Consider the following 288,358-nt stretch of genomic DNA (forward strand, 5'->3'; position numbering starts at 1 on the left):
GTGGCTTGTCATCACACACACATGGGTATGTCCAGGTGTTTATTAGGAATTTCTGTAGCTCCTTACCAACGTTTTGTAAAAATCAGGTATATTCAGAAAGAATGCTATGCCCAAAAGACAATGTGGTGTTTTGGTTAGAGAGATGGCCTACTAGTCAGGAATACCTAGTCCTGCCTCCTGTGTGACCCTGGGCAAATACTTAACCTCTTAGTGTCCTTAGGCAATTCTCTAAGACAAGAGTTCTTCATTTTTTCTGCATCATGACCCTCTTTGGCAGTCTGATAAAGCCTAGGGACCCCTTCTAGAAATAATGTTTCTAAATATATAAAGTAAAATACATTGGATTACCAAGAGAACCAATTATACTGAAAAGCAGTTACCAATTTTTTTAAAAAGAAAACAAGTCCACAAACCTCAGGTGAAGGAGCCCCTGTTAAAAGACTATAAATTGGGGCAGCTAGGTGGCGCAGTGTATAGAGCTCTGGCCTTGGAGTCAGGAGGACCTGAGTTCAAATCCAGTCTCATACACATAATGCTTACTAGCTGTGTGACTCTGGGCAAGTAACTTAACCCCAATTGCCTCACCAAAAAAAAAAAAAATTTAGAAAGACTATAAATTACAAAGAAGGCACTAATCCACATTGACAGAGAAAAGACTTCAGTGGGAGTTCCCAATATCAATGAAATCTCAGATATTGTTCCATCCTTTCCCCATCCTAAAGGGGGAAAAAAAAAAGCCAAAGTCTCCCTTACATTGTGTGGGAAGTCTTTTTTCATCTACTGGCAGGTTTTCCTAATGCCCTAATAGTTTTTTTTTTAAATCAACTTATTAAACAACTAAGAGGCTTGGCTGTCAGGAAATAACACATTCTGATTTTTGTCCAACTAATGCTATACTATATTTAATCTGTTGCTTTGGGATAGGACTCTTGTATGTAGGATGCATCCAGGGAAGCTGGATAAGGTCCATCATCATTCAAAAGTGTAAAGAAAAAAATTGGCTGTAACTTACTTGCTGAATTTCAAACTTTAACCAGGACAGACAAAAGAAATCGGGGAGGAGAGGAAGGAGGGGAAAAGCCATTAAGAATGATTGGAAAGAGATTAGTCTACATTTTGCAATATAAACATGTTTAAATAGACATCTGTATATGTCAAGGGATTACTCACCACCAGGTTCCCAGAGAACATACACCCTCCTGTTTTTCTAATGATGGATTTTCTGCATTATTAAATTGTAACCCAAGTCCCTGCTATTTACTGTGAACTTTTCACAGGATCCAGGTGTGCTTCTAAATGAATAATTATTTGTTAGAAAGTTGCATCTGATGTTGACCATAAGAATGAAGAAATGATTTTTTTTTCATCTATGAATTTGGCCTCTCCTCCTAAACCATTTTAACTTGATGATTGATAAGGTATCTCTGGGGAGCTTATCAGCTGGGTCTCTGCTTCATCCTGATGTCAAGTAGAGGTAGAAAGTGGTTTAACTATTAAATTGCTGGTCCTAAGAAAGGAGCCAAGACCTAATGTGATCAAATATAGAAAAATTATGTAGTTCAGAAAGGTGTCAGCAACTGAATCTTAAAAATATCATGAATAGACTTCCAAGTGTTTTCTTTGCCTACAAGAACTCTCCCATACCAGCAGCATGGTACAGTGCAAATAATAGTTAATAATAGCTAGCATTTTATAATGCTTTAAGGCTTGTTTTATATATATATTAACTCTTATGACATTCACAACAGCCCTTTGAAGAGGTGTGATTATTATCCCCATTTTACACATGAAGATTATCGAGACTAAGAGGGGTTAAGTGACTTGCCTAGGGTTACACAGCTAAGTCAGTATTTAAGGCAAGATTTGAACTCAGGTCTTCCTGATCTCAGTTCTAACATTCTATCCACTGTGTTCATCACATAGCTGCCTGGATTGGGAATGAGAAGACATAGATTTTCATCTTGTTTTATTACAAATTAGGGGCCTCATCGATAAAATGACATTGGACTTTAGACTGGATGATCTCTAAGCTCCCTTATACAGATGATCAAAGACCTGGAGGGAAAGGGATAGGGGATTCAATAGCTGAAGGATAAATACAGGATGAAATGTGATGGGACATTGGCTTTTTTTTTTAAAGGCAGTTAGGGTTAAGTGACTTGCCCAGGGCCACACAGCTAGTAAGCATCAAGTGTTTGGTCTGAGGGCACATTTGAACTAAGGTCCTCCTGACTTCAGAGCCGGTGATCTATCCACTTCACTACCTAGCTCCCCTGACATTGGCTTCTTTACAGCAAATGTACTCATTCCCATTCAACCCCTTCCTTTTGTTGAAACCATCTGCACAGGAAAGAAAGACCAATCTCTGAGAAGGCTCTGTAGGCATCCCACAAACCAAAACATTGACTTCAAAAGCCAGAGTGGCTCTAGAAAGAAACAATGCAAACCCTCATCCCCAGGGAAAGGTGTTATGGGGTTTTCTAGAACATAGAAAGGCAGAGGAAATGAAAGGTGGGAGAGGAGATGGTGACCTTCAGGGGAAAAGTATACTTTAGACCTGCTGCCAGTCTTCCGTTATGAAACTGTAGTGCCTTTGGACAAGAATAAATTCATAAAGCAAATGGTATGGCAACGAGGTTAAGGGTATGGCCCAAGTGGGGCAGCTGGCAAGTAGCAAATCAGCTGGAGAACCTTCTTTTTATGCCGGCGTTCTCCCAGATTCATGGCACCTTACAATGAGGGGGAGCAAAGTTGCATTGGGCTGATGGGTCTCACCTAACTTAACTGTTATGCTCCTGGAAGTAGTGAGTAGAACAGCCTTTGAGAATTATGGTTTACTGATTGATCACTCTGGGATTGGAGGAGCAGGGTAGTGCTAAAGCCCCCCCCCAAAAAACACCCTCAAATATGTCTCTTCTCTATGAAGCTATAGAGAAACTATGCGTGTAGCCATGTGGTAGTCATTCTAGCACATATTGATTTTATACCATTTGTTCATTATAAATATAGTCATAATATGACTGTTTATTTATACAACTTACTCCATCATATCCTGCTTTACCCAACTAAGGCTCAGAAAGTTTTCCTTGAAAAAATGGCAGTTTGAGGTCTATTCTGATTAAATAAATCTTAAACTAACAAGAGTAACACCTACAGTCTAAAACAGGGAAGAATTAGGGGTTAGATTCTATCTTGAGAACCAGAGCTAGGTACTTCACCAGAGCTCCCTCTGGTTTAGGGGCAGAACACACCACTATGACAGTGTGAGACTGCCCAGTACCCTTTCCTTATGTTGAACAAGATCAGACTCGTGGCTTATTTAACCACCCCTGGTGGTTAAATTAGATTTTTTTTAAATGGGGCTTACCCCTTCCATTCTAATTAATCTCTTTTAAAGGATACAGGTTGGAGGACTGTTTTCCAGTATCCAAAGTTTTATCTGTTTCTTAGAGTGAGGCTAGGACAGAGAGAGAGAGAGACAGACAGAGACAGAGACAGAGACAGAGAGAGAGAGAGACAGAGAGAAACAGAGAGACAGAGAGACAGAGACAGAGAGGTGAATATACTTCACTTTACATGTCCAGTCCCTGCCACTACAGAAGAAGCAATTCAGAGGCTATTCCTACAGGCAATAGGTAAAGTAATAGTTTCTTTATATGCTAGAATAGTAAGCATTTTATATTTAACTCATTTGTGAATTGATAGTTAAGAGAGATTAGTTCATTCCAGTAACATGCAGTAAAATAAATCAGTCTTTTTTAAAAAAAAAAAGTGTGATTTATTGAGCAGATAAATCAGACTTTAATTTATAGTAAAAAAAAATTCAGCATTTAATTATAAGAACAATTTTGATATGAATCACAGGTCTTAGATGTAGAACCTCCAAAGATGATCTCCAGTTTCTATGGCTTGAGCCATATGAGATATTATTATCAGTTTTATAGGTGAAGCAACTAAGGTTGTTTCCCCAAAATCACACAGCTAAGTGGTAGGAAGGAGTAAGGACTAGGACCCGGGTGTCCTACAATCCTACTACAATATTCTTTTCACTGTGTAATGCAACCTATACTACTAATAGTCATCAAATCAGAACTGTTATGTAAAATTTATTAATATTAATATGTAGTATTTTATTTGTCAAAAAACTGCTATAGCTATCCATCAGCACTGGCTTTAGCCTTGGGGGAAGGGGGGAGAAAAGCATAAAAGGGATCTCTGAGATGGAATACTGGAGGGTAGTGGGATCAGGAACATCTCAGTACATTCTTGCTGCTAGAGACCTACATATTTATCAACACCCTTGGAGTATCCATGAGGCTCAACACATACTTGGAGGATGAGCAATGACATTGTTTTGATTTGGGTCATAGATCAAATGCAGTGCTACAATCTGGTGAGTAAAATTAGAAATCAATGAAGCCAGCTCTTTTCATTCTTCCCTCCCTGTCATCATCATCATCACTTATTCAATGACAATTAAGTATCTACTCTATGCCTAGAACTGAGAGATAAGAGAGACAAAGAAAGCCATAATGTCTGCCTTAATAAAGCATATAATCGAATATAGATCAGATATTATAATACCAGGAAATATATGCTAAGAGCCCTAAGAAAGATATAAGCAAAATACTTTGACATTCAGGAAATAGAGATCACTTCTGTCTTATAAGTGGGTAGATTAACATTCATTAATGTTAACATTCATGGTAGAATTAATATTCATCAAGCACTTATTATGCACCAGGTACTCGATACAAATACAGTCAAAAAGAAAGACAATCTTCTCCCCTCAAGGAGCTTCAGTAATAAAAGACATTTTAATAGTGGAAGAACAAAAGAGAACTGAAAAGGAAAAGGGGGGAGTTCCCACTTGGGAGCACAGTGTAAAGTCCATAATGTCACAATCACCGCTAAGAGGGGAATGAAAGTTCACCAGTCTCCTCCCCTCCCAAAAACAGAGGCCCTGGAAGGAATTCATCCATGGGAGAAGGGGGCTGGCATGACAGATGGATGTTCCAGGGTGAAGAAGCCTTAGGCCCTGAGGGAAATTCCAGGGTCAGACTGTAGCCAATGAATAGTGCTGAAGTCCAGAAAGTCAGAAGCACAGCTGGGAGGGCAATAACTAGTCAATAAGGTTAATTAGGCACAAGAGTGAGCAGAGTAGATGTAGTAACACCATGAAGGTCAATAAGTGCCAAACCTTTCCGTTTCCAACTTGAAGCTAAATTTACAAGTCTTAAAACTTGGTTGAAAGAGTTACAAGTTTACATACTTAGTTAAAAGGCCAAGAGAAGATACCATACATGTTGTGATGAAACAATTAATTGAGTACTAGACATGGAGGGAGTAGGCTTGTGTTCTAGCCCCAGCTCTGCCCTTTAACTGCCTGTGTAACCTCAGGCAGGTCATTTAGCATCTCTGGCCTCATTTGCATCAAGTGTCAAAAAAAGGGAATTGGACTAAGTGATTTCTAAGGAAATTATTAGCTCTAATGTTCAATGTTTCTGGTTTCCTTGATGTTAGTAGAAAAGTTATTACTCTGTTTAGTTATTACTAGGAGATAAATATAAATATACACACACACATACATACATACATATACATACATATGTATATATTAAATATATGTGTGTGTATATTAAATATATTAAATATAAATATATTAAGCATATATTAAATATGTATATATGTTAAATATATATTAAATATATGTATATATATTAAATATATAATGGAGTATCTGCATTGGAAGGTGGGTTTTCAGAAGAAAGCTGATTTCTTAGTAATACATCTGAGAACATGGAGAAGTAGAGCTGAAAAAATATGAATATTCACTTGGTCCAGGGTATGTCTATTACTCCAGTTCTAACAATAAGTGGAAATTTCCTCAGTCAAGACCTGGTAGGGAAATGTAGCAGGGTACTAGTTCTGAAACCAGAAAAGACAATATCAACAAATGGAGAAAAGAGTTATGGGCCATGGGATGTTCATGGCTTAATATGACAGAACCATTACAATGTGCATGAAATGAGCCTGGGACAGGCCTAGGTGTCGGACCATGAGGGGGGAAAATGGAGCTTAATTTTATAATGCTCACTACAATACATTATTACATTTAAAGGGAGAACCAGCACAAGTTGAAGCTAGTGAATCCCATTTAGGCTACCAATCTGAGCATAGAAAAGACTAGGGATGAGAATAGAAATTCCCAGAAAGGTTTAGATAGTATTAAATGATTTTTGTCTATACTTCATACTTCATTACTTCAAGGAATTGAATTTTATCCTCATAGGTACTCCCTCTACATATGCCAATTACAACTCCTCTATACCTTGCTTAACAGTCTCTAAGAATTGTTCAATCTTTTTTTTTATAGTTGTTTTGACTCTCTTGGCAAATATACTGGAATGGTTTGCTATTGCCTTCTCCAGCTCCTTTTACAGATGAGGAACTGAGGCAAACAGGGTTAAGTGACTTGCCCAAAGTTACACAGGCAGTTAAGTGTCTGAGGCCAGATTTGAATTCATGAAGAAGAGTCCTCCTGGCTTCTGGTCCAACATTCTATTCACTGTGCCACCCTAGCTGCCACCTTTAAGAGTTACTATAGATAAAGGACCTGAGTTCAAATCTGACCTCAGACACTTGACACTTACTAGCTGTGTGACCCTGGGCAAGTCACTTAACCCCATTGCCTAGCAAAAACAAAACAAGAATTACTATAGATAAAAAAAAAAAAAACTCAGGTAGCTCTCCAAACTTAGCTAGTCTTCCTTGGACAACAAACATAAATTCCATGGCCAGACCCAGACACTGCTCTTTTCTAGCCAAGTAGCACTTACCAGAACTTGTGATCCACTAGCATAGCCTTCAAAAATCCAAGGTGACCTCCATGTCATGACGAAGCATTAGAGAATACTGTAGTGGAGGATATAATTATCTTATGCTTGAGGACACTCAAAAATCGGTGCTTCTGTGCCTTATTTTGTTAATTCCTTAAAGATTCAACTGAAGTATCACCTCCTCTACTTCTCTATTATACTTCTCTGGAAATTTCCTTTATCTTTAACACGCTGTACCTGGTACTTGTTTGTGTACAGGGCCCATGCTTCTTCATAGAGTATAAGCTCCTTGAGGCTAGACATTTTTTCATCTTTGCATCCCTAGAACCTTGCATGGTACCTTGCATATATTTCAATCAACCTGTGAGCTTATCACGTTGAAGGTTTCCTCTCCACTGCTGTAAATTATAACCCATTTTTGTCTTCTCATCCTGTGTGATCATTATCTATGTTCTGCATGAAGAATCCACCCAGTGAAATAAAGGCCTTTCCCTAAGTCTTTTTATGTTTTTATGGGCATCAATGCTATACTAGAGCTGTCCATTTGTTATCCTTTATTCTCACTACATCACTTGCTCAATCCCTTTTCTTATGACACATTTCTTGAATGTAGTCTCTTACATTTAAGTCATTATTGAAAATATGTTGCAGCCCACTTGTACCTAACATGCACCTCTATATTGACTTTAGAGGTCAACTGAAATGAGGTTATGGAATTTCATTATTCTCCACTGTATCACATCACCTGAAGAAATAAAAATATTTTATGCTCAAAAGGATTTGTGTTCCCCTCATAGATCCACATATAATATATGTGTGACTACTCATTCCAGCACTACAGATTAGGGTGTTTTATGAATCATAAAGTGTTATGTAAATGTCTTGTTGTTCAGTCATTGTAGTTGTATCTGACTCTTCGTGACCCCATTTGAGGTTTTTTTGACAAAGATCCCAGAGTGGTTTTCCCATTTCCTTGTCCAGCTCATTTATAGATAAGAAACTGAGGCAAATAGAGTTAAGTGACTTGCCCAGGGTCAAACAGCTAATAAGTGTCTGAGGTTGGATTTGAACTCATAAAGATGAATCTTTCTGATTCTGAGTCAAGTACTCTATGCACTGTGCTACCTAGCTGCCCCTATATAAATGTTGGATGCCATTATTATTATTATTATTATTATTTACTATTCTATAGCTGAGTCCCAAATTCTTTACCAAAAGTTTTCTCCCTTCTCCTTCAACTATACGTAGCTTCAACTGGGTTGTGCATGATAGTACATGAATTGTATCAATCCTAGAACATATCAGGGCCTCCTTAATGAAATTCATAATTATTTAAAAGACATCAGCCTAACAATCCATCACAAAAAAAACTAAATGGATGAAAATTGCTTATTGACAGATTATGAGAGGCCATGTGATAGCCCATTGACTTAGCTTCTCGATGGAAATATCTGAGACAGATGCTACAGCTGGATATTGGATCCAGAATTTAAAAAAGGAGGAAAAAAGTAGCCTAGATTGCATTTGAGAAATTGTGCAGTGCTTTTAATGATCCAGAGTTATTTTCTGGTGTCAAAAATAAACAAACAAAGGAACATGTTTTCAACACCAATATAAACCCTGTAATTATGGATCTCATTTAGGAGGCTCTGCAGTGTTCTGGGGCCTGATGCAGTGAGCTTAATGTCAGACACAAAGAGGAGCAGCTGGAGGACCTCACCAGCTCTAGCAAGTCTCTCCTTAGCTTGAATTCTGCCTGTATCTCTCCCATGACAATGACAAACACCTTCAGTGATGAGAATACATCTCATGTATGTCTGCCTATCCTTGGCAATTCGTGTCTATGTTCTCCCATAAGTATGCCCTAGGAGTTCCACTTAATATGCTGGGGTTGAGTTCTCTTGACATTCCAAGGACACCAATGGAACATGTTAAAGCTGTCAGTCAGTTTGTCCCTTACACTCGCCAAGTGACCAACCCATCTTATTTTTCAATCATTCATTTCTTTGATAAAATCCTTTACACTGGTTTTCCCATATAATTCCTGATCTGTAATATGTTGAGACTCATCACATCTACCAGGTCCCTCTCCAATATGATTCAGATGAAACTTAATTTCAATTCTTCAGAGATTTCAGTGCTCCATGACTAACAGCCATACAACACCACCAAAAGAATATTTGTGTTTTTAAAAAGATGGGCCTTTATTTTAGGAAAAAGCTTGAGATCATTAAATGAAGGTTATCTCAGAGGTTATCCAATCTACTTTCTTTTTTTTTCAATTCTTGACCTAATTCATAGTCTATCCAAGATATATTGATTGATAAGCTCAATAGGTTGCCTATTCAGCTATATATTACAATCTAGACAATAGGCACTCTTCATCCACTTGGTTTTCCTGAATTTGATTGGCCATCCTCTTTTGAATGATTATGGATCTCAATTAGGAAGCTCTAGAATATATATGGCGGGGGGGATCTTTTCCCCTTTACCTCATTTTATCAAGAGCCCATGAGAGTAACTAGCAAGTAAGCATCACTAAGCTGAACATTAAGATTTGTTAGTAAAAAAGTATAAGAACCCATTTTTATCTTGTACACACACACACACACACACATGCATATATTATATATATTAGGTGCAGAACTGATGCTGGTACCCTGTTAGTTCTCAATGACCCAAAAAAAGGTTTACTTAGTTCTTACATAGGAAGGATATGCAACAAGGGTATAGTGGCACTTACCTTCTATAGATGTGACTCCTCTTATCTCCATAGGGAAAAGTCTGTTCAGCAGAGTAGCATAGTGTTCAGACATCTACCAAGTTAGAGAAGCCTCTACCCTACATATATGGGACCATTTATGCCCTTAGGTGTCCAGGAAACCACATCAACACAGGTAGAAGCCATTCAAAAGCTGTATCAAGGGAGGCACTGCTTGAGCCTTTCCCCAACGCAGACCAGCTGAGTCCTAGCTTTGTCACCTTTTCTCCTAACCCATATTAGAGGTGAAGGAAAACTCTGGTAGATTCTGTTTCTACATACATTAAGGGCATCTTTGATGAGGATATTTAAAGAGAAAGGGAAGACTTCTTCAAATGATGTTCTACAGAATAGCACATAACACAACCAACTGAAAGATGCAGACAAGAAAAGATTCCAATACACTCACTGTTTGTCAACTACAAAAACGCATTTGATTTGGTAGAGCAAAATGCTACCTTAAAAGCTCTTCTCCAGCTTATGTAAAAATTATACAAAATTCCTTGAAAGGTATAATGCCAGAGATAACCTTGTTCAACAACCCTCTGATTATTAATATCAAGTTAGGCTTAACAACAAGGTACGTGTTGATCACTGAGGGTATTTACCACTGTCATGGGAGAGACACAGGCAGAATTCAAGTTAAGGAGAGACTTGCTAGAGATGGTGAGGTCCTCCAGCTGCTCCTCTTTGTGGCTGGCATTAAGCTCACTGCATCAAGTCCCAGAACACTGCAGAGCCTCCTAAGTGAGACCCGTAATTATAGGGTTTATATTGGTGTTGAAAATATGTTTCTTTGCTTATTTTTGACACCAGAAAGTAACTCTGGATCATTAAAAGTACTGCACAATTCCCCAAATGAAATCTAGGCTACTCTTTTCCTCCTTTTTAACTCTGGGTCCAATATCCAGCTATAGCATCCGTCTCAGATATTTCCATTGAGAAACTATGCCAATGGACTGACTATTAAATGGCCTCTCATAATCTGTCAATAAGCATTTTTCATCTATTTAGTTTTTCGTTATGGGTTGTTAGGTTGATGTCTTTTAAATAATTATGAATTTCATTAAGGAGGCCCTGATATGTTCTAGGATTGATACAATTCATGTACTATCATGCACAACCCAGTGGAAGCTACGTATAGTTGAAGGAGAAGGGAGAAAGCCTGGTAAAGAATTTGGGACTCAGCTATAGAATAGTAATAAATAATAACAATAGCTAATATTTATATAGCACTTTATGACTTACAAAATAAATGTACTAACTCATTTCATAGGATATCACGGGAACATTGACCTAGAGCTGGAAGAAACTTCAGAGACTACTTAGTCCAATCATTTCATCTTACAGATGAGGTCCAAGAGGTTCGAGTGATTTGCTCAAGGTCGCCAGGAAGTAAATAATAGGAATGGTACTACAGCACAAATTCTCTGACTCTAGCAACTACACTCATTCCTCTGTGCCACAATTACCTCACCATAATCCTGCAGAGTAGGTCCTATTATTATACACATTATACAGACGAAGACCCTGAGGCTGAGCAATGTTAAGTAACTTTCCTAGGGTCACACAGCTTGCAACTATATAAGGCAGGATTTGAAGTCAGGTCTTCCAGACTCCAGGTCTAGCACTCTATCCACCATGCTACCTGTTTGTAGAAGCAGTCCCTCATCTCCCAGGGTCATTTCTCCACAAATGTGTTTCTATATATATTTTTGGAATCTCTCCTCCCCCACAAAAAAATAATGGAATAAAAGTTTTGTTTTCCTTGGTTTTTGCAAAGGGAAGGCATATGTGGTTTTCTTTTTGACATTTCCCCCTTGGGAAATAATGCTACCATAACAGAATTTGAGATGAAGAAAGGGGTGTGCACAAACTTGGGTAGGAGAAGATATCAGGCAAAGTGTCAAGAGTCTGTGAAGCTGTGGGACCAAGACAAGGAAAGGGAGAAACTACTGTTCCCAGAAACTACAAGGGGAAACAAGTGTCTACAATTCTCCCAGTCTATTAAGAAGACCAAGAAATAGCCTCAGAGATGGTGTTTGCCAGCTTGGAGGTTAAGATCCTGACCTGGCAGACTGGTCATGATCATGGGAACACAGAGAGAAATCTAGCAATTATAGTGAATAATAATGATTTATGATAATGATGGCAGCTAATACTGTGCAAAACACTTTGTAAATTATCTCATTTGTTCCTTACACGAGGGTCATATAACCCTTTGAAGCTGTATGTTTCAGTGAAACCAATCAATCCATCCACAGATATCTAATAAGCACCCATTGTGTGCCAGGTAAGGGGGGGAAGGGGCAGAATGGGAGTTGGCGGTAGGGATGGGGTTGATGAAAAAATACAACAAAGAAAGGAAGGAAGCAAGGGAACAAGAAAATAAGAGAACAGGAAGAAGCCAAAAGCAATCACAGACAAGCAGGACAGCTTTGAAAGTTACGTATTCCATTTATTAGATACTTTCAAAGAAAAGCTTTTACAGCAGAAATTCATAATTTAATGGATAACCCTCTGTGTTCAAAAGTGCATATGGAAGTGTTTCTTTCAGTTGGCGCTTAAGTTCAGAACTGGAAAAAAATACATTAAATAAACTATGGGAGATAAACCCTCTGAGGGAGATCATGTTGAGAGAGACCAGAGCAGAAGGCTGAAAAAGCTTTCACTCCACCTGGACCTGAGCATCCTATGGACCCCAATCCACAAAGATTTTTCTGGGAGGCCCAAAAGAAGACACCTTCCATTTTCCTACTGGGACCACAAAAACAAGCATTTTTATTTCAAGAGCAACAGCGGGCCTCAATTTCCCCAGCCAACACACCTGATAGAAAACAGTGGCCTGCTGGGTGCTCGTAAATACTCACATGTGATGTGGCAGACTTGGCTTCCGAAGTGATGCCCATAAATTCCAATAAAAGACTCAGTTCCCTGGGCTGGCAACCTTATAGTGGAAACTATTTTCTCTTTAGTCACAAAAAAACAATGTATAGATGCTAAAATTCTTTTTAGGAAAAAAATAATATAAGGGAAGCTTATCTTTTATTTGGTATTTATCCTCAGCCCACTCCATAAGATGTTTATGAATGTCCACAATCTATCTTCATATAAACCAGCCAAGACAAAAATGGTTCCAAAGAGGCTGGCTTTAAGCTTCATGGACCAGAGAAACCTTGCTCTGCAAGGCAGTAATGAAAATTCATTCTGGCTCAGCCAACAAAGAGCTAAATAAATAGTTCTGTCTGCCCTCTCCCCCTTCCTCATGTAACACTGGCATCTCACTGGAATGCCTATCTCCCAATATCCTTTGTTAGAACATTTTTGTGCCGTGTATTATTGTGCATTTGATTTAAGAATTAAGGGAACAAGTATTATTGGTCTATGTGCCCAATTAAAAGGAAAATTTAAAAACTGTCATCCATTAGCACCTTCTCTTATCCTGTGATTAAGACCCCTTAGAGTTAATTTAATCCAACCCACTTATTTTACCAAAAAGTAAACAGAGGCCCAGAGAATTTAAATAACTCTTACAAGGTCACATGGATAGTAAGAGAGCCAAAATCTAAGTCATTCATAGTCAGTCATTCTATAAGCATTTATTAAACAATTGCTATGGGTTAGGCACTGTGCTAAGCACTGGGAATACAAAGAAAGAACATGGTCCCTTAAGTATAGATAAAGTATTCTTTGCTTTAAAAAAAAAATAAAAGAGGAGGAGGAAGAGGAAGAGAAGAAGGAAAAGGAGGAGGAGGAGGAAAGAAAGAAAGGGAAGGGGAGAGGGAGGGAGAAGGGGAAGGGAAGGAGTGAATGGGGAGGGGGAGAGAGAGACAAGGGGAGGGAGAGGGGGGAAAGGAAGAGGAAGGAGAAGAAAGAGAGGGGAGGGAGAGGGGAAGAATTTAATAACCCCAAACCTGAAATTTAAGATCAAGTTAGGGACACACTGGCAGAGGATTTATCTCCATCTTCATTAAGAAAGCTAGGTAGCCCAGCATATGGTATTGGACTTGGAATAAGGAAGACCTGAGTTCAAAACCTAATTCAGACATTTACTAGTTGTGTGACCATGAGCAAGTCACATAACCCCTGTCAGCCTTGGTTTCTTCAGCTACACAACTGAGATAAATAATAGCAGCTGCCTCACAGGGTTATTGCAGAACTCAAAAGAGACAATATATGAAAAGTGCTTTGCAAACCTTAAAGCACCCTCTACTGTTATCAATCTTGGTAAGTCAGGTTCTTATCTGCTGGCAATGTGGAAGCTCTCCTAAAGAATCCCAGCTTTTGCAGGTTTTGGATTCCTACAGTTGTTTACTTGTGTGTTAGTTATTTCTGGATCAGCCATGTATGTTCAACAAGACTACCAATTTGTTATAGAAAAGATTAAAATGATGAAATTAACTGACAGAATGAAAATGAGGAGATATTGCCACACAATGAACACCACTTAAACCTAATTTTTAAAAGCTGTTGGTGCTGAAAAATGGGGAAAGGCTAAAAGAACAGATATCAATATAGGACTATCACTATATCCTAAGGGTGTTTAAATCTATGTAAATGAATCACTAGGAGAACAGCAAACTCTATCTCTTTGCAAGTCAGAGAAATGACAGCCACAGGCAGCAAAAGGTTTAGAATCTCTACTCATTTGAAAACTCTTATGGAGAACTTTGGGAAGTTATGAGCAGTTTCACTTCATAAAACAACAATGGAGGAGGAAAACAAGTTAAAAGAAAGCTAAACAAGAGACCCAAATAAGCAAAATCTTCCTGGAGACATATAGGGATGAAACAGAAAGGTGAACAACAGTCAAAAAATGCAAAAGTTCTGTCAAGATTTCTGTAACAAATTATTTTCTCCATTAATAAGAGGGGAAACACCACATTTGCTCTATAACCTTAGGGGCTCCAATGTTCTGCATGAGGAAATGGAAAATGCAATTAAAAAAAAAGAAGGAAAGAGAATATCTGGGACAAACCAAATATACACAGAGGAAGTCTGTGCTGGAGGCAATTATGGAGACATAAAAGAAATGATTCTCAAGCTGTTTGAAAGAGGAGAAGATGACAAATGCTTGGGGATACAAAATACAGACCTTATTGTTTTTTTTAAAGTAACCAAGAAAACATCAGTAACTACTAACCTATTTGCCTACCTTTTCAAATCCATAAAATCTTTGTGAGAATAATCTGCACATGCATTGAGAGCATGCTTGATGAAAAAGGAAACATTTAGGCAAACTTTCACAAATAATATTCTACATCAGATCACAACTTACATTCACCCAATTCAGTAAAAAATTTAAAGAATGTTTAAAAATCCCCACCCCCAGGTAATTGTTTGTGTGCTGTAAAAGGGCATTTGATTGGTTAAACTAAAATTCTGCTTTAAAGACTCTCTTCAACATATCATCCATATACATCAAAATCATAGGGGCAGCTAGGTGGCACAGTACATAAAGCACCAGCCTTGGATTCAGGACGACCTGAGTTCAAATCCGGCCTCAGACACATAACACTTATTAGCTGTGTGACCCTGGGCAAGTCACTTAACTCCATTGCCTAGCAAAAAAGAAAAAAAATAACACTGGCTTTTATGGGGCAGCTAGGTGTCACAGTGGATAGAGCACTGGCCCCGGATTCAGGACGACCTGAGTTCAAATCTGACCTCAGACACATAACATTTACTAGCTGTGTGACCCTGGGCAAGTCACTTAACCCCATTGCCCTAGCCAAAAACAAAAACAAAAAAAAAAAGACCTTTTTCAAAATCACATAAGGTTTCTTGAAAGACCTAATAACAAAGATATTTGATGAACATGAAATAAGGAGATGTATGCTTTTGCAAAGTTCTTTCATGGAGGATATTTAAAGTTCAAATGAAAGAGATGAAAAAGACAGACAGAGAGATTTTATATATATATGAGATTTTATATATTATATATATATATATATATATATATACATATATACATACACACACAAAAAAACCCACATATATATGTATACACACACACACACAAGCTAGGTGGCACTGTGGAGAGAGTGCCAGGCCTGGAGGCAGGAAGACACATCTTCCTGAGTTCAAATCCAGCCTCAGATACTTACTAGCTATGTAACTCTGGGCAAGTCACTTAACCCTGTTTGCCTCAGTTTCCTCATCTGTAAAATGAACTGGAGAAGGAAATGGCCAGTATCTTTGCCAAGAAAATCCCAAATGGGGTCATGAAGAGTCAGACATGACTAAAAAATGACTGACAAAACACATATATGTGTATACATATATGTATATACACATTTGTACATGCATGCGTGTGGTATACACACACATATGACAGCTAAGTGGTCAGAGAATTGGACCTGGCGTCATCAGACACTTACTAGCTGTTGGACCATGGGTAAGTCCTTCCATTTGCTTCAATTTCCTCACCCATAAAATGGAGATAATAGTAACACCTACCTCCTAGCATTATGATGAGAATCAAATGAGGTAATGATTATAAAACACTCAGTACAGTGCCTGGCACAGAGTAAGTACTGTATAAATGTTAACTATTACCATCATCATCATTATGATGATCACCATATTGATGAGGATGGGGCCCAAGCCAAGATCTTCTGCCCTTTGCCCCAAAGGGAATCTGACTCACAGGCCCCAGACCCTCATCTTCCTTGAAAGCCTTACTTACCTTTAGATCTTATTCAGATGCACCTTCGACCCTTGCCCTAAATAGAATCTGGCTCCCTCTTGTCTATAGGCCCCAGAAAGGCCTTCCTTTGTCTCCTTTTGAAAGTCCTAGCCCCACCTTGATTTTGTGCAGACGCCTTTCAAACTTCTGCCTTCTTGTTCCTCCATTATCTATTCCCATTGTCTATTCAATCTCACTGACCTCCCCAATTAGAATTGTTACCTACACCCTTTACCCAACCCCCTTCTCTGGCCACCCAAAGTTACTTTAGTATTTAAGATCCACCTTGGCCCTCATTCAGAAGCTGAGAATCTCACGCTCAAAAGGCTGAGAACCTCTCATGCCCACTCGTTCTTACGGGCGTCACCCGGCCTATATGTTTTATCACTAATAAACTTTTCCTCTGGCTGAAGAAGATTTGAGTTGAATTCTTTCAGGCAGGGCCCGGTACCGCGATCTTGGGGTCCCAGCACCCCAAAACCCCTAGACCTCTTCAATATGACAAAGTTCTCTAGATGCTTCTTTCTGCTAGTGATACTATGCCGATTATTGTGGAGCTGCCTAATGAGATACACAAACACTCAAAAGAGTTTGACCTAACTATCCACACTGGAAAAATCAAGTGGATATAAAATGCCAATTGTTCAAACTACCATACGCAGTTGGTTTTGTATCCATCAATACGGGTATCTTAGACATAAGCATCTTAGACATGGGTATCTTAGACCATCTCCAGATGGTCAATAAGCTGGGCCTAGAACTAAACAGGCAGATGTTGTCCCAACCTGATTCAGACATATCTAATGCTTCAGGTTTGGAATTGGACAAAATAAGACCCATAAAACATCTAACAATGAACTTTTAAAGTGAGGTTTACTTAGCCATGGTATAGAATGGATTCTCAGCAAGGATACAGCATTGATTCAGTTGGTCAGAAGCCAGAGGAAGAAGTTTCTGACTTTTCACGTGCTAGCTTTTGAACTTAGAGCACTAAGAAGTTACATCAATACCCTGAGCTTAATCCCTTGAGCCAATTAAATCTGAAGAATGCTTTCAGCCCAGGAGGAAAAATTATCCAAGCTCACTTAGCAGATATTGTTCCTGCCACAGAAGAGGACAGAGGACTTTGGGAGATTATCTAGTGCTTTTAATAACCCAAAGATTCTCTCTAAATAAAGACTCTAGCATCAATATTCTTTCTGTAATGCTATATGGCTTCAAGTCATAGAATATGACTGTCTCCAAAGAAATAAAATGATGAGCCACCTAAAGGGAAATTGGAGAGGTTTGTGGTGAATATGAACAGACTGCAACATGTTGTTCAGGTGTTTTTCAGTCATGTCTGACTCTTTGTGACCCCATTTGGAGTTTTCTTGGCAAAGACACTGGAGTGGTTTTCATTTTCTTCTCCAGCTCATTTTACAGATGAGGAAAGTAAGGCAAACAGGGTTAAATGACTTGCCCAGGATCATATAGCTAGTAAGTGCCTGAGGTTGGATTTCATCTCAGGAAAAGGAGTCTTCTTGCCTTCAGGCCCACCACTGTCTCCACTGTACTACCTAGTTGCCCTGCAACATGTTACCAATGAAGAACTGCATTAGAGAAGCAGTGAAAGAGATTATCATCAGAAATGTATGATTTGAGGGGCAGCTAGGTGGTACAGTAGATAGAGCACCTGCCGTGGAGTCAGGAGGACCTGAGTTCAAATCCGGTCTCAGACCAGACACTTGACACTTACTAGCTGTGTGACCCTAGGCAAGTCACTTAACCCCAATTGCTCTGCAAAAAAAAAGAAGAAAGAAAAGAAATGTATGATCTGAAAAGAAGATAAGTCTGCCAAGTAGGGAGAACAAGAGATGTGTCACAGTTTGGATTGTCAAGGACGGTACCCACATCAATAAGATTGCAAGTTCCATCAAAATTATGATGGGTGATTTGGACAGCGTAGAGGAAAGGGGGCTATTGTAATAATCCACATGGACGGTAACAAAGGCCAATACTATGAGATATCACGGAGGTTGAATCCATGATAGGACTTGGTAACTGCTGTTCCAAGAAATGATTAAGAGGGAAGAGTTAAAAATATCACTGAGATGAACATGATGGGCCACAAGCAAAAACAGGAAACTCATAAGGAAAAACAAGCTGTTTTAGACAGGTTGAATTTGAAACATAGAAGGGAGATGACATATACAACCAAAAATGTGGGTCTTCAATGGCCAGGACTAGGTATACAGTAGGTGCTTAATAAATGTTTGCTGAATTTATTGAATTTCGCTTTCTTGCCCCTGACTTTTCTCTTCATCTTTCACATGGACTACTACAATAGCCTACTAACTGATCTTCCCAAATCACATCTCTCCTCTCTCTAATCCATCCTCCATTTAGCTGTCACAGTGATTTTCCCAAAGCATAATTCTGATTATGTCATTTCCCTACTCAGTGAACTCTAGTGGCTTCCTGTCACCTCTAGGATCAAACATGAAGTTCTCTGTTTGGTCTTCACAAACTGGCCCCAACTGGTTTTTCCAGTCATGTTACACATCCCCCCAGCCAATTCCCCAGTCAGTCATTCGGGCAACAAGCTTTTATTAAAGGCTTGCTATGTGCCTGACATTGTGCTAAGTACTTGGGATACAAGAAAAATAAAAATTAAAAAAAAAAGAGAGATGAAAAGTCCATGCATTCAAGGGGTTTGCATTCCACTGAGTATGACAACATGAAGATAATGATATATACAGTGTGAAAACAGAAAGCAATTTCAGAGAGAATACGCTGAGAGTTGGGGAAGGGGATGGGGAAATCGTCCTGCAGAAGGTGGAATTGGAACTGAGTCTTGAAGGAAACCAGGGAAGTTGGAAGGCAGATGTGAGGAGGAGAACATCCATGTCACCCAGCACCTATCTCAATGCCTTTGCATTTCTGTACTATATTTCAAGACTACGAAGTAGGCCTTTCCTGGTTCCCCCTTACTTGCTAGCACCCTTCCCTGTCCAAGATTATCTCGCTCAGCCTGACAAGGCCTTTGAAGCATGAGCAGGTACTGTTTCCAGTCTGCTTACTTCATGAAGAAAGGCTTTTCAGTTTGCTACTTCTTTGGAAATGATAATGCTTATAAAAAGCATTGACAGTATGAAAGAGCTGATCTCCTTTCCTCCCTGGCTGCAATAGGAAAAATGTGCTATAAGCCTCTAGGTAGAGTGAAAAGGTTTGTGAATGAAAGACTCTGTTTTTGACTCTGCCTTTGTTTTTTCCTGCTCTTGAGGGAAGAATTCATACTAGCCTGCAGTCCTGTGAACTTCAAAAGGCCAGCAGAGCGAGCCACCAGAAAGGGATCCAGAATCCATGTCCAGATTGAGCAGGCTTCACCTAGGCCCACTAAGGAGGGAAGTCCTGAAAGACCAGCATAGAAGTGGATCAAAGGTAGCCAAAAAGAACAAAAGAGACTTGGTGGGGGAAAGAAACTGTTTTAAATCTGAGCTCACTCTCCCCAGGATCGAGATAATTTAGGGAAGATCATGCCTTGTACCATGTTAGTGGAAAACATCTGCACTTCTGTTCTTGCTATAGCTTCTCAGTAAATATTTCTTTGTAAAAGCTGATTGATAATAAATGGCTAAGCACTTATCATAGTGCCTAGCATAATAATAAATGTTTGTTGATTAATAGATTGAATAAAAGAAACAAGGGCACTAATCACTAAAGGTTATCAATAGCATAAGGGAGATAATAACAGTAATAGGGACTTGATATTGGAGAAAACGCATCAAGGGATGCTAATACATTGTTGGTGGAACTGTGAACTTATCTGACCATTTTGGAGAGCAATCTGGAATTCTGCCCCAAGAGTTATAAAATTGGGTATATTCTCTGGACCCAGCAATACCATTATTAGGTCTGTTTCCCAAGGTGATCAGGGAAAAAGGAAAAGAACCTACATGTTCTAAAATATTTATAGCAGCTCTCTTTGCGGTGGCAAGAAATTGGAAATTGAGGGGATGACCATCACTTGGGGATTGGCTGAACAAGTTGCAGTATTTAATTGTGATAGAATACTACTGTGCTATAGGAAATGATGAGCAGGATGATTTCAAAAAATTAGGAAACATTTGCACGAAATGAAATAATGAAAAGTGAAATGAGCAAAACCAAGAGAATGTTAGACACAGAAACAGCAATATTATTTGAAGAATAACTGTGAATGACTTATTCTGAATATTCTAAATACTCATATCAACTACAAAGGACCTATGAAGGAAGATGCTATCTACCTCCTGAGAAAGAACTGATAAATGGAAGTATGTATAGTATGGTTTTACATATATACATACATAATACATATACATGCACATATATGTGTGTATATATACGTGTGTATATGTATATATTTGTATATACATGCATATATGTGTATATTATGTGTTAAATGGTGGCCTTCTCTAGTGCAAGGTGTAGAGGGAGAAAGGGAAACAGTTAGCAACTTTAAATTTAAAAAAAGAAAACCTTAAATTGTTGAAAAAATTAAATGGTTGAGCTATTTTTAAAAAACATTAGAATGAGGTCTTAAGTTGATGGTATTAGGGAAGAAAGCCACAGACCCTCAGGGGTATCCCTAGAACTCTGAAGTCGAGAGCCAGTTTTGCTCTAGGGACCCAACTCAATGAAAATGGGAGCTCTGATAAATACCCTCAGAGCTTATAAAGGCTACATTTGTTTTGGTTTTGTGTGTGTGTATGTGTGTCCGTGTACACAGACATATATACATATATGTGTGTATGTATATGTATATATGTGTGTGTGTATGTATATATGTGTGTGTGTGTATATATCTATATATCTATATAAATATATACACATATACATATATGTGTGTATGTAGTTTCTCCCATTCTAATGTAAATTCCTTGAAGGCAGGGACCATTTTGCTTTTGTCTTTGTACTTCTGTACTTAGTCCAGCGTCTAGAATAGAGTAGGTACTTAATAAATGTTTGTTGACTCCTACTAGAAAAATGTATTTATTCTCTGAATAAGGACTGAAATTTGACAGCGCATACAGACCAATGAGAGGGTAAGGCAACCCTCACGGGAGAATGTCTTAGGGCTCAGTTGGGAAGGTTGTCTCCATTCTCCCCTGGAGTATATTTGTTCAGTTATTTCTATGCGATCTGACTGTTCATGACCTCATTTGGAGTTTTCTTGACAAAGCTACTGCAATGGTTTGCCATTTCCTTCTCTAGCTTATTTTACAGATGAGGAAACTGAGGCAGACAGTGCTAAATGACTTGCCTAGACACAGCTAGCAAGTATCTGAGGCTGGATTTGAACTCAGGTCCTCCTGACTCCAGGCCCAACATTCTATCCACTGTTCACCAAGCTGCCCTCTTGGAGCATATATTTATCACCAATATTTTCTAAAAACCATCAAGTCCAAATAACACTCCATCTTTTTTTCTCTCTCAACTTAGGTATTATCACACCTGATCACTGGATTCAATGGTTTCTTAGGTCTCTTCCCCTTAGAGGGTTGGAAGAGACCTAAGAAACCATTGAATCCAATGATTAGATATGACAATACATAAATGTCAATCACTCTCACCACTAATACTAATAGCTATAATTTATATATCACTTTAAAGTTTGCAAACCACTTTACAAATATTATCTTACTACCTTTGTTCAAAAACATTAAAGCAATATGCAGTAGCCTGGGCCAGACCTAAAATAAATCCTGAATTCCAACATCAGAGCAAGGTCACCTTGTTCAGTTAGACCCATGGAACAGGAATCACTTTGATTTCCCATATGATTTTATCCCTTATTTTGAATACTTATGTGTATTCTTGTTGATTTTTTTAAAAGAAATTTATTGAATTTTTATGGTTAATACATTTGTAATTTTAAAAAGAAAAGTAATTACTCTAATAATTCAGCTAAAAATGGACTGCTTAAATCCACTGCTTCTTAGCCAGACACTTTTAGTACTGAGAAGTATGTTTGTCAGTTTCCCAAGGTCAGTTTATTGGGTATACAAAGTGGTTGGGCAGGGAACTGGGAACAAAATATTGGTGTTTACACACACACACACACACACACACACACACACACACACACACAACAAAATGTAGTTTGAAAGAGGCTTAGAGGAAAGGAAAGTAGTTGAATTTTGAATTCAGGGAGAAAAAAGGAAACCTTAATTACCAATTTTTTTTTTTAGGCAATTGGGGTTAAGTGACTTGCCCAGGTCACACAGCTAGTGTCAAGTGATTGGTCTGAAGCCGGATTTGAACTCAGGTCCTCCTGTCTTCAGGGCCGGTGCTCTATCCACTGTACCACCTAGCTGCCCCCATATCAATTTTTTAAAAGATAAAATTATATTGGGGGAAATACAGCTCGTTATTCATTAAAAAGAAAACTTTATTTTCTTAATTAAACTATTAGTAATTTGTGTATAAAGGAACACACTGCTTTATAAACTCTAAATTAAATATAGCATTGAGTGAAGCTAGCCTGGTGAAACTATGAGCCAGCGGCATCAGATGTACTAATGATTCTAGAAAATAAAATAAAAGATATGGGGAAAATTGAGAGAGAAGACTTTAGAATTAAGAAGATTCATTGAGGTAAAGGTAGTTTTTAAGAGACAGTGTGGAATCTTTGCCATTTCTCCCATAATCTCCACACATTATCTGTGTTTATAAACTGTAATTAACAACATTTGCTAATTAAGGAAACCAGGAAGGAAGAGGTGCCAAAATCTAATGTTGATACATGATCTAGGCCAATAGTTATATACTGAGTCCAGCTCTCTTCCTCTGATGCTTCCCATGTCCCTTCCTTGATATTATCCTCTCCCATCATCTCTGTGGTTTGGGGTCATCCTTTTTCTAGCTCATGTAACCTATTGGGTAGTGTCAGGGATCCAGCAGAACTGCATAGAAACACTATCGGTATACTAAAAAGAAAAGAGTCAATATGATAGAGTAGAAAGAACATTAGACTTGGAGCCCAATGCCCTATTTTCCAAGGCAGCTCTGATATTAATAGTACTAGCTATGTGACAAGGGGCAAATTACTTAACCTCTCTGAACCTCAGTATCTTCATCAGCAAAATGGAGAAAAAGTACCTGTCTCACAGAGTTGTCAGGAAGATGGGTCTTTATAAACCTAAGGTCCAAGAATAACGTATTCTAACTAGCAGAGATTATCCTTACATCTCAGGACATAAGGAGAAACAGGGCCTCGTGGGGGAATGGAAGCACAGAAGAATAGAATTCTAAAGCCTCAAGGGACATTAGAAATCATCTAGTTCAACTGCCCTCATGTTCTAAAGGAAAAACCAAGAGGCAAAGAGACTTGTACAAAGTCTTTTCTTTTCCCCACAGTGCTTAGAATGCTGGACCTGGAATCAAGAAGACCTGAGTTCAAATTAACCTCAGATACTTACTAGATGTGTTACTCTGGGCAAGTCACTTAACTTCTGCCTGCCTATCTTCAGCATAAAATAGGGATAATGATAGCATCTGCCTCCCAGAGTTGTTGTGAGGATAAAATGAGATAATATTTTAGAAGCACTTAGTGCATAGAAGGTGCTTAATAAATACTTCTTCCCTTCCCCTACCCCACTCCTAAAAGGCTGTGATTTCATGAGGGATTGATTAGGTTTACAGAGGACAGAACTAGATAAATGTAAGGGGGAGACAGAGTTAGTATCAAAATGAGGAAGAATTTTCTAACAATTACAGGGATCTAACCATGGATTATGAAGTTGTGAGTTCCCTGTCACTGGAAGTATTCAAGCTAGATCACTATCAAGGTTATTGTAGACAGAATTCCAGCATTGGATAGATGATTGGATTAGGTCATGCCTAGTCCCATTTGATTCTAATTCAATTCAATTCAGACTCCAAAATTACAGGATTTTATCACCCAGACCTAGGTAGGTAAATCAGATCCTAGATATACTAGAGTGCTATTAGTTGGTGTTTTCAAGGAGCACCAACGGCATCACAGGATGATCTCTTAACTTAGGAGTGAATTGGACTTAAGTGAGGCAGAGTTAGTAACGGTAGGGTAGAGATTCCTCTGTATCAACGGCTTTGCGGTCGATTCATTTACACTGCACATTCCCAAACAAGAGGCTCACTTCAGAAAAAGCCCTAGAATACCTGTGGATTGTTGTTTGCTGCTTGTCCTTCATTCTCAAAGAGGACTATGATATCAGGATAGGAGCTACCCAAAAGAAGTCTTTTTAGGGCTGCTAAGAGACCCTCTTACCAAAAATATCTCTCCAATATACTATCTGAAATTCTCACCCTAAAGGTGAGAGCTACTCTTTGGGGCTAAGGCATTGTTTCTGGAAGTCCTGTTACTTACAATGAAAATATCTGGAAGTGGTAACCCATTAATTCATTAGCCTCCATTATCACATTAGCATAAATTAGCTTATCAGATGAGATATCTGGCCTGGAGGCAAGAGGAGGAACAGAAGGAAAGATACACAGGATTGGCAAGTTTTGAGAGCCTGAGGAGTAAGAAAACATGGAGGACACTACTTGGAATAAGGAGATTTGGGATGAAGAACTATTAGAGATGGCTTGGGCAGTCAAGGGATAGCAATAAAACATGGGATAACCAGAATAGATATAATAATAATGAGAGGGGAGGAATGAATGGAGAAACCTCCAAAGTCAATGATGCCTAGATCTAGCCCTAAAGAGATGCCTCAAAGATGGTTTCAAAAGAAGAGAAAAAATGATAATACACACACACAGATAGATATAGATACATATACACTTATGTGTGTGTGTGTATCTCAGCTGTAAAACATTCACTGGCTTTTATTATACCTAGCAGCACCACAATGCAGCCAAGTGGATAATTCATGGATACCTTCAATGATACTATCTCCCTAAATAAGAGCTTACTCCAGTAAGGGGGCTTCCTAGTGCTTGAGGCCATACTAGGCCACATGTTCAAAACTCTCCTACACTCCTCCTACATTGGAAGGAGTTGGGAGATACTGGTCTTATCTCCACAACCCTACTTGAGACAGAGAGGTGAAGACCCAGGTGAAGCCATGAAGGTCTATCAAAGGGATAGGAACTCAAGCTATGATTTTAATGGTATAGCAAACTACTTATTGAGGAACTCCCAGGACCAAGGACTGTGTCTCTTTTAAACTTTTGTATCTCCCCAGAGCCTAGCACAGGAAACGCTTAATAAATGTTTGGTGACTATCATTCTACACAGTAGGAATGTTCCTCAAAAGTTGAAGATAAATCAAAATCTTGCAAATCAAAACATTTTTAAGGGTGATTTCAAAACTCTTCAGACTTTAACTGGTTACATATACATATGAAAGACCAGGAATATGACTGAGCAGGTAGAAAAAGACCTTTCCTCATAAGTTGAGCTTTGTCTCTGCCTTTTCTTCAATCACTCATGTTACATGGCAGAAGAGGAGAAACCTTACGGTGGAAAACTGAGGAAGCTCACCCACACTCCAGAGATGTCTGGTAGTCATTGGGTAAATATCCCTGTCGTAACTTAGAGTCTAGTCTTCAGAGATGAAAATCAGAAGGAACAGGGAATGTTCATCATGAACTAAAGTGGGGTTGCCTACAGTGACCTTAATCCAAAATGAAAAGACTAATCCTGAAGGCATCAGCTTTCTCAGAGGACTCTACTCCTTGTTCTAGATATGCCTCAGGAGGAGAATCTCATATTAGAGGTGAAACATCTACGATTTTGAAGAGATCAAACCAAGGAAAGCTTTTTGACATCCCTCACTTTGAACTAGGACAGCATAGATGTACCCACTCTCCTCATAAGGAAAAGCTAAGGATTTCAACTGAGTCAGAAAGTGGAAATAGAATTTCTGCCACCACTTAATTGGTGGATTATTCCTGACAGGGTCCAGCAAAGGCTATATGTCCAGAAAGAGATTGGCGTGGGCAGCTTACTAATATGGCTAAAAGACATCAGCAATCTTGCAAGGTATGAATTTCCTCTCTACTATCTGCCCTATCCACATATATCCCTTACATGTGAGCCTCCACACATGTGCCCTGGCCATACATGTTCACTGTGTATATTGTTTTCACACTTGTTCCCTGTGTGAATCCACTCTTCTCACTGATCATATTCGTATTTGTGGCTAATGGTGTGTGCATTTTATGTACCTGGCCCATCTCCAAACCCTGAAGGTACCATGGGGCTGCAAAGTATGGATCCAGGGCCTGAGTTTCACAGACTTAGGATATAGCTTTAAAAGGCAGCCATAGAGTGCACCAGCCTCAGATCCAAGAAGACCTCGATTTATGTCCCAGATCTGACATTTACTGGCTACGTGGCCCTTAATAAGTCAGTTAACTTATCAATGCATTAGCATATTAAATAAATTAGAAGACTGTCTGTCTGTCTCTAATTCTCTCTATATGTGTGTATACATATATACAACAAATATATAGGACAATAAATTATAGAGAAAGGGCTGACCTGCATTGGTAGAAGGAGTTCCTTTATCTGGATGTTGGCTACACCATTGAAATCACAGACCCAGTCACTATCCTTATCATTTAGCATCATTGTAGACAAAGTGTATATAGACGGGATGAGGTTCTCCCTTTCTGATTCTTTCCAAGTCCCAATTTGTAGCATTTGCAAGTTTCCAAAGTATATATGTTCATTAACAATCAGCAGCTGGCTTGAGTTGGCTCCAGTATAACAAGAATTGGAGAATTATAGAGTACCTGAGACCTGTGTCAGCTTCCTCCCTAAAGATGGCACAGAATTGTGGGGTGCTCCCAGGCCCTACATTTTCAATGTCTGGAGATGCTCACAATTTAAGCAATCTTTTAAGAACTTTTAAAAAGAGATCTTTTTAAAAGGCTAAAAATATTTTTGTATTACAAATATCATTGGGAAGAAGAAGAAGGAGAAGAAGAAGGAGGAGGAGAAGAAGAAGAAGAAGAAGAAGAAGAAGAAGAAGAAGAAGAAGAAGAAGAAGAAGAAGAAGAAGAAGAAGAAGAAGAAGAAGAAGAAGAAGAAGAAGAAGAATTTCCTGTTTTGTAAGATAGGCTTTAGGATCATCAATTTGGAGTGGGAAGGGACCTCAGGAGATAGACCAACCCCTTAATTTTACATATGAGGAAACTCAAGAACAGGGATATCAAACTGGTTACCCAAGGCCACACAGCTAGTAAGTGGCAAAGTTAGGATTTCAAACCAGGTCGTTTGACTCCCAATCTAGTCATCTTTCCACTGCACAAGGCTGCCTCCAGACACTGGGTTTTCTTTAAGTTCATCTGTATGGTTGTGTTGAACTCCACTGGCTACATTGTTATTTACCCACTTGACAAAATAAAGGTTCATGAAAATTATTTCTTGCCCATTCTGATTTTTTTCTGCACCTTAATTTCCTTCCAGATTCTGGACCAATTGGCTGCTACTTGGGGGTCAATGAAGAGTTTGGAGGCACCAGATGTATTAAGTGCACTGAGTACTGTCCTGTGACACATTAGCAATTATGAAATCATAGTTTTTTCCTACCCTAACAACTCAACTGCAGAGCACACCAGGACGTGAGACTCAATCAATCATCAATATTGATGGAGTATACCCTACTGAACAGATGCTTCCATCTGTAGCCACACTGTAGGCTAATATTCCCCTGTTAATGAACATCCGCTGAGAACAGACTGATGAATAGCATTAAATTCTAACCCCATTACCCCAAAGACACACAGGGTAGAAATTATTAATGCTCTAAACAAATATGAACTCTTCTATTGAAAGAATGAGCCTGTTGATTTTTAAATGGGAGCATAAATATGCCACATTCTAAACTTGGGGTTATTCTGTCTCTCTCTCTGTCTCTCTCTGTGTCTCTCTGTCTGTCTGTCTGTCTGTCTGTCTCTCTCTCTCTCTCTCTCTGTTTCTTCTCTCTCTGTCTCTTATTTCTCTCTCTGTCTCTGTTTCTCTGTCTCTCTCTGTTACTCTGGTATAGTGCAAACAGGTTTTCAATGTACTCCTGAGATTTTCTTTATTAGAAAAATGTAGTGATCTGTACTGTTCAGCTAAATGACAATATTATAGGTCATAAAGGAGATTTAGTATTTGATCCATTGAAGCTATTCAAGCTCCAGAAGCCTTTCTAAGCTAGGATCAATTTCAATTATAATTCTGCTACTTACAGAGTTTGGGGGTTGGAGAGGCAGCCACAGCATGGATGAATAAATGGACTAATGGGCCTGGAAGTTAGGGTCTCCAAAGTGACACTTGGACTCAGCATACATTCTGGAACCTTCCCACATCTGGGTCTCAGCTTACTCACTCACAAGAAAGGGCTAAAGCATTAACAATTGTTTTAACATGCAATTGGGGAAAAAATAAAATATACACTAATAAAAAAAGAAAGGGTTAAAGCCACTTTCTTTGTATGGCTTGACTCATTGAAAGGTGTCTGGGCCTTGGTCATAAATTTAGATTTAAAAAGTACCTTAGAGACCCTCTAATTTTAAAAATGAGGAAACTGAGGCCCAGAAAAATTAAACAATTTGCCCAAGGTCATACAGTTCATAAAGGCAGCATTTGAATCAAGGTCTTCTAACTCCAAATCCAGCCCTCTTTCTACTTGGCCACTCTGCTTCAGTACTGACCGAAAAGGGTATCAAATATACGCAATCTTATTTAATTCCAGTTTTCACCAGAGGAAAAATGTCAAAAAAAAAAACCACCAGGTTTCTTTCTGGGAACCTTTTTATCCCACCTAGCTTTAGCTAGATCAATGACCCCATCACTTTGCCTACCTCCTACTGTCCTTGAAGATGGAGACTTGTTCTTTTTTTGTCTTACATTAGATTTCCAGCCCTCTGTGGTATCTGGAGCACCTGATAAATGTTTGTAGAATTGAACTGGTCTTTAAGAGACACAGGTACCTTGAAGTAGAGCCAGAAAGAGTATCCTACGGCCCAAAGAGTAAAGGAACCTACTTCTTCAAAGACACAAAAGTGGGGAGGAGGTGTAAAAGTTAGACCTTAAACCACCCAGCACAGTAAGAACTAGCCAAAGGAACTATTAATACAAAGTTGAAAGGCCTTAGCTAAAGGAAGAGTCCACTAACTCAAGGGGAGTGTTGACAAGAAGCAACGGGAAGGGATTGTTTAGAGCTTTAATCCCAAGTCAAGCTAACCAATGTGAGCCTGTACCTCAAGTGTGTCTACCTTGTATCCACAAATCCCTTCAGCTTTTCATCAATCAATAAACATTTATTAAACACCTATTGTGTTCAGAACACTGTACTACACTATCCTTGACTTACTAGACTAGCGAGGAGAAGGATGAATACAACAACAGGACAAGTGGCTATAATACACAACTTTACAAGACACGTGCATTAGACATTTACAAAAGAAAATATTAGGTATTATTGATGGGTAGGAGGGAAGTGATAGCTTCAATGAGTTGGGTTTTAATGGATGGGTAGGAATTTGAAAGGCAAAGATAAGGAGAGAGAACATCCTAAACATGAATTTGAGAAATAGGGCATGTTTAGAGGCAGAGAATTATGCAATTTGGCTAGAATATGTGAAAGAGAATAACACAAAATAATACTAATATGATACGATGATAATGGCTTGCAGAAGGCATCAAATGCCAGGCAAAGGAGACAAACATTTACCTGAGAGGCAATATAGAGCCACAGAAAAGTGAAAAGACCAGAACTACGCATAAGAAAGAATATCATGGCAGTAGGACAAACGATGAATTTGATAAGGGGAGAAGAAGACCCAGGACAAGGCGATAGCAGAGATGTGAAGACTTATGGTTATTCTTCCAATGGTCTTGGTCTAGGCATGTAATAATAAGGATATAAAAATGGTTGCTAGGGGAATAGAGAGTAAAGGATAGAGAAGGAGTGGAGAAAGAGAGAGAGAGAGATGCTATGACATTGGAATCTACAGGAGGGGGATATGATGTGAGAGAGAAAGAAGAATTGAAGGCAAGAGCAAACGTACGAACATGAGAAAGATGGTTGGTTTTGCAACAACCAGAAACAGTGAAGTTAGAAGGAAGAGCAGGTTTGAAAGGACAAGCAGTCTGGGATATGTCGACCTTAAGGTGACATGGAACTTTGAATTAGAAATTCTCTATAGATGTGGGTCTGGGACTCAGAAAGAAGGACAAGACCAGCTGTAGGCAGGGGTGTCCTCATAAGGGCTGAACAACCACCTCTCCAGGGAGAAAAACTGTTATGTGGGACATATTTTTAAGTTTACTCTATATTATTAAAATTTTCTCCCTTACTTTCTTATGTCTAGATAATCAACAACAAAAAAAAATTGTCATTTGCCAATTTCTGAAGGGTACAGTGGAGCAGCTAGGTAGCTTGGTGGACAGAGCACTAACTCTGGAGTCAGGAAGACCTGAGTTCAAATTTGACCTGCATGACCCTGGGCAAGCCACTTCACCCTGTTTGTCTCAGTTTCCTCATCTGTAAAATGAGCTGGAGAAGGAAAGGACAAACCACTCCAGTATCTGGCCAAGAAAACCCCAAATGAGATCATGAAAAAACAGACAAAACTGAACAACAATTGAACATCTCAGAGGGAAAAGGAACCAACACGCTGGGGATGGGGGAAGAGGACTGGAAAGGGCTGCCTGCTCTAGATGGGGCTTGAGCTGAATCTTGAAGAAAACTGGAAACAAAGAGGCAGAGGTGGGGAAGAAGAATGCTATGGGGATGGCAGACAGCTGGTACAAAGACTAGAATCAGGATATAAGCGTTATGTATGAGGAACAGCAAGTAGATCTGAGCTGTTGGATTGTGAAATGCATAGAAGGGGAAAAAGTTTAAGAGGACTGGAAAAAGTAGGAAAGGCCAGATTATGAAGACCTTTAAATGGCAAATATCCAATTTTATATTTGATACTGGAGGTGATAGGAAACCAATAGATTTTATTAAACAGGGGATGATAATGGTCACACCTGGGCTTCAGGAAAGTCACATTGGCAGTTGAATGGAGGAGGAATTGAAGTGGAGAGAGACTCAAGGCAGGGAGATCAAGATGTAGACCTGAACTAGGATGCTAGAGATGATGATGATGATGATGAAGCTGATGATGATGACGATGATGATGACAAATCACTAGCATTTTAATGTACTACTCACTATTTGCCAGGCACCCTTCTAAGTACTTTACAAATATTGTCTCATTTGATAAAATAAATGTGAAGATAAAGGGGACAAGATTTGGTAATCAGTTGAGTGAGGGTGAGACATTGATAACACTAAGGTTGTAAGCCTAGGTAGCTGGAAGGGTGGTGGTATACTCAACAATACAGTACTTTGGAAATAGGGGAAGGTTGAGGACAAAAGATAATGAGTTCTGTTTTGGACAATGGGTTTGGACATGGGTTGGAAATACCTAGTCTGATATATCCAAAAGACAGCACTGTGACTTAGGAGAGAGAAAATGCTGTTCATAAACCTGGGAATCATCCTTATAGAGATAATAATTGGATTCATGAAAGATGATGAGAAAATCAAGTAATATGGTACAGACTAGAGTATAAAGAAAAGATAAATCAGAATAGAGCATTTAGGTACACACATGGTTAGTGGGCAGGACACGGATGAATAACCAGCTATATGACTAGGATTGAAAAAAACAGCACAATAGAAAAATAGAACGTAGAACCTAGCTGTTGTTTTGGAGCATGGGCTTTTATGAGGCTTCTAATCGGGGTGTGTAATGGCTCTTTGATTGAAAAAGCAAAGCCTCCATTCTCTGTGCACTAAGTTTCTAGACTCCAAAAGGGATAAAGGGAGAGGGAAAAGCTTATTGGATGAATGCGTGCCTCCTTATAGCTTTTTCTCCAGGTATCAGGTAGTAGCATACTTTAGACTTTTTTTTTCCAGTTGTACATGTATTAGACAACAAAGAAAAAGAAACACTGATGGAGTAGCCAGTAGGGGAAAGGTGGGGATTTGGGGGCTTAACCTCTGATAAATCATTCCCAAGCTGAGGGATTTGCACATAGTAGGCATTCAAATGCTCGTTGAATAGAATAGAACTGGAAATGAAGAGAATAGCAGAAATCTATCAGCCGTCTATCAGCCTCACTTTGCAGGTGGATGGACCAGCAGACCTGGATACCTGGTTTAGGTAGGCAAATTCAGTGCAGTTATCCCTTTCACATTTCAACTTTCCCCGTGGCTTGTTTGTAAAAATCATGGGTTGACATAAGAAATTAAATGGGAATTTGGGGGCAGTTTGTGGAAGCTGCAGAGGACATGCAAAGGCCAGCACATGACACAGAGCCTATGACCAGATATTTGATTCAAATTTTACAATATGGTACTGTAAATACCCCATAAGAGAAAAAGAAAAAAAATCAGCCTTTTTCTCTGGGATGAAGGGAGGGCCAAAACACTTAATGTAGATTTTTCTAGATCATGGGAATACTGTGGTCCAACCCCCCATGATGTGGAAGGGTGACATGTAATTTCCTTTTAAGTATGATATCTTCAATTGAGGCATCTGCCATCATATTAGCGGATCACAGATTTAGAGTTGGAAAGTATATTAGGAGGGCCATCTAGCTCACTTTCATTTTACAAATGAGGATACTAAGAGGAATCACGTGACTTGCCCAAGGTACTTAAGAGCAAAAATCAGATTAAATCCAGGTACCCTCACTCCAAACCCAATGTTTTGAGTCAACAAAGTCTAAAAGCCATATTAGCCTAGAATGAGAAATGGATTTCAGTGATCTTAATTTTTTAAAAAAACAGCTGTAAAATAGTGGTTTTGAGCTAGATCATGTGAAAGTACATTATAAGTTGTTAGAAAAAGCAGTATACTGTTTCTACTTAAGATTTTTGTTCATTTCACATCTAGTTTGGTGACGTACGTTGTTATCAAGTTGCCCCCCTGTCCCTCTACTTCACATCCAGGAAGATGTGGAGATGAGCTGTGGTTGCCTGCAGAGGCAGCCCAGGAGAGGTAGCAGGAGGGTAGGGATGGGTATCAGGTGGGTGGGAGGGATTAAAAGCTTGCCAACATTCTCAGTTCACTGGGTGTGACAAATTGCTGGAAGCACCTTGTTGAAGCTCAGATTTTTCCTTTGATCTAATACTTGCTTTTGGCCCTGGAATCTTGTTTCTTTCTTCATCTTGGCTACCCCTGCTTCTCTACTGCTGACCACATCACTATCTTCTCTGTCCTCACTGTTGTTCGGTCATGTCTGACCCTTATGACCCCGTTTGGGGTTTTCTTGACAAAGATACCAGAGTATCTGGCCTGGTGCCCAATCCACTGCGCCCCCTCGCTGCCCATACCTTGCCTTATACTTTGAGTTTGAAATCCTCTCCCCAACTCTTAGACATCCCTTCTTCCCCTGACTTGCTCTGCATCCTGCAAGTCCTTAGCTGGTACCATTGAAGAAGCCTACAGCCCCAGCTCTTATTCCAGGACTCTAAGATGCCAGGGAAGGCAGCTAGATGGAGCAGCGGATCAGGTGCCAGTTCTTGAGTCAGAAAGACATGAGGTTAAATCTGGCCTCAGACACTTACTAGCTGTGTGGCCCTAGGCAAGTCACTTAACCCTGTTTGCCTCAGTTGCCTCATCTGTAAAATGAGCTGAAGAAGGAAATGACAAACCACTCCAGTATCTTGCCAAGAAAACCCCGTGGACAGTGTGGTCCACGGGGTCATGAAGAGTCAGACACAGAACAAGATTCCAGAAGCTTGAGTAGAGTTTTTAACTACCTACTTATAATAAAAGAGGAATTAATTTGCATTCGGAGCACTCCCAATTAACTCTCGGGCTATTTATTCTCTCTTTTTCCCCAGGGAAAATTGCTTTCTGATCCCCTGGACGCTTTTCCTTTCCTCTTCCACAAGGATACATTTCATCCAGTAAAGAATAAAAAACTAGAGGAACGGCTAGGTGTTGCAGTGCATAGAGCACCGGTTCTGGAGTCAGGAAGACCTGAGCCTCAGACACTTGATTACCAGATACTTACTAGCTGTGTGACTCTGGGCAAGTCACTTAACCCCAACTGCCTCGCAGCAAAACAACAACTAGAGAGTACACTAAAGTGTGAGGTACTGAAGGGATGCCTTGAATTCACTGCAGAATGTGATTCTTACCCTAGTGCCTCTCCTGAACAATTATGATTTTGAATAAAGGCTAATTTGCATTAAAAATTTTTTATGCTTCCTAGCTCTGTAATGTTCTGCAAGTTGCTTACCCGCTCTCAGCCTCAGTTCCCTCATCTGTAGAATAAGGATCATAATAATAGCCCTCACCTTACAAGTTTATCATCAGTATCAAACCTAATGAGGTGATATATGTGAAGTGTTTTGCAAATCTTGAAGTGCTGTATAAATGTTAGCTGGTACTACTACTGAACTCTAAGGAAAATTTCTTTATAGGTTTTATAACCAAGACTCTGATAGAGGCAAACTTCTAACCCTAAAATTGGCCAGACCTTCCTTTCTTCTTCACAAAATAAAAGCAAAAAAAAAAAACCTCTTTAAAAATATGTTTGAACAAAGTGGAACAATTTTCAAACCAATGTATACAAAGTTATTTTTTTCACAAAGGCCAAGTATTAAAAAAAAAACTTGCCAGCAAGCATATAATAAATTCTGAATCAAATATGTTGCTGTCTGAACTGCTCCTCATTTGAGCACAGAAGATTATTTTTCTGACATCCTCAGCTTACTCCATTCTCTTTTGAGGAGTCTGGTTTTCATGGGGAATAAGTGCATTTAATATTTGGCAGCTGGGAAAAAATTTCCTTAAAGTGAGTGTAAGTGACTTTTGCTAAGTAGCTAAATGCAAAATATGGGGGAGGGGGAAGTGATGAGGAAATAAAGAGTTACAATGCCCTTGCATTTACTCTACCTACAAACTACTTCAAACCCTCCCCTCCCCACCTTGTTTTATCCTTTAGTTTAGATTAGGTATGTAGGTTAAGACTCCACTGAAATGGCATTTTTACCTTATTATGTTAAATTTCTGGGGGCAGCTGGGTAGCACAGTGGATATAAGACTCATCTTCCTGAATTCAAATCTGGCCTCGGACACTTACTAGCTGTGTAGTCACTTAACCCTGCTTGCCTCTGTTTCCTCATCTGTAAAAAATGAGTTGGAAAAGGAAATGGCAAACCACTCCAGAATCTTTGCCAAGAAAACCACAAATGGGGTCACAAAGACATGACCAATTGACAACAAAAATGTTAAATTTCTATAATGCTAACGTACACGATCAAGGTAACATTCCCAGAAATTCATATGCAATTGTCTCTGCCCCCATCCTCCTCCTCTTTTTGCTAGTAGAAGTTGATTCTGCTTCCAAATTGTGTTCCAGCACCAGCTAGTAAATGATGGTGCTGATTGCTCAACCAAATATGGAAATGACATCATTCCTATTTTTCCAAGAACTAGGTTCACAAAGAAAAGAAACAAGGTGCAGGAATGAAAGATCATTGAGAATCTTGCAGCAAAAAAAGAAGGTAACTTTAACTTTTGTGAGGTAAGTCGGGATGTGTATATTATATATATAGCAAGCTCTGAATTTTATCAGACAGCACCATTCCTTAGCATTGTAAACTCCTGTGGACACTTTATAGTCTCTAGCTTAGATAGCAATAAATGGACTTTTCCCCATGTTGGGAATAAGAAAAGAGAACATAATAGATTGAGGTCAGACCTGCAAAATACAGGGAAATAGACCCCTGAATTGGCAGAATTATTCTGATAGAAGAGCCAGCGTTTCCATTGTAAACACTAATCACAGTGGCTAAGTCATGTGTTAAAATAACCCCAAAAGGTGCCCATTCATGCCAAAACCTAATCTCGTTAGGTATAGTGACCATGACTGAATGTATATTCGTTGGGGTTGTTCTCTGGCATCTCTGAAAATACTTCCAAATTCTGCTAATTGACGGGGCTTTCTCCTGTTTGTGATAGCCTATCACAGTCATTCCTGGTCATTCCTATATGCAAGCTGAGCTAAAGGTCGATGCAGAGCAAACTCTATGGATCATGTGTTCTAAATTACATTCCATTTTCCATAACCCCAAAAGACCCCATGTGCTCAGCAATCTATCTTCATGTTCTTATTGAGAATGCTGTTGATAACCTTTTGCTATTTCTACTCCAATCTTTTACAAGATGTAAGAAACAGAGAATCTTATCTTTGAAGCTCAAGACTCTTAAATTATAATGATAAGCAATACCCTCTCTTGCTTTGGGGTGGGAGGGAGTCGGGGTGTTTGTTTTTGGTCAACTGAGTGGACATTCTCCATTTGATTTTGGCAGGCCTGAAAAGTATGCAGACTTTAAGGGTAACCACTAATAAGCATTCTTTAAGCCGTAGAGTTTAAGGCAATGGTTCATAAGAACAGTCTTGGCCCTTGTTAAAGTTTTCATTTCCTCATCCATATTCTTTTCTTTTTCTTTTTCACTAGAGGAGTGACATTTCTATCTGACAAAGTCAAGGACCTTTTCCATTTTTGTGGGAGGAAGGAAATAAACATTTATCAAGCACTTACTATGTACAGACACTGTGCTAAGTGCTTTATAAAGTTATCTCATTTAATCTCCATTTTTAAGAGGATTTAAACCATCTTCAAACATAACTGTCAAAGTGGAAATGTCAGAAGTTAGCACTAGATAGAAAGTCCCAGGGAAACCAATCCCTTTTCTTTTCAGACTATACAAAATTTAGTATTAATTATTATTATCAGTATCCTTGTAGAGGTGGATAAAGAGCTGGCCTTGGGACCAGAAGACCTAGGCTCAAGTCCAGCCTTTAACACCTATTGGATGTGTGACCCTGGACAAGTCCCTTAAATCTCACAGTAATCAGACAACTCTCTAAGAATATAAGTTACAAAGATGCCCACTGAATTGGTAGAGGAATTTCCTCATCTGGGAATTCCCATGTATCTATAAAGTCATAATTAAGTCTCTAGTTCTGTCATCATCTGGGTCCACACAGCAGAAAATGAATGGCCAATTACCATGCAGATGACCAAACCTGATAATTCAAGGTAAAATATCCATTAGAAAACCTCAAGTATGTGTATTACTTGTTTTGCACTAGTCCAGTGAATCAGGCAATTGCAACTCTGTGCTCTATTTTATTCTATGTAGACCTAAAAAAGTTCTCACACACACACACACACACACACACACACACACACACACACGCCCCTTCTGTCTCCCTCTCAAGTATGTCCTTTTTTTTATTTGTGAATACTTTTTTGTTGCATGCCATCCAAGAGAAAAAAAAAATCACAGAATGGGGAAAAGAAAATACAGGAATCCAAATCATTTATTGTATAGTATGAAGGAGCTGTTCTTATCACTTCCCTGACCTCTATCACTGCTAGGTCACAAAAGCTGCAAATCTTTTTTTTTCTAAAGTTTAAAATAAATACATTTTTAAAATTCCATTTCTGAGGAAGAATAGACCAATATCAGACCACATGATTTAGTGCTAGAAGGCACCTTAGAGATAATCCATACCAACACTGCCAATTTTTTCCAGCTGAGGAAACTGAAGCCCAAATGAAGTTGAGTGATTTGCCTGAGGTGACATAAGCATCACAGGATTTTAGGCTAGAAGGAACATACTGGAGGTGGGAGCAGGGGTGCGAGGAACTGGGCCGTGCAAAGAGTGCTAAATTAGAAATCAGAGGACATGGGTTCAAATACTGGGCCCGCTTACGTCCCGTGTCACCTTCTCAGTTTCGTCAACTGTGAAATGAATGTGGACTCAATGACTTTTAAAGGCCCAGCTCTAAATCTCTTTTATTTTATAGATGAGGAAACCTCATTTAAGCTTTCTGGGCCCCTGTTTCTTAAACCATAAAATGAGTGAGTTGACCTCCATGGCCTCTAAAAGTCTCTTCCAGCTCTAAGATCCCCATAAAAGCCTATGACCTTTCACCTGGATGCCCATTCTCCTGATTGGTGAGTCCCAAGCCTAGCCAATTACTTTATGAGAGGCCCAGGCCATGATGACTTCAATCCCCATTTCACTCACTCTTCAGACTTCTCCAGCTCCTGGCCAGTAGCCCTTGTCTGCTTGAGGGTAGCCCTCCCCACAATCCTTTCCTCTACTCTTTTATGTGTTGTCCTCCACCATTAGAATGGAACTTCCTTGAGGGTAAGGAATGGATTGTCTTGTTGTATTTGTATTCCCAGTGCTTAGCACATTATCCAGCACCTAGTAAATAAATGTTATTTATCTATCTTGTATCACTTTTTCTGGCCACCATGTGTACGCTTGCCCTGTGTGAGTTCTCCATTAAACCGTCTTTTTGGCAAGCCAACATTTCAAAAAACGTGGCCAGCCCATCAGAGTTGCGCTCTCTGAAGTAGAGTTTGAATGCTTGGCAGTTTCACTCGAGAAAGTACCTCAGTGTATATTATCTTATCTTGCCAGGTGATCCTCAGAATCTTCCTAAGACAATTCAAATGGAAGCAATTCAGTTTCCTGGCATGACACTGGTATACTGTCCAGGTTTCACAGACATACAACAATGAGGCCAGCTCAACGGCTCTGTAGACCTTCAGTTTGGTAATCAGGCTGACACCTTTTCTCTCCCATACTTTCCTTTGGAGCTTCTCAAACACTGAGCTAGCTCTGGTAATGTGTACATTCCTGGAAAGTACACTACCACGGTAAGTGAACTTATCCACAACATTCAAAACTTCTCCACTTGCTGTAACCAATGGTTCCACGTAGGGATGGTATGGTGGTGGCTGATAGAACACTGTGTTTTCTTGGTGTTAATTGTTAGACCAAAATTAGCACAAGCAGCAGAGAATCAATCCGTACTTTATTGCATCTCAGCTTCAGAGGCTGCATTGAGTGCACAGTCATCTGCAAACAGAAAATCACGTACCAATATTCCCTCTACTTTGGTCTTGGGCTGTAATCTTTTCAAGTTGCAGAATTTACCATCAGTTGACCTTGATGCCATGTTCCAGCTGAAGAAGGGGTTTTGAATGTCATTAGATTCCTTTCGTGAGGCAAAGCACCTGGTACTGATTCTATTTCGGATGAAATTTACAGGGTAGGAGGTCCACAAGCTGACTGAAATTTTCCAGGTTATATGGCAAGAAGAGATTATCCCCCAGGAGTCCAAGGATGCCTCCATTGTTCATCTCTATAAAGGTAAAGGAAATAGATTGTACTGTGACAATTACGGGGGTCTCTCTCTTAGTCATTGCTGGCAACATTCGTGCCAGAGTCCTTCTTAATAGGCTGATCCTTCACCTGGAAGACAGTCATCTACCTGAAAGCCAGTGTAGATTCAGAAAGGGCAGAGGAATGGTTGATATGGTGTTTGGTGCCTAACAACTCCAGGAGAAATGCTAGGAGCAGAACGGAGGTCTGTATACAACAGTTGTAGATCTAAAGATGTATATCATCTATCTAAAGATATATGCGTGTGTGTATGTGTGCATGTACACATACATATATACATACATATACATGTATTGTATATATACATATGTGTGTGTTGTGTGTATGCATGCATATGCATGTGTGTGTGTATACACATATGTGTGTGTATATACATGTATCCAGATAGGTCTGGACTCAAATCGGGAAGACTTACATTCAAACCTAGCATCAGATACTCACTAGCTGCGTGACCTTAACAAAGTCACTAAACCTCTGCCTCAGTTTCTTCACCTGTAAAATCAGGATAATAATAGTACTTACCTCCCAGGGTTGTTGTAAGAATCAATTGAGATAATCATAGAACATTTAGCACAGTGCCAATCACATAGTGATATATATAGATATAGATATATGTTGTTATTATTATTACTATATCATCTATCTACCTATCCACCTGTGGATCCATCTATTTATAGATACATATCACTTACTGGCAGCTAGGTGGTAAAATGGATAGAGTGTTGGGCGTGGAGTCAAGAAGACTCATCTTCCTGAGTTCAAATCTAGCCTCAGACACTTACTAGCTGTGTGACCCTGGGCAAGTCACTTAACCCTCATCTGTAAAATTTGTTGGAGAAGGAAATGGCAAACCACTCCAGTATCTTTAGGAAGAATATAAAGAGTCAGACATGACTGAAAAAATGACTAAAAACAGTATTGTCTGCCTGTCTATAGATATAGATATAAGCTAACTAAAGGCATATATATATATATATATATATATATATACACCTTCTATCTACCTATCTCTAGATATAGATGTCATCTGTCTATCTACAGATATATATAATCTATCTATACATATAGATATTATTTGACCATCTAAAGATATAATATCTATTTATTGATATCTGTCAAGTTAAAGATACATATCATCTAGTAGATCTACATTGATATCTACCTAAAGATATCTATCTATCTATTTATCTATCTATCTATCTATCTATCTATCTATCTATCTATCTATCTAACTAACTAACTAACTCAAGGGGTGGGGAACCTTCAGCCTGGAGGCCACCCCTGAATCTATCTGAAACCGAGACCCAGAAAAGTAAAGAGACTTTCCCAAGGTCACTTCAGTAGAAAGTCAAACACTAGATGTGACTCTTTGCTTGTAGTCCTACACCATGAAAGGCTCAGTCTTTGAAAACTTGTTTGAATCTGAGGTTATAAGGGAAGGGGGGGGGGTCTCCCTCAGTCTCATCAGTTACAGCCTCCTGCTGACTCAAAAGCCTGAGATGAAGCGTAGTAAGTGAAGAGCTGGAAAAACATGCACACACGTGTCTGGAAGCTAAATGAATCCAGCAGCACCCTGGCCTGTGGGTGTCTCGGTGGTGGGTCCCTTCAGTAAATGAGCTTTTGAGTAATGATGCTTTAAAGTCGATTTGCCTTTTGAGCACTCCGATGCCCAGAGGCCTTGACTGCTGTTACCAATAGAAGAAAGGACACCCCCGCCTAGGAAAAAAAGAAAAAAGAAAAAGAAAAAAGGAGTCTGGCACTTTTAGCTAAGGGGTAGCCTCTTACAGAGGGCACGAAATCCAGTGGCCCTGGATGGGTTAGAGGCAAACGGGAGAAGCAGTGGGGAGTGAACTTGCAAAAAGACTGGGAGGGAGAGGGTTTTGCTTTCTTCTCCATTGCTGGGAGAGACCTCTAGGTGGTGCAGGTGAGTTTGCCGTGAAGGAAAGCCCCTCGCTCGCGCTCGACTTTTCCAAACTCTCCAACAGGACAGTAGGCAGTGAAGGAAGAGTTCCCGGGAAATCTTTTGAAACTACCAAGAGCGCCAGCGCCGGGCTGACCCCAGAAGCGGTGGTGCGCTGTGCCTCTGGTCCCTGGGGGCGCTGAGAGACCCTGCAGGGAGTGACAGTGTGGCGACCGGCTCCGGGAGGTGGGCCTTTGCAGCTCAGGACTGCCAGAACCTGGTACTCCAAGAGAAGCGGGACCTTGGCTGGCGCTCTCCTTCCAGTCCGACCGAGCTGCCTGCTGCGGGACGCTTGCTTGGGACCGGCCGTCAGTGCCAGGTAAGCGTGGGTCTTTGCTTGGGATGCGGTTCGCCCAAGTGCCCCACCGGGGAAAGACAGGGCTGTCTGTCAGGGGCAAAGAAAGAGCCCAAGTGCACATTTTTGAAATGCATCTCATTTTTTCGTTGTGTTTGAACAAGCCGTACCTAGCACCGTGCGTCCCCGCTCGGGGCTTTAAGACTCAAGATCTCGTCTTTGTTTTGGGGGAAACACCAGAAACCCAAATTCCTACCTCGATTGCAGGTTTAAAGGGTAAGCCAAACTTTACATGTGCTTAACTGGCTTCAAGCACTTTGGTTACTGAAAACAAAGGGTGCCTCCCAAGAGCCCCAGCAAAGTGTACCTTCCAGGACTTAGGAAGAAGCTGGCTCCTTCCGAGAGGGGAGTTGTTAGGCAGTTGGTCTGTTTCTTTCACAAAGCCAATCAACAAACATAGAGCTCTCTCCAAGGTGAGATTTTGAAGAAAGCTAACAAGTTGCCATTGTGCTCTAAAGTCTTAGGAGGGTGATAGTAGTAGTAGTAGTAGTAGTAGCAGCAGTAGTAGAAATAGCAGCAGCAACAGGAGGAGGAGGAGCAGGAGGACGGGTGGTGGTGGTGATGTTAGTACTAGTAGCAGCAGTAGCAGTAGTGGTGGTGGTGGTGGTGGTGGTGGTAGCAGCAGTAGCAGTAGTAGGTAGGTAGGTGGCATTTAGCGCTTTAAAGTTGTTTTTGTTTTTGGTTTCTTTTTGGTGAGGTAATTGGGCTTAAGTGACTTGCCCAGGGCCACACAGCTAATAAGTATCAAGTGTCTAAGGCCAGATTTGGACTCAGGTCCTCCTGACTCGAAGGCCAGAGCTTTATCCACAAAATTTTTTTTTTTGCTTTAAAGTTTGCAAAGCACTTTACCTATGTTATCTCATTTGATAAGAAGAGAAGGCACTGGGCCCGTTAGAGAACCTAATTTTGAATCCTGGTTCTGCCCCTTATTACTACCTCATTACAAACCATTACACATCTTTGAGCTTGGTAAGTAAAATGATGAAGCCAGACTAGATGATCTGCAAGGTCTCTTCCAGCTCTAAATCTATGTTCCTGTGAAATCTAACTTTGCACATCAGCTCTGACGTTTACTTACCTGTGTGAACTTGGGACAGTCACTTCCCTGTATCTTGGTTTCCTCTTACGTAAAATGACTGGATTGGACAAGGTACGAAGTTTTCCAAGGTATCTTGCAGCTCTAATTTCAGTGACCGTATGTTTCTATCTAGCTGGTCCCAGAAGTGAAAACCAGTTTTGAGCAAAGACTTGATATTTCATTTCTAGAATCCCAAAACAGAGCAGCTCATATCCCATGATTAAGAGTCAGATTTGAACTCAGAGGGACAGAGGAATTTTCTTACTATCAAATGTCTCTCTTTAGTATCAGATTAAAGGACCCAGGTACTAAAGACCAGGGAAACTTGAGAAAAAAATGCCAATTGGACCAAAAAAAACCCCCCATCAAAATAGATATTTCATATTATAGATACTCACTGGCCTACAATACATTATGTTTATTTAATGCCCAAAGCCAAATTAGAAGCAGATACAGAAATGGAAGGAATGGTGGAGAGAGAGACAGAGATAGAAAAAGACAGAAAGAGACAGAGACAGAGAAAGACTGAGAGAGAGAGACAGAGATACCAAGAGACTGAGAAAAACATGTAATGGAGTAAAGACCTGGTCAGTCATAGAATGATGAAATCATCTGGATTTAAGCTAGACAGAAGAATGTATTGCTGACATGAATAGTGTGGAGGACAGGGGGATACAGCAAAATAAAAATGAAACTAGACCTCTTGTGGTCCTTCTTTGATGAGTAATCTAAGAATCAAACAAATGGTAGCAAATCTAAAATGTGAAAAAGGTAGTGAGTTTTAGGGAGTGGGAAGAAGCCAATTCAAATGATTACGGTCAGGAATATTTAGTTTGGGTTTCTTGCTTGTCATTGTCTAAGAATGCCAAATCATAACAACTTGAGCACTTGAATATACAGTTTACTAGATCCAGCAGAAGGAGAAATTGTCACCAAGTGTGGAAAATCACAGCTTGTCACGATTCTCATGAGTATTTACACTCCTTTCCAGTGATGAGGCAGTGAGAAATTTTGAGAACTTTGGCAACAATCTGTTTTACTTCCTAGAGCACACATCACCTTGCCCTTTACAGACCTCTGCCCTCACCACTGGTTCCTGTAAGCTTGCATTGTAGAGAATACTCTTTGGCAACAGACTATCTGGGGAAACCCACCAGTGACTCACCCTCATATTTCTTTAGGAATACTAGTTATCTCAACATAAAAGTAAAGATGTAGGGGAGGGCAAGGTTTCAATGTATAGACAAAAGTCATTTTCCCAGTAGTCAACATTTGCAAAGCCTGAGAATTGAACTTAGCTTGTCCTTCAGGCCACCACAGTGTTGTGTGCTCAGGCCCATTTCACAAAGGGCACAGCTAAGGCTCACTGATGGCCTGAAGATAACCAAATTGCCCACAGGCCATCAGTGAGCCTTGTAGCAAAAGTGTTTTGCTGTCCTTCTGGTCAATGGGGTTTATTGATGAAGGAAGAGACCATAGACAGGTACCTTTCTGAAAGGGCAAATGGAACCTTGGTCACCTGACTCCCAGTCCCAAGTCCAGGTAAGTCCTGTGGTTAACAAAGAATGGAATTTGTGCTAAGGAAAATGCACAGGCTCATAACTTCAAAGAATCAACCAAATCTGAAATTCAAACAATGCAGACGTAAACATGATTGATTTTTGGAACCCAGCCCCACTGTTAAGTGGCTCATTCACCTCCCATTCTGTTTTCTTGCTGTTCTCTTCCTGACTTCAAGGATCGTACCCTGCACACCACCTCTGCCCTTGGGCCCTTTTCTCTTCCAGTATCACAGAAGACATCTATCCCATTATCTATCTTGGCAGCTATTGCATGATCTATCTGAGAGATTTCATCCCCTCCAATATCATAGTTGATTTATATGTAATGATCATACTTCATTAGGCTAATAGGTATAGGGGAGACCAGACCCAATTCCCTATTTTAAGTAAGAGGTTCAGTGTTTAGATATCTCATCCTCTCCAGCTGGTTACCTTCAGTCCAGTTTACACCTCTCTCTACTGAGTCTTTCTTTAAAAGAATAGAGTGAGGGAAAATAGAACGTGAAATGAGTTGCCTTGGGAGGTGAGGGGTTCACCCTCTTTGGGAGGCTTTAACCATTCCTTTGTGAATTGGTTGGACAAGATGGCTGCTAGATCCCTTCAGAGTAGATTCAGAGGAACCTTCAAGGGAAAGGCACAAGCCTGTGGAAGAATGGTAGGTTTTTAATCCTTGTGAGCCTTCTTGATGAAAGATCCAGTAAAAAAGAAGGTTGAAGCTAACAAAGTAAAATAAGGTTTTGGGATGACTTGTGGGCTATAGTCCAAGCATCCCATCTTTTGTTAACAAAACACAACAACAACAACAACAACAACAATGAGAATTGACTTTTTTTTCTCCCCCCTCATCAATGTTACTCTCTGGAGTCTCAAAACATTGCCAAGGATTGGTTAAGCCCATCCAGGAACACTGTGTGAAAATGCCTCTGACTCAGCTCTCAGGGTGGAAGTAGGATCCCGTGCTCTTTCCGATGGCACAGCTGAGAGGGGGTACTGGACCACCAAGGTCCCCAGAGTAAGCAAACACACAGATTCCAGCTGGCAGCTGTGTACCTCTTGGGCTTTTGCAGTCGCAATTGGAGGCATTTAACATTTCTCAACAGTCACATGCCTGAGGAGGCAAAATCTCCTTTTTGGCTTCCAAGAGGCACAGCTGCCTCAGTATTATCAGAGCCTGAGGCCACCACCATCTATTCCAGCAGCTACTGCCTGCCCGCCTGCTTCCCTTCTTCTGATACCTCCTAGTTTTATGTGGAGATTTGCATATGTAGCTAACCAGGAATGCTTTTGTTCTCCATTTCCTACAAATCAAATTACTCCTCAATAGGTAACAATGATAAAGATCCCTACCGAGGGTGTTGCATTTGTGGAGAGATACCACAGCCATGATAGACATCCTGCATTTCATCAACAATTCACTTTACAAGCTAATAAATCCCTTCTCTGTCTTACAGATTGTTATTTTTCCCAGTGAGTCAGTGATGAAATCAGCTATAAGTGTAACAACAATAATAACAAAGCTACCACTAATACTAAGAGGAATCAAAGCCAGTAGTCTTGAAATCCAAGTGGGGGTTCTAAGATTTCTTGCACATATATTTACATTTTGTACTATGAAAATGACAAGATGCCACCAAATATGCAAAGCTTAAAAATCATGTGTAAAAGCATGGAAGATCATAGGATTATAGATTTAGAGCTGGTAAGGACCTTAGAGTTCATCAGTCCAAACCTCTCATTTTATAGATGTGGAAACTGAGGCCCAGAGAGTTGAAAGTATTAGACTGAGCTCACACAGGCAGTTAAAGGACAGTGCTGGGATTCAAATCCCAGTCTTCTCACTCCAAATCCTTTGCTGTTTATGCTAGAAATGTAATCCTGCTCCTCCCTCCCCCCAACAGCAACAACCAATTTAACTATAAGACAAGATGACAGTACAATGTTAATAAATTTAAAAATTAGCATCATAGCCATAGGACCAGAGATCTCAGAAGTCATCTAATCCAATGCCCTCTTCTTGAGAAACACCGAAAGCTTAAGCACATAAGCATAAACATCAAATGGAAAATGACAGGTGACTATTTAAATAAATATGAGACAATTCATTGCCAAATCTTCTTGTAAAACCTCCAGCAATCTCTTAGGTATTACTGATTTGCATTAAGAACAAGGGAGAAAAGAAAGATATCACAGACTTTCTGTTAAAAGGTTCTGGATTCAAACCCCAGCCCCTTTACTTAACTACTTGTGTGACCCTGGGGTAAACTGCTTAAAATGTCCCTAGGCCTCAGTTTCCTCATCTGTGAAATGAAGGGGTTGGTCCTTTCTCAGAGGTCTCCCAGCAGAGGCTTAACGAGTATTTGTTAGGCATGTGGGGATTCTTGTGATGTTTGCTTTGGACTAGATTACCATTGAGATCCCTTCCAACTCTGAAATTCTAAGAGCCTTCTGTATCAAAAGGGTTTCTAAGGTCCTTACCAACTTTAAATCTATGATGCAATGATCCTATGTTGCTAAGTCCTCCTCCAGGGCCTCGTGGTGGTGCACATATGACCCTGAGTTCTCAAAATGATGACATTGGAGCCCCAGCTCCAGCAGATCCTGGCCTTGAGCATGGGTCCAGACACACCTCTGTCAGCTATAGACCAGCCTAACCAAGTTCAGAGACATTTGTTAAGAGAAAGATGATCATCAGGTGATGAATCCAGTTTGGGGAGGGGCATGGAGTAGTGTTTCTGAAGATTTTATTTGTAAACCTAAATTAAAACTTGTTAATACATTTCAAGTTCATTTTCAAACTGAAAATGGCATCAGCACCTAGTCTAGTACCTGGCATGTGGTAGGTTTAATAAATGCTTGTTTAATTGAATTCTGAGTCAATAGAATAACATGCACAAAAGAAAAACAGTTAAGAGTTTACAAGAATGAATGTCACTGGGGAGGGGAAGGCATTTATATGGTGTCTACTATGTGTCAGACACTGTACTAAACATTTTTTTTAAACAAATATTATTATCTCATTTGATCCTTATGCCAACCTTGGGAGACAGGTGCTATTCTTATTCCCATTTTTGAGGCAAATGGGATTACGTGACTTGCCTAGGGTCACACAGCTAGTTAGTGTCTGAGGCCAGATTTGAACTCAGGTCTTCTTGACTGGGGTCCCAGTGCTTTATTCACTATACCACCATCTGCCTCTTATAACCCTGGGTGGAGGCCTGGCATGCTATTCATTTCCACTTGATTAAGAGCTCAACTGGCGGAAACTAAAGAAGAGAAGAAAAGTCAGCATCAGAAGCAGCATCCTCTTCCCAACTGGGAGGAAGTTGCATTTTGATGAGCAGAGAAGCATTCATCCAAGTGCAGGCAGCGTGTTTCCCTAAATGTTTTAAAAAGCCTCCTTTACTGGGTGTGCCATCATGGAACTGATTTAGAGATCAATTTAGCACCCAATTTGGCATGCCAACCTGTTGTTCTCAATTGCAGTAGGTATTTTATGGAGTTAGCAGAGAATCTCTCTAAACTGGGGCTTGGCTCCTCTGGGCACACACTACTATTAGGCTCTGCAGACAACCCATAAAAAGAGATGGGTGGTCTCTGGGGACCAGGAAAATGAATGGTTGTGTCTTGGTATTGGAAAGGTGCATAAATAGGTCATCAGAGAAGAATTATAAGTTTGGATTCATTGATCCAAAGGTCATGATAGTGCTACTGACATTGGACAAGATGGCTAGCCAAGTTTACGGGGCTGTTAAGGGTTTGGGATGTAATGCAAATATTTCCTGGGATAACCTGTTTTATGTACCTAGATAGGTAAGATTGGTTCTGAGCTTCTGTATCCATGTATAACATTAACTTTGGTTTTTAATTCTTAAAAAAAATAGAAATGCGTGGAGCTTTTATAAAGGCACCTTGGAGGGCTCTTAAAGTGTGTTTTTGTAAGATTTAGTCCTTAATATTGTTTTGGGTTGCACTTGTAACAGCTACTGCTAATACCTCCTGACCATAATGAAAAAAATAAATCACAAAGTACACGTTGGGGATGTAGTTCTTTAGACACTCCATATTCTACAGAACTGAAGCACTTCTTGAAGAAGGATAGCCAATAGATTCTGGCAATAACAGCTTTTCTAAGAGTCGAATTTGTAATGAGAGCAAATCATCTCTGCACTGTTAGATTTGCAAGAATGTGGTTTTCTCCTGAAGGGATTCTTTGCATATTTAATAAAAATCTCAGACAGTAAGTTAAATGCAAAAGAACTCCATCATAACACAGCTCCTTGATCCAAACCAAATCAATCAATGAGCATTTGTTAAGCCTAATATGTGCCAGGCACTGTGATGGCGCTCGAGATACAATAATGAGACAGTCCTTTCCCCTTCAAAAGCTTACCTGCACACGAAGAAAGCAAACTAAAACTATACAGAGCTATAGAAATGTGAGCCATGTGCAAAATTTGAGAAAAGAACGTACCAGGAGTCAATGTAGGGGGAAAGATCAGGAAAGAATTCATACAGGAGAAGATATTTGAGCTGAGTCCTGAAGGAAACAGGAGATTCTAAGAAAGAGGGGTGAGATAGAAGTGCATTCCAGGCACAGGGGATAGCCAAGCAGAAGTATGGAGGAACAAAATAGAGCGTTGTGTCAGAGGAGGTTTGGGATGGATGACAGGGTGTAGGAAAGAGGGACGGACTGAAGGGAATAAGCATTTATATAGCACCAACTATATGCTGTTGAACTTATGAAAATATAGTTACTATATATGTTCCAGGCAAGCATACTAAGGGCTTTGCAAATATTATCTTTTTCCATTCTCACAACAACCCTTCAAGGTAGGTACTGTTATTATCCTCATTGCACAGCTGAGGAAACCAAGGCAAACATATGTTAAGTGACTTTCCCAGGGTCACACAGCAGTAGTGTCTAAGTACTTCATTTGAACTTGGGTCTTCCTGCCTCAAGGCTCAGGACTGTTATATATAATAAGTTTGGGGATTTGGTGGGGCCAGGTCGTGAATGACCTTAAATGCTAAATAGAAAAGCGAACATTTGATCCTAGAAGAGAAAGGGAGCTATGCAGTTTACTGAGTAAGGGAGTGATAGGGCCAGACCTATACTTTAGAAAAGCTATAAAAATGCAAATGAAGCCTGGGTCAACTAACATTTTCAGAAATAGAAATAAAAGTCTGATTTTCATTGTTGAGTCATTTTCAGTTATATCTAATTCTCCATGACCCCATTTGGGGTTTTCTTGGCAAAGATACTGGAGTGGCTTGCCATTTCCTTATCATTTTACAGGTGAGGAAACTGAGGCAAATAGGGTTGTGATTTGCCCAAGTAAGTTTCTGAGTCCAAATTTGAATTCAGGTCCTCCTGACTGCAGGCCAGGCACTCTGTCCACTGTACCATCTAGCTGCCCCTAAAGTTTAATAGAAGAGGGACATAAAGGCATCATAGATAGAGACCCTGCCTTTGAGTCAGGAAGGCCTGGGTTCAAATCCTGCCTCTAACACAGAATGATTATATGTGGCCCTGGGCAAATAAATCACTTATCTAGTAATGTCAAACTCAAATAGAAACTGGAGGTCACATATTGACTTAGAAAACTGATTATTAGCATTATCTATGTCCTATTTTTATTTATTTGTTAATTATTTCTCAATTGTATTTTCATCTGGTTTGGGCCACACTCACAAGTGTTGCAGGCAAGCTTTTTGAGCCCTCTACTGTCTAGGCAACACTCTCATGCTATAAATTGGAGAGAGATGCTCTCCTGCATTGGTAGAAAGTGTTTCCTCACCTGGGAGTTCTCAATATCATTGAAATCATAAATTCAATCCCTAACCCCCATAATGAAACTAACTTGTAACATATTTTTGTTGCTAGCCTTTTCCTGCCCTGATTAAGCTCTATCTTTGGTCATTTGAAAGACAGAAGCTCTCCCCAACACCAATATTATTACATATTTTTCAGTTATTTTGCTCTCCTTTTGTACCTTTCTCCAAGGGATCACTGAGTAAGGACATCTTATATCTTTATTTGCCAGGGAAACTGAGGCAAAGGAAAGATTTACTGTCTTACATAGGGTAACAATTTCCTTTCTATAAAATAAGAAAAAAATAGCAAATGACTGACCTGTAAAGGAAATTTAGGATCTTGGATCAATCATCATCTCTGAAAATAAGGAGCGAGACCAAACTTTCTCCTCCATTAGTGCCAGTGGGCTTTCAGCTAGAGGTTTCCATGTGAAAATCATTATCCAAACAGACCACACACATCTATCCGACTCTATTCATTTGATGTGAGTGTGTATAAAGCAGCAGAGCTGGAGAAGGCTACACTGATGATTATCATAGTTGTTGCTTTTGAAGACAAATATTTATTTTTGCAAAGATTGCAAAACCAAGAACGGTAGAATATGAAATCTTCTGTGTGTTTACATAATAAACAGTGAGGAGGCACTGGCAGATTCTGCTTTCTCTCCTCCCCAAGGACTATTTCCCTCCTGAAGACACCAATTAAATAGAAACAATGGCCTCTGGAGAGGTGGGCATCACTAAGTATGGCAATCCTTCCTGTCAGTGTTTGTTCCCCGTTGATGTTTTCTTGTCAAGGAGGTCAAGAGTGGGACAGTCCTGAATTTGGTGGGAACATTTTGTTTGAAGCCTCCTTTCATTTAGGGGATTGGCACCATCTCAGCCATCCCAAGGTGGTTCCTTCATTAGTCAACAACATCTGTTGATCTGTCGTGACCTCTATGCTGAGGAAATCCAGAAGGGTGAGAAAACATAGCCCCTGCCCTCAAGGAGTTTATAGTCCAGTGGAGGAAGAACAAATCCTCATGAGGCAAACAAGATGATAGAAAGAACACATGAAAATTAACATTGGCTATAAATGAAGTGCTGAGGGGACATGGGTTAATAGAGAGATCAGAGTTGGGTATGTCAAGATCACTTTCAGGAAGGAAGGGATGAGGGAAAAGCACATATATTAATACACAATATGGTAAATTTTCTTACTAAGGGGCTAAGTTCTACAATACATATGAATTTGGTCTATCTGTGCACTGGCTAGCATCCAGATTCATTAGCTTCATCTTCAGCTGTAGCTGTGAGGAGCTGGAGTGGAGGGAGGAATTTTGCATGGATGGGGGGGCAGGGAGGGAAAGAGGTGACTTCTCTAACTCGTCTTTTAATGTCATCTGCAAAGGTGATAATAATTAGAGTAGCAATGGCAAGACTATTTCAGGAGATTGGGAGAATCTGACTATTTCTGAATAACAAATCACTTTCATCCTCAGAAATATGCCTCCACTATTGAGGCCAGTAATGAGATCCCAAATGGGGCATGGCAGAGTTGGGCATGAACAGGAGCTACTGGAAATGCATGGTAAGGTCAGGAGACTAGTTTCTGATTGTTCTCTCTGGATACAGGGATGGACTAGCCTGCCTGTATTTGGTATGCCATGTTCTAGCATTCAGTGAATCCTTCTTTTCAGCTTGAGTCTGAGGGCTTTGTGGAGGCTAGCACCATCTGGAGAGTGAGAGCCTCTGCCCTTGAGAGGGTCATGGCTAAAGTCATCAATTCATAGACTAAGATTGGAAAGGTCTGCAGTGTTCATCTAGTCCAACGTCCCATCTAAATTGTGGCATCTATCTACAACATTCTCAATATATAGAGCTCCCTCTTATATAGAGTAGTTTTAAAAATCCCCTTCTTTGTGATATCCCTGACATATATGTTGTATAAGTATTATTTGCCTTCTTACAAATGAAGAAACTTATATTCAGAAAGGTTACACCACCAGACCTCAGTTTCATAGCTATTAAGTGGCAAAATTGAGAGAGACAGACGGAGACAGAGAAAATGTTTCATGAATTGGCACGTCATTCTGGAAATTCTGGAGAATTGAGGCAGTCTTCCAACTGGGAAGAAAAAATATCCTGGGGCAGTGGTCCTCTTAGAATGACTGTGGTTGAATGTGCAATTGGGAAGGGCCATGAGTTGGTTCCTATGCTGTCTCTCTTTTTGTGCTTCCTGGGTTCGTTCTCTCTCTCTCTCTCTCTCTCTCTCTCTCTCTCTCTCTCTCTCTCTCTCTCTCTCTCTCCCTCTCTCTCTCTCTCTCTCCCTCCCTCCCTCAGCCCTAAGACAGGATGAATGCACTACCCCATTGTGGGATGGTAGCTACAATGAAAGTCAAGTGCAGTCAAGTCAGAGTATCAGACAGGGTGTTGTCCGTGGGATTTCCTGGCATTGGGGCTCCCGGCTCTCAGGAAAACTTCCAGGATAACACTGGCTTTATTGTCCACTTCAGTGGTGAATGGACGATGCTGTTGAATGAGCGGCCATTTGAATTACAATTTTAGAGTTGGGCAGTGTTCAGAATCCTCTCATTTAAAATTCAACTTTAAAGTCCTAAGTGGCTAACATTCCTCGATCAACATTCCATAGAACTACAACCATCAAAAGACGGGAACCTGTTTGCAAAGTATCACAAAGTATGATCCTGGAATAAATATTAAATATATATATATATATATATATATATATATATATATATACACATATATATACATACACACATATATATACATATATATACATATATATACACACATATATATGTATATATATGTATATATATGTGTATATATATGTGTATGTATATATATATATATATATGTATATATATATGTATATATATATATATACATATATATATACATATATATATATATATATACAGGCTATTACCTAAGTCTGTAAGCTGCAGAAAAGGTGCCAACCTGCATTCATAGGTGGAGTTGCCTCACTTGGAAGTATGCCAATGAAATCCCTATATTTGTACATAGTATAGATTTTAAAATATTGATAGGGATAGGGGCTGGATCTTTGATTTCCCTTCTTTTGATATCCAAAATTCTTATATAAGGAAATTCCCTCTAATCATACAGGTTTCCACCTTCCATATAAACTATACTCTTTTAGAGCTGCCTAGAGCACTGAGTTTAGTAGCTTACCCAGTATCTCACAGCCAATAAATTCAAAGGCAGGATTTGAACCCTGGTGTCAATATTAAGAATAATGAAGTATATGACAGTGGATAGAGAACTAGCCTCAAACCAGTATATACTTAAACATGTACATATACATATACACATTATATAGGTACACATATGTCTGGATTCTAGAACTATGATTTCAGCATCATAAGGAACTGTCAGTGAAGAAATTTCCTCTAACCAATGCAAATGCACATCTTAGAGTGTTTGAGGGTGTTGCCTGTGCTGAGGATACTAAGAGATTAAGTGACCTGCCCCCTTGTCAAATAGCCAGTATGCGTCAGCAGTGGGACGTGAACTGCCCCATCCTCCTGACTTCCTGACACAAACCCTACCAACTAGGTTACATTGCTACTCAGACATAGATAGAGGTATCAATGGAGCCACAAATTCCTCCACTGATCTCCTCTAGTGCCGATCATGGTAAGGAGGTGATCCTGGCTTTTTGAAGGCTGTGTGAGTATAGCTCATGCTCCTAGAAGTCCTTGCAAATAGAGAAAGAGTATGGACCTGGCCACAGATCATGTCTCTACTCCTAGGACATACCTAGAAATGGAAGTTTGGGGGGCAGCTAGGTGACTACAAGCTCTGGAGTCAGGAGGACCTGAGTTCAAATTACCTTGGGCAAGCCCCAGTTGCCTCCCCCCAAAAAAAAGATTAAAAAAGAAATGAAAGTTTTGGGGGTAAGTCCTGGAAACCTCATTTCACTGTATTTCATAGCATCATAGATTTGAGCCAAGAGGGGCTTCAGAAGTAATCCAGCCATATCCATCTTCATCTTGAAGATGAAAACATTAAAGCCCAGAGAGTTTTTCACTTGCCAGAATTTTTCAAGAACTTCAGAAAGAATTCAAGTCCTACATTTCCTACTGGAACATTTCCACTCCAGGTGGTTCTGTCTCAAATTCAAACTGTAATTCAATTCAACATGTTTATTAAGAGCGTACAGTATATAAGGTGAAAAATAGTATGGGATAATGGATAAATGGCCAACAATGGAGGATGGAAAACCTGTGTTCAAGTATTGCCTCTGACACATAGTAGCTATATAACCCAGGCAACCATCCTTTAAGGGTGATGGTAATAGTCCTCTAGGACTAGAAGTTTCAGATGACTTGCCCATCTACCACTGTGAAAACTTAATCCCTGCCCTCAAGAAGCTTACATTGTATTTGTAGAATCAATTTGTACATGTACAGTTATATACAGAAGAAAGACATGTGTGTATATGTGTGTGTGTGTGTGTGTGTGTGTGTGTGTGTGTGTATGGTGATGGGATGGGGAGCATTAGCAGCTGGCAAATCAGGATAGGCTTGGTCTAAAAGGAGGTGCTTGAGCTGGATCTTGAAGGACATTAAGGGTTCTAAGAGGCCAAGGTAAGGAAGGAGTGTATTCCAAAAATGGGGATAGCCAGTGCAAAGGCACGGAGATGAGTGACGTGTGAAAAATAAGAAAGCCATTTTGTAGGAAATGTGAAAGGAATAATGTATATGGCTGGAAAGGCAGTACAGTTATCCCTTCCACATCATGATTTCCCCCATCTAAGTTTCACTATATCACAGGTTGGCATAAGAAATTAAATGGGAATTTTGGGGGAGTTTTGTGGAAGCCACAGATGACATTTGAAGGCCGGCGGATGACACAGAAAAAGTATAAAAACTCAGAAATGCAGAAAATATGTGTATAGTATTGTATAATATTAATATATTTTATCTTTTAATAATTCAGACCTTCTCTGGTAGGAAGGGCCAAAAACATTTCACGTGGCTTTTCCAGATCAAGAGGGTGCAGTGTCCCTAACCCTCCCCCAACCCCAGCAATGTGGGAGAGATAACTGTATAGAGCTAAATTATGAAGAGCTTTTAAATGATAATCCTAGTAACTTGTATTTGACCCTAGAGGTAATTGAGGCCCACTAGCTTATTGACTAAAGAAGTGACGTGGTCAAACTTGCAGTCTTTTTCCAGATGTTTGTTGCTGTCATCACTCTCCCTCCTCCCTTCATAAGTTCAGAGTCTGATGCAAAATTTTCTCTGCCCCAATCCCTTACCTTTAAGCACCCTAAACTTCCAATTCTTCAACTTCCTCAACTCCTATAAAGTCAGTCTCCAAATTACCTTTGCAACAAACAGGAAAGATCAGACCTTAGGCTGTTTACCCTCTACCCTTCATAGACACACACAGTTCAAAGGAATTTGCCCCAGGGGCCTGGATTCCTAGTTAAAGCTATGATTTAAAGCATTATATCCCAATGGACAAAATGCCTGGAGCCAAGATGCAGATTCAAATCCCATTTCTGACACTCATTACTTGTGTGACCTTGGGCAAGTCACTAGCTCTGAGGTGTATTGTGCAACCTCAGACTTTAAGTGGATGATCTCTCATACTGCTTCTATGCCTTTGCTGATCTCATTCCCCTCCATTTGGAATGCATTCCCAACTTCTGCCTACCCAAATCCTACCCTTGGCCTTCAAAGCTCATGTCTAATTTCACCTCCAAAAAATCTTTCCTGATAAGCCCTATCTCTCTTCTGAATTCTTTTAGCACTTAAGATTTGTATCATTAATTGCTGAATGGTGATTTATCATGTACTATCTTATGTGCTATGACCTTGACTTACTTATAATTGGTATAGATAAAATAAGAAATATGATCGTAGCTCTGTAACTTTTTTTTAAGGTTTCCTATAGTTGGTGCAATCTTATTCATCATACTTATGGCATAAGTCTACAATGGGCCTATAAAGGTGATATGCCTCTCATACTTTTTTTTTTAACCTATGAATAAAGTTGTAGGGAGTCAAATAAAAGGTTGACCTGAGGATTAGAATATTTGACGCCCATTTCAGATATGTTCCTAATTTGCAACAGTGGAAGGAGTTTCCATACTGGGAGTTCCCTCTTTCCTGCCTCAGTTTTTCTCTGGGCAAGTAAAACTACTTTTCTCATAAGAAAGCCCCAAAGATGGAATACTATTGTGCTGTAAAAAATGATGAACAGGCTGACTTCAGAAAAACCTGGAAGGACTTATATGGTCTGATGCTGAGTGAAGTGAGCAGAACCAAGAGGACTTTGTACACAATGACAGCCACGTTATGCAATGACTAGGATTGTTAAACTGAACCTTTCTCAGCATTATGAGGATCTAAGACATTTCCAGAGGCCTCAGGATGGATAATGCTGTTCACATTCAAAGAAAGAACTATGGAAGTCGAATTGCTATCACTTATTTTTACCTTCTGTTGAGTTTTGTTTCATCTTTCTGATGGTTCCTCGTATTGGTTTTAATTTTTACTTGCAACTTCACTAATGTGAAAATGTGTTCAATGGGTATGTAAATGTAAAGCCTATATCAGATTGTGTGCTGTCTTGGGGAGGGTGAGGGGGAGGAAGGGGGAGAAAAATTTTCAACTCAAAAGCAAATGGAAAAAATAAAAAAAAATTTAAATTAAAAAAAAAAAGCACTGGACTAGATGTTCCACAGGATCCCTTCTAGCTTTGATACTCTGAATCCAGTTTCCATCTCCATGGCTATGACCGTATTATAGAAAGTGAACCATCAGTCCATCCACTAGCAGGACAGGACAAGAAAGATAAGTAGGGGAAAGCATGGGGGGGTGCAAGGAAGAGTGGTGAGTCATGCTGTCATCATTACAACTAAAAATAATCACAGCATATTAAAATAACACACTTCCCCTCCATAAAAATGAAGATTTTATTTTACCTATATGCCTGTAGTTTTCCATTTCTAAACAAGACTCCATTGGCATAAAAACCCATTCCTTGAAAATGTTAGCTATCTTTCTGAGAAATAAGGAAGAAGAATTGGATTGGTTTTGTATGTAATATGGAGACTATTTAGATTTATTCTGTTCTCCGTCATAGGAGAGAGCTAAGACCAGTTGGTGGAAAATTACCAGAAGCAGGTTTCTGCTCAATCAGAAGGAGCTTCTTAACATTTAGAGCTGTTCCAAAAAGCAATGGGTTATTGTGTTAGGTAGTAAGCTCCCCATCACTGGTGGTATACAAATATAGACAGTGTCTGTCTCTCTCCTTCTTGCTTTTATTTTAATAAATACATTTTAAAATCAAAAAAAAGAAAAAAAAGAAAAAAAAAGAAAGCCCCAAAGATTCTTTTGTAGCTTTCTTGGGGGAGAAGAAGGAACAAGGAACAGCAACCATACATCCCAGAAATTCCCAGGTTTGAGAAAATCCAGTGGAAGAGAGCCTATTTTATCATCAGGCTTTGCAAAAGGAATGCCCTTTGTCAGATCGTGAGGCTCGATTTTTGGTTTGGAAAATATGGTTACCATAGAGACACTCTGTTATCCTCGATTCTCTTCCCATGGCTTAAATTGCAGGAATTTTCTGGACTTGATTTAGCAGGGTTGCCCCACCCTGTCTGGGATCCATTTTAAGTTCACGTCCTCTCTTCTCCCAGGGCCACTTGCCTCAGTTTTTCACTGTGTAAAATGGGACTAGAACTGCCTTTCTCATAAGAAAGTGCTAAAGATTATTCAATCCAATCAGCATAGCAACATGCTAATAGAATTCAAAAGTATTTGTGTTCGAGGAGAAAACAGTCATGAACTACCAGATTTTTTTTCTTTCTGGGAAAAAAAAAACCGTTTTCATGGAACCTCCTGGAATATGTAGCTATTTAGTGGCTGTCAGTCAGAGAGAAGCATTGGCCCAGGTAACCTGGCTCTTTGTCGAGAAGTAAGAAGGCCTTAGGACCTATAATGTAATTATATCTCTGCTGAATCCATTCAGGATATCTTCTGAATAGAGGCTGCCAAATGCAGCCATATCACATTTCCACCTTTAACAAATGCAAGCTAAGTGTTCTTGTTTCAATAAAATATTCATCGCCCTTGGCATCGACAGAGGGGTTTTTGCCGGGTTTGAACAAGGTCCAGGGCCAGGGAGTGAAAGTTATTCCCTATTTTAAAGATGGTCAGGTGGCTTGTGTGAAATGAACAGGTGGCCTTGAGCCAGCTCCTTAGAGGCAGGCAGGCAGCTTCCTGATATTGAGGACAAACTGATGTCTTCACAAGCTGCTGGACCGAAAGGCCAGGGCCCAAATGTGCATGGAACACTGCCCGGTAGCTAGAGTGCCTTCATTCATGTGCTCATATTCCCGTCCAGGATTAGAGCTGTCTCTCTCTCTCTGTCTTTCTGTCTCTATCTCTCTGTCTCTGTCTCTCTCTGTCTCTGTCTCTGTCTCTGTCTCTGTCTCTCTGTCTCTCTGTCTTCCCAAAAGGGCAATAGCTAATGAGTTAGGACTTGTTGAAGCACCACTTGAGAAGACCTGGGCTCAAATCCAGTCTCAGGTACTTGCCATCTGTTTCATTCTAAGGAAGTCAGCTAACCCTTCTGAGTCTCAATTTCTTCATCTGTCAGATGGGAATAATCATATTATCGACTTGCTGGTACTGTGAGAATCAGATGGGATCGTGTATGTAAACACATCTTAAAGTGCTTTATAAATATAAGCAATGATTCCAGAGCCCTTTGCTCTGATTATCATAAAATTATAATCAAAGCAGTGAATAGAGCCAATTGTACTGGGTGACCTTTAAGTTTGAGTAGAGCAGGAAAAGTGCATCTGAGATGAAAAATATTCAGACATCCACTAGAGCATTGGTCAACAGGTATTTGTGAGTATCTACAGTTTAATTCAATTCAGCACATATTTATTAAGGATCTACTCTGGACAAGGCATGTTGCCAGGTGCTGGGGATACAATGATAAAAAGAGAAGCAGTCTGTGCCCTCAAGAAGCTTACATTCTACTGGGGGATGTGTAAATAGGTAAGTAAATACAAGGTAACTGGAGAAGGGAAAGAGCATGAAAGACTTGGGGTGGCCAGAGAGCAGGAAAGGCTCTGTAAAGGCTACGTTACCTGCAGAAAACTAGAGTCTCTGGAGTGTATCCAGGCACGGAGAAATAGAGGCAGGAGATAGATGCCAAGACTGGGAAACAGCTCTGCTTCTTTGGCTGGAGCATAGAACACAAGATGGGAGTAATATCAAATATCTGGAAAGACACCTGGGGACTAGATTTTTTTTCCCGTTTTTAACCAAAACTGTGATTTCGTCGGTACAGGGAACTAGAAAGGAAACGACTTTTACCGCAGCAGACCAACACTTTTTGTTGTGAGTGTTCAGTCGTGTCTGACTCCTCATGACCCCATTTGGGGTTTTCTAGGCAAAGATACTGGAGTGGTTTGCCATTTCCTTCTCCAGCTCATTTTACAGATGAGGAAACTGAGGCAAACAGGATTAAGTGACTTGCCCAGGTTCACATAGCTAGTAAGTGTTTGACGTGAAATTTGAACTCGGGTCTCCCTGATTCCAGGCCTAGCATTCTATCCACTGCACCTAATCTATATCTACTCTGAGAGGTGGTTAGGGCATGAGAGGTTAGATGACTCTCCCAGGGACATACAGCTGGTTTGTTTCTGAAGCTAAACAAGAACCTCATGCTTCTTGACATAGGGGCCTATTTCTTTTCTTTTTTCTCTCTTTTTTTTTTTGCATTTTGGTGAGGCAATCAGGATTAAATGACTTGCTCAGGGTCACACAGCTAGTACATGTCAAGTATCTGAGGCCAGATTTGAACTCAGGTCCTCCTGCCTACAAGGCCAGAACTCTATCCACTGTGCCATGTAGCTGCCCCAAGGCCAGTTTCTTTATACATCGCATCATGTTGCCTTTCAGAGTGAGGTGGATTATGGAGGTTTTTAATACTAGGATGAACCATTTGTGTTTTATCTTAGAAAAAATAAGAAGCCACTGAAAATTTTTGTCACTCCACTAAAATTCAACTAGTCATTATTTTAAAAATTGTATGGAAAGACAGACACTTAACTTACATATTGTAGAAACTGCATAGCTTGCTTAATGGTCAGACTTGGGTCTTTGGAATATTATTTTAGCAGTTAAGTGGAGTACAGATTGAAGGAGAGAGAAACTGAAACCTATGAGTCTAGTTAGGAAGTGACTATTATTCAGATGGGGGATGATGAGTCCGAGTTACAGTGATGGCCAAGTACCTGAGACAAAGGGATGAAATTGAAACCCTAAGATTCAGCTTCTGTGTGCCCAGAACTGTCCTAGTTAAAATCATAATTGGTCAGTGCACTAATCAGAGTCCTGAATTCTTTCAAAGTTTTTTTCCTCTTTCCATTATTTTCTGACTATTTAGTCTCTCATCTTTCCACTGCCAAGCACACTGTTTCTAAATGGCCAGAGAGCAGGAAAGGTTCTGTATAGGCTACGTCACCTGCAGAAAACTAGAGTCTCTGGAGTGTATCCAGGCACAGAGAAACAGAGGCAGGAGATAGATGCCATTTGATAATGCATTATCAAAAAAAAAAAAGGTACACATCATTCATCTAAATACTTTTTCAATATTTCAATGGATCAATGAGTTCATCTGTGTGGATCTTTCTTCCAGTGGTACAAACTGCAATTCACTTGTATCTGTCCATCCTTTATGGCTCTTCTCCAGATCTTTCCATCAACCCTAGCCAGATGCTTTTCCCTGCGGCCCATGCATCAATTTTGAGTCCTAAGGCAAGAAATCTCCTCCCTTGACATGACCAGGCCACAGTCTATCTCTGAAGAAGGACCTCCAATCTACCCCTTTTCAACAGATGGCGTTCCCTTCAAAGTAAGTGGGAGTTTGTCACATGAAAGAAATGCCCACTTAGAGGTTGGAAGGCATGGAAGTGAAGGAAGGGTGATCCTGGAAAGAAGAGAGGATGGAGCATAGGGAGCTGTACTCAGATTTCCAATGCTTAGACCATGGGTGGGCTCGTTGCAGAGTCAGGAAGCTAGTTATTAAACTGGGGCAACAAAAGAAGCTTGGACAGAAATAGAGCCAAAGTGACTGTCATTTAGAGAAGACCACTCTACCTCAGAGGGCCTCTCTGTTGAAATCTTTCTTGTCCCATCCTAGGAGACCCACCTCACCCATGCAGGTAGACTAGAAAAATACTCCCTTCCCCAAGCTGGAGAATACAACACTATTAATACAGTAAATGTTTATTTTGTGCTTTTGTTTTAGGTGTTAGGGAAGGTAAGAATGTCTGGCCTCTGGTACCTAAATGTCTTAGAACAGAGTCTAAGGACCGCTAGAGTTATGTTGGCTCTTGCACTGTCTACGTTTTAGCAAGTTTATATGTCTATTATGGTACTTCCAAGAATTTAGCATGGTGTAGTATATACAGCACTGGACTTGGCATCAGAATTCAAATCCTGCCTCAGACACTTACCAGCTGTGGGACTTGTGTGTCACAGATTAATCAATCAAGTATTTATTAAGCATCTACTATGGGCCAGGAAGGATGGATATTAGGGATACACATATCATGAATGAAACAATCCCTGCTCACAAGTTATTTAAGTTCACTGTGCCTCAGTTTCCTCATCCGTAAAATTGGGAGGAGTGGAGTCATTGGCCTCCCAGGTGCCTTCCGGTTCTAAATTAATGATCCTATAATCTAGAGGAAGACATCCATACAATGGGTGAGTCATCTTTGACCTGTTCGATTTTTATAAATTTGGAAATTTATAGAATTTATGGAAAGATCTGGACAAGGGACACACAAGATAGACGGACATAAATGAGTTTCAGTCTGTACCACTGGAGAGGAGATCCACACAGTGAACTCATCGATCCACTAAAATGTTGAAAAAGTATTTAGATGGATAATGTGTACCTTTTTTTTTAGATAGTGATTCCTTCAGAGACAGTGTGCTTGATGTTACTGAAAAGAGTGGCTTTGAAATGGACTGTCTCATATCTCTTGCTAGCTGTGACCATGGGCAAAGTCACTTAATCTCTTTGAGCCATAGGCAGCTCTCTAAGACTTAACTATTGAGGGAGGGAGAGAGGGAGGAAACAAGCATTTATTAAGTGGGAACTATCTGTTGAGGCATAATCCATAGGGATAGGACACCTAGGTGGCACAGTGGATAGAGTGTTGGGCCTGGAGAGAAAAAGATTTGCATTCAAATCCAGCCTCGGACACTTATTAGCTAAGTGACCTAGGCAAGTCACTTAACTTCTATTTGCCTCAGTTTCCTGTACTATAAAATGGGGATAATAATAGCACCTACCTCTCAGGGTTATTGTGAGGATCAAAATGAGATAATAATTGTAAAGTGCTTAGCACAGTGCCTGGCACATAGTAAGTACTATATAAACATTAATTATTATTAGGTATTATTATTATTAAGTGCCTACTGTGTGCCAGGCACTATGTAAAGTGCTTTACAAATAATATCTCTATTGAGCCTTATAACAACCCTAGAAGGTAGGTGCTATTATTACCCCCATTTTACAGTTGAGAAAATTGAGGCAAATAGAGGTTAAATGACTTGCTTTGCATCACACAGCTAATAAGTGTTAGAGGCTGAATTTGAACTGAGGTCTTCCTGACTTCACTATGCCACCTAGCTGCCACTATCTCTATGGAATAAGCCTCTAGAGAGATGGTTCCCACACTGTTGAAATCATAGATCTTTGATGTAATATCATAAATATTTTTATATATAATATAATATAATATTAAGTTACAATAATAACCACCCTTCCAAATTTGACCAGAAGTACCTGGCCCAGTTGAAGTCTGCTCAGCTCTAGAGCTTTGTGTTTTGGGTTGGAGTTGTTCGTTCGTATTGGAGCAAACAGAGTCGGCTTTGTCGGTTAGGAAAGACACACCCAATTGTGGGTTATTGCTCATAGAACCAGCTCCTTTAAATCTTGCGGATGGCCTAATTGTCTGCATAGTATTAGACCGGTAGAGTCTTGCTGGGCTCAATCCTTAATCTGTTGCTGGTCTTGATTTATGGGTGTTTTTTTTCACCCTCCTTATAATTGCAGAGTCCCAATACTCCCTGGTGATGTATAGCTTTATAATTCTATCAAAGAACCCTGGCACTGTCGGCCAGTCCAGCCTCAGAGCTGAGCTGAATCTCCTTTCCTATTGCACCAAACATCTCCAAAGCTGCCACAACTCAGCTTACAAAGTAGACGCTTGAGCCCCTCGTTTTAAATAGAATTTCTCTTCTTTATGCGCCCCTGGTGAACGTGCTTACAGTTTAATAGGGTCTTTTTGGAAGCCATTCAAATTGTATCTGTTCAGGTTTACATAATCTGCTTCCCTGCGCCCCATCTGTGGATTATTTCTCCGCTTGGGTTCATTTAACCAGATCTGCAGCTGTGCTGACAAATTCATTGGTGCTTTCCTGCTTCCAGAACCGATTTCATGATTCTTTTTTTTGTACGGCTTTTCTGGTATACCATTTCCATATTGCGAAGGCCCTGGAGTTAGGCAGCATCTTTTTTGATCCCCGTTTCTCCCGAATGCTTCTCCTCTAACCAACCTCCACTCCCCCTTAGGTCTGACCAAAGCTAGCTATTTGGTTTTAATTGTACAAATTAATATTTTAATCACTATGAAACGTTCCCCTTCTTATGGCTCTCAACCTCCATGTTTATTACCATCACATTTGCATTCCATAAACATTAAGATCTCTTGGAGCTCTGCTCTTTAGAAATTCAATTTGGAGTAGAATCTTTTAAAAAAAAATCTTATAAGGGCTACTAGACTCACGACTACTGCCAAGTCCAATCTTTCTGTGATTTTTAATTAGCTCTTCTATATATAATTGGATTTAATGGGAAATGTAGCCACCTAATAACATTGTGATTACTGAGTACCACAGAAATGCAAGTGGGTGCTGCGGGCCCTTAGCTTCATGTACCTTTGAAGCAGGTCAGTTTGCACCCTGTGCTTGCTGCCTGTGGGCTGCTTCACCTCTCATACTGCTGCTGTGCCCTCAGACGGGCTGCTTCAAGTCTCAAAGGCTGGTTTCTTGGAGACATTTGGAGCTGTTCTTGTATAGAGGCAGCTAGATGGCATAGTACGTAAGACCCTTGACCTGGAGTCAGGAAGACCTGATTTCAGATCTAGCCTCAGACATTTTTTATCTGTGTGACCCTAGGCAAGTCACTTCACCTCTGACTTCCTCATTTTCCTCATCTATAAAATGGGAATAATAATAGCACCTACCCTCAGGGTTGTTGTGAGGATAAAATGAGATAATAATTGTAAAATACTTTAGTAAACCTTAATGTGCCATATAAATGTTATCTCTTCTAATTAATATTTAAAGGTATCGTGTGGTATTCAGGTATTTTAGAAGGCCATGATTTAGTTGGTTTTTTTGTTTTATTTTGTTTTTGGTGAAGCAGTTGGAGTGAAGTGATTTGCCCAGGGTCACACAGCTAGTAAGTGTTAAGAGTCTGGTCTGAGACCGAATTAGAACTCAGGTCCTCCTGACTCCAGGGCCGGTCCTCTATCCACTGCCCCACCTAGCTGCACCCCCCATTTTTAAATTTTTTTGGGGGGGGGCAAGGCGATTAGGGTTAAGTGACTTGCCCAGGGTCACACAGCTAGTCATGACTTGGGACAGTAGATGCACTTGGAGTCAGAGAGCCTGAGGTTCTGGTCAGGCTCTGACCTTTGTTACCTGTGAGACCTTGAGGAAATCATTTCTTCTCCCCAGATGTCTCTACCATGGATGGATGCGTGCACCACATGATCCCGCTGAGTCCTCCTAGCCCCAGATCCTATAATACTATGATAGATGCGAGTCTGATTGGGCAGCCACTGACTCCACCCAAATCCCCCCTAAGCTCATCTCACACTATGATAGGATCATAGGTTTAAAACTGGAAGAGATCTGGCAAGCCATCTCCCTCATTTTATAGATGAGGAAACTGAATCTGAGAGATTCAATCATTTGCCCAGGATCACACAATTAAGAGGTATCTGAGACATCATTTGAACTCAGGTCCTTCGGACTCCGAGCCAGCATACTACCCCCTGTGTGATGTAACAACCTATGTTTTTAGTTAGGACTCCTTAACCATTTTTAGTCATGGACTCCTTTGGTGAAGTTGGTGAAGACTGTGGATCCCATCTCAAAATAATGTTTTGTTTAGTTTTGTTTTAATTAATAATCAAAGGAAATGATAATTTTCCAGTAGAGGTTAGTGAAAATAAAAATGTTTCTTTTTTCATCTAAGTTCACAGACTCCCTAAAAGCTATCCACACTTAGACCTCAGGTTAAGAACCCCTGTTAAAAAGGGAAAATATCTTTGAGCTCTGTGTATTTAAGTGAATCCCACAAATGACTACTGATGTTGTTTGTGGGGCCTTGGCCAGAGAGGATAGACACGGCTGTGCTAAAATTCTCTGTCAGCCTTTCCAACCTCATGAAGACCCAAAGTGCTATGCATATAGTAGATGTTCAATACATAATTGTTAAATGAGTGAATGAATAAATGAAAAACCCTGAGCATTCCAGTAGTAAGGCCTTTAATCTTTCATGAACACAGTAAGAATGGGAAATTCTTTTTGTACCTGTGCCAATAGGCAGGAAAGTCATTCTCAGTTAGGGGTTGGGCACAGGGTAAAGAAGGGTATGCACCCTGGGTGGGGTGAGAAGGAAAGCAGAAAGGAGCTCATCCCTGAAGATAACCCAGTAGTTTCCAATTCAGTCCAATCCAGCAAGCATTTATTAAGTGCCTAGTGTATAATAGGCACTGGAAATACTAAGACAAAATTTTAAATAGCTGTGCCGCCCTGAAGAAGCTTACAGTCTACTAGGGAGATAAAACATATAAACAAGTAAGTATTTAGGGGTGTATTTGAAAAGGGAGAGAGCAGTAATAACTAGAGGAATCAGGAAAGGTTTCTTCAAGGAGGTGGCATATTGACCAAACCTTGATGGAAGCCCAGAATTCTAAGAGACAAAAGAGAGGTGTGTTCATGAATTCCAGGCCCTGGAGCCTAGGCAATGAGACTGGGACCAGAGATCAAATGGAAAGTTCAGAGAACAGCAAGTAGACCAGTTTGGCTATTTCACAAAAGGCAATAATGGTAAATAAGACCAGAAAGTTAGGTTGGAGCCACATTGCAGATGTCCTTAAATGCCAAACTGAGTAGATTGTATTTTCTCCTAGAGGAGATAAAAAGCCACTGAAGGTTAGGTGCAGTGGATAGCACAGTGGACTTAGAATCAGGAAGATTCTTCTTTCTGAATTCAAATCTGGCCTTAGACATTTACTAGCTGTGTGACTCTGGGCAAGTCATGTAACCCTGTTTGCCTCAGTTTCCTCATCTGTAAAATGAACTGGAAAAGGAAATGGCAGACCACTCCAGGATCTTTGCCTAGAAAACCCCAAATGAGGTCACAGTGAGTTGGACACAACTAACCACTACAAATGAAGGTAGAAGTGGAGTAAGATAGTGGAGTGCTTTAGGGAAAATTATCTTGATCATTTTCTGTAGGGTGGCTTAGAAAGGAGACACTGAAAGTCAGGAGTCCAGTTATCTGCACAAGAAGTGATGAGACACTGAACTAGGATGACAGCCATTAAGTTGAGGGAATGAGAGAGATGTGAGATATTGTAGAGGTGGAATTAGTAAGACTTAGTAACTGATTTGATATGTAGAGTGAGGGAGAAGAAGGCTGACTTGGTAAATGATGGGATGGTAGTAGCTTCAAGAGAAACAGGGAAGGTTAGAGGTGGGAACATAATGAGTTCTGGTTTGGACTTGATAAATTTGAACTATCTGTGAGTCATCCAGTTGGGGATGTCCTATAGACAAGTGGTGATGTGCGACTGATGATAAAGAAAGAAAATAACATCCACAGGGCAATTCCATGCTCCCCACCCTGTCTGAGTGTCTCATCCATGGGGGATGGGTAAGTTATGCGAAGAGAGAATGGATGGATGTCTCTTAAGCCAGTGCTGACTACCTCACACTCGCCTCCTCATCTTGTCCTCTCCCTTAGCCCAAGAACCTAGCTCATCCCAGTGTGAAGGTTTGAAGATTCAGGGTTATGCCTATCACTTTACCTGCCTCCCATCCTCAGCCTTTTTGGAGAAGGGCCTAGGGTTTGGAAGCCACAGCATCCTTCAGGAAGAAGAAATGCCTGTCTCTCACTTTCTCCAGACTCCGGTGGAGTGGCAGTGGTAGAAAAACTTCACTCACCAGAGGAACCCAGAGTGTTGGTAGACCTACCCCTACCTTAACTCCCTTACCACCCTCCTATGCCTGGAAAGCCAATCTGGCACCTTCTGCATTCAACTACAGTTAGGACATTGCCTAGCTTTCCCTGCCCAGGTGATAGCTCTCATTGATAAGCATTTGTAAGTTTAATTGGTCCTGAACTTGATGATGGAAAAAAAAAAATGGAGCTGCCTTCACTGTAAGGTTAAGTACTTTAGTTAGTTTCCTAAAACCAGAGGCCAAGGGCATGATGGAAAGAATCCAGTCTTCCTGGGGTTCTGATGATGATAATGTTTCAAATCCTGAGGTAAAGGATATGACATGCTCCTTCTGGACAATGTCCATTTTTTAAAGGTAGCATGGAACTAGGAACGCAATCATTTTGTAAGTAGATATCCAGCCCCACAGCTCTGCGTTGAGCTTTGAATCATAGCAACACCAAGAAACACCAGTGAGCAAATTGTCAGCTGGTTGGCAGGCAGAGGTGAGAAAATAGTGATGGTCCAAGTTCTCTAAGCATCTCCTATGGCTGGAAGCAGGCTATCCCCTAGCCAAGACCAAAACAGAAATAGAACAGCGCTGCTCACTTCCATGGTTCAAACACGAGTTACTGAAAACTCGATAGACAGTCAGGCCATCCACACGATTTAGAAAACTTGGTTCCGTAAGTGGTAACCCCCAACAAGTGTGCCTTTATCAATCAGCAAGGTAAATTTGCCTCACTCCCATACAACGCAAAGATACAGCTGAAGTCCAGAGATCTCTGAAGGATTTCCTAGTAAATTGGTTTGAGAGTGATTCCAGATGCCACATTGCAAGAAGGACATTTTACAATCTGGAATATATCCAAGAGAGGATGACTGGAGTGGTCAGGGGATTAGAGACACTGACAAAAGAGGATTCAGTCAAAGAAGTAAGGATGAGAAGACTTAAAAAAGACAAGACTTATGGGGAATGTGGTCAAGTCTTTACATATTTGATGGGCTGTCATTTAGGACAATTCAGTTTAATCCTGAGTCTGCTTGGATAGAAGGAGTAACAGTGGGTAGAAATTATAGAAAGGTCAAGTCTGTACCAATATTAGTTTAAAAAAAAAAACCCTTCCTAACAATTAGAGCTCTCCAAAAGTGGAACAGGCTGCCTTGGGAGATGGTGAGTTCCCCACCCCTGAAAGTCTTCAAGGATTGTCAGGATATAATAGAAGGGAATCCTATTCAGGTAAAGGTTGGACTAAACAGCTCCTAAGGTCCCTTCCTTTTTTTAGATTAATGTTGTGAATCCCCACCGTTGTCTAGTTGCTACAATATTGTCTATACCCCTATCTATCGTTCCCTTTGTCACATGAAAGAACAGACAGAGGCTTCTGTCAGAGGGGCTGCTTCCTTAACAGCAGATGCTGGCCACCCCACGGGCAAATCACTTCAAGGACATATTCAGCTTAAAATGATTCATTCACTTGGAACAAAGGGGAGTGCTATTACAGACTATGGCTTGTTCATTATGGTATCTGCCTCCCACCATGGTGTCTAGTATAATGTCTTGCACACAGTAGGTGCTAAAAATAATATTTGCTGAATGAATGAACAGTGAAGACACACTCTGTGAAAGAATTGTTCAAGATTTAACCACTGAAGGTTGTGGCTCTGGGCCATGCCCAGCTCTGACAATTCAATTTAGTCGTAAGGCGAGGGGAGGTACCAAGCTAACGAGTGAACTGGAGAAGAGCCAGGGCAGAGAGGGGGCAGGAAGCAGGTAGGGGGCATGGCAGAGAGGGAAAGTCACCAGCATGAATCAGACTTGGCCTGGGGCTTCAGCTCATGTCCTAGTCAGTTCCTGCAGTGAAGCTCATGCTCTCCATGTCAGCTTCCACTCTCCCTGATTCCCTAGGACACTCCTGGCAAAGGAATTTGATGATGGTGATAATAATAGCTCACTTTAAGGTTTGCCAAGCACTTTACATACCTTACCTCATTGGTGCCTCACCAAAGCCCATGAGATATGTACTATTATTATCCCTATTTTACAAGTGAGGAAACTGAGGTTCAGGTCACTAGCCCATTAGTTAAGTGTTTGCAGTGAGATTTAAACCCAGGTCCTCCTAACTCCACGTCCAGTACTCTTATCCATTGCCTCTCAACTACTTTTTTTCCCTTGTTTTACTCAATAAGGCCAATGACTTTATTTCATTAAATCCCGTATCAACCAATCAACCCTAATAGGGGTGGAGGTAGAGAAGCAATATATGGCACCAATAACACAGTTAATTTGGTCTCACTTGCCTCATACAAACACATCATCTTTGTGACCACACCAAGGATAGATTCATTTCCTTTCTTGTCTACTTTAGCCCAACCCTACTCTTAGTTCCATCTTTGATGGAGAGGTGAAGAGTAGAGCTAGGAGGGGGCGTGGGGATCTAAGGTAAAAACAGCAAAAAGCATTGTACCCATATATACCTACTGAAGTTACCTGGCCAGACTTATTTGTCTGTATGACACAAATATCATATATTAAGAGCTGGAAGGAACATCTAGTAACAGATGAGGAAACTAAGACCCAGAAAGGTCAAGTCACAGCTCAAGGACCACCTCCTACCAGAAGTCACTCCTTACTCCCTCCCTCAGTATTAGTGACCCCTTTTGTTCTATCTTCCAGGAGAATGTGAGCCCCTTGAAAGCAGGAACAGTCTTTTCATCTTTGTAACCCCAGAACCTGGTACATGTAGTAGGTGTTTAATAAATGCTCACTGATTGATTGTCTAATCACATAGCTAGTAAGTAGGAGAGTCTGGACTTGAATCCAAGTCCTCTGACTTCAAATCCGGGGTTCTTTCCATGGCAGCATAGTGCCTTGCTGTTGTCTATTTAGACCAAAGTTTCTAAAGAACAAACCTAAATTTCTTTGATTCTTTACCTATGTCCCCTTACCTGAAGTGGTAGAGAAGAATATGGACATAGTGTGGGATGGTACCAAGAGCACAAGAGAACTGGGAATTAAGAAGGTTGAATTCTAGTCACAACTTTACCATAGAGAACTTCTATTCCATGTGACCCTTGCAACAACGCTGTGAATTGTTACACCCATTTTCTAGATGAGAAAACTGAGGCACAGAGAGGGTCAGTGCGCTTCCCAGGGTGACATGGCTAGGAAGTGGCAGAGCTGAAACTTGAATCCAGCATACCTCTTAACCTCATTAAGCCTTGGAATTTTCTTCTGTGTAAAATGAGGGAATTGGATTTGATGGTCTCTAAAGTCTTTTCCAACTCTGACAGACTGCTCTTCATTCATCAAATATTTACTCAGTACTTATTATATGTGTGACACTTTTCTGAGTGTTAGGGGGATATCTAGGACCCGACACAGGCTTTGCCCTAACTGTCTAAGCTTGCTTCCTGCCAAGGTGAGGAGGGAGTGTATACATTCAGTCACTTAATAAACCTTTATTAAGTATCTACCACGAAATATGCTGGTACCTCCCACTCAGCACCTAGCATGGTGCTAAGCATGACATAAATAACTGTACAGTTAATCAAGGTGAAGAGGTTAGGGGTGCTGGGACCCCGAGAAGGCCGAAGCAGAGTTGCCTGGAATGAATTCACACATTCAAGCTGTCTTTCAGTCAAGAGGCAGTTTATTGTAATGCCAATGGTAAGGGACGAAAGTTCCTTTGGGGAACTTGCAACTTAATGGGGGTGAATCTAAAGCTTGTATAGAAAAGGGGCAGGGAAAGGAATAGTTAGGTAATGCCAGGGTTCCCAGTGTCTTGGGAACAGGCATCAGTGATCTATGGATGGGAAAATGTAGAGAGTTTTGCAGAGATAACTTTGTTGATACCAGACACTGAGGGAGAAAAGACAGTTTTTTGTTTAGTAGCCAGAGGCATAGACCTTGGACCAGCCAGGGACAAAGATCTTTGGGCCAGACACCCCTGTGTCTGTTCTGATAAGAGACTAGGTTCTGCAACAAGGGAAAATTTTCTCACAGGACAGGGGCCTACTGAGACATTGGGAGGCTTCCGGAGACATGATCTTAGGGCTTTTGGGGGTCCAGGTCCCACCACTCCCTCAAAGGTAGCAGCCCTTTCTTAATTAAGCAATTCCTCTTAGCAATAGGAAGCTAAACAGAAGCATAATTCAGCTCTTCATTCTTTCCTCCTATTCACAGGTCATAGAAACTGATTACAATAGGAAGTAGGGTGGAGAGGCCTGGAAGTGCTGGGGAGGCCTGTAATTTCAAGTAAATCCTTCAAGACAAGGATAAAACAGTTTTATCTGAAGTCAGAGACAAAAACAAACCAACAATCACAAAGCTATGAGTGGAGTCTGGGGAGACAGGGAAAGAGAAAATTAACAATGCTTTTGGGTCATGTAAGTTTTTTTCTCTGATACTTAAAGCCAAGAGAAGCAATTCCCTACTGGCCGGTCCTCAGAACAGAAGATGCTAGGTTACAAGAGGGGCTGTCAAAGAGCCTAGACTGCTGCTCGTCATAGAAATGAGATGTCAAAGCTAACTTGGCCAAGGATCAAGCATTCAACAGAGGACAACCCAAAGGGAACAGGCCTTTTGCTGCAAAGCAGTGTGATAGAAGAGGTAAACCCTTTCCCCCTGTAGCTAGAAAACACAATGCCCATTATCAGTAGGTAATATAAAAACACAGGACCCTATTCATGAACAATACACCTAGTCCCATTATATTGCTAGAGAGGACAACATAAGAGTGCCAAGAACTTCAGGCTAGCCGGATGCTTATACTTCCCAGTCTTTATCTGTAGGTTGTACAGGCTGATAGGAAGTAGCCACAGGCAGACAGTTGGTAACAGCTCGGCATAGTGCCGAGCACATAGTAGACGATAAATAGGTACTAACTGATCCACAAAACACACAATGAGATTTTATTGGATGAGTCTTCCTCTCCCCATCAGGTACCTCCTTCACTTTTTCATCAAGGTTCTGTACCAAAATTTTCTTGTAGCAACCTTGATGGGGTCTTAGCTTAACAGCCAGAGAGTATACCTATCACCCTTTCTCCCCCTTTCCTGAACAGTGATGTTAATCTTTAATATTTGGCATATCTAAATAGTAAAAAAAAGGAGAAAGACAAATGGAGAGAGAGAGAGGGAGAGGGAGAGAGAGAGAGAGAGAGAGAGAGAGAGAGAGAGAGAGAGAGAGAGAGAGAGAGAGAGAGAGAGAATGGAAGGAAGGAAGGAAGAAAAAGAAAGAGAGAGAGAAAGGAAGGAAGAAAGAAAGAAAGAAAGAAAGAAAGAAAGAAAGAAAGAAAGAAAGAAAGAAAGAAAGAAAGAAAGAATGCACATTTACAGGGCCACGGGGAGAATTAAGCAATTAAAGACCAAAGGATGTAATTAATCAAAGGATCCATTTTTTAGAAACGCTTTTCAAGGAGAGGATGTTGTAGCATAGTCTATATAATGACATATGAAGTTGGCCTGCCTGCTAGTTGTATCTAAAGAAAAGCCTTTTCCCTCCTTTTAATTCAAGTTCCATTGTCTCTTCTGTTCAGTTTCTCAAAATGACTACACTTGTACAAATGGGAGTGGGGAGAGAATTTTTTTTTAAATAGCAGGTGTTACACCTTTTTCCCTGAACACATTTCTTAAAGGATCTCTTAACTCATGTGTAAAAGGAATCTGTAGACTTTGTTCTTCTTGTGTGCATAAGCTATTTTCTATTAATGTGGCTGCTGGAATGATAGGCTATGTTTCTACAAAGCTGTATCTGACAGCTCTTAGACCTTCTAATCTCAAGGATATTCCACCTTTTGTCTTTGTAAAGTCATTGCACTCACTACCATTGTTTCATAAAGAGAAACTATATCTTGGTGGGTTTAGGATTGGTTTGGAGGTGAAAAGCAAGGTTCTGGTTTTTCCTTTTTTTTTTTCCCTAAACACAGCTATCATACCTTCGAACAGAAATATATACCCAGTTTTTATGCCATGGATCCTGCTAAATGAAGCTTTGTAGGGAAGGAGTTGTAGGAGAGGGGAAGGGAGGGAAAAAATGGCCTATGGAATAAGATTAAAGCAATTAAAGGATCAAACTCACATTTAATTCTCCTACAAAGATGCAATTTTTCTTGCAGTGACAACATCCAGATCGTTTTAAGTTTTATAGCCACTTCATTTTGGCAGAAAAATGAGGAAACTGCTTACTTCAGTCAGGATTGCAGTAAACTTATTTGGTCATAAAAATGGTGGAGGGTGGGGGGATACTGATTAAAAGAGAAGTAAGAAGACCCATAAACACTAACTTTAAAGCCTTGTGGAGCAGCATACCTTCATTTTTCCATTCTCTTTTTTCACAAACCCTCAAATCATCTTTTCTACAATAAATGCACTGCAGCTTCAGGGGAGTATGAATTATTAAAATCAAAGAAAATTCCAGCCTCTGGTTTTTCACTCCTTTTTCTGGTTTCCTCCATGAATTATAAACCCACAAACAGAACTTCCAGGTTCTTGATCTGTCAGTAATGTGCTCCAAAAATTCAAGACCACTTGACATATTGAGGAAATGTTTAGCCAAGTGAATTGAACTCACTTTTCTTTCTTCTCCACCTAATTTTTATGATGTATTGAATTTTTTTTCCAGACTGATCTTTGGTCAAGATCAAGTTGTGACATAATCTGTTAAGTCTATACCACATGCCTGGGTTACAATTCCTGTGTCTCCTCTCCACAAACAAACAAACCCCTTTGACTCTATACTCATTGGTCCAGCTGGTCAGAATGGGTGACATAAAACCACTACTCTAACAAAAGCAAGGGCTGCTGATTTGAAGCTCAAATGAGCCCTATGCAAAATGGGAATTGTAGCTAAGACAAGTTTAGGTCACTGTTAACGGTTTATATTCAGTTATGTGTACTAGAATTTCATTATAACTGCTGTCTGGAAATCAAGACAATAGAGTCCTTCGTGAGTATTTAGAAAAGGAAGCGATGACCACTGCAAGCCAGCATGGGTTCATCAAAAATGAATTTTAACAGACTAATTTTATTTTCTTATTGACAAGGCTATCAATCTAGTAGCTAGCTAGAAATAAGTAGTATAGCATTTATAAAGCAGCTTTGAAATTTGCCAAGTGCTTTAGGTGTATATTATCTCATTTTGATCTCAGAACAATCCTGGGTGGTGGCGGTGGTTGTTCAAGCATTTCAGTCATGTCTGACTCTTTGTGACCCTATTTGGGGTTTTCTTGGCAAAGACACTGCAATGGTTTGCCATTTCCTTCTCCACCTCATTTTACAGAGGAGGAAACTGAGGCAAACAAGGTCAAGTGACTTGCCCAAGGTCACACAGCTAGTAAGTGTCTGAGGCCAGATTTGAACTCAGGAAGATGAGTCTTCCTGATTCCAGGACCAGCGCTCTATCCACTGAGCCACCTAGGTAGAGTAGTTCTTTCTACTACACCATACTGCTTGCTCAGCATGCCTGGGATTTCAGCACAGCCTTTGGCAACATCTCACATGCTATTGAGGACAAGATGGAGAGATAGTGGTTAAACCACAGAAAAGATAGGTAAATTTGGAAATTGTTGAAGGACCAAACCCAACTAGCAATGATTAATACATGAGGTCAATTCTGTCAACTTGGAGGGATTTTAGAGTGCAGAGTCTCAGGGTGCTGTTCTGTTTAACATTTTTATCAGCAGCTTGGGTAGAGGCATTGATGGCACACTTTTCAAATTTCCCTTGAAACTAGGAAGAAGAGCTTGCCGGTAGAAGACCGTATTGAGATCAGTCAGTCAATAAGCATTTATTAATCATGTACTGGGAATATAGATATAAGCATAAAGAAAGACTGCCCCTACCCTCAAGGAACTTATATTTTAATGGAGGAAATCAACTCATAAAGACAAACTAGGTGGCAAGGTGGATTAGAGTCAGAATGACTCATCTTCCTGAATTCACATCCAGCCTCAGACACTAGCTAGCTGTGTAAGCCATTGACCTTGTTTGCTCAGTTTCCTCCTCTGTAAAATGAGCTGGAGAAGGAAATGGCAAACTACTCCAGTATCTTTGCCAAGAGAACCCCAAATGGGGTCACGAAGAGTTGGATGTGACTGAAAATGACTGAACAACAACAACTCATAAAAGGAGACTAGAGTGGGGAGAGGAGAAAGTAGAGAAGTCCAGAGTACAGGCTGATAATAAACAAAAAAGCATGACTGAGCATCCTCCTTAAATGGAGATTTTTAGGAGAAGCCATCCAATCAGAGGGAGGGGCCAAATAATTGAAGAGTACAGTTATCCCTTCCACTTCATGGGGAGGCACCCTTGATCTGGAAAAGCAACATAAAAATTTTTGGCCCTCCCTTCATACCAGAGAAGTCTGAATTATTATGCTATTAAAAAATAAAATATGTTGATGTTATATAATACCATACACATATTTTATGCATTTCTGAGTTTCTAAACTTCTTCTGTGTCATCTGCTGGCCTTTGCAAAACCCTCCACAAATTTCTATTTAATTTCGTATGCCAACTCGTGTTATATTGAAACCTCAATGGGGAAAGTTGCAATGTGGAAGGGATAACTGCACTCCCAAGGGTGAATTCCAAAACAGGAATGATCTGCCGAGATGAAGAAGTTTTTGAGAAAGTATCAGAGAAGATCGCAAGAAGATCACAAAAGATCTTGATAGGTTAGCTCATGGGTTAAATCTAAAAAGATGAAATTTAATAGGGGCAAATTAGTTAAAAAAAACTCAACTGTCCTGCAGATTATGTGAAAAAAGGCTCAGGGGTTTTGGTGGACTATAGACTCAATGCTAAGTTGACCCAGCAATCAGAAAAGCTGATGCAACTTTAATATTCATGAATAGAAACATGGCATCCAAAATAAGGGAACCGGTTGTCCTGTTGTAATTCATACTTATCACATGATGTCCAGTCTGGGTGCCACACATGAAAAGAGACGTGGATTTGCTGAACCTTAGCCCAAAGAGAATGACCAGTAAGATAAAGGGACTCAGGAACATACTATATAAGAAACTTTTGAAAGAAGTAGGGGTGTTAAGTCTGAAGAAAAGATGAGGTTTTGGTTTTGGTTTTGGTTTTGGGGGAGGGGAAAACAACACAGTTCTTCCATTCATTCAATGAGTATTTATTAAGCACCTGCTATATGCCAAACACATACTAGTTAATTAGGGCTTCAAAGAGAAGGAAGAAGAAGAAGAAGAAGAAGAAGAAGAAGAAGAAGAAGAAGAAGAAGAAGAAGAAGAAGAAGAAGAAGAAGAAGAAGAAGAAGAAAGGAGAGAAAGAAGGAAGAAGAGAGAGAGAGAGAGAGAGAGAAAGAGAGAGAGAAAGAAAGAAGAAAGAAAGAAAGAAAGAAAGAAAGAAAGAAAGAAAGAAAGAAAGAAAGAAAGAAAGAAAAAAGGAAAGAAGAAACAGACCCTATCCTCGATTTTATATTCTGCTGGAGGAAAACAACAAGAACACAGATAAATAAATACAAAAAACATTCACATCATTTCCCAGAGGGAGGGAATTAGCGACTGGTTTGTTCAGGCTAGGGCTTGAGTAGATGTGCCACTAGAGCTGAGCCTTTAAAAGGGGAGCTAAGGTATTAGATGAAGCAAAGGTGAGGAGGAAATATAGATAGTCCTGGCACAGTGTGGGGTGGGGTGGGGGAGAAACAGCCCATGAAAAGACAGAGACCAGATGGAATGTCATATATGGGGAAGAACAAGAAAGCCAGTTTGCCAGGAACGTAGAATAACTGAAGGCGATTAACGTGCAATAAGCCTGAAAAGATGGGCTGGGGCCAGATGACCAAGATTACCAGATTTAGCTTTAAATGCCAAACAGGGCAGTTTGTATTTGATGCTAGAAGCAATCAACAGCCGTTGTAGCTTCTTGAGAAAGAGAATAACAGGGTCACACCTAAGCTTTCAGAATATCATGGTAGAGATCTTCCAATATTGGTAGTGTTGGCATGTAGCACACGCCAAATAGGCGAATGTTGATTGAGTGATTGCTTAATTGATTTCTGTTAGGTGCAAGAGGGATTAAATTTATTTTACTAAGCCCCAGAAGGCAGAACTAGAAGCAATGGGTAAATGTTAAAGAGAGGCAAAGTACAGCTTAATTTAAAAAAAATTTCTAACAATTAGAACTAACCCAAAATGGAATGGGTTTCCGTTTTGGAATGAAATGGAATGAAGACTGGAGGTGTTCAAACAGAGACTTCAGAACCCTTGTTCTTGAGATGATGTTCTTGAGAGAGTTCATGCTTCAGGTTAGAATGGATAACCTGTGAGGTCCTTTTCAATTCTGTGATTCTATGATTTTATGGATTTCATTATAGATTTGCCATATTACAGTAAGAGGGATCCACAGGGCATGCCTATGTTCTTAGGGGACATGGTTTGAGACAAAGTCCCATTCATCTGTGACTTAATGAGGCATCTTATATTGGGCTTTTACCATACTAATTTATAAGTATTGTGCCGAAGCAAGAATATACAGTGCAGTGTTTTTTTAACTTCTTATAAAGTTGAATTATTGGCATTAGCAAACACTTTTCACCAAAAAGCTAAGTGGTAATTGTTGGGTGTATTCTATTAATACAGAAACTGTCATGGGAGAGGCAGAGTGGTATAGGGGAAAATGCTGGCCCTAGAAGTCAGAGACCTGGGCTAAAATTCTGCCTTTTACTACCTATGCCACCTTGAGCAAGTCACATAACTTTCCTGGGCCTCGGTTTCCTCATCTGTAAATCAGAGGGGGTTGGACTAGATGTCCTCTGAAGTCCCTTCCAACTCTAGATCACAGATCTTATCACTGTGGGTAGCAAGTATGATTCATTTAGTTTGGAGCCCTTGAAATCCATTCTCATTGTCTGATTTTCAAACAAAACCAAACCCACCACACTATATAGGAAATGACTGATTCCAAATGAATGTGATCAAAGAGAGTTACCTTGGTGAGGTAGTATCTTTCTCGTCTGTCAGGAAGTTCAGTTCCATAACTTGTACTGGGTCCAGGGTCATGCTAATGTCAAGGGCTGTTCATCATAGTTATCAACAGTCCCAGTTAAGAGTTGGAAGGCATCACTCATAGCCAAGGGGAAAGCATGACATGAGATCTATATAATTCAGTCTCATCAGTTCTAATGTATTGGAAAGTTATCTGTCTCAAGTTGCTGATACCCTGTTTTTCCAGTGTTTAGGAAATGGTCTTTTAGGGAAGGGAGCCTACACAACAGATGGGAAGGAATAGGGGGGTGGGTAGAATACCCTCAGATAGTAAAGGTTTCCATATTCCAATTTCATCTGTGCTTTGAGGTAGCTACTCACTTTCCCTTACCTACCTGCCCATGCAGATACAGCCCCACCTCCCTAACATCAAAGGTTCAATTAATGTAAAGACTAGGAAAATGAGCAGAAAGCTTTCAACTCTCATTCACCAAAATGGAAAGCAAAGAAGTGCACAGCCAGGCAAAGGTAAGAAAAAACTATTCAAATCCCTCCAAAACCTGCAGAGCTTAGGAAAAGAAAACCCTTCCTGGTTAAAATTCTTTAGAGAAGCCTCCTATTTCTGCAGGTTCTTAGACTGTTTAGGAAATGTCCATCTGGTAACAGTTAGGAATGTGTGGCTCTATCCAGAAGTCGATTTTAAAAGGGATTATAAGTGTGGCATTTTGGTCAGTCAGAAACAATTCCAAAACTTTACAATTTATATGGGACAGCTTAGGAAAATGGAAAGCACATTCACTTAAGGTTGGACTATTTCCAATTTTGTTGAGATGATAGAAAAGCATTGTGATGGCTAATTTCAGTTTAATAGAATACAACTAAATTGAGAGTCATTTGCATACCTTAAATACGCTATTAGATAATATGACTTTGCCTTAAAGTGTTTTTCTGAGATACTGTCTGCATGCAAATTATTTCTAGTTTTCTGTAATTGGGAAATATTGCTTGAGGTAGAATTATATGTAAGGATTGGTGCACTTTTGCACAGAAGAGTTACAGCTTATAATATATGAGCAGCCATGGATTTACATTCAGTGCCTTTTTTTTTCCTATAGCCCTAAAGAGAGGCAAGCACTTTATCACCTGACTGCTCCATCCTATTATACGAGCAATGAGAACACTAACTTTGGTGTTGGCTTGCTCTTTGTGATTTACTGTCTGTAGTAACTTCAGTAACTTGTCTCCTCTTTAAGCAATAATCAATCCTCCATTTTCTGGAAATGGATCCCATCTTATCCACCTTTCATGATAATTACTTGGCTTTATTTTCCATATATTTTCCATTTCCTGATCTGTGAACATATTGTATCCCCAGGTAGAAGGTTAAACTCCTTATGGGCAGAAACCATTACTTTTTTTGGTTTTTGTACCCCATTGCCTAGTACAATGCTTAGCACACAGTAGGCAACTAATATCTGTTTTCTTGAATTGGACTGACTAAAGAAGTGTATGTGGTGATGCAATAGCTGAATTATGATGTCATATTTTGGCTTGATCTTGATTTTGTTCCGTTTTGCTTAAAGATTGACACACACATACACAAAAGACATTATTTTTTGTGTCATCCAAATGTTTTTTGGCTTTTCCCAAGCTCTCTTCACGTTCTGATGAGATTATTCACCATGTCATATTAAATAACTCAAAAGCATGGCAAATACCCATAGGTTTAAATAGATCCCTTATTGTTTTTCTGAGTTGAGCAGATTTGCGCACATAAGTATTTATGTTCAGGTCTACTTGTGTCTATACAAAAGTTAAAAAGAAAGACTGACAGTAGAAATGGACTCTATCATTTGAAGTAGCATGTCATGCTGCCAAATGTAGGTGGGCTACCTTTACCTTGACCAACTTTAGCTATACTTCCACTGGCTGAAGCAACTCACCCACACTGAGCCACTGAGGTTGAATCCGAGATCATAAGAAGTTGACCTTGGGAAATAAATATAGCATCTTCATGAAGCCCTTTTGGCAGCTTTTAAGCGTTGAGGCTTTTAACTTTATGGATTTATTAATTAAGGTTTAGGACAGTCATACTGAAAGGCAAATTGAATTTTCTTCTCACAGCTGCTATGGCCTTCAGTCTTGTGAGCCTTAGAGCACAGTTTACCTTCTGTCAATTTTTTTGTTTATTTGTCAGAGGATCTGAAGCAGGAATACATTGTGAAATATAGTGGCCTGATTTTAAGAAGTCTGTTTTATAAATGATATTTATGACTTATTCCCAACATATTTCCAGCCTATTTTTTTTTAATCCAAAACTGTGACCTCATTGGTATAAAGAACTCTTAGGAAGGAAATTCATCTACCATCTCAAGTCACTATCTTCTCTGTGGCTTATATGAGTAGACCTCTGAGAAGTATAGTATGTCAGGGGAAGGACTAAAGCCCAGATCTTCCAGCCCATGTCACACCGCCACACATGCAGCAGATAAAGTCTTCAAATGCACAAAGATGTCAGGAAGATTCGGTGCTAGTGTCTAGAAGTGACAGCATCTAATCTCAACTGACACACAGAACTGGAAGGAGTTCCAGGGCAGCTATAAAAAGAGCCAGCTTGGCACCAGGAAGGATAAGCTAGCACACCTTTTCCTCAGCATCTCAGCCTTCTGACTTTGGCGAGATTAGTCACCACAGAATAATATCTCCCTGAATGCATGTAGGTTTTTGCTCTTACTCTTAAAGAGATAGCCAGGATAGCCTCCTTTTGCGTTAATTCAACTATACTTTGACTCTTGAATGAAATCAGGAAAACTTTCTGGGTTTGGAGCACATGACCCAGAGCTCTAAAGAAGAATTTTAAAACAAGGCAAAGGCAAGAAAGGGTCATATTGAAGAGTAATCATCTCACAGTTGGAATACAATAGAGGTACTGCTGATATATTTTTTAAAGGGTATAAGGAAGGGTGAGGGACCGTGGGTGTGGAACACTACATAGTGTCAAACTCAGTGGATGTGTTGGCTAGTTTTATGAACTGTTTTTTTCCCTTTTTCATTATTTGTTATAAGGGATGATTCTCTGGGTGGGGGAGTAGAAATTGAGATTGAGATAAACTAAGATGATGTGAAAACTAAAGATGCCAGTGGAAAAAATATTTAAGGACATGGAAAAAGATATATTTTATAGGTGTAGAACTTTTTTGACATGTGGCTTCTGTATTTTAACAAGTAAAATTGTTGTTGGAAAATGCCTTCTCCAACAGTTTCTCCAAACTCTTATATTTTGGGCATGTTTCAGAGTGAACCAAATTGTAGCTTCAGTCTGACACCTGCATTTTCCTTTTGACATCTTTTGCTTCCTGAATGTGGATATGTATGTGTATGTATGTGTACAAATATGTATATGTATATATATGTACATTTACACACACATACACAACATACACTTTTTTTCCGGACAACAGCAATTTGAAAGAACCATGGCACTTTTCAATGCTGCTCTTTAAATCACCTCCTTAATTTATTATAGCGCCGGATTTGTGTGGGACCCATCATTCTGAAGTAGTTTGGCAATGGAAAGATGATCGGACTTGGAGTCAGGGGATCTGGGTTCAAATCCTGCCTCTGTCAAGTGAGGAGGTAGACTAGATGATTTCTAAGATCCTTTCTAACTGTATGTTTATCTTTAGCTTTAGGATCCCAAGAACTTTCCAACTTAATCCTGAGGTTGCAGTAGTGGCTTGATGGCTGATTCCCTGGGACAGATCACTCCTTCCAATGGGTCTGTCCCAGGGCTGTCTGGGGGCTAGCCAACAGCACTCATACTTGAAGCCAGTAGAGAAGAGATGATAGTTATGACACAAATAGCCCCTCTGCCTCTGAATACTGAATGTGTGTTTCACATATACTTCGATACTTTCCATAATATTCACAACCAAGGAAACAATTTTACCTTGGCTTCATGAAAAGTGATAGGAATCAGATGTTTCTCAGAAATATTCATCAAACAGCAGGTCAGGTGATAATCAGGGTTCACCCTGGAGAATTTGGCTGGTCCCGTCTTGTTCCATTGGTTTTCTCACACTCCACCCCAGTACATTGGTCATCTCCCATTCCACATTACAAATTTCATCAGTGATCCCTTTACAAAAGTCTGTGCTGAAGGGGCTTGGTTTTCTGAGAGACAAGACATCAGCCCTCCCAAGGCAAAAAAAAAAAAATCAAAGTAGCAAAAGGGCACTGTTGTTTTTATTGTTCAGTCGTTTCAGTCGTGTCTGACTCTTTGTGACCCAACGCTGGATTTTCTTGACAAAGATACTGGAGTGGTTTGCCATTTCCTTCTCCAGCTCATTTTACAGATGAGGAAACTGAAGCAAACACCTTGATGGGGAAATATGTGTTACCTTCTTCAGGGGAAATACAGGCATTAAGTGTCTCAAAAGAAGAGAGATAGAGGGTAAAAGAGTATTAACTGAGTCAGAAAACTTGTATTCAAATTTTGTCTGTAATACTTACTGCCTATGTGACCATGGGTAAATCACTTAATCTACCTGTGTTTCTCACTTGCAAAATGAGAGAGATGGGAACTAGATGGCCTCTGAGGTCCCTTCCAGGGCTAGATATATGATCCTGTGATTCTTCATCTCTACTCTGGCTATTGGCCCCTGAGAACAGGGGGGTCAAATTGTGAGGAGCCAGAGTGGAACTGGAGGTAATATAATGGACAATCCAGCCACAACAAGAAAACCACAACTCCTTCATCTGTCTATTCAGCAGGGTGGGTTGTGTAGCCCTGAGCGTACGCTGTAACCACTGGGAAGCCCATCTGTGTGGCAGCTGTAAAAGATCATGCCCAGAGTTAGTGGCGCCTGAACTGGCAAAAGCTGGCAAGTCTTTTTCTTGAGTTACATAGTTTCTTTCAAAGAGAATTCCCCTGTGTCATGTCTAATTGTTTAAGAAAGAAAGGGGTTTGGAGTATTTTCCTCCTCCAAATTTGTTCATTTGTTCCATTATTACCTACAAACTTTATGATTATTCCCTTCTTGTCCCTGGGTCTCACAACATTACCAGAAACCAATGACATTTTTTGACCGTACTCCATTCTGTCACTGCTAACTTGGCTATAAGCCATGGAGCAGCTAAGACAGAAAGGTCATACCTCTTCAGCCCCCCTCTTGGCATAACACTTGGGAGAAAACTTGGAGCTACCATTGACTTACCCAGAGTTGGAGGGAGTGTATGTTGGGTCTACTACCCCTCTTAGTTTGATTCGGAATTACACCTATATCCCTTATGCTCTCAGTGTATGTTATTTGGAACTTAGGTTCACAGAAAAACAGAAGTTGAGAGTCAGAAAGGATGTTAGTTGCCAGCTAGTTTTACCTATACCTGGAAAGGAATCCCTATTCCAACATTATATGCTCGAAGACATACAAGGAGGGAGAACCAATATGTCCCCAAACAGCCTGTTCTACTTTTGAATAGCTCTAATTGTCAGGGATTTTTTTTCCCTTTCATCAAAACTAAATTTCTTTCCTTACCATTTCTAGTCATTGTTCCTGCTTTTGCCTTTTGGGGCCAAATTGAACAAATCTCCTGGTTCCCAAGTTCCATTTAGTGAAGGCCAGGAGCTTGTGGAATGGGAATGGAGAGAATAAGTGAAGAGAAGGAAGCAAGAAGTCAATGAGGGTTAGGAAGTATTTGTATGTACCTACAGCTTAGTTAGACTCCTGAAATGCATTTATCCCACCCTGGATCATCATTGTCCCAAAGGGTTTAGGATAATATTCTCAAATAGTAATTTGGCTTTGAGATATTATGATGTTATCTTAATTCTGTACTTGAATACATGGAATCATAAAATTCTCTAGAAGTAGAGAGAACTTAACATCCAGATAGTTCTATTTGTATAGCTTTTCCTTTTGAGAAAACGGTCCAAAAAAACGGAGACTCAGCTTCCCTCAATAATAAATGGATGGAAAATCTGATGTTTTAGAAGAAAACTGCCTTCCTGACAATTTTCAAACAGCCCTTTGAGCCAAGAAGCTGACTATATTCCAAACATTTGGATACAGTCATGTGACCTTACTCCTGGGGGCTGCCTTTTCTTCAGCCTCATCTGTGAAACTGATTTCCCCATCTTGGCAGCTTCACTGGATTCAACAACCGTTAGCTAGGTGTCAAGAGCTATACTTGCAGACCCTAGCCTGCCTCCCATCTGGGTGTGTCCATTCTGCATGTCATGGGGTGTACTACACTTAGTATGGCACCCTGTAGACCACCAATCACCATCATGGAAACCTTGAAAAATCTGTGTTGTTATTTTGGCATCTGCTCAGTTAAAAAAAAAAAATATATATATATATATATACATACATATATATGTATATATATACATACATATATATATGTATATATATGTGTATATATATATGTGTGTGTGTGTGTGTGTGTGTGTGTGTGTGTGTGTGTGTGTGTGTGTGTATATATCAATAAAGATCCCTTGGTGAAAAATGCAGGAGGACCACAGAGGAAAAAAAAAAAAACACCAACTTCTTGGGAGTGGGCCTCCACATCCCTCACATTTAACTCTCTGAGGCTCATCCTCACAGCACAGATTTTGCCTACCACCTTCCCTCTCCCCATCATCAGCCCCAGGATTAATTTTAACGAGATCACAATTTATTGTTCCCACACACATTCCATTAAAAATCACTTCTAGGATTACTAGCTAGCTCCTAGCTCTCAGCCTGAGAAAAACTAAGACAATATCAACAAATACTAGGAAACTATGATTTTCTTTCACATGGTACCACTCTCATGAAAATAGGTCAACAAATGCTCATTTTATTTAATGCTTGTTAAGTTCAGAATTAAATTAAATTAAGGGGAAAAAAAAGAAAGAAGATTGACACTAGGCCATATTTCCAGGTTGAAATTAGGTTCCCTCCCCCCAGACATCACTGAGGTTGGCTAAGTTACTTAACCCACAGGGCCCTGAGGTTATAGCACCTGTGCTCCTCCCCAGATGTGCTAGCCCAGAGCAACCTCTGGATGGCCTTCTCTGGATCCTGAAGTCCTTTGCTGCCCTGCTCTCTCAACTCGATTTAGGCATTTTTCCAGTAATGTTTCCCAGGGTCAGAAACTGATGAGAAGCAGCAGGAAGGTGTTGACACAAAACGTGGTGTTTTTTTTTTTTTCTGGCTTTGGCCCATGTTTACAGCAAGCTGAAGAGAGCACACTGTTCCATTTTTTGTGGGGTTTCGCCAATTCCAATTGCCTCATTGCTGACAGTGGTTTGTGCTTGATTGGAACCTGACAGGATTTGGATTCTATTTATGGGAAGAAGGATCCCAGGGCAAGGAATTGGAAGAAACCTCAGAGATCATCTGGTATGACCTCCTTTCATCTTAGAAATAAGGAAACTGAGGCTGGGAAAGTGAAGGGGCTGCCTCAAGAGCTGGAAAGTAGCAAAGCTGGAATTTGAATCCAGGTTTTCCAATAACTAAATCCCACCCTCTTTCTACCACCCCTCACTGTATCCAAGGGTTCCTGAAGCAAACTCATGTGACATGTCAAGTTACCTGCTTCTTCAAGGACCCCTACCATGGATCTTGAGCTGGAAAGGACCTTAGAGACCGTTTGGGTCAATGTCCTTATTTTTTTTTAACAGATTAGGAAATTCAGGCCCACCAAGGTTAATAGTGATTTGTTCAAATGTTAAATAAGAAATAAATACCAGAGCTGCGATTTGAAAGTAGGTCCTCTAATTCCAAATCTTTCCCTTTCCACTATACCAGGCTGTCTCTAGAGCCCCAAATAAGACTCTTCTCTAACTTTCTGATTGGTTTAAATACCAAAATCCTCCTACTTACACCACCTCAGCCTCTACCCTGTGTTCAGAGCCCTCACTCCCAGACATTCCAGTCTTGTAGGTAACAAATTACTGGCTCTGGGAGATTCCAAGTCAGGTTAACTTGCCTGGTAATTGGACTCCAGAAAAGCAAAAACCTGGGCATTGGGTCTTCATCAGAGAGTGAGTGTGATGAGAGATGTGAACTCCCACCCACCACTTCTGTGTAGATTTCCTAGGGATAAGGGCAGACTTGACATGCAGCCCCCTCCCCACCACCTGTACTTGTTCTCCAGATTTTTCTCTTCTAAGATTTGATTGTAAGGTGCGGGCAACTTCCTTTTAATCTTCTTACGCAAACCCCACTTTCCTCACCCCATGATTCTAAATTCATGGAGTCCACCCCTCAGGGACCACCACCCTCACAACTAAGTTCTTTAGCTTGTCTTTATTTCTTTAATAATCTATTTTTACCTACAGAAGGAAGGACCATTTCACGGTTATTAATGAAAGCGATAGCGATCCCTGGTGTATTTATCTTAGATTATGTGGTCGTTATAAGATGAGGTACCCAAAGCAGTCAGTCTGCGGTTGATTTGAAAACAGACGAGTCTCAACAATGAGCTTAAGGAAAGGTGTCAGGTATAAATCTTGTCTTCAAACAGCCAGGGTGCATTCCAGACTTCAGAGACACTTCTTTGTGTAAAGTCTTTCTTTCTTTTTTTTCCCCTCTCTCTCTCTCTCTTTTTTTAAAATTCTGCCTTTCTTTTCCTTGGGCCTGGAAGAGGATGAAAGTGCAGGGGTGTGTGCATTATTTTAGTCTGATAATGAGGGTGAGGCCCCCAGGCACGGTAATTTGGCAGCCCCAACACTTCCTGTAACAGTTTTAAATTTTTTTTTTTATCCAATCGCTGCTTAAAGACAAACATTTTTTTGTTGTTGTTGAACTGCTGGTGGTTCATTTTATGCAGGAACCGTGCAATTAATCTTGTTTATATTAAAGAGACAGGTTGCCTTTGTCAGCTTTCCTGAGCTATAATTAATAAAGATCAAAAACGTTACAAAGACATAATATTTGGCTTAATGCAGATGAGGCTGTGCAACATCTGCCCCAATTAGAGAATCCAAAAGAAAAACAAATATCCTGTGCCCTTTGGAATAGCTCAGTTATATTAGCAAAAAGCATCTGATCAAGAGGCTTCTCTCAATCTTAACCCCTCCCATTAATTCTGGTGAAAAATTAGGGGCAGACATCAATTAAACTGTTATTTCCCAACTTCTAGTGCTAAAGACCAATTGGGTTTTATACATGATTGGAGGTGGTAAAAGTTTCTCCCTGTTAAGGCAGCCGAAAGTTATTCAGGTGTGTGGGTGTAAATTAGAATGGCAGGAAGCCCAGGGAACTGGGACAGGGGCTAAGGAAGAGATTCTTCACTCGATATTTTGTGTGAAGAAATCCCAGGCAGCACTGCCAGTAGGAAAACTTTATATAACTCCTCTACTTGTCCACTGTTCCCTCCCCCTACCTCCCCCCCAAAAACTCTTTGGTTTGGGCTATTTAAAGTCTCCTGTTCAAAGTACTGTCATTAGAAAATGAAGCCCAAATGAAACCAAAACCCATCGATTGTCTTTTTGAAGTATTATCAGTCTTTCCTGTGGCAGTGTTAACGTAAAAGGTACTACTGCTACCTACAAATGAAAGATCTCCAATTTACATCATGCCATTAGTTGGCAGGTAGGTAGAAGGAACTTCCCATAGTGAGAAGTTTCAATCATCACCCAAAGGATTTATGGAGCACCTACTATGTACTACAGGGTCCACTGACCTCTGATTGACATGATCCCATGAACTGTGACAAAGGTCCATCCGAGAGAAAAGGGAAAGGCTCAGAATATATGATCAAAAATGTCAAAAAGGTATTGCCAAGTTGTAATGGCTCTTTTGATGTAAGGTCATCATTCTATCCCCAATAGAATGAAAAGTCTTTGAGGAAAAGGATTTTCATTTTTTTCCCTTGTATCCTTAATGCCCAGCATAGTGTCTAGCAAATAGCAGACATTTAATAAATGCTCGTTGATTATCACCCAAACCCTTTCATGTTTTCTATACTCAAGACTTCAGGCAGCATATAGCATAGTTCAAAGCAAAGGACTTTCCTAAGCACACCCACAACACAGGGAGCACAAATATTGACACACCAAGAAAACCAATAAGGTAACTACACCACCCAAAGTTGTCTGGCATTGCCACAAGGAAGTCTGACCCAATTTTCTTGCTCTCCCATCTGTTAAAACATCCAGATACCTGTTTCCCATACAAGATGACCTCAGTGTTCATTCATAACTAAGATTTATGGCTGTGTGACTTTAAGCGAGTCACTTGACCTTTCTGGGCCTCAGTTTTCTTATCTATAAAATGGGGAGTATAAAGTAGATATCCTTGAAGGTCCCTTGAGCGCCAAATCTACAAGCCTATGGCATTCTCTTGGTGGAGTTCTGGACTGGCTTTGTAATAGAGAGAGTAATTAGTCACTTACACAGTTTGATCTGAAGAATATCAAAAAGAAATCCCCAGACTCTTAAGATGTCTCTCCTTCCCTGTTGTCCACTATTAGAGATTTATTCCTTTGGATTAACTAATTCATTATCCCTAGAATGTGACTACCTAAAGGAAGTCACACGTGTTGGTTACTTTAGCTTGTCAAATCACTTTTCTTAATGCAACTAGCTCAGAGAGAGAAATATCTAAGGAGTGGTTGGCGAGGGGAGAGAAGAAAGAGTTTTGGCCTATGGCGAACTGTCAAGGCAAGGCAATCCTAAATGATATGCCAAATGAGCAAGACTACGTACTTGGCAATAGACTACTGGGTAGGAGGTGGAATGAAGAAGATAGCAGTGAAACCCTTGTCAATTTAGGCTTACTATTGTGAGGAGCATTCTTTCCAAATATAATTCAGAGTTTTAAGTTGATGATATAGAATTACAGTCGATAGATATGTGTGTTCCAGCAGAATCCATAGGCCTGGATGCTGAAGCTGAAGTAGAAGTAAATCCTTATCACTGGTCACAATATAACAATATAATGATATGAAAAGATGAAGAAAATGCAGCTCCCCCCGCCCCGGGACCCCAATCCACAATACACTTTGAGTCATAATGAATAACTCTTTGGGATAAACACAGTCCTCCTATGGCAGAGCTACAGCACTCTAAACATAGGATCACTTGTTCTAAGTATCATTTTGGTCCACGTATTATCCTGGACCAAAAAAAATGGTCCAGGATAATAACAGCCAGCATTTACATAGCACCCCATAGGCACCATCTTGGCTGTCATCTTCCTACCTCTAAGTTTTTGCTCATGCTTTTCCCTCCACCTAAAATGCTCTCCTTCCCAATCACCATCTCAGTAGAAATTGTAATCATCTTTCAAGGCCCAGCTCAAATGCTACCTCCTCCATGAGCATTCTTCCTCTTTAGTTCTATAGCACTTATCTTCTGTATCCCATTCATGTGGTGCTTAGTATATTATAGCTATGGGTTTACATGTTGTCTCCCTAGCTGGATTATATGCTTCTGGAAGGCAAGGACTTTGTCTTTTATGCTCGTGTATCTTTTATAACATCTGTGACAACAGATTCATAGATTAGTAGAGCCAGACCTAGTGAATGTAGTTATTGTACAACAAATTATGTATTGATAATTATGTATTGAATGATAATGAACAAAGGAAGTATGCCCAATAAGAGAGGAAAATAAGGCAACAGAAGGAAAAGGAAGGGAAAGGAGAGAGGAGTGATGGAAAGAACACTTTTGAAGAATGATAACTGTGGTTGAAATCCTAGTTCTCCTCTTTATTATTGATATGAATTTGGACAAATCTTTTAATTTCTCTGAACCTCAGTTTCCCTCTCTATAAAATGTGGATAAGAATATCTGTACTACCAATTTTATGGGGTGGTTGTGAGGATAAAGTGAGAGAACAGCCAGAAAGTACCTTGTGAACAGTTTTATGCACACATATGCACACACATAATGGAGACAGTGTGTACAGGTGAGCTGTAATTGTTTCTGGATGCACCCTGCCTATCCCTTACCTATTCAGGGCTCTTACTTGCTTTAAGTGGGAATTCCATACCAGGCTCATGGCCCTCCCCATCATGGAGCTATCATTCCATGACAAGTGAGAGCTGGACTTTGATTTATCTCAATATCTCGATGTTTTTCCAATTAGGAGACAAAAAAAATTCCCATTTCCTCAGCACCTGAAGAATTTCAAAAATGAAAAGCTCTTTTCCTTTCCATGAAGAGATAATTATTTTTAGTTATACATAAATTTATGTTTCACACAGACAAATCCATCCTATCTTATTTCAGAAATGTCTAGCAAGAACTGAAATTTCCAACGTCTTTTGTTAAAAAAAATTATGTTTACCAAGTTCCATGAAATTTAATTCAGCAGGAAAATAAAATTTTTTGTTATCATTTGTTTAAAAGTGCAGGTTGATTTCAAAGACTAGTTGAAATTAAATTAAGTTGTGCCTCCATAACCCATCAATTCTCCTATCAGCAAAAAAGAAAGTCCTATAGCATATAACTGAAGTGTATACCTGGCTCCTGTGTAACCTTATGTTTTTGAAAGCAATTTGTAAGAACATAAATGGCCAGCACAGAGATTGTCTGGTCCCCGCAGCTGACAGCAATTTCTTTCTCTTTCTTTGTATGTCTCGTTGAACTTTTCTTGTGTCTACCCTGGATATGTTTCATTACCTATTATATGTTGCATTATCTACATTTTTGTTCTTATATCTCTGCTTCTAGATGATAAACTCCATGAAAGAGGAACAGTCTTATCTGTTCCTATTTTTATCCCTCAATATTCATAGTATAATATCTTGCACACAGTATACATAATTGATGATAAATTGTTGAAATTATATTTATTATAAAAATATTCATCTGTTTTTGCAACATGAACCAGACATAATTCCAGTTTTGTGAAATAACACATTTTAATCCACATCTGAATACAATAGAAACCTGTATACCAAGTATACAGATAACATGACCCATCACAATGAGTCAAATTAGATGATTCTAAAGTATTACTTTTAGGTAACCTTTTGTTGATGATAACAAGAACAAAACTAAATTGGAGCACCAGCAGGGTGTAGAAATCTGACTTGGGTTTGAATCCTGCCTCCAACATTTACTACCTGTATGACCGTGGGCATCATTTAACCTATAGGTCTTACCTCACTAAGTTATTGTGAAGATCAAATGATATCTAGTATCTATGTAAACTCTTTTCTTACTAGCTTTATGCTTTGGGGCAAGCCATTTTACTCTGTAGGCATTTATAATGTTATGGGATTGAATGAATGAGTAAATGAGTGAGTGAAAGAATGAGTAAATGAATGAATGAATATATGAAAAAGCACTTATTAAGTGCTTACGATGTCCAAAGTATAGTTGGGTGAGACTGGATGATCCCTAAAGTCCTTTTCACCTTTCATGGTTTGACTGTTTGACATATTTTCCTTGGTCTAGTGCTATTAGACTACTCTTGTGCCAAATCATCGGCCATCCTTTACTGTTATAGCAAGAGAAAAGTGATACGAATGAAATAATCTACCAACACAGATCTCAATGGAGTCTCACAACAACTTTACGAGGTAGTTATTACAAGTATGATTATTCTGAAGTTTAAAGGTCAAGTCCAAACCTCATAGTTATTAAACTGGACATTCATATAAGAATGAAATTATATTTTTAGTTAGGTATTATGTCAACACCACATGTGTGAAGTCTCTACAAGTCTGCTCAGTTGAACTTTCTACTGTCCTGGGACAGGGTGTACTGCCCAGGAAACAATTCTTAGTGATAGCCAAGTGGGAAAAGGTCATCATAATGGATAGAAAGCATGTTCAGCATACGTTAATCATGATCTGATGCACTTTGGTGTTGATGTCCAGATAGCAGTGGGAGAATCATATTAGCACGATGCAATTTAGATTAGACAGGAATGGATGAATTGAAGGATCAGAGGCCAGAGCCACAAACATCTATTGACAAAGAAAGCACTTCCAGGTGCACTGAAGTAACATTCTTATAGTTACTGGGGGGCGGGAATTCCAGGATAATAGATAATACTGCATGGGTATCAACAAGAGTGTCAGGGTTTCCAAAATCATTTGTGAGTATTCAACAAAAAATGAGAGGAAGTAGGTAATGCCTAAAAGGACTTTGGTTAAGAGCTCTATTTAGGGGAAGAGTGATCATTCCAGGAGAATAATTCACAAGGGAGTATTATTTTGAATTGACTCTTCAAAAAAAAAGTTAGCTTTAAAAAAAAAAGTCCTTAGTTATTCATGATAAAGATTAGATATCCAATCTCAGGAGACTGTCTTCATGTTTAATATATCTAGCATGTATTAATGATGAAATATGTAGTTATTACTTATGCAATCTTGGGCAAGTCATTAAATCTCTTGGGGCCTCAGTTTCTTCATTTTTGTCAGATGACTTGGGATTACCTACTCTAAAATGCTATAATGCTATATTATGTGTTTATAAGGTCATAGGGACTGGACCTGTGATTTTTTTTGGTACTGGGAACTCCAAGGTGAGGAAATTCCCTCCAATAACGCAGGATGACACTAGAGTCTTAAAAAAGTCACCTAACACTCTGAAATGTTAAATGAATTGCCTAGTCTCACACAGCTAATATGTATTAGAGGAAGGATTTGAACCCTGATCTTCCTGGCCCTGAGACCAGCTGTCTCCACCATACTGTCTGTAGTATTTATGGTAATCAGTCAGCAAGTATTTATTAAGTGCCTACTATGTGTCAGGCACTATGCTAAATGCTGAGGATGCAAAGAAAGGCAAGACAACCTCGGCCCTCAAGGAGATCACTATTTAATGGCGTGTATAAATATAGTGTAATATGTGTGTGTGTGTGTGTGTGTATAGTTTTATATGTGTGTGTATTGATATAGTCTTCTGAGAAATGTCTAGGGGAAAATTATCTGTATTGTGTCATAATAACAGAAGAGAGCCCTTTGTAACTGCCCAGTCCTGTGGGGACTGAAATCAATTTGGTATTCATCTGAATAGAAGACCAGAGGTAGAGAAAAAGTAGAAAAGAAAGAGAAAGTGAGAAGAAAAGACAAAGAAAGGGGAAGAGTTAAAAGATAGAGAGGAGAGAGAGAAAGACAGAGAGAGAAACAGAGACAGAGAGAGTGAAAAAGACAGGCAGATGATTTAACTGAGTTAATTTTAAACTTTGACTGCACCTTAAGTCTGGATTTCATTCAGAGAATTTTTCAGTACAGTTATGGGGGATTGCCAGAAGGAGAGGGAGATCTTGTGTCCTTATAACTGTGAATCATTTCACATTCCTCACAATTGGCTATGATTCTTTTATGCCTTAAGGATTAATTCTTCAAATAACAGTGCAGAGAACTGGCATAAGAATACTTAACCTAGTTGAACTCCCCGTACCCCACTTCTGACTTTCAGAAATTTGTCAGGAATTGAGGTATTGTATCATCATCATCATCATCATCATCATCATCATCAGTGTTTATTGAGCATGCACTCATTTCTCCTCCACAATCTTGTCATCTTTGATGACTCCTTCTTTTGCTCTCACATCCATCTGTCAGCAGGTCCATTCATATTTTCCATCTTCTCTTGTCCACTCTGCATCTGGATTTTCAGCTTGCTGTGGGCTTCTTGCTTTCCACTCCTCCCACTAATCCAGGAATTCTTATCCTTTTCTGTGTCATGGACCCCTTTAGCAGCCTGGGAAAACTTATGGAACCTCTCTCAGAATGATGTTTTTAAATTGTTGAAGGAAATGTTAGATTTCAATTAAAGGTTAGTGAAAAATAAATATGTAATTTTCCCCAAGTTCCCCTAGTTTCATCCAAGTCTACAGTTGTCTGTCCACAGATCCCTGAGCAAGGGGCAGTGTCAATGAATCCCAGGTGAAAAACCCCTTCTCTAATCTATTCTCCATGCCTCAGTAAGCATAGTCTCCTCTAATGTGGTTTTTTTGTCTTATCACTCCCTTTCTCAGAGCCAATACCTGTGATTTCATTGATATAGGTATTCCCTCCAATGATGTATACCACAGCCTATTAGAGGAAGCATGGTGTAGTGGATAGGGTATTGGACCTGGGTTCTAGCTATGTGATTATGGGCAAATAACTTCTCTGAGCCTCAGTTTCCTCATCTGTAAAATGTGGAGATTGGAATAGATGGCCTTCAAGATCCTTTCCATTTTTAAATTTACTATCCTATAAGCTATTCATGTGTACCCATACTATGTGACTCTCATCCACGTCCTCCCTAAAGGGTGCAACAAAAAGTCCACCCAGCATGCATGGCTCATTTTCTTGACATAAGAAGAATGCCAATGGAGTACAGAAGTTCTCCATTGATCATTCCTCACTTTTTCGAGGTGACTGTCTAGTCATCTCCTTCAATCATACCTTTATCTGAAGACATCCTTTACACTGAAGCTAAGTGACAAAATAAATAGAGTGCTGAGCCTGGCATCGGGAAGACTTGAGTTCAAATATGGCCTCAGAGCTTTACTAGCAGTGTGACCTTGGGCAAGTCACTTCAACTCTGTATGCCTCAATTTCTTTATATGTAAAATAGCTATTATAATAATCTATCTTTCAGAGTTGTTTTAAGGTTCAAATAAGATATGTGTGAAGCTCTTAGCACAATGTCTGGCACACAGTAGACACTTATTAGATATTTTTTCCCTTCCTCTTCTTCTCAGAGCCTGCCTTCTCCTTCTAGAGCACAATCAATCTTGACCTAATACTGAAGTCATTTCTTCTCAATTACATTTTGCTTCATACTCTCTAATCCCTCTAGGAATTTTGCTTTTTCCCATAGGAGTTGCCAACTGGAAGCATACTTGAGGAAATAACTTTTTTTCTTTCCCTTTTCCCCAATCACACTCTTCTTCCTGCAAATCTGTATTCAAGTCATACTTAGATACATAGATACTTTTCATACAAATCTTAGAAAAAAATAGGTATTTAAAAGCTTTTTCCAATGTATATGCTAAGTGATTTTGAGTGTGTGTGGGTTTGTGATTTCAGTGGTGCACAGAACTTCCAGCATAGGAGTTCAAACTCCCTCTACCTCAGCTTATAATTTTGGAAGTTTATCTGAGGCATTGAAAGGCTAAATTACTTGTCCATGGCCACACGCTAGTTTGTATTAAAGACAGTATCTGATCCGTGACTCCCAGTCCTTTTCTCTAACCACTACACTACACTACCTCTACTTAGAATTCAATTCTACAAACATTTAATGGTGCCGTATGTGTATCTACTTTGTGCTGGGCAATGTGAAGTTTGGCATAGTCCCTTTTCCTGGAAAGGTTTAAATCTAAAGTGGGGAAAGTATGCATCAGAACTGGTCACTTACAAGCCACAAGGCAGTAGAAAAAAGAGGCAAGTATGTAAGGGACAGCCACCAGAGAGAGGACTTGACAGCATGGGATCAGAAGTCTCAGGCTAACAGGAGTTGAGAGCACTGGACAACCTTTCTCCTCATCAGGATGGATCAGTCCTTGACTGCCTGCTTCACTATGCCCAAGTCACTGCTGCTGTTAACCATAAACTGAAGGCAGTATTTGTTTTCCTAATTTGGGCAGATCCTTAGGAGTTTGTTTTAAGTTAAGGCTGCCTTAAAAGTCCTTGCTGAGTCAATGAGCTCCTAGTCCCTGTGATAACCTTGGCTGAAAGATCTTTTGCCAGCCTCACTCTCCCAGTACAATGAAAAGCTTTGGTCTTCTTCCCTTTTGAGTCTTTTAAAGACTATATATTGCCAGCAGCATAAACTTGCAACTTAAATTACACGGTAATTTAGGTAAACCATGTGTCTTTAAAATATGCTTTTTAAACTCGTCAAATACCCAAGTTTGGAGAATATCCCCCTCTTTAGACAAGTGTTTGATGAAAGGAATATCTTTAAAAAGTTAAGAACTTTGAAAATTATGACAGCACTCCTCCCTCATTTCTACCTGTTGTAATCCTTTGAGGTCCAGTGAAGCCTTCCCCCAAGGGAAGTGCTAGGAAGTTTTGCCAAGAGGGAAGCAGAAGACTGGGGGAAAAGGGGAAAGGGGAAAAGTTGTTTCTTCAAGAGTGTAAGTCATATGGGAAAAGGGGGCAAGCAAAATTCCTACAGGAATCAGAACACTTCGTGGTTCTTGTAATTCTTAAGTTCTACTCTTTTAGATGTGTGTATGTGTCAGAGAGAGAGAGAAAGAGAGAGAGAGAGAGAGAGAGAGAGAGAGAGAGAGAGAGAGAGAGAGAGAGAGAGAGAGAGAGAGAGACTTCCCCTCTAAGACTTCAAGCATGAGAGTAGGAACCATTTCTTAGCTATCGTTGTATCTCAGCCAGAGCATACATAGCACAATGGCTTGGTCATAGTAACAGCTAGGTCACTAGATGAGGAAGGTCTGCCTAACCTGGACTTGGAAAGACCTAGATTCAAGATATGTAGATACTTACTAGTTTTTCAACCCTGGTAAAGTCACTTAAGTTCCAAAAGTAGCAGTTTCCTCATCTATAAAATGGGATGAATAATAGTATCTATCTCACAGGGTTGTTATGAGACTAAGATGAGTATGTATATATAGCACTTTGTAGACCTTGAAGTGTTTTACAGACCTCAGTTACTATTATTATTATAGTAGAGGTTTAATAAAATTTTTATACACACTGGCATACATTCAGAAGACATGAAACTTCTAGTGAAGTTAAAGGGTTTCCAGGGAAGGTCAACAAAATGAGCCTAAGGTTAGTAAAGTGTTCCTACTAGAACGGAAGCTCCTTGAGGGCAGGGCCTGTATCACTTTCATACCAGTGTCTCATATACCAGCACAGAACCTGGTCCATTGCAGTTGCTTAATAAATGCCTGGTGGTTGATTTAAATGAGGCAAATGAGGGAGATTGGAAGATATTCCAAGAAGAAATCAATTTAATGCTAGCCAGAAGTCTCATCTAGGTTGCAGCTATTTGCTGCTCACTCAGAGGCACTCAGAAATCCAGAAAACACTGGAATAATGTTTTGTTTCCCTTTTTTTAGAATCCCTAGCTTCCTTCAAACTGAAGTTCAGCTCAAGTTCTACTTCCTCACATGAGACCTTTTCTGATCCTTTACTTAATGTACACATTATTTGTATGTATACAATGTATACATACAATGTATGTATAATTTGTACATACTTGTATGTGTACCTATTTCCTCAACAGAATATAAGCTCCTTAACAGTGGGAAATGGTTTATTTTTTTACTTTGTATCCCAGCACCTAGTATATAATAGGCAAGTAATAAATGCTTTTTAATTGATTGAACTTTTTTTAATGGCTGTATATTTACTCTCAAATCATTCCCAAATTTTCATTCTGATATTTCTCATGGTCAATAATTTTTTGGCAGTTCAAACAAGGGCATCCTGGGTTCATTTTAGAAATTTCTTAAAGTCACAGAGACATTCTCCACTTTTAAGATTTTAATATTTTACCCTAATTAGTGGGCTTTTGTGTGGAGGTGTCTTATTATTTTCACTCTGGCATCTTCAGGCTCCAAACACTTTGGCACTGCTTTATGGGGCTTGGCATGGGAATCAATGGCATTCTGACTGCTGGTGAACGTGAGATTCATAATGAAACACCTCATAAAAGGCGTCTTTAAATTCTACACCGTTTGATTCATAGGCAGTCTCCCTACAGGCCACGGAATAAACAAGAGCCATCTTTTAGAGCTGGAGAACTTTGGAAAAGCCACAAGAAGGAGTTAGTGCTGAAAGTCAGCCGTTTTGTTTAGTCTCACCATGGAGCAACTGTTTGCTTCTTCCCGGATCTCTAGGACAAGTCCAGAATTACCAAGTCACCTGGAAGTACAGACCCATCAGCCAACACTGGTACAAACACAGTAATCAAAGTGTAAAATTTAGTGTCACAGGGGGCTGGGTTCAAACCACTTATTACCTGTGTGACTTAGGGCAAATTTCTTCACCTCTCTGGCCTCAGTTTCTTCATCTATAGAATGAAGAAATCAAGATTAGATGACTTCCCAGAGCCAACTCTAGGCATCAGAGAAGAAGAAAGACAGAGAGAGAAAAACAGAGATTTATTTTATGTGCTAATATGTTGCCAAATGAACTTTGACTGAGGAAGAATTGAATTTTAATCTTGCCTCAGACATTTACTAGCTACGTGACCCTGAGCAAATCACTTGACTTCTTGTCTCATTTCCTTATCTACAAAATAGGGATAAATAATGACAGCACATAACTCAGTGGTCTTATGGGGATAAAACGAGATGATGTATGTAAATCACTTTGCAAAACTTAAGGTGCTACATAACAGCTATTGTGATTAGCTTTCAATCCAAGAAATTGTTGAACATTCTTTCATTTCCTGCCTCCTCTGCTCCAGGAAATTCATTGGTTCAAAAAAGCTTGCTAACAAAAGCAGATACCCAGAGAGCCATTTTCCTTTCTCTTTTTCTCTTTTTTAAAAAATCACCAACTTCCTTTAATAGACTACTCCTGAAACCCAGGTCCATTTTCTACCAACAGAAATCAAATCTAAGAACCTGCAGTGATAAGTTGGCAGTCCTGCTCACTTCAGAGGACTTGGGAATACTTCCCAGTATAGTGCTAACCAGAGAACTAAATGTGCTCTTTGAAGGACAAGCTACATCTTCAATACAGGAGTTGATATTCTTTCCATAACTAAGGGAGGCAGGAACCAAAAGACTGCATAAATCCCAATTTCAAAAAGAAAACACTGCTCCTTCCCAAATGAAAGAACTCTTCCAAACCACATGATTTAACAGAAATCACATGCACAGGCTACTGAATTACATTAATAACCTATATTTATTCAGTGCTCTGACCCTCTAGCTTCCAGGACTTTGACATTTTATCTCCACAAACTGTAGCCGAGAAGGAAGCCAATATCAAGGCATAATGGTTAGAAAGTCAGTGCTGCAGTCAGGAAGACTTGGGTTCAGGTGCTGCCTTGAACACATACCAGTTGGGTGATCCTAGGTAAGTCACAGCCTTAGAGTGATCCAGGCAATAAGAAGAACTGACATTAATGTTGCACTTGAAGGTTTGCAAAATGCTATACATGCATTCTTATTTTACCCTGACCATACCCTTGTGCATCTTAGAAGAGATACAAGTCTACACTGATAGAGGGAGGTTTGGGGGTTTTTTTCCCCCACCGGGGTTACCCTAAGCCATTAAAATCAGAGTTGCTGTGCAATTTTTTTTTAATAGCCTCACTTTACAGATGAGGAAATTAAAATAGGCAGGCTAGTGTTTTGTCCAAAAGCCACACAACTAACTAATGATTAAAATTGTTCTCATGCAGTGTTCTTTCTACCAAACTGTAGAGTAGACATAGGGATTCAAGGGAAAAGTTAGCATTATAGATTTAGAGTTAGGCTAGAGACTTTGCTTTTGTTTGTCAGGGGCCAACAAAAATGTCAAACATTTAGTCTCTTTACTCATCAGTAAACATTTATTAAGCACCTACCATGGAGTATGTATTGAAATAGCTTATTGGCCCTTACAAATAATTAAATGCATCATATAATAAATATTTATAATTTCATCTCAGTTTTGAGAACTATCAGTCACCATGCTAAATGCACTCTGCTCCAGAAGCCCTCCTCAAAAGACCTCAATTCTTCATTCAGAAATTTAGCCTACCTTCTACCCAAACTTTTCCCCAACTAGCAGTGAAATTCAAGGCTCACCTCTGACTAGTTTCTACCTGCCCTCACCCATAGCGATGCCTCTGCTTTCAATCTCCTGAGAAAGTATTTGCATGTAGAAGTTCACTTGTGACATCAGCCCCATGAATGCCTGGAAAGAAAGGCATGGAGTGTGATGTGAATAAAGTGTCATTACAATATAATCTATTTTATATAAATGTATAACCTAATTATATTGCAAGGAATAAATTAAACCACTAATAAGAGGTTTCCATCTCAATCCTGCTAATTCCCAAACGCCCTGGCTTTGTGGGTTGCAAACCCCCTTCTCTGTTTTCAACCCTGATTGGATGACAAGAGGCATCCTGTTGGAGCTGCAGGGGTGAATGGTAGCACCAGTCCAGTCTCATATCTGGTGCCCACGTTCATTCAGCAACAGCCTTAGCTCATCTTGCTTCCTCCCCCCAAGGCCTTTGCATTACTTGAAAAGAAAGCGCTGAAAAACAAATTCTCTTTCAAACCGGTAGAACAAGGCCCTGCATTTGACAGGAAAGATCCAAATTTATGAGTTTGCTTGCTTCGTGCTAGGACTCGAATTTTCTCAAAAGGCCTCTCTCCAAAGGGGGACAGTAAATGGTTATTTATAACCACTGGAACATCCCAGTCACCTGCGTGATCAAACACCAGCTGGGGCTGGGTTATTTCCCCACCAGTCCCAGTTGAGGAGGTGAGGGAGGGATTGGCTTAATCCTGAAATTAGGGAGGGGAGAAATTTAACGCTTGTGAACAAACAAACAAATGGAAAAATCCAACCGACTACAATCTAAAAGGCTTGGGAGTATCCAATTTGAAGGTGGACGAGGTATTCTTCAGTCTTTTGGGTAGGAAACACCCCCAAACTCTCTTGGGGTAGGGATTCTGACTTGTGGGGCAGCCCAAATGGCTGTTCTTGTGCCCTGTGATTTTGATATCTCTTGTAACCAATAGAATTGGCTTGTTGAATGTGTGCGTGTGTGTGAGTGTATGTAACAGAAAGACAGAGACAAAGACAAAGAGGAGAAATAGAGGAAGAGAGGAAGGAAAGAAAAGATTCTTGAATCTCATCCACCTTCCACTGACGATATTTTATTCAGTAATAATTCCTTTTGATAGAGCATTTTACAAATTGCTTTCCTCACACCAACCCTGTACTGGTATTATTATTTTATAGATAAGGAAACTAAAACTACTAAAGCCATCCAAGTTCACATAGCTGGTAAGTGTCAGAAGCAAGCTATGAACGTATGCTTATCCCAAATCCAAGTCCAGGGTTCTCTCTGCAATATCAAACCACCCCAATAACCATCATCCTTTCTATAGTCAGAAAAAGAAGACAGCAGGGAACTGTGAGTCCTGCCAAGAACTGTCAGAAGATCATTAAGCCTACATTAAGTAGGACAGAGTTATGTCCACATGTACCAACTACATGCTCTTCCCTTCCCCCAACTTCTCCCCTTTAGATTTTCTCCTCCTTTTTCTCTGTGTCCCCAAAGCAAGACAATGAAATCATCTGCCTGCAGCAAACACACTCAGTGTCCCCCTAGCCCTACACACACACACACACACACACACACACACACACGAGTTTTCTTCCTGATTTTCTCTAGAATCATCATTCCATTCTATGGATTGATAATCATATGGATATGATTGTGGATGCATCTGGTCCACATCCTTCATCTTGCAGATGAGGAAACTGAAGCCCGGAGAATACCCATGGGAAGGTGCCTCTTTTCCTCACTGGCTTAAACACCAATGCAGTTTTAAGATAGCAAGGTTCCTTTGCCAGAAGTAATGAGAAAAAGGCAAATGCGTGCACTCTGTTATTACTCTTGTTACTTACACTTGCTCCTCAGTGCCTGTTAGAAATTACTTCTCAGCCAGCGAGTATGCACAACTTGCCATTAGGAACCAAGAGTCAAGTATTTCACTGAGGAAAATTTAGATTGCTTGCCACTTTCTAGATCCTTGGTCCAATTTTATTCATGAGCATAATGCTTAGAGTACAGTTGTAAGTAATCATTTGTCTGGTGTAATAGAGTACGGGGTTCAGGGCAGCACTTGAGGACCTAGAGGGCCACATGTGGCCTCAAGGTTGCAAATTCCCCACCCCTGCTCTAGAAAATCAGGCAGTTAGGATGGAGAACAGGGTTTGGAATCAGAAAGACCCAAGTTCAGATCTGACCTCAGACTAGCTGTGTGACCCTAATCCCTAGTCACCTAATCCCTGTCAACCTCAGTTTCCTCTTCTATAAAATTGGAATCATAATAATAGCACCTACCTTCTAGGGTTGTCGTAAAGATCAAATGAGATCTTATTCATAAGCATAAATATTATATAAATGATAGCCATTATTATTACTGTTATCTATTGGGCAACTAGGTGGTTAGAACACCAAAACTGGAGTCAGGAAGACTCCAGTTCAAATTCAAATCTGGCCTCAGACACTTACTAGCTGTGTGACCCTGGGCAAGTCACTTAACCCTCTTTGCCTCAGTTTCCTCATCTGTAAAATGAGCTGAAGGAAATGGCCACAAAGAGTCAGACATGACTGAAAATGACTAAACAACAAAACTATTCTCTTGGTTCAAATTCCACCTCTGAAAGTAACCAACAGTATAAGACTAGACAAGTCACTTCACCTCTAGGACTTAGTGGGTTATAATCTGCACTGGTTGAGGAAATTAATAATAATAATTGCTAGTATTTATATAGCATCCATGATGTGCCAGACATTGTGCTAAGCATTTACAAATATCTCAGTTGAATCTCACGACAATGCTGAGAGGTAGATGCTACTATTATCGCCACTTTACAGATGAAGAAACTGAGGCAGACAGCAGTTAAGTGACTTACCCAGGGTCATCTAGCTAGTATGTATCTGAGGGTGGGTTGAACTCAGGTCTTTCTACCTCCTGGCCTTACGTCCAAGCCACCTAGAGCTTGCACGCAGGGAATTCTCAAAACGAAGGTGAAATTATAAATCTTTCTTGTACGATGCATTTAATCATTTGTAATAGCCAATAAGCTATTTCAATACATACTCCAATAACCTCTTCTATAGGTGCTGTTTTGTGTTTAAGCGTAATAGAGGATAAAACCATTAAATTCACCTGACGAGGCTTTGGCCAGATTCATCATTTCACTTCCTCCTTGATGTTATTCTTTGGCCCCACGTTGTGGATGGTATAGAGAGGTATTGTATATTTAATTCCTATGTCACTGCTAACTAGTGTGTAAAGTTCCATGGCAACCACCTGCTGAGCTAAAAGTGTTATTTATGTAGGTCCCAGTAAGCTGTTCAAAGAGACCAATTCAGGGGGAAGCAGTTTGTCCTGGAGGGGAAAGGAAAAAGGGTATCCTGGTGCTTTCCAAATTACTGTAGGTGAATGGAAGCAGAGCTATAGCCGGTAAGTGTTCTATCACTCTATTGTCAGGGACAGACTTACTTACTAACAAAGAGAATGTCTCTGGGTCACCAAAGCATTAACAGCAAACAAGACTATATGTCAAAGTATTCCTAAATGGAAACTGTCCCTCTGACACTGGGGAGCCTACCTCGGATAACCAGATGGGGCTTTACCTAAGTTTGAGGAATCTTTAAGAACTCCCGGGAGATAGTCAATAAATAATTATTAAGCGCGTACTATATATCAGTCACTGTGCTGAGTGCTGGGAATACAAAGAAAGACAAAAGACAATCCCTACCTTCAACGAGCTCACTGTCTAATGGAGGAGAATAATTGAAATGTTGACACATTTGAAAAGTAGTTTATCATAATGCAAACACTGATTGTCCTCTGGCTTGAAAAAAGCAGAATATAGCAAACAATGAAACCCAAACATATCTATGAAACGTTAAGAATCCTGATTTAATAACTGTCTAAGGCAATGGAGCTTGATCAGGTTTATTCAGGCAGGCCACACCGGATACTAAGTAGCTTTGGAATTTCTTTGATGCCCTTGGTGCAGCTCATAAGACATCCATACCTTTCTATCCTGTGCAACTCTTGTTTGTGTTCTCCCATAAAAATCTGGCTAAAACCAAAGGATACCTTTCCCCTTTGGGGCCAAAAGCTCCAATTTCAATCTTTAAGCTTTGTGATATTCATCACCCTCAGATACCTTCACAAGAGGTCCACCTCAATGTGCTAGAAGCCTTCCTTTAGAATTTAGGGGTCCTTAACCTTGTGTGTGACAGGGATCCCTTTGTCTATCTGCTGAAGCCTATGGACCTCTTCTCAGAATAATGTTTTTAAATGCACAAAATAAACTTACATTACAAAGAATTACAAAGGAAAACAAATGTGTTGAAATAACTATCCATTTAAAAAATAAGTTCACTGACCCCAGGTTAAGAATCCCTGCTTTAGGGGGGGCAGCTAGATGGCGCAGTGGATAGAGCACCAGCCCTGGATTCAGGAACTGAGTTCAAAACTGGCCTCAGATACTTGAAACTTACTAGTTGTGTGACCCTGGTCAAGTCACTTCACCCCATTTCCTTGCCAAAAAAAAAAATCCCTGCTGTAGATCACTTGACATTGTATGCATACCAATGGACTCCATGGACTGTCCATTAGTTTCTCTGCTCTTGTTATATGACCCACTAACTCTCTCTGATGGCATACTTTGGGCCACTATTCCAGCAGAATCTGTCAATAGTAATAGTCAGCCAACTGTCATGATGTACCTCTCCATTTCCTTTTGCACCTTTAATTCTTCAGAGGCTGTAATGTATTCCATGACTTGAAGCCATTTTGGATCACTGGAAAAACATCGGTTTTTAAAAAGATGGGCCTTGTTTCAGGGAGACACTTGTCAATAAAAGCACTATGGGTTTTCCAAAGGCCAATCCAACCCATTTCTCTTTCTTCTGTGCAGGACATGTCATATATCACACAGAACAATGTAATATAAGGATTTTTTTGCCTTATGACACATTTTATGGTATTACAAATCTTATAAATAATTATATATTAGCATTACATAGTAACTCTGAGATGATGAATTTTTCAGAACAGATGCTACATATAGAATGTAGCTCATGTGTATCTATGCTATTTAATCTCCACCCAACTGATTTTTCTTTCGAGGGCTATGGGAGTGTGCCTCCCTTAGAACAGTCAAGCTCTAGGCATTGGCTCTGGGCCAGACTTGGCTTCCTCTCCGCCCACTGAATCTCTTTCCTGTTAAGAACTCCTATTGACTTCAAAGAGAGTCAATGGACTGAAGAAGAGAACTGAGATGGGTGGGAGGATGGAAAAAGATTGGAGAGGGTGAGAGAGAGTGAGAGCTAAGTACCTCTTGTATCTCAGGTAACAAGGTCTTCAATTCTTGCCCGGGTTTGGCATGCAGATGTTCAGTACAAAACTCAGTATGATTGACAGCTATCTTGGGATTCAGACAACACACCTTCACCCTGTGGAATGTCCTTTGGCCTCTGCCACCCATGATGGAAGCCTTCTAAATTACTACAGCATTTTTATAATCCTTCAGATGAGCATCAAATTCTCTAAGAGTTCCTCCAGGCCTAAAAATAAGATGAATTTTTAAAGCCTCCTTGCTTCCATGCTCTCTCAGCTTTGTAGCTAATTTAGAAACTATTGATTCTAGTGCCAATAAACAGTTTATCTCTTAAAATTGTCGACTTAAAGGCATATCTTTGCTGTCAAATTGATGCCTTATATTTGACAAACATGGTTCAGTATCCTAGTGTTATATCTTATAGTGACTGTTTATTATACATGTGTTTTGGTTTTGCTTTAAAGCAAAATTGACTTGATTGAAGTGCATTCACACAACAAACCTTATTTCATAAGCCAGTAGAAATATTTTAATTTATGTGCTAATTTGCTGCCATCCAGTGGACTCTGGATTCAGGATCAATGGCTGTATTTGGATTCTGTAGGCTGGTCACTGAGTGGGCTTTGACCCCATTTTTCTTAACCATCTCAGTAGCCAGAAACCACAACAAAGAAATAATGCAGCATGAGTTTGAGAGTGGGGGCAGGGAATTGACACTGCACTGTCTGATTAGCAAGGATCAGAAAGCAATTCATGATTTCATCCGAATTCAGTTGCAGAGACAATTAAGTTGTGACATTCTCTTCCTTGTTAAATGAAAAGCATAGAGTTGTTACTGGAAAGGAATTGGCTAGAGCTATATTGAGTGTCACGTATCACAGGGCACTGGGGAATGAATTATATCAAGTCATTACAAAAAGACTAGCAAATTAACTCATTCTTTGAGAATAGCAAATGGTATAAATGGATGGATAGATAAATGGATGATGGATGGCTAGATAGGGATAGAGATAAGTGAATGGATACATAGATAAATTAATGTATGTATGTATGTATATATGGATGGATGGATGGATGGATGTACAGGTAGCCCTTGATTTAAAAACAGGATGGGTTCAGAAAATTCATTTGTAAACTGATTGCTTGAAACACAGAACTTGCTTCAGCCAGCCAGTCAATAAACATTTATTAAGCACCTACCTTGTGTTAAGACACCATGCTAAGAGCTGGGAATAGAACAAGACAGCCCCTGCTCTCAAGGCTCACAATCTCATTACAATCATTTCCCCACAGACACAACGTGAGCAGTGATAGCTGGGCTCCACAACAGCCTGGAGAGGCTTGTTTAATGCAGAATGTATTAGAAGTATAGGACTATTAGAAGTATAAAACCTAACCACCACAGGAAATTTTGCTGACAGTTCCAACTTGAGAGGCTAAGCAGGAACATGTCTTCCCCTGCTGGTGGTGCCTCTCTGGCCTGGAGCAGAAACTCTAGTTAGGGTGGAAACAGGGGGTTTTGGAGGGTTATAGGCATTTAACATTGAAAGGGACTTGAGAAATCATCTAGGTCCTAGATTCTAGGACAACATCACACAGGTAGTAAGTAGGAGAGCTGGAGATCAGCCTTCTGACCTGAAATCATCTGATTTTTTTTTCCCATTTTACTGTACGGGAAGTGGACGAGGGGCAGGAATAGGGGTTCTATGTAGACATGATCTCCAAAAGATCAGAGAATCTTCATTCTGGAGACAGTGTCCTAAAGAGTCCTCTGGAGAATCTTTTTTTTCCCTCTTCTTCCAAGGGGTCCAGGGATTGGCCCACCCATTTTGCTCTGCATTGCTACCAGTATAGCTTTACATCAGGGTTTCTCTCCTGCTTTGGCCTCCTGTGGAATAGAACATAATGTCATAACTTATTCCCTATGTCCCTGTTCCTACATTAAGAACATAATCCCCCTTCAGGTTTTCTCCCCAAAAGTCACCCATAAGCACCAGTGCTGGGTCTTTGTTCTCAAAGGACTGAATTTAGCTTCATCTACATTTTGGAAGTTAACCTGAGTCTGGTATTTTGTACAGGAACTGGGCAGGGGTTGGGGTTGGGGGCTGGGGAGAGAGGAGAAGAATGAGGACTATGGTCTGGGGGTGAAACATCTTAGAATGCTCAGGGATATTGGCCAGGGACCGGTAAGAATAAGAGTTACCTTACATTCTTCTCCAACTTGCTCCCACCAAGTCCTATCCTGTAGACCCCGTCGGCATCTAGCTCTGGAGTGAGATTTCAAAGATGGAAATGGGTAAAAGGAAGTTGCAGGTAGCAACCACAGATGGGAACAACTGAGGAAAAGTCTGAAGTGATGCACAGTGAGAAAAGGGGGAATTCCTGTGGTCAACAGAAGGAACCACGCAGCTGTTCTTAAAGAAAGGAAATACAACAGGCAAAAGAGGAAAGGTGATTGCATATATTTTATTTGCATCTCTCTTTCTAACTTCGCCCTAAGAATACTTTGCCTTAATTTGAAGGAGGTGATGAAAGAAGAGTTGTTTGTTTTGACTTCAAGGCTCATAGTACCTAAAAGAAGACTTAAGTTAGGAGAATAACTGTCCTCTCTATGCCCTCTGAAGATGAAAGTTTGCTAACTGTATTCTTTTTGTAAGAAAGCCTTCCAAATAATAGGTGCATCCAATCCCAAGTCCCCCTGGATATTTGGTTTATATTCGAGTCTAAATACTGGTGAAAGCTTCTCTTCACTGTTTATTCTCCATCCCCAATACTGTCATTTCACGGATCCCTGTTCCTGTAATAATGTAATTAGTGTTCTGGGCAATTCAAGCCTTCTCTGACAATGCCAATAATCACGTTGGGCATTTAGAGATGCTTTTAAGCCAAGGCTGTCTGCAGCACTTCAGAAACAATTACAGCTGTCATCATTGGTTTATATGTGAAGAAGCCAGAGCTACTCTGCAGCTCGGCAACCCTCATAATCCATCAGGGAAGTGACAGCAAAGGTAGGGAAGTTCTGGACTCTAGATTTCTCCTGGAACTAGTTACATGCCTCTGAAGTCCTTTTTCAACAGCCCCATGGAACCTCTGATTCAAAATCCTCAACTGACTCTTACCCTTAGACACCAAATAGGATCACACAGCTATGTCTATGAGACCATAGATATTCCAGGGTTCCCCAAACTACAGATTGAGTTCTGCCAAATAAGATATATCTTGAATCTTCACCTAGTAAACTTCCAAACCAGCTGCCACCATCACCACTGCCACCTGTTTTCTGGGATTTCTCGAGGTTATAGGAACAGCCAGAAGCGATGTCCTTTTTCTATTATGCTCAATGACTTAACCCATCACTGTCCCCTGCTAATTCTTCCCAAATGATCTCAATGCTCTGAGGCAACATAAATATCCACTCCTCATAAAAAGTTGGGAATCTCTATCCTATCTTACAAATCATCTAATTGATCAACAAGTATTTATTAAATATCTACTGTGTGCTAACCACTATGCTAAGTGCTGGGGTTACAAGTACAGAGAATGAAACAATTTTTAGTCACAAGGAACTTATATTCTAATGGGGGAGAACAAATACATATAATTACACATATACATACACACACATATCTACAGCATAAATAAAAAGTTAAATACATATAGGAGTTTGGGAGACAGGGCTTAAGGAAAATTACTTGGGCAACAATGTGTAGAATGGGGGCAGCTAAGTGGCGCAATGGATAGAGCACCAGCCCTGAGGTCAGGAGGACCTGAGTTCAAATCCAGCCTCAGACCGAACACTTGACACTTATTAGCTGTGTGACCCTGGGCAAGTCATTTAACCCCAATTGCCTTAAAAAAGAAAAAAAAACAATGTGTAGAATGGAAGGGAGTATTGAGAGCCTTGAGATAAGGAGACAAATTAGAAGTTTATTGTAATAATTTAGGTGAGAGATGATGAGGGCCTGCACCAAGGTACAAAGGAAGAGCTTATCCCAGTCCACTCAGTATCTGTTAGCTTCTGATTTCAGTGCATTATTCTTAATAATCAGGTGCAAATCTCCACTGTTTTTGACGAGCTGAGAGAATCCTCTGAATTCGGCATCCTAGGACAAAGTCCTGCTCACCTTATCCTAGTTCTGGTTCTGGCAAAGATCAAAGTCTAAGGAAATATCTATTTAAAAAACACCTTTCTCTTAGGCTTTAGGGCAAGAACTAAGTTTTACAGCATTCCCAAGTACTTACAGAATAGAAATCATCAAGGGGATTTTTATGTTGCTGTTTCATTTTATTTCATCCCAAATTATGGCAGATAAGATAGTTTTCCTTATGGGAAGGCTGACAGCTAAGGGAATGGTTCAGAAGCCATTTCAGTTTTTTGATCCCTGATTCTAATTTTGCCATTGATAAGCACAGCCCCATCACCTCCTCTTCGTAGCCATTGTTACTGACAAAGAACTCTGAGTAAGAAAGAGTCCTCAGCACTTATCACTCAGAGCCTTTAGCTGGCCCTCCCTGCTGTTGCAGTAACATGTTGGGTTCTGCCTGTGGGTTGGAGTAATTTGGGGGGATTATAGGATCATAGATTTAGAACCAGAATAGTTCTTAGAAGTTATCAAGCCCAACCCTCCCCTTAACTTACAAATGAGGAAACTGAGCCCATGGAAGTCAAGTGGCTTACCCAGAATCACACAGCTGGTAAGTGTCTGAGGTGGGATTTCAATCCAGATGTTCCTGATTCGAGGTCCAGGTTTCTATCCACTGACTATGCCAATTTTGTTTGTTTTTGTTTTATTTTATTTTGTCATGGACCTCTTTGGCAGTCTGATGAAGTCTATGGACTCCTTCTTAGAATATTTTAAAAGCATAAAATTATATATATATATATTTATATATAATTATAAAGAAAACATTATGTTGAAATTGTTATCAAAATATTTTAAATATTAAGTTCATAAGCTCCAGAGTAAGAACCTTTTCTATATACCATGCTGCCTCTCTCTGCCCACGGTATAGTGACTGAGACATTGACTTTTCTCTGGTCTCCCATCAGTGTTTCTCCCATATCCTCAGTAAAAATAAACCTGCCTTTTAATAATGTTGAATAGAGAATGAATTAATCTCTTCACAATCTAGCATTAATTAGCATTCTCCAGCAGAGACTATGGAAGCTGCACAGACATAAATCATGTCAAATAAAATTATTTTCCGTTGTTCTGATAATGAGATCCACAGCATCCTAGAGGGTGAATTAAAGCTCTGTTCCTGAGAATGGGAAGTCAGAGAAAGCCTCCTGGGAAGTCTGGGGAGTGGAGAATCTTACTGACAATATGGGAAGGCCACCAACAGGCTTCTTTTCCTTCACCCCAGCCCCTGAGGGTTCTTATTGCTTGAAGATAGATGGGATAGAGTTAGGAATTAGGGGAGGGGCACAGGAAATGGGGAAACAAGCAATACAACTGCATTTACCTACAACATGAGCAGCTGCGGGTCTGAGGATTGAGTTGCCAACTGCCTCACTTCTTTCTCCAAGGCGGGGAGGGAAAGGGAAGAGGGCTTGAGATGCACAAAGTGGAGTTGCCAGCCAACAGATTTTTTTGCCCCAAAGATCTTAGGGCCGAGGAACCAGCTGTATTCCTTTTCTCACTTCCTTGTGATCCCAGTGCAGTAGATGCTACTGATACAGGTCAGACTGTAGAGCAAAAGTTCTTCACTGGGGGTCCATGGATAGACTTCAGGGCATCCATGAACTTGGATGAGGAAAAAAACCCAACTCTATCCTTATTTCAGTGTAATAGGTTTTCTTTGTAATCCTATGTATTTTATTTTATACATTAAGAATCATGATTCTTAGAAGGAAGGGGTCCATTGGCCTCCCCAGCCTGCCAAATGGGTCCATTACACACCAAAAAAAGATTTGAAATACCTGCTATGGAACTAATTTGGTGTATAGATGGTGCTAGCATCAGTCTTCTGCCCAATCACTGTGAAGGACCAGTTCAGTGGGGTTTCTGGTTCATGTTTAATCTCTAGGAGAATTCTGTCCTCAGGTTGCTCTTTTTCCTTTGCCTTCAATCTACTTCTCCTGTAGTTCACAGCTTTTTGATGTTAGTTACAACTTGCTAAGAAAGAATGATAATTACCAGGGAAATCTGATATCTGAAAAAACAGCCTGATGGACAAGAATGATATTAGCATTTCAGGTGTTGGGGTAGGGAAGGGAAAACTAGATTTTGGGAATTTTAGAACCTCCCTTCCTTTTCTTCCCTTCTGTGCTGAATCTTCTAGTCTAGAACTAGCCTACCACTGATTTGTTGGATGCCATCTGAGCTGCTTTGTAGGGCTACTTCATATTCTCTGTGGTAATAGAAAATAGGATAGGAAGTACCAGGAAAGTATGAATACATAATGCCTACAAGTAATTAGAGAGGTTGTCAGATAGATTGATAGACGGACAGATGGACAGACATTCGGATGGACAGATGGTTGGATGGACAGATGGATGGATGGATGGATGGATGGATGGTTGGATGGATGGATGGACAGATGGACGGACAGACAGGTAAGTAGATCTAAATCCCCAACCTGGGGATTTAAATTAAATTCCCAAGCACCTGTTAAGGAAGCATCTACATTGGGCCAGGTACTGTACTAAGCATTGAGTTTACAAATACAAAAGAGAGACAGTTACTGATTTGAAGGAGCTTGTCCTCTGTGAGGGAGATATGATATGCTGACAGATAAAACAGTGCAGGATCTGTACCAAAATGGATAAGAGGGTAGTGATATGCTGGTAAACATTCAAAAATGGGCTCTCCCAAGATACACTTTTAACTGTTAACATTTTCTCCACTGCTTTCTTAAATCTGGACAATCAACAAAATAATAAATCAAGCCCTGATTTTCAGTGTAGATTTCTGAGGTGCAAATGCTCATAATGAAAATTTAACAGTGGGCTCTTGAGAACACTTAGGAACTGGTTCCAGCATACAACTGGGGAGAGTATCACTAAGAACTAGGGGACTTAGAAAAGGTCTTTTGAAGGAAGTGGCCCTTGAGTGGAATCTTGAAGGGAACAAGAAACCCCAAGAGGCAACGGGAAGGAGAGAGAGCATCTCAGGCAAGAGGGACAGAGGCAGGGAATGGGACATATGGGAGACAAAAGGAAGGGCAGTTTGGCAGTGTACATGGTGGTGGGGGGGGGGAATATGTATAATTGACCTAATAGTGAAGAAAACTCCAGAGCTTGTATTTTGTGAAGATTCTGTTAATTGTGAAGAAAACTCTAGAGCCTAAAGTTGATGGGGAGCCACTGGAGTTTCTTGATCACCAAAGAGATAGGGTCAGACCTGTGTTTTAGGATTATCATTGTAGATGCTACATGGAGGATGAAGGACGCTATGCTGAGGAAAGATACTGGAGTCGGGGAGATCATTTAGGAGGCTATTGCAATAGTCCAAGAAAGAGGTGATGAGGGACCAGACTAGGATTGGGTACAGTATAAATAGAGAGAAAGGGATGAATGTGAGAGATGTTGAGGAGGTAGAATGTACAAGACTTGGATGTAGGATGGGAGGGGTGAGTGAGAGGGAAGAGTTAAAGATCACTCCTAGGTTATAAACTCAGGTGACTGGAAGAATGAGATTCCCTTGATAATTATAGGGAAGTTAAAGAGGAGGGGTGGGTTTAATAGAAAGATGATGAGTTTTATGTCAGATATGTTGGGTCTAAGGCTTTTGTGGAGATGTCCAGGAGATGGTAGTTAAATCCATTGGAGCTCATGAAAGAGGATAAACAGAAAAAGAAGAAACAGAGAGAGAAGGGAAGCCAAGGCAAACATTTAAAGAGCAAGAGTCAGCATAGCGTAAAAGATTGGCCTTGGAGTCCCAAATACCTGAGTTCAAGTCTTGATTCTGATGCTACTAGCTCATTCTTTCTGGGCAAGTCACTTATCCAAGAAAATTCACTAAAACAACATTTTAGCCAACTCTCACAATATATTGCCTCCCACTTTCACAGTCCTTTTATCAAAATTGTTAATAAAGTTTTAAAAAATGGAAAAAGCTGAGCTAAGTGCTTTTTTGGGTGGCTAAGTGATGCAGTGGATAGAGTGCCAGGCTGGGGTTAGGAAGACTCATCTCCTACAGTTCAAATCTGGCCTCAGACACTTACTATCTGTGTGACCCTGGGCAAGTCATTTAACCCTGTTTGTCTCAGTTTCTTCATCTATAAAATGAGCTGGAGAAGGAAATGGCAAACCACTCTAGTACCTTTGTCAAAGAAAACCCCCAAAGGAGTCATGAAGATTCACACAAGACTGAAAGTGACTAAACAACAAAAAGTGCTTTTCACATCATTGCTTAATCTATCATGGTTGAGTAAATGGATGAGTGAATAAATGAATTGATGAATGAATGAATTGTAGCTGGATAATGCCACAAATTGAGTAAACAAGATTAGAGTGAGGTGAGAAAATCCAGTACCACCCACTGGACCTCTGGAACTATTTGCAGAATTACCTTGTAAACTGGAAAGCAAAAAGTTCCTTCTCTATGGCAAAAGATAGGGGAGGATTTTAATGTCTGAGCCCATTATATTGGAAAAGTGATCTGTGACCATTTCATATCAAATTCTCATAATCAAAACAGACAGGATGCCAAAGCAGAAGGCAACTCTTAGGACTGGTTCCTGACCGGCTTGAGCTCCTCTAAGTGGAAAGCCAAAAGATTTTCCCATTCCACCTTCTCCACTGAAGTTCTCAAGGCAACATTTCCTTTTGCTAAGGCAAGTCTGGTTTCAGAAATGGAATCCAAACTAGAGAAATATGCTATATCCCCTTCATCCTCTCCCTTTCATAGGAATGACATCAAAGCGACTACTCTCTTTTTCTCCTTCTGTCTCTGTCTGTTTCTGTCTCTCTGTCTCTCTCTCCCTCTCTTTTTCTCCTTCCCTCTCTCTATCTCTCTGTCTGTCTCTGTTTCTATGTCTCTGTCTCTGTCTGTCTGTCTGTCTGTCTCTCTCTCTCTCTCTCTCTTTCTCTCTCTCTCTCTCTCTCTCTCTCTCTCTCTCACTCTTTCTGTCATAGTGAATAAAGCAATGCACTCAGCAAGTAAAACCTGGGTTTGCATCCTCCCTCCTGACGTTTGCGAGGTGAGTGTACACAGATAAGTCAGTTAACCACTTTTTCAACCTCTACTTCTTCATCTAGGGATACTTCGGGAGGGGAAACAGTGCCTACCCCTACTTCTTGTGAGAATCAAATGACATCACATTTAGAGCATTTTGCAAACTTTAAAGTGACATATACATTTTACCTATCATTATTATTATTATTTAAAAGTAGCAAGGTGGACAGTGGCCTCAAGCCTACCTCAAGTAGCCTCAGAGCCTGTTTCTCAAGCCTCTGGAGAAATGTTTCTGGCTTATACCAAATTGAGGCAGGCACAGCCCTCAACAGTATTTATAGGGAGCCTCTCCAAGGCCCTGCTATAATTAGAAGTCAATTAAATTAGAAGCCATTCATATTATGTTTGGAAGGCCTCCAGCACACTTGGGCTCTCTGAGGGGGAGCCTCTCCACCTCTTGTACCAGCTCAATAGAAACTCAAATGAGCTATCTACTAGGTCATTGAGGGAAAGGAACATTTAGGGAGTGCCTATTCTGAGAGAGGAGGGATTCTGCCCCTTTCCACTGGGTTCTCTTTTTGCTATTGCTCCTGCTTTCCTCTCTCCCACTCTCCCCTTCCCCACCCCTTCACTGCCTTCACCCCACCCCTAACTGTTCCACTCCCCTCCACCTCCAGGAGTCATTTCCTAAAGAACTGAAGGTACTACACCACTCTAGCCTTTCCCCTGAGCTTCCTGCCCTGACCTGCTCCATTGCTGGAAGGCAAACATACAGTGAGTTCACTGCTGGGGTGGCAGGGTGCTTTAATCTTGTCTCAATCTATTTAGTGTTTAGAAATGTAAACTTTGGGGCTCTCTAAGTTAATTTAATAGCGTTCAGACTGTGCTCTAGAAAGGAACAGCAACCAATAATTAGAATCTTTCTGGGAGGTTTTAAGATAAGGACTTTTAACCTGGGGTTCATGGACCACCCTTCCAAGAGGTCTATAGACAGATTTCTGTGAGGAGGTCTGTGAGCTTGGATGGGAAAAAAAAAGAAATACATCTTTAATTTTTACTGATCTTTTTATGTATTTTATTTTATGCATTTAAAAACATTACTGCAAGAAGGGTTTCATGGCATAATAAGGCTAAAAACTCCTGCTCTAGAAGAATCTGGAACTCTTTACAAGATATATCATAGAACCATCATTGTGATTGCTAGGATCAAATGTCACAGCCACATATCACAGCCAGGATGTTTAATTTGTGAAACCCCTGGAGCAATGCCTCAACTGCCCATCTATACTTGTAAATGTGATCTCCTTTATCCCAGGAGCTATTGAGGGGAGGGCAGGGAGGGTGACCTTCCTTAGCAGCTGTAATCTCTGCCTACTCAATCATCATCAGTTCTTATTCCAAGCTAAAGGAAAAATGTCCTTTTAAAGTTCTGCTTATGTTTTAGTGGTGATTGACTTGTGAAAACCAAGAATTGAGAGCCTTGTGTTTCGGATGCTTTATTGAACCATGAGTGACAATGGGCAGCCTCTTTTAGAGAAAAGGATCACAGACATGACACATAGAAGTTTAGAGAGGGAATCCAAGGGGTTAGACTAGGTGAACTCCAAAGTCTCTTCCAAATCTTTAACATTTTATGAAACATAGACGTTAGGCCAGATCTCTTCTGTTGCTGTAACCATAATGGAGGTGAGCAGTGGTAGTGGGTGAAGTTCTCATCCTGGGTATTGTGTCAGAGCCTCACCTTGCTGAGGGGCCCAGAGGCCAGGATGGGGCCTAATGGAGCAGCAAATGTTTAGTGCTTATGAAAAGACCTGAAGTTTTCAAAGCCCATTCCACATATTAAACAATTAGTCACTAACCATAAGTTTTTATAATAGATTCTTCAGTGTTCTCCAAGGTTCTTTTTTTTTTTCCTCTGGGATTTACTGCCATGAGTGGGTGCACTGCTGGGTTAGGGCCACAGAATCAGCCCCAAGGTAGGAGGGAACAGGATTTAGTTTGAATACAGCTTTTCTTTTTTGATGTGCATTGTTTATCCTTCTGTTTAGTTAAGGCGACATAATAGCTTCATGGGCCATACATTATAGTAACCTACATTTTTCTTAAAGGCAGTCTTGTTCACCAGGTTGGCAGGAGGAGAGAGCATTCATTTATTCATTCATTCATTCAACAAATATTTATCAAGACTCTACTCTGTCCAAAGGTACTGTGCTAGGCATATCTCCAGGCGGAACAAAGTTAGTTCCTGAAGAAAAACATTGAGCTTTGTATTTAAAACAGGGGCAAAGTGTCCTGGCAAAGGGGGGCTTCTAACAATTTTGTGTTTGTGCCTCCACTACATTGTGTTAATGAATCATGTCTTTTCAGGTGAATATCTCAGAAAATATGGCCCATGTGAGGGACTATAAATGGACCCATTTCCTTCCCTTTCTGGTGGTAAGTATGTCTCATCTCTAAGATTAGATTTCTTCTTGACTATTTCAATTCACTCCTTCCTCTGCTCACTTTAAATAACTTCATATTTGGTGCAGAGAAGACTGATTGTAAATAAGTCTTATGAGTCTTTAGATTTTAGCCTTTTTCTCCACCCATCCCAAACTACCAAATGTGCAAGAATCAGTTGGTATGAGAGGTGGGTAAATCATCCTTTCACATGTGTATGCATACATAGGGTGTATGGCTACCTAGACGTGGCCTGTTTTGCTGTGAGTGCCTAGGCTACAGGCTAGCATTCACATAAATAGGCCATGTTGGGGTGGAGGCTAGGGCACAGGAAGAAGCCAAGGTGGGAATTTCCCATCAAATAGCTGTATATCAAAGTAACTCACAGGATGGGTAAGGCTAGAGCTGGTCATTGGGCTCCACCATTTATACATACAAAGGGAAGAAGCACCCTTATAACTACAAAGTTAATAAATGTTAGTCTAGCTAATATGCAGGCATGTGCCTAAAACTGTGTGTTTATACCTTGTGTGTATATGTGCATTTGTCCTAACATATTATCTAAGCTTACCAAAAAGGACCAACCAGAAAAAAAAATTCTGCAAGGGAGAGAGTAAGGGAAAAATAAAAAAGTAGTAGGGAAAAATGTTCTTAATTTCACAGAAAGAAAAAAAATCACAATCAAGTTATTACTGAGAATTCCCTTTGTTAAAAGCACTGTTATTTCATCTAATCATGACTTTGGAGCTGGAAGGGACCTTAGTTTCCCCTCCCCCAATCTAGTTTCATCTTCTAAGTTTACAGATGAGGAAACTGAGACCCCAAAAACGTAAGTGATTTGCCCAAAAGTCATACAGGTAATATATAGCCAAGCTAGAACTTGAATCCAGGTCCTTAGACTAAAATCCAGATTTCTTTCCATTGAGTGGATAGCCACCTTTTGTAGATAATTCAATTCAATAAATATTTATTGGATCAAATGATATAATGATCAATCATATATAATGATCAAGTGATATAATATACATGAATGGTTTTGTAAACCTTAATGCCCATCCTCATCATCATTACTATTATTATCGTTATTGTTGCCGTTGTTATTATGTACCTATATGAACTGGTCCAAAGTCATTAGGAAACAAACTGTTCCACAACAAAAAGTGACTAAGACCCCTTAGTGATAACCATGTCAGAAGAAAAATTATGAAAGTGAGCTCATAAACTGAATAAATACTCCACTGAATGGGTCCCTTACAAATACAAAAATACTTATACATTCCACCCCACCCCCTCCTCCCTCCCCTACCATCACAATAGAAGCTATGAAATACTTAAAGACTGCTCCCCTTCTAAAAGGAAATCTTAGCTCTCTAAGCACTTATCATTGGGCAAACATCCAGTGTTTAAAATGAGTCAAGGGAGGCCAATGTGGATTCCTATTCTTGGTGACAGGTGTCTCTGATGTACCCAGCCAGAGCTGAGTATTCAAACTGTGGAGAGAATGAGTATTACAACCAGACCACAGGGCTGTGCCATGACTGCCCCCAGTGTGAGCCTGGAGAAGAACCATATATGGTAAGTCCTAAATTCATCACTTTAACCAGGTTGTTTCCCAAAGCAGACTAGCAGACTAGATCACTTCTGGGTGAACACGAAATACCACGTCCAAGGGTGATGGGAGGAACAATGTGTTAACTTGATGTAAAGATTCCAAAACATGGCTGGATCTCTGCTTCATATTCACATGGCTTGGATATAGTTGACCTTCCTCAATGACTAAACATTGAGATTGGATAGCATAATCTCCTGTGATACACCCTACACTTAGTAGGATGAGGACCATTGACATCTTCTTCCAGCTTGATTAAACATATTTCAAGTAATCTTCACCAAGTATAACAGGAATTCATTAAAAAAGGATATCTAATTGTAGGTTCTACATCTGTTTTCTTTGGGTGGAAAGTCTACAACATGTAACCCTGTTAGAAACTTTAAATTCCTAGAAAACCAAAAGAAACAAAGAAAACCTTTCAAAGGTCCGTGTCATAGAATGATAGATTAAGAGCTAAAGGGACCTCCAAGGTCATCCAATATCATTAAGTCAATCAATGACCTCCAAGGTCATTAAGTCAATAAACATTTATTAAGCACCTACTATGTGCCAGGCACTATATTTTTTGTGTATACACTGTGCATTCTTTTTTTTTTTTGTAAGAAAAAGCAAAAGAAAGTCCCAGACCTCACAATCTAATGGGGAAAATGATAAGCAAACAAATATTTACAAACAAGCTATATAAAGAATAAATGGGAAATAGCTAACAGAAAGAAGGTGCTAGATTTAAGAGAGCAAGATTTCCTATAAAAGATGGGATTTTAGTCAGTATTTTAAAAAGCCACTGAGCAGAGAGGAAGAGGGAGAATGTTCCAGGCATGGGGACAGCCAGAGAAATTAGTCCAAGCCTCCCTCTCATTTTACAGCTGAGGAAACTGATGCCCAGAGAGGTTTAGGTGACTTACCCTTGTTCACACAAGTTGTAAATGACAAGACTTAGAGCAGCATAAGATTTAGGGCAGAGATAGGATTTGAACCCTAGTCCTCTGACTCTACGGCTAGTCCTCTTTCCATCGTACCAGCTTACTTTCCTTCATAGGCAAATGCCAAAAGTCAGGTGCCAGTACCCAACTTTACTAATAATCATTACTTTTTTCCCCTTCCAGTTTCCCTCCCTCTCTCCCCATATATACAACTATCCGTATCAGTGTTTGGTACTTACAGTAGAGCTCAGATTTGCTCCTTGACCATACTTGGGTGGATGCAGGCTGGCTGAGCCAAAAGACTAATTATTTGGCTCTTGAGAAGTCACATTATCTGGCATTATGAGGAATAGAGTGCCAAGCAGTGATGAAGAGAGAGCGCAACTAACAACCCACATCAGTGTCCCATAGCCAAGCCAAATATGGCAGCTGCCAATGGTGAACTTAGAGAAACAACCTGTTAACCCTATTCATAGGGACAAGCCAGGGCCCAGCATACCTCAGGGGCTAAAGTGGGCCTCACTTGTATTGTGGACTGAAAATAGTAAAATTTTGTAAGACATAGATGATGATATTAGCACCACATGGTTCTTGCACTCACAGGGTTGTTGTAAGGATTAAATGGGATGACATTTGAAAACCTTAGAGCTCTATTTAAATGCTAGTTATTGTTATTGTTAATGCTATTCATAATAAATAAATAAATGGAACAACTATAAGCAAAAGCATGGGAATCCCAGAGATTCAGTGATAAAGTTAACCAGATTATGCAGGTTTAATTCAGCTTTTTCTCCCATTGCTCCCCTCCTTCACTTTGCCAAAAACAAACAAACAAATAAACAAACAAAAAAGCTTAGAGAAAGGCTTCAAACTTACTAATGTTTATGGGAAAAGGGATTTAAATTTTAAAATACAACCTGATATTTCCTATACAAAAAAAATTATAAATGGGCTTATATTCATGTCTAAATTTTTTATAGAAATAAACAAGAAAACACCAATTTATTTAGCTAAAAATTATATAGCAGTGACAGGTATTATGACATAGTGGAAAGAGAGTCAGCCTTGAGGTCAGGAAGATGTGGGTTCTAGTCCTGTCTCTAGCACATATTGTCTGTGGAACCACCAAGGGCACATCCCTCTCAGTGCCACAAATAGCTCTCCAAGTGTATAAGGTATGAGGCAATTGCCCACCTTCATTGGTAGAGGGAGTTTACACCTTAGAAGTGCCCTATACTAATGAAATCACAGGTACAAACAAAAAACCCACACCTGTGAAAGACATTTTCCTACGTGTATGTAAATCTCTTAAGTAGAGCAATAAACTAACAAATCACATATATTTTATTTAACTTTTTATTTGAGACTCAAGCAAAAGAACTTGCCCCAGAAATTGGGAGCCAGAGGGACCTCTGGGACTCTTTAGGGGGACTGTGGCTAAGGCCAGAAGCTGGAGAGATTCATGAACTACTAGCTAGGCCAAAGGAAGGAAGGTTGCATGAGATGCAGAACCCGAGGGTTCATGCCCCAGAGCATGGCAGCAAGCAGACTAACGGATAGGGTGTATGCAGCCTGCTGTTGATGCCAGAAGGAGGGGGCAAGCAGTAGGGCCTTCTTGGTGCTATTGTAAGTAGAAGCACTGTACTTTGAGGACTTCCTGGATTTTCTTTTTGTTACAGACCTGCGGCTATGGCACCAAAGATGATGACTATGGCTGTGTCCCCTGCCCCTCGGAGAAGTTCTCCAAAGGAGGCTACCAGATATGCAGGCGTCACAGGGACTGTGAAGGCTTCTTTCGAGCCACTGTCTTGACTCCGGGTGACATGGAGAATGATGCAGAATGTGGGCCGTGTCTCCCTGGGTAAGGACTAAATGTTATTGTCTCTCCTTTCCTTTTCTAGAGAAAAGCTAGAATTCTGTATAAGAGAAACACTCCAAAATGAGATGAGGCACCTGTAGACTTTCCTTGACGAAAATGCAATTTTAAATGTTTTATAATGGGTAATTCAGTCATTTAGAGTATTATATGAGAGGTAGTTCTACTCTTAACAGCCCAATCCTGGATTCAGGAAATATGAATTCTAGTAGGGATGACTGCTACAATCTAGCTATGTAACAGTAGGCAAGTAACAACCATTCTGTGTCTGTGTTTCCTCATCTGTAAAACTCACCTAATGCTACCTGCCCTGAACCCTTCAGAGAAATGTCATGAGAACTAAATGGGGGAGGGGGAGGGAGAGGAAATGCTTTGTAAAATTAAAATCATTATATGAATTCAAGGCATTATTATTCATATTTTATAGAAGGCAGTGGTGAAAACTCTGACTCTGGAGTTTAAAGACCTAGCTTCAAGTCCTACTACTTATGCTTATCACTTAACCTCTCCAGGCCTCAATTTCCTCACGTGCAAAAATGAGGAAATTGAACTAAATCACCCCTAAGGTCCCTTAATAGTTCCAGATCATGTATCCTGAAATGTTCAGAGGGCTACTGAAAATAAAGCAAAGGCTTTAACTCCACGATAATTCACTACATCACAAGGCTTTGGAGGGAAAGGTGTTGAAACATGATCTTGAAAAGTCATCTCTTCAAGAAAAAAAAAATGAAGATGTCAAATCCTGACCTTTTATAGCAGCAGCCTGAAAAGATTGTTTCTACTATGGATGTTGTTGCTAGCACCCTCTAGTGGCCTGATATATAATAATCCTGCTATGTATGTGGTGCTTACACTTAGAAATGAGGAGCACAGTTTGGTACTTCAGTGGTGGCAGAGGAGAGGAAGATTGGAATAGAGAAGAGGGAATGAGTGGAATAAAATTGTACCATAACTTTGGACTATAACCTTTCGCAAGTGACAAGTTCTATAAGAAAAAGAACATAGGACCCCAATTGCCTAAAAAATAAAAATTTAAAAAAAAAGGAAAATAACATAGGCCCTCTCATTAATTCAATTCAGTTCCATTCTATTCAACTCACAAACATTTATGGAGTGCCTACTGCATGTTAAAACATAGAAAATAGCCCTAGTCTGGCTTTGTTTCCGAGATGCAGAAGGTCTCTACTCCATCCGGTTTTTAAAAACTGGAAAAAGCCAGGCATGGTGGCACACACCTGTAATTAAAACTACCAGGCAAGCCAAGGTTGGCAAATCTCTTCAGCTTGGAAGTTCTGAGCTGCAGTAGGCTATGCCAGTAGGGTGTCTGCAGCAAATTTGACATTGATATGGTGAGCCCGTGGGAGCAGGGAACCACCAATTTGACTAAGGAAGAGCCAAACAGCCCAGGTCAGAAACAGAGCAGGCCAAAGTTCTGTACTAATCAATAAAGGGGTCTGGCCCATGAGTAGGCCCTACATTTCCAGCCTGGTCAAGATAAGGGAGAACCAATCTTTAAAAAAATCTATTTAGGAGCGGAGGTGTCTGGAAAAATTAAAACAAGCGTGTAGCATGTGTGATAACAACAAAAGCCACGTTGATATAATAATGTCCTCATAAGAATATGGGAAGAAATTGAAGGAGAGCAGTAGAATGGAATCCTCAGAGCAGATGATTAAACTTTATTCTAATTCGTAAAAAATGTGTGTATATTTTCTCCCAAGATGTTTCTTTGAATATTGTTTCCATTGCCTTTACTGGCATGAGTTAATTACATCTATGCCAACAGAAAAAGGAAGAGGCCCATTACTAAAAATAAAAGCCAGAAATGCAGTGTGGAGCAGTGGATAGAACACTGGACTTGGAGTCAGGGAATGCTTGGGTTCAAATCCTGCCTCAGACACTGGCTAGCTATATAACCCCAGACAAATCCCTTAACCTTTCTGTGCCAGTTTCTTCATCTGTGAAATGAAGGGAAGGGGGGGCAGGTAGGTGGCGCAGTGGATAGAGCACCAGCCCTAAAGTCAGGAGGACCTGAGTTCAAATCCGGCCTCAGACCAAACACTTGACATATACTAGCTGTGTGATCCTGGGCAAGTCATTTAACCCTAATTGCCCAAAAAGAAAAAAGAATAAAATGAAGGGAAGGGGGTAGAACTTGCTGGCCTCTAAGGTCTAAAACTATGATCCTATGAGATCTACAAAGACCAGAGTTGTTAACAAAGAGGTGAAAAGCAAATCAATAATCATGAAGTTGAGAGACAGAAATTAAGTCTTAGTAAGATTACAAATCCAGGTCTGGCATTATCAATGTTGGGACAGATGAAACTATGCAAGAATCAATCCTGTGGTGTTAGGAGCTATTTGCTTAGGGCTCTAAGCCCCACATCTACTTCTATACACACTGTAGTAAGAGCCTGTATGCCACAACTGGGCACATGAAAGAAAATAATAACCTGTGTGGGTTATTATTAACCTATTATTAATCTATTATTAACCATAACCTATATATGTAGAAGACTTCCCTTTATGAGTTTGACAGCCCTCTTCCCCCTCTCCAAGGCTGAAAATTAGAAAGAATAAGAACTAGACAGAGGCACTGTTCCGGTAGTTTTCCCTATAAACCAGGTGTGCACAGCACCCAACAAACACATTTTCGCTCAGACATTATTTATCCAGATGCTGACCATCGTATCAATCCGTTTATCTGGTTGTTTTACCAGCATGAAATTCTGCTCTCCGGAGCAGCCAGACAATGACGATGGTACAATGAGGATATAAGGAGAGCTGTAAACTTCATACTGACATAGGTTAATCTAGCGGTTTCTAGACAAGTTTTATGTGGCTGAAATCATGAAGCACCAAGGGCTCAGAAGAATTAACTTTAAAGGGGCAGCTAGGTGGCACAGTGGATAAAGCACCAGTCCTGGAGTCAGAAGGACCTGAGTTTAAATGTGACGTCAGACACATGACACTTACTAGCTGTGTGACCCTGGGCAACTCACTTAACCCCAATTGCCTCACCAAAAAAGACAAAAAAGACAAAAAAAAAAGAACTAAATAATTAAGAGTAATAGAAAGAAACTCCACAGGCAATAGGTATGGGCAGGCTGCTACCCATTTCTAGAAGCAGTTTGCACCTTGGAAGGAGAAAAAATATATTACTTAGGACAAGGAAAAGGAATTATGTCATAGTAAGAGAGAAATTATTTGGACAAACTGAGTCTTATTTTGGAATGCCCCCACTTAAGAAGAGCAAGAGGAAGGCTTTCAGCATATTGAGTAGATTCTTTATGGAGGATTATGGGAAAATATGGCCAAGAATTACAGAGGATGTAAAGACAAAGGGCTGCTATCTATATCAGTGGGAGAAGTGTCCATACCAGCAGAAGTAGACCCAATAAAATAGTGGCCCTTTAATATGAGCTCCCTCTTCTCCCATTCTCTTCATCTCAAAACCCATTGCTATCATCTCACTCTCTCCTCATTTCCCTCAACCTCTGACAAGTCCTTTTCTTCGTCAAGGTCAACCCCTCCCATCCCCTTTCATCTCCTCCAGAAGATTACATCCTTTTCTCTTGCAGGAAATGGGAGTGGGGGGAGGAGAGAAAGCATAGAATCAGTTTCCAGGTTAGCTCTGAGCCAAGATACTGCTATTTAAAATAAACCCAACCAACCCCATGGCTACTCAAACCTAAAACAATGTCCTTGAGTTCCAGCTTCTTCCTCACAACTAAGTTTTATGTCTTATGTCTTTATGTCTTCCAATACATACCCTAAGCTGTTCTTTTAAATGTAAGGTATATTATAAATAACTACCTCCCTTCCCTTCCTTTCCCTTCTGAAATTAAATCTTTGGTCAATGTCTGATCCAAGAAAGCTCCCTGAGGTGAAGGACCATTTCTCATTTTTATCAGTATTCCTAGTGCCTAGCATGGTGCCTTCCTCATTGTAGGCTCTTAATCAGTGCTGGTTAAACTGAATGCTGATGGGCCGTCCCACTTCCTTATTTTACACTCTGACTTGGGAGAACAAAACTTAATCTTCCATGGCATTTTACTGGGAAGAATTGAAAAAAAAGAATTGGGCAGATTAGTTTAATTAGATTTATGAAAGGCTGTTTATCTTTCCTCAATCCACTGTGGCCATTAGGCTGTGGATCCATATTACCTTTTATTTATCTTTATAACTCCACAAGTATCTTTGGCCTTCCCTTCTTAATTGTGGTTTGGCAAAAGGCTCTTTCCTCATTCATACATGCTTTGCTGTGCATCAGTATGTGGCAGTGGCACTCTCTTGAACAATAGCCAGTACATGGGGCTTTCCTACTTAGAAGGACTGAGGGAATGGAACAGGGGTTGAAAGTACAAAAAAAAAAAAAGGAAAAGAATTTTAAAAAAAAAGGAGAGGTCATATTTCAAAACTACCTCTCAGGCATCTGCTTATGTACTAAAGATGCTCAGCTTGCTAATTTGACAGGCCTTGACCCTCTGCCCTTGAATGAACCTATAGAGGATGATGCAAAGGATGGAAATGCCCCAAGTGGTCATTTCTATAGTTCAACATTCTTAGAAAGATGTAGCAAGACCCAAGGGGTGCCTATTGTAAGTCATATTTCAACCAAGTGTGTCAAGGGAAAGGAAATCTGTGCCTTTTTGGCATGAGGGAAATTGGTCATGTAAATAAGACAGCCAAGGGGCCATATTTAAACTGCCCGTTTTTGGGTTGTATGTCTTAAGAGAGATTAAGAAACTTAGAAAGGAATTTCACTGCCATGTCACCAGATCCATACACCAAGTCCTGGAAGACTTAACCCTTTCATGCCTGGAATCCTGCTCTGGCTCCCCCACTTATCCCACCTTTGATGGTTGCCTCAGTCACTCATTACATGTAGACCTCAGGTTTAACTTCACTCTCCAGCCATCTCTTCACCAGCCACTATGCTGTATGCAGGTGACCCACGTCCCTTCCCATCCTCCAACACAGTACTTTGTGCATAGTAAAGGCTTAATAAATTTTTTTTAATCCCTCCACCCCCAGAAAAAAAAAAAGAAAACTTAGAGAATGTCTAAGAAGATTCCAAATATGACCAGCAAGTTGGAAGTTAGACTATACAGAGAGGTTCAGAGGATTACAGATTTAAATCTGGAAGGGTCCTGAGAAATCATCTAGTCCAACTGCCTAATTTTACAAAGGAGGACACTAACACTCAAAAAGGGGTAAATGACTTGTCCGTGGTCATATGGTGAGTCAGTAGCAGAGCTGAGATTTGAACCTAGATTCTCTGACCCTAAATCCAGAGCTCTTTCTACTATACAATTGCAGAATCTAAGATTATTTAGCATAAATAAAATATAACTAGGCTCATTAATTAATAACTGTCAAACTCTTTGGTGGATTACTATGTAGAACGTCATTTCAAACTGTTTTCCATTTCCATCAAAAACAGGTCAAGAAGAATAGAGGAAATGCTAGTCATGTTAAATATAAATAGTAGAGAATTCTCAACAATAAATACTTAAACACTGACATATGTAAGCAAAAGAAATATAGACTATCCTTCCTGGGAGTTATTTTTAAATAGCATGGATTCTCATAGGCCCAGGATGCTTTTAGGTGTGGCATTTGAGGTCCTTCTTCAGCCCAATGATTCAGTAGTTGATTAATACAGACATATACCCTTCTTAAGAAGTTTAAAATTTAGCTAGTATGGCCATTCTCATACAGAGTAAGACTTATTGCTCCCAGCAGGGAGACCTATTCCAAATACAAAGAGTAAACAATTCACCAAGGTAATTAAGGGCCTTGAATATGTTTTTATATATGGATTGGTTGGAGGAACTGGGTATGGTTGACCTGACAAAGAGATAAGCTGAAGGACCTGGTAGCTGTCTTCATGTATTTGAAGGGCTGACACGAGCAATGGAAATTTAACTTTTTCTTTTGGGCCTCAGAGGGCAGAAGTTGCAAAAAGGCAAAATTAGGCTTGATATCCGGGAAAAACTTCCTAACAGAACTATCCCAAAGTGGAACGAGCCGTTTCTGGAGATAGTGTGTTTCCCCTCAATCTAGTCTTCAAGCAGAATCTGCATAGACCTTTGTTATTGTGAGGCTTCATTTCAGGTATGGGTTGGGCTGGGTAGCCACTGAAGTGCCTTTCAATTCTAAATTCTGTGATTCTGTGTGAAAATCATCATTTTGCCTGTCCTTCTTCCTGCCTCACAGAAAAACAGATGGACACTTTTCCTTTGGGAAGGAGTATTTGAAAAGGGAGAATGGCTCCTAGCCTGTCTCTTTCCAGAAAGGGTTAAATGTAGATACCAAGACTGGTAGCTGTGTGTCATCAGAGAAATGTTTTGCATACTGATTAATTAATGTTTATGAGAAACAAAGGGATCCTAAGATTAAAAAAACCATTGGAGAAAGGCAAAACAATTATTATAATAATGTTATTGGTAATGTTCCAAATGTATTAAGGTCTGGAGTTTAAATTCCTATACAACCACCACTGTGGAGACCAAGTTGTCAGTAATCACTGCTGTCAGCTGGATATCTGTCTCTTTATAAAGCCAATAGGGAAAAGGGGGGAATAAAAGAAAGTGTTCAACAACAACAATGGAAAAATCCAATACCAGGGAAAGATTTTTCATCTCTTGAATTGTAATAAAGGAAAATGCTGGCATTCACTCTCTTTATTTAATATACTTTTCAGATTGTGATAAATAACATTCATGATCTTCTGCTAAATGTTTATGTTTCTGGAAAACTTGTGCACACTGAGACAGGAGCCAAAGCCAGTGGTTAGAGAAGCTCTGTTGTAACAAATTCAGGCTCTAAAAGATGAGAACTGCCTGCTCTGGCACAAGGAAGGAAGGAAGGAAGGAAGGAAGGAAGGAAGGAAGGAAGGAAGGAAGGAAGGAAGGAAGGAATGAAGGAAAGAAGGAAAGAATGAATGAATGAATGAATGAAAAAGCATTTATTAAACATTTATTGTGTACTAAACACCACAGAGGAAACAGGAATAACAGGGGCAGAGATCTCTATTACTTGTACTAGATGAAATGATCCATTAGCCATTTACTCTGATTCTTGGGTCTGTCTTCTAAAGTTGGTGAGTCACAGAGATAGAGCAGAGCAAATGCCACTCTGGGATAAAGAATGCAAGAAATTTCAGCCTCACACTGTGATAAATCATTGAGTTCTATGTCATCTCCTTTCCACATTCCAGTCAAAGTTTTGTAGTTATATAGGTGTTTAAGACTAGAAACTGCCCTCTGAGGAGGAAAAGGCTGAATTTAGATTACAGCTGGGTTGGATTTCATGCTACCTTAAAAAATGGACCTCCAAAGACCTACATGAAGCAATTGAGCAGCTGCCTTTCTAACTCCTGCCACCATTATTGGCAGCCCAGATAAACTGGATTATCTTTCTTCCAAAGGGCTGTTCTTCACAGGTTGGAGCTGAAGCAACACTCAGTCCAAGGGCCCTGAACATAGTAGCCACTTAATAAATGTTTATTATTGATGGTGATAATCAGAGCTGCATTGTTGTTAAATCGTTTCAGTCATGCATGAGTCTTCATGACCCCATTTGGGATTTTCTTGGCAAAGACACTGGAGTGGTTTGCCAAATCCTTCTCCAGCTCATTTGACAGATGAGGAAACTGAGGTAAACAGGGTTAGCCCATCAGATCTACATACACAATGCCAAACAAATCAAACAGCAAAAAGAATTCAAAAAGAGGATATTCATTCATAGGTGGAGGAAGTTCAGTTCAAAGAATATTTATTAAGCACTTACTATGTGCACTGCGGCTTTATGTAGAGGGTAGAGAGCCAGCCTTGGAATCAGGAAGACATATTGTTGGTCCAATTCTGCCACATACTGGCTACATAAACCTGGGCATGTCACAACCTCCCAGAGCCCTGAGGCTACTCTCAAAGACTACTGCATTAAGCCAGAAAGTAGGTGCCACTCTGTTTTGGAGAAAGTAAAAAGAATTCTTATACCAGTGAAACCACATATCTAGTTCCCCCCCCAAAAAAATGGGCAAGTACTGTGCTAGGGGGCTGGGGATTCAAAGACAAATCTGAAAAAGCCAGTCCCTTCGAGGAGATTGCATATGTCCTGATCATAAGGAAAAATTCTGTTTCAGGGAAAGCGAAAAAGCCCCAGTTGAAACTCCTTAGGCAGAAGGTGGTTAGTTCAGCAACATTCCTGATTCACAGTGTGTATGTGTGATTAACTGCTTTTGTCATGGGACTGCTGGGGGAGATGAAAGCTGGAAATAATCAGTCAAAACTGATAGGGTCATCAAATTGGCAATAAGGAGCCTGCTAAATCACAGTGATTTTATCTCTTACCATAATTGGTCACTGCTTAGCTACTCGTGACTCTATGCTCGCTCACCTACGTTATTTGTTTTGTCTTGTCTTGTCCTTTGGTGCAGTTATTACATGCTGGAAAACAGACCAAGGAATATCTATGGAATGGTTTGCTACTCCTGCTTACTGGCACCTCCAAACACCAAAGAATGTAAGTTGTTCTTTCGGTCTCATTTTGCATCTTTAAATAAATAATGATAATAATATTAATTAATGATGGTGATGATAATCATAAGCAAGAATCATTTGCATTCTTTCCAAGAGAGATGACCCTGCTGCATACTCAAGAAACAGCCTTAATTAATAAGTCCTCTTTCTGAAGTTTCGGGAATTGGAGTGTTTGGGTACCTGAAATAAATCAGTCCACCTAGCCATTAATTACTAGGTCAGAATCTTAGAATATTGGAACACACAGAAAATAAAAGATCATATCACCCAATCCCCACATTTTTCAAATGAAGAAATGCGATAGCAGTTTTTGGTTTTGTTTTGTTTTTTACCCACAAAGCTTGAGAAGTCACTTTAGGGAAAAAAACTTCCTAGGAAACAAACCCAGGTACATTAGGACAACAGATTTGTAGCTAAAAGGGATTTTTAGAGGATATCTTTTCAGAGATGAGGAAACTGAAGCCCAGAAATATGATTTACTTAGGCAAGTCACTTAACTTCTGTGTTCTAAGCCACTGGTATCAAATTCAAATAGAAATGGGGCCACTAAACCACACATAAGGATTTCTTCAGGCCATATGTTGACTTAGAAAACTACCATTGAGCAGTAAAGTACTAAATGGTGCAGTAGATAGAGCACCAGCCCTGGTCAAGAGGACCTGAGCTCAAATCCAGCCTCAGACACTTACTAGCTGGGCAAGTCACTTAACTCTGATTGCCTTGAAAAAAAGAAAACTATATGTATTTTATTATATTTTTATTGTCATAAATATTTCTCAATTATATTTTAATCTGAATCCACACTCAGGAGTGTAATGGGCCATGTGCAGCCCACATGCTCTAAAGCATGTACTTTTTAATTGCATTCTATAACTGTAAGTTGCAGAGAAGGTGCCTGGGAGTGCCCTCTAAAATTAAATCTCATGTCCAGTCCGTATCTCAATCCCTATGGAGCTGGCAACAAACTAAATATCTGGGCACCAGGAGACAAGCCAGCTTGGTGCAAAAATGGTTGAACACTTGGGTGATGAATTTTGGCAAGGCAACAGTAATTCACAAAAGCTTCCTAAATTAATTAACAATTTAGTTTCATTTCCTCTTGGGGGAGAAAAGTGAAAGGAACACGGTGTGTTTTTCCTGCAAGATTGCTAGTGCATGAGAAGATAAGACCACTTTTTACCATTCCTTTTCTCACCAGATGCTGTCTTATGATGGGAAGAGAATAGGATAAGGAACAGCTTTAGTAATTAGTAGTTTATTTATTTAGTAATTTAGTTAGTAGTTTATTATTTTGGGTTTTCAAGTAACAAATATTGTTAGTCTGTTCCTCCCACAACCCTCCCAATCGAGTAAATGCAAAAAAAAAAAACAAAACCCCAAAGCCTTCAATACATAGCTGCATTGTCCAGCAAAACAAATTCCTACATTGGCCATGTCTTCAAATGCATGTCTCTTTCTGCATTTTAAGTTAATCACTTCTCTGTGACAAGGTGAGTGGCATATTTTGTCTTCCTTCATTTGGATTCATGGTTTAACATTGCATTGATCAGAATTCTAAAGTCTTGCAAAGTTATTTTTCTGCATAATACTGATGTCATTGTAGAGACTGTTCTAATTCTGCTCACCTTGCTCTGCATGCATTTGCCAAGACCTTCCAATTTTCCTCTAAAATTCTCCTTTTCATAATTTCTTATGGCCCAATGATATACCATTATATTCATATAACAATTTATTTATCAGTTTCCCAGGAGGAGGACACCTTGTAGTTTCTGATCTTTGGGTATCAAGAAAAGAGCAGTTATAAATATATGTGTACATATAAATCCTTTCCCTCTTTCTTTTATTTCTTTGTGACTTTGGCTCAGAAAAGAAAGAAGAAGAGAAAAAAGGGGAATATAGAAAAAATATCTCCTCCTTCCCTCTGCCTTCAATATTGTGAAGCTCTATCCACAGCATTCTTCAGCAGCTCAAAATAACTGTACTCTGAATTTGGGCAGGGAGTGTGTGAAGAGTGGGCTACATCAACCTCTCTCTCCCCCTTGGCAGGTCTTCAAAAGCACTAAAGTAGACAAACATGGTGATGATGGATATGCTTGCTTTTTAAATCTGAGATTGTCTACACCTCAATATGTAAATGACTACACAAATTAGGGGAAACTTTTGGGCTTCCCAGCAGGTTATCATAATGACCCACGATGAAACTGGCTACCACCACCAACCGTGCCTCAAATGGGAAAAGTCAATAGAATTCAGCCCCAAATGACTTAGCAATAAATTTCTAATTTGACACAGTTGTAAAACACTCCCTATTTAAAAACATCTCTTCTTATCTAGAAAGCAAGAAAAATATTTTGGTTTCTTCCTGGGGGGTTCACTGAATTCTTTTCAAGTTTTCCCAAGATCTCCATTTGTGTATCTTCAATGCAGGTCATAAGTATTTGATGTTAGCCCTGAAAAGAACAAGGCTTAGTTTCAGTAAGAAGGTCATGGTGGAAAAGAGGGCTGAATTCACTGATTCCAGGGAATTTAGACTTGTTCATTTGAATGCACATAGATTGTGCCATGGAGTGCCTGTAATTTTGATAGGCATGTCCTCAGTAGAGCAATGAAGCCAGACCTAATATTTGAAGCTTTTAAAACATGTGTAAGTTGAATGTGCAATAACATATTGTCATTAAGGTTACAGTCCTGGAAGAAGGTAGAGCAGCACGATTAATAGAAATCAATCAGTGAGCATTTGTTAAGGACCTACTATGTGCTAGAAATTATGCTAGAAAGAGCTTCATACTGACATGCATACAGAGACCCAGAACTCAGTCCCAGTCCTGCTGCCCACTAATTATGTGATCCTTGAGGAAGTTATTTTACCTCTCTAGTCACCCCTAAAATGATGGGGTTTGGAGTAGATGGAGTTTCAGAGTATAGCATACAGAATGGAACACTAAACTAAATCAGAAAACCTGAGTCCTGTCCCCTCCCCTCCTCCAAAGACATATGAAAACATATTATATGCAACTTACAGATGAAGCTGAAGTTACTGTTCTCTGCCTATCAGTCAGGTCATGAGCTTTCTTGTCTATGTTAGGTCTAAATCTATAGGTTCTTTCTTTCCTAGGACTTTTTCTGAAGGATCAAGGACTTTCATAAGCACAACCATATGAAAATCCTTAAAATATTTTGCTTTAGCCATCTTCACTGAGATTTCAACTCTTTTTTGTAGTTGAGTCCATTCAGGTAAGGCTTAAATGACATGAACAGGACCAAAAGTCTTTGTAATACATTCAAACCCATCAAAGCTACCAAAAGGGCCCTAAGAGTGCCAGGAAATTTGAGGAAAATAACAAAGGGGATAGCTTATGGCTACCAATCTTGGAACACTACAGTCTCCAAAGAATTATAATTGGGCATCCCTCATTGGTGTAGGTGGTAAGTGTGGGGAAGCTGCATAAATCAAATGGAGAAGTCAATTTAGCTTACGTACTTCTTTAAAAATAAGTCCTTTTCACGAGGCTTGAAGCAAAACAGCATAGATTCCAGTCTCTCTCTCTCTCTCTCCCTCCTTCTGATTACCTCAACAATACCTTTCTGTGTCCAGGAAGATGTTATCCAGCTGCCAAAGCCAACCTGATCTAAGCAGCCTTTAGGTAACCCTTAGGTTCATGCCCTTTCCTCAGTAACTGTCTCTGTTTCACAATAAGATGTACATTGTGGAAGAATCAGTATATAGTAATTATCTGGTCCCCTCCCACTCATGATGTATTTTCCTGTTTGCTAATACATGTATACATACACACATATAAAGTCTTAATGCAATGGTAAGCTATTAAAGCTGAATACATATTAAAGGATACATTATATATAGTAGGCCCAACCCCACCACTGTCATCATAGAAACTTTGACCCACTCTATTTCCAACATGACCAGTTCCCTTCTCCCTTAGGCAGCCTGGTGCCCCTAGCACCTGCTCCTGGGGGCTTACCATATTGCTTCTAGATTTAATGGGGACACCTGATTGGCTTTAGCCCAACTGCAGCTCAGAACTCTTGAGTTTGGCCGAGGGGTGGGGAACCTGTGGCCTTGAGGCCACATGTGGCCCTCTAGGTCCTCAAGTGCAGCCCTTTGACTGAATCCAAACTTCACAGAACAAATCCCCTTGATGAAAGGATTTGTTCTATAAAACTTGGACTCAGTCAAAGGGCTGCACCCAAAGACCTATAAGGTCACATGTGGCCTCAAGGCCACAGGTTCTCCACCCCTGGAACTTTAAGCAATCCACTAGCCTTAGCCTCCCCCAGTGACAGCTATTACATGTGTCTGCCACTATGCTTGGCACCGGTTGTGTTTTTTAACTAAAACTTTGAGCAGTCTTAACTACTAAGATAAGAGAAGCACTTTTTAATTCCATGCCACAAGTAAGGAATTCCAAAGAAGAACCAGAGCAAAGGATGTTATCAAAGAAATTTAAGTACAAAGCCTGGTCATATGTGCTAAAAGATGGACATCCTTGTTCTCTATTGAGCATCCTTGTGAGGTCAAGAAAAATCCACATTGGGTGGATTCCCATTGTCAAATTTACAGGGTACATGGACAAGGGTGAGACTATGGGCAGCCACGGATGGGCTTAGATCTGCATCACTGGAAGAAACATCCATGTCTATGAGAACCCAGATCCATCTGAGGATATCTTAGGTGGACATCAGTCCCTTTTCAACATTTAAATGAGATAGAGTCTAACACAGGCTCAGAATCAAATTCTCCTTTAGGTCCTACGTACAAGTTTAAAAAGGGAGGGTAGGACAGAGTATAGCCTAAAGTTATTATTCTGTAAAGCCAAGGTTTCTAAAGGATCTATTTTCTAGCAGGGGTGGGGAACCTGCGGCCTTGAGGCCACATGTGGCCTTCAGGTCCTTGGGTGCAGTCTTTTGCCTGAATCCAACTTTTACAGAACAAATCCTTTTATCAAAGGGATTTGTTCTGTGAAGTTTGGATTCAGTCAAAGAGCTGCACTTGAGGACCTAGAGGGCCACATGTGGCCTCGAGGCTGCAGGTTCCTCACCCCATCTAGCCCATTGTCCCCTAAACACCCTTGCCATGCTTCCCAAGGGCCACCACATTTCATGGGCTCCAGTTAATCAGCGAATGTTCATTGAACACTTGCAGTGTACCAGCTCTGGGTCAGCGTAATGGTATTTTAGGCAGTAGTTTCACCAATGCCTGTAGGTTTTAGAAACTCACACGGGATATTTGAACCCCTTGGGTACCTTATTGTCCTATTGCTTGTGAATATCAATGCTTTAGTACTTGCCTCAGGGACGTTTTAGCCTCTTGTGAGTAAACGAGGTATGACAATGGAAGGTAGACCATTTGGAATAAAGGATCTGAGTTCAAATTTGGGTTTTACCACTTACTACTTATGTGACCTTAGGCAAGTTACTCATTTCCTCTGGACCTCCCTTTCTTTATCTGTCAAATGAGAGGGTTAAAACTAAATGACACTTTAAGATCCTTCTAGAGTTATTTAATCCTGAAATCTAATCAGTTTTCATCCACTCAGCTCCATATACATCTTTTAGGTGCATGCTGGCATATTTATGTGATTAACTAAAGTCTCAAAAATATCATTACAAACTATGATTACATAATGTAGAGGTATCTCTGTCTGAGCACACACCCTTGAGGGTGGATTAGATAGCTCCATTGCAGGAGGACACAATCAGTACTGTGCATAGCTTTCTACCTTCCTCTTTAGCCCGACTGCTATGGAATCAACACCAAGGAAACCAGAACCAGACTAGTCTTTGGATCTGGAAATCACATCATGTCACACCAGCTCTAGCTACCGAAATAACCACTTTGTTTTCTGATATAAAGTGGTCACAGTCATCCTTATTTAACCTTTCTTAGAAAATGATCCTTTGATAGAGCACCAGCCCTGAAGTCAGGAGGACCTGAGTTCAAATCCGGCCTCAGATCAAACACTTGACACTTACTAGCTGTGTGACCCTGGGCAAGTCACTTAACCCCAATTGCCTAAAAAAAAAAAATGATTCTTTGACTCCAGATTTGTGATCTTTTCTCAGTTTTGTTTCTTTAACAAACTAATGTTGCTGTTGTTATTTAGTCATTTTCAGTCGTGTCCTATTCTTCATGACCTCATTTGGGGTTTTCTTGGCAAAGATACTGGAGTGGTTTGCCATTTCCTTCTCCAGCTCATTTTACAGATGAGGAAACTGAGGCAAACAGGGTTAAGTGACTTGTCCAGGGTCACACAGCTAGTAAGTGGCTGAGGCTAGATTTGAACTGAGGAAGATGAGTCTTCCTGACTCTAGGCCCAACTCTCTATCACTGTGCCACCCATCTTGACCAATTAACTAATGAAACATCCAATTCAAAATGCACTAGAAAGGCAGGAAATGAATGAGTCACAGTATGGAATAGCTATGTGGCCCAATAAAATTTGAAGACCGTGATGTTTAATTTTCTTTTCTATGTTGAAAGGACATTGATACATCATATGAGCAAATAAACTGAAAAATACAGAAGGGAATAAGGCTTTATGCAGTACCTACTACATCCCATGCTGTGTTAAACACTTTACAAATATCTCATTTGGTCCTCACAACATCCCTGTGAGGCACATGTTATTATTATCCTGATTTTACAGTTGAGGAAACTGAAGCAAACAGACATTAGGTGACTTGTCCAGGGTCACACATCTAGTAAGGTCGAATTTGAACTCAGGTCTCATGACTCCAGGCCTAGCACTCTTTCCACTCTGCCACCTAGCTTCCTTAATATGGCTGCTGGTACTGCAGAAAACCTCGCAACCCACCAGACTTCTTTTTAATCACTGCTGGGTTGATTCTTTATAAATCAACTGCGAACCTGGAATATGTTTTTAGAGCTAAGTGATAACCTCTAGGCAAAGAAGTTCATAGTGAAGGATTTAATGTTCCTAATCCTTGTGGGGTATTGTCATTCTCTCTTCTGCTATTCTAGCCTACAGTGTGTATAACCCAAGTTCAGACCACCATGCCACTCTTCTCCATCCATCCTGAGACTGACAAGCCAGAATGAGGTCTACATGGATTCCCTGATTTCTGTCTGAATCCTGTTTAAATCTACTTATACTCTAAGAGATGTCAGGATTTCAACCAAAGTTGAGATTGAGGTTTGGACACCAAGCATATTTTAGAATGTTGTAGTGTATTCTTAACCCCAAAGAGAATAAAAACTCTTCTTTTATGGAAGAGGAGGAGGAGGAGGAGGGACAGGTGCTTTTCTCCTTGGGGGAATTTTTCTCCTGCTCCCCCAAAACTTTCAAGTATAATTAACAAAAGATATAGAGAAACTGGCTGTTTTGGATTCACCTTGTACTGCAGGTGTATTCCTTGGCACACTCTTTAAAACCACATCCAAGGCCTGAAGTTGGCACTTTTTGACAAAATCTGCCCAATTATTCTCATTGATAATAGGCTTAGCACACATGTAAAAACTGTAACACCTACTTATAAAAAGGTGAAAGATGCTGGCATTCCAAGGGTAGGGAGGAGCTACAAAGGCACATGGTCCACAGCTTTCAGGAGTAACAACATCCCATTCTAGCAAATGGGGACAAGTGGGGACAGGGTCCTAGCTGGACAGCTCCCATATGCCAAGCAGGACACCGTCAAAAATCCACAGATGCATCACATAAGGCATGGTTTGAGAGCATCCAAAGTCTTTCTTCTCTTCCTTTGTGCTGTCACTGAGTCCTGTAAAAAATGTCTAGTCTTCCATCAAGCAGTTCTTCATCTTGCAAACTGTGCTGTCACTAAAAATGAAAGGACCAGGTGAGAACAGGGCTTGGGCATGCCTGGCAGTCTGAGGTCACAGAGTTGGCAAAAGGAGAAAGAGAAATTACGGTGAACTCCCTAATTCTACAAAGTTAACTCCTCTTCTGTACAGCAAGTTGTCCATGCCTTCTCTAAGACCCAAACATTAGAGGATCCCAATGGGCTAAGAAGATGTTTTCCCAGAAGGCCCCACCCTGAGTTAGACTGCCACGGATAATTAGGTATCTGTGTACTTTTCCAGGTTCAAACAGGAGAGAATAACAATAAATGCCTTTAGACAGACTGCCTTGTTCTCTGGTGTTTCAAAACCTTCATGGTCTCCTCTTTGGGACTCTTGACACAGATATGCTCCTAGAGGAAACACCACCTCAGTCACAGGGCCTGTTTCTCTGAAGCCTTTCTTAGCGAGAGGTTCTGATCCCTCTTTCCTCTCTCTATCCCCTAACTCTGAACCTAGACAATATTCATGTGCTTTGGGAAACAAACAGGCACATTTTATGTCTTTAGGGAACCAGTAGATGTCAATATTGCAGAGAACAGGCTTCAATATTTCAATGGCTCTGTGTTCTCACTGCTGTAGGTACAGATACTCCAATGGTACTGATCATTCCTTCTCACCCTATGAGATTCTTATCCTTGTCTTCCCATAGATCTTCCAGACACCTGTTCTTCCTAGAACTCTAACTCCTCTAGATCTTCGATGATCTCCCACACCTGCTAGAGTCCTTCCTTTAGATATTTTAAGATTTCTTGGCTACCAGAGAAACATTCAGGCTGTCCATCTCTTGCTCTCCCCAAATGACCAGACCACCTCCTTTTCGAGCCACACATTTCTTCAGTGATATCCCTCATGCTGCTTTTGATAAGTAGGCCATCAGGAGATGCCATAGACTCCTTGTGCCAACAGAGAACAGAAAAACAGAATAAAGAGATTCAAACATATGCAATGTGTTGAATAGCCCAGACCTCACAATGAATGGATGGATGGATGAAAAAACATTTCTTAAGCACTTACTTTATGCAAAATGTTGGAGATATGAATAAAAAACAAAACAGTCCCTTCTTTCAAGGACTCTTGTTTTCTCATAGAAGGAGAAAATATATATAGGTTTCAGCTGCAAGTCAGATGGGACAACCCCTGTGGTACTTACAGGGCACCAGCAAATGTAACCTTATTAATTACAAAAGGGGCAAAGGAGAGAAAAGGGGATGGGAGCAGGTCCACAATCTCAACTAATGAAGAAAAGTTTATTTAAAGAATTCTCCACAGCAAGTTTGTAAATCAGCACAATATCAAAAAAACTCACCAGTGGTAACTTCAGATTTTCACCAGCCTAATGTCCTCTCCGAAAAGTATGTTAGTATTAAAATAAATGAAGTACTAAAATTAATTAATTCTCTGCTATTCACCCATCTATACAAAGCATGAATGAGTCATCTCCTTGTGCAATTAGCTATTTGTTAGACCATTATACCTTGCTCCTAATTCAATCAGACCCAATCCTAAGGTCATTCTTCACAAGATTAAGTTCCTGAACACTCTCCAGTGTTGCTAGCTATTTGCTGGAGGAAAGGCAATGTGATACAGTGTATAGAGCACTGGACTTGAAGTCAGGATAACCTGGATTCAAATCCTACCTCATATATTTACTTGCTATAGAACACTGGGCAAGCAAAGTTAAATGATTTCTCTGAGGCCCAGGAAGGTTAAGTGATTTATCTAGTCACAGAACTAGTAAGTGACCTTGACCCATGATTCGTTGGATCATGGCTCTAGCACTGAAAAGGACCTCAAAGGCCACCTAATCCAATCCCTTATTTTATAGATGAGGAAACTGAGGCTCAAAAAGTCTCAGTAATTTGCCTAAGGTCTCACAAAGGAGTAGGCATCAGAGATAAGATTTGAACTCAAGTCCTCAGACCCCAAATTCTCAGTTCTTTCCAAGCCATTGCTTCTACCTGTTCTTTTATTTTTGCTACATACTAAATTGCCTAAAATTCATCCCTCCTTCTCATTTTTTCCACTATCCCTTCAGTCTTTTCCTTAAAACATCATGCTTTTCATTTTTAAACTACATACACAAGTATTTGAGGAAACCACTGTAACATATTTCCGTTTAGAATTGCTTCTTCATTCTCTGTCCCTGACCTCTTCTACTGTGAGGCTAATTCCATTCCTGGATGCTTAGCTATCACAAAAGAGGCCATTTATGTGGAAATAGCTCTCAGCCCTTTTCTCAGCTGCCTATGGAAGGAGGCAAGGATTTAGGTACCATTCAGTTCCTCCTGCTTTGGACCAGGATGCCATTCTTAACACCTTTTTCCCCCGCATCATGCTGGTTGGGGAGCATCTAACCCCATTCCAAGGGCTTATACAAGATTCCTTCATCCAGTAGCAGTTTGCAGGTTGAAGGGATGGAAAACAGAGTCTGAAAGGCTCTGGGATGAGGCAAAGATATATATGGTCAGGAGGTGAGAAGTAGCTTGTTTAATTCAAGGTCAGAAGTTTAGAAATACCATTTGGATAAATCAGTGAAAGGTAAAAGACCATTTTTCCTGTTACACTCCTTCCCATAATCTGACCATTTGCACTCTCCCACCCATCTTTCTGTCTTCCACCCAGAATGCAACATTTCTTTATTAGATAAATGAACCATTGGAGTGTGTCTGATACTGCTATTGAGGCCAAAAGAGCAAAGAAGGAATTATTCAATTAACATAAGCTAGAGTTCAGCTGTAGAAAAGGGAAAGAGGAGAAAAATGTGAATCCAGTTGGGGAGCTGGCGAGCCCCAGCCTGTCATTTGATCCAAAGGGCAGACAAAGCTTCATATAGTCTATGCCTGTTTGGTTCAGGCTAAGAAAAACTATTGTTGACTTGTTGCAGCCTGCAAGAATTGTTTGGCATCATAATTGTTTAATCAACCTTCGCCAGAGGACGCTAAGAAATTGCATAAATTTGATCAACTGTGTAGGCCAAGGTCTCAGCCCCATTCCCAGACCACAGGCCTGGACTTCTTAGTGTTTTTCTTCCCAGACCACCTCAACTTCATCTGGCAAGAAAAAAAAATGACAGGTTGAAGAGAGATAACCTCTATCTACACTGCCCAGGGTCCTGAAGGCCTTTCTTATGATCTCTTAATTATCTTACCAAAACATTAGTGGATAAATTTTTAATTTCTTGTTTGCTTTAAAAAGGAAATTTGGGCATGACTAAAGCTAGTTCTTGGTATTGTTGTTTTTTTCTTTCATAGTATCTGTTAAACTTTGATAGGGTGTGGCCTAATGCTACACAAATGTTGCTTGAAAATTGACACTCATGTTCTCTGTGCAGCATATTCACTGGCTTCGGACTTGGAGTCAGAGGACCTGGGTTCAAATCCTAACTCTGTCACTCATTACCTTGTATAATATTGGACAAGTCATTTGACCTTTCTAGGTCTCAGTTTCCTTATCCACAAATGAGGCAGTTAAATTAGATGACCTCTAATAAGATGTTTCTTCCAGGAGTAGCTAGGTGGTCCAGTAGATAAAGCAGTGGACTTGGAATCAGGAAGATTCATCTTCATGAGTTCAAATCTAGCCTTAAACACTTACTAGCTGTGTGAACCTGGGCAGGTCACTTAATCCTGTTTGCCTCAGTTTTCTCATCTGTAAAATGAGCTGGAGAAGGAAATGGCAAACCACTCCAGTATCTTTGCCAAGAGAGCCCTAAGTGGAGTCACAAAGAGTTGGACATGACTGAACACCAACCTATGATTCTTTGAGCTGTTTTATAATAAACAAATCTCCTAATCACGTGGAGGGGACTTTCAACGGAAGGTGAAATTTTGCTTAGTCATAATCAGTGTTCTGTATTTAGACTCTCTGGAGAATAAAGCATTTGTTGGGAATTGGGGGGGATGTGTCTTGATAGCATGGATTGCAGCTTTTATCTCAGTAAAGCAGGAAGAAGAATATATCATCCCAATTTTACAAATGAACAAACTGAGGTATAGGTGGAAAAGACCCCACCGTTCATCTAGTTCAAGCCACTCATTTTTCAGATAGGGAAGCTGAACTTAAATGATGTGCTCAGTATCCCAGGTTCCTTGAATCCTGGTCTGAAACTTTTTCTATCACACCGTGCTGAAAAGGTGTTTTTTTTCCTCCAAATCACAAAACTTCTTAGTGACATATTTACTTGTCTCCATGTACTCTGTGGTCCAGTGACATTGGCCTACTTTCTTGCACACAGCACTCTGTGTCCCAGCTTTGGGCACCTTCACTGACTGTCCCCCCATGACTTGAATGTTTTCCCTCCTTATCTCTGCCTCCTGGATTTCCAGGCTTCCTTCAAGTTCCAGCTAAAGTCCTTTGTTCTGAAAGAAGCCTTTCTCAATCTTAGTGCCTTCCCTGTGAGACTACTTTCTGTCTTTCTCTCTCTCTCTCTCTCTCTCTCTCTCTCTCTCTCTCTTTATATACATATATAATATATACGTATGTATGTATATATGTATATGTATATATACACACACATATGCACGTGTATATATATCTATACATATATACACATATATGCATATTTATATGCATGTATATACACAAGTATATACATATGTAACACATATATTTTGTGTGTATATCTTGTATATAATTACACGCACATTATATTTTTACATAGTGGTTTGTAAACTGTCCCTCCAGTTAGATTATGAGTTCTTTGAAAGCAGGGACTATATTTTTGGCTTTTCTTTGTATCCCTAGAACTCATCACAGTGCCTGGTACATAGTAGACACTTAACAAATGTTAGTTGACCTGACTCAAATAGACTTGGTATAGTTGAGATGACAATTCAGGTTTCCTGAGTCTTTATTGCTCAAGACAGTAAATCTGTAACCCATTTGTGTGTGAGGGGGTATGTTTGGAGTTGGGAACTCAGCTAGTGATAAACTCACTTTTTTTTCCCAAAGAGACCCCTAGGAAGGCTCAGTCACAAGCAGTAGACAAACACTTTCCTCTTTTTCCACTCCCAAGGTGGCTATCCAACAAAGTTTTCCCTCTCTCCCTTCAGAAGGACAGCAGTAGTAGCCTCAACGTCAAATAAATAGGTGGTACAATGGATAGAGTGAAGGGTTGGGAGTCAGGAATGCCTGAGTCAAATCTTGCCTCCAAGATTTGCTTGACCACTTGCTATGTGGTCAAGTCACTTTGAAGTTGTATTCAATGGCCTCTAACGTTCTCCCCAGCTCTAAATCTATGACCTTATGGAAATAGAGGACAAGGAGAAAAAGAAATGAATGAAATCTATGATCTTCATTTGAGCTTTTAGCTCTAATTTTCCTCTTCACTCAACCTTTAGTCAAATTGTTATTGTGATTCAGTGTCTTTTTATTATAAATAGCTTGACTTTTTAGCATGACCAGGCTGAGTCCTTTGTCTCAGCCAGACATTTTGAAAATGTCTTTCATTGGGCACAATGGGAAATGGCCAAGGGAGTGTGGATAGATCAACCAAATCTACCATTACAGCCAGATGGACCAGTTGCATTATCTTATGCTACATTCTGGCTATGGCATCATTGGGGGGAGGGAGGGAAGGAAGCCTGTTTGATTCCTTATCTTATCTTCTTATTCCCATTTCTGGTGGAAAACCAATAAAAAAACACTGAAAGTCAAGGACAAGAAAGAAAAGGGGGGAAAAGGTTAAAATGAAATCAAGAAACAATAAGGGCTGACAATAGAGCCATTAGTGTTAGGTTGAAAGAATCTTTCCAAAAGAACTTGGTAGAGTTGAGCTAGGGCAAACCTCCATGATGGATCCCTCACTCCAACAAAGCTTCCCAGGGGAAGGATAGCTAGTTGGAACATTAAAGAAAATCCTTCAGCTGATAGTGTGTGGGTAAAAGAGCAAAGATCAGGAATCTATGAAAAACCCATGGTCTCAAGAACAGGCCCTGGAGACTTGTATTAAGACTACATAAATCTTTCAAAAGGTCTTTTTCATTTGATTTTGAAAGGGGTCTGCTTTAATCAATTACTCTGTTTGGGAGTTCTATAAAATTCAAATCTGGGTCTGGATTTAATATATGACAAAGTCGGAAAACATATCCCTTCCCTTGACATTCTCAACAAGTTTGATTCTCTCGCTCTCTTTTAAATCCCCATATTTAGAGGGAAAGTCCTTTGAAACTCATTTTGGTTGCAAAGTTATTAGCTCAAAAGTGCATATATCATCTCCTTGATAGAGCACTGTTCCATGCTATGCAATGTTTCATAACATTAAGGTTCGTTATTTAAAGAGCATGTATATTTTGCTTCTTAGCAGGCTGTATGACATTTTTCATATACTAGCAGACAGTTTAATTTCCTGTCTAACCTGAGTGATGGGCTGGGGCCTGAGAGACTTTATGGTACTTAGCAGAACAGCAGAATATTATAGCATTTGCCATTTTTCAGTTGTGACGTGGACCTGCCCAAATAAGCCAGCTTGCCGCTCCTTTGCCTACTCCTCTTAAAGCATTTTGTACAGTTTGTATTTGTGCTAAAAGCTGCTATTATTCAAAATGTTCTGACATCACCTCCCCAAGCATGCCTGCCTTCATGCCTACTAGACAGGTGAACTGAGCAGACTTTTTTTTTCTGTGGTTTCCTGTGTGTGATTAGTGTCCAAAATAGGGGTTCTTAACCTTCAATCCCTGGACCACTAAGGGCTCCAAGAATAGATTTCAGGGTGGGGTCTGTGAATTTGGATGGGAAAAAAAATTTACCTTTGTTTTCATTAACCTCTAACTGAAATTTAGCATTTCTTTCAATTATTTAGCAACATTTAAAATATATATTTTGGAATATATATATATAAAATGCTTCATAAATTTACATGTCCTTGCACAGGGGCCATGTTAATCTTCTCTGTGTTGTTCCAATTCTGGTACATGTGACGGTGAACTAATCACTATCTTAAAAACATTTTTCTGAGAAGGGGTCCATAGACTTCCCCTGCCAAAATGGTCTATGGCACAAAAAAAGGTGAAGAAACCTGGGTCCAAAGTAACTAGCTGAAAGTTGCTATATCTCCTTCACTAGCCCCCATGAAGATTTCTATGCTGCTTTTAAAATGATGTTTTCAAGATGATTAGGAAAGGGGAAGAGGACTATATTTCTATCTTTTCACTAAGATGTTTAAATATCTGGTATTAAAAGAAATGTCCCCATTCCAGAATCTTGTTTGTTTGGGAAGTGTTTGTTGCAAGAGACATCAATCAATTAATAAACATGTATTAAGTGCCTGCTATGTGCCAGGCACTGTGCTAAGCACTGGAAGATGGCTGACCTGAATAGAACCAAGACTATCTTTCCTAAATTGGGCTAGAGGGAAAAAGGAAGGAAGGAAGGCAGCAAGGAAAGAAGGAAGAAAGAAAGGGAGGGACAGAGGGAGGGAGTAGGGAAAAAAGAGGAGGGAGGGAGGAAAGAAGGGAACAGAGGGAGAGAGGGAGGAAATAAGCATTTATTAAGCACTTTCTGCATGTCAAGCACTGTGCTAAGCACTGTACAAATATTTCATTTTATCCTCATAACAATCCTAGGAGGTATGATGCTCATTTTACAGTTGAGAAAACTGAGGCAAACAAAGGTTAAGTGACTTGCCAATAAGAGGCCAAATTTGAACTCACATCTTCCTGATTCCAAGCTCAGTGTTCTATCCACTGTGCCACCTAACTGCCCCAACATAGATAGATATAGATGTGGAGGTAGAGTTGTTTTCTGTATTTATATAGAGATAGGTATATAATATATTGAGAGAGAAAAAAAAAAGAAAGACATTATACTATGAGCATTGATTGAAGAAAAATAATTGCCTGGAGAGGAAGAGATTCAGGAAGGGACATGCTAGCTGTCTTCAATTATCTGAAGGCCCATCATGTGGAAAAGGGGTCATACTTGATCTGTTTGGCCCCCGAGGGCCCTCATTCCCACCCCAGGAGCAATGGGTGGAAGTTACAAAGAAATCACCTTGGGCTTGATGTCAAATAAAATGTTCCAACAATTAGAACTGTATAAAAGTAAAATGGGTTTCATTGAGAGGTGGTGGGTTTCCTCTCATTGGAACTTTTCAAGCAGAAATCCCTTATTTGTTGGGTATGTTACAGTGGAGATTCCTGTCCTGCACAGGTTGGACCAGGTGGCTGCTCCAGAGCCTTCCAAATCTCAAATTCTGTGATAACGTGATTTATCAGTGAGTGTAGTGGTTTTACCCTTGATTTATAACCTGCTTTTCCATGGCCCAGTCACACTGACTGAATTAATGTCATAATGTAGGAAGATAAAAGGGGAAAGAGGAAGAAAGAAATTTACAGAGACGCAAGTATTTTTATTGATCATAACAACCAAAGAACAAGCCGAAAAAAAACCAAACCATCATTGCTTGTCCGGTCCTTGCCTCTACTTGGTAGATCTGACTTGTTAATTTTTCCAAAGAATAACATTCCCAGTGTTCCATCTTACTACAGTATCAGTTTCCATTCCCCTCCTTACCACAACCCACTTCACCCCCATTACAGGGGTGTTTCATAAATCATTTTTCTGTAGAACTGCAAAATACATTTTAGCTCTAAGCAACTAAAAGAATTAGTCACTTGTCACTACATGGGAACCAGGCCAAAGCCTCCTGTTAGCTCCCTAGTATAACAATTGTTTACAGATTTTACAGTGCTCTATCCCCATTCACAGGAAAAGTCCCTTTTTGGAGTTTGTGAAAGCCCCCCCAAAGGCTGAGATTTGGTTTTAGGGGGAGGTTAATTGTTCGTTTTTGTGTGTTCATTTGTTTGTTTGATTGTTTGCTTAGTTTGAAAAAAAAAGCATCCAGAGTTGTGAAATCTCCTCAGTAGCAAATGATACTTCAAAAGCCTGAGGTTCCCCTGCCCTCACCACTGCATTGCAGTATCTCCTTTCCTAATCACTCAAGGGTGGGATGATTCCCAAGGGAACTTCAGAGGATCTTATGCCAACTTTGTTCCCCTCACAGGTGTGGGAGCCACCTCTGGAGTTTCCGCCAGTCTCCCAGGTACCTCTGGCACCAGCACCAGCTCTCCTTTCCAGCATGCACATAAAGGTAAGGAAAGTGCTCAGGTATTGATATTCTGGATTTAACATCCTCAGAAATCTAGGGTAGGTTGGATGAAAGTTAAGAGGAAGAGAGGAAATAATTATTAGTAATGCTCCTGAAGAGTTTTCCCCACCTCAAATCACTTTTCTAACATGAGTTAATCCGCTAAGCTGGGCTGGGTTGCTGGAAGTTAATAATTATCCCAGCATTGCACAGGATTGATCACTCTGTGTGTGTCCTGTGGCCATTAGCCTGTGTTCTAAAGAAGTGCACTTTTTTTTAGGGTCTTAACAGTTTCCTAAAGATATTGATTAACAGGAAACCCTCCCCCTCCCCATCTTCCTCTTCATCTTTGAAATGTGTGGTTGTAGCACAAAAATGATATGACTACTAGAAGGGTCTTGAGTTAACAAGCAAAGATCTAAGGAATAACAGCTGCTATCTTCATAGGGCTTTCAGGTTTGCAAAGTGCCTGCTTACCTACTTTATCTTATGGTAAATACTTTAAATATTATGCTCCCTATTCTACAGATGAGGAGACTGAGGTCTAGAAACATTGAGTAACTTGCCTGTGATCACACAGCTAGTGCCCAAGGTGAAATATGAACCCAGGTCTTCATGACTACTAGTTCAGCACTGCTTTTCCATGGCCCCCAGTCACATTGACTGAATTAATGTCATAATGTAGGAAGATAAAAGGGAAAAGAGGAAGAAAGAAATTTACAGAGACACAGGTATTTTTACTGATCATAACAACCAAAGAACAAGCCAAAAAAAACCAAACCATCATTGCTTGTCCAGTCCTTTCCTCTACTTGGTAGATCTGACTTGTTAATTTTTCCAAAGAATAACATTCCCAGTGTCCTTCTAATTCAGTATGGAAGGGCAGAAGAAAATTTCTATGTAGCTGACTGTTTCTGCCACTATCTTAACTCTATAGCATGCTTTCATGAGAATTGCTTCACCTTAGCCCTTGAATATTCAATCAAATAAACACAGCTACTACCCCTAATCTTTTGGGTTTGAAATGGTTGAGAAGAGAGCAGATTCTCACATACCCCAAAGCCTAATATTTCTCTCAAGCAAGACCCTGGTGCTGTGTCCTGTTTGGCACTGAAGTTGGCCTCACTGCATTCCATTATTTCAACATTTTAAAAATATAATATCTGAGTAATTTAGTGTCTTTCACTAGACAACCCCCTTCTCAGCCTTTAAAACCTGACCCTCCCATGGACTTTTGCAGAGGATTAAGCCAGGAAACCTTGTGGAGATATATGAATCTCATTTTCATCAGGACTCAGGGGAAGTAATACACAATGCTGAGAATATTAAAAAGATTATATCATCCATACCTGGCAACCAAAACTGTTATACACGCTCTTAAACTCACATACTGAGACCAATTATCCTGCATGCAAGTACTCTCATCGGCAGAACTGCTCCCTATGGTGCATTAATCCAAAGGAAAAAGTATAAAGTTTGGTTGCCAGAGGGGGTACCCAGTTCTGGACATAAAGTTGGAGCTCTTCCATCAACAAGAACCACATGTGTTTTCAGTATGTCCACTTGGGTGAACTTGCCTCTTGGTGTGAGGAGTGAGTAGCATCCTGGCTTATGAGAACTTCTGTCAAGATTTCCCTCAAAGAATTAAAACTGGCTTTAGTAATTAATGTGTATCCCCAACAAAGGAAGGAACCCATCAATACAGTGGTCCATAACTTCCCAAGGTGGGGTAGGGGTGGGGGGGACACCCTAAGAGGTAGAATTGCCACAGAAATAAGGTAAAGCCAAAGGAAGAGTTTATAAGTCAGTCTGTGAGGTGATCTTTGCCCCATCGCTGTCATTGTGCAGGATACTCTATTCAGCCTAAAGAATCACCGCACATCTAAGGAGATGACAGCACATTGTAAGACAAGCCCAAAAGCTTTTCCGTTAAGCAAAGGTGGCTGACCCAATACAGAGACACTGATCTTAGGTTTTCCAGTGATGTCCCTTTCACCCTCTCATCCCAAAGAGCTCCCCAGGAAGTCTGAGAACTCATGGTGATGAAGCTAGTATTTCTATCCTCACTTTGCAGAGATGAGGGAACATTCCCAAGGTCTCAGCGGAACTAGAGCACATCTTGCTAGAAGTCCAGAAACCTGGATTGAATTTTAGTTAGTTCACTGCTTCATGTGTCTATCTTCCTGTCCTCACCGCCCCATCTCAACCCCAGGTCCCCAAAGCAATTGAGCCAAGAAAAGGGTCCAGGGAAATAGGACTGGGCATGAATCATGTGTCTCCTGTTAAAGGCTATAAAAGCTGCATTCAACTGGGGAAAGATAATCTAATAGCAACACATGATGTCATGGTCAAAGCCGGTCTCCGGAGCAAATCAATTTCATAAGTTCTCATGAATAAAAATAAAAATGAACGCAATTTTAGTCCTGGCTTTCCGGGCTCACTAAGTCCAACAATTCAGTTTTCAGCAAGGATTTCTTTCTAGCCACCCAATGATGCTTATTTTCTCCTTCATTTCTCTGACTTCAGCAGATCTCTCAGGACAAGGGCATCTGGCCACTGCCCTGATTATTGCTATGTCCACCATCTTCATCATGGCTATTGCCATTGTCCTCATCATCATGTTTTACATCATGAAGACAAAGCCTTCTGCCCAAGGTAGCATACCCCACCCCCAACTCCTGACATCTCCATGAAAAACTACACCTGTTTACTCAATGCAGCCTCTAAGTATGGCCACTAATGAACTTCTCATTCACGTTCCAGCCTGCTGCACCAGCCATTCCGTGAAGACTGTGGAAGCTCAAGTCAGCAAACAAGAAGAGAAAAAAGAAGTTCAAGGTCTGAACAAACTGTTTTACTCTTTTTTAGCTTTCTCCTGGAGACCAGTAGGGATTTACATTTCCCTTTTATCAGCCACCTCTGAACAGCCTTCCCTCCTAATTGCTTAAGCTCTTGTACCATTTAGAAAAGAGACTAGGGGAAGTGGTATCTAGAGCACCAAAATTTTGTTTAATCCTCGGGGAGTAATTAGAAGAATAACATCATTCAGGGGGATTTACCTGGCACACACAGACTGTCAAAGAGGTAGAGCCCCAGCATCACTTTCAACTCATCCCTCCATAAATCCTCTTATTCACCTGCAGAAAACGTTGTGATTTTTGCTGAGAAGGATGAGTTTGAGAAGCTGACAGCAACACCAGCAAAGACTGCCAAGAGGTAAGGTCAGACTGGGTGGCAAGGGTGCTACAAGTGATGTTAAGTGGCCAGGCTTAACGGCAGCTCCTGGCAGGGAACAAGAGAGACAACAGAGGAAGCCAGCCACTTAGTGAGCTCAGAAATTAACCACACCAATCAGTCTATCTGGTTCAGCTCTCCAGGCTTTTGCTGAGGAACTCGAGAATGCAGAGCATAGCGAGGATGACAAGGATAGTCTGCAGCTTACTTGGGTTGGACACATTTGAGCATGGGCCACGTGAGCTGCTGGTGGAGTTTACGTTGACCAGATTACCATGGATTAATCATCAAAGTCCAGACTTCAGTTCCTTAGATTCTTACCTCCTAAGCCTACTAGACGTTTCGTATCAGAGGCGGTTTAAGGCAATGGAAACCAATTTCTGCTTGCTTGCTTTGGGTAGCCAAATTATCCCAGACCTACATAAAAGCTAAGGTTAACCTAAGGTACAAAGGAAGACATAGGGCCCAGGATTAGGGAGGCCAGAGATCCATTTCCGAGGTCAGTCTACATCTTCTAATCCCATGTATGCAATTTTTATGTGGCAATGAGAAGGCTTTAAAAGAAAGACACATTTGTTGTCTAATGGAGAAAGCCACAATGTTGGCTCAACAGTCTGATAATGAATTAACTGGACATATTTTATCTGACATAATAAAGCAAATTCTCTGCCCTATGGAGAATAAAATCTTAATAATACTATATGATCTGAAGTATTATGACATAATACGAAGTATTATGACATATTATGAAGCAACTACTGCACGCAGAGCACCGTGCATGGTGTCAGGAGAGACATAAAATTTATAAATGGCCCCTGCCCTGAAAGAGCTTACAGTCTAATGGGGGATAAAACACCAACATGGATAGCTATAACGCACAAGATTACAGGCCTTAGAGTTCATTAGAGAGTTAGAAAACAAAATGTTTTCTGAGAGAAAAAGGAAAGGAGATAAGAGGAAAGAGAGGAGAGGAGGGGAGAGGAGAGAAGAGGAGAGAAGGAAAGAAAAATAACTAACTAAATAGTCCCTGCCACTAAGGAGCATAAATGGCATGTGAATGTGCAGGGAAAATCTTTAAAAGAATATGTTCTAGGAAACGTAGAAACTTGAAAATGGGATTGTAAAAGCCACAGCAAAGCCCTGGTTTCATCTTTTGCTGCCTGTTCTGAAGATGTTAGGTAATGGATCTCAGTAAAGGACATGGGAGCAGACTTGCCTGTTCTCTCCTTTCACTGTTGCCTTCTGTCATGGGCAGACAAAGGATGGGCATCTGAGCTGACTGCCCATGAGAGTTTGAGATCAAATTAGAAAGTGGGCACATCATCCATTCCTTTTATTTTGTTTTTATCACTGCGCCTCTAGGGCTGTTCTTGAGCATGGGCTATAACCCGGCTACCCACAAATATAATCCTTTTCATAAGACTTCAGCCAAACCACAAAAGAAGAACAGAATCCTCATGAAAGAATGTTGTTTCCATATATTTTGAATGATTTTAATGAGCTGTGGAGAAGCCTTTTCTGAACATTGACTCTTTTGCTAGCTTAAAGCCCCAGTGCACATGTGCTTAGGAGTTAGAAATGCTACCCAGGTAGTTCCTTTGGAGCCTGGCAGAGAGATTCACGGGTCTAGAAGACAAGCCTTCCTTCACTGGGAGATCTGGTCCCCTCCCTATAGCAAGGATTCCTTGGGCTGGATACACAGAGGTGATGTTTATCCAAAAATGGACATCTCTAAGAAGATTTTCCAACAATAGACTCAATCTTCTTTTCTGTAACTTCTACCCATTTTTTGTTTATTTATTTTAGTTCTTCCCTCTGAGGTTAAATAGAACAAGTCTAACTCCTCTTTTGGTAATAATTCTTCAAATACTTGAAGATAGCTACTATGTCCACCCTGAATTTACTGTTCTCTTAATTAAACCTGCCAAGTTCCTTCAACTGATGTTTCCAGCTCTCTCACTATGTGAGATGCCTTCTTCTGGACAAGGCTCCCATTTGTTAGTGTCCTTCCTAAAAAGTGGCATCCAGAAAACTACTCAGCTGCTAAGATCATTTTTCTAAAACATTAAGTCTGACCATATCCTCCCTTCCCCCACTCTCATCCCCTTTGCTCAGTGAGCTTCAGGGGCTTCCTCATATCTCCAGTATCAAATACAAAGTCCTCCATTTAGCATCTATGGTTCTTTGCAATCTGACCTCTTCCTACCTTCTTATACCTTACTCACTTCCATAAACTCTACCATCCAGCTTTTACTTGCATTTCCTACAATATAATTTCTGGTCCCCTTATCAGCTCCTTTGCACTTTGCAGAGGGAAAGGACTGGAATACTCTGCCCCTTCACTTCTGCCCAGGGGTGTGCTGGAGCCATCTCTTCTCAGCTTGTGAGACCCAGTTGTTAAATTTATCCCTCAGAGATCAGCAAATACTATACATCAGAGCTTGATTTATGGTTTTTTTTTAATTGTCTAGACTTAAGAAAGTGATGGACAATATGTTATTAATGCAGAATGAACTTGAGAGTGTGTTGTACCTACTTTTTTACTGAGCAGCTGGTTGTTAAACATTTACCAGGATACCATTTTCTTTGCCTCTTCACTTCCCTGGCTTCCTTGAAGACTCAGTGCAAAGCCTACCTGCAGGAGAGCTTTCCTGGTCCACCTTACTTCTAACGTGCTAATGCCTTCCACTTTAAGATTACCGTCTATTCTAATATACCTTGTATCTATCTGTTTTCATGTTGCCTCCTCCATTAGGATATATGCTCCTGTAGGACAAGGCTTTTTGCCTTTCTAGTATCCGTAAGACAGTATCTGGCATACTCTGCTTAATAAGTGGTTATTGACTGACAATATAACATTCCAAATGTTGTCTGACTCAGATAGGACACAGTGTGATCCTCACCTCTCTTAATGCAGCCAGAGATTGCATTGACTTTTTGGTCACTGTGCTACCTTGTTTATTCTTATTGACCTTGTAAGCTCATTAAAATAACGACAAAATCTGTCTCTTATCACATTAACTGCTGTGTAGTAGGAATTTTTACATCCTTCCATCATCTTCATATTCAGTTGATTATTTTTAGCCCAAATGTAAGACTTCACCTTTATTCATATTAAGTCATTTTATTAGATCTGACCCATCATTCTTGCCTCTCGAGATTTTTGATACAATGGAAAGATGATCAGACTTCAGTCAGATGTACAAATCTGGACTATGCCATTTACTATCAACATGACCTTAGAAAAGACCCATTAGTGCTTTCTTCCTTCTAAAATTGTCTTCTGATGCAGTGGCTGGAGCACTGAGCCTGGAGTCAGGAAGACCTGAGTTCAAATTCAGCCTCAGATACTGTGTGACTCTGGGCAAGTCACTTAACCTATGTTTGCCTCAGTTTCCTCCTCTGTAAAATGGGGATAATAATAACACCTACCTCTTGAGGTTGTTGTGAGGATAAAATTAGAAATATATTATAAACCATTTAGCACAGTGCCTGGCATGGAGTAAGTGCTATATAAATGTTGAGCTCTTGTTATTATTATACCTATCTGTTTACATGTTATCTCTTATCTTTTAGAAAGTAAGCTCATTGAGGGCAAGGCTTACTTTTTTTTTATCTTTGTACCCCCAACTCCTAGAAGAGTGCCTGGCACATTATAGGCCTTTAATAAATGCTTATTGAATTAAATTAAATTGAATATCAATCCTCACTTACATGATATACAAATTCTAACAAACTCACACCCGTTGGTCTCACTTTAATGGAGCCCTCTTTAATGGACCCTCTCTTGGTCCATTTGCAAACATGCTTTAATTTGCATCCTGATCAAAATCTGCTCGCAACAAGCAATCTAGGAGTTGAATTTTAGATGGTTCCACTTTGAAGGATACCATTCATATTCCCTTCTCTTTCCCCAGTGAGAACGATGCCTCTTCTGAGAATGAACAGCTTCTGAGTCGGAGTGTGGACAGTGATGAAGAAGCTGCAGTTGACAAGCAAGGGTCCCCAGAGCTGTGCCTGCTATCATTAGTCCATTTGACAAGGGATAAATCTTCCACAAACAACAAATCAACTGGGGTAAGTTGCCAACACGCGCACACCATTCTTCTACAAATACAATTTATGGCTACACTAAAATAATGCCCTGCATCTATAATGGAGATTCACCTGATTGATGGGAATTTAGGGGCAAGAAACTTCCTTTCGGCGATGTCTTCTGCTGCCAAAGTGTTCTTCCATGAAGCCATGGATGTTGAGCACACTGAAAACTAATTCCTCTGTATTGTATTGACTCAGTGATAGGGCTATCAATGGACCACTTTGCAGGAAATAAAGTTTTTTAAGTGGGTAGTGGACTAGACTTTTGTTGGAGGCTTTTCATGGCTCCCAAATTCACTACATACAGATTTCTCATACTCGACTCTACTTTGACAGAGCAAAGCTGGGACTGGTCAAAGAGGTTGCTGACAGGGATCCCCAGAAGGCACTGTTTAAACTGCTGTTTCCCCATCAATATGAAATCATGTGTTTTTTCTGTTTCTGTTTTTGCTTAAAGATTCAGAGTAGAAGAAAGAAGATCCTTGACGTGTATGCCAACGTGTGTGGGGTGGCAGAAGGTAAGCACTGGAGGTTTTGTTTTGTCTGTCTCCGTAGGCACTTAATAAATGATTGCTGCACTAAACTAAATTGAATGCCAGTCCTCACTCACATGATATATATATCCCAACTAATTACAGATGTAATTAAAGTAGGTAACTGAGGCAACATGGCCCCAGGGTCAGTAAGATAAGAGTTCAAACCCTACATCTGACAAATTTCTTCACCTCTCGGTGCTTCGGGAAATGCTCTAAGATTTTTAAGTTACAGAGCAGTTGTCTGCCTGGGTAAAAGGAATCTTTGTCCTCAGGAGTTCACTATGTCACAGATCAGGTCAACCCCAACTGTGTGATCATAACCCACTTCTAGGTGTATCCGAGGTCCTTTTTACCTCATATCAGCAACAAGAGAGTTTGGCGCAAGATTTCCAGTATTCTTTGGGAGCAAGCTGAGCAAAATGGCCCATGCCAATGTATCGGATACTCTGGATTAGCAAACTCAACCAACCTCAGGAGGAAGGAGAAGAAAGGGCCTGAATTCAGCCAAGCCAACCTATGGTATAGTACAGGAGTCCTCTCCAACCAACCCTCCCCTCTGTCACCTCCTTAGCGTGGACAAGCAAATACTCGGTCTATCCTGACAAAACCCTTGTTGCACATTCTTGAAACCATGAGACAAAACACTTCTCCTCACAGCTAATGCCCAAGTGGGCCCAGCAGCATATGAGGGCATTCTCTGTTGCCACTAGGTAAAGGGCTATATGGTGCTTGGAGTCAGAGGCTTGGAGTCAGAGGACATGAGTTAGAATCCCAGATCTGCCACTTCCTATCTGTGTGACAAAGGACAAATACTTCACATCTCTGGGTTTTGGTTTCTTCTTCTGCAAAATGAGGGACTTGGGTTAGATGGCATCTAAGGTCCCTTCCAACTCTAAATCCATGATCCCAAGATCAGAGGCAGGTAGGGAGAATCAATTCAATAGCCATTTATAAAGCATTAAGTTATATATGGGCAAGGCACATATATAATACTTTCCTAAATGCAAAGGGGCTTCATTTGGGATGCAGTGCTCTTGTAACTAAATCCAAGTTGGCACCACCATCATCATCATCAAAAATATTTACTAACCACCCTTTTATCTAATACATGTCCAGCAGGAGAGACAGCCTGCTGTAAAGAGCTGGCCTCTAAGCCAGGAAGACCTTGGTTCAAGTCTCACCTCTGGCATATACTTGCTGTGTGACCCTTGGCAATCATTTAACCTCTCTGTGCTCTAAGCAGTTCTCTAAGACTGCAAGTTGCTGAGAAGATATTAATCTTCATTGGTAAAAGGAGTTTCCTTGTCTGGGAGTAACCCATATCAACGAAATCACAGGTCCAGTCTCTATCCCTGTGATCAACATGGTCCCTGATCTCCAGAAACTCATAATGTAAAATGGATGGGTAAAGGAGGCTTGACTCTGCTGTCTACCACTCACTTGGCATCCTAAGTTAATGACCAAATTTGACTTTATTCTCTAATGGGTGGCTACAGTTTGAGAACTCACCATGAGGAGACAGCAAAATGAGGAAAGGTCAAGGTTTTACACGAGTAATAAACCACACTCTCCTCCTTAGAAATCCTCCCAAAATTGCTTACCCTCAAAGTGATCAATTTCTCTGTGACAGCCAATGGTTAAGCATGACTGCCCAAACTGTTCTTCTGAGCCCTGTCCTCAGTGCAAGTGGCCAGCTCTGCCTCCTGTCTCCAGGTTTTTCCATTTCTCTGGGGCAACTAGGTAGTACAGTGGATAAAGCTCTAGACCTGGAATTAGGAGGACCTGAGTTTAAATCCAGTTTCAGATATTTCCTAGATGTGTGGCCCTGGACAAGTCACTTAGCTTTCATTTGCCTCAGTTCCTCATCTATAAAGTGGGGATAATAATAGTGCCTACCTCTCAGTATTGTGCGGATCAAATGAGGCACAGTGGTACATAGTAAGCATAGTAGGTACTATATAAGTGTAAGCTATTATGTGTCACCACCCTTTACTCCACCACAGCCATCTCATCCATCATCTTTATCTCAGCTCACAATGCAGATCTGTACTTAACCTTACCAAATGACCAAAATTTAAAATTTAAAACAAAAACCTCTATCCACTTGTAAGTTAATGAAACCATTCTCAGAGTTCCCAAGTTAAATGACAGTCATCCAAGTGACACAGATTCCCCCCATCCCTATATGACAAATGGACAGACACAAAGACTTAGGAAAAACTTACCTTGGGTTCAACAAGATTGAACAAAGACTAGAAAAATACGGAGACCCGACCCAGCCCTCACTAGACCTCCATTTCCCAGTGAGCTCTTAGTCCCAATTTTTTTTCCTTTCTTTGTACTCCCAACACTTAGCACAGTGCCTGGCACGCAGTAGTCACTTAATAAATACTAGTTGATTGCATGTCTACTAGATTTGGAGTCAGAGATCTTAGGTTTGAATCCTGTCTTTGCCTCTGACTTCCTGTGTGATCATGGGTACCTCACTTAACTTTTGCTCAACTTTAAAATGAGAAGATTGGACTAGATGGCCTCAGAATCTTCTTCTAGTGCTAAATCTATTATTCCCACCCAGTATTAAGTGTAAATGCAACAATTTTCTGAGGTCACTAACGCTCTAGAATTTTTTCTTCAAGGACTGAAAAAAATAAAAAAACTTAAGTCCCCTTAAGGAAAGGAGTAATAATAGCAATGTCTTATTTTAAGTAATTTTTTTTACATTTCTAAAGGAAAAACACTTAAGGATCTTTGGGCTGATGGAAATGATACTTCTTCATTCTAGAACTACAAGGGAGCTGGGTACAACTAGGAGCTGGTTAGAACTCACTCACTCGAAGCACCAGAGATTTTTGTATTCAAGTCCCATCCTCAGACTCCACAACTTCAGAGGGTTTTTTAAGCAAATATGAAAGCCATGTTTCTGGGTCTATTTTACAAAGGAGCCTCTAAGGACAGCTTTGTTTCTTTGTTTATAGCCTCTTCTGAGTATGTATAGCTATTTGTCCTTCTACCTCCTGTAGAGGGAGTGAACATTTAACAAATAAGTAGTAGAAATATATCCCCTTTGCAGAGAGATAAACAGAGTTGTGAGAAGCTCCTTCTTCAGTGCTGTGAATCAGTGCCAGGGGTTAGAATCCACCCTTTCCTCTATTTACCTCCGGCTGGCCCCTCCTCCTCTTCCACACACCCCCAAATACCACTTCACTGACGGCTGCTGACCCACAAGATAATGAGGATTTATCTTCCTTTGGCCCTAACTAAACACAAAGTCTGGTTTCACCTGAATACTTGCAAAGGCAAAACCCAAGTTCAAGGGCTGGATAGGGCACTAAGCCTGTTGTGGCAGAGACTGTATTGTGACCAAATCCCTGGAAATGAGTAGCTCCCAATTAGGCCACTGGAAGGTTGGCTTCTACTGCTGGCTGAGCTGGAAATTGCTCAATGAAACACCTGTGATCCAGACAGCTAGACAACAGCTGCTCTGGGCTGCTTGGTCTACAGAGTTTTTACCTCATGCCAATGCATACCCCAAAGCTTGAGAACAGGCTTCATTACTAGAGAAAATACACTTAAATAGGAAGGGATTGCCCCTTCAGGCTGTCCTTTTCTGACTTCTTTCCCTTCTGCTGTACTGTAGAAATGAGCTTAAAATTCTGTTGTCCAATGTGACCCAAGTATCATCAGATTGAACCTTTGACCTAATGGAATGAATGGTTGTCACTTATCTAGAAATGAGGAAGTACTTGGATTCAAAAGTATCAGGAATGCTGCCAATAGCCTTTCTAGGAACGTTTCAACAGAAATCTATGTGCCAAATTCTTTTTTAAACTTTCCTTATTTTTTTAATCTTTTTTTTGGATACATTTTGTTTTTATATCACCTGTGCCACCTAGCTGCCCTTCCCTGATTCCATACCCAACTCCAAACATGGTGGCAGGACAGGACGAGGCTTCCCTTCTCAGCAGGCACCTGCTAGCTTTGGAGGTTACGTTTCCCATCTCCCAGATCCACATCTGGGAGATTATTAGTCAATATTATTACAGCATCTTTATTAATATTAGTCAATAATTATTGTGTCAAGAGTTGCCTAAATTGAAGAGTCATGGGATACACTTGTTTAAAACAAAGAGTTTTGTGTTCCTGTTGCCTAAAATGTATGATTTCTGACTTGGACTCTCTGCTCTTCCAGGTCTCAGCCCCACGGAATTACCATTTGACTGCCTAGAGAAGACAAGCAGGATGCTCAGCTCCACCTACAACACTGAGAAGGCCATCGTGAAAACATGGCGCCACCTTGCTGAAAGCTTTGGATTGAAGAGGGACGAGATAGGGGGGATGACAGATGGCATGCAGCTCTTTGACCGAATCAGCACAGCAGGCTACAGCATCCCAGAGCTCCTCACAAAACTCGTACAGATCGAGCGGCTGGATGCTGTCGAGTCTCTGTGCGCCGACATTTTGGAGTGGGCTCAGGTCATGCCAACACCTCAACCTCCTGTCACAACCTGATGAGCATCATTAGGAACTGCCCCACTTTTTGTTGAGATGTGACTTCGCTTCCTTCACCTGAGAACAGTGCAAGGGTGATTGAGCTGGGAGACTTGGAACCAGCAGTAGTGGCTACTCACAGGCTTCCTAAAAATTAAGGCTTTTCTCACATGTCACTAGGTCATAGCTTAGGCTGTTCTGAGGAGCAAGGGGGAAGCCAAAGACAAAGCTAGTGATGTATCGGCTGGGGAATACTAAGCCAAACACCGTACCTCAGGAGGATGAATGGATGAACACATTCATTCAACGACCATTATTACTTAGCACCTACTATGTTTTTTATAGCACTGTGCTGGGCACTATGGGAAGATGTAAAGATGTATAAAAGATGGTCTCTGCTCTCAAAGGGCTTACAATCTAGTTGAGGAGATGAAATATACACAATGGCAACACCAAGTGATTCAGTAGTCATGCTGTTGGAGTTGAGAAGAGGAAGAGAGTACTTCTGTCTGACAGGTAATCCAGGAAGGCTTCATAGCAGAGGTGCTCTTTATGGGAAGTTTTGCCAAATGGTCATAATGAACGCACACTTCTCTCTATGCATCTTTTCATTTCCTAGCGTCAGTTCAGATTGGTCTGTTAATATCCCATCTGGCTTTGCAGGGAAACAGTTTAATTACACTTGAGCCTACATATTTCCCGTGCCTCTCTCCCATCAATAATTTAGTGCTCTCTGTGACTTACTTTGTAAAACAGATACACAAAGCCAATCTCAGTAGATGTAAGTGGTCACTAGTTTCATTGCTTCCTCGTATCACAGATCTGTTCAGAGTAGCAAAGAGTATCTTATTGCAGATTAATCACTTTGTATTTTCATAAGTAGCCCAATTTAGAGATGTCAAATTCAGGCATCAAAAGCGACCTAATCTATGCTCCTCAGTGGTCTATATGAAAAATGAGGGCCAGAGAGGTTAAGAATCTACAAAGTGACATAGCTAGTTAAGAGTCCAAGCAAGGTCTTAAATTGAAGGCACCAGATAACTTAGTCCAAGGCTCTTTTCCTTTATTTTATTTATTTATTTTTTTAAAGACTGGGTCTCCTCATCTTGCCCAGGCTGGAAGTACAGGGGTTACCCACAGGCCTGATTCTACTCCTGATCAGCAGGGGAGCTTTGCCCTACTCCATTTACAACCTGCTCCAGTTTGCCCCTCAATAGGGAACTTGGTGGCCCTCTCCTTGTTGGGGCTCATGGTGCACACTCTATTGGCTCAGCCCCACTGTCCCTTGGAACTCCCCAGCCTCAGCATGTGCCTCCATGCCCATCTCTTTCCAGCTGAATTTTACTTTGGGCAGAAAAATGCCCAAGGACCAGTAAGCAGCTGGTATCACTCTTTAAAGGGGGAGATATGATAGCTTACTGATTAAGGGTTCTGTCAGGCACAAAGACCATCTAATGTTTCATGGAGGAACATCCCATTAAGAGAGTTTCATCCTCCAATATTCCTTCTCTGTAGAACCAATCAGGAAAAGGCAACACTGAAATTCATTGGAAGGTAGCCAGTTCAAGAACCGTATCAGGAACCTAGAAACCTACATCATAGCTTTAGCTACCCCTCCCCATATCTAGTTATGGAGTAACTTCACCTCTCTAGGCCTCAGTTTCCCCATCTATAATAGGGTTGTGCTCACTGATTTATAAGATTGCTTCTAGCCCTGGAATTCCATGATTCTATCATCAACAAAGTTGAAGCTCATCAGACCCCAATGAAGATGGAGACTTAGGAAAACAACAGTGTTGAAAAAGCGGCACATGGAAACCACATGGATTTGAAATGCAAAATAGGAACCAAGGCCATAAAGACTTAGTTTTGAAGTTTTCCACGGCAACTGTCTGCCATAACATTTAGAGATAAAGTTAGCAAAGTGACATTGTTCTTGGCAGGGTGGTTTTCCCAAACCTGTAATTGCAAAGAGAGCGGCAGCCAGCCCCAGTTATCACCCCAGTGGGTTAATTTACAGTTCATTGCTGACATGCTGTAATGGCAGGTTTCACTAGAGCTATTCCTAAATTAAAACAAATTCCGTAGCTTACAAAGTAATATTTTTTAAATTACAAGTTGCATGACTGAGCAATTGCTTCGGGGTGGGGGAGGTTGGGCAGGCAGGGAGGAGGGGAATCGGTTGTCTGCTTGAAGCTTACAACTAAATTTCTACTGTTGCAAAAGTAGAACATACTGTGATAGGATCATAATTAGGTCCTGAATATTTAATATCACCATTTACAGTCTCTGTTTGCTGCTGTTTTCAGAACCTATTTTGTATATCCTGTGAGCTACATACTCTGAGGTGAAACTTAATTATCCTTTTTAATTTCTCTTTGAAATCCTACCGTGCACCCTCTTCACCTTCTTCCCCCTGCTTTGTGCTAATGATGATAAAAGCCTCTCCCTTAATTAGATGGCAAATGCCATATGTGATGAGCACCCTTTTCTCCAAGAGCAGTTTGTTGTTTGTTTCTTTTAAAAATTAGTTTCAATTGAGAAGAGAAGGCAAAACTGCTATTTCTGTCTTCGGGCATTTGGCCAAGTCTAGTGAGCATATTCTGCAGGCATAGTTTTGGCCTGAATCTTGCCATCTTCCATCTCGTGGCCATAGGCCATTGACTCATCCAAAGGTAGAAACACTTTAAATGGCATATACCGATGGAGCTTTGATGGATAGCTGGCTTTCAGAATCAGCTGGGCTACCATGATAAGTGCACCATTGGCTACCCTTGTCAATTTCCAGGGAGATAGCCATAATTTTATTATTGCTAAAACACACAGGAGAGGAAGCACAACATGGTGGATAAAGTAAGACCTAGGTTTAAGACCTGCCTCTGACACATACTAGCTGTATAAACATGGGCAAATCCTTCAACCTCCCAGTAATCTCAAGCAACTCTTTAAAACTATACATTATAGACAAGTTGTCAATCTGCATTAGTGCAAGGAATTTCCATGCCGGGAGCAACCAACACTGAGGAAATTGTAGGTTTGGACTAAAAGAGAGAGAGAGGAGAGGGAACCAAACCAGGATATGCCTGTGTCAGTGAAGTCTTAATTGCTAATAATTTTGTCTGACTCTGTATATATAACTTATTATATTGTACAATCTAAATACATAAAGAAGCTAAAAAAGAGCATTAAATACGGTCTCCTTCATTATGGAAAATCCTTATAAGGCATGAAATATTGAGATGCAGTATGGTACAGTGGGAAAAGCTCAGAAGACCTGGGTTTGAATCTCTGCTCTGTTACCTGGGTGACCTGGGGTGGATTCACTTAACTTCTCTGGAATTCAGTTTCCTTATCTGTAAAATGAGTAGACTGGACTGAATGACCTCTCAAATACCTTGAAGCCCCAAATCTAAGATCTTCTGATGTAGAGTTGTGAGCACCAAATGTTATTTGCCTACAATTCACTGGGGGTCATTTGTTCCGAAGAATGGGTTATTGAAATATCATTGCGGCAACCATGTGGTGCATCCTTTGCCAAGTTGCCATGACTTACGGGGGTGCTTTGGCAATGGATTGTGAAACATAACGAGGCAATATAACTTTCAGGGCAGTACTCTGTCACCAGCACACTTTCCAGCTGGATTTATTTTTTCACGTTTATAAAGCACAAAACAAGTAGTGGGCCAGCTTCCCAATGGAAATTCTAGTGAGAATTCATGGGTGAATTTCCAGATGGTTATATAGGAAGAAGCTGAACCCACTTGTGAAATATCCTAGTCAGAGAGTTCTCAATGCCAAAGATCTACAGATGAGCCCTACCCTGCCTTTCTCCTCCGGGACAGGGATAACCTTATCCCAAATCCATGGGGCTGTGAGTGAGGCCACTCTTTCATCCATAACCTCCTACACTTGGGTTGAGTGATTCATGAGTTCTTTCATTTCATAATTTCATTATTCAGTGCTATTTTCTTAGACATTGCTCATGTTCGCTAGTGAAATCACTTACTTTGCCTGTAACAGGGACCTAGGGGAAAAAAGGGAGGGGGAGGCAGCTAAGTGGACCTGGAGTTAGGAGCACCTGAGTTCAAATATGACCTCAGACACTTACTAGCTATGTGACCCTGGGCAAGTCACTTAACCCTGATTGCCTCCCCACCACCCCCCACCAAAAAAAAAAAGCCAGTTTCCTTGAGGATCCAAATGTGAGCTATTGACCTCCTACAGAACAGGCCTATGAGGTGAGAGGATCCCTCCACCTCTCCACCCATCCATTTGGAGCTCTATTACAGCTCCTACTCCTCTGGCAGCAAAAGGCTGCCCCAGGGTTTCTTTCTATGGGTATTTAGATATTGCTTGATGATTGTTTTTGTCTTAGTTTTTTAACAAAGAGGAAGAATTAAAAACTGAACAGAAAGAGAACTGGACCTAGTAGAAAAAAAGATATATACCGGCTCTAGAGTCAGGAGGACCTGAATCTAAATCCACCCTCAGACACTTACTAGCTGTGTGACCCTGGACAAGTCACTTAATCCTGACTGCCTTTCCCCCTCCAATCCCCCCAAAAAAGAAAGAAAGTACAGAGACAGGTTTTTAATTCAATGTAAGGGAAAAAACAGCAAGCAAGCTGACAACTCTTTAGCTGTCTTTAAAGAGATATCTTGGTGTAGTGGATAGAGGACTAGTCCCAAATCCTGGAAGACCTGGGTTCATGTTCTACCTCTGATGACCCTGGGTAAGTCACTAAACCTTGTAAGTGTTCAAGGCAGTTCTGTAAAACTATGTATTACAGAGAAAATGCCAACTTAAATTGGTACAGAGTTTCCCCACGTGGGATTTCTTTATTCCAGTGAAATCACAATTGTAGTCCCTATTCCTATTTAAAAAAAAAAAAGCTACTTTATAATTAAAGCTAACAAAAAAATGGAGTGGGCCTTCTTTTTATTTTTTTAGTGACTTTTTTATAATAGTATTTTACTTTTTTCCAATTCCATGTAAAGACAGTTTTCAATATTCATTTTAAAAAGTTTTTGAGTTCCAAGTTGTCTTCCTCCCTCACCATTCCTTCCCTAAGGCAGTAAGCAATTTGATATAGGTTGTGTATGTGCAATCATGTAAAACATATTTCCATATTAGTCATGTTGTGAAAGAAACAGGCCAAAAGAAAAGAACAACAAAAAAAATAAAGAAAGTGAAAATAGGGTAGCTAGGTGGTGCAGTGGATAGAGCACCATCCCTGGAGTCAGGAGGACCTAAGTTCAAATCTGGCCTCAGACACCTACTAACTGTGTGACCCTGGGCAAGCCATTTAACCCCAGTTGCCTAAAAAAAAAAAAGTGAAAATAGTATGCTTCAATCTGTAGTCAGATGCCATCAGTTCTTTTTCTGGATATGGATAGCATTTTCTGTGATGAGTCTTGTGGAACTGTCTTGGATCACTGTATTGCTGAAAAGAACTAAGTTGTTCATAGTTGATCATTGCACAATGTTGCTGATTGTACAATGTTGTCCTGGTTCTGCTCACTTCATTTCGCATCAGTTCATGTAAATGTTTCCAAGTTTTTCTGAAATCTACCTGCTCATCACTTCCTATAGCACAATAATATTCCATCACAATTATATACCACAACTTGTCCAGCCATTCCTCAACTGATGAGCATCCCCTCAATTTCCAATTCTTTACCATCACAAAAAGAGCTATACATATATATACACACACACACACACATACACACACACACATATATACACACACATCTATACGTATTTGCACATATAGATCCTTTTCCCCTTTTTGTGATCTCTTGGGGATACAGATCTCATAGTGCTATTGCTGGATCAAGGCAGATACACAGTGTGATTGCCCTTTGGGCATAGTTCTAAATTGCTCTCCAGAATACTTGTGTCATTTCACAACTCTACCAACAGTGCATTAGTGTCCTAATTTTCCCAAATCCGCTCCAATTTTTATCATTTTCCTTTTCTGTCATATTAGCCAATCTGATAGGTGTGAGATGGTACCTCAAAGCTGTTTTAATTTGCATTTCTCTCATCAACAGTGATTTAGAGCATTTTTCTATGACTATAGATAGCTTCAGTTTCTTTGTCTGAAAAGTACCTGTTCATATCCTTTGACCATTTATCAATTGGGGAATGGCTTGTATTCTTCTAAATCTGACTCAGTTCTCTATATATTTGAGAAATGAGGCCTTCATCTGACACACTTGCTATAAAGATTGTTTCCCAGATTTCTGTTTTTCTTCTAATCTTGGTTGCATTGGTTTTGTGCAAAAACTTTTTAATTGAATATAACCAAAATTATCCATTTTACATTTTGTAATGCTCTCTAGTCTCTTGTTTGGTCATAATTTTTTCTCTTCTCCATAGACCTGGCACATAAACTATTCCTTGCTCTCCTAATTTGCTTATGGTATCATCCTTTATGTCTAAATTATGTACCCATTTTGACCTTATCTTGGTATACAGTATAAGGTTTTGGTCTACACCTAGTTTCTGACATATTGTTTTCCAGTTTTTCCAGCAGTTTTTGTCAAATAGTGAGTTCTTATTTCAGAAGCTGGGGTCTTATATTTATCACACACTAGGTTACTATGGTCATTTACTACTATGTCTTATGTACCTAATCTATTACACTGATCTCTCTAATTAGGGAAGACAACACCTAAAAGAAAGTTCATTTACAAGTCAAATAGAAGGGTCTAGAAGTGCTAAGACTATAGTAGCAGGGCAGATGGCAAGGACCGGGGGTTCTTTATGTTACATTAGTAGGCCAGATGACAGTGCCAGGGGAACACAGAGTCAATAGTAAGATCTGGTGGAAGGAATAGTCAATAACTCTCATCTTCTCTAAGCCTTGTGAGTAGCCTATTACATCAAGCCTGAATGGGCTCTGGGAGGCTTAGGCCAGGGGAGGGGACAAAGGAAAGAAAAGGGGAGAGCTGATAGGTCTTCCTGATGCCCAATGATCCCAGACAGGGTTCTATAAAACAATGATAAAAATATTTGATGTTGCTGATGACGGATAACCTCTATGATTTCTTTCATCATAAAGATTCTATGATTCTATAATCATCTACCAAGGTCTTTAAATAATTTGTTACACTGAAAAGGTCTTCAGAGAACTCTTTCCAAAGGCATAGCCTGGGAATTGGTTAGCTTCCTCAATTTCTCATAAATCTAATATCTTGTTACCATACCTTTCAACCAACAGAAACAAGTAATAATAAGACAAGGGGGGAAATGGAGAAGTTGAAAATATTTGCTTGAAAATAATTCCATAGGTTTTTTATCTGTGTTTTCTTTCATAGCATGACTTACATGGAAATATGTTTCATATGACTACACATGTGTAACCTATGTCAAATTGTTCACCTTCTCAATGAGGTGGGGAGGGAAAGGAGGGAGGGAGGGAGGAAATTTTTAATTCAAAATTTTAAAGAAGAAATGTTGAAATTGTTTTTGCATGTAATTGGGATAAAATGAAATATTAATTTTTTTTAAAAAAGAAAAAGAAAATAATTCCATACCATGGAGTATAGTGTATAGTGAGCTGGACTTATAGTCAGAGAAGTCCTGGGTCCAAGTCCTTCTTTGATATATACTGGCTACTCGACCCTGGACACATCACTTAACCTTTTAATGCCCTAGGCAACTCTTTCAGACTAAGTTACACCACAGGTGAGCATCTAAGATTTGCACTGGATCAGGGGATTTTCCCATAGGGAGTTCTCTATGCCAGTAAAATCGCAGATCTGGTAGAAAACAAAAATCTTACAAGCATGTTCCAAATCTCTCTTATGTGACAATTTTTCTCTCTGCAGCACCTCAAAAAACCCTGATGGTTCCAGATGAATATTGTCTTTTTTGTTTCTCTTTTTATTTTGTTTTAGAAAAAAATTAAAGATGGGCAGCATTATTTACATTGGATAATCCTGCTACATATTATTTCTGGAGTAGGGGGAAATAATCCTGTTACATACCCAGGTTATTCATTGGGGAGGAAGTATATTCTTCATATAGAAAGTTATATTTATGGAGCTAGGTTATCATTTTCTATGACATTCATCTAATATAGGTGTCCTTAATTTTTGTGTGTCATAGACCCCTTTTGACTATCGAGTTAAACCTATGGACCCCTTCTTTGAACGTTTTTAAACGCATAAAAGAAATTATGTAAGACTACAGAGAAAACCAATCACATTGAAATGCAGTGATCAAAAAACTTTTTAAAAAAAAATTCACAGACCCCAAGTTAAGAACTCCCAATCTAATATGACACAGAACATGGCCTGTTATTTATTTTATGTTCACTACTATAATTTATTTTATGAGCACTACTATAATTTAAACCAAAAGATCACAACTTCTAACAGTCATCATAGGTCATCTGTACAGGATGTTACACCTTGGTAAGCACCAGAGGCTTTTTGTACCGTAGTGCTTGCTTGAATATGTAAAATACCATTCATGAAGTCATAGAATGAATGAAGTCATAATACTATTCACTACAAAGCAGATTTCAGAATAAACTTGGTTTGCCTTTGAGACTCCCCAAGAGATAATTGTGTACCTAGCATAAGGACTTCATAAAATAGTCTCATTTCTCAATGGTGTCATGGTACAGCATCCAAGGGTAACATTTTTTGCAAGATCTTGTACTACAACCAAATCTTGGCATGCTCCCTATACTGCAATGGTAGAAGTGAAGCAAGACCAACAGCTCTGTGGAATTCCTCTTCAATGTCCATGGAACTATATTCTTTATCTTCCCCTTTTTTGGGGGGTGCTTTTGGGTAGTATCCAAGACCCTTTAGGGCTCATCGACATGACTAAATAGGTGGCAATCTACACATACTTGGATTCTTTTGATTAAAGCTCAGATGGATTCCTCAGGCAAGATTGTTATCTTTGGGGAGTATTATTTATTCCTTACTTTAATGAGATAACCTCAAAGGCAGTGGAGATTAATAAATAACTGTAGAATTAGAACTTTGATATTTCAAGGAATCTGTGATCTCATTCATGTGGGTATTCCTCCCAATTGGACATATTACAACCCACCCATACTTTCTCATCCTTTCATCATACAACTCTTGTCCATGCCTTTTCATATTTCTAACCAGGAGAAGGAGCCCACCTAACATTCTATAAGCCTTCTTCTACACTGGGGTCTTAATGTCAAGTCCACACACTCTCAGGGGTCTGTGACTAGATTTCAAGAGGCCTGTGAACTCATATAGAAAAAGAAATACAGCTTTCTTTCTACTCGCTTTTGGTTTTCTTTGTAATCCTATGTATTTTACTTTATACATTTAAAGAATATTACTCTGAGAAGAGGCTCATAGGTTTCCTCAAACTGAGAAAGAGGTACGTGAGGCAAAAAAGATTAAGAATCCCTGGCTTAGACCTCTTGACATTATGCGGTTACCAAGGGAGCACAATGATTATCCCTCTGTCATGTTATCCCTTGTTCTAACTCCTTTTCTAGTCACACATTTGTTTAATGCTATCTTTAATGTCATTTCGGGTGCTCAGTTCTTCATTGCTAACATGCTACAACCTACCTGCACCCACCATGTGTCTTTTCGTGCTGCTCACTATTGCCTCTGAACGATCACCTACATCGTCCATACTTCAGAGAATGAGTCATGCCATTAAGCACATCCATACAGCATTACCAGGAGACCGGTGGCATTAAAAAGATGGGTCTCCGCTTCACAGAAAACCTCACGGTCGTCAAAAGCACTGAACATTTTCCCAGATGTAATCCAACCCACTCCCTTCCTCCCGTTCAGTTCTGGGCTCTGGTTCACTGTCTTATGGGACTCTACAAGCCATCCATTCCATTGCATACCACAGTCCAAAGGGTAGATTTTCTTCAAATGCTGACTTGTTTGGTTTTGGTTTGGCTGGTTGGTCTTCCTGCGTCAAGTTTTGACTTACTTATTGTTGATTGTTCTTCGTTCTTGAAGAGGACTGTGACATTAGGGAGGGGCTGCCATGACTTGCAAGTGAATTGGATTTAAGTGAGGGAGGGCTGTGCAAGGTCACCAGTCTCACTTTCTCCTCTGAAGCCATCTGGGTCTGGTGGCAAGATATAGATCAAGATGACTGGAGATGGCCCTGCTGAGTTGCTAGACATCTCATTTAGAAGGCTGCAAAGTTCAGGTGTTGGATAGAGTCAGCACAAATTAAAACCCGAAGGACTCACCATCTTCAGAGAATCCCTCTTACATATCAACTCAGTGCTGCACATTTTTGTGACACATAGCTGCCCTCATTTGGACTTCTCCATCATGTCCCCAGGAACCTCATCATCCTAAAAGATCACATCAGCCTTGGTACTCACATCTAATCAGTATCTTGGGGATCCCTCTGGTTGGAGAGCAGAGAAGAGAGTTCCTTTAAGAACCTCCATTCAAAGAGGGTACCCAGACCAGCCATCCATTCACTGCCCAAAAGGCTACCTTCCTTGAGGGCTGGGACTTTTTCTTTTTCGTGTATCCCCCATGCTTAGCACAGTGCCTGAAAAATTATAGAGGAATTTCTGACCAGCATCAATGAAGGGATTTTCCATTCCAGGGGTTCCCTAGGTTGAGGGAAATCATAAGATCTCATTTTACAGGCAGGAAAATAAGCTCAAGAAGGCTAAGTGATTTGCATGTGGTCATGGAGGTAGTGACCTAACGAATTTTTAAAAGTAGGTCTCTTATTTTCAAATCCAGCATCCTTTGCATTGTACCATTCTGTCTCCTCTCAGACCATTCACAGCTATGATTTTTCCTCCAATATTTATCATCCTATCCGCCTTCACATATCTTAAGAATTCGTCCCTCAATCCTGTCAAAATTGAGGTGCTTCCAGTGCAGACATCCTTTATGCAAACTTGATTGACCACAACTGCTCCTTCCTCTTTTGTATTCTTTTAAGCCATTTGAGTCCTGCAATGCACTAGAAACTGTGATTCTCGAGTCCAAATATTGCAGCACCATTATCACTTATGAACAAAATAGTTTGTCGTGAAAATTTTGACAGATTTTTTTCCCCATTAATTGTCCCTGTTGTCCTCCCACTTTCTGGGATACGGATTAATTACATTTTATTCTTTATTAGATACAAATTATTATTAAGAAAGTGTCATTCTTAGATGTAACAATATTATTTTTACCACAATGATTATAAAATGGGATTAAGTAATGTTTTATTGATGTTGTTTATAACCAATTCAATAACCACATTTTCTAAATAACCACACTTTCTAGTTGGGACAAAAAACATGAATAATAGGAGGTAATATTACAGTCAATATTTAAGAGGGTCCAAAAATTTCAAAACTTGAACTTTTTAGGAAGAACAGAGTCTAACCCCTTTCCTAATTCCATGAGTAATGTGTAGACTGGATTTTCAAGGCTGTTTAATAAAAGTTAAATTTCCTTACTGCAGAGGTTCTTAACTTTGGGTCAGCAAATTTGTATTTCAGCATACTTGGTTTTCTTTGGAATCCTACATATCTCAGGATATGTATTTAAAAACATTATTCTGAGAAAGGAGCCATAGGCTTCACAAACCACCAAGGGAGTCCATGACACTAGAAGCAATTTTGATAGATTTCCATTTTGGTTTCTGAGCTATGATCTCAAAGTAACCAGTGTGTGTCTGAGTGTCGTGTATACTTAATAAGCAAAGCCCCCTTTCATCAAGGAGGCCTGTGTGTGCACGAGTCATTAAGAAAGGGCAATTGTCCATAAAAATGTCCTATAACCACTTTCTGGAGCTTGTGTATGGGAACATCTGTGGAAAATTCTTATTTAGAGATTGTGAGGTACTTAGTTAAACCCTGGGCAGATGCAATAACAGAATATGGATGTTATTTATTCCCAGAAGCACCATCTCCCATAGCATCCTCCTATAAGTGCAGAAAATCAAAAGCAAGCCCAAATGGCCCCAGACGGACAATGCTAAACACAGCTTTCATTAGTCATTTCTTCCTTCTCCAACTCTGTACGTATTGTGTAGGCTCAGGAGCAACCCAACTCATGAACCCAAACAGACAATCTCATATGTCACAATGACAACAAAAGGGGAAGAGACCCCAACCCCAACTGCAAGCAAGGATGCCACAGCTCTTCTCCTCATCAACATCACCTGGTCTTACTCCACAAACTGCTCTGTCACCATCAGTTACAAGCTAATTTCCTTGGGCCACTAGCCACCACACACCAGTCCCCTTGCTACTCTTTGGTACATCTAAATAGGCCAGGAATGGTGCAATCAGTCACTCTTCACTTCTGTTGTGACGGACACGTTGGAGGCAAGCCTGTTCCATGCTGCCTAAGGCATCACTTGTGATCCCCCTTCTTCCTCCCATAACGGTGTTGTCCTAACCTCCTTAGAAAGGAGACAGCAGAATATACTTTGTTTTAAACACAGACTCAAGACCTTCATGATTCCAATGCTGGGAAGATTCAAGGAGTTATTCTCTTATGATATCATAGTGACCAGGGAGAATGAAGAAAAAGGGAAGGAGATTATGAGGAATGCACTGATTTTTTAAAAAATTACCTACATATGTTTAAAGTTGTTCATAGTATCATCAATTTAGAGTTGAAAGGGATCCTAGAGGTCGTTGAGCCCAACTCCCTCATTTTTCATAGGAAAACTCTTTCAGAGGAAACTGAAGTCCATAAAGTTTAAGTGACTGACCAAGGTCACACAGCTAGAAAATGTCTGAGGCAAGATTCAAACTCACGTCTTCCTATATCCACTATACCATGATGTCTCTCTATTATATACCAAAATAATCCATTATATGGATTACTTATCCATATATTTATCCAAAATAATCCATTATATGGATTATTATATGGATACACCAATGATAATCCATTATCAATGATCATTTAATTATCATCCAATGAGGTATAAAACAGAGAGACACATGCTCATTAATGGTATTTCCCACTGTAAAGGATGTCCAGCACTGAGTTCAAATGAAGAGAGATTAAAAATAGTGAGATCATTCAAATGCCTCTGTTTGTGGATAACATTATGCTGATTACATCAAGTCTTGGGATACTCCAGAGTCTTTTCAGTAAGATTTGTACCAAAAAAAAAAAATAGCGGCCTAATAATCTACACAAGAAAGACCAAATGGATGAAGAAGCCATATTGCCCATAGATTTCGTCTACTAATACATACACGTTGGACAGGCACTATAGATAAATAATAAACCGATCCTAGGACTGAATAAGTTGAAAAGAATGAATTTTGAATTTGGAAAATTGTAAAGTGCTTTCAGTGATCCCAACCTGCAACACAAACAACAAAATTAATCTTTTTATTACCCATATTCTCTTAGTGATGGTACAGGGTTGCACAACCTAGAACACAACAATCTTTAAAGAATCAAAGTTGTGTTGACCCAGGAGGCTAGCGAGAGACACATGGTGAATGGAAGTAGATGGCAGTATATTAGTAACGATGACCTACAAGCAAGAAGCAGTAAAATTAATATCTTCCAGGAAATGTAAGATTGGTAAAGTAAATAGGCTGACCATGTAGTGGGAGTGAGGGATAGCAGGTGAATGAGTACCTATAGACAGTTAAATTATAGAGCAAGGGTACCAGAATGTAAGCTGGAGCCTTAGGGGATGCCATGGACTAACACTGTCAGGGATGAGAAGGCTGGTGTCTGTCCCATTGGATAAAGCACCTCCATCGATGAGGTCCAGGATCCATTGAAGAAGATGCTGCTGCCTACTAAAGAAAACAACCCTCCCTTTCTCACCTGAGATACAAAGTAACAGAAACCACAGATAGAAAGCAGAACATCAAAATGCCTTGTACCATGCCTAGGATTTGTTCCAGTAGCAGCTCCCCTCCAGGCCTTCATATTAAGCAGAGAACACTTTTAAAGTGCTGCAAGAGGATTAATAAGTTCTTCTTGATGTCAGCCAGAGCTTTGAAAAGGTAACCTCTCATACAGGACTAGCTGGGTAGCCTCCAGGAATAATTAAGGAGGAAGCAGTCTCCAGGGGAATTTAGTCAGTACGAAGCTTCTATAAAAAGAAAAAAATCCTTCAACAACTTATGTGGTCCCCCTTTTATCATGTCATATAAAACAGGAAAAGGAAAGATAATATACACAAAAACATTCACACGTCAATAAAAAGAAGCTCATTTTTAAAAGATGGTTGCAATTAACCCTACTCTTTGGGTGTTCTTTCATTCACTGATTCATTTATTCATTCATCAAATATTCATTGTGTGCCTACTATGTGGAAGATGATGAAGGTGTGAAGAGGATAAAAAGAAAGGTAAGATTCTGCCATTATATACATATAAATCATATACATTATTATATACATATTATATACATTTTTTAAAAACCAAGAATGTAAATAGGAAGGGAGAAGATAATAACTTTACATCTTGGTGGTTTTGTCTCTCTCCATGTTAATGTGGTATAGTGGGTTTAAATCCCATCTCCTGTGATTATTGCCTCATTGAGTTTGAACAAGTCACTTAATCTCCCTTTTCCTCATTTGTAAAATGAGGATTGAAACTAGATAGCCTCTGAGATCCCTTCCAAGGTTAGATCTATGGTTCTGTGATATGGTATTATTGAAGTCTTTTCTTGTTGTCCTCTGTCTTCAGAAGTTCAAGGGAAGCCTTAGGGCTCTGGCTGTAGCCAGTGGTTGTTTTACCTCTTTAATGTAGTAGACAATGTAGTAGACAATGATTGAATGGCAAGATTAAATAATAAACCAAAGTGTTATAGGATCTTAAACTCCTGCCACTACTTACAACTCCATTTCTTCCTTTAAATCATAGATGGTCTACCTGGCAGTTTTCTAACTCACTGGGCACTTGGCAGCCATGCCATTATTCCCAAATAATCAATCCAATATTGATTAAGAGCCTACTATGTGCTAGACACTGAGGATCAATCAATTAACAAGCATTTATTAAAAATATATTATGTTTCAGGAATTTGCTGGGGGTGTACAATTGGGGATATAATTGAAATGAATGAAAGATATTTCAGTCTGACTCATACTTACCCAAGACATGCTGTCCAGGATTTTGCAGTTTTCTGAAGAGATTTCCATAACCTAAGAAGTTCTGGACAACCAGAAGCTTGTGATACTTATCTATAGTTTCTCTTGTCTTCCTTACTCCTCACCTTTGACTTTCCCCCAGTTTCCAAATCTGCACCATTTCAGAGATGTGTAGATCTGTAACTGAGCCAAACTAAACTCATTTAATTCTCACTAGGTATCGCCTTATAAATCAAAGCTCCTGGACACTTAATTATTTTTATAGCTCTTCTCTGAACTCTCTCCAGTCACAGTGCATCTTCCTGATAACACTGTGTTCTAAGGGCACACTCAGGAGCGTACCATTAAATATCAGGACTGGCCTGGATTTGAGTTGAGATGCTTCTCAATTGTTTGTAGCCTGAAAGGTACACTGGCTTTTGCTTTAAGCCAGGAACTCATGTGAACTAATAAGTATCTATTAAATACCTATTATGGAGCCAGGTCTGGCACTGGGCTGGGCGTTCGGCATTCAAAGACAAAAATGAAACAGCCCCTAGCACTAGCAGCTAGAGGAATCAGGAAAGGCCTTATGTGGAAGGTAGTATTTGATCAAGGTGGTGAAGGTAATAGAGAAATGTAATACCCAGTGTCCCTTCACTTCCCTTAGGCTGCTTTCATCTTGAACTGTTGAAAGGCAGAGTATAATATGAGTAAGAACCTAAAGGAGCAGACATTCATTTTGGGAGGAGAAATTCGTATAAGGAATCCTTCTTATATTGGTTAAGGAGTCCTCCATATTAATGGACAGATACAATGGGGCTTTGACAAGTCACATAGTTGTCTGGACTTCAGTTTCTTCACTTGTAAAATGGAGGTGATATACTAGATGACCCATCAGGTCCCTTCCAGATCTATTCGCATCTAAGAGAGTACGAAATGGAGAAATTTTCATTTGCCAAATTTTCACTTGCCTAAGAGTTCCTCTACCACTCTATTTCCCAACTAAAGAGGAGAGAAAAATCTTCATCGCCTGGGAGATGCTCCCTTCCTTGGAAGGAGGATGAGATAATAGAGTGGTATGGACAAAGGAGCTACAAAGACCATCTCCTATTGACAGTTGCTAGAGAACAACCAAAAACTTTGGGTCGAAGCTAACAATACAACAAGCCTTTTCTGGCTCAGCTCTCTAACATAGATCAGCTTCATCTTTCGTCTAGTGTGGAGCCATCTCATTCTAGCTGGATCAGAGACACCGACCAATGAGGACCTAATCCATTGATTATTCTCAAATATGCCCTTCCTTGTGAGTCATATAGAATAAGTACAACATTACCTTCCTAGTTTCAAAATATCACACAGAGGCATGGTAAGCTTAGTTCCAACTATGAGTGACTAGGAAGATGGTGCTGTGGGGTGATGAGTTTTCTGAAGGATGAAGGAGCTGAAACTGAGTTTGAATTGCTTGACCCAGCCCAGCAGTGGACTGAACTGTCAGCTAAGGCACCACGTTTCCCAAAGAACTAGCACAGCAAAGGAAAAAAGTGATTCATCCATTAGTGATGCCACACCAAAAAGCAAATTTGTTGGTAACTCCACAAGGGAAGAAAAGGATTTCCAGAACCAAAAGTCATTAGGTACCCCTGGTATCATGTGTTCTCTACTTATGTGCCTAAATACCTTTATATTTTACATATGAGCCCACTCTCCCCAAAGACAATGTGTGCAGAGGGAACAGTATGTCCCCATTTGGGGGATGCTTCTATAACTTATGTTTTTTGCTATGCTATCTCAGTAAATAGGCCTTTGAGGAAGTTACTGGTTAAGTAATACTAGGGGAACACACTGAATGGGGGCTTATGATCAATAGTACTAGAAACCACAACCCCTCTAAATTGTCCCCTAGCATCCTGAAGAGAGAAATATTCATTGCTCTCTGGGAACTTAACCTGTTAGCATGAATGTGGGTAGGCACCCCTAGAGGGGGTGCCTACTTCCACTTACTTTTACAGCACATGGGAAGATTTAGAAATGATTCTATTACTGTGTGTGATGCCTTTCCTGGGATAGTTTTCAGTGGCAGAAAGATTGCCAGAATTTAGTGGAATTCCATTGGGATGAGTTCTGGGGCAGATGACATTGACTACTGTTAAATTATTAGGCTGATAAAATGAAGACTGCGATCACCAGTGTGTATGACTAGTAATACCAAAACGCCAAGGAAGTAAAAAGAACCAATATTATGTAAAACAGAAATCTCAAATAATCCAGACAAATCAGAAAGACATGCTGATTCAAATAGAATGAAGTTCAGTTTGGGAAAATTTTAAAGCAGAATATAAGTACAAACTCCCATAATCTGAGTGAACAAGTAGAAAATTATCCAAACAAGGAGAGAAGGGGAAGAAGACAACACTTGAACCTCACTGTCATATGAACTGTTCAAAGAATACCCACGTGGAGAATCTGATGTAGAACCCCATCCAACTCAACAGACACAGAAGGGAACAGGAAGATGGAGGGAAGGAAGGTAAATTCAGGGAAGGACTATAGTGTATAATAAGTGTTTAGAGGAAGAAAGGGCAAGAACTTATGACTGAGGGCAAGAGAAAGAGGGACAAAGAAGCTGAAAGCATAGACAACTGGTCCTGAGAACACTCTTCTGTAACTGTCCTTTTTGTTTGTAAATGGGGGGAGAGAGAGCAAAGAGAGAGAAAAAAAAAAGAATAAGAAAAGAAAGACGGAAACCTAATCAACAACAGTAAATGTAAATGGGATGAATTCTCCCATAAAATGGCAGAGAATAGCAGAACGGATTAGAAAGCACGAGCCAACAATATGTTGTTTACAAGAAACATGCTTGAAACATAAAGATTCACATAGAATTAAAATAAGGGGATGGAGCAAAATATATTATGCTTCAGCTGAAAAAAAGACAAAGATAGAACCCACAATCTCAGACAAGGCAATAGCAAAAATATGCTTAAGGGATGAACAGGAAAATCTATTATGCTGAAAAGTATCACAGATGAAGGGATGAAGATGAAACTCCATTATACTGAAAAGTATCACAGACAATGAATTAATGTCAATAATTAACATATATGCATTGAGTGGTTCAGCACTCTATCCACTGCATCACCTAGCTACCTTGTTCAAAGATTCCAATGTTGCATAACCTGCTTGCAAAAATAGGAAAAGGAGTCCTATTAAATTCCTTCAGTAATACAAATGCAGTCTTGATAGCTAAACTAGAGAGAAGCAAAACAGAAAAAGGAAACCATAGAACAAAATCCTTAATGAACACTGATTTAAAAAATTTTGAATAAAATTTAGCAAAGTACCTAGTAACATGTCATAAAAATTATATATCATGAGCAGCTTGGACTTACACCACAAATGCCTGGTTGGTTTAAAATTAGGAAAGCTATAAACATAATTGAGTATATTAATAAAATAAAAACAAAAATCATATGACCCTATCAATATATGCAGGAAAGGCTTTTGATAATATAAGCACTCATTCCTGTTTAAATGTGCACATACACACACACAAAAACAAAGGAATAAGTGGACTTTCCCTAACAGAATGAATAATATCTACTTTAAACCAAGAACTAATATAATAAGATCAGGAGTAGAGGAAGGATATCCATTATCACTACTACCATTTGATGCAGGGCTAGAAATGCTAGCTATAGCAATAAACCAAGAAAAATAAATTGAAAGAATAGGTATAAACAAAGAGGAAACACAATTAATTTTTGTTCTAGATGATCAGATGATTTACTTAGCAAAATCTAGAGAGCTGATTAAAAGTTAATTGAAATAATAACTTTAGCAAAGTTGCAGGATATAAAATAAATCTATATAAATCATCAGCAATTCCATAAATTACCAATAAAATCTGGCAGGAAGAGATTGATAAATTTTTTTTAAATAACTATTGAATATATAAAGTACTTGGTAGTCTATCTAACAAGGCATTCCCAGGAACTACAACAGGCCTGCACAGGGGCCCAGCACATTGAAAAATGTAGTCTTTGTTGTGCCCGTCATGTAACTTGGTGGGTGGGTTGCCACTGTGCACTTTCTCCTGTTTGTCACATGACCCATGGCAACCAACCACCATCATTCTGGGTCTAGTTACTTTTACTTGGAAAGTGAGCCACTAAAAACCTATCAGTTTAGCCTATTTTAATTTTGGCCCCTACCTCCTGCCAAGTTGTGCATGTCTGAACTACATAAATACAACTATAAAATACTCTTTACAGAAATAAGTACAGACCTGAATAGATGGAGAAATATTAATTGCTCATGAGTAGACTGAACCAATGATATAATAAAATGGCAATACTACCTAAATTAATTTACTTATTCAGTGCCATACCAATCAAACTACTAAAGGATTACTTTGTAGAGTAAGGAAAAATAACAATGAAATTCAAACAGAAAAACAAAAGGTCAAGAATCTCAAGGGAGATAACAAAAAAAAAAGTGAGAAGGAAGGAGACCTAGAAATAGATATCAAACTATACTATAAAGCAGTAATCATCAAAATAATTTGATACTGGTTAAGAAATAAAGTGATCAATCAGTGGAACAAATTAGGTGCAAAACATACAGAAGGTAAGACAGTAGCCTAGTGTTTAATAAACACAAAGACTCCAGCTACTGGAGTAAGAACTCACTATTGAAGAAAAATATGGGGGAAAGCTAGAAAATAGTTTTGCAGAAACTAGATATAGCCCAACATTCCATACCTTATACCAAGATAAATCCCAAATGGTGCTTGATTTAGACATAATTAAGGGTGACGTTGTAAGCAAATCAGACGAGCAAAGGATAAAATTTCTTTTCAGATTCATGGAAAGGGGAACAGTTTAAAACCAAACAGGAATAGAGATCACAGAAGATAAACTGGACAGTTTTGATTACACAAAACTAAGGTTTTGCATAAAGAAAATCAATACAGCTAAAATTAGAAGAGGAGTAGATAATTGGGGAAAAATCTGCAGCAAATTTCTCTGACAAAGGTCTGCTATCCAAGATATATAAGGAAATATTTTGAATTTATAAAAATAAAGTATATTCCCTATAGATAAATGGTCAAAGATATGAACGGGAAGTTTTCAAAGGAAGAAATCTAAACTATCACTATGAAAAAAAATGCTCCAAATAACTAATAATTGGAGAAATGCAAATTAAAGCAACTGTAAGTCTCTATCTCTTGCCCTATCATATTGGCAAAGTTGATAAAAAGGAAAATGACAAATGTTGGAGGGACTGCAAGAAGACAGATGATAAGATGATTCACTTTAGAGAACCCTGGAGAGCTGACCAAAAAGTAACTGAAACAGCTACTTTATTGATTAGCTATGAATTGATGCAACCATTCTGAAAAGCAAAAAAATTACTAAACTTTACATACCCTTTGAACTAGGGATACCACTACTAGGATTATACCCCAAGGAGAGCCAAAAAAAAGGGGAAGAAAAGGATCTATTTGTACAAAAATCTTTATAGCAGTTCTTTTTGTAATGGCAAGGAACTGGACATTGAGGGGTTGTCCATCAATTGAGGAATGGATGATGTGGCATAAAAATGCAATGGAATACTATAGCAGCATAATTAAAAATGAAAGGGAAGATTTGTATGAATGGGGGCAAAGTGAATTGAGCAAAGCCAGAAAAGCCATTTATATAATAACAATATTAAAAACAAACAACTCTGAGACTTAAGAACTCTGATCAATAAAATGGCCAACTAAGATTCTAGAAGACCCATGATGAAGCATTCTACTCACCTCCTAACAGTAAGGTGATAGACTCAGAGGGCAGATTGAGACATTTTGTTGGAAGTGGTCAATGCAGGGGTTTGTTTTGCTTGACTATACATGACATGCTTTTAAGTTTAATATGAATTACTAACATCTTCTCCATCACTCTCTTAAGTCTAGATCAAAAAAATCAAGCCTGATTTGGAGCATTTGTCCATTTCTGAGGTGTAAATTCTCACACTGAAAATCTGACAGTCAGCTCTCCCTTAGCAGCCCCTGAAATAGTGTCAAGAGCAAGAACAAATGATTAACACTTGTTCATATTAATTAATTAATTAATGTTAATTAACAAATTTTAAACTAGAAAATTCTATGTAGAATAAAGGAAGAGTCAGTTTCCATCCAGTCATTAGCACATTAGGGGTGTTGAGGGAAGACTAGCACCTCTTGTGTGAGGGCTTGCTAAGCCCTGAGTTTTAGGGGAGCTCATCTACCTTTGGTGTCACCCAACTCTAACCTGTGGCTCTAAGAAGCTGTAGCGTATGTATTAGTTTGTCCCATTGGTGGGCCAAACGTCCTAGGGAGGAAAGAAGGAGACTGGGCAATGTACATTTTTCTCGGTATGTTTTCTCTTTTCGTGGTAAGATTGAGCTGAGCACAAGGGGCTTGTGATTATCAAGTCAAGTCAATATGCACTTATTAAGTGTCTACTGTATGTTGGGCACTGGGGATACAAAGAAAAACCAAAAACATTCCCTACTCTCCAGGAGCTCCAAGGGAGGAGGTCATTATGTGCTATAAGAACAATATATATTTACAAGATAAATTGGAGATAAGCACAAAGGGAGAGCACTAGCATTAAGTGAAACTGGGAAAGGCTTCTTGAATAATGTAAGATTTTACCTTGGACTTGAAGGAAGCCAGCAGACAGAGATGAGGAGAGAGAATTCCAGGCATGGGGAATAGTCGGTGAAAATTCTCAGAGCCAAGAGATGGAAGATTCTATGTGAAGGACAGCAAGAAGGCCAGTGTCACTGAATAAAGGCTACATTGGAGAGAATAAGGTGGAAGAGGACTCTAGAGCTGTGAGGGACTGAGAAATGGGGAAAATAGGTGATTGCTGCTGTTCAGTCATTTTCAGTCATGTCCTATTTTTCATGACCCCATTTGGGGTTTTCTTTCACAAAGATACTAGAGTGGTTTGCCATTTCCTTCTCCAGCTCATTTTACAGATGAGGAAACTGAGGCAAATAGAGTTAAGTGACTTGCCCAGGGTCACACAGCTAGTAAGTGTCTGAGACTGGATTTGAACTAAGGAAGATGAGTCTTTCTGATTGCAAGCTTGATGTCCTATCCACTGCACCACCTAGCTGCCCCCAGAAATAAGTTAATAAGGGCTTTAAAAGTCAAATTATTTTATATTTGATCCTGGAGGTAATAGGGAGCCACTAAACTTTATTGAAGGGGGTGGGGTTTGGGATGAGGGCGATGGATCAGACTTGCACTTCAGGCTGATCCATTTGACAGATGAGTCAGATTAAATGGTTGTTGCCTCTGTGTTAATCACCGTCTGACACTCTTCCTGCCATTAGTCCAAGGGCAGTAGAAACCAAGAGCTGGATAGTAGGAAGATTATTCTGGGAGGAGCTGATAACAGACTACAGCATGGGGGAAATTATTAGGAAAAGGTGCAGGGGCCTGATAATTTTCTAATAAACACTGAAAGAAAGGCAAAAAACTGCTTAAAATGAAACATGAAATTAATCCTATCATAGCAATCCATAAACATCATTTGTCAAGCCGTGATTTCCACATGGCACTTTGAAAAGGATTGCTCACATACATCCTATGATCCCTTCAAACTTTATAGGAGCCAGATGGATCTGGCACAGATGGCCATCCAGACAACCAGACAACAGCTCATGCCCTGGAGACCCAGGCTAATAATAATAACAATAATAATAATAATAATAATAATAATAATAATAATAATACATTAACATCCTCTACATGCAAAATCTGCTGTGGTTGGTGACTGAAGAAATAGTCATGGGAATTACCTGGCAGGATAGGGATGACTGAGGGAAAATGATCCGTCTTCTCATTAGTCACTTATATTAGTCACCTTCATCGGCAAGAAAAGATAGAGGTCCAGGAGCCACTAGAGTAAAGGATGGAAGAGAGAAGAAACAGACCTAGTTTGCATTTTTATAAACTTCTCACTGGGCTATATCCTTGATGCTGCTGAAAATAAAATATTTAAACAAATTTTTGTTGGGTCTGGGACAGATCTCAGCATGCCTGAAATCCTACTAAAGCATTTACGGATGAGGTTGAAGAATATATTGAAATGTAGACAGTGCGCTACACAAATTTCCCTACACACACACACACACACACACACACACACGCCAGTAATAACACATGTACAATGACAAATTCATTTTAGAGTTCTAAGGGACCTTGGAAAACATGTATTTTAATCCCTTCATTTTACAAATGGGGAAATAGGCTTAGCAGTGTCAAGTAACCTACTCACAGTCACACAGTGAGACAAGGAATTTGAATCCAGGTACTGACTATTAAGGCCAGAGTTCTCTCCATTAAGCCACTGTAAACCAAAGCCTAGTTAGTTATTCAGCATAAACTCCTTTTCATCTAACTAATGAAGAATCGAAGAAAACATTTGAATTCAGCAAAAGAGTTAGTCACCCACCCCCTGGGCTAATTTGCCCCAGACAGCTAGGCAAATGGTAATATTCAAAACAGGCTAAGACAGTTATTTCAAGAGAAAGATATGGAAAAGTCAACCTGTTTACAAATTGGTAGATGGAACCTGCCCAAATAAGAAAAACCTGACTTGGTGACTTTAAAAGCACTGAAGTTTACTTTTTAAAATTAATGGGTATTTCAAAATTGCATCCATTAAGGCCTTAAAAAGCTTTTGAGTTAAAAAATGTCTTAAAAATACTTTTTTTGAATTAAAAAGTTTTTTAATTGAAATTAATTTTTTTAAAAGCAATTTTCCCTGTGCTCTCAAACTAATGATTCCCACACCCTCCACTTAGAAATGCAAAAATTGCAGAGAGAATAATGGTACTGTCAGTTCTGCTAATGACATGACACACGTGCTTCCAAAAAGGCGCTGGCTATGCAGAATTGCACAATAAAAATGACAGAGCTTATAGGGAAAGTGGGGTTAAGGACATAAGGCTCAAAAACTTTGTCAATGACACACATTAAAAAGATAAGAACCTAATAAAAATATTATAATAACAATAAATGCCTGCACACTTTTGTACATGTTAAATGGTTTAGTAATACATAACTACTACAATAAATAGTGACCTTGTCCTGAGTCTCGGGCTGCTGCTGGGCCTGCTCCCCAGGCTGCACAAGGAACCTGGGCAGGCTGCAAATCCAGACCTCTGGCTGGAGGGTTTAGCTGAAGGAGATGGGAATGGCAAGGAAGAACCAGTCTGTCTCTGCTCTCTGCTCCTATTGCACCAGGAAATAGGCAGGAAATAGGTCACTTTACCTTGACAAAGACCTGAATTTGCTTGTGGAAATGTTGCAACCCGTTATGGTGAAATGGTGCACCTTTCTCCATTCTTACTGTTTCTCAGAGAAGAAATCACACAGAAGCAAAATCCAAATTTGTTACGCTCAAAATGTTCCCTAATGGTGTTGGAATAAATGTTTTTGAAACATGTGACATATCAGAATTAACATATATGTTTAAGTTAGGAATGCTGGGAGGAGTAGAGTATCTTCACAGATTTCATTGAAAGAGTTTGTTAAAACAAATAGAAACAAAGAAAGTAAAAGTAGGCCCGACCCTTGGAGATTTAGCACGATGTGCTCATTGTATGGGTGAATATTAGCTTGATAATTCTCTGTCTCTCTGTCTCTCTCCCATCCCTCCTCTGCCCCCACTCTCTGTCTGTCTCTCTCTGTCTGTCTCTCTGTGTGTCTGTCTCTCTATCTCTGTCTCTCTCTATCTCTCTTTCACCCCAACCCCCACTCCCAACCCCCATTGCCAGTTAGTCCTGTGGTGAGACAGGGTGCTGTTGCTATTCTCACTTTGCAAATGGGGAAACTCCAGAAGCACTAAGCTGACAGAGAGATGGGAAGAGGTGCTGAAATACAGAGTACAGAGCAAAGATTTTCAAAGTGAAGAGAGTTTAGTTTGGCAGGCATCGATTCTGTTCCCGCATCTAGACCAAGCCTTAGGCTTGTCTGAACTGGCTATAGGGTGGCTTTCGAAAGAAGTAAAAAAAAAAATGATCTAGTGGCGGCCTTTCTAGTTGGAAGATAAACGTGGGTCTCCACAGCAGAGGCGTTGCAAAGCAAAAATGAATGAGAAAGTCTCTTGCATCTCACCCTCTGAAGTCTGTACTTGCTAAAGCAACCCATTTCTCTATTTACCTTGCTACTCAGCAAGAGATCACCTGAGATGAATCAGTCAGCTCTGATTTGTTCCTTAGATTTATATTAAAAAATGTCTCCCCCCAAGTTTTCTCCATAAAGATCCTAAAACAAAAACAAAAACAGAAGGCAAAAGAAAAATAGTCTAGAAAGTTCTTAATTGTTCCTGCTTCTTAAGTAATATTCAAGCTCTTTGCTCTACTGTCCTGCCCCCCAACTCACCAAAGGTTTCAGGATAATATTAATGCTATGATTGTTAATAAGAAATAATTGTTTCTTCTTTCCTACAAGTCTTCACCAAAGATATCAGCTAATGTCCACATCAGACAGAAGTGTCTGACTACCTGTGGGACATATATATAAACAAAGAAACAAAAAATGAGGATCAATGATCTAATTGCAATTTTATTATACTTGGGAACATATGGTCTCTTGCCTATGAAAATATACAAACATGGGCAGCTAGGTGGCAGCCCTGGAGTCAGAAGCACCTGAGTTCACATCTGGTCTCAGATACTTACTAGCTGTGTGACCCCGGGCAAGTCACTTAACCCTGATTGCCACCAACATATATGTGTACGTATGTATATGTATACATATGAACAGAATATTTTTTGAGTGGAACAGGTTGACTTCTGCATTCTCCTATCGGAGGTTTCTTGGGATTCAACACTTTCAAGGTTCAATGAGATTTCCTTTGCTCTCTCCCAGGTTTTGACAGCAAGAACTAGATATACAAAGAAAGGCAGAACTTGGCAAAAGGAGAAAGGAGACAGAACAGGGGAAATGGGAAATAATGAAATGCAGATGAAGAAAGAAAAGGAAGTTGAAGAAGAGAAAGGGAAATGGCATGAGTAATGGGAACAAGGAGGTGACAGAAGATAAGTAGAGGGAGAAAGGATAGATTTTATTTATCCACAGGATAGACTTGTAGGTAGTTTTACCTGAATGGTTTGAAGGGGGCATCCAGAAAGAGAAAACAGAAAAAGAAAGATGCACAGCACAAGCCAGTGTTCATGATGTCAACCGTTCTCATCTCCAGTTCTGCCATGCACCATCTGAGTGGCATAGAATAATGATGGCCAGAATTTCTTTTACCAAAAACTTCTTTTACCAAGGAAAAAAAAATATAGGCAAACTAGTGAAAATGTTTATCATTCAGGTATTTTAGAAATGCCTTCTTGATCAGACATGAGTTCAGGAGACTCTAAGTTCTCAGTTAAGGAACAACTAACAGGTGTTGCCTGAGCATATAGTTGTAAATGCCTGACATACAGTTGTAAATGTATTTTGATTGATTAATTAATACCACTGGAGTACATCCAAAAAAAGCAAATGAAAGTATCTAGTTGAAAGCCTAGAGGGAAGGAGAATTGGCGGTTTTTCCTAAAGGCACTGATGCATGACTAAGTTTTACCCAAAGACTTCCATGCTATTTTTTATCAATAGATGATCAGCCTGCAGTCATATTACCATCAGAAGCTGGCCAGGAGACTTCCAGCTAAAATGGCAGTATGATTGGACCTTGAGGAGTCCAGATCCCATAGAGACATCTCAGTGAAGCTCTGAAAATGCATCAGAAGGAACAATAAAGAAATGGTAAAGAAAACCAAAGATAAACAGCTATAATCTCCTCCATCCCATCCCAAGACTGAGCAAAGAGGATGGCCAGAAATCTCCAGAGGCTCTCAGCCAGGACAAGCTAGGGGAGGCAGAAGATATAGCTTTTGAGTAGTCTGGAGTAAGAGAAGGAGATGGGCCAGACCAGCACTCTGCACAGGCTCTGGGCATCCTGAACCTGAACCCCTAAAGGTGACAAGGCTGCGATAAGGCCAGACCAGCACTGGGGTATCACGGCTTCTAGGCACCCTCTGCACATGCCAGAGCCATATTAGGAGACAAGGCCAGATCATTACCTGGGCAGCTCATGGCTGACCCCATATCCAGGTAGTCCAGGGGCAATACAGAGCCCAGGGAGCCCACTTGCAAATACCTGCAAGAGACAGGTACAATTCAGTGCTCAGGTAGCCCATGCCAAGTCATACTAGGAGAAGGACCAGGATAACATCTAGGAAGCAAAGTGATTGGGATCTTACAAGAGGCCTTCTACTAATGCATTCAACATCTGGTTAGGGTCTGTCAGAGCCAGAGCAAGGGATGATGCTAACTCCAGGTTTGGAGAAGGAGAAAGAGACAGGAAAGGGACTAAGGTCAAAACCAAAACCCAGGAGATTGAGCCCAAATCCAGGAATTCCTGCAGAAGGCAAGGTCAACCATCAGCTACCACTCAAGAGAATATGAGGCAGGGGATCCTGACCCAAGCACAAAGCCCCCTTACTGAAACTGAGGCTGGAGATACGAATAAACAGAAGGTCTAACCAAGGAAGATATACTAATAGACTGAAAGAAAGCCAAAACAAAAACTCAGAAAAAAGAAACTAACTCCTTTGAGTCCAACGAGAGTACAAAGAAAGATCTGGAAACAAGGAAACAAGTGCCTGTGCTGTTACTGTTGTGTTTTACAAAACTCAGCTATTTTAATCTTCACAACAATCCTAGGATATAGGGGCTATTGTTATCTCTATTTTACAGATGAAGAACTGAGGCAGAGGTTAAGTGAATTGCCCAGGATCACACAGCTAGTGTCTGAGGCTGGATTTGAATTCCAGATCTAACACTCTATCCACTGCATCTTCCAAATAAATAAGTGTATTTATTTTTCTAGTACTCTCTATCTCTATTTTTACATTTCAAAGCTTCTACCCCTTTCTGATCTTTTTATCAGCAATATTTGAAAGTTCTCTATCCTAACAAAGGTGGGTTTTCCCCCTGTTCTGCAGGGTAAGTTATCCTTGGTGGTAAGCCTTCATTTTTTTTTCCTTTTTGGAATATTGTATTCCAAGTTCTCTCTTACTTTATATAGCTGCCAAGTCCTTTGTGATCCTGACTGGGGGTCCTTGGAACTTGAACTTCTTTCTGGCTGTTTGCAGTATTTTTTTCTTTCAGGTAGAAGCTTTTCATTTTGTCAATGGTATTCTTGGGAGTTTTCTGTTTAGGTTTTATTTCCAGAAGTAAACTGGATTCTTTCAATTTTCACTTTGCTTTCTAGTTCTAAAAGTTATGGATGGTTTTTTGTTTATGATTTCTTAAAATAGGATATGCAGATACTTTTTTTGTCTTGATTTTAATCTGATTACTTTTCTCCTAGTTGACTGTTTTCCAGGCTAATTATTTTTATAACATAAACCTTATCTTTTTTTCTGTTTTTTTTTTAATTCTAAAAAATACATATTTCTTGTTGTCTCTCGGGGTCATTAACTTCTGTTTGTTCCTGTCTAATTTTCAAAGTAAGGTTTACTTAGGTAACTGCCTTCTGTTCTCAGTTATTAATTCTCCTTGCCATTCTTTCTTCCCTAGCCCTAATTTCATTTAACATTAAATTTTATATCTCAGCATACAGCTAGGTGGTACAGTGGATACACCCGCGCACATAAAAAAACTCAGTAAATATTTATTGAGTTGCATCTTCCTTTCCGCTAACCACCAAAGTCACTGCTACGTTCTCAATGATTTCAGGACAGGGCTCTGCACATTCATCTTAAATTAACACACCCTTGAACTCTGTACCCACTTGCCCTTATTTTCTGCAAAGAATTTTTCAGACTTTTATTTGAATGATAATTTTGCCCACTACCACAAATCTCTATCTTAAATGACCCTCTTTCAATTCTGTAGACTTTCTAACTAAGAATTATAGGTTAACCATCCTATTTCTGTGTCTCAGAGAAGCTAAAGTAATTGTCCAGGGTCATCTACTCTGTTTGGAAGAGGTGAAATTCAGAACTAGTTCCTTCCATCTCATTGCTTATACTGCTGCCTCTTTGCCTGGATGAAAGCAGTAATTTGTGGCCCTAGATAAACCGATAAAGGTGAGATGGGAAACGTGTTGTGGGAACCACTAATCTGGGCATCTTTATGGTTCTAAGTAAAGGCATAAAGTTAATTCAATCATTGTCATTTTAAAATAGCATTATTAGTACATTATAACCCAGCTCCCTCCCCTTTAAATTCCACTAGCATGTTTGTGGGATTATCATCACTTAGAACACCATTCCTGTAGCACTAACTACTTTTTCTTAAAATTGTTTACCAAACTATTTTTCCCCTGGACTCATCTGAGCACATTATGATGGCAGCACATGCCTGTGAGCATGACTACTTCACTTGGCATAACTGAGACTCACAGGCATGACCTGGTTGCATGTACACCTATGGAAGAAAAATGGCTTATGCATTAATGTAGTTTTCTATTGCTTTCCTACTTGGCTGTTTGACAGGTAAAGCTGCAGAGCATAAAACAATACACTGGGAAAAGGAGCTCACCTGTCTTTGCTTCAGGCTTTCATGAATACTTCTCTTAGTAATAAATTATTTTTAGCCATCCAATACACAAATTTGATTCAACAGATATGTAATATTAAGATACTGTTCTTTCACAGGTTTCTCATGCTAACTAAAAACACGAACTAATCTAGCTGTACCTTGTATGATTTCTGTTTTACATTCCTAACAAGATGGAGTAGGTGATTTATTTTTGCTACATATATGAAAAACAATGGAGTGTGGGCACTAGATAAAAGTCTATTGTAGAGAGAACAAGTATAATACCTGATAATCGAACCTTTGGGAATCCAGATTACCTAAGGCAGCAAGATATCCTCACTGCCTGTTCCTTCTCCTGGCACTCACCAACCATTGGTTACCTACCAATAAAAGCTATTTCACTTAGCACTAGGCCAATGGCCAAGGTCCATAAGTAGAAGTAAAAGGTAAGAGTTTTGTAGTAGCACAAAGAATTGGACAAGCATTGCCTGTGATTACTCAATGGCAAACAGTCATTTTGAGAGAGTCTGGGAACGTTCCTTTGTAATGACCTACCCACATGACACAACATTTCATAAAGCCTTTTGTGTCAGTCCTGCCATGTTGACAGATAGCTCTGGCTCATGTATAGGGATGGGATGCACTGAAGAAAAATGTCTTGGACTAACTCCCTACCATCTTTCTGCCTCTATGGTAGTAAAAATTAGGCATGGGAGACAGACGGATCATTCCCTGCCCAACTCCCCAGGCCAGCTCTGAGGACTTCTACTCAGATAAATATCCTCAATCTTCTACAGTGTCGTTGCCACCACAGTGTAGGCTGAGAAAAAAAAATCTATGGGACGAATTATATATGACCAATTCGTTGGTCCATTTGAATTTATAAACTAGGGGAAAAAAGTAAGTTCCCAGGGAGAAATGGAAAAACATCTATATTTATATTCATGTGCCACAAAATGACAAGAAAACCCTGAAACTTTTCCAGTTGGTCCAATTACTTTGTGTGGGTTGATAATGCTTCTTCCAAGAAAGACTGGATTCTCCAATTCAAGCAATCTTTCAATCCAGTATTTATTAAGTGCCTACTATATGCAGACATTGCACTTGGCGCCAGGGATACTTTTTGCCTAAAACAAAACAGTTTATGCACTCAAAGAGTTTGTTTATATTCTATCCAGGGAGACATGTACATGTATCAGTGGAGAGTCAGAGGGCCTTCAGTCTCAGGGGGTCTGGTCTCTTCTGTTGCCACCCATGATCTTGCCTTGAGCTACGCCCTGTAGAGTGGGGTGCTCTCTCTCTCTCTCTCTCTCTCTCTCTCTCTCTCTCTCTCTCTCTCTCTCTCTCTCTCTCTCTCTCTCCTATTTTTCTCTCCCCCTCCCTCCCTCTCCTTTTTCCTTTACTCTCTCTTTCAAATGGACAGGTCAATCTACAGGATTAATCTACTATTAAATGTATTCTGCCTCTGCTCAGCTGGCTTATTTCTTATTCTTTAAGTTCTAGCTTCAGGCTCAGCTGATATTCTAATACGAGGTTCTATTATGCTATTTTCATAGATGGATAGATAAATGATAGATAGCTAGAGACAGAACATTTATTAATCATTTACCACTCAACAGACACCGTATTAAATGCTGGCGATACAAATACAACTAAACAAGACAGACCTTGCTCTCAAAGAGTTTACATTCTAATGGAGGAAGACAGAATATCAAAACAAGCTGGAAATTGGGGCCTAGGCAAAAGATAAGACAAAAAGCCTATCTGTTGGAGTTCAAGGATCCTGGGGCAGAGTCTATTTTACCAGTAGGGAGGAGATAAAGGGAATGGTCCAAGCAGAGGCCTTTCACAATATTTTATTATTCCCATTTCCCTATATCTTAAGATATCTATCCTTGCTCTTTATCCTCACTGTGACCTCTGATGCCTCTAGTCCTTTCCTGGGCCATCACTCCTCTACTGACCACACTCTTCTCTCTTCCTGATACCAGCCCCTTGGTGGATCAGTCCCAGGCTACGCTGACCTCAACACTAGAATATTTTGCCCTCTTATCCTATCACCAATCACATCTTGCAAAACTCCAACCTTTGATTATTCCACCATGTATTTCCTTCATTCTTATTCACATGCTACTGAACAGAGCTAGGGAAAAATCATAAAATCATGTTGACTGGGTCCACTATAAATTTAAACTACATAATTTCACTAAGCCTCTCACTGAAGCAATCGACTACTCCTTCCCAAATCTTCTTTGCTGGATCTTCACCAAGGTCATCCCACTAACTGGATGCCTGTCAAGGGCTCTCTGTCCTGGGCTCTTTTCTTTTTTCCCCTCTATATTATCTTGCTTGATCATCTCATTAGCTCTCATGAGTTCAACTATCATCTCTCTTTCTCTCTCTCTCTTTTTAGAGGCAATCGGGGTTAAGTGACTTTCCCAGGGTCACACAGCTAGTACTGAACTCAGGTCCTCCTGACTCCGGGGTTGGTGCTCTATCCACTGTGCCACCCAGCTGCCTCTTCAACTGTCACCTCCATGAAAATGATTCTCAGTTCTATATATCCAGTCCAGCTTTTTCTTCTGAGCTCCAGTCCTTCATCAGTACATCACCAATTGCCTTTCAGACATCTCTAACTGTATATAGGTACTTCAAACTCATCATGTCCAAAACAGAGCTCACTATCTTTCTCCTCAAATCCTCCCCTATTCTGACCTTTCCAACGTCCGTCAAGGGCACTACCATCATCGCAGTCACCCTGACTTATGATTTTAGTGTCTTTTTAAGCTTATCTCTTGCACTCACCCAATCTTTTGGCAAATCATGTGGTTTTTACCTTCACAACATCTTTCATATTTACGATGTTCTCTATTCTCACATAACTATCATTTTAGTAAAGTTCTTCATCACCCCTCACCCAGACTATTGCAATGGCCTTCTCACTGATCTCCCCTCCTCAAGTCTCACTCTACTCTAATCCGTCTTTCACTCAGATGCCAAAGTGATTTCCCTAAAGTGTAGGTTTGATCATATCACACACTCTCTTCTTTACTCAATAAACTCCAGTGACTCCCTATTACTTCCAGGATCAAATATATACTCCTCTAGTCAGCATTTAAAGCCTTTCATAACTTTGCCCCTATTTACAAGTAGTTTATGGTAGATGGAGTGCCACAGGCTTCAAGTGAGGAAGGCCTTCATTCAAATCCAGTCTCAAACATTTACTGGCTGTATAATCCTGGGTAAGTCACAACCTCTGCTTGCCTTAGTTTGTTGTGTTTTTTTTTAACTGTAAAATAAGGACAATAATAGCATCTACCTCGCAAAGTTGCTGTGAGGATCGATATTTGCAAAAAATGTTTAGCATGGTACCTCACATATAGTTAGTGATATAGACATGCTTATTCCCTTCCCTTCCCTCTACATTTCCAGTCTTCTTATACTTTATTCTCCATATACTCTATTTTATTCTTTATTCTCCATATACTCCATATACAGCCTATCTGCTGACCTCAAACATGACAATACCCTATCTCCTTATACAATGAATCTGCACTGACTTGCCCCCTTTGCTCAGAATGTTCTCCCTCCTTACCTCTGACTTCTGGCTTCTTTAAGACTCAACCCAAAGGTCACATCTTCTTGCCCTGACCCCCAACTTCCTTGGACCTTCCATTCACACTGTATAAACCTTATATGCATATAGTTGTGCATGTTGCCTCTCATATTAAAATATGAGCTCCTAGGGAGCAAAGACCGTGTTTTTTCTTTGCATTATCAGTGCTTAACACAGTAAATGGCAGAAATCCAAGACTGGCAGAAGCCTCTCCAGTTCCGCTCTCTCACCCGTGCCTGGGGCTCTCCTGCTCTACCTCCTCAAAAGTATATGGCAATAGACAAAATTGCCTTCTTTTTCATTCTCTGCCTCCTTGACAAGAGGTGACAGTGTAGTGAGTATATCCTCCTCATTCTCCTTCCTTCTCCTCTTCCTCCTCCATCTCCTCCTCCTCCTCCTCTTCTTCCTCCCCTCCTCATTCTCCTTCCTTCTCTTCCTCCTCCATCTCCTCTTCCTCCTCCATCTCCTCCTCCTCCTCCTCCTCCATCTCCTCCTCCTCCTCTTCCTCCTCCCCTCCTCATTCTCCTTCCTTCTCCTCTTCTTCCTCCCCTCCTCATTCTCCTTCCTTCTCCTCTTCCTCCTCCATCTCCTCCTCCTCCTCCTCCTCCTCCATCTCCTCCTCCTCCATCTCTTCCTCCTCCTCCTCCTCTTCCTCCTCCCCTCCTCATTCTCCTTCCTTCTCCTCTTCCTCCTCCATCTCCTCCTTCTTCTGGTTCTTCCAGGCAACAAGCAACAGCACAGACAACTATGGCTTATTTCCATATATTCTGAAGTGTCTTCTCTGCTCCTTACTACAGAAAGCTACAGCTTCACTTTCTTATCACTTGGAGGTCTCCTTTCCGACTGTCTTCCCTTGTTTGATTAAGAAATGGATCTTCATCAAAGACAATTCGAAAAGACTCATGATGGGCAATGCTATCCACATCTAGAAAAAGGACTATGGAATCTGAATGCAGATCGAAGCATATTATTACTTCTCTTCTTTTGTTGTTGTCTCTTCTTTCTCGTGGTTTGCCTCATTGGTTCTAATTCTTCTATACAACGTGACTAATGTGAAAATATGTTTAATATGAATGTATACGTAGAGACTATATCAGATTGCACACAGTCTTGGGAAGAGAGGAGGAGCAAACTTAGAACTCAAAATCTTATGGAAGTGAATGTTGAAAATTAAAAAGAAATAAATAATATATTAAAAAAAAAAAGAAATGGATCTTCACCTTGAGAAATATCATTCTAGCTTAGGATGAGTAGTCAAAATGTCATTTAATGCTAGACCTATGCTGATCCATGATCAAGCAACGTACAATTATCCAATAATCATAAAATAGTACTAGTGTTCAGAATCCTCTAGTCATTAACTTCAACGTTTTCTAGTATGTCAAACAAAAAAGCAACTGAAACATAGCACCTTCAGTCAGGCTCTGCCTTGAGTAAGCACATTATTTCCATGGATGCTTTCTCAGAGGTAAGTCTTCATGACTGCTTTTGTCTTTGCCCTTTTCAATCACCAAAATTGTCTCAGTCTAGGGTCAGTTAGATGGTGGAGTGGATAGAGCACTGGCCCTGAAGTCAGAAGGATCTGAGTTCAAATCCAACCTCAGACCAAACACTTGACTCTTACTAGCTGTGTGACCCTGGGCAAGTCACTTAACCCTAATTGCCTTAAAAAAAACTGTCTCAGTTTGAAGGGGATTACAGTATTTTATACAAAAAATACAAGATAATTGGGAGGAGTGGTGAAGAAGGCACTAACAGGAAATCAAGGATCAGGAAAGACCTCATTTAGAAGGTGGTACTTGGTCTGGGGCTTGCAGGAAATCAGGGATTCTGAGAGGTTGTGCAGAGGAAGTACATTCCAGGCATGGAATTGTTTAGCAAAGTCAGTATTGCATGCTCTGAAGTCTCACAAGTTCTGGAAATCCCAGAATCTTCACCTCTGCTCTGAACCTATTTGGAATCTAAATCAGGTCTTTGAAACATTAGATTAGATCTTATAGATGCTTATCTTAGAAGCAATCAAAGGAACAGTGCCTCCAAAAGCATCTATTAACATCAGTCAACAAAAAATTTTTCCAGTGCCTACTTTGTGCCCAGTACAATTCTTGGCCCAAGGCCTAGTAGAAATCAAGTGATGGGTTTTTAAAGAACTGGTTAATTTAGTTTTTCTTAATCAATCAAAATGATTGTTATGGAATTATGTAATATAGTCTCCAATTGATTTTCTTTCACTATTACCTTTGGATTGTTTACATGGGAACGTGCTTCATTAGTGTGCAAGTGTGTTTGAAAACAAGTATACACTTAAAACAAGATTCTTCTTTAAGTCAATTCCCAGCTAAGTGGCACAGTGGATAGAACACCAGCCTTGGAATCAGGAAGACCCGAGTTCAAATTCGGCCTCAGACACTTATTAGTTGTGTGACCAAGTCACTTAACCCTGATTGCTTCAAAAAAAAAAAACCCAAGTTGACTCCCCAAACATATACTTCTGCTTTATCTTCCTCTCCTTCGTCATCCCTCATGTACAGCTTCTTCGGTATACTGCTTTCCCAAATCTTAAAATACAGACTGCAGATATGGGTGAGGATAAGCCACCTTGAGACTTGCTTAATTTCGGAGGAATTTAACAATCATTACTAGGGTTCTAAGGAACCTCAGAAGTCACCTAGCCCACTCCACCATATTACAAGTGAGGAAATCAAGATCTAGAGAAATGAAGTCATTTGCCCAAGATCCCCTACAAGCTAAGAGGCAGAACTAAGAGCTGGATTCCAGGGTTTCTAAGCCTAAGTCTGCTCTTTCCACTATGCCATGCTAAGATGGTAAGAAACGAGAAAAGGAACAGAGACAACTTCACCAAAAATAGATTTAAAACCTGATCCGAAATATATACATCATTGGCATTGGAAACCACAAAAAGGTTTGCTTAAGGTTTTAAGCACTAGCTGCAGAGTCAGGGGTCCTTAGGTTCAAATCCTACCTGTGACTAAAGGACATGCCTGGACCCCACAGTTTCTCCATTTATAAAATGTAGGGATTGAAGCTGATGGCCTCTAAAACTATCAAGATCTATGATCTTATGAATTAAAATGATAGCCCTAAGGAGAAAGTGATGAGAGCTACAATTATCCCACCATACATGCAAACTTTTAGGCTAATCCTAATAAACAAACATTTGGCAAGTGCCTAATATTTACTGTGAACAGCTAGGTGGCGCAACAGATAAAGTGAAGAGCCTGGAGTCAGGAAGACATCCTCCTGGGTTCAAATTTGACCTCAGACACTTACTAGTTGTGTGACCCTGGGCAAATCACTTAACCCTGTTTGCCTCAGTTTCTTTATCTGTCAAATGAGCTGGAGAAGGAAATGGCAAGCTACTCGAATATCTTTGCCAAGAAAACCCCGAATGGGGTCATGAAGAGTCAGACATGCCTGAAAATAACTGAACAATATTTACAGTTCCCTTTACTTCCCTCCATGTTCTCTACAATCTAGTCACATGGGTCTACTTGCTATAGATTTCAGGTTCTGCATGTTTAAAAGTCACAACTCTAGCTCAGATTTGCTTTGTGGTTTAATAAGGAAGTGCTGGTTTAGGCATTTTTTTCTAACATATAAATGCTAAACCACAAATTAAGAATTGGGAAGGACTGGCAAACTATTGAAGCCAAGCTTCACAGAGTGGTTACCCTCTGATGAGGAAACCACAGTGGTAAGATCTGATCTCACAACTTGGGGTACTTGGGAATTGAGATTACTCAAGGAAATTTTAAAAAATTTAACTTAATTTTTTTTGATGAATGGAAGAAGGCATTAACAGGAGACAACATATTACAAGCAAGGAATTACAAAGGAAAATCAAGGTTAAAATATCATCAAAGAAATCTGTGAGTGAAAAAATAGCTGGGTGGATTATGTAGTGAGGGTGAAGCCTAACTGCTGCATAGGTCATGGGCGCTAGTGGCAGGCTCATGACGTTAAGAGGTCCAAGAAAGGGTCCCCTGAACACTGGGTTATGGACAACCGAATGGGAAGGCATGAATTGGTTAAAATGGACATCACTAGAGGAAATAAGCCAAGAGTTAACACAGTGCCTGGACGCAGGGATAGCGAACTCCTAAATGAGGAAAGTCCTTTTACCAATTCAGGTTAGCACCTTCTTGTCAGCTTTTAGTATTGAACAGGTGCCTAAAGCATTGAGCACTTAAGTGACTTGCCCAAGGTGACACAGCCTGTATACGGCAGAAGTAGGACTTGAACCAAAGTCTTCCTGGGTTTTCTTTCCATTGTGAACACAGACTCTCAAAGGTGCATAACTTAACGTTTTTTTCTTTCATTCATTATTCAAAATAATAATAACAGTTAACATTCAAGTGCCAGGCACTGTGCTAAGCACTGGAATCACTAAGGTTGCGAAGATCACAAAGCTATAGCCATCTTCAATCTTCTTTGCCTAAAAGAGGCAAAGAACAGCTCCAACAGACAAGCAACCACTGGGTCATGCTCCTATAGGCCATGTGGCCCCATTGGGAAGATCTTAAAGGTCTGATGCTTCTCTCCCCACCAAAGGCTTAGTCCTTGCTTTCTTATTTGGTCACAATCAAGCAGAAATGAGCACCATATTGCTTTGCCTGGTACTAGTGCCTTTGGAATTTAGCGTTCAATCAACAATCCCTCTTTACTATCATTTAGTTAGCCAATTAGAACCAATTAAAGGATGTCTGCACATGCTCTAAATCAGAGAGAAGGACACTTTTGTTACATGTGATCATGACTTCCCTGCTCCCAACATCTTCCATGTGGGGAGAACACTTCCTGCCCCCTACCCTGTCCTGCCTGTTACATAGGACCCTATAGGTGACAAAGAGGCAAATTTAGGCTTGATATAAGGAGGAACTTCCTAGTACTTGGCGCTGTCCAAAAGTGGAATGCACTGCTTTGGAAGGCAATGGGTGGGAGGTCTTCAAACAAAAGCTAGATCATCATTTGTCAGAGAAGATGCAGAACTGGGATTAGACTGATGGCTCCTTCCAACTCTGGAATTCTAGGATAATGTGGAGTACTGAAGAATTAATTTATTATAAAGGTCTTTCCAACTCTAAAGTGGCAAGACATTGCTGGTTTGCATTAGCAAAGGCAATAAAATTGCAAGTCAAGTACAAAAAAAAATTCAGAGAATATTTTTCTTGCAATCAGGGTACCTTAAAAATATGGCCTCATCAGCTTGGGATCAAGATGGGTGTGAAAAACTTCAGTTTGCAGAGTTCCTGTGTAGAGATAGGTGTTCTGCAAATCACATAAGTAATGGCAATGTGGTCAAATTTTAAAAGTATTGCTTTTAGAGTCAGAAGACCTGGGTTCAAATCCTGATCCTACTATTTCCTATTTGTGTGACTTTGGACAAGGCAATTGACCTCTCTGGGCCTCCATTTCCTCATTTGTAAAAAGACAGAGTTAGGGTACCTACTACCCTGAAAACCCCTAATTTAAGCCTCTAGACTACACATTGTTTTGGGCCCAGTAATGAGTTCACCACATTTTATTTAAACCCTTAAGACTGTTAAATGTGTAGGCAGCACTGGTGCTAACAAGAGAGAAAATACAAAGTACAGATTGGCCAAAAGGGAAACTAGTAATTACTGCATAGTGGAAATGATCCTGGGGCAGCCAGATGGCTCAGTGGATAGAGCACCAGGCCTTGGAGTCAGGAACACCTGAGTTCAAATCTGACTTCAAACACTTACTAGCTGTGTGACTCTGGGCAAGTCACTTAACCTCTGTTTGCCTTAATCCACTAGAGAAGGAAATGGCAAACCACTCCTCATCTGTCAAGAAAACTTCATGGACAGTATGATCCATGGCAAGGGTGGGCAACCTGCAGCCTCCAGGCCACGTGTGGCCCTCTAGGTCCTCAAGTGGAGTGGCCCTTTGACGGAATCCAAACTTCAAAGAACAAATCCCTTTTACAAAAGGATTTGTTCTATAAAACTTGGACTCAGTCAAAAGACCACACCCAAGGACCTAGGAGGCCACATGTGGCTTTGGGGCTGCAGGTTCCCCATCCCTTGTCCATGAGGTCACAAAGAGTAGGACATGACTGAATAACAACAGATGACCCACATATACAGGAGTCCTCTAATTATCCCAGAAACTGCTGGAAGTAATATGACCTGAGCTGCCCGCCATTATAAAAATATTAGTACTGCTCATACTGCCCATTTGATTATGACCACACAAGTTTACATTCTACCAACATCCTTCATTGAACTCTAAAGATTTTCCAGAATTTGGATTTAGTTTCCTGCATTTTGTCTGCTTAATTCTCTACTGAATGAAACTTAACCCCCTTCAGTTCTGAATTAAACTAACCAAGGTCCTGTCTAATGCTTCTATTCCCTGTAAGTACTACAGGTATATGGGGCATATTGTTAATAATAATAATAATAATAATAATAATAATAATAATAATAATAATAATAAAAAATTATACATAATTTACACAAAAGGAATACAAAGCAATTTCTATAGGGAAACACTAGCAGCTAAGAAGAGGGTAGGAGGGATTTGGAAAGGTGTCATTTTTGAGATAACATTTCACCAAAGTAATTGATAGAGCAGCATGTTATAGTGGAAAGAACAGCGGATTTGGGAATCAGGGAACTTGGGTTCAAAACCTGACTTTGCCATTTACTATTTGCGTGAACTTGGGCAAGTCATTTATTTAACTTCTCTGGGTCTCAGGCTCATTTGTAAAATGAGGGATTTTATTTCCTGAGATCCCTTCCAATCTTTGTGATCAATGCATATTAAACATTTATTTTCAACGATAATTCTGTGTGTCAATTGGTCAACAAGACTTTATTAAGCCTTTACTAAGTGCCAGGCACTATGCCAATTCAATCAGTCAGTCAATTAATTTAGAATTTATGAGGTACCTACTATTATGTGTCAAGAATTATATTAAAGGCAAAAAAAAAGTCCCTCCAATCTCTAGGAGCTCACAGTCTAATATGGGAGACAATGGGAGACAATATGCAATCAACTATATACAAGCAAGATAAATATAGGATAAATTTTTTGAGTAGTCTCAGAAGGAAGGCACTAAGATTAAGGAGGGCTGGGAAAGGCTTCTTGTAGAAGGTGGAAGTTTAGCTGAGGCTTGAAGAGAGCTTGGAGGCAGAGATGAGGAGGGAAAGAATTCCAGCCATGGCAGATGGCCAATGAACATGCTGGTAATCCAGAGGAGTGTCACGTGCAAGGAATGCCAAGGAGTCCAGTGTCACTGGATTACAGAGTATGTGGAAGGGAAGACTGTGCCAGGGATACAAAGATAAAAATCTCGGTCCTTATCTTGGCACTTCATATGTACCTGATAAGTACATGTTGACTTGACTTGTTCTCAAAGAACATATTGTACCTGTCTGATAGACTGACTGCAAGTAATGTTCCAAGATCACAAGATTCCTTAGTTTACAAGATTAATTTTGGTGGAGAACAGCCTTGCCAATATGGACATGATCTTGGCTTCCTCCCCTCTATCCCCAGGACTAAAACACACTTTGAAATAATGAATACCACATTCTTTAAAGGTCCAGGTTAGTTATTAGAAACAAAATGACCTAGACATCAAACCTGCACAACAAATGTATTTTTCATGGGCTTTTTTACAGCTGCAGTTAGAAGATACTAAAAAGTGGTAATATGATGAATTCTTGATAAATCACATAACAAATACCAATAAAATGTTGCATAGACTGTTAGACATGGGAGCCAGTTGCTTAGTTTTTCCTTAACTATTTTTCTTTGTTACAAGATGGAGGTGGGAGAGATAGCATTCAATTGTGAGATGTCTGGTGTAAAAAAAAAAAGACAGACATCAATAAAACATTTTAAAAAATCAGTTAATTGTAGTAGAAAACAGAGCTCTGGTGATCCTAGAGTAGCAAAAAAGAAAGTTTTCTTTCAATTTTATTTAAATAAATCACTTAGTGTCTTAAAATGCAATATGTTTAAGGGTTCACTCATCATTTTTGTTGACTGGTGAAAATGGTTTTCATTTGGACCGTCAACCCTGGAGACTGTCAGGAAATTCACATCATTAATAGCTACAGAGCTGTAGACACAAGTCCCAGTAAAATACAGGGTAGATAATCATTACTAAATATTTATTAAGCTCCTATAATACAACTAAGGACACAATCCAAACTTTTTAGAAGCTTCTCTGTGCTAGCAGCACATTTTTGAGAAAAAAAAAATCTCTTTTAAACACACCTCACAGCCAATCTTTTTTTTTGGAGGCAAAACACCTCTGCAAACAGGTTAATAAAATGATTCACATCTACATTGTAGGTAATTCCCCCTAAAGATTGCATTCCAAAGTTTACAGCCCTGGGCTTTTGCAAATAAACTGGCTTTCCCAGGAGGGCAGCAGTCTTTAAGGTATGAAAATCAATGCTCTGACTCTGGTTATAGCAAGATTTAGGCAAAGGTTCCTGTTGCAAAATCTATTCCTTTTGGCCACTCAAATGCCATCATTCAAGGGGAACGAGAGGGACAAGGTTTCAAGAAAATCTTCAAGAACTTCAGTATCACTGATCCCTGAAGAGGCTTCATTCAATAAAAGCAGGGTGAGGAAGGCCAGAGTTAAGGGGGCCACCCAGAGGAGGTTCAAAGGCATCTGGAAGACTGGGAGATGGAGCTGAGTGGGTTCTTAACTTTGGGGCAAGATCCAAAGACCTGTCCTCTCAGGGGTACTAATAGCCTATAACCCACCACCTTGTAGCAACTGTCCCTGGGATCCCTCACTGTTAGGATTGAGCCTAAAAATGCTAGTAACCCAATCTGTTAGTTCAGGTTCAATCTGGGACAAAATGAGGCATTCATAAGTTATTGAACAGTTAACAATAGGAGAGTTAATTTGTCCTAACACAGTAAGCACATGCAACAAGGAAGCAGGGGCCCTTACTCCCCTGGAGCATATGGAAACCAACTGGTTAGCAAGGCAGCATGTGATGACTGACAGGGTATTCAAGCACCCACCAAGTTGGAGAAGCATCAACTCCAAATGAGTAGTCATATTACCCTTAAGGGTGAAGAAAGCTATAGCAAGGCAGATAAGAACTTATCAGGTCCCTGACTGGGAGAACTAATAATAGCTGAATCTATTACACTCACCTAGGCCCAACCACCATCCCTCTCCCTTGTCTACTATCTATCCTTTCTGCTGCATATTCTTGATAATCCCAGGATACGAGGATGCATCAATGCCCACCATGCTTTGCCCTCCCCTCCTTGACCCTGCTGCGGCCTGAAGAGTTGAAAAGTCCTAAAGAAACCTGAGGGGATGGGCCTCCCTAATGAAGCTGTATTCAGCCATGAGCCAAAGGCCCTGTGACATACAGGTAGAACTAGGAAGCCTTCATGCAAATGAGCAAATGCCCTGTGCCCTTCCTTTATTTGGCCTTACGGTCTCTCTCAGATTCTACTGTGCCTTTCAGCCTTTTCCTAGGCACCTGAATTACTAGTTTTAGCTCTGGAAAGAACGAACACATGCCTTCAAAATGTTTTTGTTCACAGTCACTCACCAGTATTCTGAAATTACTAGTCTCTGAATTCTACTGGAGATTTGTTCTACTCTTCTAGAGAGGGTGCCCTTGGATGCCCTCTTTAAAAAAAAAATACCATCTCATCATCCTGGATCTAGCAAAGAAAATCATTTCCACCTCACTGCCCATATCATTCCCTCCCAAACCACACCCATACTTTCTCATTGAACACACACCCACCCTTATATTTCACAAAGGATGTTGCCAGTGTGAGATCAGGAAGGCAAAGGAGATTGAAAATAAAGATGTTGCCACAGGCTAGGCCTCTTGGGGGCCAGGTGTTACTGACTCAAGAGGTGTTAAGGCTTGGGCTGGGAGCTAAGGAACAAAACCCTACCCTAAGCTCAAGAACACCCTGGGCACAGCCCTGTGATGAAATGTCTGGAACATACTTGGAAATCATTGGCCGCAAAAATGCTCATCGTTTTTGAAATTACAAATTTAAAAAATTTCCATATTTAAAAAGCAGTAGTAGCTAAACATGTTCAAATGCAAATCCATGCTCAATATTTGTTGGGTAACAGGTACCGTACCTCTGGGAGTAAAGAACAGGAAGGGAAGAAGTGCAGTGTTTGTAAGAAATCGTCTTTGACCGTTAAAAGATGTGAGTTCCTGACTCGAGTTTTAACTACTTATGTGATTCTGGGTTAATAACCATTGGAGGCTTGTTTCCTCATCTGTACAAGGAGAAAATTAGACTACGTTACCTCGATTACCTTCTAGCTCAAAGATTTTATTCACTTATGCAAAAATACTTTTAATTCCACAAGAAGAATAAGTGAAAAAAAATACTAATTAAATAAGTTCATTCTTCTAGACAAACAGAGAGAGTGTGCCTACTTCCTTTTTGTTGAAAGATAGGAAGGCTAGTCAGAAAGAATCATGGTTTTTTCATGAAAAAAAAAAAGAAAACCCTCTTGGGTTATTGCTTTTAGGGGCTAAACCAGAGGTGGGGAACCTGTGGCCTCAAGGCCACATGTGGCCCTCTAAGCTGCACCTGAGGACCTAAAGGGCCACATGTGGCCTGGAGATCGCAGGTTTCCCATCCCTGGAAGCCTTAATGTAATTATTAATTTTGGAAAAACCATGAGATATAGCATGAAAAACTTTTTCCTTTCCTGCTACATAAATGTTCTTGGCTTCCTTCAGATCTATTCTTAGCTTTCAAAGTAATTAATAAACTGTATTGTTCAGTCATTTCAATCAGGTCCTACTCTTCATGACCCCATTTGGAGTCTTCTTGGCAAAGATACTGGAATGGTTTGTCATTTCCTTCCCCAGATCATTTTATAGATGAGGAGTTAAGTGACAATATAATATTAGGCAAATAGAGTTAAGTGACTTGCCCAAGGTCACACAGCTAGTGTGAGGCCACATTTGAACTCAGATCTTTCTGACTCCAGGCTTGGTGTACCAGCTACCTGCCCAATTAATAAACAGAACACTTTTTTATTGGAAACAGCACCACCATCATCTTGAGGCAAATGAGATTTGTTACGACTATATATGAAAACTAAATACATTCAAGTCAGCAAGTACATAAATTTGGCCATCTCCATTGGTGGTTTTACTAACTTGAAAAAATCCATCTTCTTCAAAAACTATTTTAACTTTGAATTTCCCTGAGAGGGAGAAATTTCGAGAATTGTAAGCTGGGAATAAAATCACCCACCAGCCTGACAGGGATGTTGTGAACATAAATAACAATAATCTGCTTGGACTTAACACCATATAAACAGTATTATATTCTTCATGCTCTGTTTTACATAGAAAAGTTTTTCAAAGAGTTTAAAAAGAATTCAACCACTCTGATTCTTTGCAAGCCTTAAAGGGCCTTATAAACATATATTATTATTCTCATTTTCTATTAAATATATTACTTGTAAGCACAGTTCAGAGAAAATCATAGAATCATAACAGAGTTGGAAAAGGTCTGAGGAATCAAATTCCCTCCTGTTTTATAGATAAGTATTGTTCTTTGTCCTTCATTCTCGAAGAGGACTAATGACATCATGAGGGTGATGTCTTGACTTCTGAGTGAACTGAATATAAGTGAGGCAGAGTTGCATGAAGTCATTGACCTCACTTTCTCCTCCAGACGCATGGAGGTCTGGTAGCAAGACAAAGGTCAAGATGACTGGTAATGGCCCAGGACGAAGTCATCCAGATAATGGAACTAAAGGTGATTTGCCCAAGGCCATATACATTGATGGAGCAACCAACAAGCATTTATTAAGCACCTACTGTGTGCCAGGTACAGTACTAGGTGCTGGAGTTAGAAAGATAAAAATGACAACAGTCTGGAGCTAGTGCTTAAAATTCAGGTTCTCCGACCCCAAATCCAGGACTTTCTCTATCACAACAGGCTGCTCTTATAAATGAAATCTCCACAAGCAGCCAGATCTTGAGGGAAATGCATTGGATCTAAAGTCAGATTTGCTACTTTGGACCTCCATTACCTCATCTGTAACAAATGAAGGAGTTGGATCAGAGAGCTCCCTTCAGCTCTAAATCTATGGCCCAATGACATCTCAGTAACTGAAGTCGTCCTCCACTGTATCTGGAGTCTCAGTGCCAACTGTGTGATCTGGTGCCTACTCATGTTTCAATTCATCCTTTTTGACCAGGGCATCTGGCAAAGATTCTCCTTCAGGATATGTTTTCCCTCTTTGTGTTATGATCGTTAACCCACATCTCTTTTCTATTTCTTTCTCCTTTTATCATCACCCTTTCAGTCCTCAGCAAATTGTGTGGATGTCCACACAGATATATGTCTTCTTCATAGGTAGGCAATGTCACTGTGGTGACACCTCTCCACTCAAACCTGTTAGTTTTCAACAGGGTATGACTTTCCATTGCTGCATGGCAGGCACAAGTTGTACCCCGATTAGTCATATTGACCTTGCATTAAGATCACTAATCCACCTTGTTTACATTCTCTACCCCTCCCCCCTTTCCCTCTGGTAGAGATATCCTCTGGCAGCCAAGAAAAATAGATGGCCCCAGTTAGGTGGCATGACTAACAAAGCATTCAGAACAATAAATGAACCTACCAATATTATGAGACCAAACTAGACAATGTACATCAAATTATGTTTTGCCAACCTTTAAGCCCTATGCAAATGCCAGCTATTATGATCAATCAATCAAGAATTTATTTACAATTGTCTGTTATGTGCCAAGTACTGTGCTTGGTGCTGGGTATACAGAGCAGTCCTGCCTCTCAAGGGGCCTTACTTTCATAACGATGAAGACAACAGTCACAAGGGCAACCCTTCTTCGGCATAGATGCTCATGTTATTCTGGCTCAGAAATCATCAATGACTTCCTATTGCCTGTTCCAGCGACTCTGTCTGGCATTCAAGGCTTTAAAGTCTGATTATCATCCAAACTTTCCATCCCTTTCTCATATTATACTCTTTCCCATGTATTCTACATTTCAGTTAATGTGGACTACTTTTTATTCCACTCCAACCCACTACCCAGCCCCTCCCAGTACAGCCTGCACTTTGTCCTTGTGACATCATGGCTCACTGTGTTTCCTGTGCCTAGAATCTTCTCTTTTATTAAATTTCTGTCATTGAAAGCCTAACACAAATGGTATGTCCTCCATGAATATTTCTCTTATCCAATCTGTTAGCAATAACTTTCCTTCCCCTGGATATAACATAGCAATTTTTGCAACTTTGGTGTAATATTGTATTTATAATTATCTTTCTTTGTTTTTGTATTTTTTTCTAGAATTTAGAATTTTTCTTTTATACAGTGGTGAAAAGAAGGGAAAGAAAGAGGGAGGAAAGGAAGGGAATGGTACAAAGAGCACTGGAGACGACGGTTGGAAAACCTGGTTTAATCCTAGCCTCTGCCACCTACTACTAACTTGACCTCGGGCAAGGCACTTACTAAACTTCGTTATGCTCATTTATGAAACGGAGATATTAAAACATGCAGTGGATAGAGTACTGGGCCTGGAGTCAGGAAATCCTGAGCTCAGATGTGGCCTCTGATTCTCAGACAATGCTGCGTGATTCTGGGCAAGTCATTTCACCTCTGACTGCCTCAGTTTCCTCACCTGTAAAATAGGGGCAATAGCAGCACCTACCTCACAGGGTTGTTGTGAGAATCAAATGAGGGTTTGGCACAGAGTTAAGAACTATATAAATATCAGCTACTTTATTAATAAGTCGAATCATGCTAGCAAAGCACTCTATCACTACAAAACACTAAGTAAGCCACTAGTCTGCCAGTTTTTATGCTTTGGAAATGTTTTGTTGAGGCCTTTTGGTTTTACATTATAGTCATTTCTGAAAACCCTCCCTCTAGGTTTAACTCTCCTTTGTAACATGTAAAACCGAGCTGACTGAACTAACACGATTTGGGGTACACAAGGGTAAATGAAGAGGTAGCTATTTCTATTTTACTTACTATCATTTAGTAGCACATGCTTGTTAAAGAGATTTAGTGAGAGGGAGGACAGGGAGACAGGTGGGTAAATCAGCAACTACACAAAGAAAGGAAAAGGAGCTCAAACACAAAATCTACATATCCAAATGAGATTTATTAAAGAACATTTTTAAACAACCAATAAAAGCCTTAGGAAGGCTAGAAATGGCAGATGTTTCAAGTCTGAATCTTAACGTGGACTTGCACAAGCAGATCTGTAGGTCAGCTTACGAGAACAAACTTTATTTCCCATCTTTCTCTTTTTAAATAGATGAGATCATATTTGTATCAGTGATATATTACCGTTTTTCCTCAATTTTCACAGATTCTAAGGACAGTCATTGGTGGGGAAAAGTTATCTCTCACCTACACTCCAAGAATTATGCTATGGGATCACTGAGCATTGTAATTGCTTGAGTGAGTAAACAGAGGCAAAAAGGTAGAGAGTCTAATTCTGCAATTTATTGGGCCTGTTCTCAAAGAAACAGGGACCTGCCCTCATGGCCCTAAGCTAGACTCTACGAAAGAGATACCTGTAAATTTAACCAAAGTCCGAGTCTCACTCGTCTACACAGATAACCATGAGCTCATAAGGGACTTCATGGCAAAACAAAGAACAAAGGTGCCCTCAGATTTATTCATGGTCTGTGACCTGATATTCTCCAGAGTCTAAGTATGTTATGAATTGTGATGAACAGATGAAAATTCACTCAGTGCTTCTGTTTAGGACTCCATATATTGAGATGTCTTGCATCTGAGACAGAAGAACAGACAGTTCTACAACACCAATACATTGACCACATCTTACTATAGATAGTAAGTTTCCCTACCTTTTTAATCTTCAATTTCTCCTTACATAGTTATGTCTTCATATGTGTGTATATGTATATACAATACATACATAAAAGTATGTATATCAATAGGGTATATACAGTTCCTTTCCCATTGCCTTTAAACATATAAATATCTATGCACCCTTACAAATCTTCCCTAGACCCAACTGTCCCAAACTATATGTGCATGTACGTATGTATATACAGTATTCTGTCCTACTAGTCTCCCATTTCTCTGTTTTTGCTGAAGCCTTGTTTGGTTTTCCTGCTTTTGGGGGCTCAGCTGAAATATAACAGATTTTGCTTCAGCCCCTTATTTTAACTCCTGTGAGTCTCTGTTTCAAGTGTTTTTTGTGAACAAAATATTGTTGAATTCTGCTTTCTACTCACACTGCTATCCTCTTCTACTTCACAGGTGAATTCTCCTTCATTTCCTAATAAGGCAGCCCTACTCCTTGTGAAGGCCAAATCCTCCACACTTGATCCCTTCTCTTTTTATTCCAGCTCTGTTACATACTTACATTCTCATATATATTTATATATATTCCCTATTGCTTTTAAACATATCATAGCTACCCAACCTTAAAAATCTTCACTAGTCCTGACTGCCCCCTCAAACTATTAACTGATACCTCTTCTTTTCTCAGCCAAACTATTAAAACAAACAAAAAACAACTGCCTACATTTATTACCTCTACTTACCAACTATTTGTTATCTGGTTTCTTACTTCCTTCACTTAACTGACCCTGTTCTCTCCAAAGCTACCAATGATCTAACTGACAAATATGATGGTTTCTTCTCATTTGTCATCCTTCTTGACATCTCTGTTGTGTTTCATACTACTGACCACCCTCTTCTCCTGCATTCTCTCTCCCTTTTGGGTTTTAGTGGCACTACTCTCTCCTGGTTCTCTACCTATCTGATTGTTCTCTACAATAGGAAATGGGGGGAGGACTGACCTACAGGAAGTCTGGTCATAAATGTGAGGAGATAGGAAAATATTACTAAAGCAGACTAAAGGGTTTTCTTAAATGTGCAATCATTATAAAAACTTAAGCCTCATGTCTTGGAAAAATGAAACAGATTAAAAAAATCTTAAGTGACACTAGTTCAGATGCTAGAAAACATTTGGCTTAACATAACATTTAGCAGCTCTTACTGTATTGCTGGGATAACAAATGATTAATAAAACTATAATAATTCCAAAAGGAAACAAGTCTTTCCAACTAACTCATATTTTTCAAAGAGAAAATCCCCAATTAATCCCCAATTCCAACCTTTAAAATTCATATTCTCTTTATAACACCTACATCTGACAACATTCATTTCAAAAGGTATGCAGCCAACTGATGGTGTAACTAAAAATAAATCTGAAATAAAATGCTAGATAATTGCATGAAGACAGGATATTACTAAAAAACACACCATTATTATTTTTTTTTGCTATTTGCTGTTGCAGACTAGTCTAGAATAGAAACTAAAACACAAAGGGTGCATATTATTTATAAAGAGTACAGCCCCTGTGATTGTCAGAGTGCAAATATGGATGACCAGAGCAGGTAAGGGAGAATGATTACTTAAGCATCTACTATGCAAATTGTTTCAAGTTTCAGAGAATCAGTGAACCTTCATTAACATTTGAAGAATGTCCATCACAAACAATAAGACCAGCACTTGAGAATCTGCAATTCCATGTGTTAAACTCACAATAGAGTTTGGCTAGCCTTTACTCTTTAACACTTTATTCCTGCTAAGACTATATCCAATGCTCTGGCACATAGTAGGCACTTAATAAATGCTAGCTGAAACTTTGAAAGACTTAACTCTGATCATTGGAGTGACCGATTCTAGCAGACCTATGATTAAAGCTGCTATCCACCTCTTAACAGATGCAATAGACTCTGGATGCAAAATGAGATATTTTTTGGATATGGTAAATACAGAAATTTGTTTTGCTTGACTATGCATATTTATTACATAGGGTTATGATGTATATTTGTTATAAGGGTTTTTTTTTTCTTAATGGATGGAGGGAGATAAAACAATTTTTGTTAACTGAAAAAAATTCATTTCCGTTTTTTGAAAAATTTGCTGATTAAATTGGATCTGCCATCCTGAAAGAATAAAACTTTATTTGGGAAGATGACATAGGGTTGAAAGGCAGATAACAAGAATGAACAGCAATGTGAAGTGGAAAACTAGAATTGGCTAGAAAAGCTTAATCATTTCTAAAACTGGCATATTAAGACCTGCCTTATATATCTCACAGAAGAGATGTGGGAATAAAAAAAGATACTGTGTTTTATAAAGTATTACGTAAGTGTGAGGTATTAGTATAAGGTATTAAGAATTAATTATTTGAGAAACTATTAATATTCATTAAATCAATACTGAGTAAATTAATTGCTTCTAAAGACCTCCTCTGGTGCCTCTTCTTGTTATGCCAGTAGGGCCCAAGTTCTGGCAAGGTCTACTAAAAATAAAGGCTTTGATTACAATTCCAATAATATGTTGTTTTCCAAATTGGGAGAGAATAGCGTTGGTTTTAGGGTGATAAATTTTTTGAGAAACGGAATGCCATGGTCAAATCTGCATGATCTTAAAGATCATCTACCAAGAAAGTAGCTGCAATCTACATTGGTAGAAAGAATACTCATTCCAATGAACCAGAGCTCCGTGAAACATTGAAGAGAAAGCTTATTAGAGGACTGATAATATTGCAGAATCTCTATGACTAGTCAAAGACATACACCTGGCGAGAAAAAACACAAAAAGGCATTCCTAGATATTGATAAAGTTTTCTCAAAGTGTAATGCTCAGAAATTCTCATAACACATGAGTATAGCTAGGATACATAGTAGATAAGTGGCTTCTGCTTCAAAAAACTCATTTCAGAAAATAGAAAGATAACAAGCTCTAATCCTTTTTGCAAATTAACATCAACTTTATTCAGAATTAACAATCACATAATTTTAAAATAATTTTCCTGAAAGACTTGTAAAAAAAGTCATCTTTACAAGTGCCATGAACTCTGAAAGTTCAGGCTATTATGTTGGTTGTATCACTCTGTTTGAAAAGGAGAATTCTAATAGTTCCACAATATCTATTTATTTAATTAAAAAATATTTGAAATGTTGTCTATTTGCCCTTCATGATAAATAATGCTATGCTACAACATATCTTATAATTTTACTTAGCAAAATATTAGTTACTTTGGTCAATCTTCCAATTTTTACAAATAAGTAACATGCATAGAAAATTTAAAAAAAAATAATAAGCTTGTCTAACTACTTGCCGTAGTGACAAGTGAGTTGCATTTAGTTAAACCCAAATTGAAGAGAGTTGAATTAAGGTTGATACAAAGAAAGACATGCTCTGGATTTGCTGTCCTCTGGATTTCTTGAAGCATCAGGTGAAGTGTAAAGAGTTCAAACAACTTCTTATTACTCCTGTAAGAAATATTTTCGCATTGAATTAATTACATGTATGATGTCTATGATAATATAAGAAATAAGAATTATCATACTAAAAATAGGAGAATGGTAGAATTCCCTGAGGGTTTTAATGGACAGCAATCACAATAAGAATCAATAGTACTATTGAGAAGTACAAAAGACTAACGCAATCTTAGCCTACACATAGAAAAAAAATACCTAGAACTATGAAGGCAGCAAAATTCAGTTGAACTCTGAATTGTGATCATGTATCTACAGCACTAGGTTCTATTCTGGACACCACATTTTTGGAAAGAATTTGACAAATTGTGGAGTTTGGGGGAAGGGGGAAAAGAGAATGTCCGGAAGACAGCAAATGTGGTGAGGGACTTTAATACTATAGCACCAGTGAATGAACTGGGCATATTCATCTAAAGAAGAGAAGATACGAGGGAATATGAGAGTTATCTTGTTCTATCTGACCTCAGAGGACAGGCTCACATCAACCGGTAGAAGCCGCTGAGGCAAGAATGAGAATTGATGTAAGGAAAGAATTTCTAACATTCAGGAAGTGGAATAAGCTGCCTTGGGAGGTAGAGGGTTCCCTTTACTAACAGTCTTTAAGCCAAGGATACACAGACCACTCATTAAGGATGGTGTTAGAAGGAATTCCCATAAAGGTACAGCCTGGGCTCTGATGTCCTTTCTAATTCAGTCTCTATTATTCTGAGTTATGTCTCACAGAACTGACTACCATGTTTTACCTAACTTCTTATATTTAACTTAAATTTAAAGATATCTAGATGCTTTCAAGCATTCACCACCTCTCTCCCACTCATTTCTCCTACTAACTTCCCAGGCAATTTCATCTGCAATAAGAATTAGATTTTATATATTTCTTATTTTCTTGCCATGGTACATTTACTTTATGTGAGAAACAGCAAATGACCTTATGTACCCATCAAGTTAGATATGAAAGGATTTAATTTGCATCTTTGCAACTTCAAAACTTTACTAAAAGATTTGAGTATTATATTATTCCCAGCTGTTTATTCAAACTCTAAGTTGTTTATCTGAGTTTGAAATGGGTATGGGCTCCAAAATATGAAATTTAACAGTCATGCATAAAGTCAAGATTTTATAAATGAGGAAACTGAGGCACAGAGAAGTTGAGTATCATACCCAAAGTAGCTAAGACCAGTTAGTGAGACAAGTGAGATATGAACCCAGCTCCTGACTCCCCATCAAGCCCTCTTTCTACTTCAGCAGGGCATCTCCTCTACACCAGAGGTGCCCACTGGCCTTAAACAATCCAGATTAAATGAAATTAAGAAATATTCAACAAAATAAATAAAAACACAATACACAACACAGATAATGTTAATCTGTGGTTTTCTAAATCAATATGCAGATACTAGCAGGGATCACTTTCTACTTGAGTTTGACACCACTGCTCTTATTTTACCCTCACCATTAATTAAGAAATGGTAAACAACTTAACCTTTTAAAACCTGTTTCTTCAATTGCAAAAAATGGAAATGGCATGATGATAAAACTGCCAAAGTATACTATTTATATTTTATGTACAGCATACTACAAATAGAAATATCATAAAGGTATGCAACATATACAAAAATCAGATTTAATATAAGGTTACATACATTATTTATAACCTGCTCTCACTGAGCTAAAACATGAATGAAACTTTATACTATGGGAAACTAAATTCCTATGAGTTTCAAATTTCTATTTCTTTGTGGCCCAAAACTGAGCTGGCCCAAAGACATGCATCTTCTGGCCCCAACAACTCTCAAAAAGACTTTGCAAAGTCACACATCTCCGGTCTGCTTTGATAGTAAAGGAAGTACCACCACAACAGAGATACTTTGAAACATGAAAATATTTTCTTAAGAACATTTTCAGGACTCAGGACTTATAGCTGGGAAGAACTTTAGAAATGGAATCTAACATCCTCATTGCACAGATAAAGAACAGGACACCCAAAAAGGGAAAGTAATTGGCCCAGGGTAATATAGGCAGTAAGAAAAATTAGAGTTTCAAGTACAGCTCTTCGACTCCAATCAGAGCTATTTCCATTACATTTTACTATCTCTACTTAAGTATTTTCTTGTGAGAAAACTAGTGAGCAGGCCTAAGTCAGCCTAAGTTTATCCAACAAGGATGCTAAGAGGTATAAAGAGAAAAATACTACAAATGAACAAAATCTTTACTTGATTTTAGAGAGTTTCTGTAGTATAATGCTGAGTTTTTCCAATATCTGAAGATCAAGTTTAGGGTGTCGGAGCAGCACAGAACAGGTACGAAAAAATAATACGTTGCTACAGGCTTCTAGGAAAGGCTGCAAGAATCCTATAAAAAAATCAAAATGAATTGTGTTAATAAAGTACAATATAAAAAATAGAAACTGCATGTTTAAAATTCTACAACAACATGGGATCATGGAGCTTAGAGAAAGAAGAACCCAATGAAATCAATCTAGCCCAGCTTTTTTATTTCACAAATGAGGAAACTAAGACCCATAGAGGTTACCTGACCTAATCAAGTCAATTAGGTAGTAAGTAGCAAAGCTGAGATCTGAACTCATATTCGATGACTCTAAATCCAACGTGCTTGCCACTAAATCATACTGACTCTAAAATAATATTACATTTTAAATGAAAGTACTACTTGCTTTTCAATGAGTGAATCAAAATCAAGGTTTTCTGAGAGGGAAAAGGACAAAAACTTCTTCTTCGATTAACCTAAGCCAATAAACTGAATTTCCCTTGTTAATGCTATGAAATTTCCTTAAGAATAAATTAAAAGGATAAAAGAAAACTTAGTAAGGAACTTCAATCACTTCACAATTTTTCCAAGTACTATTTACACAATAACTTATTACTGACTGAAATCTCTTCTCTTTTTAAAAATCCAAAGTTCTTTTATTAATAAACTGAACAACAAAATCTCTAAAATTGTTTCCACTCTTCAATGACAAAAGCCCTCAACACTGCCCACCCAGATTATTTCAACAGCCTCCTAATTGATGCCCCTACTTCAAGTCTCTCAATATTCTACTCCACTGTACATATAGTTGCCAAAGTAATGTTACATAAGCCCAGATCTGACCATGTGAATCCACGATTCAACCCACCTCTATTGGCTTCAGGTTGCCTCTGGGATAAAATACACTTTCCTGTTTAGATTTTAAATCCCTACACAAACTGGCCCAAGTTATCTTTCCAGGTTCACTAGACATTCCTTCCCCCTCCCTAGCCTCCTGTCTCTCTTGCCATGCTTCAGTACTAGCTGTCCCTCAAATCCTTGAAGATGCCCCGAAGGCACCAGCTTCCACAAGAAGCCTTTCCTGATCCCCTTGGCGTCCTCCCACACTAACTACTTTTGTCTTTAACTATTTGGTATGTGTGACTGAGTGTATGTCAAAGTGTTTAGTAACTTTATATTTACACTATGTTTTTATATGCATTTCAACTCCTCCATCTGAATGTAAACCCCTAATGAATCAAGACCATGTCATTCTTTGTACTTGTACCTTCAATGCCAGCAAGAATGCCCAGCATATAGAACGCACTGTTGTTTGGTAAATATGAAATAACGTGAGGAAGGAGGGGACATGAACCAGAGGGGAGAATCATGAAGGGTTCCCAGTAGAAGGCATCAGTAAGTCAATAAACATTTATGAAGGACCTATTATGCCTCCAGACACTGTGTAAGTGTAAGAGATACAAAGGAAGGCCAAAAACAATTCCTGCTCTTAGGAGTTCACAATTCAATGGGAGAGTATATACAAACAAGCTATATACAAGATAAAATAGAAATAATCAACATGCATTTAGAGAGGTTGGGAAAGGCTTCCTGTAGAAGGTGAAATTTTATTTGGGACTTGAAGGAAGCCATGATGCCAAGAAGAAAAAGGAGAGAATTCCACACACAGGGGTAAGGGCAGCAAAAAAGCCTGGAGTTGAGACAGAGTGTCTTCTTTGAGGAATTACAAGGAAGTTAGTGTCACAGTGGGAGTATAAGGTGTAAGAAGACTGGAAGATGCAGGATGAAGGTTATGAAAGGCTTTGAATGCCAAGCAGAGAATTTAAAATTCGATCCTGGAGGTGATAAGAGAGCCAGCAGAGTTAAATGAGTGGGAGTGGGTGTGTGTGTGACATGATCAGACCTGTACTTTAGAAGAATCATTTTTACAAATGGGGAGAGGATGGGCTGGAATAGGGAGACCTGTGATAGGCAAACCAACCAGCTGTCTACTGCAACAGGGCACGCTTGAAGTGAGGAGTGAGAGTACATAAAAAGATCCCTGAAGCACACAAAGAATTTAAGGGGTTAAAGTGAAAAGGGGTTGTATTCTAGGAATGGGGGCCAAGTCAAGGAGCATTTTGGTACAATGTGAGACAGTGAGGGGGAATGACCAACATTTAACACAATGTTTATGGAATATCTGGTTTAATTTATAAATCTTGGCTTTAAGCAGGAGGTTTAAATAAGATGTATACTTATACATACATATAAAGAAACGGACCTTCCGTTTGGTCATGGTCTTTGATCAAAATAAGAGAGGTGGTATCTTGCATATCAGTAAATGAATAGCAGATCACACATCAGAAAATATATCAATTATAGAGTGTATTCATAAAGACTTGGTATATTTAAAAACTTTAATAAATCAAGTTGCAGCATGTATAACCTATATTTGATTGCTTACTGTCTCAGTGAGAGGGAAAGGGAGGGAGGAAAGGAAAGAATTTGGAACTCAAAATTTTAAATAAAAATATTTAAATCAGGTTCAGTTTCTGTAGATACAACATGTAAACAGTATTTAAAAGTAAACTTGTTAAAGCTTGAAACAACTATACAATAATATACTTTTATTTGAAATTCTATAAAAAATGAAAAAGCACTGCTGCAGATCAGGAGGTGAACAGGGTTCTATGGCCAGCAAAGCTTAAACCGATGTGAGAAGAAAATTCACTTGGTGCCACCTTGACTCTTCCATCTCCTTCAACTCCAAAGTCCAGTCACCTTCCGTCTACTCATTCAGCCTCTACCTTGTTAAGGCCTTTATCACACAAGCACCTCTTGATTTGTCTTCCTTCCCCTAGTTTCTTTCCAAATCCATTCTCCGAGTAATTGTGAAGATGATATTCCTAAAACACAGATCTGACCACGTCACAATTGTACTAAAAATCCTTCAATGGCCCCCTATTGTTTCTAGCATAAAATACAAACTCTAGACGTTCAAATCTATTCACAGTCTGGTCCCTATGTCCCCTTTCTTGTCTTGTTTCACATGACTTCCCTTCATGCACTCCAGCTTGCTAGCTATTCCCCATATCCAACCTTCCATGCCATGCCCTTGCACAATGTCCCCATTCCCATGTTATCTCTACCCACAGAATCTCATTTCCTTCAAAGCACAGCTCAAGTGCCACCTATTACACAAAGCTTTTACTGACGCCCCTCATAATCAGCTCATTTCTTTTTTCAAATTTATTTGTATTTATTCCAGTAGAATGTGGGCTCATTGATGGCAAAGACTTTTTTGTCACTGCATTCCCAGCATTTAGTATCCCATGTACCTGACACTTTAAATAGGCGTCTAATAAATATTTGTTGAATTGAACTGAAATGAATATATAGAATGAAGTGACTAGATTATATTATCTCTAAGGTATCTTCTACCTCTAAATCAATATTGCAGAGTTTACAACTATAAAAACCAAAATTATTAAAATTCAAAAATCCCCTCACCCCAGAAATTAATTTTTATTTACTTATCTGCATACATGTTATTTCCTCTTAACAGAATGTAAGCTACTAGAAAGACAGGTATTGTTTTCATTTCTGTCTTTGGCTCAGGGTATAGAGTGCTACGCCTGAAGTCAGGAAAACCTGAGTTCAAATCTGACCCCAGACACTTCCTAGCTATGTGACTCCGGGCACACTTAACCTCTGTTTGCCTCTGTTACCTCATCTGTAAGATAGTATTTGTAAAGTATAGTGAGATAGTATTTGTAAAGTACTTAACACAATGCCTGGGGCATAGCAGCACTATGCTAATGTTAGCTAATATTATTATTATCGTCATCATCATCATCACCACCATCTTCGTTTCCCTAGTACCATACTTGACACTTAAATGTTTGTGAAAGTGAACTGCTGAAAGAGAACAGAACCTTATGAAGCATATGCATATAAACATATGAGTGTATCTGTGTGTGAATGTGAATATGTGTATTTATATGTGTGTGTGTGTGTGTATATACATAGAGAGAGAGAGAGAGAGAGAGAGAGAGAGAGAGAGAGAGAGAGAGAGAGAGAGAGAGAAAATGGGGAGGCACAAGTAGGGAGAGAAAGAGAAAATACATAAGCAAATGGGACTTTGGGTGAATAACATATACGGAACTTGAGAATCTCACAAAATAAATCACCATAGTAAAATTCAAAACATTATCAAGTGAACTTTCTAGTGTTACTAGCAAAATGGAAGAAAACAAGGACATCAGTAATTTTTAATAGCCAGAATATATGTATATTTTTAAAAGTGAAGATTTCAAAGGTCTTTTAAAGGTGAGGGAAGAATATTGAACTGTCTTCAGATCCCTGTGCTAAAACCATTGAAGCAGATATTTTTGTTTTTATGTTGCTTTAGTCATGTCTAACTCTTTGTGACCCCATCTGGGGTTTTCTTGGCAAAGACAGTGAAGTACTTTGCCATTTCCTTCACCAGATCATTTTACAGATGAGGAAACTGAGGTAAAGAGAATCAAGTGATTCTGGGTTTAGTGGCCCAGGGTTATACAACTAGTAAGTGTTTGAAGGCAGATTAACTCAGGAAGATGAGTCTTCCTAATTTCTAAGCCCAATGCTCTATGCACTATCCCACCTAGCAGCCCCTGAAGAGATAAACTACAGTGGGGAAAAAAAAATACAACTAAGAATCTTAAGCTTTGTGGCATTTAGCTATGATGTTTAAACGTTGCATTTTCAAAATAACTTGTCTTAAAATATTCTAAGTGCTATAAAAATGTATGCAAGTTAAAAAAAAACCTTCAAGCCTTAATTTCTTAAATCTTAGAACTTGGTTCTTTACTTTCTAATTTCAACTTTTACCTCTGCTAACATTTGATGCAAATTCTGTTTTTAGAATGAAAAATTATTAGTCTTTAACAATTTCAGAGAAATTTTCTGAAGCATGGAAAAGGCCCTGCCAACAAAAATTAATGGTAAAGACAGAACTGAAAATTTATCATACCAATATTTTACTTATGATAGAACACCATTATGAGTATTTTTGTGCTACTTAAGCTAAGACATAAAATTCTCACTTAGATATGCATAGTACCAAGAAAACTTTTCTAAGCACATTAGTTATAAAACCTACTAAGTTTCCCAAACATCTCAGCAAGAAGTATTGTGGTATAGTGGAAAGAGTGCTTGGCTTTGGAGTCTGAGCACCTAGACCTATACAACAGCTTTGCTAGCCTTAAGTAAGTAACATCACTCTCTGAGAGCCTCAGGATGCTCATCTATAAAATGAAGGCACTGGACTCCTAAAAAAGGTCCCCTCCTGCTCTAATCTTTGAGCCTATGAATAAAAAGTTTTTATTTAATATGGTATCATTACTCAGACTGCAGGATGCAGAAAAGGAGAAAGTATCTATTTAGATGTTTGCCAGTTACTTTTACTTTTAAAGACTGAGTTTTCTTAGTTTACCCAGGCTGGACATGCAGAGGCTATGCCCAGACCCAATCCTACGACTGATCAGCACGAGAACTTTGAACTGCTAGGTTTCCAGACTAGGTTGTTTGCCTCTCCTCCGGCAACCTTGTGGCTCACTAAATTGATGCTAGGTTTAGTGTGGACACTAGACAGGCTTAGCCCACTGCAGTTTAAAATTCCCAAGCTCAATAAATCTGCCAAAGCTTAGAGCTGCCAAGCTTCCATGGTAGTAGCAAGGGCTGCAGTGGTGGTGTGCACCCCACACCCAGCAGAATTATTATTTCCCTTGTAAAATCAAGTTCCTCTGTATTTTGAAAACATTATGCATTAATGCATAGTTGTCTAATTTTCTAACTTCTTTTGTCATAAAAAGTGTGTCAGCAGTCAGGAAACTCTTCCATAATGTAGCTTTTTCCACATATGTGGAATCACCAGTCTGTCAATAACTCACTAGATTTATACTTTATTACAGTTTTTAAAAGCTATGTCTATGCTTGTATGTGGTATAAAGCACTCATGCCTCAATTTGTTATTTTGCAAAAATGCTTCTATCTTTTTGGCATTCTGAGAACAAAATGACAGTGAGGTGGCAAAGGAGCTAGGCCTGGAGTTAGGAAAACCTGAGTTTAAATCCTCCCTTAGACACTTACTTATCTGTGTAAGCCTGGGAAAGTCACTTAATCTGTTTGCCTTAGTTTCTTCAACTGTAAAATTGGGATAATAATAGCACTTTTTCTCAGGGTTGTTGCGGAAATCAGTAAGATATTTTGTAAAGCACTTAGCACAGTGCCTGGCACATAAGAGGCACTCTGTACATGCTATCTAATTATAACAATGATGAAAGTCAAGATGAAAATCAGACCAAAGTCACATCTAAGTATTAAAACATGATGTAGCACAATAAAAAGAATGCTAGACTTGGAATCATGCAAGACCTGGGTTTAGATCTTACCTCTAGAACTAACCAGCTGTGAGAGAACTGGCAAGGCACCTAACAGTTCTGACTCTCAGCTTCTTCTTTTATAACATGGGGATATAATCACACCTACCTCATAAATACATTGTGAGGATGAAAAAAAATATGTACAGCACTTATAAACAGCTATAATGCTACTTCGGAAATCTCTAAGCATTTCCTCTTAGAAACATATTATGGGATTTTGAACAGGATGATTACACAAACTTCATTCAAAGAAGGTGTAACACAAGAAGAACTTGAAAAAACAAAAAATTCCTACTCAGAGTAACGCTTTCAAGATGACTTGTTCACAGCATGTCCATAGTCAAGCAGGGGTTTGAGGGTTTTTTTAATTAAACTTTAAAAGCGCTATGTAATTATTAGCTAAAAGATTTATATGTAAGCAAGCAATCGGTGACCTACTACAAATCCTGAAACAACACACAATTTTAACAATCTGTGATTTCACTGGTGCAGATATTCCCTCCACCAATGCAGCTCATCACTCATCTTATTTAGTGGATGGCTTTTAAGACTTGTGGTGAAAAATCAGTACCCTGAAAGGAGCCTGAGGGTGATGAGCTTCTCCCAATTAGCTAGGCTGGGTCTCATGTAAGATGAGTGTCATCATATGGAATGTGGAGAGATGACTGAGAACAGGAGCATAACTAACATTATCCTGGACAACCTACTGGAGATTGAGCACATTATAATTCATTATCACCCAAACAAATACATGCCTTCTGCAAAAAAACAAAGCAAAGGAAAGATAATCTAGTACAATGCCACTTCACAAGATCGTTGTAATCAAAAAAAACATTGTATGTAAAGCACTTTGTAAATTCAAGTGCTATGTAAACATCATTATTATTAACTGATCTTACAAATTGCAAAGAAAAACAGAAAATACTCATTCTGGAATAGAATTTGAATTCATAATTGACTATTTCAGTATCAACTAAGCAAATGTAAACGAAATCTGCAATGTTTACATTCACTATACACATTCACAAGCCACTAATTTCTAAATAACCAGTTGGTTATGTTAAATATTTTATAAAAGCATTAACAGGTGTTATTGTCCAGGGTCACTCTTTTGAAATTTACTGACAAAGATGTAATCAGTTTTTAATCTCCTTATCAATTAATGGAATTGATCAACTTTAGGTCAGAAATGCTTTCTCACAATTGTTTTTATTAAGTCTGAAAGAATCATCCAAATAATTTTGGCAATATTTCTTGTAAAAAAATAACGCATTACAAAGGTTCTCCTCCACATCATTAAGTGATTTTTCTAAGACTGAAGCAAGAGAAAAACATGGCAAACTGCCTGATATACATTTGCCCAGATCATAGATTTAATTATAGCAACTTAATTAGTATTATGTTTAATCTGCTAGATGAATTCTTCCTAATCTTCAAAAATTAAATCAAATTTTAAATAAACAGAAAACTAGGACTCTAGCTTGACAACACCTGCCACTTTTCAAAGATTTTCTATAACAAATACACAAGTCAGAGACAAGCAAGGTCTCAAGAGTACCTGAAAACTAAACAACCCTGATCTCTTGTTTCTAAAGGCTCACCCAGGAAGCAGTGTATGCTAAGTGCCAAAATGAGATGAATTTCGAACCTGGCAGGAGGAGATTCATAGTTTTTAAGAATATAAAATCCTTTCCATCACATCTGAAATCAATCAATAATTAGTTAATAAACATTTATTAAGTACCTACTATGTGCCAGACACTGCTTAGTGCTGGAGATACAAAGAAAGGCCAAAAGTAGACCTGTTTGCAAGCAGGAGGGCAATTCAACAGGAAGAACAACATGCAAATAACTAGGCATAAACATGCTATATACAGGATAAATTGGAAATAATGTACAGAATTAAGACAGACTGGGAAAGGCATCCTATGGAAAGCGAGATTTTAATCGGGACTTGAAGGATTCTAGGAGGCCAAGATGAAGAGGGAGAAAACCCCACGCATGGGAGACAGCCAGTTAAAATGTCTGAAGTCAAAAGACAAACAATCTCGTACAAGAGCACATGGGAGGTGGAGGAGGGGCGAAGTATAAGAAGATTTAGTGGGGTGCAGTACTGGTTATAAAGGGCTTTAAAAACCAAACACAAGATTTTAAATCTGATCCTGGAGGCCTCAGGGAGCCAGTGGAGTTTAACGAGTAGGAAGAGGTGACATGATCAGACATTCCCTTTAAAAAGATCACTATGACAGCTGAGTATAAGGTATCTAGAGCTGGGACAGAATCGTGGCAGGGAAACCAGCCAGCATTAAGTAATCAGGGGTGACAGAGTGGTGGTAGTGTCAGAGAGCGAAGAGACAAGGATGACACCCAGGTTACAAACCTGGAGGACTGGAGGATAACGATGCACTCAACAGCAGTACAGAAGTTAGGAAGAGGGGACTTGGGCAAAAATCGTTGAGTTTTGTGTTAAGTTTTCAGTTTTCTAAGAGAGTTTAAGAAGGTTAATTTAATCACTTAAATTCACTTGGTGATAAGATTGCCAAGTGAAAGAGTACAGAGGAAGAAGAAGGTCTATGAGACAGAGCCCTATGGGACACTCACAGTTAGCAAGCATGACCCAGATGAAGACCCAACAAAAAAGACTGAGAAGGGGGCAGCTAGGTGACGCAGTGGATGGAGAACCAGCCCTGAAGTCAGAAGGACCTGAGTTCAAATCCGACCTCAGACCAAACACTTGACACTTACTAGCTGTGTGACCCAACTGCCTAAAAAAAAAAAAAGACTGAGAAGAAGCTGTCAGAGTAGTGCTCCAAAAACTAAGGCAAAGAGTGTTTCAAGGGGAAGAAGTTGATAACAATGTCAAAAGCTACAGAGAGGTCAAAAAGGATGAGGATTAAAAAGTGTTTAGATTTGGTAATTAAGAGACCATCAGTAACTTTGGAGAGAGCATTTTCCATTGAATGATGAAGCTGGAAGCCAGAGTGTAGTGTTATGAAGAGAGAAAAAAGGAAGTGGAGGCACCAACTGCAGATGGCCTTCTCAAGTAGTTTTGTCACAAAAGGTAGGAGATATGCAGGACTACAGCTAGTGGAGAGAGATGAATCAAGAGGGCTTTGAGGAGAGGGAAGACATTGGAATGTTTGCAGGCAATAAGGAAGCAGCCAGCAGATGAAGAGAGATTGAAGAGAAGTGAAAATGGGGATGAAAAAAGAGACAGTCTGCTGGGAGAAAATAAGACGGAATGGGATCATCTGTGCGAGATGAGGAATTAGCTTCAGCAAAGAGAAGAGGCACCTCTTCATATGAGATGAAGGGGAATGAGGAGGGGAAGAAGAAAGGGAGCTCTTGAACTGTCTCAATTTTCTCAGTAAAACATAAGAAAAGGTTCTCACCTAAGAAGATGAGGAAAGGAAAGCCATTTCAGTTTCCTGATCTCTAGGATGAGTCAAGCTGAAGCTGAATTAGCTTAGCAAACCTAAGAAAAAGAAAGGACGGTACTATAGATTTCAACATTAATAAACGTTGACTGAATACAATATGAAAGGAACTGTAGGAGAGGAACACAAAGAAGTAAAAGACAGCTTGTCCATCAGTGAGCTGGCCTCCATGATCTTTCATTCCTTGAAACTCTGAATCACTTTGTTTATACTACTAGGTACATATGATGCTTCACTGTGCTTTAGTTACTTGTGCATAGATTTGGAGCTGTAAAGGACACTTTAGTCCAATCCCCTTATTTTACAGGTAAGAAAACCAAAGATCAGAGAGGTTAAAGCTGACTTGCCCAAGATGACATAAATAGTAAACTGGAGATCCAAGATACAAACAACTCCCATGGCTCCAGGTTGAGCCTCTGTCTCCTGCAGCACATTGCTTTCTGAATTTTATATGTGTATATCATTTCTCTATAAACTCCTTGATAGCTATGCCTTGCCTTATTTTTCTTTCTATTTCAAAATTGTAAAATTCATAGAAATTTTATAGAATTCATAGACTTCACAAAATACCAAGATTCACAGAATCTCAGAGGTGGAAAATACTAAGTTATTTATTCTTCCCAAATTATCATTCCCATCTACAAGGCCAGATGAAAACCTCTGGTGACAAGAGCCTCACTACATAAAGCAAGGCAGCCTCTCTATTTTTCATACAACTTTAACTGTCAGAAAGTTTTTCCCTTATCAAAGAACCCCAGAATTTCAGAGTTAAAAGGAATATCAATGGTCACTAGGTACAACTCAGATCTGAAAAAGAATCCCTTTTACAATATTCTCCAACAAGCGGTCATCCAACCTTTCCTTGAGACTTCCAAGGAGGTAGAACCCACGATCTCTTGAAGGAAGCCATTCTTTTGAATAGTTTGTTAGGAAGTTTTTCCCAAATCAAACTTAAATTTGCTTCCTTAAGCAAAACTATTTTGTTAATACTCTATCACATGTTAAAAACAATGTGAAAGTTCTCTGAAGAACAAAAAATGTTTCTCTGCATTTGGCAGGACCTATGCGACAAATGAAAATTTTACCCCATGCATATACATTTCAATTAAATGTAATATTCACATACACAGACATATAGGAACATTTAATTACATTTAATTCACAATTATGCACAACATAGAGGTAATTATAAGTATTTAATATGTTATTATGTGCCTTCTGATGAAATTCTCCGAGGAAACTAAAATCTAATCTAAAAATTTGTAATTAATGGTCTAGTCTTAAGATAAAAGATCTAAAGATCTCTAACCAAAGTAAAGTCAAACTGGATTAACACAGACTTACCATATGTATCAGCATTCTATCTTTGTAAAAACATGACCTCAGAGCACAGAATAATAGAATTTTAGAGCTGGAAAGTTCTTGGAGATCATTTAGTAAAATTATTTTATAGAGAAAGAAACTGAGGCACAGACAGGTTAAACAACCATCACAAGGTCACACAGCTAGTTAGGGTACCCATGTCTCCTAAACTCCTATGAAGTCCAGTACTCTTTCCATCATTTGAGAATTGCATCTAATTTTAAAAACTACAACTGCAACACACTTGAACTAGCCATGGCCATAAATGGTTACTCTTAAGAAAACATTACCCAATGGGGGCAGCTAGGTAGCACAGTGGATAGAACACGGGCCCTGAATTCAGGAGGACCTGAGTTCAAATCCGGCCTCAGACACATAACACTTACTAGCTGTGTGACCCTGGCCAAGTCACTTAACCTCACTGCCTTGCCAAAAAAAGAACATTACCCAAGAATAAAAATTATACATTTACTTTTTTTAAAAAATTCAATTTTATTTTCAAGACCACATACTCTCCTCCTCCCATCTTCCCCCTCTACCTCCTACAAATATGTATAATCCAGCAAAACTAATTTCTACACAGGCTATGTCCAAAAAACAAAACAAAAAAATAAACCACCTCACTCTCTCATTTTGCCTGAATTTTCACTCCACCACCCACTCTAATTTGAGGTCAGTGGCATTTAAATCATGATACATATTTACTTTTAAATGTCTGTGAGGAAACAGCCTTCTACAGAAAAAGATTCATCTCTGGAAACTGGACATCCCAGCCCAGTCCTACCTGAGGTTTTATTTCTTTTCTGTTCTCTGCTTTACTGTATCACTACTACTATCACCAATTCTCTTCCTACTCCCATTGCATATGTCCTCTTCCTTCTCCCTTACTTAGTATGCCTGAGGTCAGATATAATTTTTCAAAAGTCCTTCACTGTGGAAAGGGGGTAAAAAAAACCCCACATATTTACAGAGAACAGAAATATCAGTTACATCCAAGTCTCTTATTCCAAAGGCTGACTTCCTAACCTGGCCATAGGGCCAGTTGCCATGCTGCTCTGGGAGAAAGATCTTGAAAATCATCTTTCTAGGGCTTTACATCTGATCAACTCTAAACACTTCTTCTAGTTCACACCCAGCACTCTCTTTGCTCTCCCTCAATTAAATCATTAATTTCATTTGCATGTCATGGCATCACCTCCCAGATGTCATGGTCCTCTTTGAGAAATGAAGGACAAACAACAATAACAACAGCATTCTCTCTACCCTCCCACCAACATATATAGCCAACTCGTTCTGAAGCCTCTAGTCCAATGTATTTTAGCAAGGCTTTACCCATACAGTATTAGAAGGGTCATTTTTTCATGAAACCAATGTGGCACAATATAATTTGTTATAATTGTTGAGAAGATAGAAGGGAAAAGGGCAGGGATTATCATTTACTTCTCCATTCAGAGGATTTTTTTTTGAGGTTCTACAATGTCCACAGCATTATAATCAGTACTGCCATATTCTCAAATATAATCAAAATAACTCAATGCAACTAGTAACTATTTAAATATTCTTGCCATTTTTAGAAGAATTATATTGATCAAACAAGGATTGCTTTTCAGGGCTTATGGGATGACAACAGACAGCCTAAATTATTTAACTCTTATTTTGCTTCTATTTTCTTTTCCAAAAGGAATGATCTTTAGACTAACAAAAATGTTAGTATGTAATAGAAAGCCAAGACAAGTGAGAAGGCTGTCAAACAGCATCTAGCTGCCCTGACAGTTCAGGTCACCAGACCTAGACAACTACATCCCAGAGTGCTGAAAACTGATGAGCCACTATCATCACTTTCTAAAAGATATGGTAGAAGAAGAATGGTACTCACAGGACAGATGGGCAAATATTACACTTTTCAAAAAATCCTTAGATGGAAGATCCTGTAAAGTACACACCAGAAATCTTGCTTTCTATTACAAGCAAAATTCTAGGACAAATTATTAAAAAAATAATATGCAAGCAGTCAGAAAACGTGTCAATTACTGAAAGTTGGCAGAGCCTTATCAAGAGCTAACTAAAAATGTTCACGGTGAAGCCTTTTGAATGACAATGCCTTATAAAATTAATGAATGTGAAGATTTCAGCCAGGACACACACTGAAACGGAGAGAATTCAAACTCAGATAAAACCCTATGGATAAAGAAATGCCATGCATAGTGTCCCACATAGCTAGCTCTCTTCTCAGGTCCCCAGACACCTGCCACCCCCATCACCTGTGCTCGTATAAGATGATTTGGACAACTACTACCATGGGCAGCTAGGTGGCAAAGCGGATAGAGTGCCAGGCCTAAGTCAGGAAGATCTGAGTTTAAATGCAGCCTCAGACAGTTGTGTGACTCTGGGCAAGTCATTTAATCCTGTTTGCTCAGTTTCCTCATCTGTAAAATGAGCTGGAAAAGGAAATGGCAAACTACTCCAATATCTTTGCCAAGAAATCCCAAAATGGGGTCATTGAAGAGTTGGACACAACTGAAAACAACTAAACAACAAAACTAAAGTATCCCATTAACTTGTAAAGAAAAACAAAAAGAATCACCAGTAGACTACTCCATATACCATGCCCAAGGGTGCACAGAAGGACTACTGGAATCTTTACGTAGTTAAGTCATTGTAGGTCATAAGCATGAAATAAAGTGGCCCCAGGGTAACTGGAGAGGGTAACTCAGCATAGTCTAGAGGAGACAGGCCTACATCTGAGGCAGAAGAGGGAGAGATCAGCCCTGAATAATAATGAAGCTCTAGGGAAGGAAGTCAGTCTAGGAAATACTGCAGTAGCCCCAGAGCCCAGCAGTCAGGGTGAAGGGCCTCAGACAGCACTGAAGGAACAGGTCTGAAGCCACCTGGTAAGAAACACCATGGAGGTAGTCCAGACTTAGCAACTCCTGAGCCCAGCAGCAATGGGAAAGACGCCCCAGGCAAAGTCTAACATAGAGGGCAGCCCAGGATCCCTGTGGCAAAGAAGGACCTAGGTAGAGACCATGGCCTAAGCAGCCCTGGAAACCCTTGAAGGAAGAGCCTAGTCTTGACCACTACACTCAGAACCACACAAGGCCTGCCGCTCAATTCAAGAGGGCAGGAGCGAGGTGTGACCCCAGCACAGGCCATCCCTGCCCAGGCCTTCACTGCCCCGACCTAGACATTGAAGCTGCTGAGATGGACAAACCAAGGAAAACATCAAACATTATGAGGAAATACCTTGGACTGAGAGAAACCCAGGGATAAACCCCAAGGAAAAGAGTGACCTCAAAACAAGCTCAATTAAAATCCGAGGAAAAAAAATGTCCTGGCCACAAGGACTACAAGACTCACTGGAAAAATGGAATAACAGATTTAAAACTCAATATCTACAGAGGAAAGAAAAGTAAGGAAAACTGATGCTTAGAACAGATGCTGGAAAACCTCACTCAAGAGAATGCCCTGAAAATCAAAATTAGACAAACAGAAAATGACTCAATGAGACATGGCATATAAATAAAATCACCCAATTGAAAAAAATATGTAATAAAAATATAATCAAAAACAAGTGACCTAGAAAACTTAAGAATTATCAGATTATCTGAAAATCATAACCTAAAAAATAGTACATATGTGTGTACACACACACACACACACACACACACACGAACAAGGAACTAGAAAGAAAGGATGCAAATACCAAGGAGCCAGTCAGGATCACAAGATTTAGAAACAACCATTATAAAAGAATGGAGAGTTTGAAACACAATGTTGCAGAAGACAAAAGCTACAGGAATATAATCGTTTTTACAATCAAGAATATCTTACTTAGTCAAATTGACTATAATTCTAAAGAGGAAAAAAATGAATCTTTAATGAAATAGAGGCCTTCCAAACATTACTGACCAGGATGTTGGAAAGACTAAAGAACATGACATATGAGAATCATCTGAAGGGATTGGGGATGTTTAAAATGGAGAAAATAAGACTTAGAGGTGACATAACAGTTTCCTTCATATATCTGAAAGGCTTTCATGTGGAAGAGGGATTAGATTTGCTCTGCTTGGACAGAATGTAGTAGTGGAAGCAATAAGTATAAGTTGTAGAACAACAGATTTAGGCTTGAAATTTTTATAAAGTTCTCAACAATTAGAATACCACCAAGTGTTCTTTCTGGGATTCATGAATATTTGGTAACTATACATATTTTATGTATGAAAAACATTACTGGAAATGGTTCCATAAGGGTCATCAGACTGCCAAAGTAGTCCATGACACAAAGGTAGTTAAAAAGCCCTCTCTGGAGATCATCAATTAAAGGCTAGGTGACCACTAGTAGGAGATGCTGCAGCAGGTGGGTCAGCATGCTGAAGATGAGAGGCACTTAGGTGGCACAGTGGATAGTGCGTTGGACATAGTGTCAAGAAACCTAAGTTCAAATCCTGCCCCCAGCACCAATTAGCTATGTGACTCTGGGCAAGTCATTCCATGTCTCTCAGTTCAGTTTCCTCATCTGTTCTGCTCATTCCATTTCCTCATCCTCATTTTCCTCATCTACAAGGGGGTAATAATTGCCCCTACTTCACAGGGACATTGTGAGGATGAAATGAGATAACAAATGCAAAGCCTATTGCAAACCTTAAAGTGCTATATAAATGTTAACTATTATTATCAGGTACAGATTAGACTAGGCAGTCTCTGAAGTCTTTTCCAACTCTTAGATTCTGTGCCTCTTTTAAAAGAAAACTACAGGGCAGCTAGGTGGCGCAGTGGATAGAGCACCGGCCCTGCAGTCAGGAGGACCTGAGTTCAAATCCGGCCTCAGACCAAACTTGACACGTCCTAGCTGTGTGACCTTGGGCAAGTCATTTAACCCTGATTGCCTCACACACAAAAAAAGGAAAATATAAAGTAAAACTGTCTTAACAATATCTTAATATTATCACATAATCACTCTGATCAGATATGTAATTTATACTTGAAAGTTTTCCCATGCTCAAAATTCTCCCAAAATATACTTATCAATGATTAACTGTCCTCTCAAATGCCTATTCTCGGTCTCTGTCAACTTGATAGAGAAGTTTCCAGAGCTATTTCAGTGATAGGCATATACCCCAAAGAGGTCACTGACAAAACAGAAAGGTTCTGTACACACCAAAACATTTAAAGCAACACTTCTCATGGAAGCAAAGAACTGGAAACAAAGTAGATGCCCACTGATTAGGAATGGCTAAGCAAACTGTGGTCCATAAACATAATGAAATATTACTGTGTTGTATGAAATTATGAATAAGATGAATATCAAAAAGCATGGAAGGACCTACATGAACTAAAGCAAAGTCAGGAAAAAAGCAAGGTCAGGAAAACAATATCCACAATTACTACAAGAATGTTAACAAAAAGAACCACCACCACAAAACAATAAAAATTAAATGCTGAAAAGTTATAAAGAAAAAGTTTGGTCCTAAAGAAGATATATGACAGACACCTCCCCCTCCCAACTCCTTTGCAGAAGTTTATGTACACAGGTTGAATGCTATATAAGGTGTCAGATTTTTTTTTTCTGCTGTGTTAATTGGTTTTAGTGAATTTGTTGATTCTTTGTCATAAAGGATGGATCCTTCTCAAGGAAGGGAAAGAATAAATCAAGAAATTTAGGCAATGTTTAAAAATGTTTAGGTATTAATAAAAACCTATTTATTAAAAAAAAGTTATCCAGAGCAAAAAATTCTAATTTTTTATTATTATTCTGGAGTTGATTTCAAGAAGTTTCAAATTCAAAGTCACAAGACTGAGCCATAATAAATACTTATCAGATCTAACTAAGGCTGAAAAAAAAAAGAGAGGAGGATTCTATAAAAGATGACTTCCATCTTTGCATTTTAATTATACACCCCCTACACAGGCATCAATAAAACAAAAATCTAAACATCTGACTGAACTTTGTTTGCCTTGCATTTAAGTCTGAAAGTACATTTCCATAACCACTAATTTTCTACTTTTTAAAATGGCTGATAATGTGTACCTTTGTCTTAGTATACATCTTAAGCTGCATTTAACTGAGTTAAAGATACTTATCTGTTATTAAGAGATTTTCAATTAATACATTAGTCAGTCATTCTTTTCAAGAAATGAGTGCTGAAATGAAGTTTACAAAGGTAGTCAGGATAAAAGACAACTAGAACAGGATTTCCTTTTAAATAGGTGAGCTGGATTATCTATCCTGTATGCTATAAATCTTCTGAACTTTTGAGTTCATCATTTGGCTGAAAAAATCAATTTCATTCCACATTTAAAAGGGAGAAAATAATGCCTACAACAGCATTTATTAAATTGACATCTGAAGGGGAGGGAGAGGGTTCAAATGACAAAAATTTTAAAAATTAGTCTGTCTTTCCCTCAACACTTCTCATATGCAATTAAAAAAAAACTCCTAAAAAACAAATCCTGCATTACATATCTACATACTCCAGCAAAATAAATTCCCACAGTAGCCATGTCTGAAAATATACCTTAAGTTCGATCACCCTTCTGACAGCAGGTGAGTGCTATTTCATCTTCACTTTTTTGGATTCATGTTTTTTCATAATGTTGATCAGAATTCTAAATCCATTAAAAGTTGTTCTTCTCTATAACCTAAAATTTTGATCTTTAATTTTTTTACATAGCTACCAAAGTTTGTGTTCAAAAAAGAGATTAACCTTTCCACCTTCTTTGTTACATAATTCAGTATTGAACGATCACCTATAGGCAGTTCTTGACTTAATAGTGATTTACTAGTTTCTACTAGACTTTACAAGTAAAAAATGTTATACCACAGGATGTGACACATTATTACACAGTAGATTATCTCATGAACTAATATAAAAACTAACAGAAAAATGTACTTGGCCTGTATAGAACCAAACTAGAACCTGAATATAAATAAAATCTAATGGGTCTTTACCCTCTCTAATTTTATGCAAACACTACTGTATCCCTCTATAACATCCTTCACAAATGTTCATCAAGCTTTACCTTGAAGGTCAAGTGATACCTTTTAATAAAGGTGCTTAAATGGACTCACTGACAAAATCATCTAGGGAATATCTTGGCATTTCAGTATACCAAGTAACAATGAGGTTATCTGCAAAATGCATTGAAATGCAATGTTGACACTCAAATGTTAAAGAACATCTTACCTAAAAGCAGAAAAGTTTCTAGGTCCTAATACGAACAGCACATTTAAATAATGACACAAACTTAAATCTCTCTCTAGTCAGACTAACTGTGATATATGAACAAAAGTATTCTCTGAACAAAGCAAATCGTTCAGGTTTACGTACAGCTAAACGAAACTACCAAGCAACAGCTATCAACAGCAGACCTGAAAAGAAACAGAAAACTACACATACAACCCATGAAGTGATTTCTTTACCGCAATACTCAACTGTCCAAGTCAGTGCACAAAACAACATAATCACAGGTTTTTAACGGAAAGAAAAGTTCTCTGTGTACTATGCAGACAAGTTAACACCACTAGATGGCTCCTACTTCACATTCTAGGAAATGCATTCAAACACCTTTTAAATACCAATATTTATCCTATCATTACTGATTCTTGAGAAGAGAAAATAATTATTGAATGGGATGACACTGAAAGATTCCTTCAGTTTTATTCCATATTTAAAAGGTCATGTTATTTGAAAAACAATTAGGTATAAAATGAGTTTTAAGTTTAAAATAACAAAAGACAATTAGAGCTGCCAAAAAGTATAATGAGCTGCTTTAGTGTAAGACAATAAATATCTTTCATTCTCATTCCATTCAATAATACTGTACAGTATTAGATACTGACCCTCTAAGTTGAAAGATGACAGAAGAGTATTTTTTTTATTATGGTGAGAATGGAAAACTTATTCAACATAGTAAAGACAATGTACCAGAAAAATGAATCAGACATTATTGAAAGTTCACACTTGCCCCATACCAAAATTATTACACATCTTAAATAAGGTAAATAGGAAATAACTCTTAATCCTGTTTTACAGATTAGCAAATTTAGACACGAAGAGGTCAAAAATACATTCTTAAATACCTAGGAACAAAACTAAGGTCTCCAAATCCAGTCCCTATACAACAGAATACACTTTCTTAAAAAAAAAAAAACATTTAATACTCAGTTTAAAAATTCAAAGAAATATAATTCCAACAAAGGTGGCAAAAACTACAATAGAGAGAAAAATACAGTCATTCTGTGGAGTAAAGTTACTGAGTGTTGGCCACAGGATTTAGTGTTAGGTTAATACTATTATAGGTTGCCAACCCCATTCTTCACAGTGATATCTCTCTTCCTTCCCTCTAGCTGAAGACAATCGATATTTACTACTTCATCTACTTCCCTGTTAGTTTCCACTTTGTGGCAGCCACAAACATTTTTGGAGAACATACTGGGCAGGGTATGTAATACTGAGTATATTCAGGTCGAAACTGAAAAAAACTGAGAGAACTGTGGCTTTTTAAGTACTGACTGAACTTATCTAAGGTTCAGGGTATTAACAAAAATTCATCTATCTCAACACCAAACTTGCTCCATTAGTAGTATCCATGATACTACTACTAATAAAAATGTATTTATAACATACACTATTTAACTGAATCTACAGATTTTTCAAAATCAGTCCATGTAGATATTCAAAGTACCAAAAAACACAACCTATCAAATGGAGAATATCTGTGCTACTCTATATACTCCAAATTAAAAGACAAATGGCAAGATATTGAACCAAGTCTGATGCTGAGTGAAGTGAGCAGAACCAGGAAAACATTGTAAGCAGTAACAGCCATGTTGTGCGATGACTAATATTGGTGGACTTAACTCTTCTTAGCAATACAAGGATCTAAGACATCTCCAAAGACCTCATGATGGAAAATGCTATCCACATCCAAAGAAAGAACTATGGAGTTTGAATGCAGATCAAAGCATACTATTTGCTCTTTTTTTTCTTCTGTTGAGTTTTGTTTCCTCTTTCTGGTGGTTCCTCCTATTGGTTCTAATTCTTACTGACAACATCACTAATGTGAAAATATGTTTAATAGGAATGTATATGTATAGCTTATATCAGATTGCGCACCGTCTTGGGGAGGGAGGAGGAGAAAAATTTTAAACTCAAAATGTTATGGAAGTGATTGTTGATAATTCAAAATAAATTAATTTTTAAATTTTTTGAAAAAAAGATACTGAACCAGGAACGAATGTTTTCCTTGGCCTCACAACTACTATTCTACATCTTTGCACATGCAGGTTCTTAACCTAGCATGCATGAATTTTTTTTCTTATTATTTTGATAAACAGAATTCAACATAATTGGTTTCCCTTATAATCACATGTATTTTATTTTATCTATTTAAAACATCATTCTAAGAAGAGGTTTCATCTGACTATCAAAGAAGTACACAACACAAAAAAGGTTAGTAACCTCTGCTCTATATAATTAAGCAACTTCTCCTTTGAGGTTTACGCCATCTGTCTATAACAACTTATTCAGATTCTTGTTATGATCCCCTACCAGCTTCTGGGTCATCGTCCTTCCTTTCCCCAAAATAAGAGTACTTAGCTTAACAGTCCTCCTCTCTACTTTTATACTTACCATCATCCTTGATGACTTCCACATTCACAACACTACTCTTTCAGATACCCTGATCTCCTACTTCATCAACCTTAATTTCCACACTTCCATCTCCACATCAGCCACTCCACAGAGACGGTTGCATCTCCTTGACAGTTACGTCTGAATTTCCCTTACATGATCATAAACTCTTTTCCTTTTATTTCTTACTCCTCCTAAATTTATTCTTTGACTCTTGACCACGGTCTTCAGCTCCCTAATCCTCCTTATTCATAACCCTTTACTGAACAAAGACTCGCTTTTAAAGTCTTAAATCTCCAGTTAAAGAATTCAACCTGTCCTGCTGGTCATGGTCTGCTAACCCTCAACTTTGGGTAAGTTTGAATCTCTATTGCCTTCTCTATTTCAATTCTCAAGGTGCAATAGTGACACAAAACTATTTCAACTTGGTATAATACAAATTTACATTATCTAAAATCACCTAGACACTCACTGCTAACCAGAAATCCATATATTAGTCTTAGACTGAAAAACATGCCCCTAGCAGCAGCTGTTCCAAAGTGCTTCTCTCAAGCCTCCAATGCCCCACCAAATGCCCCACCCTCTTTTCCATGGTAGTTGATTTCTCCTAGACTAAGAATCTCAGTCAACCATTGTGAACACCTTTATCTTTCCTTCTTCCATACCTCTAAACTCATCTTACATCTTCATCTACACTTTCTCCCTCTCCAAGTCCCCTCTCTAAGGAATAGAAGGTTTTCTTCTAGCCATAGCTTACTCTTCTCTCTTAGAACCCTAGATCCCATTCCCTCTCATTTTGCTTTGGGAACTGGACCCAGATTCTCTTCACCTGTTTTTTAAATCTCTTGCTATCTTCATATGAACATGCTCAAATCTTTTTTTTTTGGTGGTGAGGCAATTGGGGTTAAATCACTTGCCCAGAATCACAGAGCTTGTGAGTGTTATGTGTCTGAGGCTGGATTTGAACTCAGGTCCTCCTGACTTCAGGGCCAGTGTTCTATTCACTGTGCCACCTAGCTGCCCCAAACATGCTCAAATCTTATCCATCCTGAAAAAGCCCTTTACTTGATTAGGCTATTCCCTGAAATTACTGTTTATATATCCCCAGCTTTCACTGCTAACCTAGAGTGGTCTATATTCACTGCCTCCATTTGCTCAGCAAACAATCACTTCTTAACCTCTGGCATTATGGTTTCTTGCCCTTCTACTTAACTAAAACTACACTATGAAAAGTTAAAATTGATCTCTTGACTGATAAATTCAATGGCCCTTATTCAGTCCTCTATGTCTTAGAGACGTCTTTCCTTGATACTGATGACTGCTTCTCTCCCTGGTTACTCTTTTCTCTTTTTGACTTCCCTAATGTAGTATATTTAGGCTCTACCTAAAGCCTCCACTCTCCACATCCCTCTTTTTTGGCGATCTCATCATCTTCTAATGGGTTAAATTATTATCCCTACTCCAATAATTTTAAAAAATCTACACATCCAGCCCTAATATCTCTTCTGAACTCCAGTATTGCATTACCAATGGTTTTCATCTTCACTGGATATCCTTTCAGTCTTTCAAAGTGAACATGTCCAAAACAGATCATCATCCTTCTCTATAAACCTTCCCCTATTTCCACTGAAAATAATCACCATACTTCCAGTTGTTTTTTTTCACAACCTCAGACTCATCTTTAACTTTTCCATGAACAGGAGAGATACAGGACAACACCCAGAAGGGATGGTCCAGTCAGGTAAGTGTTTTTTAAGGATAGCAGAAACAGGGGAATTTTTGTAGGCAGTAGAGAAGCAACCAGTAGTTAAGAGAAATAAAGATTATTGAGAAAGTGGGAATGATAGAGAAGGCACTCTGCTGGAGAAGATAGGATAGAATGGGATCATGGGTGCACGTGGAGGCAAGAGCCGCCATCTCTTCAGGGGAGATGGGTAAAGAAAGAGATAGCAGTAGAAGATATTCGAGTGACATGGCATGAGGAGTTAAATGGCTTCTTTTTTTTGGTGAAGTATGAGGCAAGGTCCTTAGCAAAGAATGAGGAGGAGTATGTGCCATGGGAGGTGTGACGAGGGATAAAAAGGTTTGGAATACTTGTTGTGGTAAGTAGGACAGGGATTTGATTAAAAGGATTGCACTGGTTCAGCGACAGTGTAGTTGAGATTATGCAACATAAATTTGTAGTGGACCTAGACAGCATGGCTTAGCGATTTTTTCTCTAGTTCCATTCAGCAGCTCTATGTCCCAACCCAAACAGAGGATCCTCTGAATATAGAAATCCTCTAAACTGGACATTCCATTCTTGACCTTTGAGGAAATACTAACCCCCATCAGTCTGGATGGGGGCTTACTTCAACCTCTCTGAATTTTTATCTTCCTTCAAGGTTCGGCTCAAGTGTCAATTCCTCTAAGGTTCCTTATTTTCCTAATTGTTAGTACTCTTTCTTTGCTAAAATGACCTCATATTTACTCATTAGTGTATGTGTTGTATTCCCTCAGTAAAATGTAAGCTCCTTTAAGCAGAGACTATTTTATTTTTATCTTTCCATATATACCATCCAGCACAGTTCTTTACACATCTAATGGCCATAGCACTGTGAAAAATAAGCAGGCATGCGATTACACTGATAGTGGAGCTGAGAATTGGTCCAAACTTTTTGGTAAACAATATGTAATTATACAACAAGGTCAAAAAAGGAGCAGGAAGTGTGACCAATCCAGATATAACTATATTAAAGAAAATGGGTATCACTTTGGGGTAAGTTAATAATCAATAAATAACAGAAATTACAAACACATACAATCAATTATAATCTCTAATTTCTTGTTCAATTCCGCTTGCAGGCTGATTTTATTGTTTTCTTTTCATATTAATATTACCTTGGAAATGAAAGTCAAATTAAAATATTACTTTTAAGATGTTATAAATAAATTTGCATTGAAATGAAATGAACTATTGTCCCTCGATGTTTTAGAGGTAACCTCTTAGAGCAAAAGAAAAACATCATTTTCACTTTTTTCTAAGGCTATGTAATTTAAAAACTTACGAGATTCCACTGTCATTTGAAGTAAGCTATCCATGACATTGGAGAGCAATCCTTTATTGGTTATTTTTAGATGACTTAGTATAACTGGCACAGCTTGATACTCCAAAAACAAGGCTTTTCCTTCATCTATCTTCAAGTCCAAGCAAAGAGAATCAAACGTCTGAGCCAGGTAATCAACTAAAACACATTGAAATATGAAATCAACAATTTTCATAATCACTACCATAATCATTAATCAGACAGAAGAAAACTAGAACTGTCACTAACATCTTCAAAAGAAACAAAAATGAAAGACTTGAAAAAACACTTGCTACAACATTAAATTTAGTTCTTCCCCCCTCCTCCCCAATTTGTTGGAATTCAAAATGAGAAAGAGGAAATAAATTAGAATCGCTCATTTCCTTCAAGGCTCAGCATAAGTGCCATATCTTTTACCGGGCCTTTTTTGATTGCCCCAGCTTTTAGTGTTTTCCTTTTCCCACAAAAAATTTACTTTGTATATGTTTTGTATTAACATAATCTGTGTACACAGTCTTCACTGCCCCAACCTGGAAGTAAAATGTAAGCTCCTAGAGGTGTTTTATTCTTCTTTGTATCACCAGTACCTAGCAGTGCCTGACACAGTAGGCTCTTAAATATGAACTGAATGGATAAATGCAAGATGAATTAGGCTAATATTATATCTATAACTTTAAAGCTTTTCAATTTAGAATACAAATTTATGGCTTTTACTTACAACTACTACTATAAAATATCACATTTTAACACTGGTCAACTGAAAGAGACAGAAAACAAAACCATTTCTCTTTTAAATAAAAATTACCCACCCAAAGAAGTTAAAAGAACTAGCCAATGAGTACTCATCTAACTGCTGCCTGAAGCCCTCCAATGAAGAGAGAACCTACTATCTTCCAAGGTAGTCCATTACAGTTTTGGTTGGTTCTAATTACTAGGAACTTTTTTTCCATTCATCAAGCCCAAATCTTCCCATTTCCACCTTTCAACCACTGTTCCTAGTACTGCCCTCTGGGGCCAGAACAAGTCTGAATCCCTCTTTCATGTGATATCCTTCAGATACTTCAGATAGCTAGCTAAGCACATCCTTTCCAAATCTCCTTCATAGGCTAAACATCAACAATTACCATCAATACTGCATTTTTCATTATGTCTTAAAGATACTAAATACTTCAAAAATAAACTTATTATTTATGTAAATACAAGGGTGGCAGCTAGATAGAGAAGTAGAGTGCCAGGCCTGGAGTTGGGAAGACTCATCTTCCAGAGTTCAAATTTGACCTCAAAAACTTCCTGCAGGCCTGCATAACCTGTGGCCCTGGGGCTGCTTGCAACATGCCAAAGGATTTATTTCCTCTACATACAAAGGATAATTCCCTCTACATTTTTCGTGGGCCACCCGAAATTCTTTGGCCTGCTGAAAGCAGCCCAGGGGCCACAGGCCTGACTTACTGGCCAGTTTGGCTAGACTATCAAAGGATGTAAAGTTATAATATTTAAAAAGACTAGAAAGGATAAGCTGGAGCCAGGTTTGTAAAGGGTTTTAAATGCTAAGTACAGAAGCATTTTGAAGCTGTCATATTTGTTGCCGTTGTTCAGTTTCAGTCGTGTCCAACTCTTTGTGACCCCATTTGGAGTTTTCTTGGCAGAGATACTGGAGTGGTTTGCCATTTTCCTCTCCAGCTCATTTTACAGCTGAGGAAACTGATGCAAACAGGGTTAAGTGACTTGCCCAGGATCTCAGCTAGTATCTAAGGTCTGATGGGAACTCAGTCACTTAACCCCATTTGCACAGCTGGCTGGCCTTCTTGCTATTCTTCACACACACACATAGAAAACTCTCTTGTCTCCAGATCTAGGTTCTGCAACATACCTTACCTCTTAGAATCCCTAGTTTCCTTCACATTCAACTCAAGCTCCACCCTCTCCATAAAGACTTTCCTAATACTTCCATATCTTAGTGCAGGCTTGCACAACTTGCGACCCCTGAGCTGCTTGCAGCCCGCCAAAGGATTTCAAGTGGCTCAAGAAAAATGTAGAGGAAAATATCCTTTGTATGTAGAGGAAATCCTTTGGTGTGCTGTAAGGACTGCAGGTTGTGCAGGCCTCCCCTAGTGTCTCCCCCCAAATATTCCCTTATACTTATTTTGCATATGCACACATTGTCTACCCTGATGGAATTTAAGAGCTGTAAAGGCAAGGAGTATTTAATTAGTTTCTGTATCCCTCAGCATTGAGATAAATACTTCTTGACTGTGTTTTTAATGTTCCAAAAAGTAACTCTACATATTGGCCTTAAATTGGGATTTCTTAAATCTAAAAAATTTCAAACTCTAGTTCCTTTACTGCCTAGATATCCTAAGAAATTTCACATGCCAATTAAAAGGTCAAGTTTAATGACATCTAATCCTTATCATATGGATACCTCATATGCCAACTGACTTCAGAAAGGAAAACCAAAATCAGACTAAGGATATAAAGATACAAGCACATAATTCCAGGAAAATACTCTCTCTAATATGCTTACATCTATTTTTTCTCATAAACTGTGAAACATAACTCTGCCATTAAAAGTGGCAACAAGATTTTAAACAAGACTAATGCTACAAGGACAATTTTTTTAAGAAACCAGATCAGCAATTTCATCAGTGTATGGAACTCCTAGGAAAAAACTTTCTCTTTCAATACGACTAGTACCTTCTCTGAAACGTTTTACAGTTGTCTCTCTGGTGATAGACTTAATAAACTATCTACTGTGTCATTCAAATCACAAAAGAATAAATTACTTAAGCTGCTGTTATTAGTTTAACAATTCAACGTTAATTAAATTCCAACATCATTCACACTACTGCCACCTCATTCAGGCCCTCTTCACCCCTCACCGTGACTACTATAAAAGCCTACTATTTGTTCCTCCTGCCTCAGGCTTTTCTGCCTACTCCAGTCCACACTCCACAAAGCAACCAAAGTGATTTACCTAAAGCACAAGGCTGATCATGTCACTGGCTTACTCAACAAACTTCCATGGCCCCTTACTACCTCAAAGATCCAATATAAATTCTTCACTTAGGCATTTTAATCTCTGCACAACCATTCCTACCTTTTCTGTCTTCTTACACATTATTCCTTCTCCATACTCTCTGCACTTCAGCCATCTTGGTGATCCCCACACACTTTCCAATCCATCTCCCATCTTCATGTCTTTGCATTGGCTATCCTTTGTTCCTTACCTCAACCTCTTAAAATCCATTGTCTCTTTCAAAACTCAACTCGAATGTCACTTTCTATGTGAAACCTCACCTGATTCCCCTAGATATTAGGTACTCATCATTTTGTATGCATCAGGTATAAATATATATACAATAATATATGTAGATGTTGTGTCCTCTTGCAGTGGAATTCGAGTTCCTTGAGGATAGGAACTGTTTTACTTTTGTCTTTGCATCCCCAGAGCTTAGCACAGTGCCTGGCATATAGTACGAGTTGCTTAATAATTACTTGCTGATTAAGCAAAACTATTTTTTAAAGAAAAGCTTATGAATATTGCAAAGCACAAACTTCCTAAAACTCTCCTCCTATAGCAATGGCTAGTAAACAGTTACTGTCCAAATAATGGTAACAGTTATTTTTTGCAAGTGAAATTTCTCTACTACACGATATAGAGTTCACCATATTGCAATTTACTCTCAAATTATTTTTGTCATAGTGGTTGCATTTTAGAACACTTGAACAGAAATCTGACATTTAAGAATTAGAATTGTAAACTGTGAAGCACTGATATGAAAATAATATCCACATGAAAAAATCTTCAGAAATAAAGATTTTAATCTAGCAGTTACTAATTTAATTAACAAATTATTTCCTATAGAATCAGGGTCAAGGAACTGAGAACTATCTCCCTACAGTACTGGAGCAAGTCTTAATCATTTACAATATAGTAAAATCAAACAGTTTTGTTAAGTAAGAGAATCCTCAATATCTTTCATTTTAACTTAACAAAAAGATAAAATAATCTGAAGTAGACTTAAATCATGAACTAATTTCTCTAAGTAGGAGCAAAAGTTTAATCACAGCGCCACCTACTGTATTTAAATTGACAAAGAATGAAAATTTCTCATTATCATCCAATCTTCTGATAGGATTTAAAATAAGTTGTATACTTCAGGGTATGATCAATTTTCCAGTAGGGTATATAGTATCCTTTTTTAATAACTGCTTTGTGATCTTAATTTTTCTAACATTGAAGCTTTTAAAAAGCTGCACCAAAAATTTCTTATTCAAAAGAACTGGAAAGGACCTGAGAGAGGAAATAATGAAATTGAAACTCACAGAAGTTACATGACTTGTCTAAGGTCACAGGCAATGGCAGCACTGGAATTAGAACCCAGTATCTTAATCCAGGGCTCTTCTGGCTAAGAGTATAAGCCCCCTATCTCTTGTCAGCCCCTATAAATCTTTACTTCAGATACTCTGGGGAGGAGAAAGCTAGTAATAGTAATTGATATGCGGACATACCTTCAAACCCTGGCATTTGCTATGCAATTCTATACAATAAATAGTGATAAATGTTTGTTGTAGAGTGGCCTCGAAATGAAAAATGCCTCCAAAAGCTCATTTTTCATCTGCCTCTACTTTTCTCCAATAAACGCAAGAATGTAGTAATAGTTAGACAGAATGAGTAATGGATTAAGACTAGAGGAGTATAAAACTATACTCATGCTTACGAAGCTTTACTATTCCTTTCTCCTATTAGATAGCAATGTGAGGTTCATGGGCAGAGAACAGAAAGAATACATCCAAGAGTAGAAAGATTAGGGTCCCACACAAGAATAACACCACTTACAATAATGTCAAGGCTCAGATACCAGTGTATCAATTTTTTTCTCCTCTACCTACCACTAATGCCCACCAAAGTTTAAAGTGTTAAAGGCAAATAAAAACAGGCAAACAATTTAAATCAAGATAATTTCTAACATAGTAAGAAAGTATACAATGTGCCTGAGAAAACTTAAGATTTGGCAGTGACCATATAACTAACCAGGGTCCTGGTTACTACCCTCAGATTTTCTAAAAGATTTCCTGTTCTTCATCTACTAGGTGAACAAAGAAATTCACTCAGAAATAAATTCTCTCTTTGAACTAACCATGAGAATCTCCAATAGCCTGAGCACTAAGCTCTACTTTAATTCACACTATAAATAAGCATCCTCTTATGATAAATACTCGACATACCAAAAGATGTCATAATAACATCAGAAAAGTAACTGAAAAAAATTTTAATATAATAAAAATTTTAATATAAATAATTATAATTAATTTTAATATAATAACCCAAATCAGAACCTTATATTTCATAACTGTAAAACCCATGCAGACAGTAGAAGTTGTTGAATAATAGCTTTCCCCTACATCCCAGGCGTTTACCAAAAGTCAAGCTACAAACAGATTTTAAGAGCTTACCTTGAGTTACTGTTTTGAGTACAATTAAAGTTGACAGAAATCTTAAAGATAAATTTGGGCTCTTAAAGAAAACTGCTGTCTTTGGCTTAGTTACCACAAAATGTTCTGGAGAAGAATCATGAGTCCTTATGGTTACTCCTTTGAAGAGTTCTTCACCTAGTCGCCTCATTGTTGCTGTCATAGTTGAATGCTGTTAAAAAGATGTACTATTTTCAGTGTGGCTACAGATGTACGTAAATCAAAGCCAAAATATAAATTCTAAATAGTTCACGTCTTAAGTTCTACATTAAAAAACAAAACCTGTCCTAAAATAATATTTAGATGACCTAAGATGAAATAATGGAGAAAAATGGAGGAAAAAAAATCTTATTAAAATATAAAATACTTAAGTATTTTTTATACTTGGGTATATTTAAGAAACTCAACTTAAAGTTTTAACAGAAATTAACTGCCTACTAGGATCAAGACAAAAGCATCACTTAAATTATTTATGTCCAGAAATGAATGTATATCAAAAATGAGGGGTATGAGATCGCCAGCGCAAGTGAAGTACCAACATCCATGAGACAAACAGCTATCTAATGGGCCCTTCCCATAAAATCCTCCTCCAATGCATCATCATAACAAGAAAGTAATCCTGGGTTGCAAAAGCCATACTAATGTATTGCAAGTTCTCACAGGTTCTACCAAGGTGGAAAGGCTTCAAGTGTCGTCACAGCAACAAACTCCACCTGTTACCTAAGATCAACCCATGAGAGGTATGGAAATACACTTCATCAGCAAACTGGCTAAATAATCAATTCTTTAGTCACAGTGCCCCATGAAACAAAGAAAAATGTAAAAAGTGCTGTGCAGTCCTGTTGCACATTTGAAGCAACAGTGACAGACTGGCAGAAAAGGAAATAGAAGGTACTCTTAATGTGAGATCTTTGTCCAATAACCAATGAATTTATACCTTCCTGAAGGAATGAATCACATCCACACTGACATTCTAACTACAAATAAAACCAAAAGACATAAAGAGGCTGCAATTAAATGGAAGGTTCACAGGTTCTCCTCTGAAAGGCAAATAAAGGAGGAGCTGGTATGGTTACTTTTCTCATAAGGCCAAAGGCAACATAAATATAACATGGGACATTTGTTCATCTGACACTGCAGTATTCATGATAAGCAACAACAGAATGCTCTGAAGATAACTCAAATTATGTGCACCCTCCCAAAAAAATACCTAGGGTAGCCAGAAAGTTAGACCAGGAATAACAGGCAATCGTATGGAGACCTAAACATCCCAGGGCCAGAGGTTTCAAGGTCCCTAGTCCTCTGAAACCAGAGAGGGCTCTGAAAATTCAGCATTCTGATCCTCAAAGAAAAAGGTCTAATCCCAATCAAAAAAAAAAAAAGAGGTCAACACAAAAACCCAAGTGGCCCTGGTCAAGACCAAGGCAGACCACTTCACTCAACTAGACTAGCAGAAGAACCACAAGAAAGCAATGGCACCAAAATCCCAAAGAAGAAAGAGTATCCAGGAAAGTCTGGTCAATCAAGTCCAAGAAGGGTTAGGACTGAGAAAGAAGCCAAGAGATTTGTAAATAAAAAGACATCGGTAACTCTAAAGAAAGCAGCTTGAGTTGCACGATGAAGTGAGAGGCAAAATGTTGATAAGTGAGAGGAGAGTAAGTGTAGGTAATGAGTGTAGACACTAGGACGTAAACATCCTAGGAGTTGGGATGAGAAAGGAAGGAAAAATTTAAAACAGTAGCTTGAAGTCATGCTTTTTTTGTTTGTTTTTTAAAGGACAGACTTGGACACGTTTATAATCAGTAGAGAAAAAAACAGCAGACAGAGAGACACTGAAGATTAGAGGGGTGGGAAGATTGTTTCATCCCTTGTATGCCCAGTACATGGTACCTGGCACACAGTACACCTTTGATAAATACTCATTAATCTGATAAATACTCATTAATTGATTGAATGAGTTGAGGAAACCACCCAGAAGAAACAAGAAGGAGCATCAGAAAGGCACCTGTACAGAAGCTGTTCTTTGTGAGAAAGGTCATCTCTTTATTAGAGATTGGAGTAAATAAGGAAGGAATGGGGAAATGACATCAAGGAGCTGTGAGATATAGAGAAGTGAAGAAGACAGAAGTCATGGCAAAAAGGCCTCTACTTCTCATACAGTCAAGTATGAGGCAAAGTCTTCAGCTTCAAGAGGATGAAATCCTAGGAGGCATACAGAAGATCTAAGGAGAAAAAACAAGATTTGGAACAGCCACTATAAAGAGTAGAATGTGTGTGTGACAGAGAAAGAGAGAGAGAGAAATCTATCACACACACATACACACACGCACACAATTAGGGAGTAGAAGGATTGCCCTGTGGCAGTGCAGGTCCAATGATGATAAGACAAGAAGACAACAAGTCAGCAATTTTTGTGCTTTCCTCAAGTGAGTAAAATCAAAGGAAGTACATAGTAGCAATAATCCAGACTTAGCATTTGGCAAGGCAAGAAGAGCAATAAGACAGGAGAACAAAGAATTCAAGGGCAAAGGACAAGGTAAGGTTGAAATGGTTAATTATAAGATCAAGACTGGAAAGGGAAGAAACGGAAGCCACGGCAGGAATAACAGCCTTGCCAAAGCACAAAATGGTGGAGGGTCAGAGGTCACAGTGAGAATGAAAAATAGGTCTAGGAGGAGCAGGGCATAGCAAATGATGAAGTTTAACTAGATTTAATTAGCTTGAAATTATAAGAAATGTCAGAGTTCTCAAACACGGAAGGAAAACACTTGTGGCCACGTGGAGGCAAGTTCAAGAGTATGACTATGCCAGTGCAGAGCTAAGTGGGAGTACAAGAGTAGGTCATGGGAGTTGAGCAGATTGAGAAGACAGGAAGATGGGATGTTTGAGGGAACTAATTAACATATACATTGAAGTCTCCTAGTATAAGGGCAAAAACTGGAGTAGATAAGAAGGCTGGAAGCTAGGTACCGAACTCTGAGAAACCAGGGAGAATGACCTGGGGGCTGGAAAATAGCTATCATTAGGATCTGGATTAGGTGACAAATTTGAATAGAGTGAATCTCAAAGGAAGGAAAGATGCTAAATGACAGTGACATAGTGAGAGTACAGCAATGGAAGTGTGGAATAAGAAATATGCCAGTTCCCCTTCTAGGACTTGTGTCTTAGGGGTGGGAAGTAAGGGATAGGACAAAAGATACAACAGATACTGGATAGGACCACTAAGAATGCAGTGTCATCTTGGGGGAACCATGTTTCTGGAAGTGCTAGAATATGGAAAGATCATGAGAGGAAGAGATCTAAAATGAAAGGAAGTTTGTTAATTATAGAATAGGAGATCCAAAGGACACAGTACAAAGAGCAGGCAAGACTAGAACTCATTGGTAGGGTTAGGGTTGAAGGACAGGAATGAGGCAATGGGGGGGAGGGGGGCATTCTCATCTACAGTAATAACAGCTAAGTTAATGTTTCTACTATCTAAAAGCTGTGTGCTTCTTATCACCCAATGCCCCTTTTCTCAATGCTCTGCATCCATCATTGCAAGAGCAGACAGGAGCCTAAGAGGACTAAGTGGCACTTGTACTTCTCTTAGTTTCATGGGCTGCTGTGAGCAAATCATTACCTTGTTATTAGCCTTTTGGTGAAGAGACTATCTGTACTTAGCTAGGCTGGTCATCTGGGACTATATTCAAGAAATAATAATAAATGAATGTTAGTTAAAAACAGAATACTATTAATTACCTGTGTTCCATAATCTAGCTGTCTTATAGACCAATAAATAAATTTTATTACAGGCAAATGCAGTTTGAGGTTAACAAATGGCATCCACTGTAGCTGCTCTGCAATCACAGGTAAAAGCTGGAGGAAAAAAAGTTTTTAAAAAAATGAAGGCATTATATTTGAATATGTCCAAAAATGTCTTCTGCACAAAACACTGTTTGTCAAAAAATGCTTTTAGCAATTACAACATTATTAGAATAACTCTAAGACTTCCCTCAAAATGACAAGGAAGGAGACAATGCTCTCAGACATATAAGTTCTAATATTTTTGTTTAAAACAAAACTGACTTACATGCATCAGTCCTGACATGTTTGTAAAAAAAAGTTAGTCTTTTACAGTTACAATTCACGTCTAATCAAAAAACCTTTATACCAATTACATCTGGCTAATTTCTATAACAGCAAAGACATAACAGATCATTAACTCGAATTTTAGTTGTATATTATCAAGACTATTCACGTTTGTTTTTAAGTATGACAATTTGCCCTTTTCAACAAAATACTACCTATAAGTAAATGAGTTAGAGGAAACCAAGATCAACTAATGTTACTGTCCTAATGCCTCCAATACAAGGATACAATAAGGATACAAAGATACAATAAATTCCTCCTTCACAACAGAAGTCATTAATATGCTAAGTATTCTTCCCTACTGATATTATTATGCTGATGTATAATTGTTAGCCTTAACTCTGATCAATTATTTCACCTTTCTGGAAAAGATTTATATAAGAGTCTATTTATTTATAAATAAAAGGAACTATTTTTATTACTTAAAGACAATAAATAACCTGAACTTGGGGGGAAAAAAAGATGCAGGCTACTAATCTGGAGTCTGACATAAGTGACATGTACCTGAAACAAATAACAATAAAAGAAAATAACTTAAAAGTCCTCCTGTTTCAAGAACTATGTTTAGAATTAAAAAAACAATGAAAATTATTTTCAATATTTTTTACATGTTGAATTACAATGTTGTTTTTAGAAAACGCAATATAGTTTCTTATTATATTTAAAAATACCTTCACACATTTCTCTTGAATATAGTTTTTATGGGTAGAAAAATGACATGACTCCTTTTGATCATCTCCTTCACCATCTTCTGGTTTCAGTTTGCTAAGATGATAGTCTGAGATCCATTCCATCAAAACAATTAAAATCTCATAGACACGTCCATTAACCTGTAAGTCAGAAATCAAGTCATAAATTCTTTGATTTCAACTTATTCTCATTACAGGGACTCAAATAAGTCAAAAATTTATCAGATGATTGTGGAAAAACCAACATAATATTTTACTACACAATTTGTCTTTATTGAATGATAAGGTCATATACTTGCTCCAAAATAACCAAAAAAATCCTTATGAACATTGATGTCTGTTAACGCACAATGCAATAAATAAGCCTTCCAAAAAATAAGCATGTATTTGCCTTAGGACTCACTGAAAGCTCCTTATATAAGTTTGGTACAATGGAATTTCCCTTTTACAACTGGATATGAACAACCACAATAAAGGATTAACAAACTGAAAGATATTAATAGCCAGGAAATTCCTATTTTAGTAATCTCTGCTGCAATTTCTTTCCTCAAAGAACAACAGAGAGAAATATGAGAAATATGACATATTCACAGCATGGAGGTGTCCTCTGTTTTTGAAAGGCCATTCTTGTAGAGGCCCAGCAGATCCTATGCCAGACTGGGAAAGACCTGTGTGTCTGACAATCAACCTAGCTAAACCGGGAGAAGCTCAACACCAGAGAGCTGGTAAATATATTTCTTTTTACTTTTTTTTTTATCTAATGCACAGAGGAGCTTCCATTTGCATCAAATTCCTGAAGTTTTGAAATGTGTATATACATATTCATAGCATAAAAAAATACAAACTTAGAAAACCACAGCTTTAGATCCCACCTATGACGGTGGCTGGTGGCCTTACTTGCTATGTGCCCCAGGCAACTCCCTAGAATCTAAGTTATAGACAGGTTATTGATCTCTTCAGTTGGAGTAAGGGGTTCTCACACTGAGGCTCCCTGTACTAAAAAAAAACCTTCACGTATTCAAATATTACCATATACTCTGAAAACTAGCCAATGTGAAAAAAAAAAGGATAAAGATGTAGTAACTCAAAAACAATTCGCATAACTGCACAGACTTCTTTGGCCTGTTCTTTATCAGAGGGTCACTGTATTTAGTGACAGAAAGGACCTTAAAGACAGTATAACAGTGGAAATAATGATGCTGGACTGGGACTCAGAGATCTGGGTTCAAATCCCAGGCTCAAACACTTCCTAGATGTGTGACCATGGCAATCTGATCACCTCATCTGTAAAATAAGAATAATGCCTATAGAACTTATCTCCAGTCATTGTGAGAATCATATGAAATAACATACTTAAATCACAAACCCTAATGTATTATATAAAATTGGCTATTATTATTTTAAAGAGGAAACTAAGGTCTAGAGAGTAAAATAATTTACCAAACACCCACCACTAACTGATATTTTATGACAGACTCACTGGTCAAAAGATTCTTCAAGTGTCAACAGACAATAAATCTCAATATAATGAGAACTAGGAGAAAAAAATCTAAAAAACAACACAACAGCAAAATTTATTATATTAAGTAGTAGAGAACTTTTTATTCTAAGTTTCTGCTTTCCTATCTTCTTCAAAGGCTTCATATATTTATTTAAGCAACAGACTGTAATATTCTAATTTTTTATTTTGAGTTACTTTTGACAAATGTCAAAATGATCATCAAATATGTCCATTTTATCCTTCCTTTCTATTTATGTTACTGTTCATATTGTACCTTATTAATTCTTGAAGCTGATGCTTTTTCTTGCTTTGTAGTTTTCATTTCATGAAGTGATGGAGAAATAGCTTTACACTTCTGTACTGCCACAAAATCACACTTCCTCTGCAAAGGTACATTGCCCATGAAATAAATGACATTTATCTTTAAAATGATCAAAAACAAAAAGACTTTAAAAAAAACTAATGTGAAAGAGTGAAAACTCACCTGTAAATTTTCTAAACGACCTTGAACTCTTTTAGCCTGAACTTCCATTTTCTTGTTTTGTTCACTTACATCATATAACTAAAAGAGAAAAGTAAAATATTTACAGAAATAAAATTTAATGTAATTCTCAATCATATTTCAGTCAATTAATAAACATTTATTAAGTCCATACTGTGCCAGATTTCGTATTAAATGCTACGAACACAAAGAAAGGTCCAAAACAGTCCTTGTTCTCAAGGAGCTCACAATCCAACACAGGATTTGTATAAACAACCTATACACAGGATAAACTAGAAAAAAAAATCAACAGAAGAAAGTGACTACAATTAAGAAGGACAAGAAAGACTTCCTGCAGAAGGTGGGATTTTATCTAGAACTTGAAGGAAGTCAGGGTCGAGATGAGGAGGGAAAGAATTCCATGAAAGAAGGACAGTCAGTGAAAATGCTCCAAGTCGGTAGTTGGACTTTTGTTCAAGAAACAACATGGAAGCCAGTGTTGATGGATCAAAAAAGGGGTGGGGAAGTGTAAGGAATAAGAAGACTAGAGATGGGGGTTGGGGGTTGGGGAAGGAAACAGGTCATGAAGGGCTTTACACAACAGAGTGTTTTTAATCTAATACTGGAGGTGACAAACCACTGGAGTTATTAAGTAAGGGGGTGACTTTGACAGCTAAACAGAGGATGAATTAGAGTGGGGAGAATTTTGTGGCAGGTAGACCTACCAGCAGGTTATTTCTGTAGTCCAGGAATGGGGTGATAAGGGTCTAATCAGAGTTGTAGTAGTGTCAGAGGAGAGAAGAGGACATATGTGAGAGATGGTACAAAAGTGAAACTGAAAGGCCTTCACAAAAGATCAGTTAAGAGGGGTGAGAGTGAAGAGTCTAGGACAACATTCTAGGCTATGAGGCTGGGGGACTGAGAGGATGGTGATGCCCTCAACAGTAATAGGAATACAATTATTATTTTGCTATGTATACATCTCAACCAAAATCATCTTTCCAATATTTCATTATAAATGTGATTGGCTTTTTTAAAGGCTATACTAGTAAGAGAACAAGTTCTAGTCTATACTCTGAAGCTAATATTTTCAGTATTATATATTTTTATGTATCAGTATACACAAAGCTTTGTATATAGCCTACAGATCTGTCATCTGATTACCAGGCTAGCAAAAAATAGAAAAGCTCATCACTAAGGATGACCGACAAAGGATTTTAATGTGTTGGTAGAAGGAGTACCCCACTAAAGTCAATGATCTTTCAAAACATCAACAGCAAAGTACCAGGGTTTATGTGTGCATTTTCACAATAACAACTCAAATCTGAAATAGTGCTTTAAAAGTTTACAAAATAAGTAACAACTAAACCCACAATTCAGTAAAGAAATGTCAAGAGTCATAGAAAGGACAATGTTATATTCTGGAAACTTACACTTCTCAATGAATCATAAACAAAATGTATACATACTAGCATAAAAAATGCATTTGCCTACCATTTTTTCCTGTCAGCGGCAGTGATAAATGATCATTTGTGTCTATAAGTGACAAAAGAAATATACATGTATATATATGTATGTACATACAATATGTATGTGCTTCTTTCAGCAATTTGAGAGCTCAAACCTAGCAATATTCATCTAGGCTAACATAAGGTCACTGCAAAAAAAACACCGTCACTTAATAGTGTGCAGAAGAATATATCAACCCCAATTTTTTTCAGTCCAGAACACAAGAGTCTACATTTGACCAACTACCACCAATGAGGCAGGTAAGCCACTCAAGCTTAAGCCGGGAGGTGCCCTGAGGAGAAATGAAGTAGCATATGCCAGGTGGGTCAAACCACTATCACCACTTTGACACTACCTCCCTTCTGATGCCATTGGAAACAGGCCAAGATTCAGAGCGTGAGAGCACCAGAAAATGCAGTGCCTCCAAGATCAACAGTCTAACTTGCAGTCCACCTTCCACAGCTTACTTAATGGGCAGGCAAGCCCAAGAGTCCCAGGAAGAGCAGCACCCCCAGACAGCCAGCGCACCTCCTGGCCTGCCCTCTGTAGCCAACATCCAGAGGAGCAAACCTTAAGAAGAAGGGTACCACAATCCTCAACACCATGTGTGTTGCCATATGCACAGAGGAAAGACAAGTGAGCCTGGCTTAAGCAGTGAGGGGTTCAGAGGGAGAAACAAGAGGCAAAATGCTCCAGGCAGTTAAAACCAACGCCACTTTGACCACCACCTCCCCTTCCACCTTAGTGGGGACAGCCCCGGACACCCAGAGTCCAAGAGCCCCGGGAATTGCAATATCCTCCAAACTATCAGTCTAGTTTCCTGCCAATGTGTCAGAGCCATCAACAAGGGGAGCAACAGTTACAGAGAAGGAACACGCCGTTCTAACTAGCACCAACACTACCCACTGACTGACTACCATCCAGGGGCAGGCAAACCCAAGAGCCCTCTCAGACCACAAATCACTGCCCTGGAGAGTAATGTCTGTGGAGCTACAGCATGTCAACTTCCCCTGCAGGTACCACCGTCCACCACTCTTCTCAGAAACAACAAGTACTGAAGAACTGAAAAAGAAACTTCTCACCACAAAAGTCCTGTCAAATAACTGAACATCAGAAATATGTTTTTTTCCAGTGGAAAAGACATTTTAAAAGATGCATTATCATGTGCTTTGCCACTGTACCTTTAGATCAGGAACTGTCTTGCTTTTTCTATTTGTATCCCAATGCTTAGCACATTATCCATACATCTCTCCTCCTCAAACATGACAGACAGATAAAGGCAGATAGAGAAAGACAAACAGAGGGAGAGAATCTTCTTTTTGCTGCCATGGCTTTTCCATCACCAAGAGCCTGAGATTCAAAATTTTCAGAAGAAAGTAAAAAAAGAACAAACAATACTGAGAAACAAAGGCTACAAAACAGTGGCCTACGATATTCAACATGGCCGGAAACCAGTGTTTTAAGATATCAATTTGTTCCCAAAGCCAGAATATTTCTTTCATTGGCTAAAGACTAGTTTGTTTGTTTAAAAAAAACACCTCTAGTGATCGCTTTGTAATCTACAGAAATTTCATATTTTCAACATCTAAGCTAGTTACTAAAGTGACTGAGGAAAAAGATGATCACAAGGATTGTCATGCTTAAAATAACAGTCTTTGATAAAATTACTATTGTTATCAAACTTTCTCTAAATGTAATATGTCTTAAGATTTAAATTTTACACACAAATAAGAATGAAAATAGCTCTTGCCTGTTTTTTCAGATTATCATTTAATTCTTTCAATGTGTCAAAAGATGACTTTAGCCTCTTGTTTTCTTTAGTCCTTTCTTTAAGAGCTTCTGTTAAGTGCTTAATTTCTTCAATGTGATGCTTAGGGGAAAAAAATAACTTCTAAAAATTAGGTAAGGATACAGTATCAGTAATATGTTCAGAAAGTTACCAACCAACATCAATTAATTAAAAGCTATTGATATTTTAAATAGTGATCATTTTAAATCATGCAGATTTAACAATATCAAAAAACTTTATGGCACACCTGTTGACTTAATCATCAAGAGAACCGTGGCCACTTGATCTAAGTTCAGATCACTAAGAATGAAACTCAGAAATACCAATGAAATACCAATGGATATGTAAAGTTGGAAAATTTATGTAAAATGAAAATAAATTAATCAACATTTGATCTCTTCCCAGAAAATACTAAGTCCTGGACAGAGAGAGCAAAAGACCCAAAGAAAAATTCGTCAGTTTCCCAAATGTTCAATTCCAAATTAAGATTATATGTATAATTCAACAACTACCTAAAGAGTAGGAATGATAAGCCAATCAACCAGATGTTTTATCTACATGATAACAACCAACCAGTATGAATGGTTTATTTTGTCAATGAATAAGAGATAGACAATTTAGAGGCATGATATAGACACAGTGTAGGTGTATTTCTACTACTGCAGTGATATACTGGGAAGGATCTAGAGTATCCTACAAATGTGATATAAAGCTTTCTTTAGAAAGTAGTCCAAAACGGGTAAGATAAAGCAGAAACTAATACTAGAAAATAGATGTTTAAAAGTTGCATCAGCCCAAATATTTGGTGTTATTAAGCAGCTGAGCTTCTCAATAGTATCATTTCTAAAACTGAATCATCACAAAGTATGACAAGAATAACTAAATAGGTATAAAAAATGATGAAGTGATGTAGTAGACGAAGCAATCCAATCCACCTTTTCCCTATTTTATAAATTAAAATAAAAAAAACAAGCTTTAGAGACAAATTGCTAAAACTTATAGTTGTCCTCTTCTTTATTCAATTAATTCAGATTGTATTTAAACGAGCAGGTTGCTTTAAGGTTTCACAGTACTAAGAACCAAAATCAAGATTGTTCTCAAGTTAATTATATAAATATTATGAAAATTAAGGGTAATAGCTGCAGGCATTTTAAGCACAGAAGGGACAGAGGCATGGAAGAAATAGCCTCACTAGAAGAGGCAAAGAAATCAGGAAAACCAATGACCCTTATTAGAGACTCACAGATCTGGAACTAAAATTTTAGATGTCACCCAATTCAATCCCTTTATTTTACAAATGAAGAAACTGAGGCACAGAAAGGTTAAGTGAGTTGCCCAAGGTCACATAAGCAGTAAGTGACAGAACTGGGATTTGAATCCAGATCTTCTGACTCCAAATCCTCTGTCCTTTCAACTATACCACACTGCCTCTTCACTCAGCCTGGACATTCTACTGGAATATTGATTCCATGATCTTAAGGAAAGATAATTTTATTTCATTAAATTATAGTCAAGTCAAAAAATTAACAAGCATTTATTCAGTCTAACACATAGCAGACACTGCTAAGCACTAGTACAGCACTCACTGGTACAAACTTTTTCAAATCCAAGAGACACTAAAAATCCATCACATAAAACATATAAGTAAGAAACCAGAATACAGAAAAGCATACAGTCTAGGATTTGGTAGTATTTCTTGGCAGGGCAAATCCCTTCATTAGGGAGCATGCCAAGCTAGGAATAAGTATCATAAGAAATTAACTTCATTCCATTTTTCGCATCTTAACAGCTTTAAAAACTATCAGTAGTAAGCTTCATTCTGTCTCAAGCTCTTAGTTTTACTTTTGGTTGAAAAACCATAAAAGCAGAAAAATATGACTGCTCAAAAGTTTCATTCAACATACACATGCATATTTACACTGTTTCAAGTTACTAAGTCCTACTTTCCATAAATCCAAATGAAAGTAAATGTTCATTGCTTTATAGGGCTGTCTTCATCTCAAATATACCCGTAATGAAATAAAGCAGTAAAACTCAGTTTTTTAATTAACCATGTCAAGAAGAAAATTGTTTACAGTAAACTGAAATCTTTCTATATAAAGTTACCTCTTTCATAATTTGAAATTTTGTATGAATTTCTTCTTCAACACTTTTAATTTTAGTCAAAGCAACTTCATGTTGGATTAGCAGCTCTTCTTTTTGACTTAAAAAATATTCTCGCTTATGAAGCTGTGCAGCAAACTCCTGCTGTCCTGCAGTTTCTTGCTGTATCAAAATATTCAAGTTTTTTTAAAGTCTTTTTTTTAAAAACAAACCCAAAATACACATACATTTGGTGTAAAACACTGCTTTTTTTTGATGCAAGTTTACTTCAATGAAATAAACATTCTTTAGAAAATACTTGGGAGTCTCACTAAAATATGGATTATACAATAGTTAGAAATAGCATGATGAAGAAATTTTAACAGAAATTTTGCAAAAGAATACTATGAATGTGCTAAATCACAGAAGCATGCTAAATGAAATGCCACTTCTCACAGAGACTAAACTGTTCTATTATGAACAAGAAAGTTATAACAGTATTTTAAGAACAAACAATGATATTCCTGCTGTTTTTGCCCAAAAATCTCTTTATGAAAGATTTCAGGAATGTTTGTGGCCAACACTTAAAATCAGCTGCTGACTGAAAGAGATGTTACAAATTTAATTTCTTCAAAAAGTGAAACTTCATGAATTACAAACATAATATAACCAAAGACCTTGAATTGCAGGGACTCACACAAAAACAAGGATACCCTTTCTATGAAAGTTCTGATCATTTTACAACCAATAAAGGGGAATTTTCCCCCCAAAAGGGGCCTAGAATTTAAGCTTATGTCACAATCTTTATCATTATGAGAACAATACTTCCCACTTTTACTTTAAATGACAGGTTTGGAGTAAGGTAATTTTCTTAAGTGCTTCTGAAGAAGTTTTGTGAAGAAAAAAATCTGAAGTGTGTTTACTAGAGATATGGGAAACACTCCATGGAGTAATTTTCATCAGAGAGACTATCTCAAGTTAGGAAAAGGACAAGGGAGAAGAACTAAGAACCACAGTCCAAATTTCTGATTTTACAGATGAAAAAAATCAAGGCTCAGAAGGGAAACTGACTTCCTTGCAAGTTCTAAATTTATGATTTTATGATCTTGCAGGGGCAGCATGGCAAAACATCAGGAAAACCTGAGTTCAAGTCCAGGTGACTGATATTGTGTGCTGCCTGTGTGACCCCAGGTAAGCCCAACAACTGCACAGAGAAGCCGGAGCCTACAAATCGCAGAACATTTGCTGTCCAGCACTAGTACAGGGAACTTCCTCACCATGAGTTTGCATCTATCAAATCACAAGTTTAACACCTCCCTCCAAAAAAAGATCTCAGAGAAGTGAAGCCAGTCATAAGACAAACATATATATCTGCTTAGTGTAATTACCTTTAGACAATGTCCCCAATATACTATTTTTACCCATCCATCCATTTCTTCCCCTTGAAAAAAGCTCTCACAGATGAACATTAATTCTTCTCTCATCATTATCTGTACTGCTTTTAATAATTAACATACTTTACATTTAAATTTTATTGGATGCTAACTACTAAGAACATAAAATCAAAAATTTCAAAATCTTCAATTCATCGTGTCTCACCTGCAGTTTCTGATGTATCAGAGATAGTTCATTATATATCTGATTGATATGAGGTGGAAGCAAACTTTGCCCGAGTTTATTACACATCTTGCTAGATGATACTGATTTGTCAGTATGCTTCAATGGAGAGCAATATCCATCATAGAAATACTCACTACTAGACAATGAATTACACAGCAAGGTCATATCTAAAAATAAGTGAAAATTTTAAAAGTCAAATTTATTCATTAATACTTAAATTATTAAGTGAAACTAAGTACAGGTCTAAGGTTCTTTAATTGTGAAGCAACATTTGAATGAATTTACGTTAGACAATAAGGCAAAGGAATCCCCAAAATTTTTCATGGGAGAAGCTGTGTTTCCCAGCCAGCCAAGAATTTACAAACAGCTAAAAGGGGAGCATGGTAACAAGTCATCCCCTCTATTGGTTGAAGACCAGTGTTCTAAGGAATTTGGGATAAGATAAGATGGCTAAATTATAACACTTATTCACCTCCTGACAATGACAAATATTAATCAAAGGCATCACTCAAACTAAGGTGGATCAGAGTTACTCATAGAACCCAGACCACGACAATTCAACAATATATAGAATTAATAACATAACAAGAAGAGAAAATGATGGGGAAATCCCCAAACAAGGGAAAGCTTTCTCCATTAACAGCACAGGGTTAAAGCTGAGGAGCCACAAATTGCCCAGTACAGAGATCACCATTTAGAGCTTTCCTATAGCATTTTATATCGCTCTTTCCAGAGCAGTGACTCAGTATGACCTCGTCATATGCCCATCCCTTAAAAGAAGAAAAGAGTACTACATTCACCCAGCCTGCGTGAGAGGAAGCATTAAAGGAAGAAATTCTCGCATGCGCACATATCACTGCAATAGAAGAAGTGAAGTGAGGGATGACCCAGTAGAGCATACACCATATAGCGCCCATCCACCCTCCTCCCCAATTCTCCTGCCCCCAGGCTCAAGGAGAACTCTGAAACATGATGGGCAAAATCCAAGGCAGTAGTTAGGGGCAGAGTCAAAAGGTAAAGACGTTTGATTTAAAACTAACTTAGAAAATTGGGACAAAGGGCAAGAAGGCCAATGAAGCAAGTTTGGGAATAAACCTAAATCCCAAGTAGAAAAAATATAGCAGCACAGAGAAGGAAAAATGAGCAAGAAAAAATAAAAATCTCCCAATGAAAAAGGAAGCCAGACACACTCTACAGGTCACCAGAAGTAAGAAATCAACGTCAAAAAACTACAAGATGGACCCAAAAAGAAATGAAAAATTAAAATATAATAACTGGATGGAAAGACATATAAAAAGGAAATAATAATGAAAACTCTGACTTAAGTGAAGGCAGACATCAGTGCCCTCAAAGAAGAACTCAAGACAAAATGAGAGAAGAGACAACTTAAAATACATTAACAGAAAATCTCTTCAAAAGAGAAAAGACTCTGAAAAATAAATGTGAAACTTAACAATACAGATCTGGATGCAAATTCAGCAAAATAAAATTAAAGAACAGCAGCAATAAAAGAATACATGAGGTCTCCACATATGCGAGTACTGAGTTTGAGGAAAAGATGTGAAGATATAACCTGAAGATTAAAGTGCTCTCCCCAAAAATATGATAAAGTTAAAAGTCCACCATTTTCAAGAAATAAGTCAAGAAAATTGTCCACAAACATTGAAAACAAAAAGCAAAGTAATGACTGCTAAAATCAACACAACACTAATCGAGGAAAATCCCAAGTTTTAATCACCAAGGAACACAGTGGTTAAACTTCATAATTTCAATTTCAAACAACAAGAAGCAAAAAAAAAAGAACTTTAGCTCTGAAAGAAAAGTATCTGAACACTCAGGGCTAATCTTAATCTTTTTTTAAAAAAAAGGAGAATAAATTAGAATATGGTATTCCAAAATGCAAAGGTAAAGGAGGAATCTTCCTAGAAAAAAAATTTATATAAAGATAGGTGTGTATGCGCATATGTGAATATTTATATATATACAAATATGCATACATGTATATGTATGTGTGTGTACCTGTGTGTACTGTGAAAAGTTCAGCCTACACAAGATTTGAAAATAAAAGGTTTTCAACAGTGCAGGAACAATCAACTCATCTAACTGAAAGAATCCAGAGTTGAGCAAAATATGTGACACATAAAAACTTGAGAGAAACATAAGGTATATAAGCAGTTAAGAAAAGTCTAAACGATAAAATCAACTGTCTTGTGATTCTAGGGCCAGACAAGGACTTTTTTCCCCAAAAAATAAAACAAACAAACAAATACTCTTAAACTGATCAAGGGACAAACAATTAAGAGATCACTGCTGGGGAACAGGATCAGAGAGGCTAATAATTCTGGGCAGATAAAAGTCAAAAGAAAGAAAAAGATTTGAATTCAAAAGCAAAACTCCCACCGCCTCAAGAGTATGAGTGTAGAGGGAAGAGTTCAGTACTAAATAGCACAATTATTTAGACAAAGAAAAAGATGGCACAGGAGAAAGTTGGGTACTCACTCCTGCCATGCCTGCCCTTCAGAGGAAAGAAGGCAGTGATATTAAGTTTCTTGACCCACCTGAAATGGTATGGGAAAGTAGGGTCACAACAGTGGAGGTAAAGGACTTAGGGAGATAGGCAGCACCAAAATAAGTTTTGTTCCAGGGAGACCCCCTTCTCGAAACAATAGTCAGGGGTCCCAAGAAGGAGTATATTAGTCTAAAGTGACACCTAGCATCCAAAGAAAACAAGAGGACATAAGCTCAAAGGTCACATAAACTTCTTAAGAAAGAATAAGCAATAAATATAAGAGCATGGAGTAAGACAGTGTGTCTCCCACCATACCACACTGCCCTGAGATCTCAGGGAGTAAGGCTCAGGAGAAAAAGTGCCCCTGCAACAACAACAACAACAGCAAGAACAATGAATAATCCTTCCCCCAAAAATTAGTGAAGAAAAGCAACCATCTGTGATTAATCTAACAGTGAAATGGGAAATAATATAGAGTGTACAGTTTTTGTCCCCAAGAAGCTCTACCTTGTGAGAAAGATAAACTTAATTACAGAAATGACTAGAAGGGATTAAAAAATAAGGAGAAATAAATTAACACAATGGAAAAAAATAATGTAACAAATAAATTTTATAGAAGCTGAAAGACATGGGAAGAGGGGGTCAATGACTGGAAGGATTCCTTTATTTGAGCTGGGAGAAGGAAGGAAGGAGGGATAACAATTTAAGTAAAATTTAAGAAAATAGGAATACATCAGAAAAATCAGGAACAGAGACAGATAGGGAGAAAACTATGATTAAATAATGTATGCAATGTTTCTTGCAGAATCCAAATTCTGCCTTAAAAGGGATGGGAAATCAATACACAAGAATTAATGGGTGGAGCCAAGATGGCAGAGTAAAACCAGTGACTTGCTTGAGCTCTCCCCTAAACCCCTCCAAATACCTGTAAAAAAAGGCTCTAAACAAATTCTAGAGCAGCAGAACCCACAAAAAGACAGAGTGAAACAAATTTCCAGCCCAATGGAGGGTTGACTGAAAAGGTCTATTGCTCCAGGCTGGGAGAGGAGTGCAGCTCAGCTTGGGCCACACAGGCAAAGACCAGGCCTCAGCGAACCTGAAACAGACCTCAGGAGACTGAATCAAGGGGAGCTGTGGTGGTTTCCAGACTTCCCAACCCACAAACACCAAAGACAACTTAGAACGCCAGTAGGAAAGGTCCATTGGACCGTGGTAAGAGAAGAGCTCGGTCTGGCCCGGTCCCAGCGCAACCTCAGGGCAGCAGCTGCTTCCGGAGCTCTTGGCCCACAGATGGACACGGGATTGAACAGCTGATCAGAGGGGGAATACAGAGATCTCTTTGCTGGTGCTAAGGCAAGATTCTCTTATTTCATCTGTGCTTGGATCTGGGTCACAGTTCTGGATGGCAATCCTAGAGTGAGGGGGAGTGCTGGCATGGTTGAGATTGTGGTGGCGGTGAAGACAGAATCCTCCTCACAGTTCCAAGGCAGAAAAGAGTACTTGTGGTCACTCAAAGACCAGAGCCCAGGCTAGCAAAGGAATAAACCCCTCACCTTTCATTGTACCACCTTGCAAGAACTGAAAACTTACAGGTCACTAGAAGTATCTCCGAAAACAGCTGCATAAAACCCCTGAAACTTGGGATAGTACATTCTCTACACTGGAAGCAGAGCCCTATCTTAACAAAGAATTTAAAACTCAAGTAACTGGCTGGGAGCATGAGCAAACTGTGCAAAACAAGTCAGACCACAGGAGACAAAACATACAACCAGAAGAAGACAACAAAGTCAAAGCTCTTACATCCAAAGCCTCCGAAAAATATGAATCAGTCCAGGCCATGGAAGAGCTCAAAAAGGATTTTGAGAAGCAAGAGAAATAGAGGAAAAACTGGGAAGAGAAATGAGAGTGATGCAAGAAAATCATGAAAAACAAGGAGATACAAAAAAATACTGAAGAAAATGATACCTTAAAAATAGACTAACCCAAATGGCAAAAGAGGTCCAAAAATCCAATGAGGAGAAGAATGCCTTAAAAAGCAGAATTGGCCAAATGAAAAGGAAGTCCAAAAGCTCACTGAAGAAAATACTTCCTTAAAAATTAGAATGGAGCAAATTGAAGCTAATGACTTTATGAAAAATCAAGACACTGTAAAACAAAACCAAAAGAACGAAAAAATTGAAGACAATGTGAAATATCTCACTGGAAAAACAACTGACCTGGAAAAAGGTCCATGAGAGATAATTTAAAAATTAATGGACTACCAGAAAGAATGATCAAAAAATGAGCCTACACATCATCTTTCAAGAAATTATCAAAGAAAACTGCCCTGATATTCTAGAACCAGAGGGTAAAATAGAAATTGAAAGAATCCACCAATCACCTCCTGAAAGAGATCCCCAAAGAAAAACTCCTAGGAATATTATGGCCAAATTCCAGAGTTCCCAGGTCAAGGAGAAAATATTGCAAGCATCCAGAAAGAAACAATTCAAGTATTGTGGAAACAGAATCAGGATAATGCAAAATTTAGCAGCTTCTACATTAAAGGACCGGAGAGCTTGGGATATAATATTCTGGTGGTCAAAGGAGATAGGATTACAACCAAGAATCACCTACTCAGCAAAACTGAGTATAATTCTTCAGGGGAAAAAATGGGCATTCAGTGAAATAGAGGACTTTCAAGCATTCTTGATGAAAAGACCAGAGTTGAATAGAAAATCTGACTTTCAAATACAAGACTCAAGAGAAGCATGAAAGGTAAACAGGAAAGAAAATCATAAGGACTTATTAAAGTTGAATTGTTTACATTCCTATATGGAAAGATGATATTTGTAACTCAAGAGACCTTTGTCAGTATTAGGGTAGTTGGAGGGAAAAAAATATATATGTATATAGACAGATAGACAGACAGATAGACAGATTATCAGATAGAGGGCACAGGGTAAATTGAAGATGAAGGGATGATATCTAAAAATTAAAATTAAGGGGTAAGAGAGGATTATATTGAGAGAAGGAGAAAGGGAGAGGTAGAATGGGGTAAATTATCTCCCATAAAACAGACAAGAAAAAGCTTTTATAGTGGAGGGGAAGTGGGAGGTGAGATGGAAGGAGTGAATCTTACTCTCATCAGATTTAGGGTAAGGAGGGAATAACATACACACTCAAATGGGTATGGAAATCTATCTTACCCTACAGGAAAATAGGAGCAAAGGGGCTAAGAGCAAGGGGATGACAGAAGGGAGGGCAGATTGGGAGGAGGGAAATCAGAAGCAAACACTTTTGAGGAGGGGCAGGGTCAAAAGAGAGAATAGAATGGGGGGGCAGGATAGGATGAAGGAAAACAGTTAGTTTTTCACAACATGATTACTATGAAGTCTTTTGCATGACCATACCTGTATGGAATTGCTTGCTTTTTCAATGAGGGTGGGTGGGGATGGAGAAGGGAGAAAATTTGAAACCCAAAGTTTTAAAAACAAATGCTAAAAATTGTTTTTACCTGCAACTGGGAAATAAGATATACAGGCAATGTGGTGTAGAAATCTATCCTCCCCTACAGGAAAATAGAAGGGGAAGGGGATAAGAGAAGGTTGGGGGGGGTGTGATAGAACAGAAGGCAGATAGGGGAGGGGTATTCAGAATGCATGCCATCTTGAGGTAGGGGGAAGGGTGAGATGGGGAGAAAATTTGGAACTCAAAATCTTGTGCAAGTGAATGTTGAAAACTAAAAATAAATTAATAAATTAATAAAGAGAAAAAAAGAAATGATGAGCAGGATGCTCTCAGAAAAAACATGGAAAGACTTACGTGATCTGATACAAAGTGAAATGAGCAGAACCAGGAGAATCTTGTGCACAGTAACAGCAATATTATATGATGATCTACTTTCAATAACTTAGCTATTCTTAGCAATACAATAATCCAAGACAATTCTTTAGGACTAATGATGAAAAGTGCTATCTATCTCCAGAGAGAGAACTAGAGGAACCTGAATGAAGACCAAAGATACTTTTTCTTTACTTTATTTTTCTTGGTTTTTTTGACTATGTTTCTTTCACAGAATGACTTATATAGAAATGTGTTTTGCATGACTACATGTGTATAACCAATGTCAAATTACTTGTCTTCTCAATGGGGGAGAGGGGAGGGAAAGAGAGAATCTGGAATTCAAAATTTGAAAAAGAACAATGTTGAAATTGTTTCTACATGTAATTGGGAAAAATAAAATATTAAATAAGAAAAAAAAAAGAAATAAATGAAGGAAAATACAAACCTAATAATTATAACCTTAAATGTAATGGCACTAACTCATCAATAAAAGATAATTATAGATTAGATAAGAAAACAAAAACTTAACCTTCCTGCATACATAATACACGTTTTAAAAAATATTCATAAAAAAATGAAAATATGAGCTGGAAAAAAATTTACTTTGAATAAGACAATTCAAAGAAACAGCTGCAATCATGACTTCAGATAAAAAACAAAAAAAAATTCACAATGTTAAAATAGGTAAACAAGGAAATTATATTATACTTAAAGGTATTATAGACAATGAAATTAGTAGATACATATGCACCAAACAGCATAAATAGCATCAAAATTCATACAAAAAAGAGAACTGTGAAAAAGACAAAGCAAGCAACACAGTATAAAAAATGTTAATGTTTATTTCAGAAATAGATAAATGCAACATAACTATAAAGACAAAACCACAGAGCTGAACTTACTGTTGGAAAAACTACATTTAAAACAGCATTCAAAATGGTAAAGAACATACAGATTTCTAAGCATTTTGCAGTATCTTTACAAAAAGTGATCATATACTACAGAACAGAAATTTTTAAAAGACATAAAAAAGCAGAAATGTTAAATACATTCTTTAAAGACCAAAACAAAATATGCTAGTAGTTAACAGAGGAAACAAACAAAACAAACAAAAAGACACCAATCTAAACCTAAATAAAGCTTAAATAATAAGGTACTGAAAAGTGAGTGGGTCAAAGAATAAATAGTAAGAAAAAAATAACTATGTAAAAGGAATAGACAATAACACAACATGCCTAATTTTCAGGGATACAACTAAAGCAATCTGAGGAAGAATTATACAAAAAAGAAATTTTTCTTTAAATTTGAAAAATCAACGAATTAACAAACCCCTCAAAAAGCACAAAAGAAAGAGAAAAATCAGAGGAAAAAGAGATAAAATTGATTATAAAATTAGCCAGTCTTTTGAAATGCCTAACAAATCTGATAAACCATTAGCTAATTCAGTTTTTAAAAAGAGGAAAATTAAATCCCCCCAAAAATGAAAATTATAAATTAATAAGGGGGGAGGCAGGATAGAGAGAAGAATTATCAGAAGCTATATACACAATTATATGCTACAAGCAAAACTGATATTATAAAATAAATGACTATGAAGATTACTCAACTAAAAATTAGTTTAGCTCTTAAACAACCTAATATAAGAAAGAGAAATAGAGAAAGTTATAAATGAATTACCTGGTCTAGATAAATTTACAAATGAATTCAATTGAGTTTTTAAAAAAATTCTATTTTATAAAAAATTATTTTCAATAACCAAAAAGGACACACTCTACTAAACTACTTTTATTAGACAAATATAGTCCTGGTATCTAACTCAGAGAAGGATAAAACAGAGGATGAATGTACACCAATGTCACCAATCAATACTGATGAAGACAAATAAAGACTTAACAAACAGAATATAAAAATGTATTTTAAAAATATTCACCAAAATATTAAGTATGACCCAGTTAGAATTTTAGTAGGCATGTAAGGATGATTTAATACTAGGAAACAATTAACATTAAAGCTACCAAATCATAATTACAAATTATATAAATATGCCTCAGACACTTAACACTTACTAGCTGTGTGACCCTGGGCAAGTCACTTAACCCCAATTGCCTCACCAAAAAAAAAAAGAAAGAAAGAAATTATATAAATATGATAAAACAATCTTTACATTAATAAAAGTAACTGTTAACTCACAGTTCATGGTTAAGCTGTAATAATATAACAAAAATGACAATACCACTGACTAAATTAATTTATATTTTAGCAAAAGGGCTATTTTATAAAATGAAGTAAAATAATAAAATTCATCCAGGAACAGGCTAGACCAGAAGGGTTAACACACTGTCCACAAAACTCTGTCCAGATTAAAATGTAACTGGGAAATATTTAACAAAATAAATAAAAATATAATACATTATGGATTATGTTAGTTTGTGGTTTCCTAAGTCAATACGCTATCATTTCTATTTGAGTTTGACACCATTGGGCTAGACCAGGGGTGGGAGAACCTTTGGCCTTGAGGTCACACATGGCCTTCTAGGTTCTCAAGTGTGGCCTCCCTTTGACTGAAGCCAAACTTCACAGAACAAATCCCCTCAATAAAAGGATATGTTCTGTAAAACTTGGATTCAGTTAAAAGGCCTCACCAGAGAACCTAGAAGGCGACATGTGGCCTTGAGGCCTCAGGTTCCCCACCTCTTCTGCTAGACCTATGGTTTCACTGGTATATACAGATCAGTCAATCAATAAACATTTATTAAGCATGTATTATGTGCCAGGCACTGTGCTAAGTGCTAGGGATACAGAGAAAAACAAAAGGCAGTCCCTGCCTCTCAAAGACCTCTAATGGAGGAGACAACATGCAAACAACTCTCTAACAACAAGGTAAACACAGGATTAACTGGAGATAATTGACAGAAAGAAGATACATTAAGGAGGATCAAAAACTTGTAGAAGGTACAATTTTAGGTGGTATTTGAAGGGAGTCAGAGAAGCCAACAGACAGCAACCAGGAGGGAGAGAACTTCAGACAAGGGGACAACCAGTGAAGATGCCCCACGTAGGGAGAAGGAGTTTAAGGAACAGCAAGAAAGCTAGCTTCATTGGATCAAAGAGTATGTGAGGGGGTGTAAGGTGAAAGACAGAAAAGGAGGGGTAGGGGCAGCTTTGACTGCCAAACAAGAGGATTTTACATTAATCCTGGAGATGATAGGGAACCACAGGAGTTCACTGAATAGGTGAGTGACCTGTGCTTGAGGAAAATCAGTTTGATAGTTGTGGTAGGAAGACCAACAATCAGGCTATTTCAATAGCACTTCCCTCCCAAACGTGATAAAAAATGGAAACAATCACTGCTGAAGAGGCTGTACGGAAAGACTACGAGTATATTAATGCACAAATGATGGATGCATGAACTTGTTCAAGCATTTGGAAAACAATTTGCAATTATTAAAGAAAAATAACAACTATTCCAAATCCTTTATTCAGCAATCATTTTACTAGGCATGTACCCCAAAGCAAGTAAATGACAGGAAAAAATGGTTCCAAAATAACAAAACATTTATAGCAGCATCCTTTGTAGTAACAAAAAACTGGAAGATTAAATGCCAGCAGATAAAAGAAGAAACAAAGAGGCAGTATGGCATAATGTAAAGAACACTGTTAAGAGTTAAAGGACCTAGGTTCAAATCTCACCTCTGATAACACATCTTTGAGAACTTGAGCAAGTCTCAACTTCACCATGATTTTGTTACTTAATCGGTATTATGAAGAGACTAGACTACAGAGGGTTTTGTTGTGTTTTTTTTTTAACCTTTTATTGTGTCAAACCTAGACCTTTGGTAGTCTGAAGAATCTGGAGAAGTCTGGAGTCTGGAGAAATCTACAGAGCTACTTCTCAGAATAATGTTTTTAAAAGCTTATTATAAAATAGAGGCAGCTAGTGGTACAATGGATAGAGTGCTAGGCCTGCAGTCAGGAAGACCTGAGTTCAAATAAAGCCTTAGACATTTATTAGCTGTATGACCTTAGTCAAGTCACTAAAGTTTGTCTCAGTTTCCTCAACTGTAAAATTTGGGGAAATAATAGCACCGATTTTGCAGGATTGGTGATGAGGATCAAAAGAGATAATATTTGTGAAGTGCTTATCACAGTGCCTGGCATATAGTAGTTAATATATAAATGCTTATTCCTTTTCCCTACCTCCCTAAAATACATAATGTTACCAAAACAAACAAAAACCAATTCTATTAAAATAGTTATCAGGTTCCCAAATTCCAGGTTAAGAATCCTCATATAACTTGAATATGACATAGATTTTTTTTTAAAACTTGTTTAGCAACAAGGGTATTTAACTAATTTAATTACTATGCCTAACAACCACTAAAATAGTAATAAAATAGCACCTTTAAAAGGTACATTTATATTAAAACACAGAAAAGTAGATCAGTGGAACATACTAGACAAAAATTCAGAAATAATTCAATAACCCAGGGTTCAATAAACCTGATAATACAAATTATTTGAGGAAAAACTCTCTATTTGACAAAAATAAACAGAAAAACTGTAATGTAGTTTGGCAGAAATTCAGAACATTTTAAGCCATATGTCACAAATAAGCTCAAAATACATATGTGGTCATACTATTCAAAAATTAGGAGAAAAATAAATCAGCTGTTTTTTGTTTGTTTGTTTTTTACACTAGGTTTCCCTATTTCCACCACTCATGGGCCTGATCCCACTACTGATTGTCAAGGAAGCTTTAACCTGCTCCATTTTTGGCCTGGGATACTTTGCCCATTTTTAGGAAGCCTGGTAAGTTATCTGTTCCCAGGTAAAGCCCAAATGGTCTTACTCATACTGAGGCTCAGAGCTCTCAACCACCAAGCTTAAGGTTCCTAAGTAACAAGGATGAAAGGAATAAGAAACCATGCCCAGCTATCAGATATTTTTCACAATCCTTAACGAAATCAATTATAGAAGAGATCCCAAAAAATAAAACAGATAATTTAATTTTGTGAAGTTGAAATGCTTCTATACCAACAAAATTAATGCAACTAGAATAGTCAACTGGGGAAAAATAATCTTTGTAACAAATATTTCAGAAAAGCATATAATTGGGGGCAGTTAGGTATCGCAGTGGATAGAGCACCAGTACTAGAATCAGGAGGACCTGAGTTCAAATTTGGTCTCAGATTCTCGACACTTATCAGCTATGTGGCTCTGGATAAGTCACCTAACCCCAAGTGCCTCGCCAAAAAAAAAAAAAGATACCCAAGACATGTAAGGAACCTGTGTGTGTGTGTGTGTGTGTGTGTGTGTGTGTGTGTGTCTAACAATCAAAAGTTATTTACCCAATAAATTACACAGTCAAAAAATACGGACAAAGAGAGGCACAGTAATTCACTATTGGTAGAATTCTTCCCTAACCTGGGGAGCAATTTGGAATTATGTGACGAAAATGACTCAAACAGCCACACCCTTTGACCTACAGATCCCATTTCTAGGCATATACTTCAAAGGCAGTCAAGGATAAAAATATGCCCCAAAATACTTTTAGGAACCCTTTTTTAGATAGTAGAGAACTGGAAACAAGGGACATGTCCACTAACAGTAGAAAGGCTCAAGAAGTAGTAGTACATGAGTGTAACTGAATATTACTGTGCTGTAAGCAACAATGGATATGATGAATAAAGAGAAACTGGGGAAGGCTTAACTGAACTGATAAGAAGTGAAGTAAGCGTAACCTGGAAAACAACACAACTACAACTATAACAGTGTAAATGGAAAGAACAAAACAATCAATATAGTGGTGTCAGGAAGACTTGGGTTTGAATTTGAACTAAAGACAGTTACTCACTGTATTACCCTGGGCAAGTCACTTAAACTTTCTGGGTTTCATTTTCTTTACCTCTAAAACAAAGGTGTTCTGGACTCAAAAACTTTCAAAATCCCTTCTGGCTCTCAGGCTATGGTAGCATTAAATTACAGAAAATTATAATGACCAAGCATGATACTTAAGATATGAGAAAATGTACTCCTCTACATTTTTTCTTCACAAGTGGGAAATAATTTAGAGGTCAGCCTTGGTTGTTATCTTGGTTCGTTTGTTAAACTGTCCCCCTCACCCTCTCTTTTTATTCTTTGTTCTAAGGAATGGAGGATGCTCAGGAAGGGGAGGAAGATAGGGTATATACTGGGAAATGTAAATGATATAAAAACAAAAGCTATCAACTTTTTTAAATTAGAAAAAGCTTTAGAGCTGGAAGAGATTTCAGAGGCCATCTAGTCCAATTGTCTTCTTGTACTATCAAAGAAACTGAAATCTGGAAAGATTAGGTGACCTGCTCAAGGTCACACAGGGAGTAAATGTACCTGGAAAAAATAAAAACCAAAACTGAATGATATGGCATTGTATGACTACTCTTGACTTGGCAGAGATGACAAAAAGGCACTTCTCCCTTCTTTGCAGAAGTACTTGCTTCTGCATGTACCATCAGATCCACTTAATGTGTCTAGTTTTGTTGGCTTTCTTTTTATGCTTATTTTTTGTTACAAGGGCCACATAATGGTAGTGAAAGGGAAGGGGAAGGCGGCAGCTAGGTGGCGCAGTGGATAGAGCACCAGCCCTGGATTCAAGAAGACTTGAGTTCAAATTTGGCCTCAGCCACATAACACTTACTAGCTGTGCGACCCTGAGCAAGTCACTTAACCCCACTGCCCAGCCAAAATAAAAAAATTTTAAAAAATTAAAATTTTTTTTTAAAATGAAAGGGAAGGGGAGAAGGATATCTTCAAAAATACAGATCAAGTTAAAATATATCAATACAATTTGTAAAAAGGTATGTTTTTAAATACATAGGTAATTCAGCATCCATCTTTACACTTCCAGAAATGTTTCATTCTTCATTCTTGTCTAAGTTAAAATTAAGTGACTGTTATGAAATAAAATTTTTATTTACCTGGGGGTGTGTCTTTTGTGAAAGGTTTAATTCCCTGTGCAATACTGACGCTTTGATCACCTTCAACTAACTCTTCTTCCACCTCCAGTGGACTCAAATCACAAAAATAATCCAGGTCATCATCTAGACTTTAAAGAAAAAAATTATACATAGCAACTCAAAAAATTCTATAAAATATTCTATAGTATTAAAATTGAAATGCAGTAATAGTTCATATATATATATAAAGCTTTAAAGTTTAAAAAGCACTTTCCTCACAACAAAGCCATGAAGTAAGAATAACAAGCATTATTATCCCTATTTTACAGATGAGGAAACTGTGGCTCATAGGGACAAAGTGATTTGACCAGTGTCATTAATTAGTATTACGGAATTGTAAAGAAAAATTTTAATGGCACTTGTCAAAGAAAAGTGACCATTTCCTATATGTAGTTATTGAATTAGACTTTACATGCATTTAAACTTATTTAGACAAAAAATGAGAAAATTAATTTGCAAATTCTAATAGAATTATATTAAAGGTTGAAAATTCTACAGTATATGTAATAAAGTAAAGAAGCAGCATGACATAATAGAAGACTACAGTAACAGAAGGATAACAGCAGCAATCAGGATAGTTTTGCTGGTTTAAATCTCATTTCTGACCCATTGGCTATGTGACACAGAGCAAATCCCTTAACTTCCCAGGCCCCAACCCTCTAAGACTATAAATTATAGAAGTCGCTCATCTGCATTAAAAAAGGGAATTTTGTTACTTTGAGTTTTCTATACTGGTAAAATCACAGGTTCAGAGAGTATGTGGGTGCGGGGACCTCTCTCTCAGTGCATATATATATATATATATATATATATATATATATATATATATATATATATATATATATATATATATATATATATATATATATATATATATATGTGTGTGTGTATATATGTGCATATATATACGTATGTATATATATATATATGTATATATATACACACACACACACACACACAGACACACACACACACACACATACACATGTGTAGGTATATGTATATGTATGTGTGTCTATATATATGTTCACACATACATATAATATATGTGAATGAATATATATAGACAAATAACAGGTAATATAAGTGTGTGTAAAAAAAAGTATTGTAGAAAAGCACTCTCCCTCACTCCACATAGCCAATTAGTTGTCCAATCTTATTCTTCCTACTTCTCAACTCTCACATCCAACTTCTTCTTCCTACACATACGTCATATCTTCATCACTTCTCATAGGCTTCTTAATTAGTCCTCCTACATCTGGTTTCTTTCCTCTCCAATCACTGCTCCATATCAGATATCAAACGTGCAGCAGCCCACAAAATTCCAGACACTGCCTGATGCAGATTAAGATATAATTTGGAAATATTTAACAAAATAAGTAAAAATAAAATACAGATGTTAATATATGGTTTTCTAAGTCACTATGTGGCCTACAGGGATCTTTATGGACGGCTGTACCCCCATTTCTATTTAAGATTGACACCACTGTTCCACATAGTTGCCAAAGTAATTTTCCTTAAGTACAGATCTGACCAAGTCACTCCTCAATTCAGTAAACTCTTAAGACTCCCTATTACCCTTTAAAATCAAATCTATATAATCTCCTCTGTTTATACTTTAAAGTCCTTTGTAACCTGTCCCCAACCTCATTATATACTATTTCCCTTCCAAACCTGACAATCTGGCTAGCTTCCTCTCCATTCTTCAAACAGGACACTATCTCCCATCTCAATGCCTTTGTACTGGCCATCCCCCACACACGGAATGCCCTACCTCCTTACCTCTGCCTCACAAATTCCCTCTTTCTTCATAACACAGTTCCAGCAACACCTTTTACATGAAGTCTTTCCTGACTCCCCTCCAATTTCCAATCTTCCTCCCTCCACCTACTTGGTATTTATTCTTTTTTATTACTTTGAATATACTTATTGGACATACTTGTTTCCCTCAACAGAACGCAAGCTCCTTCACAGTGGAATGGTCTCAAATCTTTGCATTTGTATCCCTGGTACTGTGCACATAGTATGGGCTTAGTAAATGCTTACCGACTGACTGAAAATTGTATATTACTGTTTTCCATGTTTGTGTTCTTACCCTTTTCTAGACAGTAAGCTCCATGAAGGCAGACTGACCCTTACCTAAATGTATCTTCTCACAAAGTACTGTTCACATAAGATGCACTCATTACATGTTTTGAATAAAGCTAAAATTATAGATCATGCCCAGATTGTTTCCTAGAAAAACAGAATACTGACAAAGGAGCCTTTCATTTTATGTAAGGAAATACTAGGGGAAATCTCAAATTAATACAGATAATGAACTTCATGTCAATTTCTCTTCTTTCTGAATATGCTCTGAAGTTCCAACAGAAAAAGTTGGCAGTGTTTATGAATGCCAAATGGAGAATTTAAATAAAGACAAACATGTACCTTTCATTCGGAAATTATAGATAATTTTACAAAGAAGTGGGTATTCTTGCTTGAACTCTCTGGAGAACAGCTTTTTTACATTCTACCTGTGTATACTGCTTAAAGACAGGGATAGGCCCTGGACCTGGGACCAGTGGAATCACTGCTATAGCTAACTGCAATTCCCAGGTAAGGAAACCTGCTGCTTCTCTTATATAGCTTTAGTCTTACTTTATTTCTAACCTTCTTCCTTCCTTGGCTGCCATATATACAGATGCATTATCTGTACCATATATATTTGGCCATTTCTCATATTTAAGTTAGCATAATACACTGTCCAGGATTGCTCTATGATGGCTTTTTATGTGTAAGTCTTGTCTCTTTAACAAAACTATAAGCTCAAATTTTTTTTTAAATTTTTAAAGGACTTAATCTAAGCTCCTCAAGGGACAGAACAAGTTACACACTTCTTTTGTGTCTTATACCACACTACATACAATGGGGACACAATACTTTACAAACTCTAAACTACCATAAAAATGCTGTTATTATTATGTTAATTTAAAATATCTCATTGTCCAAGAAACATGGATTCAAATTAAAACAAATAGATCTCAATATGAGTCTTGGATTATTCAAACTGAAAGAACAAATATAAAAATGTTACTCATACATTTTAGGATGGTTAATAGGATAGCTAAATACATTAATATGACATTAAATCTAATATGTCTATGTTTCAATCTTGGCTATTTCTAAGTAAAAATAAAGAAGTTCCTTTCAAACAGGTGTCTACCTTCCTTCCTACCCACCAGCTCCAAACCATACCACATGGACTCTAGCCATCACCCCCCACCTCTCCCCACCAGTTCCTTGGGCTCAGTCAACCAGCATTTATTTAATACCTACTAATGTGCCCATCACTATATAACACTGGGGATATAAAGAAAGGAGGAAAAAAACAAACAAACAAAAAACCTACTCCCAAGAAGCTAACAGTCTACATGGAAACACCCTGGACTTTAACAGTTGAGCTTTTATCTATTTTTCTGGCAACAAGCCTCCACTTCACTTCTAGGTCACCAGCATGAATAATTTTCCCTTCCAGCTTCCCTTTATGTTTCTCCTATTAGAAGGCAAGCTCCTTGAGGGCAGACCCTGTATTGCTGACTTGTATTTATATTTACAGTAGCTATGCACTTAATAAATGCCTTATCTAGCTATCTCTTCAATTGTAAAATATTACTGAAGCCAACAACACTCAAGTTACTAGGTTTAAATCTCTGAGGGAAAAAAGCAAATTTAAAATCCGTTTTTTAGTACGGGTATGACATACTGAAGGGCCAACAGTAGTGGGGATACAGGGATACCATACCAATTCACATTCTTCTTGAACAAGTCACAAAGGGGTTTCGAAAAATTTATTCCCGTATTATGAGAAAATGTTGCTGCCGAGTCAGTGGGCAGAGGCATAACTGGATCTGATGATAAGTTATCCAATGCATCTATCAGCAAATTAAAAAAAACACACAAATTATAGATTGAGATATTGACTTTTTCATAGAACACTGTCCTTACAATTTAAGGCTAAATTAACTACTTTGAGTATGTAACATCTTGTCTCCATAACTAACCATAAATCCCACAAAGCAACATCTGATTTTTTAACATCTCCTCAGTACAGTCACTCCTTATATTATAGCACATATAATAAGTTCTCAATAAATAATATATGTAATAAGTTATCAATAAATATTTAATGAATAAAATCTTGGGCCATGTTTATTTGAACTCAACAAGACAAAGGGGAGGGTTATATAGGAAAACAAATTATAAATTTTTTTTTTAAAGAATACAAGTCCTCTCCATCTTCTCAGAAATTTAACGAGAAACAGTTCTATTTCATAAGATTAAAAGTGTCAAACAAATACAATTTTAATTTAAGATCCTGAACATATGTTCACATATCAAATATATTTCAGGAAGTGTTCTCTTAAGATCAACTAATTTTAATTCTAAAATCTATAATTGCAATTAAGAATTATCTATAAAAGCAAATATAAAAAGATTATTTGATTTATGTTAACTGGTGAATTGAAAAAAAAAGCTATCACATAAAAATACTAAACCCGATAAAGTTAATAATTGGAATAGTCAATGATAAATTTAGGAAGTAATGAACAAAATTCTAAAAAGGAATTTTTATGTGATTTTTTTTCTTGAGGAGGGAGAAGGGTAGACATTTTAGTACCAAAATCATGCTAATACAATATCTAGCAATTCATAAATAAGTAGCTATACATATCTATGGTGACCTTTACCAAGATATAAACCAAATTAAATGTCAACCTGGAACCAGAGCTAGACTCTGCTACAAAAAGTACTTTCTATAGTTTAATTATTTACTTTTAGAGGTATATTACAACAACATTTAGTTAATACAGTATTGCTTCATTTCAATCTGGGATCTTAGTAACATGAGAATGTGCATATGCCACCAAATACACCCTCCTGGTATTTTTTTTTAACCCAACATAAAGAAGCTTTAATGGGGAAGGGAAGGGAAGGTAGGAATAAACATATTTTTAAAAATGACAATCAGAATCATACTTTTGATTTACAGGTTTGTAAGCCATTTATAAAGCAGCTATTAGTTTATTAAAATAATCAAAAAATCACAGTATTTGTTATTTATACTACCATGAACAAAACTTTCCACAGGCACAGTACACTAATTTTCTAGTACTGTCTTCTCAAACTGAATTTCATTATGAACACCAAAACATACAATAAACTTAATCTTCCTACCTGTGTAGGTAAGAGATCTTCTGCTTTTACATCTGACCTGATTATCCAAACCAACAAACTAAAAGAAATAACATATTTAACTTATATTTAATACTTAAAAGCTTATCTTAAAAATACTCATTTTCAGTGTAAGTTAAAATATAAAATCAACTTTTACAAGGTTTTTATAACAACTAATTTTTAATACAAATACATTTTTTGAAAAGCTTTGTTAGGCAAGTAAAAATTTTTAGGACAATTAACCACAAGGAAAATTAGACAGCTTGAATTTGGAGCCATACTTATCTCATATGATTCTTATAACCACTTCCTGAGGTAGACAGAGAAGATATTGTTTATAGATGTTCCTAATAAGGTTTATAATGCTTTGTACCCTGATCTATCAGGTCATTAATGGCTTTCCTCCCCAAGATCGAGCACTTATTTGTAAACCCTTCCATATATAATATTGTGTATAAAACACAAATTATTAGATTGTATACTCCTTGAAGGCTTGTTTTATCTAAACTGTGGAGACGGTGGATAAATATCTTTTGTTTTATCATTTCCACTTTTTAAAAGATATGAAAACTGAGGCTCAGAGGGATTAAGAGATTTAGGAAAGATCTTCACCCAAGAAGCAAAGCAGGTTAACTGGCAAGTTAGCCTTATACCAGCTCTTACCCACTGCTGGCAACTGCCTTCAAGAGAAGCACCTTTGAGATAGTGAAAGCAGTACTGTATTTAAAGGTATAAATCCTGTGTTTAAGACCTAGCTCTGATATTTATTAGCTGTGTGGCACCATGAGTTACTGAGTCCCAAATCCCCATATTTTACAGTTGAGGAAACTGGAGCAAAGAAGAGAGAAAATAACTTGATGAGAATTAACTTAGCTGGTGAGGAACACGAACCCAGCTTTTCCTAACTTTTTTGTCCACCACCCTATCCATCATTCCATAATGTCCCTCCAGCTCCAAGGTTAAGGAACATGGACGAGGTCACCCAGCTAATAAGTGTCAGAGGTATTATAGGTTTGTAAGGTAGAATGTTAGATGTAGAATGAAACATACATTTTTGGACATAACCACTGTAGAAATTTGCTTTCCTTGACTATTACATATTTGAACTACAGGCTTTTTTCTTCTTTTTTTCTATTAGGGTAAGATGTGAGAGAATAAATTCTTGATAATTGAAAAAATATACAATTTTAAAAACAAAAAGTAAAATAAGGTGGTTTATTGGGAAGTGGCCAAGATAGACAGCTAGGTAAGCATAATGGGTAAAGCGCTTGACTTAGAAATTAGGAAGACCTGAGTTCTAATTCTACCTCAAGACACTTAGTAACTGTAGGACTCTGTCTGGGTGCCTTCCTCTTAAACTTGACATATCTAAACAGAAGTCATGAGCATTCCTTCCAAATCTTCCCTCCCCGCTTTTTAACTTTCCTATTCAGAAGTCTGGTCCCGACACCCCTCTCCCCTCATTAAATCAACTTCACTGGCTCTCCATCACTTCCAGTACTCTGGAAGTTAATTGACAATACAATCCTGTTTGGCCTTTAAAATCATCTGTAACCTGGACCTTTCCTACCATTTCCAGTCTTCTTACACCTTACTCCCCCTCCAAACTCATCCTTGCTGCTCCTCCTTCCCAACACTCCATCTCCTGACTGGCATTTCCACTAGCTGCTCCCATGACAAGAACTTTCTCCCTCCTCCTAATATCCACCTCTGTGTTTTCTTCGAGGCCCACCTAAAACTGCATCTCCATTCCTCCTCTTCAATTGATGCTAGTGCTTTCCCTCTACATCTGTACGAAATTGCTTGCACGCTGTCTGCATCATTAGAATGTGAGGAACCGCCTTTTGCCTTTGTACCCCCAGGCACTGCCTGGCTCATAGCATAAATGCCTGGCCACTTGACTTGTGTATCTCCAGTGCTAACTGAAAGGCACAGTACCCGGCCCTTACTATGCTATATACTATATCACTATATTACCATCATACTGTGGTAAGAGATTAATGTTCAGTGACTCAACTGTCTAGCCCTAGTGCTTAAAGAACCATAGTACAGGCTTATTTAATGTTGGGTAACTTTACTGCGAGTGTGAATGTGTGTGCGTATCTGTATACTCCCGGTGCTTAAAAGCACAGCGCCAGGTACACAATAGGAGCTTAATGAATGCTTGTTGCCTCGACTGTAAAATGGGGCTATAAAGAACACCTCTACTGCACAGGGTTGTTGTGAGGGTTGAACGAGATGACAAATGTAAATGCACACTGCCAATTTTAGAGCCCTATAGAAACACTAGCTCTAGTTATTTCCATACTAGAATGGGGATGACAAGCTAGACTTACCACGGGCTGCAGAGCACCGCTGTTCACTCCCCCGCCTCCATCTCTCCCTCCCCCTCCCCCCAAAGGCGCACCAGCCCAGAGCAGACACAGACTTGACTAAGAACGCTTAATAAGCCGCAGTAGGGGTACGGGCCCGCAGGACGACGGCCGCAGATGTGGGGGACGCGCGGGAAGGGGCACGCGATTACTTTACCGGGCGGGGAACGGAAGCGGAGGGGTGCGAGTGGCAGGCGGCTCCCGGAGCCGAGCGGGACCCAGGAAACCGACTGGGATACAGGAGGGACAAAAGGCAGTCGCCTTGCCCTCTGGCCGGGGGAGGGTTTACCTCACTCTGGACATTGCTACAGATTCCGTAATGGTTCTTGAGCCGTTCCAAGACCTCGTCCTGACCCGGAGGCTTGACGATTTTGGGATCCATGGCTCGTCTCTGCTTCTCGGTCTCGCCCGCCGTTGTCTCTCCGTCTCCCGGGGAAACCGTGTTCAAAGCGGGAGTCAAGGGGGGCGGGATCTCGCGAGGCCGGAAGTACGTCCCTGACGCATGCGCGCTTGGGGCCGCTCCCCCCCCCGCGGCGTGGGACCCGGGCTTGCCGAGCTGGACGGGCCGCGCGCAAGCCGGAGGCACCGCGTGCGCGCACCTTCAGGGTGACTTGGGACAGGATGATGCCGGGGCCGAAAAACCCTGCGCGGTCGGCGTTGGTATCAGCCATTCAGGCACGAGCCCCTATTAAACCCCAACTGTGTGCCCCATCCAGAGCTAGATGCTAAGGCTTCGAAGGCAGCAATGACGCGGCCTCATCTCTCGGGGAAACAAAAGCACAAACACTAGACCCCCAGTAAGGTGCCAGACAATAAATGTCACGGAATGATTGATTAGGTAAAGAAAGGTTAGACTAAGGGCACAGCCATCTTTCAAGACTGAATGACCAGATAATGGAAATCTTCCAGTAAAAACGGGAAGATGACATAAATAATGTAAATACAAAATACATAACTGATGTGAATAATAAACAAAACATGAATATAAATACTTTTAATTTTTGTAATAGCAGTTACTTTAAAATTTTTTAGACAGATTTTGTATTAATACCTCATTCTATAATTCGCTTATAAGTAAAAGTGATCAAGTTGATTGAACTGTAATTACATTTTGGGACTTTGGAGATGTCAGTTCTGGCAATGTTAACATAAAACTTAAAATATGGCATTTAGCAAGTTACGTCTCTCAAAGATCTGTATACATTTAGGTAAATTTCCCATTTCTTTTTAAAGGTTGAAAAGAACAATATGGGGGCAGCTACGTGGCGAAATGAATAGGGCACCGTCCCTGGAGTCAAGAGGACTTGAGTTCAAATATGACCTCAGACACTTAACACTAGCTGTGTGATCCTGGGCAAGTCACTTAACCCCGACTGCCTCACCAAAAAGCAAAAAAAGAAAACAATAGGACAGGAATGAAAACGACTTAATCTGCATGCAGTTGTACCTAGAGTCTAGAGAAGGCTTGAGTTTCCTGGAGATTGTTCAGAAGAATATATGATTTTTGGGGGGTAGGGAGAAGGGAAAGTGGGACAAAGAAAGCCTTGCTGTAGGAATGACACCCCTCTCCTAGAAATTAGGTGAAGTGCTTTAAAAGGTTCCCCGACCCCTTGAATTCCAGGCCCACATTTTCAGCTTCCTCAGTCTAAGACATTTAAATATGCTCCTCCTAAACAATGATTTTATTAATGCCTCCTTAAGCTTTTCACCTTTGTTCTCCTTTTCTCTTATTCAACCTCCACAAAATCTTAAGATACGTGCCCTACCTTCTTTTCGCTATCATAATGAGTTCAAACCCTCATTATCTCATTTGTTCAATCTTTTTTTCCAGTTGTGTCCAACTCCACAAGAGCCCATTTGGAGTTTTCTTAAGAAAGATACAGGAGTGGTTTGCCATTTCCTTCTCTCCATAGGCTACTAACCACCCTCCTGTCTTTTTCCCTCTCCAACCTGTCCTCAAGGTTTTTGTTACAGACAGATCGATCCTACCTTTAGGAGTTCCTTATTGCCTTTAGCCTAGGCAATTCCTAAACCCAGAATTTAAGGCCTTCCAATTTTTGGCTCCATCTTAATCTTCCAGTTTTATATCAGCCTACTCTCCTACACATCTGCCATTCCAACCAAAATGGACTAACATCTCTTCCCTTTTATTTTATTTAATTATGGTATGGTTTAATATAATTATATAATATGGTATGATATATTTATATTGGAAATTATTAAATATCAATTATTAATGTTGTTTTATCATATTATCATACTATCCTAAACCCTCCTGCCTCCGTGCATTTCCACAGGTCATTCTCAATGCCTGTTGAAGCTTTCTCTTCTTTCAAGCCCCATTCATCCTTCCATGATGCAATCCAAGGTATACAGTGAAGTCTTCACTCCAAATTTTCTGAGAATACTTTGAATCTCTACTTGTACTCCCATCACAGCCTACCTTGTACTATATCTACCTGTATACATGTTGTATTCCCCTCAAAAGAATGCAAGTTTCTCAAGAATACAGATTTCATTTTTTATCTATCACTGAAGACTGTAACATTACCTTGCACATACTAGACAAATAATAAATTTTTAATTTCCCCAGCCACATGATCTGTGACTAAAATCTAGGTTTCTTGACTTCTAGCCTTCTTTCCACTTCACCACACTGCCATACCTCACTTCTTTCTGAAAATTCTGTGTTAGTGTAGGCCACTTTCTCTGAGATTCCAATTAATGCATTTTGGTAAGCCACAACTCAGTTAAGGCTGTATCTACTCCATAAAGCTATTTACTATGTTGAATTCTACTCATAAAAATTTTCTGTCACTTGTCAAGTCTGTTCTGCTTAACTGGGAGTCTACAACAGTGTAGCTAACTATTCTAAGTCAGGAAGGCTATGGTCACTACTTTACTCAACAACCACTCTAAGCCACCGATCCAAACACTATATTTGACCTTACTGTTAATACCTCTCATCCCAGGTTCTACGACAATTAAAGGGTACGTTCTGATGGCTTTTTCTAACCTTGGGCTATTTATTATTTCAATATCACAAATCACTTGCGTTAAACAGACCATGTAAGCCTAGATTTCTCTTGACTTGGAGACTCTGGATTAAAAAAACATAGATTTAGGGCTAGAAGAGGTATTTAGTCCAACTTCCTCATTTTATTGATAAGGAAACTGAGGTACAGGTAAGTAGTAGAACTGGGATTAAAACTGGGGTCTTCTGACTCCAAAATTTCTTCCTGCTGCATTACAATATGTATTTTAAATTGTTAGGAGCTGACACACAAATATGATGGGAACCACTTACTATTTCTGTTATGAAAAAGCACAGCAAATAGCTGGAAGGACATGTGGAGAAAATGAAATTTTGGTAAGTTTCTTTATAGGTTTTTTCCTTTCTTTCCAGGTTCCTCTCTGCTTTTGTTTTGTATCTCCAGTGCTTAGCACACAATAGAACATAATTAATGCTTTCTCATTTATTCCTTCATTTTCCACTTTTCTCTTTCCAGGAATTTTAAAACAATGGCTAAATTAGGTGGTATAAAGTCAAATATTACTTACAACCAATTCAGTCCTATAAACTACTAGGCCATTTTTACATACAATTATAAGCCATAGACTCTTAGAACTGAGAGGGATCCTCTAATTGTATAGATTAAAAATTAACAACTTGCCTTACACATAGTGAGAGTTGGGATCCCAAATAACTGAAACATGATTTCTCAAATCATGAAATTACTTTAACACTTGCCATTTCTAAAATAAGGCATATTTTAACATTTCTTCAGCTTTAGAATTTTAGAAATTTAGAACTTTAGAATTTACCTGAACAGCAATCTAAGTTATCCATTACCTCCTTTAAAAAATTAAGGGTTTTACAAATCACCTAAACTGATCTACATGAAAGTCACTTCATTCAATATAAAATTAGTTTAAAAATTTTGCTAAAAAGATAATTTATAAATAAGTATACAAAATGGTGAGTTTCTATTCCATTTAAAAGGTTTTAATGAGGACAATATAAAAATGGTCAGTGTTACAAAGAATTCAATATAATGCTGTGTGCTTCTATACAATTCATTTTTTCTTTAAGGTGGAGCAATCTTTAAAACTCCTTCCAAAAATAGGTGACAGATAGCCTTTGGTACAATGTCTGAAGTCATTTTTACTTTAGAACAAGTGTAGGGAGAATCAGAATGGGAGAGGAACAGAATGCTACAGATAATCATTCTTTTTACCAGACTGTTAAAAAAAATTTACTATCAGAATGCAACATGACATCATTTATTTATTAGTCAAGATTAAAGTCCATCAAACTTTATTATGCATAGCTTTAAAAGCTTTTAAAATCTCACAAAAAAGCCAATTCAAAGAATGTTTCTTACTTCCTTTAAATTTAGTGACAGTTGATACTTCAGAATTTATTCTAGGATTGCCACAAACGCCATCAATCACTTTTTAAAAAAAGAATTCTCTCTATACCACCATATCATGAAATACTAATTAGGACAAAGAAGCCATGTTAGAGAGCATTCCAGGTAATAGTGAAACCACCATTCCCTTTATTTTCCTAATCAATTTGGAAAATGTAAATTAGTTTTGAATTAATAAATTCTTAGGGCAAGTAAACTTTTTCTCTGATACTTGGCTGAGCAGTTCTTATTAAAGTAATGATGATACTCCATCATCACAAAGGAATAAATCCTAATCTGCTACCATAAAACTCTTCCCCAGAAATTTTATTCTTGAACAGGTAACTATGCAGGGCACCTAATTTCTAACTGCCCAGGAAGCAAGATTTCTTTCATTTCTTTATAATTCATTTCTTTACAGTAAAAACTGAGCTAGCTAACTAACCTGGGACAATGATTTTTTAAAAAGGGTAAAAGGGTAGATGGAATATATTCAACATTGGCATACACTCCTCATAAACATGTCAATTTTTGTAAGGAGGAAGCAGGGGGCTGCCATTCTCCCATGCCTTAGGGAGATGCATCTCAATCTCCCAAGACTCACTTTGTTTTATTTACTATCCACACCTTTAGTAATTCCATGTTTTCAATTTGCATCTGAGTTGGGGGGAAATGTTGCTTACAGTCCTAAAATTCCATGGCCAACTAGTTTTCTCATCCTTTAACTGCCCTCCCTACTTTCCACAGTGCTAGAATGGATGAAGGAACATCTAGTTATCCAAGAATTCTAAAAATTGTAAGGTAGATGTTACTTTTATTTTATAAAATTCATCAAGAACAGATAGTGAAGTAACATAGCATTAAGTAACCAGAAGCAAAGAACATGGTACAAAGCTATTTTTAAAATGTGCAATATATCTCAATTGCAAGGAAAAAAATCCAAGTTCTGTTGAAAGAACCAGGCTACAGATTCTGAGGTAGTAGAGACTGATGACAGGAAAGTAAAGCCCAACATTTCCAAAACACTAAGAAACTAGCCAAGTGATCTATTTAAAACATAAGAAAATAAAATTCTCCCTTTTGTAGTAACATAGAAAGCTACAAATGATTGGAAGAGGGTAGGCATTTCATTTAAAACTGACTCAAGACTACACATGGAGGTAAAGATCTTGGGACCTCAGAAGAGCACTTTGGGTAAGCCATTGCTCTCTTCATAGCTCCACCCAATTATAAATGGGTCTCCATGCACTTTTTGTGTCCCCCTCAAAAAAAGGCACACCAGTAGGTAAGATATGATAGCAAGTATATTTAAAATCTAAAAAAGATCCAAGTTGTGGTCCCTTTATTTAAAAGGTTAGGTACATCAATGCAGGAAGTAAAATACCTTAAAATCAATTTAACAGAATCAAACTGCATGTCATATTCATTCAACAACCTAAGAAGGGCTATTGCTTTAACAATACTTATCTGACGTTAATTTTTAATACAAATCTGTCAGGAGTACATAAACACAAGTACACCTGAAATAGACCAGTGTTTAAACTTTTATTTCACACCATGCAATGTCAATTTTAACACATTAAAAAAAAATGACAACAGCTATAAGCTGCAATTTTACATTTATACATTGGAAATGTCCATTTTCAAAAGCTGAACATAATCACCATATTGTTGAGAACAGCTAAGCCTCAATTTAACTGTTTACAAGGATAAAAGTTTGCTATGAAAAAGCAGGGATTTTTATATTTGTCCACACTCTGTGATCATAATTCTTTTGCTCACCAAACCATTAGGAGAACCAAATGATTCAATCTTTTTCACAGTATCCATGCCGTCTTTAACAAATCCAAATACTACATGCTTAAAGTCCAAATGTTCTGCTTTCTTCAGAAGGATAAAAAATTGAGAATTATTGGTGTGTTGGCCACGATTAGCCATTGACAATAAGCCAGGTGTAGTATGTCTCACTGTAAAGTTTTCATCTTCAAATGTGTTCCCATAAATAGACCGTCCTCCTGTTCCATCGTGTTTGGTGATATCTCCTCCCTAAAAAGAAATTACAATTAAAATAAATTATTAACAAGTTGATCTCAATCAAACCTAAAATTTAAAGTTAATCTCAATAATAAAAATCAGAAAATATTAAATTCATTAAAAAACCAGAACAATCCATTTTTTAATAAAGACAAACCTCAAGGGATTAACAATATTATATTAACCCATAAATTGATTATTTTAAAGAACGTTCATTTAAAAAAGAAACTTCAAAGAAGTTTTCCACAAAAGGAATCTCAGAGGCTATCTAATCCAACCCTTCATTTTTACAGATAAGGAAACTAAGGAGAAGGGATGTTAAGAGACTGTCACACAGGCAGTGTCATAGCTAGAATTTGGGCCCAGGTGCTCTCACTTCAGAGTCAGTGCCCTTTCCACTGTACCATGAGGCTATAGAGAAAGCCAAGTACAGAAAGGACTACAAGAGCATAGATTTACAGATAAAAATGAACCTACATCCCCTTCATTTAACAGATCAACAAAATGATGCTCAGAAGTTTTGGGTAACTTTCCCAGGATTACCCAGAATTTTAACTGAACTTCTCAGATTCCATATCTAGTATTCCTCACATTGTGCCCAACTGCCTTTCCTAATGACATGATGAAAACCATGTTTTAGGAAGGTCTTCTGGCAACAAGGTACAAGACAGACCGGATACAGGAGGAGACTAGAGGGAGGGAGATTAGCAAGAATGTTACTGCAATAGCTCAGTTATCAAATAACAAGGGCCTGGAACTGGGGGTGAAACAGCAGGAATAAAAAGAGATGAATGTTTCTGATTCATATAGTAAAAATGACAATAGGCCCTTAACATATATTTAACAGTAAGGACTTCTTTATAGAATAAGGCAAAAATCACAATGAAATTTACATAGAAAAAAGTCATGGGCAAGACAGTCGAGAAGCACAATCAATAGAAAGGCTGATAAGGATGGTCTTGTACCCCCAGACTTAAACCTAATAGATTAACAGAATAAAGTCATACCAGATTTCCAACCAAATGTCTACAAAGATCTGGTGAACTAAAGAAAAATTTGGGAAAGAATTCATTATTTAACAAATGTATATGGGAAAATCAGTTGGCAACCTGGTAGAAAAGGAATTTAGATTTAGACCTTACACTATATTATCCAACAAGAACATGGAATAATGTTACTTATCTCAACTGTGGGAAAAAGATAATCTTTGTGAACAATTTCTACTTGGCTCATACTTACATGGCAAACAAAATCTGGAATTACACGGTGAAAAATTGAGTTCCTGTAACCAAAGCCCCTTTCTCCTGTGCACAGTGCCCTGAAGTTCTCAGCAGTTTGAGGCACAACATTTGAGAATAGTTCCATAGTGATACGTCCCAGAGGTTCATCATCAGCAAATATTTCAAAAAATACCACAGGATTTGTTTCCTGTGACAACTCTCCTACAAGTGATACTTGTCCCTTCTGCAGTTTTGATAAATTATCCTGACATTCTTCAAATTTCTTCTTAAAAGAATCTGACATTTCTTTAGTTTTAAATCTGACTGCAAGTTGTTCAACTTTTGCTTCTCCATCTATAAGCCAAAAAAAAACCCAAAACAAAACAATAACTTTATAATGGTTTTGAATCTCATGAATAGTTTCTATGTCATATATAAGACTTGAACTGAAAAGAGTATTAAGGTTACTAAAACTCACCTGCATAGTCTGTAGCAGTCCAAACTAAAGCATTATTTGAAACATTTAATGGTTTTAATTCCATTGCTTTGGTAATAACATGATTTGCACAAACTTTTAAAACTTGGTCTCTTCTCATAAGGATTCGATAATAGTTCTTCATTGTATGGAAAAGGATCTTTATCTCTCCAACGCCCCGTTCTTTCCACTGAAGAACATCTCTGTCCCACCTGTAAAGTTTGGCTCTTTCTTTAAACAAAACTTCTTCATCTTCTTCTCCAGATTTCACTTCCACCTAAAACAGACAAATGGAAAGGACATTTTTCTACAACTGTGGCACTGAGGTCAGACTGACTGCTGGGTTGAGTTCCAGGTCCAATATTGCTAGTGACGAGTCCTTTAGACTATCTGAAAAACAATCTCATCATCAGTGTGACATGCATTGCCTCCCAGAGAAGGCTGTGGTTTAGAACATGGTTAATAATATGTAAGGTATCATGTGACTAGTAGCTATCATGTCCTACTATACTTGTTGATCTTAGCCTAAATTATGACTACAACTACAAACCGAGTGACCATTCTTTCAGTTTTGTTTTAAACTCTGTGTGTGTGATTTTTTTTTTTGGTAATAGTATTTACCATAACAGTATTTCAGTAGTCCCTTTTAGTGTTAGCAGTATACTGCATAGTGGTCAGGCCACTAACAGGAAATACAGATTCTCGTCCCCCTTTTGTTTATCTTTTTCTCTTAGAAATTAAATGCTCTCCATTTCAAGAATCTATATGCACTGCTGCTTTGGGTATAAGAGCACTTTTAAAATGTATCTGTTCTTGATGTGGAAAATCAGCCAATAGCCGAAGCTGCCCAAACTCTCAATCTGTTGACAAAGCAACATTTTCTTATCGTTTAGAGAACGAAAACTTCATACATTTTTCTTGATTTTTAAAATGATCAAATAGCTGTCTTGTGAATAAGTGAATAAATAACTATAATTTCAATATAATAAGTTATGACCTAGGATGTTACTCAGAAAATCAGTCCCTCTCAGTACTATCCTAGACATTACATTTTACATATAACATCTATTAAGCTATATCTATAATAAGGTAAACATCTGGTATAGGGGACCATTTGGACTTCTTAAACTATGAACAAAAAATATTTCTAAGAAAAATTTTCTTTTTTTGCAATTCTTATTTGCAATAATTTTTGTTGAATCGAATACAAAATTAATTCCTCCAGAGTTTTAAATTCTGAAAAGTTATGAATCAATTTTCAGCAAATAAGAAATGAATACTAGTCAGATAACCTGCTAGGAAAATAAGAAAGAACACTACAGTAAAGAAAGGGTCTGAGTTCAAATTCTGACTCTGTCACATATGGAATCACAGAATCAAATCAAATCACAGGGTTGGAAAAACCCTCAAAGACCACAGACACCAACCTGTACTTGCAACGTCCCTGACAAAGGGTCACCCAGCTATAGTTTGAAGGCCTCCAGCAAAAGGGTGACCCACTATCTCCTACTATAGACTATTCTACTTTAGAAGAACTTGTAATTGTTAAGAAGCTTTTTCTCTTTATACTGAAGTCTACCTATATCTAACTTCTATCCATTGCATCTAGGTCTGAAACCAAGTTTATCCCTTTTCCACATCAGAACCAAATACTTGATAGAGATCATACTTCTCCCCTGTCCAAACTGTCCTCCTTGTATATAGGAATTTTTGTGATGGAGGTTTATAGAATTTGAGAAAAGAGAAGAGGGTAAGAGATTTTTATATCAGAAAGCTAGTAGTGGCAAAAGATTAAAGAACGCATAGCTATAGGACTACAGTTGAGAAAGGATAAAGTCCTAATAAGCAAATGGGCAGCAATGTTTTGATAAAAACAGGCATGTTTCCCTACACATGTTATGAAGTAGAAAACAAGAGAAAGAAAAGAAAAGGGAAGCAAAAGAGGAAAGAAAAAGAAATGAAGGAAAAAAGAAAAACCCTACTTGTAATTCTTAGGCTTAAAAAAAAAACACATATACTATGTTTTGTTTAGAGTCTTAAAGAATTTAACAGCCTTTCTTTCTTTCTTTCTTTTTTTTTTTGGTTGGGCAATGGAGGTTAAGTGACTTGCCCAGCGTCACACAGCTAAAATGTTATGTGTCTGAGGCCGGATTTGAACTCAGGTCCCTAACAGCCTTTCTTTTAAAAATAAGTAATTTTTAGTAACTTTTGTATTTGGAATTTGTTGATGGCTAAATACTTTATATAGATGAAGCTAAAATAAAATGTTATTCCTTCCCTATCACTAGATCCTTCAAAACCAAAGGATAAATAGTCTGAAAAACTGCCTGTGTAATGGATGGTATTTTATGAGCATAAGCTTGGGATAAGATCTTTGTTCAAAAATACTAAAATGTCAACATCAGATAATAAGCATAAAAAGTGTTGGGGTTTTTTTAAACTCAAAGATCAACAGGCATTTTAAAAAACTTAAATGACTGCAAATGGGACTGATATTCATCAACTAAGGGGTTTACAGAGGACAAGTCACCTAATATTGCTAAACATTAATTGCCTCATGTTGTGTCAAATAGCTATAATATTTGTATTACCTACCTCAAGTTATGAGGATCAAATGAGATAAAAAATGTAAAGGGCTTTGTAAAATTTAAAGCACTATAAACATATGTGCCATTATATGCTAATGACATCTTGTTAATCAATAACTCTAATTAATTACCTCTGGTAAAGAAACAATTGGCTCAAAATGTATATCTTCATTATGTACAACTTCTTCATCACTACCTTCTTCATCTTCTCCACTTTTACGGGTTGCTTGCCTCCCAAACACAGCTGCTCCAGTATTTGCCCACTGGAAATTTTTATCTAAGAAATAAAATTTTTAAAGATATTTAGATATTCATTACTGAAAATCATA

General features: G+C 38.9%; 3 protein-coding genes and 1 non-coding gene across 10 annotated transcripts in view; 1 reads left to right on the forward strand and 3 right to left on the reverse strand.

Annotated features, from left to right (window-relative positions):
• The first annotated feature begins 41,564 nt into the window (after window positions 1–41,564).
• Window positions 41,565–165,664, forward strand: EDAR (ectodysplasin A receptor). 3 transcript variants are annotated; one of them, XM_020965224.2, is made up of 12 exons: window positions 41,565–41,806; window positions 117,025–117,093; window positions 118,552–118,674; window positions 121,314–121,495; window positions 129,957–130,042; window positions 146,898–146,984; window positions 149,508–149,636; window positions 149,745–149,819; window positions 150,125–150,197; window positions 154,133–154,292; window positions 154,771–154,831; window positions 159,039–165,664. In XM_020965224.2, exons 2-12 carry the CDS (start codon window positions 117,043–117,045, stop codon window positions 159,356–159,358), a joined length of 1,347 nt encoding a protein of 448 aa, XP_020820883.1. In that variant the 5' UTR covers window positions 41,565–41,806; window positions 117,025–117,042; the 3' UTR covers window positions 159,359–165,664. The 3 variants fall into 3 exon arrangements, with proteins under 3 accessions (XP_020820883.1, XP_020820881.1, XP_020820882.1); XM_020965222.2 differs by having other exon boundaries at window positions 41,724–41,806; window positions 149,511–149,636; XM_020965223.2 differs by lacking the exon at window positions 149,508–149,636 and having other exon boundaries at window positions 41,724–41,806.
• Window positions 144,725–144,828, reverse strand: LOC144454921 (U6 spliceosomal RNA). Its single transcript, XR_013483469.1, has one exon. It is a non-coding gene; the product is annotated as a U6 spliceosomal RNA (small nuclear RNA).
• Window positions 165,665–210,405: 44,741 nt separating the features above from the next.
• CCDC138 (coiled-coil domain containing 138) lies at window positions 210,406–277,756 on the reverse strand. Of its 5 annotated transcripts, XM_020965191.2 has the most exons (15): window positions 277,590–277,756; window positions 274,929–274,986; window positions 273,496–273,625; window positions 269,673–269,800; window positions 256,365–256,552; window positions 254,790–254,948; window positions 252,645–252,764; window positions 249,389–249,466; window positions 249,179–249,286; window positions 247,386–247,544; window positions 246,325–246,441; window positions 242,566–242,755; window positions 237,091–237,267; window positions 213,151–213,289; window positions 210,406–210,934 (listed from the first exon to the last, which is right to left on the reverse strand). In XM_020965191.2, the coding sequence occupies exons 1-15, from the start codon at window positions 277,680–277,682 to the stop codon at window positions 210,769–210,771; spliced, it is 2,010 nt and encodes a 669-aa protein (XP_020820850.1). In that variant the 5' UTR covers window positions 277,683–277,756; the 3' UTR covers window positions 210,406–210,768. The 5 variants fall into 5 exon arrangements, with proteins under 5 accessions (XP_020820850.1, XP_020820852.1, XP_078003481.1 ...); XM_020965193.2 differs by lacking the exon at window positions 252,645–252,764; XM_078147355.1 differs by lacking the exon at window positions 274,929–274,986 and having other exon boundaries at window positions 277,590–277,680.
• Window positions 277,757–282,998: 5,242 nt separating this feature from the next.
• LOC110193387 (E3 SUMO-protein ligase RanBP2-like) overlaps window positions 282,999–288,358 on the reverse strand; it is a 13,117-nt gene continuing 7,757 nt past the window's right edge. Inside the window, exons 7-10 of the mRNA XM_020965137.2 lie at window positions 288,161–288,306; window positions 285,445–285,718; window positions 284,986–285,320; window positions 282,999–283,758 (exon numbers count right to left, since the gene is read on the reverse strand). Of these exons, the coding sequence (XP_020820796.2) occupies window positions 283,453–283,758; window positions 284,986–285,320; window positions 285,445–285,718; window positions 288,161–288,306 (1,061 nt within the window). The 3' untranslated portion in view covers window positions 282,999–283,452. The remainder of the gene's footprint in view (window positions 283,759–284,985; window positions 285,321–285,444; window positions 285,719–288,160; window positions 288,307–288,358) is intronic.

Source organism: Phascolarctos cinereus, unplaced genomic scaffold, assembly GCF_003287225.1.
Source record: "Phascolarctos cinereus isolate Bilbo 61053 unplaced genomic scaffold, phaCin_HiC Scaffold_7;HRSCAF=346, whole genome shotgun sequence".
NCBI lineage: Eukaryota > Metazoa > Chordata > Mammalia > Diprotodontia > Phascolarctidae > Phascolarctos > Phascolarctos cinereus.

Excerpts from the sequence above, each read along its gene's own strand:
- EDAR (XM_020965224.2), top strand. The coding sequence starts at position 117,043 with ATGGCCCATGTGAGGGACTATAAATGGACCCATTTCCTTCCCTTTCTG. Across the intron at positions 149,820-150,124 it reads AGAGAAAAAAGAAGTTCAAG|AAAACGTTGTGATTTTTGCT; the intron begins GTCTGAACAAAC and ends ATTCACCTGCAG. Across the intron at positions 150,198-154,132 it reads CCAGCAAAGACTGCCAAGAG|TGAGAACGATGCCTCTTCTG; the intron begins GTAAGGTCAGAC and ends CTCTTTCCCCAG.
- CCDC138 (XM_020965191.2), bottom strand. The coding sequence starts at position 277,682 with ATGGATCCCAAAATCGTCAAGCCTCCGGGTCAGGACGAGGTCTTGGAA. Across the intron at positions 249,287-249,388 it reads GTCGTTTAGAAAATTTACAG|AGGAAGTGTGATTTTGTGGC; the intron begins GTGAGTTTTCAC and ends GTACCTTTGCAG. Across the intron at positions 242,756-246,324 it reads AGCTAGATTATGGAACACAG|CATTCAACTATGACAGCAAC; the intron begins GTAATTAATAGT and ends TCTTTTTAACAG.